Source organism: Lytechinus pictus, chromosome 5 (genome assembly GCF_037042905.1).
Source record: "Lytechinus pictus isolate F3 Inbred chromosome 5, Lp3.0, whole genome shotgun sequence".
Taxonomy (NCBI): domain Eukaryota; kingdom Metazoa; phylum Echinodermata; class Echinoidea; order Temnopleuroida; family Toxopneustidae; genus Lytechinus; species Lytechinus pictus.
The window spans coordinates 51,199,774-51,488,131 of NC_087249.1; the positions used below are offsets into that span (position 1 = coordinate 51,199,774).

The window sequence follows — 288,358 nt, forward strand, 5'->3', positions numbered from 1 at the left end:
AGTACAAAAGTACAGCATGTCACCAGGTCGTATCTATCTGACCATCTTAATTTCATTGATACTACATTGCCGGATATCTCTTTTTGGCCAGCTTTAATGGAAAGTCAACATAAGAAAAACCTTCGTCTCAATTAGCCTACGATCTCTCTCAATTAACACAGCTTATCTCGGCCATTTTGTTTAAATTTGTTCTTGACTACAGCTGATGTAGCAAACAGTGTAATGGGGGATGGTCCGTGATGGGTGATGAGGGACCGGAAATTGAAGGAACAGATCGATGGAAAGAGCTGAGAGATGATAGCCTCAAGTTTGGAAGCAGAAAGGTGTTAACTGCGTGCTAATGCCCTTCTATTTCAGAACAGACTGTATAGGTTCAGACTTTGGACAAGATGAAAACGTAGTGAAAACGAGCCAGGCTTCATTTTTTAGAATCCTTTTAAACTGCTTTCTTTTTTCTCTCTCTCTTTTTTTCATCCTGTAGGTTTTAATCTTCTGCGGTTCTGCCCCCTCTCTTTCTCTCTCTCTCTCTCCTTCACTTTCACTCTTTGTTTCTCTTCCCTCTCTTCTTTCTCCTTCTCCCTCTCTCAACATCCATATCCCTTTCTATCATGTGTTATATTGGATAATTCATGACCATCTCAAATAGGCCATCAAGCTCTTTCATCAGACTCGATGATTACCTTGCCTCATACATCCTGTCTTGTTAGTGATCTTATTCACCCTCTTACTCTCTCTCTCTCTTTAATCATTTTATTTCAGTTTTTAAACATGTTTTGAATCCTTTCTATCTACATGTATCTATCTCTTTACCACCCAATTCTCTGTCTGTTTGTCTTTATGTCTTCCTGTCTCTTCCTCTTTGTGTGTTTGCCTGTTGTCTCGCTTACTATCTCCTTCTCTTTCTTACTCTTGCTTTCTCACTCTCTTGCTCTCACTCTCCATCTTCCTCCCCTCTTATTATTATTATTCTATGAGGTATATTTTTATGGAAAGTATTGGAAAATTATATGAGACTTTACTGATAGTGTTTTATGTTTGACTCTGTCAGCGACTCTTTTTTTCTGTAGCTCTCCTTGTTTTTCTGTCTTGTGTGTGTGTGTCCCCCATCATACACTTTCTTCAAGTTCTCTATCTATTATACAGACAGAATCTACAGTACATCACTCACTGACCAGCTAACTGACCGGCCTTGCTCCGTCCAATTTCTTTACTTTTATTGTGGTCAGTAAGATCTTCTTCACCACTATTAATCAGCAGAATCACTGCTGGTCATTTGCCGCTGGTCCAAATTACTCATCATGGTCTTGTAATAGACAAGAGGTGACAGACCGGACATACAGTGATGGTCAGTCTGATAGACGGCAATCCCAGGATGCTTTATGTAGTTAATGCAGTCCCATGGTCAGCTGTATCTCACTGCGATACTTAGGGCATACTTGATAGCATACGCTCAAGATGATTAAGTAAATCAATTACCATTAGAATGTAGAAGGTAATCTTTATACAATACATGACTTGTCTTTAAAGTGCTAAAGATATACTGAAAAAAAAATTTTGATTGACCTCTGTTGCATTAATGATCAGTGATTATGACATAAAATGTCTCTATATTTATTTCCTTATACTAGGACTGGGATTCTATTTTCTAATTATCTCTATGGCCTTATTCTGAACTAGGGTTTAATTCAAACTCGGGTTCAAAGTTGCATTTTAACTATGGATAGTCAAAATCGATACAAATCTTTTACACGTCAGATTCGATTTATCGCCTCTTATTTTACTTAGGTCATTCAAAAATGTATGGAATAATTTCTTCACAATTAAAGCAGGGAATTGTCTCGCTAACAATTCCCAGATTAAAGCATGATGAAAGAAATCAGTGAACATAAGCAACATATAATTTAAACATAATTTTTTCATTTTTGGCTTCCCATTGTATACAGAATCAGACCATGGCCTATTTCAAAATGGGTTTTAGAATACAGGCCTACATCTTCAAAGCTCATAGCATTCTATATGAAAGTAACATCCATTATTATTATTATTATTACTATCATTATCATTATCATATCAGTGATGTGACTAATGTACATGTTTGAGTCACTCCTAATTTTTACATCAGTGGAGAATTCATGAAAGAGCTTTATCAGTGATTTTTCACTGACTTATTCTCATTCAGCCATTCAGATCCAAGGATTTTTATAGCTTATAAATGTTAAGTCAGTGAAAAACCCTGACAAAACTCTTCCTGAAATACTCCTCTAGTGAAATGGATATATGGGTTAATGAAGACCAAGGAAGGACAGGAATTAGGGCTCTCATTTTGAGAAATATTTCAGGATGAAATATTTACATATAGATTGGAATTTCAAGGAAAATCCCCTGAATCCTGCCTCTCTTTTCCATCATGTGGATCATAGGTATTCATTATACAGGACTTATCAGAAAAGAAAACTTTGCTACAAATGGAAAAGAAAGAAATAGGAAGATTGCATGGTCTGTCTCAATCTTGTCTGCTTTTTTACCAAAGTGAATTTTCTGAATAAGGATGTGTTCTATCGGATACATGGTTTTTAAAGACGATTATGCCAAACCATGGCTGAATCCAAGCAATTTTTACACCTCTGTCAACATGCAAACCTGCACTATAACAGGTTGTATTATGATACTAGATTCTGCAGAACTATGGATGTTAAACTGATTAAACACTGTATAAAATGGGGTGTTGAAATTAACACCACTTGGTGTTCCTAGAGAATTAGAATTAAACCCTGTAGGGGTGTTAGAACTAAACCATGGACTAGAATTTGAACATAACACCAAAGTGTTAAAGCAATATCCAAAGGTGTTGTACATGTAATAACAACCATAGGTGTTGAACTAACACTGTAAATTAAACACTGGAGTAAAATGACTGGTGTGGTGCTCTATATACACTGGTTTACACCACTACTTTTGCTGTGATAATATGCATTGGAGATCTTGATCATACTGTAAGAATGCTGTTTTAAAATTCCAAGCACGTTGTTTAATCCAGTCTCTCTAATAACAAGTTGTATAAGCTTTTGATATTTTTTTTAATTGCTTTTTAAACAACTTGCTTTTAATATATTTTAAACAGCTTGTATATAACTTTAAACTTCATTTGTTAGAGTGACAGGCTGACACATCATGCTCAAAATTTTACACAGTGTTTTTGGTTTTGCAGTGCATGATTCCACAATGGGCCTTCCATCTGTTTCAAATGTGTCTTGCATGCACTCCAAGTTGACCTGTACCTCCTGGGTCAAACTTGCTGATCTTTGATCCGCTGTGGGCTTAAAAGAGGATGAAAAGCGCGATTGAACACTCTCCAGAAGTAACGATAAGTTTTGTATTTTCATTTTGATGCGTTTCACTTTTGTCATTGTAGCTTAAGAAAATCGATTGAATGCGCCCTGAAATGCGAGCACTATCATTAACCTAGCTGACAAATCCGATATGTCTAAAGTAGACAGCTCTCGGAAAGATAGAGATTTGAAAGGATATCCCCACTGCTCAGGTTCTCATAAATATTGATGATCAATGTCCATTATGATATTTTTCACTTCTTCATTTTTTCTACTTCTTATTGTTTTTATGAAATACCATCTTCACTGTCAGTTTTATCTCTGTATCTGATTCATCGCCCCAAGTAGCATTGTTTTTTCCCATCTAGATGAGAATAGTTCATGGATATTTATGATTTACCTCGTGAATGATACTGTGATTTTAAAAGGACTATGATTTTTTCCTTTTGAATAAATCTTGAAAGGACTTAATAAACCCTGTTCTCTTCTACTTTCTTGAACTGGTTTTCCTGAAAACCAGTTTAGGAAAACAATTTTGAAGGTCGCTTTGCTGGCATTCTCATCTCCATCTCCTGGTGGGTGTTTCCTAAAGCTGTTCCTAAGATACAACTGACGTTACGCACGACTGGTGATCCTTTCTTTTGCTAAATGATATCCCTATGTAATTGAGTTATGACCTAAGAAAATGTTCCAGTCGTGAGTAAAGTTGTTCGTAACTTTACGAACAGCTTTATGAAACACCCACCTGGGCAACCTTTCTTATGTGTTAAATAATCACCAATGTACATTTTCTGGTGAATATCATGTACCACAAGAAAGGATCACCAGTCATTCATAAAGTCACTCTTAACTTACGAATAGCTTTATGAAAGGGCCCCCTGAGCTGGTTTCCAAAGCCTATTCACTTCACTTCTAAAACTACTTTATTTTATTTCACATGTTGTACTATTAAAACTGCATCCCCCAAAGCTTCGCATTGCATATTGAGTTTTATTCAGATGTATCCTTACTTCTGAAATGCTTGCACCTTCAAGTACTCATGAGGGGAGCATGTCATGGATTGATTATCAGTGACTTCCACAGAAAACTGTTACAAGCTACCAAAATCGTTGAATCTGATTGGCTAAAAGCAAATTTGTCAATGAAAAACCACTATTCATGACACCATCCAAGATGTTAGATAGTGAGGTGTCTGTAGTTTGAACACAACAAATACCAGAGAAAGAGAAGAGAACTGAAAATTGTTACAAGCTACCAAAATCCTTGCATCTGATTGGCTATTAAAAAGCAAATTTGTCAATGAAAAATGTTCTATTAGTGCTTTATGACACCCTCCAAGATGTTAGATAGTGAAAGTCTTTTTTTGGCACGCACACACACTCACAAAAAAAAATTAGGACAGAGAATAAAAGATGAAATTGGGAAGAAACAGTGTGTCCCTCATGTCCGTTGAACTTAAGTGATGATGAACAATGAGTAAGACAAACCTTCAGGCTATATAATAAAGCCATTTATTTAGTTAGTACATCACAAAACACAGTGTTGCTTCATCCTTATTGGCCCACTGATTTGATTCGTATGCAGTGATTCCAGATTCTTTTTATGTTGTTTTGATGAACTGCTCATTATTGGTTAATTGAATGACAGACAGGAAAAAACAGGAAAGGAAATATTGCACTTGTTACAAACAGAAACAGAGCGAGGAGGTGGTTGAAGGCTTATTAAAGGTAATATTAAGACTGAAGTGATGTTTTATTGAGAGGAGAAAGAGAGTGTATTCAGGCGAAGAGTGTGAATGGCAAAAGAGAATTAGAGAAATGGAAAAGGGCTTAAAGATGATGAGAGAGAGGGGGGGTGAGAGAGTGTCATAGAATGGAGGAGAGAGAGGGTGATTGGGGGAGAGAAAGGGATAGGGAGAGAGACAAAGAGGAGGGATTGGGGTGGGGAGCGAAAAGGATTGGGGGGAAAGGGAGAAAAAGGGATGGGAGAAAGAGGATGGTTTGGATGTGGGGAGAGAAAGGGTTTGGGGAAGAGGGTGAGAAATGGATGGGAGAGAGAGAAAGAGGAGGGATTAGGGGTGGGAATATAGAGAGTGGGGGATGGGGAAAAGGAAAATGGAAACATGGCAATTAAAAGATAAAGAAATAAACAAACAGGTAGGAATCAATATGAAGAAAAGGTTAAACAAAAGTGTTGGTCACAACCCAAAAGAAGTACAATTTACTCGTTCATGAAAATTGAAAAAAAACTGTTGGAAAAAAAAAATCAAATCAATTGTCCTTTGAAAAAAAGCAATTTATGTCACAGAATGTACTGCCAGATGTAATATTAACCTACCTCTGTAGTTCAACTAAGTTTTCAGAAATTCAAAAGGAGAGACGTCGTCGTAACTGTTATAAAGCAGCCCTAGCCCTTTACCTAAAGTGAATATATATCTCATATCAGGTGCTTATCCATGAATTAATGATGCCTGACTCATAGGTTACATGTAGCATAAATTGAAGACTGATGGTTTCCTTTTGAGGAGGGATGGAGGATTTGCCATTTTCACCTGTTTTCTATCAATCTTGTACAGGATTTGAATGGAGTAATCGCCTGAAACCATGGCAACCAAATTTTATTTAATTTCATTTTATTTTATCACAGAAACATATGCTTCAGGTAATGGCTCTTAAGAATTACAGATTTGTGCAGAACCACCCCAACAAAAATATAATAAAATGCAACATAAATTTTCAATTAGAAATGGAAGCGCTTTAGCCAGCAGCTCTTCTGCAGGCTTTGTGCAGAATTATTTCAAGAAAGATATTCTAAAATGCAATATGAATTGAGTGAGATGATACCAGTAGTGAAAAATTGATAGAATTATTCATTTACAGTATACATATAAATGTTTTGCAAAATGATGTCAAGACAGTGTTACCAATGAATTTTAAAATCAGATTAATAAAGGTGGGCAAAAATGTCATCAAAGACACAGAGTGAAAAAATGGAGGTCCAATCCCATGTCATGTCTTTCTGATGGTGTTATTAAAGGTCAGTTTTAGAAGTAAATAATCATATCTTATTCCCTTAAGTCGAGGCACACTACACGATCCGATCCATTGCAATCAGATTTTCAAAAGAAATTTTAGTAGCATTTGATGTGAATATTCCAACCTATATCATCATAACTATAAAAGTTCTGAATAATCGTATGAATAACGAAATCAAAATTCTAGTTTATGTTGATCTTCCCTGTAGAAATGAAACAAATTCAATTTCAAATCATAGTGAGCTGATTTGGACTTCACGTTGATCACAAGGTTTCCTTGCAGTAAAGCAGCATTCTGATCTTAGTATTCCTCACATTATGTTGAACTTCTTATAACAATTCTACTTCTTGAAATTTTCTCATTTAAAGCCAAAATGCTATTGGTTAAAAAAATTGTATCATATTGGATCATGTAGTGTCCATGGGGTTTAATACTCTTCAAGTTTTGTCTGGGATTTCTCCTTGTATTTTGCTCATCCATAAGTATGATCAGCTATTTGATTGATTTCTCATTGCCCCATAATTGGAAGCAGGGTAATAAATCACATCAGCACTTAGAAATGATTATCATTGTATGAACCAAAGCCATGGGAGATTGCATCCCTCTCTGTTCTGAAAAATACACCTACCCCCCCCCCCCCCATCGGCTTCTCAGTTACCTCTTTATTTGACAGAAGAAACTTGTTCACTCTTAGCCAATCAGATGCAATGATTTTAGTAGCTTATAACAAATAACATTGATAATCACTGACTAAAATTGCTTCATGAAATGCTCCCCCGTTGTTTTAGTTGCTGGCAGTGTCTGTTGTCAAAATACAGGGCATGCCGGTTGTGCGACCTGAACATATGAACACTAGAGGGCAGTATTGCATGTTAGTTAGCAGTGCGGTCTGTATACTGTATCTTGCCTCTGATTCATTGTGGCATAGGATGATGTGCATTCTTTTGTTTTCTACATGCCATCATTCCATTATCCCAGTATTTGCCATATTCTTATTTGTAATATCAACTGTTTGCATGCACAAACATGCTAATTAGGACAAGAATATATTCATTTCAATGTGCATGCAAGGTCTCATGTTGAATTCAGCATAAAAGTCTTGTTCGGGGGTTTTATTTGTCAGGACATAGTTTACAGCAAGGCTCCACACTCCTTTTCTATTCTTGATGGCCCAAACAGTCCACCAAAATCATCAATTTCAAATTTTTGGTGGCCAGCAAAAGCAAATTTGGTGGCCCTTAAACAATAGTAAACATTACAATTTATCAAAACTTTGGGCGCCCAACTAGGCCACCATGTGGTGACCCGACTCTCATTTTTGGTTGCCCCGGGCCACTGCTACTGTCGATCCCTGGTTTACATTACCTATGATTGGCCAATATAGTTGTATTTTACAGGGAACTGTGCTTGTCATAACTTACTCAAACTTCCTTTGTTTTGGATTATTGTATCCTTTGAAGTGCTGGTTTTCAGTCAACATTCCTTACTCAGACTTTAGTGATATAGGACCACCATTCAATCAATATACAATCACTCTGCATAAAGAAAAGGAAACAAAGAAAATGAACAAAAAATGAAGGGTTCAGTTGTTTCATGGTTTGATTATATATCTTTGTGAAGAAGCCATGTAGCCTCTTTTCCACATCTCTGTGTGACTGATAAAGGTTCATTTTTTGCACAATACATCTTTCTTGGGAAAAAGGTTCTTATCCTGTTTTCATTATCATTCTTCGTGAAAATCATTTCCGTGTTTGCACCTTATCTACTAAACTCTCATAATTGTACTTTTTAGGTCATTTTTGTGAAATAATAAGTTTCAGGTCAAGAATTTGAGCCCTCCGTCTGATCTGAAATCATCACAAGTAGATATGAACTAACTGTCATAGAACCTCTACTCCTTTTCTTGGTAAGAAGCAGGTGGAGTATGATAGGTGGAGGGGAATTGTTGCTTCCATGATTTTGAAAGTAGTATGGAGAGAAAGCGGGGGGGGGGGGGGGGGAGGGGGGGCTGAATAAAAAGAAAGTCGATGATGCTCATCTGAGAGCATCAAACTTTAATCTAAAATACACCTTTTCTGTTATATCATCAATGTATTGCAGAGCCCTTTATGATGACATACAATGTTTTCAGGAAATATTTTCATTATGAAATTGGGAATAAACAGATTTAAGTGATAATGGTCTCATAAAGGTGATGATGTTCAGCTGGGGGCATCTGCACATACATGCATATTAATAGTAAAGGGCACCATTATATTTCATCAATTTTCTTGAGAACACCTAACATGTTGATATAATCAAGGTGTTACCAAGTCCTGTAATGGTGACTAGAATGTGATATACGACATCAGGAAAATTTTCATCATACAAAAATGAGAAATTCACCGATGGACATCCTGGTTTCTCATGATGGTGATGATGTTCAGCTGGGAGCAGCTAAATATGGAAAGGGACATCATCGATTGTCGTAAAAGAGCATCCTACATGTTGACATCAATCACGGCCAGTGACTCAGCTCCGTCTCTTAATCGCCTATCATCTCGGCTTCTAACTCAATCCCTGGAGCATTTCATGAAATAAGTAGTCTGTGATTTCCACTGCCTGTTTGTTATAAGCTACTGAAATCCTTGTGTCTGATTGGCTCAAAGCAAAATAGTTTAAATGATCACTGGTTATGTGTTTTATGAAATGCTTCCCCTTCTGATCTGTTAAAGCCAGAAGGGCAGTGACTTGTTTTTGTTAATGCGGTTCGAAACGACCTCCTGACTCTGACGATTGCCCCCTCCATCCCGCCATCCTCTGCGGGGGTAAACAGGTCTCTGGTTACCGCGGCAAGCATATTGCCACCAGCGTGATGACGATGAACCATGGTGTAACACGATTCTCTTGAGAGGGGCAGACGGCGTTTGTTATGCCTTGTCTGCTCGCGGGAGTTTAGCCAGGGGGTGGACACGGGGAGCTACTCCCCTTTCATCACAATTATGCTGACAATGTTCAAATGCAGGGGATCTTATCAATATGAGGCTTATATTCAAAATTTAGTTGAAAACAAGAGTAAAATAGGAAAGGGAAAGCGGATATATATCTTGTAATAGACATGCAGAGAAATAATAAAGCAATCTTTTAGCAAGCATGTACTGTTTGCTAGTTTGCAATCACTTATTGAGTGAGCTACCACTACCAGCTAGTTGCTAGCAAGTTACCATCTTGCAGCACACTTAAATTTCTGTAGGGTTAAAGTTATAGGTACCAGAGAATCAAATATACAGTACATCTTAATAATGATAATAATAGTGGCTAGCCATATAGCGCACAGGTCCACAATTTGGGTGCTCATGGCGCTTCAAGAAAGCAAATCACATGAACAGTAATATACCACATGAGTAGAAAAAAAACTTGACACAAGGTCTCTCAAATCCTCAATTAAAGGGAAAATATGTCAGGAACACTAACCCCAATTATTTCATATGGCCTGAAAGAGTATCTTGATACCATATTTATGTGGTATATGTTAACACTTGGATAAGCAGAAGGTATTTTTTACTGCGATTTAAAATTTGATTTGCGCTAAAGTATGGTGAGACTGCAATAAATGAATCCAGATGCCATTGATGTCATATTCCTACATGAGTTAGTAAACATATGTGCAACTCCCTTTTCAATGAAATTAACATGAGAATTGATATTTAAAAAAATGTTAATTATTGAAAAGGTGTTTTGCAATGGATTTTAATACAACCTTTGTAGGATTATGATATCATTGACATTTGGATTAATTGATTGCTGGCATGCCTTACTTACATCACTGCAAAGAGTACCTACTGATTTTCCAAGCATGAAGAAATACCACATAGATATGGTATCAAATTATTTGGGAGAAGATTTTCTTTTTGGCCATATTATAATTATCATGTGTTTATGACAAATTGTGTGTTTATGACAATTTTTTCCCTTAAATTTGGGATTTGTGGGGTGTCAAGTTTTTTTTGGACTCACACAGTAGTATTCATGTAGAATAAAAGTAGAAATAGAATATAAATTTGAATTCTGAACACAATACATTGTTAATTCGCTCCTTATGGTTTTAAATTTAGATCGTCAATGAGTCATTGTCCCCCAGACATAGTCACCCCTCCGTTGCCCCTCCCTTTCCCCTCATCCTCCCCTACCATGGAAACCTAGTTCTAGCCATTGCCTGAGGATATATGTAGACAATGGAAATAAAATCTAGATCAATTATTTCATAGGTGTTGTCCTGATCTTGGCAGGGTCACTATACTACAAGAACACTTGTCTGAAAAGTATGGCATCTGATTTATTCATAGTATGTTCACTGATAATGATTTCCCCTGTTTTGTTTGCTCACTTCAAATGTGTAAGCATTATTTTCTTTATTAACCATGCATACAGGCTGCTAATTAAGCTATCTTTCAAATTAACCTTTGTTTAATTACAATATTTTTTCTTTTCCTCAATTTAACAATCATAATTGTTTGCATGTCTTTTGAAGGGTATCTAGTTGATATATTTTTTTTGGGGGGAGGGGGTTTCACTACACCCCATCTTTCACTTTTCAAGAATGATATTAATAGTCCAAAGAACTCTTATAGACAAAGTACAGTATACACCTGTCTGTTCAAATCTTATCTAAAAAGACAAACATTTTTTTTTATATAGATAATGTCCTGGCATGACTTTTCCCCTATTTCAAACTTTGTGGATGTTTATATAATAATACTATATCTGTCTCTGTCTTTCTCCCCCCCTCTCTTTCTCTCTCTCTCTCTCTTTCTTCCCTCCCTCCTCATATACAGCTTTACCAGTTCATTGGGTGTATAACCAAGAATTACTAGCTTCTGAGGTAGCCAAGCACGCCACCCCGGAATTCATACCCAATAGTATCTGTCCCTTCTACCAGATACCAACGGGTAAGAACAGCGCCTATGGAGACCATCTTTACGTTCTCCTCAAGTCTGTGGTTGAAAACAGAGGTAAGTCACTTCAGGCTCTGTAACACAAGGGTTTGCGATGTATTGCCACTGAATGGTCCCTGGTCAGTAATTTAAACCAAATGGGCGTGTAACATTGATATTGATTGTTCAGTTCATTTAGCAATTGATTGCTAATCTTTGTGTTACAAAGCCCCCGTCACATCTACCCCGAAATAGTGATATCAGTAAAAAGAGGAAAATCAAACAAGCTAATTATCTAATTCCCGCTGTCACGATTTGCACCACAATTGAAACGGTCTTACTCGTGGAGTAATCACAGTGTTCATATCAGATCGTATTTGATCACATCAGATCAATCGTGGAAATCATAATGATCTTTAAAAAATTTGTATGGTTCAAACATTTTTGCGATCGCTTATGAAAGGCCAATCATAGCGTTCATAACGGATCGAACGACAGTGGAAACGAGGTATTAATGCTAGAAATTCCTGTAAAAACGGATGTCAAATAAGAAAGTTATGACATTTTTAATTTTCCCAATATTTCTCAATTCAGTTGTATACACATAGATATGCCACAATAAATTAATGCAATGCACTCAGCTGAGCCCTCAGCCTGAGCCCTGAACTGTGGAATAGTATTTAAAAAGGAACTTCCATGTGAAGTTTCTTTAAAACCATCTTAAAATCATTATATTTCCCCCAACCCTGATCTTCCCCTTCTTACCTATAGTTCCTTTGTTTCCCTTCTTATGTTATGTTTTTGTAAGGAACCCTTTTTCTTTTCTTCAATTTGTCTCTTCAAATTGTTTTTTTTCGTATTTCAATATAGTTTTTTGCTTCCAATACAAAAGGCATTTTTAAAATAATTCTACTTATGTATGTCATGATTCTGTTGTGTATGTTATATTGTCTTTTTATGTTCTTTGTATATAGTTCTTATTTTATATGCTTTTTAATTCCTGCAACAACATCACAGTGCTGATAGGGTGTTCAAGCCCACAAGTCGTAAATAAATAGCACATGTCATATATGCAGCATCCTCGACACAAATTTATAGGTTTTGCGGTTCACCGTGATATTGGGTGGGCAGGCATGATAGATAACGGTGCCGCGGCAGTGGATCAGTGTCTAGACCTGACCATCATTCATGCGGAATATTTTGAATTCAAAGTAGTAGTCATAGGAGATTGTGGGGTATGCGGAAGGGCAAGGGATTGGAAGGGTAAGGGATGGGGCGTTGTGGCCCAGTGGATTAGTCTTCTGAAACAGAGGGTCGTGGGTTCGAATCCCAGCCATGGCGTAATTTCCTTCAGCAAGAAATTTATCCTCATTGTGCTGCACCCACCCCACGTGAGGTGAATGGGTACCAGGCAGGATTGATTCCTTGAATGCATGAGCGCTGAAAGGCAGCTCGAGCTAAAGCTGGGTTAATAATAATAATAACACTCGGAATAGAATATTTCTAGATAGATGGCGCTATATAAATGCCTATTATTATTATTATTATTATTATGGGACGACCTATTAACTCTTAACACGCAACGTCAGTTGTACTGAAAAAAATAGAAGATTTCCTTTCTTTTTTGATCTCTGAGAAAAATGTGAAAAAGCCTTTGCTTGATGTAGATTAACCTACAGACATGATACAGGGAGTATTGTTGGGTTTTTTTAATGCCCGTAATGCCGGAATTAAAGAGAAAATGAATTTCATGTACTTTGATTGTTTGGTTAACATGTACAGCTGCACAAAAATGTGTCCATTGCATGCCAAGGGTTAATCTGTGTCAATGGTCCCTGTTGCCAGTTCAGGAGAAGTAATGAGATATTTATCTCCATTGTCGGTTTGTACAGCAGTGAGGTGGCTTACAAGTTACAATTAGTCACTGTATCTTTATCTTAAAAAAATAGAAAGTTTTTTTTTCAAATCTAAGTTAATCAATCCATTCAAATTTCAGAGGTATATTATTGAAGACAATCAGTGAAAAAAAATGCAAAGCTTACAACTTTTTGCCATTTCTCTAGAATTTTGTATCCACCTCCCTCATACACTATGCATTTTTCTTCTCTCTCTCATCTTTTTCTGTGTCTCTAATTTTTTTTTCATTTGTAATTTGTCTCTTTTGCTTGCTGAATATAACAATTTAAGCATTTATGACATTATTGAGGCATTCGGTCTACCTTTTTTTTTTTAATCCGAGCTGTAATGCCCCAGTTGTTACCTGTGTCTGTGAAATATTATAAAAATGAGATATTTGCTCTTACGACAATTGCTGCTCCGTTAATTTGTTGGAAGATAGAAGGTGAGGTTTAGAGTTGTGATTAGCGATTTTTGTTCAGAATCATATCAGGATAAGGATTAAGGTTTTATAATGTATGTTTTGAAGGTCTGGATTTTGTTTTGCTTAATGTGTGCATTTTTAGGTAGGAGCATAAGGAAATGTCATGGAACTCCTGCACCCCATAATTGTTATCAGATATGCTGGTCTCAGGCACAAGACTGCTGCTTAATGGGGCTTTCACTCTTGCTTGTGCAATCGTTTGCGATCATTTGGTCACAATATGTGTTGAACACAATCGCAACGGTAGTAAGCAGTTGCACTGCACCACCAATTGTGAAGGGGGCTTTATGAGACTCTTGCATATCTCCTCCAAATCTCTTTCTCACGCCTGAAATCATTGCCTTTCCCTATACATGTATACATTATACACAATGAGTCAGATGCATAAAAAGTAGCAATTGCTGGCAAACAATTGCTTCATGCACAAGCAGTTGCTAGCCAAGCAAATCATCATGCCTCAGCAATTGCTTTATTTCATATGCATAACCCTTTGCTTGTGCTTGAACCCTTATCTTGCCCTCAGAAAGCAATTGCTAGAGGTTTGGAAAATAGAGACCTCACGCTGGTGCGAACCCCACTCACAAAAACCGCAGGACTCAAAAGCAAATTACCGCTTCTTTCATATAACATCTTTTCCTGAGACATGGTGTAAAACTAATTTGTTTCTTTTCGATACATTTATATGTTTGGCATTTGGTTTGCACTTACTAGGAAGAAAACATGTAAATGTAGGCTACTGTACACCTTTGGGTTCTCTCTTAGGTTCATATACATTATCAAAAAACGCCCTGATCAAGCAAACGCTCAAGCTTTTATGATGGAGCTTGATAAAGCCCAAGCATGTGCTTTAACGCACAAGCAGAATAATCGCTTTATGTTAGCGATTGCTTGAACTTAATAGCAAAAGCATTTGCTCGATCATTTTTATGAATACGGAATCGAGCAAAAGCCAAGCAAAAGCCTAGCAAAAGCAATTGCTACTTTTTATGCATCTGACCCAATGCCTAGGACCTTACGTGGAGTCATGGTTCCTTCATTGCTAGCAAATTTTAGTTTTTCATTCCCTTTTGTAGTCTTTTCTCTGCCTTTTTGTAGCCTGTTTGTAGGCGTTTTGTAGCCCTTGAGAAAAACGGCCACAAAACAGCGAATTTTGCCCATTTAGATTTCTCTTTTGCCCATTTAGATTTCTCGGTAGACTTCAGGTAAATGTAGTCCAGGATAGGCCCCATAGAGACCTTGTTTTGTTTTTTTAGATATACAATGTTTTTTAATGGTTTCTTGTCATTTCGAGGGTGCTGATTCCGAATCTGAATGATGCCACTCTTGTAACCTTGAGCATTTTCCGCAAATTGGCAAAATCCAATATGGCCGCCAAAATATGCAAATTACCCATGAAAATCATAAAATTGCCCACACATTAGCTATAAAATGCATGTAGTTGTTGTGCAGAAGTGAAATACCCGTTGTAAAAGTGATATTTGATAAAATATTTATTTTATTGATATTCAAAATGGCCGCCATAACCCCTGTATACTTTATTATGTAGAATATGAATGGGGAAAAATATTTTTCTTAAACAAGAGCACTATTATTGCATGTGATTGTGACCTGCGAGTGGACTATACTGTCTGAAAACATGACTATTAACAAAACTATGTCATTTGTATACTATCTAATGTGATAAATGCTGTATTATGATATTCAAAATGGCTGTCATAGACCCATTATACTGTGTACAATATATAAAAGGGGACAAATAATTTTCACAACCTTTGAATTTGTTTGACTTTAAAATGCCAATAACTGCGAAATATTGGTGTAACACTGTCTGACAACAAGGATTTCTAACGAAACATATTATTTCCCTTGCAATTCCGGTAATTATGCTGCATTTTGACATTCAAAATGGCTGCCATAGGCCCTATCTGTATTATGAACAAAGCGAATGAAGAAACTAACTTTCACAAGATTAAAAACAGTAAAATGAATGTAATTGTAATCTACGAGTGAAATATTGTCTAAGAACATGTTTTCTAGCGAAACATATCATTTCCTTTTTCATGCATGAGATAAATGCTGTATTGTAAAATTCAAAATGGCCCCTATGGGCCCTTACAGTATTAACTACAATGTAAATGGGGACAAATACTTTTGAAATAATTAGGATTTGCCTGACTATGAAATCCATATAATTCTGTTGTATAAGGAAAATATTGTTTGAAAACATGATTTTTTTAAAATGAAATATAACATTTCCTCTCCCATGTAGGTGATAAATACTGTATTTTGACTTTCAAAACGGCCGCACAAGCCCTTATAAATTCTGTAACATGCGTATAGGGAAACTAATAATCACCAGAATGAGAACCAAAAACGCACGTAACTATGTGATGTATAGGTAAAATTTGGTCTTGAACATGATTTCTGATTAAATACATCACATAATGGTTGAGAAGGTAATAAAGGCCTTACTTTGAAATTCAAAATTGATGCCATAGCCAAAAGTAGTATGTACATTGTAACTGGGGACAGATAATTTTGACAGAATTTTTACTATGAAAATGGCTTAATTTTGATATAAGTGTTAAGTATTGTCTAAACCCAATGATTTCTAACGAAATATATCATAGCTTGTGTCATAAAGGTGATGAATGCTGCCTTTTAAAAATGAAAAATGGCCGCCATAGTCCCTTATCTTAATATGTAAAATTTGAATGGGGAAAGTTAATTTCCACAACAAAAAAACATATTGCAGCCATTTTGAATTTTAAATATAGCATTTATCACCTAAATAACATAAGAAATGATCTATTTGGTTAGAAATAATATTTTCAGACGATATTTCACTCATACATGCAACACCATTTTAGTCAAGCAAAGCCATATTCTGTTAAAATTTTATGTTCCCATTCACAAAGTACATAATAGGCCTACCGTTAGGGCCTGTAGCGGCCATTTTGACTTTCAAAATACATTATTTATCACCTACCTGGCAGAATGAATGATATATCTTGTTAAAAATTATGTTTTCAGACAATATTTTACTCTTAAATCACAAGTATATGCATGTTATGGTGCTGACTCCTGTGAAAATTGGTTTCCCAGATCGATTGTACATAATACAGTCAATGTCTTTTGGTGGCCATTTTGAAAGTCAAAATGCAATATTTAACACAAATATGAAACCCGAATAATATATTTCGTTGCAAATTATATTTGAAGACAGTATTCCACTAATTTACCACAAAAAATGCGTTTTAGTGCTCACCTTGTGATTGTTTTTGTCCTCTCTCACATCGTAGATCATAATTCTAGGGCCTTTGGCGGCCATATTAAATATCAAAATACAGGGTTTATGACATACATGGCATGTTAAATAATAAATTTCGTTAACAATAATGTTTTTAGTCAGTGATTCCACTCGTTTATCTTAACAAAATGCATTTTAGTGCTCACTCTTGTGATTTTTTTGTCACCATTCACATTGTACATAATAGTGTTAAGGCTTTTGGAGGCCATTTTGAATATCAACATACAGGATTTATCACATAACTGACATAACAAATGATATATATCGTTAGCAATCATGTTTTCAGACATTGCTTCACTCATAGATTATAATTACTTGCATTTCAGTGCTCAATTTTGTAAAAATTAATTTTCCCAATTCATATTGTACAGGGGTCTATGATGGCGGCCATTTTGATATCAAGAAAATAAATATTTTGACAAAAATCATTTTTTCAGATATGATTTCACTCCGGCAGCACAATTGCATGTACTTTACAGCCAATGTGTGGACAATTTTATGATTTTCATGGGTAATTTGGATATTTTGGCGGCCATATTGGATTTTGCCAATTTGCAGAAAATGCTCAAGGTTACACGAGTGGCATCATTCAGATTCGGAATCAGCACCCTCGAATTGACAAGAAACCATAAAAAAACATTGTATATATAAAAAAAAAGGTTCGACCCCTTCTATCCTGGACTAATGCAACAATACAATAAAGTTTTCCATTTAGATTCTCCATTCTGCACAGTTTTGCTCACTTTGCTGTCTAAATCCTATGCATCACTGGTCTTTTCACTTGGCATCTCTGTGTTACCATCCTAGGTTTCAATGAGAATGCCTACAAAGAGGGGTTAAAGGTCATGTTTGGACCGGGGTCCGCATTTGACTATGAGAGGCCATCATCTGGTGGACCGGCCCAAGGACCATACCTGCACGGATCCATGAAGAAGTTCTTGCAGAACCTGGCCCAGAATCAAGAGAACACTGGGGACACAGGCAGCACTGATGTAAGTATCTTTATATTTTATTGTTGCTGTTGGTGTTTTTGTCATTTTCATTCTTCTTCTCCTTTCTTTTTATTGTTTGCCTCTCCTTAAGTCCCCTTACGTCTGTCATCACCTTCTCCTCCTCCTACTTCTGCTCCTTCTCCTTCTACTTCTGCTTTTCCTTCTACTACTCCTACTTCTCCTTCTCTTGTTTTATCTTCTTCTTCTTCTTTGTCTTCTTATTCTTATTCTTCTTCTCTTCCTCCTTGTTGTCCTTCTCCTCCTCCTCATCCTTCTTTTCATTTTCATCTTTCTTTTCCGTTCCTCATTCCTCTTCTTCATTTTCTTGACATTCGTGTGTTCATGTTGTTGCTTTGTTGTTTCTATTTTTGATGTTATTAATACCACTGCTTCATGTTTTTGCTCAGTTTTCCAGGAGTCCCACTTCTGATAAGCAGCTTGCAACATAAAATGAATTAATAACCTCACATATGCTGACAAAAATAGATAACCCATGTAGCTAGCTGTCCGAAACACTCACATCATGCACCGTCATTGAAAGGAGCTGTGTGACTTTTACTTCTCCCCTTTATGAAATGTCATCGTGTGAAATGTGGTCTTCTTTTTAATGACACACTGGGGATACTTAATACATGATAGTCATTATCTTGCTTATGCCATTCTCGAAATTCAAGCGGTCGGATGTATGTGGTTTTTTAAACATGTTGAGTTAATCCTGATGCGTCACTATATGTATATTTCTGAATGTCATGACGGAGAACTAAATATGACTTTGGATAGCAGGGTTTTTTCAGCAGTCACAAAATGCAAAATCATCTTGTTTTAGCCTTTATTTGTAAAAGTTCCAATACGTAAATCCTTACTCTTCCTCTTTTCTATGCACTCCAACTCCATCTCTCTCCCCACCCCACCCCACCCCCACCTCTCTCTCTCTCTCCCCCCCCCCCCACTCTCCATCATACACACACACCCTCATTCTTCCATTCACTTCACACACACACACACACACACACACACCCTACCCCCTCTCTCTCTCTCTGATTATTCTCTCACTCAATTTACCTCCATTTGTCTCATGATCTGTCTTAATGTCTCTTTCTTCTTGTTAGCACAGGTATATTCTCCTCCCATCATTGTTACATTCCATTTCTTTTCTCAATCTTTGCATATTTCCCCTGTGTCTCATTCACTCTATTTCTTTATCAATGTATTCATTACTATAGCCCACTCCACCAGGTGGATATTTCATGAAGCTATTTGTAAATTACAAATGACTGGTTATCCTTACTTGCATTTACGATGGTGCTGATTTAGTTCCTAAGAAAAGGTTACCAGTAAATCATTAAGTCACACGTAACTTACAAACAGCTTTATCAAACGCCCACTTTTTGTCATAACCCATCCTCCCCTAGAAATAGTCACTACATTCACATCTTCATTAGATAGTCCCTCCAATTTTTTTATCCCCTTTTCTTTTTTCGATCTTTCCAAATTCTTATTTGTTTCGTGCCCTCTATCTCCTTCTCAATGCATTGATTGCCATACCCATTCCACATGTTTTAACAACTCTCCCCCCCCCCCCCCAGATAGTCACCACATTAGCGTCTTCATCGGATATTCCCTTCAAATCTTTTTCTTTCCATTTCTTTTCTCCATCTTTTGGAATTTCCCCTTGTATCTCATTCACTCTATCTCCTTCTTAATGCATTTATTGTTACAGCCCATTCCACCTGTTGTCAAGACTCCCTGTTCCTCCAACCAGATAGTCACCATGTTAACATCTTCATAGGATATTCCCTTCCAATCTTTTTCTTTCCATTTCTTTTCTCAATCTTTCCCAATTTTCCCTGTGTCTTGTTCCCTCTATCTCCTTCTTAATGCATTTATTGTGATTGCCCAATCCACATGTTGTCACAACTCTCTATCTCCCCAACCAGAAATGGTCACTTTGTTAACATCTTCATTAGATAGTCCCTCCAATCATTTTCTTTCCATTTCTTTTCTCAATCTTTTCAAAGTCCCCTGTGTCTTGTTTCCTCTATCCCCTTCTAAATGCAATTATTGATATTGCCCATTCCACCAGTTGCCACTCTCCATCCCCCTTACCAGAAATAATCACTACATTTATATCTTCATTAGATACGTATATGTAGGGACAGTGATTTTCTGTTTACCGGTAAATCAAAAAGGAAAATCTGTTTTTTTTTTACCTATCATGTGAAATGTATGTAGTTATTTGATTTATTTGTGGAAATTTAATGAATTTATATTTACAAAAACGAAATTCATGTTTTGCGCTGTGTACGTTTTCTATGGCAAAACAGAATTTTCATTTTAGATCAGGTTTGAAGTGGAATTACAGGTTTTCAGAAACAGGGGGGGGGGGAAATGGAAATGGGAAATTTCTGTTACTAGAAAGTACTTCAAATGATCATTGTTTATTTCTTCAATATGTCATCTTTTCTAAATTCTTTATAATCTGTCACATTCTTTCTCTGTTTAAGATTCTGTCTGTCTGTATGTTTCTCTCTGTGTGTCCCTCTTTCTCTCTCTTTATTTTTTTAATGCATTTCTTTTGATGTGGGGGGGGCGGGCAGGCTCAAACGATAAAAAGACCACATGTGGTTGGTAATTACCAGGGTTTATGTTCAATTGATGTAATGTCAATTTGTCCGATTACCAACTCATCTACTATCATTTGGTCTACAATCAGTTCGTCCACTATCCACATGGTCTAAATGCCATTTCGTTTGTGTGATAACCAGTTTGACCAAAAGCCATTTAGTCGATGTCCCATTTGGTCTAATTGAACTAAGTGTTAATAGGGCAAAATGATTGAAAATAAAATTTATATTAGACCAAATGGTTATAAGACAAAATGGTGATTAGACAAAGTGATGATTGGACCAAATGGTTGCTAGACGAATTGTTGATGGATGGAATGCATTAGACTAAATAAAGGTAGACCATGTGGTGAGTGGAAGAGTTGGCAATAGACGAATTGGCAATTGCCTATCCTGGGGGTAGTTACAGGGGTTTGGTGGCCATAACAGTGTAAGACTACAGCCTCATAACAAAAAGATTTAATGGGCATTGACCAATCATAATCATTGCTCCATATGCATATATACTACTTCAACATGCCAGCTATCAACCAATAATTGTTGTTTGAAACTTGCAATCGAATACTTTTGTGTGTCTTGGAGCCCAGGGGCCAAATGCAAAAAACAGTTGTGTTTAAACACAACTCAAAAAATCAATTGCAAGTCCCTCAAACATGTGTTTCATTCGTAGTTGCATTTAATTGCAACTCTCTCTGCAACTGTTAACGAAATCAAGGTACACAACCGTATAAAAGTTTTGACATTCGTTTTTCAGCTTAAACCAGAGATTTAATCCACACTTTTAGAATATCACCCATTTTGTTTTTTGTACCTCAGCCTCTTGTAGCTTACATTGATGAAGCACATTTCTTGTAAAAGGAAAAGGGAATTTCCCTGAATTTTTTTGCAATAAAATATCTGCTGTAAAAAAAAATACATTGCTTCCTCTCTTCCTGAGGTTTTTTTTAATACCACATTGACAAACCACACTATTAAATGTTTTGAAACGAACATGTTAGAAATATCCATCAAGTCATTAAACTAAGTTTGAATTAGATTAGGTCCCTTTATTTTGATTGGCTGTTGAACATTATTGCCATGGTAGTTGGCACAATAATAACATTTATGCAGTGAGCAATTTATCCCAGATATTGAATATTTGCATCACCAATCAACAGAGTAGAACCAGTGAGCAATATTGTGCAAAATTTTAGAAGAAAGTCTTTGAATCAAGATAAAGGGTTGTAATTTCATAGGTCTTTGAATGTTCTGTCATATTTTTATAAACCAAACATTGTGAAATCACCAAAACAAGCTGAAAACATATAAGCGCACACTCTAAATTTTAAGGATTTAATTATTTAAAATAAATCCAGATTGGCTGGGAATAGTGACCAGCCGAATACTTGATTTTTTTTATAATCTTAAGGATTAAGAAAACTCAAAAGATTTCAATTCAAATTATTTAGCCTTTTTCTTTAATAATCCACAAGGTTTGAATTTAAATTCAGAGTGCACATAGGCCCATGCATTGATATAATAGCTTTAAAAAATAATCTGTCCACTTTACATTGTCATTCCTTGCTTGTTTCACTTATTACAGGGTAATTACTTATTTTCAACTAGAATCATTCCTTAATGAATATGTATGTATACAATCATGTATTCTAACACTTAGCTGTCATTTGGTGTGATTCTGTTATTTTGGTTTTCCTTTTGCCAAACTAGAAGTTATTTACCTAAACATAAATTTCTATTTATATTCAAAGGGAATGCTTAAAGCAAATGAGGATATATCTCACACTCCACATCCAAAGTCAATTTTTCAGAGCATGAAACCGTATCAAACGAGACGCTTGCTTGGGTTTTTTTTTAATGGAAGCATCGATATTAGAGACACGTTCTTAGTGCTTGCCGTGTGTCATTCCCTCACCCAGGGATGATAACCCCGTTCTCATTTACGTTATTAAACCAGTTTAGTGGAAACCACTTTAACATGTAATTGGGAAGCTCGAGGTGGTCTTGGAAGTGATCTTCGAAAACAAGTTTGAAGAACCACCTTGTGATGTGGTTTTCAAGATTGCTCCAAGCGTAGGTGAGTACACAACCAGTCTTTGGGAAGTGATATTCGCGTGGAAGTACAAGAGTGCGTGCATATTTGGCACGCTACTCGGTACACACTGTGTGTAGAAACTAAAGCCTACGTTGCGGTTTTAAATTTTTTGCGAAACATGTAACCTCACTGAGAGCATTCCCATAGCAACAAGACTACTTTGCGTGAATTTTTTCTGGAAACTAGTTCAGGAGATAGGGACGAGGTTGCTAGTGAAGCGATCTTCTAAACCTTTTTCCTAACCTGGTTTAACCAATTCAAGAAAGTAGATGAAAACAGGGTCAGAGATAGGGAAAAGACTGGGGAAGAAGCTAATGAGGAGTTTTGAACCCGCGAGGCTTAAGCGTATGATGTATCGATGTAGGAGGCTCTTAAGATAATGCTTGCCTGGGAGTGAGGGGGCCTTGTAGGGGTCTATGATTTATGACAACGCTGCTGCCAGAAGGAGAAGATGAAATAAAGATGAATGAATAGGGAGTTAAAAGAGATGAGGATGAGATGCCCTCCATTCATCATTTTCACAGGCTGAAAGGAAGGCACAAAGGTTGAAAGTTGGGGAATGATTCAAGAAATTGTCAGTTACCTACTCAATCAGTTTCTAATTTTCATACTTTTTACTTTCGATAATGTGTGAGCTTTCTATAAACTCTCTGTCTCCTCTTTATATTTCTCACCACTCTAATTTATCTTTCCATCTGTCTATCATGTTGTCTTTATTTTTTTGGCTTTCCATCATATTTCTGTTTCCTTTCTTCTCTCTCCCTCTCCTAATTACATCTCCCCTTCTATCTTACCCTCTCTTTCTTTCTCTTACTCCTTGCTCCTCCCATTAGTTTCTTTATTTACATACTGTTTTCTTTTAGGCTTTCTAACTTTTGGCTCCTGTTTTGTTTTTCACCACAGTCTGTTTAATCTCTATTTGTCTATCATGATATCTTTATTTGTCTTTCATCCACATTACTCTTTCCTTCCAACTCCTCCCCTGTTGCTTATGACTCTCTCTCTCTCTCTCTCTCTTCCTTCCTCTTGCCCCCTTCCCTCTCTTTCATTCCCCCTGCGCTCTCCATCCTTCATGCTAGAAACAAAATATATCTATCCTTTTTTTTATTAGTACTTGGGTATAAACAATTATAATGTACATGTGACCTACATTCTCATCAGTCTCTAAAGCAAATAAGTTCATTAAAAGCCCTTTCCTGAATCAAGCCTTTAAGCCATGTTCCTGATCGATGGCATGTTTTCCATCTTCTTTTCAAAACCCCCAAGTGCTGTGGTTGCTGATCTTTAACTTCTATAAAAATGGACTATGTTTGATGGTGCCATTACCATTGCTACCAATATCGGAGATGGGCGATGGTTAATGGGCAACATAAACTGGGACCATTACGATCCCAGCTCAATTATCTTTCTCCAGAACCCCCCCCCCCTCCATAATCTTATCCTTCATCCAATGCCATGAAGTCATACTACATTGTATTGGATGCAGGTATATCAAGACATTGAATGAAAATTACCATTTAGATGAATTTGAAAATTTGTTTATTTTACATTTGCAAATTGGTGACTAGAGTAATATTTGACAAATCAAAAATTCGTATTTATGGTGAATTTTCAAAATCCTGTGGTAGTGCACGTGTTCAGGTATATAGTTAATCCCCCCAAGTATTAAGCTCCCTTATATGTGTTTAATATTGCTTTATAATCTAAATTCAAAGTTTTTTTTTTGTTCTTTGTACTTATGACTCTCATCTGAATACTATTTGTTTCTCTTTACCATAGAATGTAATATCTTATAGAAAGATGATGCTTGTTATAATACCGATCATTTTTCCTGACAATGGGGCCCTTTCTACCAACATTTCTTTTGTTTGAATCAATGACTGTTGTTGTTATCTCACTATGTTTACTGCTCTGAGCATAATGCTATCCTTCTTATCATCTTTCCTCCATCTTCTCTTCAAATTCTATTTTGCCCCATTCATTAATGTCTGCGAGTAGTCACATTGTCCCTCCATCGCCTTTCCTCAGCTGGCTCAGAGGCGACAAGGACTCTGCTATTAAAATTTGACGACCCTCTGCTTTCGAACAAACGGACGGCCGCTGGCTAATTGGGGTAATGCCCCCAAAATGGTGGGTAGCTCCTTTCCTGTGATCAGTGGTTAAAATAAAGTGCAAAATTAAAGCATGGTTGGCAGTGAGAAATAATGGGTAGATGAATGGATAGGGGATGGATTGATGGAAGGATTTGGGTTCGGAGACCCTATTTAGCCAACTTACAGGGGGGGGGGGGGTAGTAATGATTATTTGGTGTAGCTCTTGTCCTGTGAGGAGTGGATAAAGGAAAGTGCAGAAGTAAAGCATGGTTGGAAGAAAGATATGATGGATAGAAGAAGGGATAGGAGATGGATTGATCGAAGGATTTAGGTTTGGGAAACCCACTTATTTCTTTGACTTGCAGGGGGTAATGATTATTTGGTAAAGAAGAAGCTTTTAATAGTTATAATGATGAAATATGCAACGCTTAAAATAATGTTTCTAAGCACTGCATACTATTACCGTGGTTTTAGCACTGCTAACCTGAATGGATGCTAGAGCATTCAGGAATTTCTTCCTATGGGGTACCCATTTACTACACCTGGGTGGAGAGTGGTAAATGATAATAGTTACATTTATATAGCGCTTCATACATTGGTTTCAAAGCACTTTACATTATTATTATAAATTTAGATAAATGACTTGCCAAAGGATGCTAACGCTGTGGTGAGGCTCAAACTCCGGACGTTGTGGTTCAAATCTGGAGACTTATCAACTGAACCACAACACCTCCACACCTTTTCTGTGAGGGTGGATAAAATAAAGAGCACGAGCAAAGTATGGTCATAAGCAAGGAATGATGAATGAATGGAGGGATAAGGGATGGATTAATGGTAGGATATGGGGTTGGAAACTCCATTTTGTTGACTTGCTGGGAATAGTAATAATCTGTTGGTTAAGGAGTAGCTCTTTTGTGAGGGGTGGATTAAAGAAAGTGCGGTAAGGCATGGTTGGAAGTAAGGGTTGATGATTGGAGAGAGGGATAGGGGGTGGATTAATGGAAGAATTTGGGATGGAGACCCTATTTTGTTGACTTGGGGGGGGGGGTAGTAATGATTCTTTGATGGAAAATCTCCTTTTCTGTGAGGGGTGCATGAAAGAAAGTGCAGGGGCTCATTTCATAAAGAGTTACAACTGTTATAACTTTGCTATTATGGCAACTACCATGGCAACAGGGCTTAGCAGCCAATCAAAATCATGTTAGTTGCCATAACAGTTGCAACTCCCAATGAAATGGGCCCCTGAAGTAAAGCATGGTCGAAAGTGAGGAATTAAGTGGATGGAATGATGGAAGGATTTGGCGGTGGATACCCTATTTAGACCCCAAAGTTGACTTGGGGGATAGTAATAATCTGTTAAATATAGAGCTTGTGTATGAGAACCACCAAAGGGCACAAAGTAGTAAAGCATCTGCATTATAAATAAACCCTAGGGTTAGGCTTTGAATCCAGCCCTACCTATATATTGTTCCAATTTATTCACAATGTATTATATCAAACTATGAAAGAAGAAAAAAACAGAAAGTCAAAAGGGGCCTAAGCTTTCGATCCTAGCAGAATCTTCGTCGGAGGCAAAATGACAAACATATAAAGTGGAACAACCATAATATAGACCACAGACAAGCTACAGCAAAAAAAAACCCTCACAATCTTACAATTAAAATTAATAATCGGAAAAGCTACAGCAAAAAAAAAAAACTCACAATCTTACAATTAAAAGTAATAATCGGAAAAGTGTTTCAGATATGATAATAGATATTACATTTATATGTAGCATATTGAATTAAAATTTCAATGAATGCCTTTTTAATTTATCAAATTTAATTTCATATACACATAATTTCAATGTAATATAAATTTGATTGCAAATACATTTAATTGGTTACTTATTTTATGTTAAATTCAAATTCAGAGTTATTTTGAAATACAGGAAATAAGTTAAATTTCTACAAAGAGCCATCTAACTATTTTTTTGACAAATCTAAAGGGGGGAGGGAGAGCAGTTCTAGTATATTCCACGGTGATTAAATGCTCAGTTTATAAATCCCACTCTTTCAGAAAGGCATAATATAATAAAACCATACGTGTGCTTGTACAATAATTATATTTTACTTGTAAAGATATAAACAGAGCATTGCATTTTTAACAATTGTTGATCCTAGAGCAGTTCCAGAGACCCCCATTTTAAGATCAAAGCTAAGTTCCAGAGCCCCCTACTTTTTTTGCTGTGGCATGTAGGTATCATTATGTTATGATTTAATACCCTCCCCCCCCCCCCCCCCCCGGGTCGTACATACTGATCTATAAAGTACCGAAGCTACTGAATATTTCTCAAGATAACATGTTTTTTGTGCAGTATATTACCCATTTTCTCTGCTTCCGTAGTATTAATAGCCAAACTCATATATGATTCATGAGTATTAGGATGAAAAGCTCAGACTAGTGATTTATAGGCAAACATCATACATAATTCAGGTCGGTCGGTATTAGCATCTGCTGCCTTTTAGTGCATTTTCCACCATTTTGAAATTGATATCCAATACCCATTCATTGCTGTATATGTGAACAGTAACTTTCATTTTAAAAAATACTTTGTTTCAAGTTGATATCCAGATTCCAGTATATCATGTATTGAGTTGTGTATAGTGTAGTAACTTTCATAGCAAAATCAATTATTTGAAATATTCATTGCATCATCAAATATTTTTAAATTGATACCTAGTATAGTATAGTATAGTTTATATCCCAATGTATAGCTGCATAGTATTTTTTCAAATTTTCATAGCAAATTGCATCATTTCAAAAATTTCAATGCATTTTCCAGTATTTTAACATTTATATTCTGTATAGTATATTCCTATTTACATGTATAGCTGCAAGGTAGCTTTTATAGCAAATTGCATTATTAAAAAATATATTTCATTGCATTTCTTCTATATTTAAATAAAATTTTCAGGGTTTCCTACATCAGCTCAAATTTTTGGAAACCTCCACAAAATTACTCAAACCCTTTACAGCAACTACAATATCCATCTCGTGTGTCTCAAATACTAGCCGTGTTTTAGAAGACTTTACTGTCAACATGCTCCTGATAAATGATGTGATATTTGCAAATCAATTTCAGCCTTGCATGAAAACCTCTTGATCATATTCTATACATGAGGTATTCGCACACCCTTAGGCATTTTCATGATGCATGAATGACCATAATTAAACTTGTGGATGAATTATTAACTTTCTTAAGTTTGCTCAAATAATGATAGCACTGGCGTACAGAGGGGGGGGGGGGGGTCATGACCAAGAAAAAAATGAGGAAAATGTAAAAACAAATAAAATTTTGAGAAAGGAAAGGAAGAAGGGTGAAATAGAATAACGTTTTCCGAATATTATGTCAATACCTATCATAAAATTAGAGATTTTTTTTTATTAAAAAGGCCAATATTTTGGTACCTAAAGACTCTTGCATGTATCTTTTTAGAAATTAAACCCTATAAGCCTTGTTCGGCTTCTTCAAATTTTTTTTGTTCATTATACCAATGAATGATAGAGTATATAAAGTACTTGATTCTAGTAATTGATTAAAAATATCATAGAACAGTATTTGTGTTGAACTTAGACTTTTGCAACCCAGGGGACCTGAAGATGTTAGTCCTCATATCACTGAGGGACATGAAATTGAGGTATACACTTGTAACATGTTTTAATACAAAATGTTTTTTTTTTCAAATCAAGATTAAAGTAGGTGAATACCTAGATTGTGGAAGAAAATTTCAAACTGTGAGTAGCACCCCCCCCCAAAAAAAAATACATGTAAGTACAAAACGTTATGATTAATCAGAATTGAAATATATATTGAAATTTGAAGTACAGCTCTTTTTTAAAATCTCACTTGCTCATTGGCAAGGTTTTGAATGGAGCATGTCCTGGTTCATTGGTTCTACTCTTTTTATGCAATATTGTATTTCCTTTACATGAATCCTTCACTTTTTTTCTGTGAGATTAATCGCATGTGTTCTTAGTATGGGTTAGAATTTTTAGTATGTACATGGCGGTATGGGCAATTTGGGCATTATCCTGGTTTAAGTCACCAGTCCATTCACTGCCGTTTATTTCGTCAGCGCTGGTGACTTCTTTCCACTCCCATTGACTTTGCACACAACGAGTGCACACACACCGACACACACAAGAAGAGAGGTAACTAATTTCACGATAAGGTCCATGTATGTTTACTTTGAATTATGATAATAAAGCAAATTTAGTGGCAAAAGTTTGTAAGTATGTTGCATCATCTGAATATATTACTGCCTTGAAACAAAGGTAATGATATATATATATATATATATATATAAATGTGTGAGTCCATTTTCTTCATCCATTTCTTTCACACACTATATATATATATATATATATATATATATATATATATACATGTATTTATGAATATACAGTAAGCTATAAAACTACACAGACCTGATAAAAGTGTGTTACAATATCTCATAGGATTAATATTGCATGTTGCAAGAATGGGATCTACTAAGCGAACACTAATGCACTTGCACAGTGCTCCTGGGACTGCAATGTGCGCCCCTCTTACATGATTTAGCTGCTTCCGAAAGCCATGTATACAACACCTTGGAGGTATGACTCAGCCAAACTAAATTATCTCAATTGCTTACTCTGTCGTGAAGCTGCTGAAAGTGGTCCCCAGTGTGATGTCGGTGACACAGCTCCCTGAATCTTTTATATTTTTTCTCTTTTTTTTTTTTTGTTCTTTTCTGTTTTCTTCGTTCTTCTTCTTCTTCATTCAGCAGATCATATTCCTTGAAAAAAATAACATTGGAGAAGTTCATTTTCTTTTTTTTTTCCTTCTGCTTTGATCCTTCTGTATTCTTTTATTTTCTTTTATGTTCATGTATTTATTGCCTTTTCCTCGCCTACATATTAATTAGCAGAGCGAACTATAGGCGCAGTTTTTTTTTCAACGGTGGTGTCAACAGTGAAATCTGAACCTATGGTTAAGTTTTTGAAATGACATCTTTACTAAGAAAGTATTTGGACCTAGTTCATGAAACTTAACGTAAGGGTAATCAAGTATTACTGAATATCCTGCCTGAATTTCAGGTCACATGACCAAGGTCAAAGGTCAGTGATCTTTGCCCATGTTGAGGGATAATTGTTAAATTATAACTTTGAAAGTTTATGGATATAGTGTATGACATGTGGGCATAGGGCTAATCAAGTTTCACTGATCATCTTGCACAAGTCTTGGGTCATAATATCAAGGTCAAATGTCATTTAGGGTCAATGAACGTAGTAGTTTTGATATTATATGAATGGTGTATTTTTCTTAATATCATTTTATAGTCGTTTTCAAAGTCAGCACAGCTGCTGTACCGAATCGCGTAATGCAGGCGAAACTGCCAGAGGCACTCTACTTGTTTACTCTTTGGACTGGTTATAATGTTTACTGTTTTATTTCTATATGTTTTACACAACCCCAATGGAAATCAGTCATATTAGTGTTTGAGGCTTTTAATGTTTGAATGAAAATCATTCAATAAATCAGTAATCCCATGCTCTATAATATAATTTGATAAATATGATGAAATGGTCATCATTTCTTCAATTTACAAATTTGCGTGTTCATAATTTTTTTTAATATTATCATTTATCTTTACAGGCTGATGGGGTGATCAATTCGTCGGTGATTGTCGCCCTCTATGGCGGAACCCCTCAGATGATCCCTAAGCTGGAAGCTATGGTCAAGGTTGTCCAAAATACACCTATCTGCCTCAAGTTTGCCCTGACGGGTAAGATTAATGTTATTGTTACTTATCATCATTAAAGGTAAAATAATCCAATGTCTCAAGCCTTTAAAGTTTAAAGTTACTGGCCCGAATTTACAAAAGTGGTTTTGAAAACCCACGGTTGAGTCCGTGGCTTATGCAGATTTCCTGTATGAATGACATTTATTTTACCGTGTATATTGAAAAAATGTCCAATGCTGATGCATGCTTTTAGTCACAGTGCGCCAAATTGATGCCTGTTACCGTGGTTATCCACGCTATTTTATTCATGAGTCCACTGTTTTGAATTAATGAGTCCACTATTCAAACAGTGGACTCATGAATAAAATAGCATATCTAACCATGGTAACTAACAGGTGTCAATTTGGCGCACTGTGACAAAAGCATGCATCAGCATTCAACATTTTTTATACACGCGCCCGATATGCGCTGAATTAAGTGTAATTTATACAGGAAATCTGCATAAACCATGGATTCAACCATGGGTTTTCAAAACTACCTTTGTGAATTTGGACCAATGAGAGCCAAAAGAGAGGGCTGTCATAAGATCACTGTAAAAAAACACTATAAAATCACTCTTCCCACCCTCTCCATCTGTTTCTTTCATTCATTCCTACTCTCTCCTCTATGGTTGGGGTGTTCTAATGCTGTGTTTTAAAATTAAATTGCATGTTAAAACACCTTGGTTTGTTTTTGTCTCGCCTGCGTAGCGGAGCGAGACATAGGTATCACTATTTCCGGCGTCGGCGTCGTCGTCAACAATTGTGTTGTACACCCAATAACTTTCTATAGCTTCGAGGTGGGATCACCAAATTCATACCAGAGGTCCATCTCCTGAAGGCACAGGTCAAGTTCGAATATGAGTCGAATTTGAATAAGGTCAAAGGTCAATGAACTTTCCATGACTGGCACTGTGCTATGTTGTACACATAATAACTTTCTATATCTTCGAGGTGGGATCACCAAATTCATACCAGAGGTCCATCTCCTGAAGGCACAGGTCAAGTTCGAATATGAGACGAATGTGAATAAGGTCAAAGGTCAATGAACTTTCCATGACTGGCACTGTGCTGTGTTGTACACACAATAACTTTCTATAGCTTCGAGTTGGGATCGCCAAATTCATACCAGAGGTCCATCTCCTGAAGGCACAGGTCAAGTTTGAATATTAGTCGAATGTGAATAAGGTCAAAGGTCAATGAACTTTCCATGACTGGCACTGTACTGTGTTGTACACACAATTACTTTCTATAGCTTCGAGTTGGGATCGCCAAATTCATACCAGAGGTCCATCTCCTGAAGGCACAGGTCAAGTTTGAATATTAGTCGAATGTGAATAAGGTCAATGAACTTTCCATGACTGGCACTTTGCTGTGTTGTACACACAATAACTTCCTATAGCTTCGAGGTGAGATCGCCAAATTCATAACAGAGGTCCATCTCTTGAAGGTGCAGGTCAAGTACAAATGTGAGCCGAATTTGAATAAGGTCAAAGGTCAATGAACTTTCCATGACTGGCACTGTGCTGTGCTGTACACACAATAACTTTCTATATCTTCGAGGTAGGATTGCCAAATTCATACAAGAGGTCCATCTTTTGAAGGTGCAGGTCAAGTTCGAATGTGAGTTGAATTTGATTAAGGTCAAAGGTCAATGAACTTTCCATGACTGGCACTGTGCTATTTTGTACACACAATAACTTTCTATAGCTTCGAGATGGGATCGCCAAACTCGTAACAGAGGTCCATCTCTTGAAGGTGCAGGTCAGGTTCGAATGTGAGTTGAATTTGATTAAGGTCAAAGGTCAATGAACTTTCAAACTACTTTGTTCCTCTAGTGACATGAACTTTATAATTTTATACTTTTTAACACTAACATTTTACTTCAGAACTCAGTACTCTCTATACCTGAACCAGATTTTTTATTTTACTTGTTTATTCTTTAAAAACTGTTGTTATTTGTTTAATGAGCTATAGTTCTTGGCACCATTTATAATATTCACACAAATTTGCCAATGGTACAATAGAAAAGAGCTCTGTCAAAGTTTCTTAAATGTTACCCTTCAGATTTGACATGCAGTCTCTTCATCACTGCAATATGCAGGCGAGACAACGCTTGGCGTTTGCCTTGTTAATGTTTTAAAACAATACCAGTAAAAAACATTTGTTACTTTATTATGAATATTTTTTTTCCAACCCTGCTCTTCACCATACCCTTTCTTTTTTCCCCCTTTCTTTTCCTCTCTTTCCTTTCTCTCTCATTGTCTCTTTCTTTCTGTCACTCATTCAGCCTCTCAATTTCAATTAAAAGATGTACATAGTCCTTCCATAATATCAAATTACACTCTGTTTAACAGTCATCATTCCAAAAATGTAATCAAGTTGTATTTAAATAATTTTCCTTCAGTAATACTTTTAATTCCATGTAATCAACTATGGGCTGCCATGCATGTTTTTAATGTATAATTACCTTTACAACAAAAAAACAGCATGTGTACCGAAGATCCAATATTCAAGACAAATTTGTTGTCGGTCAGTATATGAGAGCCTTTTTCAACCACGATGGATGTAGAATTGGATGGGATTGGACTTTGGATCACAGATTCAATAAATTTTGATGTAATTGCACTTTGGATCGTGAATCATGATGTGTGGTTTGAAAGCAGTTAATCATTTTTTCCCAGTATCAAAATATAAAAGTTTTTATAAGTCTTTAATACACACATTTGTGAAATAAATTCACACACATCTTGCTGTCTGATATTAAAATAAAGATTCTTATTTCACTCTGCATTGGATGATGTCAACTAAATACTAGATGGCGCTATTGCATGAAACTATACAGTGGAGGTAGTTCATAACTTGTCCTTCTATCGCAAAGTGAAACAAAGTGTATATTTTGCAATAGATTGATGAATTTGAAGGGTTTTTTTTTGTTGCCTAAGACAATGCCAAACTTAATTCTGAAGAGGATTCCATCCTGAGTGGCAATTTATATTTGAAGAAAAATAGACAGTAGCAGAAAGATGAATAAATGGATCATATTCAGACAACAATAAGAAAATTATGAATTTTTCTAAAATTTTGAGCAGTGTGTCTGTGAGAATTTCAAATTGGTTGTAACTTCTAGGAATAGGAAGAAATATGCCATCAGTGTTGTATTTGGCTTTATTTTTTAATTCCATGTTAAAGCGTGTTTGCTTTCATCAAACTTTCAACATTTTTTTTTCCTCTCGACTTTTTTCAAAGTTTGGATTCCCATTAAAGGTTAAAGGGCTTCTGGAAGACTTCATCGTGAAAGGACCTAATGCCAAATGTTAAAGACCTGTCTTGCAAAAACATGACCATTTCTTTGTTATATTCTGCAATTGTTGTATTTTTGCAAAAAAGTATGACTATTTCTTTGCTATATTCTGCAATTGTTGTAGTTTTGCAAAAAAGTATGACTATTTCTTTGTTATATTCTGCAATTGTTGTATTTTTTCAAAAAAGTATGACTATTTCTTTGTTATATTCTGTAATTGTTGTATTTTTGCAAAAGTATGACTATTTCTTTGTTACTTTTTGACCTTGGTGTGAAGCCTCTTGAAGATTTGATCATGAATGGACCTAATGCCAATGCCGTAGATACCTGAAGTCAATGGTGGATGCTGACATCTTCTTTATTCTTCAATTTCAATTGCACAATGACTATTTTTATGTCCCCCTTATGACTAATTTTGTGTTATTCTTCAACCTAGGTGCAAGGCTTCTGGAAGATTTGATCAAGAACGGACCTAACGCCAATGCCGTAGAAAACTTGAAATCGTTGGTGGATGCTGACATGGCTCAAGAGGTCAGTAAGGCTGAGGATCTGAAGCCCCACCCTCACATTGTGGCTGCCAAGAAGCTGGGTTATGCATGCTGTAAGTGCAACCCTCGTTCTACTTATCTTCCTTCAAATAATGAGCGATTCCATAAAATATCAACCTTTTTGTACGTCCGACCCCCATTTTTCTCAAATCTTACTTCACTTCATAAACTGACCAAGTCATGGTCCTTTGAAAACATTGCAGACTGCCCAAAGAACCAGAAATCAGAGACAGAAAATTTCATGAAGGTCCCACACACAGGGGGACGGACGTACACATTTTATGGAATTGCCCCAATGTTAATGATAGCGTTGCTGGGAGCTTTTTTATAAAGCTGTTCGTAAGTTAAGAGTGACTTTAAGAATGACTGGTGAACCTCTCTTATGTGCTAAATAATCACCAATGAACATTTAATGGTCAATATCATTTATCTCGAGAAAGGATCACCAGTCGTTCTGAAAGTCGCTCTTAACATAAGACCAGCTTTATGAAATAGCCCTCGTGGCTCTAACTTTGTATCTTTTTTTTTTTTGAAAAATTGATAGCAGCTCAAAAATAGCTGTATAATGCATCAAAGGTAGCAATCTTCTTCTCTCTGAAAAACAAAGCAGTCTCTTAATTTGTGTAAAAAAATCCTACTATGCAATAGAGAGAGACCACTTATGTCATAACTCTACAATCAAGCGTATTCTGAGCTGTCACTTTTTTTTTTTTACATTTTGAGATACAAGGCTTTCACAACCCTGTGTGACAGTACTTTCTAGGCTTGAAATATTGCATTGGTTTCATTTTTGTGAGTTTGTATTAGCAAATAGCCTCTGTCAAATAATCTCTTTCATTTTTTTATATAAGATGTGAGAAGATCAAACTTTATTAATCTCTATCAACCCGCCACCCCCCTTTCTTATAGGGATATAGTAGAGGGATAGTCTTTTTTTAGGGGCTGCCCTTATTTGAGCCACTGTCCCCTCCCATGCAATGACTGTTATTATATGAAATTCTCAACAAGATCATTTTCACATATGTTTAAACAATTGAAAATGACAGAAATGATAACAGTAATGATTTAATAATCCAAAAGTTCTGATGATATCAATTCATTTCATCTTTCATTTCAGCTCTGCCAGGGAGCTTCCTCGGCATGCTGCACTGCCTGCTGAGCGCGACACCGGGAAACTTCACCGAATCAGTTCGTCCGACCCTCCTGGCCGGTGGAGACAACTGCGCCCGTGCCGCGATGCTCGGGGCCTGTCTCGGGGCACAGGTGGGGATCGAGGGCCTCCCCGGGGACCTTTTAGCCCAGGTGGAGCGGGGTGAGGAGGTCAGAGCTTTGGCGCAGCAGTTGGTGGACATGCGCCAAGCTTAGTCAGATTGGCGGTACGAGTGATTATTCTGGGGGAAGGGTGAAGTAGGGCCGGCAGGTTTACCTTTGATATCATTAAAGGGCATCTCCACCCTAATAAAGTTGATGTGAATAAAAAGAGAAAAATCCAACAAGCATTAACACTGAAACTTTCATCAAAATCGGATGTAAAGTAAGAAAGTTATGATATTTTAAAATTTTGCTTAATTTCACAAAAGAGTTATGTGCACATCTGGTCGGTATGCAAATGAGGGGACTGATGATATCAACAATTCACTATTTCTTTTGTGTTTTTATTGTATGACATATGAAATATTTTTATTTTCTCCTCATTTTCATGTGAAATAAAATGTTCTTCCTCCCCGAAAATGTGGATTTAAAATTATCATTTTGTGGTTCAGTCAAGTTGGTCAATATTGTCATATCTGTAAAAACTGAAATATTTTTTTACTTCAAACAATTAAAAACAAAAGAAATAGTGAGTGAGGGAAATCATCGACTCTCTCAGTTGCATGTCACTGAGTTGTGCATATAACTATTTTGTGAAAAATAAGCGAGCCTTTAGAATGTCATAACTTTCTTATTTTACATCCGATTTTGATGAAATTTTTTTATTTTGATTTTTCTATTGATTCAAATCAACATTTTTCTGGAGTGGGCTTGACCTTTAAAAATGATTGTATCAAATAAATGCATCTTTTACAGGGATGGTATCAAGGCCAGCCTTGAGGCCATGTTTTGTCCAGTGGCCTCATGATTCCAACTTACTGGCCTTGCCCCCATGCCTGCTCTTTCATTATTGAAAACATAATAATAAACATTCCACATTGACACAAATGCACAGTAGGTATATCATTTTGGTAGTTTTCAGCCTCATCAGTATTTGATGAGGAAGTAGGGCTAATTTTGCATCATTGATATACCTGTAAACTTGGATTGGATTTTATTATCTTATCTAGAGGCTGAATTGTAAATGCACAACTGGATTAATAATGCATGCCTCTGCATGAAGCGCATGCTGAATATGAGATAACACAATGCTCAATTGCACAGAAAGCTATATTTTCTTCACAAATTTCCTTTTGAAAAAACACAAAATTAATACCATTTGTAATAATAATAGTAATATGCAGCATTTATATTGCACTTTATCTAATAAAATTGTTTGTTAGTTTTGCATACTATTACCTGCCCTGAACACGGCTACCTTGATCAGGTGCTCGAGCATTCAAGGACTTCCTTCCTACTGGGTAGCTAATTATTACACCTATATGGAGAGTGGCAATTTTTTTATGCAGATATGCATCATGTTAATAATCATTGATATTGAAAAGCATTACATTTATATTTGTCACGCTAACACCTGCTAATATAAGTTATACATGCTTTCCAATCTTTTATTTTATTATTGGTAAATGTTATATTTATCCCAATACACACAAAATATGTTTTTAGCTTTGATTGTGATAAAACGAAGATATTAGTACATGTACTTTACTTCAATTTCATTAATCTATTTAGTGTATGCATTCAATTAGTGGTGGATTAGATTAAGTCTTTCAAATTTGCTTCATATTTAGTGATGTGCCTTGAAACCTTGACCTTTTTTCCATTAAACTACAGATTGTTATACAGTACCAGTGTATTTAAAGTCTGTCAGTCATAGCATTGTTAAAAAAATTGTATTCTTTGAAGTAAAATGGCAGATGTGATCTGTGCTTTGTATTTATTTTACTTAACTGCTGAAAGTATTATACTTTTGTGTGTGTTTAGTTCCTTCTATTGGTTCAATATTGCATCATTGATACTGTAAATAGCAAACTACTGTAATCTCACCTTATAAGATTACACTAGGTTACCATGCCATTGTTAGTGCTACACCCAAATCGTTGAATAGTCTCCCTTCCTCAATAAGAAATGCGTCATCTGTTAACTTATTAAAAACTCATTTGAAAATTTACATTTTCAAGATTGTTTTAAATAAGTCACATATGTTGTCATGTTATATGTAGAGACCATAGGCCTCCCTTATTTTCCTTTAATTATGACTTAATTATACATGTTTTCCTTATCTTGTTGATGATTTTACTTTGTATGTGAATTTGAGTTTATCCATATAGACATTGCACTATTTAAACTTACAATTATAATTGTTGTTTTTTACAGTCTTTTTCTTTGTTTGAACAATAGTAATAATATATTCTTTTCTCTTCACCCTACTAGTCGATGTTATTGTTTATAACATTATTTCATAAAAGTAGCAGTCGATCGAACATTTTGTATATATATATATTTTTTTAGCAGAGCAAATAATTATTTCATCTATTTTAAGAACAAAACTTGATTATCGCAAGGTAATTCTATGCAAAAGTTAGATTAAAAAAAAGCCTAGATAATCATTAAATGCATAACTAGCTTCTGCTTTTACTTTTACATATTGTGAAAACAGGTATGTGATGACTCAAAATGGTGATTATAATTATGCAAGAAATCAAAGCCTGTCTAAAGTTTTGGTAAAGGATCAGTAATGTGAATTAGACTCAAGTATCATCCAACATTCCAATGTTACAGAAGTGTATTAGTCACTGAATGTGTATTCGGTCATTAGAATTTTAATTTTGCATCTAGTTCCTTTCTTTTAGTGGGCCATATTTCTCATTAATTCTGTAATCTGATTGGTCAATATGTTTGTGAGACAAACCCGTATTTACGGTAGCTATTTTTACTTGGTCACAAAGACCAAACAGGTAATGTGAGCCCATATTACCTGTTTGGTGTTAAGCTGTTTTTGTTTTAATGTTGTTTTCATTGTTACTTGCATGCCCAGTTCTGATTTCAACTACCGGTATATATAATATGAGGCTGTATTAAGTGTGTATTCAAGCATCGCGCTGCGCACTACTATTTGCGCATCAAATTCAATGGCAAAATGCACATTCTTTTTACTCTGATCATTGTGATGTCATGAATGACTTCCTTTCAAAAATTACTTTCAAAATGCAGGGTTGTACAATTTTTTGTAATTATATTCTATTGATTTCCCCTATTCTTCAATAATATAGGGATATAATTAGAGATAAAATCGTTACACGCTGCTTGTTCTTAAGAAATACGGGGAAATATCTATGTTCTGGTTCAATATTGGGTTAGTATGGAGTATGGATCCAAAACGTAGATATTTCCTGTATTACGTGAACTAGCAGGGTGTAACTCATAATGTCTCCGCAATGTTTCTAGTTTTGTTCAAAATAATCCTTTCAGCTTCACAGATTTAGTAATTGGAAAATAGAAAGGTACTGACAAAGATTATGTCTTGAAATAATCAGCCCATTCAATGCCTGAGAATGTGTTTTGTATTAACAAGACAAAAATATGCTGATATTTTATTTTGATCGCGCACCTGATCAAATTAAGTTTTGATGTAAAAGCTGTAAATTTATTCAATAAAAGTTAAAACACATTTTTATTTTACATTTTTTGCATTTCAACCCTTTTAGGGCACACACATTGAAGTAATCTAGAAGTTAATCAGAATAATGGCATGCACATTTGAGGGATCTACCAAACCTAAAGATAGGCGTTTAGTTTTAATATTCTTGATATGATTTGATTCATCTAAAATCACAGAATTGTGTTTTTTAATGTTTCAGATTTCAAATTGCATATATGCATATAAACCCATTCTATACAATGAGAGGCAAGTCCCTCCCAGAAATTTAGTGGTAGACATATCTATTTATGCTCAGAATATATATACAATTCTGATATATGAATATGGAGGGTTAAACTATATCTAACTTCCCTATCCCTTCCACCTTGATAGTATTATATTAAGAATACATCCTTGATCAAATGTATTATATATGATTTTATAGTAACTAAAATATTTACTCTTACTTCAGTATTTATGCAACCATTTTCTTTTCTCATTTAAAACAAATCAATATTCTTGTGTGCTACAATGTTATGAACAATGAAAATATGCAATTAAATTTGTGTTAAAATATGTTTAAAAAGGAATTGTGCCATATTTTTCTAATTGCAATCTCAATCATGTGTATTTTGGCAAAATATTACCATCAGTATACTCTGTCATAAACATATAAAGAAGTATCAGCTTTTGTTCTGATCATGTAGTATTTTTGTATACATAAACATTTATTTGCATCCATGTTTCTGGTAAATTTTAACAAAAATTGAATCCACCTAAAGCAAGTACATCTTGTATAGTGCAATTTTGTAAAGCAAAAAGGGACAATGGATAAAATCCATCAAGAATTCTGAATTTCATGTATGGTATACTGTTTGTTTGACAGTCATTCTTTTAAAGGAAATAATTTCACATCTGTCTCATTTCTTTTCCTGTCAGAGATTATTAGATATTTTTTCAAACTAACGTGATAGTATTGTTGTCTTCTTTCAGAATCTGTGTATGTTATTTTTTACTACAAAATTTTCCAATGTATTGTAATTCCACTCAACTACACAATAAGCCTATGTGTGAAATATCCTATTACTATTGATATTGTGCTTTATGAATAATTAGGAATAAATGAGCACACTAATCTATTTAATTTTCTTCTTTACTGTTTTTTTTATGATTTCTGTGTGCCATACAGTATTGTGTACATATTTTAACCTGTTAATGTATATCTGTCATGATGATGATTATGATGATGATTATGATGATGATGATGATAATGATGATTCAATTCAATTTCATGATGATGATGTTTGATGATTGATGATGATTAATGATAAAGGAGATGATGAAGTTAAGGATGATATTGATGACAATAATGAGTTTGATGATGATGATGGTGATGGTGGTAATGACGATGACATTGTTGATAATGGTAATATTGATGATGAAGTCATGATGATAATGATGATTGGTGATGATGAGGAGGAGGATGATGATGATGATGGTGATGACAGAGCTGCCAAGTAGTACTGGTTTTCAGTAATTATTACTGAAAAATGAGAAAGAATACTGGTGGTTTCATGCAAATTACTTATTTCAGTTTATGTGTTGTCCTATGGTATTTCTGTGAAAATATTGATTTTCAGCCTTTAAAATACTGAATTGTTCTTGATTAGGTTGGCATCTCTGCGATGATGATGGCAATGTCATGATGATAATGATGATAATGATTGGTGATTTGATTTGATTTATTTATTTTCACATTCCAATAATAAAAGTATATACAAGTGTAATCATTTTTTTTCTTAGCATAACATAACAATAAGCAAATGACATAATTAATAACATATGCATATATACAATCTAACAATGTAATTGAAATATATTTATACCTGATAAATTTCTTTTTTTTTAATTGTAAAAACAAATAGCAGAAAAAAATTATATATATGAATATATCGACATAATACATTTTGAAATGTGGGAGACCTTCATCTTAAGCTTAGAGCTTGAAATTGATAAAGGCCTCAAAGGAAAGGGGAAGGAAAATCAGACAAACAGTGCAATAAAAGAGACTTATCTTTTATTGCACAAAATAGGAATATAACCAAAAAAGTAGATAGGGAAAGAAAAAATTAAAATGAGGAAATTATAATCATGTTGATGATGATAGTGATGGTGAAGACAGTGATGATGATTATTGGTGATGAGGAGGAGGATGGTGATGATATGATGATGATGATGATGATGTTGATGATGATGATGACGATGATGATTGGTGATGGTGATGATGATGACGATGATGATGATGAAGATGATTACGATGGTGGTGATGATGATGATGGTGATGATGATGATGATGGTGATGATGAAGATGATGATGATGATGACGATGATGATGATGGGTAGTGGTGATAATGACAATTTTTATGGATGTTGTGCATTTCATACTTCTGGTACTGATCAAGGTGATGATTACACCAACGATAATCTGAGAAGATAACCAATTCGCACTTTCTTTGTTTTGGGGGATTTCTTTAGGAGTCAAAATAAATCAATATGGAATATGATCTCATGATATTTGTCGCCATCTCGTGATGTACGTCCGATCCGAATTCGATTCGTGATTCGGATCGGCAGCAATCTCGGATATCAATATGTTACCGTTGCGGATATTCGATTGTTTACAACATTATCCGTGTGACTTCACATCACACACAGTCACAGTATCTGTCGGAACGATAGATCTCTACTAATTTTGCTCGGAATTTGTACCTAAGGATTAGTGACATTTTGCTCCAACCTCATAATGGAACCGGGAAAAGACCAGGCAAACGGCAGAGGGGCCACTGTGGACACAAATGACAAAAATCGTCGCATTTTCAAGATTATCGTCATCGGCGACTCGAACGTGGGGAAGACATGCCTCACCTACCGTTTCTGCGGCGGGGAGTTTCCCGAGAAGACAGAGGCAACGATTGGGGTCGATTTCCGGGAGAAGAATGTCACAATAGAAGGAGAAACTATTAAGGTACATGTATACTGCAAATTATGGCGCTAGTGTAGTTTCGCACCTCCCCGTTTAATGGTTTTCAAACATGTACAATCTCACCCTAAATAATTCACAACCTAAAATACTTGCATCTGAGCCTCCAAAGTCCAGTAGAAGTTGAATATTTGCCGTTTTGACACTTTTTAAAAAAAAGTTTTAACAAAGTTACACCTATTTCGGAATCACTCGGTCGCTTGAAGCTCAGCGCTGCACATAAGCAGTTTGTACGCGTATAGTACAGTACGTACCACCTAGTGAAGTGCAAGAAGAGCGAGTTTTTCTATGGTATCTTCAAAAAGAATTTTTTTCCCTCTTTCAGCTTGCACCAAGTATTACGGTAGTGGTTGTGCAGAGTGGTTGATGTTTGTTGTGTGAAGGTGTGTGTGGGGTGTGCGTGTGTGTGCTTGTTTGAATGAAATAAGAAATGTGAAAAATGTGAATACACGTAGATTTAGCGATGAAATAAGAAATAATAATGTAGAGCCTTGTTTTGAACTCTAGGTCAGAACTTTCAACTGTATTCACATTTTTCACATTTCTTATTTCATTCAAAAAATCACACACATGCACACCCCACACACATACCTTCACACAACAAACATCAACCACTCTGCACAACCACTACCGTAATACTTGGTGCAAGCTGAAAGAGGGGAAAAAATCTTTTTGAAGATACCATAGAAAAATTCGCTCTTCTTGCACTTCACTAGGTGGTACGTACTGTACGCGTACCGACTGCTTATGTGCAGCGCTGAGCTTGATCAAGCGACCGAGTGATTCCGAAATAGGTGTAAAACTTTGTAAAAAAAGTGTCAAAACGGCAAATATTCAACTTCTACTGGACTTTGGAGGCTCAGATGCAAGTATTTTAGGTTGTGAATTATTTAGGGTGAGATTGTACATGTTTGAAAACCATTAAACGGGGAGGTGCGAAACTACACTAGCGCCCAAATTATCTGATCTATTTGATTATTGTTGGCTTCCGTATGGTTTTAACCCTTTTCTTAATTGCCTGTATTGTCAGTGGGTGGACTGGCAGCACTGGAGTCTGGGAGAGTCTATTTTAGTATTACTATTAAACTCTGAAATTAAAAAATGTCAGTGACTGAGTCAGTGTCAGTCTAGCTAGTGAGGGTCAGTGCCAGTGGTGAGTTGACGACAGTGCTGACAACTCCGTTCACAATGGAGTCGACCGTACAAAACGAGGGAGACACTGGGGTAGATTGGGGTCTCAATAGTAATCTTAATAAAATGTGGAAACAGAAATCGTGCACTTACCACGATTATATGGATGAAGGCACTCCTTATCCACTCGCACAAGCATGCGAGGTTAGTTATACTAACCTCGCACAACGCATGTCATATCATAATGAATTTTGACGTTTTCATTCATCACACGAATGTGAGAGAATGAAACATGCCAAAATCTTCTAAATTTATTCACTTTATAAATCTAAATCTTATCATCTAATTTAATTTTAAAAATATAGTCGAAATAATTTATAAAAATGATTTTTAACGCTTACCTCCAAATCTCGGCCAAGATACTCCTTCTTCTTCTTCTTCCGTTGAGTACAGTCCTCTTTACAGAGTATAGTCGTACTTGGCTGAGGCCGCAATCACAAAAACATGACATTTGGTGCAGTTGAACAAAACTAAACTATAGACTTAGTGCAAGTAAAAAGATGCATCTCAACTGGAGAGCTAGCAGAGGGTGAGTGGTTCCAGGTGGCTCCTGAAAGACTCAGTTGAAGGAGCCAAAACCACTGTTGTAGGCAGGACATTCCACAAGCAGATGGTACTTGGGAAAAAGCTGTGTTGGTAGGAGAGGATTCTACAATGCTGTTGTTTGAATTGTAGGCAATGTCCTCTGGTTGGTTCAGACGAGGCATACAGGAAAGGAGGTGCAGCTGGGATGGCGATTAGACCATTGACGATTCTGTACATCATGATGACTTTGTTGTGAGCTCGTCGTTCATGAAGAGACTGCCACCGTAGTTCTTTCATCATCTGAGTGACACTGCTCTGTCGGTCATAATCACCTTATACAAATCTAGCTGTACGCCGCAGAACCATTTCAGTCTTAGAGATAAGCTCTTTGGTATGAGGGTCCCAAACTGAAGAAGAGTACTCAACAATTGGACGAACGTAGGTCTTATACACTCTCTCCTTTATGCTAGGTGGGCATTTCCTCAAGTTGCGTCGAAGGAAGCCAAGAGTGCTGTTACTCTTTGTACAGATGGCGTTAATATGGGGTTTCCAGCTGAGGTTTCGTTGAAGTATAACTCCAAGATACTTCGCTTCATTAAGGGTGCGGAGTGCGGAGATGAGATTTCTTTTGTTTGAAATCCTCAGCACCTCACACTTGTCATCATTAAACGACATGAGCCACTTCCTCTCCCATTCCTGAACATTGGCTAGATCTCTGTGCAGGGACTCAATATCATGGGAGTTTATTGATCTGTATAGGAGGGCGTCATCAGCATATAGCCTGATAGAAGAAGAGACACAATCAGGGAGGTCATTGATAAAAATCAAGAACAGAAGCGGACCGAGGACTGTAACTTGGGGCTCGCCCGATGTGACAGAAGTGGTGTTGCTCATCTTTCCATCAAGTATAACTTGCTGTGTGCGCCCTTTAAGAAAGTCCTTTATCCATGAGAGTAATACCTTGGTCCTTGGTCACATTTGCTCTACGGCGGCCTTACGGCGAGTTGAAAGCAGCCGTTTTAACATTTTATGTACGAGCTACATATAGGTAGTTTGCATAAAAATGAATAAAACGGCTGTTTTCGACTCGCCGTACGGCCGCCGTAGAGCAAATGTGACCAAGGTATAAGTGACCTCGAACTCCATAGTGGTTCAGTTTAAGGAGGAGACGCTCATGAGGCACTCAGTCGAAGGCCTTTGAAAAGTGGAGAAGAATGGCATCGATCTGTTGCTTGTCTCTGAGTCCTGTTGCAAGGTCATGAACAGTTAATAAATCCGTCCGAAGATCCTTAATACTGCAGTGGAAATTACGCAAACAACAATCAAAATGCAAATTTTTCATATCGAAAAGTCTCGATTCAAGTCGTCGGCGCATAATAGGAAATTGTACCAAAAAAATCAACAGATTGCAGGTGAAGTACGCCATTTTTTGACAGCGAAAAAAAACAGACAGAGGAAAAAAATGCTGAGCGCCTAGAACGCAACCAGCAGTAGAGCTGATCCAACGTAAACAAGCAAGTTTATTAAATAATATCGCGCGCCCTCTCTATGCGTATAGAGAAAACGGGCGAATTAAGTCCATGCCTTCTTCGACACAAGAAAAATCATCGATATAAATTACCAGAAAGACAGAGAGGAAATGAAACTGGCTTCATATCGTTTGGTAAGTTTCATATCCAAAGCTTATCTGATTTAAAATCTCTAGTCTATTACTAATTAAGAAAAAAATTCCCTAAAGGTATTGCACGTGCCGTGCCAGTGGTTATCCTGTGCACGGCGGCGGTAATGTACCCATGGGTGCTCCTTATCCCCGACCATTCCACCTACAGCAAAAGGTAGGGGATGGGACTAGACTATGTGAGGCGTAGGCAGAGACTAATTTTCAGTTATTAAAAGAGAGTTCAGCTTACCAGTCTCTCCCCCTGAACCAAACGTTGATCTTCGTTCCGTTGTTGCTGTAATTTATCTTGGAATCAACGATATATTCTAATTTTTTGCAAGACTCTTTGAAAAATCGTCAGAATGTATCAGGAAATTTGTCATTATCCTCAGCAGTGCATAGACTTGTGCTCAATTAAAGAAAGCTAACGGAAGCGACCACACCACTGACCTCCACAGAGCTGGATAAAAATGCTTCTCACCACAGATGCCTGTTTCCGGTGATGCTTCTATTTCGAAGCTCCGAGATCTAGCGATAGTCTCTTTCTCCCCTGACACTCAATATTTTTTTCTATATTTTATACACAAGAAAAATTGTTGTAGCACCATCAGCATAGTTTATTCTAAAATGAACTGTATCTTGTCGTATGCTGAAAGGAAATATGATTCTTTTTTTCGCATACATTCGTAATTCCGAAGCTTTTCGTATTCCGAAGGTTCGGATATTCCGAAGGTTCGTTATTCCGAAGATTCGTAAGTCCGAAAACGAAATGAGGTTCGTAATTCCGAAGGTTCGTTTGTCCGAAAACAAAGTGAGGTTCGTAATTCCGAAGGTTCGTTAATCCGAAAACGAAATGAGGTTCGTAATTCCGAAGGTGTGTTAGTCCGAAAACGTAATGATTAACGAACCTTATTTCGTTTTCGGACTAACGAACCTTCGGAACAACGAACCTTCGGAACAACGAACCTTATTTCGTTTTCGGATTAACGAACCCTCGGAACAGCGAACCTTATTTCGTTTTCGGACTAACGAACCTTCGGAACATTGAACCTTATTTCGTTTTTGGATTATCGAACCTTCGGAATAACGCCACAAATATTCGGATTAACGAACCCTTTTATGTTTTCGAATTAACGAACATCGAGGTATAGGCAATTTACGTGTTTCGGAATTACGAACCTTCGGAATTACGAAGTGTAACCCTTTTTTTTGGGGGGGTGCTTCTCTCGATCCCTCTCTTTTTGTTGATTATTATCATTGTAAGGCCTATATTAATATTATTATTTTGGTTTTTCATTTATTTTTCATATTTTTGTTGAATGTTCATTTTCATCATCATATCACTTTTGTAAGCCCCCATTTTTTACCGCCCTGGATTAATATGGGTGAAGGGTGAAATAAACGAATGTACAGGGGCAAGGAACTCAATTAAAACAGAACATATGTTCCATTTTTAAAAATTGAGTTTCTTTTTATTTATCCAGGATGTGGAGCACATCGGGCCCATGCCCCCCCCCCCCCCCTTGAAAGCAATAGAAAAGATTTGTTTGGCATTCATTCAATTTGGGTGATAATTTGTAAAAATTGGTAATTTCAATTGATTGTAACCCTTTATGTTTGGATTTGAAATCAATAAAATTACCTTGAAACTTATAACTTCATACTTAAGCGAGGATCTTTTTTTATTGTCAAATTTTTCGTGACACAAATCATCTTCAATGGAACTTTGTTATTCTTTCTGTGAAAATGCCCCCGCCCTCCCCTTGAAAATCTGGATCTGCCCCTAAATACAGGCCTTTGTGGTAAGAGATTTTTTACATTTTATTTATTCATTTTTTACTGAAAATCCTTTAGGTTTGGATTTTAAATCGACCAATGAAAACAAACTTCAACTTCATACCGTAAAGTGAGGATCTTTTATTCTAATTGCCAAATTATTTGTGACGTAATCTCCTTCATGGGGGGGGGGGGTTTTCTGTATGAGAAACCCCCCCCCCCCCATTTGGAAAATCCTGGATTCTCCCCTGATTAGACCCATGGTAAAGTTCGTTACTCCGAACTTCTGTCTTTCTTCTTATAAAGCATTTTTGTTAAAACATTTATGAGTTAAGTTCACCGTCAATATTTTTTTCCCTTTTCTGAGGAAAAATAATTTTGACTTTTTATCAATACAAAAGAAAATTGCGAATTTGTCTTGATAGGGGCTATTGTGACTTCCTTATCAGAATGCATTACGAGCAAAGTTTCGTCGAAACATGAGAGGTCAGTGGTCCAACTGGTTGATAAGCCTCTCTATGGTTTCGTGAGATCTTTATTCTTTTTCGATTTGTTACTGTCAAACACCATAGACGTAATGGAGGTAGCTGGATGAAGATTCACGTAGAGAAATCAGTGAGTTTTTATTCCTTTTTTATATTATAATTTATATTGATGAATTAGATTGCCTTTCTGTCCAAAAAACAGTTTCTATTGAACCAATAGTTCAAGTCTGCATTAAATTTGTGATGCTTTAGGTAAGCAATGTATATTTTCACTATTGCACGGTATAGTGCCGAGAACGAGGTTATATTATAACCTCGTTCGTAGGATGAGTGGATGAAGGTCTATCGTGACACAAATCCTGGCATCGAGGCACAGACTTGAACCTCAAATTTTCAAAAAAACGAAAAGTTCTGTCGCGATACCACTCCTTCTTTCAAAATTCAAAACAAAATGGCCGATCGAGACCGAGGCTAAGAATTAGAAAATTTACTGACCAGTAATCGTGTACATGAACATAATATTATGAATATATATATATTTTTTTTTTTTAACCCTTAGAAGTTGAGGAGAATTGTTGTAAAAAGAAGGAAGCGGTGACCAGGGCTTGAATTTTATCAAGATTTTCTTTTTAGATAAATGAGGAACTGTTAGAGGTATTGCATAGTTGATGACTGACATTTACTACTCAATAACACAATGCATTAAACTTTCCAAATAATTTTGTAATTTTTCAAAATATTAAAGAGTATTTATAGATTTTTATAAAATGACTAATACTACATGTAATTAAAGGAACATGAAACTGTTGGAACAAGAAAGCTGGTGTGAAAACAGAAAAATCAAAGAAGTAGATCAACGGAAGTTTGAGAAAAATTGGACAAATAATATTGTGATCACAAATGCTATGGAGATTCTCCCATTGGCAATGTGACAAAGATGTGTGATATCACTTGTGAACAGCTCTCCCATTACTTTAGTATATTTCACTTAAACTGCATCTTTTATCGCATCTATCAGTAGATCATGTATTCTTTCTATAGGAGGGCATTTACATGTAATACATATTTTCAAAGAATACATTATATGGATAAAGAGTTTGCCAACACCAAAGGAACTTCCAGTTTCAAGGAGGCTGCTCTCCCTGCCATCAGAATGATGCAGCCCCCTGTTGGATCCCAAATGATTTAAAGTCAAAAGCTTGGTTTTTACTTGCACTCAGCATAGCATGTTTGCATGTTTTACTGTACATAAAATTGCTATGTCTATCCATCACCATTTCTGCACTTCATGATGCTCCTTCCAGTGGCTCACTTTATTCATCATCCCAGTATAGCTTCTGTATGAGCTGCCAAAGGGATTACTACATGTACATCAAGTATCAAGTATCACCATAAGAAAGAGCAAAAAGAGGCATTTTGGGGGTATTTTATAGTCCATCACAGGGAAAGTTGTTCACATGTGACATCACACATCTTTGTTGCATTGCCAGTGGGAGGATCTCCATAGCATTAGTGATCGCAATATTCAAATGCTTATAACTCTCATTATTTGTCTGATTTTTCTCGAATTTTCTTTGTTCTTTTTCTTTGATTTTTCTGTTTCCACACAAGCCCAATTGTTCCAAAGGTTTCATTCCCCTTTAATATCAGCCCATCTTCGTTGGAAACCCATACACTGTTTGTAGAATTCACAATGTGAATGATTCTTATTTCAAAACCAAAAAATAAAGCTGTATGAAATCTGTTTGTTTTTGTACTGTGTTTATTACATGTATTTTGTTTTAACATACATCTCTTGATTAGGTTTTATTGGTTTCTATTAAAAGCAGCTTTACAGTTTAAACTTTAAACTTCCACTTTACTCTTGAAATGTTATAAATTTATCCTTCAAATAATTGAAAGTCTGGCAATACCATGAAAAGGTGTGCGACAGTGTATTATTAAAATTAAGAATACTCCAAAAAAAAATGTACTTGCACGCCTGCATTGTTATTAAAAATGGAAATAAAATTATTTCCCTAAAAGTAATAATCTACATACATTTTTGTAATACTGTCTATTCAAGCAGTTTTAAATGAAGTGACATATGGTTTATGTATGACAGTTTACAGCTTTGCTTCTTGCGCATCTTTTTTTAGTAATACCAGGCTCCAATTATTCCACATTATGCAGCATGAAGCGAGACCCTCCGTCTTTATCAAGGCTTCTGTCTTTCAAGTCGACTGCAAATGCAAACAAAATCTCAAGATTTACTCTCCCCCACTCAATGTAAATGTCAAATTACCTGGGAGACAATATACTTTTGAATATTGATGGGAATTGTTTAAGATGTATTAAATATCGGCTGCAGAGTGAGGGTTGGTGGGGTTTGAAGCAAAAGTATGTGATCATTTCTGTGGGGGATTTAAAGGATTTTCCCCCTGCAGCTCTATTTCAACGTTATTTGGAATTGAAATGGTGCTGTATGAAAATAATTTATTAGGGATTGATTGCCTTTGAGTTACTTCCTTCATTGCCTGAATATAATTTGATGAATTACAGTAGATATTAGGAGATTACTTTCACTTATATTTCCTTCTCATCACCATTTCATGTATCAATAATAGATTGTGTCAAATGTTCTGAAAATTATTCATACTCATAAATGAATATTATACTGCATACACAAATGAGCATTACAGCACAAAAATATCAATTATCTTTCAGTTCTTCAACTAAAAATGTTTGCTTTTCACTAAAATTTGTTTTACCACCATTCATTTACTTTTACATTTACATACTTTTGACAAAACTTGTGCAGAATGGAAATAAAAGTATGTACATGTACAGTGTAGCACAGTTTAAAGGGGGTAATAACATTTGTAGAAAGTAGGAAAACAAGTACAGTTGTAGATCTTTTTCCAGAGACAAAAATATCAAGAAATGCCAATTAATTTAATTCACAAACATATTTTGCCCTCATTGTAGCCCTAATTTCCTGTAGAATTACCCAGATGCAATGTTTCTTTGTGGCGACAATGTTTTCTAGAGTCACCCCAAGTCTCAGGCCACAAACAGTACTGCTATTCAAGAATTGCCAATCAGTTGTCACTACATGTACACGTACATAATGTACATGTACATGTATGGCTGCTGTCACTATGGCAGAATCATGATATTTGCTTTAACTGCACAACATATGACTTTTTGCGCAAAGAAATAACCCACAAAATAAGCAAATTTTGCATGTACATGAGGCAATTTGTGTTTAATTTTATTATGAAGATTGATTTTTCATTACTTTTTGGTGATGGTGATTCCAACTTTTTGGACATGTATGTTAAGGCAGAACTTTGCAAAATGTCATCAAAATATTCTTTCTCTGCTTGCATACACTTGTAACATATAGAACAGCCCCATGCAAAGATTTTTTTGTCATCCATGGAGAATTTATCTGCGAACGAACTAAATTATGCATGTACCTGCATAATTTATAATAGAAACATTTGATACATTAATTAAGTACTGCTTCACTAATACATGTACTTCCACTCAGACAGATTGCATACACATGTATGGCATGGTACTAGCACCTTTTTGTAACCTAATATTTGGGGTATAATGTGAATAAAGATACCGGCAACTGAAAATATCAAAATTTCCAATGTTGTACTCACTCAGAGAAAGGTAATTTCCCTTTCTAAGCTTCCCTGTTAATATTTGCATTTCATCAATTAAACATTGATGCAATGATTTGCTACTTTAATACAATTCTAAGACATTCTCTATCACTGGCAATGTTTAGAAAAAGCATTATAAACTTGTCTAGAGTTGTCATAGTTTGTACATGTATATCTAGTCGTAAGAATAGGCCTATAATTCCATATAATTTATTTATTTTAACTTGGGCCTATTGGGAAAAGCGCAGGTAACGCAACAATGATGATGATGGAGATGACGATGTTGATGATGAAGATGACGATGATGATGATGATGATGATGATGGAGATGGAGATGACGATGATGATGATGATATTTAAATGCAGCGAATATTGTACCTGTCATGATGCGTAATACCCATTTATTTACTGCATTTACATGTAATATATATTAAACTGGCATTTAGTCTAATGGCCAGATAGTCTTATTTTCACTTTGTTTACCTTTTATTCAGCAAATGAAAATAGCCATGAAGGAAAAAGTTTATCTTTCTTGATAGAAAAATGGAAAGACCAAGTGGGTACATGTATAAATAACATAACTGATTTTTTACCGTGTGATATTTCGGAAAGCTGAGCATTCACATATGATGTCATAAATAAGAAAAAATAAAATTCTAACAAACTTTTTTTTATTATTTTGATGGATTTTCCTGAAACATTCACCAATAATTTTAATGATTTTTTTCTGGTATTCTTACAACAAACCATTTTTCAGTGTAAACTTCCCCTTTAATGTCATGTAGTATAAAATTTTAATAGACAGGTACTGTAACAATACCGACTGAAATGCATGTACATGTAACGCAGTACAGTACCTGAAACGAGATGTGGCAATATGCTAATACTGGGATGGGCCGTGTAAAAGGTACAATGCATTGAAAACTGGATATTGATTTGTCCCTTTATGTGTATTGTTTTAAGGTCTTTGTCAAGCTGAATGAACTAGCCCTGATGACCATGGGAAATATTGTATTGTCTTTCTCATCTATAGCAAGGATCAGGGCGGGTACATATGAAATGCAATGTGAAAGCAGGGAATTAATATTGAGACTGGTATTGATGAGAAAGTGGCTTTATATAGCACATGCATGCATGCAATCATAACGATGTACACGTAGGGTAGCAGTAATCCTGGTGGGGGAATAGGGGACATATCCCCCCCCCCCCCCGAACTTTGCACCAGATACTATGTGTACACCAGTAGACCCCCCCCCCCCCGCCCCTTAGCCCCACCAGTGCAGTGTTGAAAGCATAATAGCTGATTGCCTAATTTGTCATTTTTATTCAATTTCAATCATCAACTTTTTGCTCCTTCAAAAAATTAGCAATATATATTTCAAAGTGTCTGTCTACACTGAATATACTGCACATATACACACTTTAAATAGAAAAAACAATGAAAAGAAAAAGGCTTTTAGACTTAATTGTATCAGCATATTGCAACTTTTCGTTTTGATTGTGAGCACCATGATTGGCCATATGCATTATATCACCGAGATGTCTGATGGGTATCATAGGCTTCAATTAAATATCTATTAGATTTTGAATGCAAGTGAATATTCAATTGATTCCAGGGGCAGAATGAAGGATGGTACATAATAAGTACATTAGGGTGCAACGCATTGAAATTTGTGCAACAAAGATAAAGCTGCAGGCAACCTCTGCCTAGAATACAGCTAGTGCACTGGTAGACTGATGAAATATAAATGAAAATGAATATTCAGAGTGTCAAAGACTTTGAAAAGAGTTTAAGGTGGGCAGTTGGGTAAATTGAGCATATTTCAGTCCTATACTATTAACCCCTACAATTTACAGTTGAAAAGCTGAAAATCCAAGGAATTGAAAAAACCCAAGTACCTAATACCATATGATGGCACTCAAAAGCTACTAATCATTTAATTAAGAAAATGAAAATATGAAGTTCAAAATTTCATTGCCATTGCCTCAATGAGTTTAATATGATGATATACATGTAAGTTTATACAAAATACATCTTAAGTGTTCATCTTCAAGAACCAAAATACTCAAAAGCAGATCATACCACAATCTCACTGTATGAAGTAGTTGGAGCTCATAAAGAGTTTTATCATAGACAGCTATGGTATTATTGATTCATAAATCCAGAAGAGAATTCATTCAAAGAAATTGTATGTAATCAATATTAGAAGCAGATGTTTGTGATTCAAGCGTGATCACACAATCAGTCATAACTTTGAAACAACTGCTTTTTGAAACAACACTTTCAAACAACACTCTTTGGACAAAGAGTGACACTTTCCTTGCTGTAGAAACTCACACCCTATTGTTTTAATCTCTGGATTGGATAGTGCATTTGCATGGTGTAACAGAGGGGTAAAATAATGGCAGCCCCCACTCAACTCAATCTTATAAAACAATATGTTGTTTGTTTGCCTTTATGAACCGTTTTTATTTTATTTTTTTTAAATGATGATCCTGCTTGACTCAGTTATAATGTATGATACAGTATAAAGTATGAATTTTGGTTTGATAAAATTCAGATGAAAATAGTGAAGTGTCCTTTGACAAGGCGTAAATCCAAATTTAGCCACTCTCCACCCAGGTGTGAAATGCATGGTTACCCCTGGTAGGAAGCAAAAGCCAACATGTTTGCCAGGGGCTACAGAACGGGGGAGAGGGGCTTGCCCCATATTTATTTCAATAAACTTTAATAGAAAAAAAAACGTAAAATGACCATAGATATAATTGTGTTTCTGCATGGTCTTTTTGAGACGATCCAGTGGCTTCTGTTTGCTTTAATTTTGTACATAATTCGCAGTTGAGACCAGGGCCCCTTCTTACAAAGAGTTGCAATTGATCCGATCAATCACAACTATGGACGGCCAGCAACATCAACATCTACAGTGTATTATGAATGTTTGTTCAAAATATTTTCTAACTATGATGTATATTCATGGATTCATTGTTTTCTTGAAAATTCACTATGCTTCTCTTTGTTTACAATTCTAAATTTTCTGTTGAAAAAATTATGACAAAGATGGATTTCCATACAGTTACGATTGATTGGATCAATCGTAACTCTTTGTAAGACTGGGCCCAGAACTCTTGAGGGAATGCTCCCCAGGGATTGGAAAAAGTGCCAGCCAGCTACATGTAGGATCCGTTGTATTAACTGCCAAATGTTCATAAAAGCAGAAATATTATCATTTATTGAATTGATAAATTAAATGTGGCTGCTCTATAAACCTACTTGCTTACCGGTACTCGCTTCAGCAGGTGGAGCGCTTCATAATCAAAATTGCACTTTTCAAAATGAGAAATGAATTTGGTTTTCTATCCCTCTTTTTTTCCCTCTCTTCTTTTTCAATTAGGAAAAGAAGAGATGGGATCCCTTTTGAGTTGATTGTATTTTTGTTTTATCTTGATAATGTAATAAATGGTGCTCACGCAGGTTGATCTCGCCATAATTATTTTGCATAGCAGTAGTACTTGTTCTTTTTTAATCTCATTGATGCCTCTTGAAAGTTAATTACATTTCATGGAAAATAATGGATAAGCCCACTTTGTTCTCATTTAGTGTACTCACTGGAATGAAAGAAAATTGATATGAATTTTATAAGATGAGTGGATTTATTTTCATATTTTTATAAATACAATAAACGGGCTCAACTCAGTGTATTGACAGATTGCATTGTAGACTGCCTTGCTGAATCTACTGCTTGCACAACAAATCTCTTTTTAAAAAAAATATTAAAATGATTATCAAGTGAGTAAAATATAGCAAAATATGTAAATGGAAATTAAACATTTGTTTCTAAGGGATCAAATAACACACATAATTGGTGGGTTGGTTGGTTTGCTTGTTAGTTAAATGTCGATATTCCAATTCACTACATGTAGTGGACTAACTACATGTTTTGTCAATGTGTAATGCTCTAAAACAGCTATGATGTGCAAGATATGAAATTAAAATGTGTTTTACTTGGATAAACTTTGCCATCACAAGAAAACTTGTTTTACATGTATCATTTGCCTGTCAAAATAAACAGTCTGCTCAGTTTTTCCATTTTTGAAACAATATTTTAAGCATGGATGGGATGCTAGTTTCAGGATGTAATCATTGTGTATATAAGGGTAGGAAATATATTTTTAAGGGCTATCTTTTTCTCCATGTAGGGGCGATTGCATCATTTTAGAGCGATATTTCTTTTATTAAAGGGCTACGCTGTATTTAGATTTCTGATACCCAAACTCTTTACGTGTTCAAAAGGCCATCCTTATTAAAATAAAAGTAAAGCAATCATGCAATAAAAGCAAATATCATTATTGTGTCCCAGTCAAAATATTGATTTTTTAAATATGCTTGAACATTGTTTGTGACAGATTGGAGTAACGAGCAATCATGCAATAAAAGCAGTTATCATCTATATAGACCGTTTAGCGATGCATTAAAAATGCGTATTTTGGTCTTCATCAATTGCCCGTGCAGTATCAGAGCGTATCCCTAAGAAGGACCGATATCTGACCAATATCCCATAGGTTCCTGTACAGAATTTGCCATTGAATATGAGACCATATTCAACAGCCTAGTGCGCACGTGCGAATGTGTGAAATATACAATGCCTACAACAATGAAAGCAATGTGATGCGCAACATAAAGCACAATGATACTTAATGACGTCATAATGAATTACACGCAAGTCGCGTGTCAACAACAGAATTGATTCTTAATGAAGTGATGATGCCATAATGTGAAGATGTGACTTGTTCGATAATTTTTTCCCCTTTTTTTTTGGGGGGGGGATAGATGATAATAATTATATTGGATGGCTTTATTTCATGGGATACAAGAAATATTCCACTCGTCAGGGCCAATACATGTATTTGCCCAAACTCTTGGAATATTTCTGGTATTCTATTCTGAGCCATCCAATATAATATAAATATCATTGTTGTGTCTCAGTCAAAATATTGATTTTCTAAATATGCTTGAATATTGTTTGTGACAGATCTTGGGGCTACTCTAGAAAGAATGGTCGCCCATAAAGCATGCATTTGGGGGAATTTAGGGGCGATTTAGGCTGTCATTGGGGTGAAATCGCCCATCCCCCTCATGTATTTCCTATGCTGGTGTATATTGATTTCTGATACCCAACCTCTTAAGTGTTCAAAAAGCCATATTTATGAAAATAAAAGTAAAAACAACACACAGAGAGGGTCCTCGACCTTAAAAAAAAGTCGTAAAGAATCCTCTGCTGAAAAAAAAGTTTCGACAACCACTACACTTTTGCAAGAATTGGAATAGACACTCTTTACAAAAGCTTTAATGATTTGTGTTTTTTAAGGTTTTCCCATCTAATTTGTGCTACTTTAAGTTTCATTTGTTTTCTCTAGAATGAATTTAGTCCATAAATCCATAATGCATACAGTTCTAAGGAAAAAAAAGTGCATTCCCTCTGGAACACAAGGGTAGCCTCACTCTCAAATTAAAAGATGACTAGAGTATAGCATGGCATGGTATGGCATATAAAATCCCAAACGACTTTAAACTTTCTTACATCAGTATAATTTTCATTTTAAAAACCTGATCAACACAGTCTTGTTTATTCACTTTATTTAGAATTGGTCTAATGCCAATTCGTCCAATTACCAATTCATCTTCTATTATTTGGTCTACCATCAGTCTGTCCACTATACGCATGTTCTAAAGTTCTGCCATTTCATATACTCACCATTTTATCTAATAATCAGTTCGTTCAAAAGCCATTTAGTCCATAAACCATTTGGTCTACTCGGGCAAAATGAATGAAAATAAATTGATTTTAGACCAACTGGTTGTGAGACGAAATGGTTATAGTTGAACTGGTGATTAGACCAAGTGATGATTGGACCAAATGGTTTTTAGATGAAATGTTGATGGACCTAATGGCAAATAGTAGACTATTAGACCATGTGGCGAGTGGACGAATTTGCAATTTACCATTTATCCTATTCAGGGAATAATTTTCCTGGTATCGTATCGCAATTCGCTCCACATTTTTGAAAGACTGCTATGCATAAAGTCTTTTGTATAGCATATTTTTACATAGGACTGTACTACTTAACTTGAGATATTTTCTCTTATGACAAAAAATGCTATTCAACTTTGTAAAGCACAATAATTCCCTGCCTGTTCCTTGTGAGTTATTGCACACTAATGGTGCTGGTCAGATTCCATTTACTTTATCTCTCCCATGACAAAGATGCGTTCCCATGGCGATAAGATGATATCTAAAGAATACGCAGTGTGGGGAGTGTTGATGAGGGGTCCAGTTTCCCCTCTCCAATGTCTCCTTGCATTTGTAATGAGGTTAGCCCTACAGGAGAGGTCACAGGCCTCTATACCCCTCTTATCAGGGGAAAAGTATACACAGGGAGGTTTGGCCCCCAAAATGCTCAAATTAGCCCTAGAAAATAACAAATGGCCCTGGAAAATCCCCATTCACTGAAATATTAAAGCTTATCCAATGTTGCAGATTTAGGCAGAAGTTTGTGAAAAGTAACCCGAAAAAATAAAATTATTTTTTGGCCTGCTCCTTATTCTAGTCACATGAAACTCAGTCAAAATATTGCTGAGAAATGAGCAAAATAAACTTACCCTAAATCAAATGTTCAGTATTTTTTCAAACAATATTAATCAACCGTCCCACTTATGCTTTTGTGTCATCTTGAGCGTTTTAAGCTATGATTTCATGCCGAATCTACCTTGATTTTAAAGACTTTCCCATGCATAAAATAACCATTTGCTGCCACTTCTAGTATATTCTTGAAACTTTAAGCTCATATATGCTCTGAAATTATAAGACCTTGTGTTAGTGGCGATGTGAACTGCACCCATGGAGATGGTATGTTCTAATTGGGGAGATGCTCTCGGGTAAATCAATCTAGATTACTTTAAGGTCCTGCTCATCTTTCTCTTCTTGCATACTTAATGAGTCCAGCTGTACTGGAGGTTATATGTACCCAGCTACTCCTGTGTAAGCCTATATCTTTTACGTCCTGCAAGTAATTGGAAGTGGTGATGAAAATCCATTTGCATTGTCACATAGACGGATTGTCTTAGGCTTTGCTACCTTACATGTTTGTAATACACAGTGAAATGCTATTTGAAATACAACGCTGGTTACTGTACAGCAGTTGTTTAAATGGTTTAAACAAGTGTTTGAGTTCTTTAAACAACAAAGTTTAGTTTTTAATAAATAATTCTCAATGAATTAAGCATGGTTGTTCAAATAGTTAAACAATTACTGTAAGGTGCATGTAGTAAAAACAGCATTACATTAAATTTTAAACAGTGCTATTTAAATGGTTTAAACAATTGTTTGAAACCTTAAACAACAAAATTTAATTTTAATATTTAATTGTCAATAAATTAAGGTTCATATACATGTAGTACACAACATTGTATAAATTTTTAAACAGTGTTTTTACTGTGTAGACATTTGAAATTTTAGTATGAATAAAATTAAAATACATCTCGTACATGGATTATCTATCCATTGGATGATAATTTGCCCATCACTATGAACAAAATATTGATGGCTCATAAACAGTTGGCATTGATTGCTATTAACTTGTAAGCTAGTAGGTCCATGGGTGAAGCAAATGCTGTTTTATTCTACCCTCCTGTAATATAGGGTGGTTGGCAGGGACTGAGTTGGCTAGCTACTGACTTCACCAAAAAAAAGTTCATTTAAGTTGATAACTCCATGAATTTCATTTCAAAATTAAACCTAAGGGGAGTAAGTAGTTCAGTGATTGCAACTTCAAAATAATTATAAATGCAAAGTACACCTCTCAGTTTTCTGCATTTATTGATGCCGATCAGGGCTGGTTTCCCCTCATTGGGAAAGCAACTGACCAATTTTGAAATCATCTTTAGAGCTATCTTTTCCTAATTGATTTTTGGGATGCATTTCTTCTTTCAGTCTCCACCTCACTTTATAGCTTTGTGTTGTGAAAGTCGTGTTTCGGGTGGACTACTCAATTCAGTTATCCATCATCATTAGCACATGGCTGTTACATTCATGAATGATAAATTATGTAGTTCATAGTCCTATCGTCAGTGTTTTGATGGATGAATTTGCCATATCCAGGTTTCTAAATTAAAGTAAATAAATCGTTCATCATCAGTTCTTCAGGATTAAATCTATGCATATCTCTTGTGACTTGTTCTTGAATTGCCAGCATGTATACGCACCAAATCGAGTCATTACCAACTGTGGCAAGTATATGTTGTATCAAGGAGCTTGAAGCTCCTTGGTTGTATCCAACGCTGACCCATTTTCTTAACGGCATAGTAAGGGCACTCTCATACCCACCCAATCACTGAAAATGTGTATTTTCTGATTGGAAAAATCCTCTTCAATTAAATAAAAACCAGGTACATGTACATTCAAAAATGTTCTTCCAGTGTGAAAGCAAATTTCAAGAACTCTTGTGGGGATGTAATCAAGGTTGTATTTTTTTTTTCAGTGTGAAACTGAATTAATAGAACTTGTAATGTGAGACAAGAAGAATGAGTACCAGGCTAAAAAAATAAATTATTTTTTAAATTTTCAGAGGCTACGTTTCACTGAAAACTACATGATTTTGAAATATTGCATTTATAACCTTAAATTTGTCAATTACTTGGGATTTACCTGGGCTCTTTTGATCATTTGGGGGAGAACTCGCCCTCAGCCCCCATGTAATTTTTCCCTGTTTTAATACTGGCTCAAATTAGGTTACAGTAATTGTCTTTAACCAGTTAGTGTGGGGGAAAAAAAAAATTAAGTGTGAATTTTTTTTTTTAATCATCACATGTTTTGATCCCTAAATAAGCTTTGAAAATTTTCAGATATTTTCATGTTTGTGCAGATGGGAATATGCCTTGGTCAAGAAGTTTGCATTTGTACAGTTGGTGTAGAGATGAAATGTCTTTGGTAGACAAACGTTAATCAGTCATAGAGCTAATGATGGATGCACTGCAAGTGTGTTTAGATCAGCTCCCTTTTAGCGTAGGAAATACAAGGCAGAGGGGAGATTGATTACTTCTCCATGTCCCAATATTTAAGGCTTTTTTTTTTTTTTTTCAATCAGGGAAGTTGATGAATATTCTAGGCTACCCTTCGAGCTACATTTAACTGCCCCACCTTTTTATAGAAAACATTATATTTCACCTTCTGACAATATGATTTGTATTATGATATTATTTTGTAATAGTATGTACAATGTACCCCCACCCTCACACACAATCTTGTGTAGACGGTTTAAAAATATATGTTGTGCATTTCGTGGATGACATTGCTCAAATTCTTGTGTATGGTAATTCTTTTCCTTATTTCACTGATAATGTACAATTTTTCTTCTTGCTTTTTTTTAACAAGGATTTTTTTTTTACGAGATTTGAAAATGATGTTTATTTTCTACTTGTTTTGTGACTACATGTCAAACAACAGAAATAATGATAAATTAATTCATTTTCACAGATTACTTTATATATACATGTATGCAATTCCAAGAAGATCGTTAAAGGTGCTCTTAAAAATGAATTAGTCAAAAATTGATTAATGACTGCTGAGCTGCTCCCAAAATTAAGATGAGTGGATGCATTATGGATAGGTCCACAAGGGAGATTATCCTCATTTTAAAAGGTTCATTGCAATATGAAAACTGGAATAGCCGCGGAGATTTCTTTCGTCAAGAGGGAATCTTTGTAAAGGGCAGGATAAAAGCTTTAGGTCTGCCCTAATATTTCGTCACTGTGTATGTGAGTCTAAAGGTTAGCTTCCTTAGGTTTTCCCCCTTTTCCTTTTAGCTCCTCCATCCATTAGTGGATAAAAAAGTGTCCTGAATAATATATTTGGTGATTTGTTCCAAGTGTGCTTTAGCTGACCATTTGCAATGCGTCCTAAATGTATTGGCCAGTTGCTGGGTTTATATTTAAGTATAAAATGGATTTGGGGTTAAAGTTGTATTCAGCTTCAGCAGTGATTTCAAAGAGATAATTGATTCTAAATAACTGTGTATGCTCTTCCATCAACAATGATGAAATTATGTATTTTCCATCAAGATTATATAATAAATAATATTTTTGTAGTTAGTGGTATTCAGGGTGGTTTGCTTCTCGTGGAAAAAATTGCATGGGGGCTTGGGGGTAATTTCGACCCAAAAATGCTCAAAAGAATCCATAATTACGTGAATTGGACATATGAATGTGTTTTGCTGGTTGAGATTATGATAAGCCCTAGCATACATGTACATAATAAGAATTTCATACATGTATGTTGATGTGGAGAATTACATTCCCCGGATTAATAGGTAGAAACTAGTGGAGTAAGTGGGCTGTCATGCATGTAGTATTTGAATGGGATTGATGAAGGATGAGGAATGCTTCTTGTGAGATGTTCTCTACGTCACCTGCCACTGTTTCCATGGTAACGAGATAGGAATAGCCCTTCAATTGGCTAAATGGGAAGTCCAGTCAATTTGCATGATTGAAGTGAAAGATGACATTGAACATAAGGTTGGCATTTTTTTATCACCTTTTTCTCCAGGCACTAGTGGCTATTATTATTATCGTAATGAGCTCATTACTTGGGAAAGGCATAAAACTCTATATATGTGTATCATCTTTTATAAGGAGTAGAAAATCATAAAATCACTGATATACACCGTTTTGCCAGTATTTCCTGTTGCCGAATGATGATGACATTGATGATGATGATGATGATGATGATGATAGTAATGATGACGATTATGGTGGGAATACATGTATGAGAGTGAGTGACCTTTGGGGGGGGCGTTTACTATAAACACTAAAGAAAGGCTTTAACTTTAGCCTTGTTCTGTCTGTGCAAGAATTATTAATTCATCTCCAAACAGGTTATGATCATCTGAACACCAAATGAGCTGGTGAATTGAATACATGTAGCTACAGTTGGCATGTTTGTACCACATTTACATGTAGCTCCTCATAAATGAAGTATTAGACCTTGGTTTATCGAACAAAAGTCCGGGACATGGGTTATTGATTTTGAATGTGAGCTTTATTAAAAGTGAGTTCATATCTTAGTTGGATAGCCAGTGTAGAGGCGTCAGTGAAAATTTATTAGGTAGCTTCTTTGGAGTGTTTCATGAAGCATCTTGTCAGTGATTTTTACTGACAAATGTGCCTTTAGCCAACCAGAAGCAAGGATTTCAGTAGCTTATAACAGTTGTTAGTGAAAATCACAAGACTATTGGTTTCATGGAACGCTCCCCAGTTTTTGACTCAACTTTAATGTGATGTGGAATCTTGCATACTATGAAGAGCGGTCTATCTTGCATTGTGTTAACCAACCTCACTTAATATGATCAATGTGAAGATGTAATTCTAGATAGTAGTGTCATGAGTGCATGGATTGTTTAAGGTAAGAATTAGGCATACTTATTTTAATAGTAGAGATATTGGGGTCTTAAATCAAATTTGAATCCCTCTCCATTTATTTGAAGCTTGTTTTGATAAAAGATGAAAGAAACTGGTCACAAAAAACTTTTGAAGCAAATTCTATCAAGCAATGAAGGAGTTTTCCAATATGCAAGGGGTAAGGGGATGTTTTTCCTGAGTGCCACGTCCGGGAGGGTACAAAAAAGGGCAATTTTTAACTGAAAAGGATAGAATTTGATTATACTTATCCTATTGATTATGTCTCCCAGAGAGGATGTAAAGGTGTCAGTCCACTGTTGTGTGAATACGTGTACATGTACCTGTCTTCCAATCTGTCAGATGTTTTAAAACAAGCAATGCCGCTGTCAATTTTGAAAATGATATGTAAATAGCTTTCTGTTCTTGTTTTTTTTTTCAAATACATGAAAGAACATCCTTCATAGTAAGAATTGCATGCTTCTACCAAGTGTGGCTGAGTGGAACTGCTATCGTTCCAATTTGCAATTTTCTTTTTGCGGGAGGGATTATGTTTGAGAGTTCACATTACCTAGGTGACATCAGTCACTCGCATCCTGATATCATCAGTGACATTCTTGATTCTGTGCAAAGTCAATGAGAGCCAACCACCTCCCCTCCCCCTTGCCGTACTTCCCGGACGAAATGGGAGTGTAATAGCCTAGGGAGTATCACATCTTCCAATTCCCTCAGTTGCCATGGTGACCCACTTCCTATGTCTGGCCTGGTGGGGTCATGTGACTCGAGGTCTCGTCAGCACTCACCGAGTCATGACGGGACTCTGCAGCGTTTGTTGACGGCTGTGCGCAGAGGGAGAATCAGTGTAATGGGTAGGAACGGGGTTTGCGCAGCTTGGTTGACCATGCTCAAACCGTACTGTACATACAAATCCATCAGGGTTTAAAGGTAATCAGTGTTTCCAACTGTTATCCGAAGAGAAACATGTATCTGTGTTTTGCTGTGAACCCATGCAAAATGCAAGTATTTTTGTATCATTTTAGCGCACTTTTAAATTTAATCTTGTGTCGGCTTTAAATGTATGGTATAGGCAAAAGACAATTATGTCATTTTTTATCTGCACATTATTGCACAACAGGCTTTGAGACAATAAATAACAATGCCTGATGTTTTGCTGTACATACATATACTTTGTTATTGAGGCTTGATTTATTGCATTATTTCCAAATTAATTGTGTGTAGCAATTGACTATATTTTTTCCAAATTCTCCAGTTAATTTTAATTATATATGTTGTACGAAACAAAAGAAAATATATATATATATATCACAGAAAGATTATTGAACAATTCAGGCATATTTTGTTCCTAAAATAAACATGTATGCATACAGAATGCATGTAAAAGCAGCAGGAAATTCATCAAAATATTTAAATATTACATTGTGCTCATTAATTTACTTATGCATGCACATCCCTCCATAATCACAAATCAAAAACGACTTTTCTCTGATGTGTATCTTGTCATGTACTGAATTCGTGCATCGACGCAGTTTCTTAATAAATCACTCAAATCAGTTTGTTATTGAATTACGATGAATGCACGTTGGGCAATTTACATTTGATTTGATCCATGTCCTAAATTATGTCGTAACAAATTGCCTTGGCTGCGCTCTGAAATGGCTTGACTCCCGACCATCCCCCTGTCTGTGACATTTACAATCACATTCCCTCTTTAGGGTGTTGATCCAGATGTTGCTTGCGGACATATTCAGGCAAATTTTCCTACATTAATTCACTCCGGCCTGTCATAGCAGCGTACCAGCGTTGGCTAATGAATTAGATGTGGAGCGGTGGCTTCTTGATAAGTGACATAATAATGTTGCCCTTTGTGAATACATAGCTGGTGAAAATTGTTGCTTATGCAAGGAAGTGGGAAGGAGAACATGTTTTTAGATAATTATAAACGTTAACTTGCAGCTGATTGTATGATTTCTCTTTATATTTTTTTATCCTTCACTGATTGTAATGTACACCATTTTCTATTTATTTATATTTTATTGTACCATGTTTGGCTTTTTTCTGGTTTTTTAATTAATTTTAGTTTCCAAGGGCATTTCAGGGGCAGATTTCTCACAGCCCCCACTTAATTCTTTCCATGGCTCCAGAACTTTTAAAATGATGTGTTCAAAATTCATGTTTTGAGTACAGTACATGTAGGCCTACATATATGTACATAAAGCCTACAACATGTATGCATGAAAACAAAACAAAAAAACTGTTTTTCTTGCCAACCTGAAGCTTGTTTGAGATTTCATAGTCATAGCAACATGAACAAGTGCTGACTGGATTCTATTTAAGTATTGTCAAAGCTAATAACATTTATAGGCTTGATATAATAGTAGTAATAGTTATAAATAAATGAAATAATAATTATTGATTAGAAATATTGATAAATGAGAATAGTAATCCAGTCTTTTGAACCTTTGATTGCGTTTAGAGTTTAATGTTGAAAGAATATTAGATGGTATATTTACATGCAGGTTGGATGTGTAGTCTCAATTTGAGCTATCCATGATTATTGAAATGATGATCCCTTTTATCTAGTACACGTACATCTGTATACTGGTAGTTACCCTGTATTTTTATTATCTATTGCCGTGATCTACATAATTTTCAGGAGATATGACTAGTGGCACGTACATGTACATGAGAATCCAGTACAAGATGATGTGTACAAATGTATGTAGCGAGGAGAATAATTGAAATGCTAACAACCGCTACCAGTGATGACATTTGGCAGTACATATGTACAAACTTTGATTCCTATTTGATTGAATTAGTGTGCTTTCTCTCCACTATTCATTCAATCACATTTTACATGTACATGTTATACCCAGGTACAGTATCTGTAATTGCATCATGGAATATTTATATTATATTGGATAGCTCAGAATGGAACACCAGAGATATTCCATGAGTAGGGGCCAATATTCCATGAATCGCAGAAAGGTGGAATATTGGCTGTACAGAGTTGAATATTTCTGGTATTCCATGAAACAAAGTCATCCAGTATTATTATCTATCCCACCTCCCTCCCCCCCAAAAAGGGGGGGGGGGAATAATTGAGAAAGTCATAACACAGTTATGGTCTCACAAGATCAATTTGATCATAGAAATGCAACTTGTAGTTCATAATGATGTCAAAGTATCATTGCGCTCGATGCCACGCATTACGCATTACATTCATTGTTGTACGCATTGTATTTTTACGCATGCGCATCAGACTATAGGTTATTCGTTGGATTTAGGTTCTTTGTTCAATACAGTCAGTGGTAATTGGACAGGCAATTGATGCAGACCAAAATACATGCAATACATGCATCGCACAAACACTTTATTGTTATTGACATGTGTTTACTTCAATATATTCTTAATTTCAGAAATCTTCTCTTGTACCTGTGTGATCTTGACCTGGTTAAAAGGTGTCACATTTTAAGAGTGGCATTGTGAGAACTACACCCTTCTAGTTCATGTTGGTATTTTACAAGTTTTATTTTAGGCTCGAAATAAAGAGGTTACACAAAGCAAGAGAAAATAGAAGGAGATAAAATGTTCTGGGTCATCTTTTCAAACCTGAAATTAACTTATGAATTCATAAAAATATCTAATTCAAAAGAAAGGACCAGTATAATGACAGTGTAACATTTATACTTTCTACTTGGTTCAAGAAGATGCTCATAGGGACCTATGGCCTGTCAGTTAAAATTCAGTAATGTTATTTATTTTTTCACCAGAATATATATAGATACCACAGGGGCTCTGCGCGTTTTCATCCCTGATACGATCAAACGAGCCCTGGAAAATGAAACAAGTGCCCTGGAACGTCCCCATTCACTGCAATGTTTATCCAATCTTACAGATTTTGGGAGTTCTTGTAGATTATGAAAAGTAGCCCCACCGCCTCCCTTTTTTTTTAAATGCCTGTTTTATTAAAGGTGTGGATGAATTTTACTGTATTTTCAGTGTGGAGCACTCTTTTAATCTTTAACACGAAGATGAACGCTATCATTGCTGACAGACATACATGTATTTGTCATTTAAAGGTTTACTATGATTTCTCCTGCTGAACAAACATTGTGATCGTAAAAATGTAATGATTAGGCCTATACCTCAGCGGCAATAAATTAACTATTTTAGGGCACCATAAATGTATATTTGATGGAAGTGGATACCATTAATTCTTGACCTATATCTACACAAGTATGTATATGTATCCGTTGAAATAGATTTAGCTGGTAGGTTTATTAGGAACAGTTCACTTTTGATGTCCAGTTATTAATTCTAGAAGGTGATTGTGACATTTTGCAACATTCATCATTCACTATGCAGGGAAGAATATCTCATTGTCCGATTTCTAATATTTGCAATCAACATCAGTAATATTCAATTCACCTTTTTTTTCTTGGCTATTTATATAAATTCTTTGTTAAAATTGATATAAATGAACATTGTTTCAGGTAGTTGTATGAATTACTCAAATACATAATTTCGTCATATGCATAACATTTCCGAGGTCTGCTCAATAATAACACATATCGGGGGATTTGATTTTGATTTTAGCAATCCTGTACTTGGAAAATATACTGTGAAGCTGAAATTACATTGGTATAACTTCACAGTCATGAAACGGAATATATTTTTATGCTTGTCTGATACTTGCTTGACATATTAACATTAAATGTTAAATGTTGACTAGCAAGTGTTGTCATGCATTTAATTATGTTTAAAGAATACTGTGTTACCTGTTAGCCAGGGGAAAATATCCAAATGGTAGAATTTTCCAACAAAATCAACTGCTCTTCTATGTTTACATGTTTACGTTTACATGTATTGTAGTGAAGAATAACTATTTTGCAAATGGCATAATTTGACAAATAGTTTGATGACCTTTCAGTATTGCAGTGTAGGCCTAGACGATCCTTGTTTTTTCTGATGTCATCAAAGGAAGTACAGTACATCCAATATGAAAGTCAATGTGAAGGTCATGTCTGATCTAGGTTTGCTGGTTCCGTCATTCGTTCTCTTGTTATGGGCTTTTGTTTTTCATGCATGGTTGATTCAATAGAGAACCTCAATGTGATTGAAAAAGCCAAATGAAATGAATTTACTGTTTTAGTTATTTCATTATTTTCTTTGTATTTTATCTGGGTTGCTCTGTGAATGATCTTGTTTTCCAGTTTTTTCCCTGTTAAAGGGATGGTCCGGGCTGAAAGAATTTATAGTTTAATAAATAGTGTAGAATTCACTGAGCAAAATGCCAAAAATTCCATCAAAATCGGATAACAAATAACAAAGTTATTGAATTTTAAAGTTTAGCAATATTTTGTGAAAACAGTCGTCATGAATATTCATTAGGTGGACTGATGATGTCACATCTCCACTTGTTCTTTTGTATTTTATTATATGAAAATAGGTTTATTCAAATTTTTTCCTCCAAGAACTAGAAAAATTGGATTGACATCTGATTTAGTGCATTAGATATTTATTGCTGCAACTTATTTCATTATAAGGGAGACATATTATTCACACAAGTATGAAATAATGAAAAAAATATGATTTTATGTAATAACATAAGAAAACGGAAAGTGGAGATGTGACATCATCAGCCCACCTAATGAATATTCATGACGACTGTTTTCACAAAATATTGCCAAACTTTAAACTTCAATAACTTTATTATTTGTGATCCGATTTTGATGAAATTTTCGGCAAGATATGAATATTTTCAGCCCGGACCATCCCTTTAAAAAATTATAGATTTGAAATATGAAACTAGAACAATATCAAAAGTGTGAATTAGGCTATGTCAGTATGTAGTACATGTCATGCCAAACTAAACTTTAAAAATGTTACTTGTTTCATGAGAAGAGAGGATGATTTCTTAATTTTTTTTTATTATACAGTCATGTATTTCAAGATTAATTTCCTATGTGTGATGCTTTTAAAGAGCATCCTTAATGAGAAAAAGAAGATCTGGTTTTGTTAAAATTCAGAGCCTCGTTTGTTGCACATGTAGGGATTCTACAAGCAGCATATCATTGCAGATGCTCAGATTTCATCACAGACAAAATGATAGAAAATGCAGGAGCGCCAAGCAAAAAAGGTGAATAATGCACTCAGGATCATATATTCACGGCATCAGACCATGAGCATCGATGCCTCGCTCGAGCAGGAATTGCTCTTCTTGCGATGGAGGAGACGGGCATTTCTTGAATCTCGAGATTAATCGCGAAGAGGGCCGATCGGGCTAAAATCTCGAGATTTAGCAAACTTGGGCTGTTGCAGCACCGCCTCAAGAGGAAGACCATTCCCAAAAGCTAATGAGGCAAAAGATATTAATTAGCCAATGATCTATCTATGTATAGTTGGCAATGGCCTGTTCATGATATTCTTTAGCTGGTGAGGTGGAAAATCATCCAACGCTAAATTGCAAAGACTGCTTTTGAAAGATGTCTTTTGTTGTCATTGACAGTAGGTATAATGCACTTTATATAACTTACACAGACCAGACAGGACAGTGACAATATTTGTTTATCCAAATGATTTCTTGTTTTATAATTTAAATTTTATGATATACTGTACATATGAAGTGTTATAGTCAATGATGCACTCTTGCGCAGGCTATGAATGACTGAGCAAAAGAAAAACCTTATCCTTTTAATAGCTGCCTTTTCATCTCGAGAGATATGCAATTTTTACCATTTTGTACTCCAGTAATTTGCTGTCAGTCCGATCCGATCTCCGACCCTTCATAAAGGTGTAGCATACTGATGGTGCCGCTCAATATTGTTTGAACAGGTGTCATCTCTATTCCTCTCCATTACATCACTTTCTCTCTTGTGACATGTCATTTGATAACATAAGTGAAGACAGGTCCATGGCAAAGTTCACATGGCGCTTTATTCACTTTAAGTCATGTTATTGAGTTATGCACCTATTGTAATGTTCATATGACATTTTATTTACCACTTTGAATGTCATTTGGCATACTCTTCCTGGCATCTTGTTTACTTTAATAACAGGTACTCCAGGCTGAAAATATTGATATTAATATAATTAATTCAACAAGTAAAATTCATCAACCAAAATTCTGAATACCTCATCAAAATCTGCTTTAAAAAATTGTGAATTTATTGAGTTATATGTGGTGAAAAGAGTTATCCATGTTGTTGTGAATGTTCAATAGGTCAGCTACTGATGTCCTGTCCCTGCTTTCCTTTTCTTATTTTGTTACATGAAAATTATTTCAGATTTTCATACATACATGTATGTGTGAAATGGGTTGAGTTATAATCAGAATATATGCTTATGGCTGCGTTTATCCGACCTCAAGCCAGAATCGTGATTTGAATCATGATTGGAATCATGATTCAAATCACAAACATGAATCACAATTACTACAGAATCAGGGTTTAGACGACCTTCGTTCCAACACTGTTTCTCCTCGGATTCGGACCGATCCAGTGCGCATCACAGTGCGCAGTTTGACCCAGGAAGTATAGGTCAACGTTGGACACTTAATTGGAGGTCGGCGACGTACATGTGATGTGACAACGTGGGGCGCGCGCCTTGGCAAGAACCGGAAATAGCTCGACACAATGACGTCATATAATCATGATTCAAATCACGATATCGTTTATCCGAACATTTTCGTACGTGATTCTGCAGAAACGTCTTTCCAAACGCCCTTTTTTTCGTAGTTCATGTTTGTGATTCTAATCATGATTATATTCAATTTCGACTAAACGCAATCGTGATTCTGCAGAATCGTGATTTGAATCATGATTGGAATCATGATTATAGGGTAAAAAAGTGGCGGATAAACGCACCCAAAGTGTGAACATAACCACAGACTGTAGTTATGAACCCTAGATATTTGAGGAGATGAGCTACTGTGGTTTAGCTTGGTGACAGGTTTGTGGTTTCAAGTTACATAATATGCAAAGGTTAAAGCTAAAGTTAGCACACATTTTGGTCAGGAAACTGTTTTCTGAGTGAAATTTGGTCATCAGTACTTGTACTTCTACGCGATCAAGATCGTACTTCATTTTGGGTGTATTTAAAGTATTTTCCAGATACAAATAACCGGCAAGCAAGCATTTTTTTTTTTGTTCTTAATTTTATATTTTCATTTTTACACATAAGATGCTACTACATTAAGATGTTGAGTTTTAACATTGTATAAGGAGTATAAAACTTCTTATGACTGTTACTAGGGTATCATCAATAAAATTCCTGAGGTTTTACAAGAAGTGGAAGCTTTTCTTGTTTTATTAGCATAAGCTTGGTGATTATGATTTTTATGAATTAAAACATTGAAAACAGCAGAATCAAGAAAACAAAGAATTTCTACTCTCTAAATTCTGTAGATTGAAACTCAATCTAAAAGATTCAGGGACCAATCCTAAATTGGATTAAAAATTTCAATCAAATAAGATTGAATTCTAAATCAATTAGATTGAAAACTTCAATCCAACTTTGGATTGGTTCCTGATTGCAATCAGTTTAAATCTAGGGAATTTAGAGAGTATGTCCAATAAAAAGCCACACAGACCCACTGAGACCAGGACACCAAGTGAATGATTTATGAAATGGGTATAGCATATAAACTGGAAACATGGATCCTACTAAGATTCATGCCAGAAATTAGACAAAATAATAAATGGGCAAAGTTTCAATTTAATAGATCAAATGGTAATACGGCAAACTGGTTGAAGAGGAACAAGCATTAATCCCTTCATTAATCCCTATTAAAGAAATAGGGGTTCAAAGTTGAACCATAGGGGTTGGTACAATAGCAGCGCCCAAAGGATGCTAATGAGTGTAATTAATAATAATGCTTATTTTAATGCACATTTAAAGGTGCAGTTGAACACTGTAATAGGTTGCAGAGATGATCAAGGAGCCAGTTTGAAACTTTCTTCATATTAAGTATTACCGACCTTTAAAGGAGATGTTTGCACCTTTTCAGGCTGAAACAAACATTTCTTGGTGCAAAAAATGATAATATAAACTTGCATTTTTGCACCTTTTCTCCTCTTAGGGTGCAAAATTACACCCCAAAATTTGCTTCCAGTCTTTCATTTAGGGTGCAAAAGTTTCTTATTGTGTATGGGATCAAATCTAATGGAAAGTAGACCAAGTGGCAATTTATCCTCCTACCATCCAGGATGCGTTTGATTAATGATTGGTGTCATGCTCCTGCATTCCACACAGGTCATGTGATGCTATCAGCAGTAGACGACACATGTATATATATCTACTCGACTTGTAGCTACAGTATGTCATGTACATGTAGCAGAGTTATTATTGGATTATTATTGGATCTAATAGTTGCAACAAATATCTTAACATTAATTTACTTTCATTTTGCAATTTATTTTTTATAAATATTAGTTTTTTATTATTTTTATAGTTTAATGTAATTCTTTGAACTGATATTAGTGTTGCAAGAAACATCTCAGACTTATTTGATTATATTGTGCATATCTTCTTTTTATTCTACTTTTCCCTTAGTTTGATGTACTACATAAGCTGTTATTTTCGCATACATAATTTTTCGCGAATCGCGGGGTCCCAACATTTTTGCGGGTTGTTGAGTTCATGATAATATTTTGTTTGACAAATAAAAAAGTGAAATTCTAGCTCTTTGAATTACTAACTGTACTTTCTCAACTTTATTTTTTGTATATGTGCATATCAGAATTTTTCACCACACAGGATGTTTGCAATAGCAAAGCTTTGCTGTTGGGGATATTGGCACTGATTACTAAATGTGTCAATATTTTTTTGTGTTGTTAAATTCGTGGCCAATTCGCGAAATCCGAAAAAATAAAACTTCAGCGAAAATAACAGCTTATACAGTATTTTTTTGAACTGATGATAGTGTTACAAATAAAATATTGCAAGAAATATCCCGCATTCAAAATCATTAACTTTTATTCTGCAATTTGTCTTTTATATTTGTTTTCCCCAGATTGATGTGATTCTTTGTACTTATATCAAAGACATTTATAAAGAAGAAAGACTTGTGTGTTGATTCTTCCACATCTAGAGTACTGTATAATACTATACATTGTCTCAGTATATAAAGTTTAAATTAATTTCAATTGTTTTGTTTGTTCCATATGTATAGTATACAAATATATGTTAAATTTTTGTTCTTTTTAATGATTGAATTTACACTTGTCTGTCTTCTTTATCTCCCTCTGCAGTTACAATTATGGGACACAGCGGGCCAGGAGAGATTCCGCAAGAGCATGGTCCAGCACTACTATCGTAATGTTCATGCTGTCATCTTTGTCTATGATGTCACGAAAATGAGTACATTCGAGAGCTTGCCAACGTGGATAGATGAATGCGACAGACACTCGCTATCTCCGGAAACGCCCCGTGTCCTCGTCGGAAACAAATGCGACATGTCGGACAGGAAGGTGGTCACGTCGGGCATCGCCCAGAAGTTCTCAGACGCCAACAACATGCCATTCTTCGAAACGTCCGCAAAGTTGGAGGAAGAGGGGGACAAGATCACTAACATTTTTATGACCTTGGCACATAAACTGAGAGACCACAAGCCTTTGATGCCTCCAAAGTTTGATTCCCCTGATTCAAGAGGCAAATCGATCAAGCTTCGACCAAATAAAGATGAGATCGACGGAGACGAAGACCTTCCGCCGGAAAGCTCCTGTGCTTGCTAGTGACGCCGCAGCAACTTCTCGGCGAACGCGTCAGAATTCTCGACAACTTCAAAGATCCTAAAGTGCAGTAATTATGACTGTTTTTTTCAGAAGCAGTTCTTGTAAATAGTTGGAGATATATTATTAACTGTATATATGAGAGCTAGAAGATGAATTATGATAAATTATATCTGTTGTTCTGTTCTGAATCTTTGTCATTCAAATGTTGCACCATATTTGCAAAGAATGTTCTAAAGGAAAAGAGGGTGTTATTTTTTTAAGATTGTGAACTATCTCAGCTTTAGATGAAATATTTAGTAAAAATCATGCTTTAGAGGTATTTATTTATAGGCAGGGTTGTATATGGTCTTTTTAATAAATTATTATCTTTTCATTACTTTTGGTATTGCCAGTTATTTTACAGGAGTGTATTTGATATAATTTTGTAGCTTACATTTTTTGCAAAATCGTCATTTGTAATGTAAACAGTATTATCAAGAACTAATATTGAAAATTTAGCTTGATAAAATTAATGCTCTTTATAAAAAAAATTAAATTCATCTACATCACAATTCAACTGCCATAAGACACTTGACAATATCCTACACTATCACTTTGATATACATGTACTTCACAACATTTGTTTTAGGGTGTGTTCAATGTCGGTTTCCAAATTTGAACGGCAACGTGAATCATGATTGAAAACGTAGTTACAAGACGGATATAATGAGAAACAAAGGGTGTGTTCAATTTCCTCCATTCCCGGTTGTTAAAGTAAATTTCTTTCAAATCATGATTCGGAGGAAACTTTAAACGTAAAAAAAGATGCATAAATTTGTAAACGCGATCAGCTCAGAGTTTACGACCTTCAGCATCGCGATTGCAACATTGAACACGATTAGGTTTTGAAATGTCTTTAAATTTGCCCTCGCAGTGGAAGCCTACACAAGCAGGTGCCAGCATTGACCTTTCTTGTGATGGGTCAAACTGCGCACTAATGCTGCACTTACAAAAGTGGGAAATTTAAAGACAATCAATAGATCATCAGCTTTATATTTTCGACACTGAACAGCGCACCACTGATCGTGTTTGTGTTCTGTGTTTTGTAATTGATTTTTTTTTTCAATCATGATTCATGTTGCTGTTTAAAGGTCAAGTCCACCCCAGAAAAATGTTGATTTGATTAAATAGAGAAATATCAAACTAGCATAAAGCTGAAAATTTCATCAAAATCAGATGTAAAATAAGAAAGTTATGGCATTTTAAAGTTTCTCTTATTTTTCACAAAACAGTGATATGCACAACTCAGTGACATGCAAATGAGTCAGTCGATGATGTTCATCACTCACTATTTCTTTTATTTTTTTTTATTGTTTGAATTATACAATAGTTCGTTTTTTACAGATTTGACAATGAGGACCAACTTGACTGAACCATATAAACAATGCTAATTCCACATGTTCAGGGAGGAATTAATCCTTGTTTCACTTGACAATGGGGAGAAAATTAGAATATTTCATATTTCATGTAATAAAATACAAAAGAAATAGTGAGTGGATGACATCATCAGTCTCCTCATTTGCATACCGACCAGGATGTGCGTATAACTGGTTTGTGTAATTAAGTGAAACTTTAAAAAGTCATAACTTTCTTATTTTACATCCGATTTTGATGAAATTTTCAGTTTTATGCTTGTTGTATTTTTCTCTATTTATTCAAAAAAACTTTTTGTTCGGGTGGACTTGTCCTTTAAATTTAAAAATCGACATTTTCTGATATTCATTCACTGTTCTGTTTCTTTCACCCAAATAGTTTTTTGTGATCAGTTAATAGTTATGTCAGTGTAGCATAATGGCAGCCTTTTCTTCTCTATTGAGACCTTGAAAGTAAACATGAGCCTTTGAATAGTCCTCAAAAAGTCCTTTACATGTAGTTCACGCTCTCCAACCTTGTTGAAATTAAATGTACATTGAACTACATGTTCGATGCCCATTTGATAATGATATTACTCACATTAGGAAGCATCAATTCGATTCATTTAATTCCTCTAAACAGGAGAAGTAATGCAAGAGGATTATCTCTAATAAATGTATAAATACTTTATATGCATAACATTAGAACAATCATGGTCACTAAATTCTGCTTTGTATGATATTCTCTAATAATGTTCAATGTACAAATGCAAAATAATGTAATGACTTGAATGAGTCATGAAAATTTACATTGCATGAGGCAATGGCTAATCATGATGATTGTTACTTGCACAGTTTACTGAAAAGATTGACCGGCAACCACTCAGAAATGTTCTTTCACATTTACCCTGGAAAGGAAGCCTAAGATGATCTGAGCAATCTGGAAACGGGATGTGGTCAAAATCATGACAATGCAAGAGCAAGACGTTGCCAAAATGGGGAAATTTTACTTTCATGTGCCAAATTAATGTTTTTCCTGTGCATACATGTACAAATGTGAAAGTAGTCAACTGAAGACTGTCATAAATCCTTTGGAATATTAAAGGAAAAATACCAGTAGAATACAAGTGGGTATGGCAACAGGACGGTACAAAAGTCAAGGATCATAAAAAATATACCAAAAGTTACATTTTAGAATGCAAAGAAACATGATGAATTGGAGTTTTAAGTGCTGGGATAATGCAGTAAATTTGTGCATGTAAATTTCCTTGTTTCGAACTAAGTTTGAAATTATTAAGGACTCTTGTTATAATACTGATAGAGATATTAATGCAGTCTGCATAATCCCCTTTCGGAATTGGTACGAATCAATTCCCCCCACCCCTGCCTCTCTCCGTCTCTGTCTGCATGTGTGTGTCTCTCTCTTTCTCTATCTAACTCCAACTTGACAAAATTGTTCAGAAAAAATTATTTTAAAGTGCATGTAGGCAATTTTGGTGCCATGATTCCCAGGCAATTATGTTGGTTATTCATCCCAAGCCCATGAACTGTGGTCATTTATAAAATCTGTGTTGTGATGGATCCTATTTCACGGTCTGTTTGGATTGAATAGACAAATAGAAATTGACCAAGTGGGGTATAAATGGCGGATAGGTTTGGTAGGTTGTTGGTTACCTTCATGAAAGAAGACTCCTATCCTTAATTTTGTGGGATTTTCCTGAATAGATTCTTGGGAGCTCTGATTCTGTTTTTGGATGATCAGCTCTGAAGTTTGTTAAAAATAGAGCAGTAAAGTAAACAGACTAAAGATGCTATAGTTCACATAATTTCATTCATTTTTTCCCTGTCAAATTTCAGTAAACAATACAAAGTGAACAAATGATTTAAATATTTAGAAGATGGTAAGGAAAGCTAGATCTGCTACCAGGCTTCAATACAAGTAGTATAATGACGATAATGATGATGTTCATAACCACTCTGCAAAGTTCTCAACATGATATCATCAGGAGTGATATTTGACTATTTTGTTTCCTGGATATTTTAGTTCGTATTGATGTGGGCTTTAATAGTCTCAATCTAGTGTTTTCCACCTTTGAAATTCATATTTCATAATAATGCAATATAATGAGCTTAACAGTCACCGTCATGGCATTCCATAGTCTTCAGGGGGGGGGATGTCGTGGACTCATTATATTATCATTTATTAAAGCTAAGGAATCCTCTGGGATAATCCAAGGCCAATGTTTCAGACACATTAATAATGTGTCTGAAACATTGGCCTTGGATCATCTCTCTGTCAGAAACTATGCTATATCATACTGTCAAATGAATATACTGTTGATGAATCTGTCTGAAGTGTTGTAAGAAAATATTTGCAATCATTCGCAAATGTCAGATGCAAATTTTCAAGTGATAGATAAATTTTAACTGAAGCGGACCAATTTGTGGTTGTTGATGCAAGAAGCAGACCAACAATCATCTGCAAATTTACAATGAAATGCATGACTTTCAATTGATTTTTTTTACCTAAAATTGACAGTAGTAAATATCAGCCCCATATCAATCGCTATAAGGAATTATGTTGCAGGCACTGGAATTTAATTTTGTTAGTCGACACTGCACTGATGGTAAAGCTCTCCTCAGAAAATTATATATCAATAGCTTCATACAATTTGATATCACATCTTGTTAACTCATTAGAATACCCAGCAACCCAGGTATTGATTTAATGTAAGGGGGTGTAATGTAAACTGCTCAGTAGCTTCAATTAGAGGGACGTGGGATCAAATCCCAGCCATGGCGTGTTTTCCTTCAGCAAGAAATTTACCCACATTACCCCTCGAATGCACTGAGCGCTGAGAGGCAGCTCATGCTAAAGCCAGGGTAATAATAATAATAACAATGCGCCTCGGAATTCAATTCAGTATTTATTTCCAAATTCATTGAAAAAGAACAAAATGAGAACAAAATTCTCATTTCATTTCTAGATAGATGGCGCTATATAAATGCCTATTATTATAATTAATATCTTTATAATCATCATTCACCTGTAGCATATTTCTGAAGGCATATGGCAGGAGATTCACTGGCCCATATTTTGAAGTCTAGTTGTCTCTTTGCTAAAATTATGGGAAGCCTAAAAAAAAAATTATATTGTAGATTCCTTATATTAACTGTGCTCTAATCACATGCTTTCATTGTTTTTTGTGTGTGTTTTTTTAAACAAGTGCACATCTAGTTACCAACAATGCATATACAGGCATGCCAACTACTCCTTTTTTGGAAATTTTCAATATACATTATATCATATAGGGAAAGAAAACTCATTTTTTTGTCCAGATATTATGTGCAGTCATCTATGGGAAATATGATGTGACTCCTATTTTTTTTATGAATCAATCCTATTTTGTATGTTTACAGGTTGGTAGGCTTGCATATAGCATTTCCATTTATTTGAATGCAGAATAAAAGAGCATTGTCAATTATTATGCCTTGCTCACGGGCATGCTTTCATTGTGAGGAAAACTATTTTATTCTTTATTCCAAGACAGTTATTAATGGTTTGAGTGTCAATTGAGCTGATGGTTTGAACTTGTACCTATAAGAGATTTCTGCCATGATTGGCTATCCATAGATAGGCTAAACCACAACTTTAGACCAGAGTTTAAAGTAAACCCGATTTCAGGCCACTGTGTTTTTAGTTCAGTGCCCCTTTAAAGAGATGTGATATGAGCAAGTAGGGGGGGGCAGAAAGAGCAATCTTATGAAGGCATGTGATATGTGCTCCTTGAAAGATGACTTGAAACCAAGTAAGTTTCTAAACTCGATACTTCCTACTTGGCTCAACGAGCTACCCACCGAGGGTTTTAAAACCCTCTTCTGTATCATATTCTCAAAATTGTGCTCAAACAATATATTCTCTGCACTTTGATATTAAGCTTAAAGCGATTGATCATGTCGTCGTCGGTCATCCAAACCGTTGTATCACATGCGACGTTGCAAACCCATTTCAGAGAAAAATCGACTTCAAAGTTTACTATAATTTTCACACTTAGTTCCCCAGCCTTACAACATATGCATTGCGAGAAAAATACATGGTTGGAAAGACCAAGACAATTGCTTGACATTGGTATCCTTATTTTACACAAAACCAAGAAGCAGAGAAAGTATTGCAAAAGAGCTCCATGCTTGTAATTTTGGTTTGAACGGCTTAGATATCCCCTGTACAAAAACGCCATAGGGGATACACAACCCTGACCGTGATTTCAATGAGCGCAGTCAGTCAAAACGTCATATCTCTTTTCACGTGCAAAGTCACTGCAGTGTCGATGGCCGCGTACGACGGTTTGGCTGACCGCGCGCATTGAAATCACGGTCAGTCAAAACCTTGTATCGCTCTGCTACAGTACACGTTTCCAATGGGATGTCATCGCAATGAAAATCCCCTCATATCTCAGAAACTAAAATAAATTGCTGCCTAGAAATTTAGTTATGAATAGAATAGAACTTGTACTTTCATTTTCTGCAAAAATCTCAAAATCTAGTTTTTGACCAAAATTGACTGATACAACGGTTGGGATGAATGCCCACAATGTGACTGATTTCTATTATTGATTATTGTGTATGATGAATCTTAAAAATCAGTTCCACAATCGATCATTAAAGCTTCATATTAGAGTGTCTGGTGTTTTATTATTAAAAAGTACACCCATGTGAAATTTTGGGGAGTCCATATTCAAAGTAAAATCCATTTCTTGAATATTTATTTCATTAAAATGATACTCAAATAAAATTTAAAGATTTTTCTTTCATCTTCTACAGATTAATGACTCTGGGTTATTGTCTACAACTCATATATGTCTACCATAGCATATATGATATATATCTGTAAGATACATACTCATCAATAAGCCATATATACAATGGGTATAAATTAGGCATCTAAAACCTTCCTTTGGTTTTGTATCTTCAAAGCTTTGTTTAGATTATATATTCAAGTACGTTTTTAACCCTGTAGTAATGTATTTATGTCAATTGATAGTCTCGGTTTTAAGACCATGTTTCATATGATTTATTTCTGAGAGTCCATTCTATTGATAGTCTTCAAGACATATATTCAGACTTTGTTGCGCAATGATACAAATTGAGTGATAAGTTTATAAGTAGATTCATAAATATACTGCATCTTCCTTGATATTTGTCCTATCATTTTCTTTCAAAATATGTTTGGGCAAAAATTCATATTGAAATCTAAAATATGTTATGTGTTTATGCACTGATTTTCATCAAGAACCTTTCATATTTGGGGCTGGAAATTTCAACAAATGGAACAAATGTTTGTAAGATGGCTTAGTTATTATAATATTTAGACAGGAATAATAATTTCTAACAGGTGCAATCTACAACTATTCTCATTTATAATATATTCGTATCATTGATAGTTAAAAATCATGAAAAGTGTGAGAGATTATTCAACAATGCTATTTCTAAATGCAATTAGACTATTAACAGTAATTGATATGTACATATATGAATGGAAATTTGACATTAAATAGTTAATGGCCAATTATTTTCATATTCTTTTGTATTACATGAAAATAAGGTAATCTAAAATTTATGATTTTGCAGCATAGTTCTTTTATCAAATTAACAAAGGTGAAGTATGTGGTATAGTACCACCGTGTGAATTAACTTAACATTTTGAAATGGGGTGATTCACCTTAAGATGTTATGGTGCATTTCCTAAAATAGAGTTCTCGTTTGCCCTATGATTTCTTTTGTTTGGGAAAAACCAATCATTGAATTGCAGAGTTTAAATTATGATTCTCGGGAATCCAGAAAGAAATAAACATGTATCTATGAAAAGAATGTTTCCTACTTCTAATCATGAGTATTAAATCTTGCAATGATTCTGATAGTTTTGAAATTTATTTATTTTTATCATACTTTTTAAAGATAAAGTATTGTTTTATTTGCAATTTATTTTTTAATTTATTTATATTTATTTTGTATTACTCATTCATATTCAAAACTTTATTTCTTATTCTATTTCATTTTTTTTAATTTGATTTAAAAATGGGGATTTTTGTGTACATTACAAAAAGAATTTGGCCCTATGAGCCCAATTTAGTTCCTCACTTGTACTATTGTAGACACAACCATATTGATTTAGTTCCAGAGCCACAATAGTCATGTAGGAGTTAATGTCTTCTTGCATTGAAACATTAAATCAAATACCTACATGTATGTACGTATTTATATTATCATCTTTAATAATCTATGAAAACATCAAGTGTGTCATATGCTGATACTATACAGACATTGTGCAAATATTGACACAATCAATCTCCAAACACTGCAGACAAACCAATATGTATGTTTATTAGACAAACAAAGCAATGCAATGAGATCATATGGGCATTTGGCAGACAGATGGCGTAACTCACTTTTGTCCATTTTGTCATTTTGGTACAAAATTGTTAATACCTATGAATTTTGGAATTCAGCTTCCTATTTTCTTTAAAATTTGAATAATGCTTGACCACATCTAAATAGGTTTGCATATTAGAAAGAGCTTCACTTTTGACAAAATCATTTATTTTTAAGTTACTGTCTGTCAGCCCTGAAAACAAATCATAGCCATAAAAAAGGAGAGCTTTTCATCAAGATTTTTTGTCAGAAAAGTTATGTGATCTGACAATTTTTCTTGATTTTGATTGGCTACTGCCACCGCACACCTTACGACTGGTCCACAATCCGATTTGAGAACAAATTGCATTTTTCCTCATTTTCTGATAATGTGAATTAAAAGTATCTATATGACTATGAGGTTCAGATTAACTGACAAAGTTCTAGTATAACAATTTTGGATGATTGCAAACCTTTTGTAGTAAAGACCAAATTAGTTTCAAATCATAGCGAATCGTATGATTGCTATGACGTCATTACGAATAGAGATATTAAATTTGCTTTTATTCTAATAAGGATGATAGCATAGTCACGGATTTAAACATAGGTATGATGATTTAGAATATCATTACTTATTACACAGTAAGATATTTCATGTCTCACTATTAGTATCTAATTCTACTGTGTTTTATTCCAAAATTGGGTCGCAGCCAAATCGTAAGTTGTGACTGTTGGATAAACCAGGACTTGTCTGGTCAAACATCTGGCAAGTTCTCTCATAAAAGGCTCCCTTTGATGTACTTGTATCTCATTCTCTCTATTGTTGATCCGTGAGAAAAACTGTCATAAATCATCATGAGCCTGTTTCATAATGGACTTTAAACGACAGTTATAACTTTTTCCATTATCACAATTACCATGGTAACAGGGCTCAGCAGCCAATCAGAATCAAGGTTTCCATGGAAGTAGCCATGATGGCAAAGTTTATGCCAACATACGCATGACAAGCCATTTGGTCATGCTATTCAATTTCTTGATATCAAGAATCGCCTTCTCTTTAAAAAAATAATGTTTTCTTGCTAGAGGAAATTCATTTTCTTGATATTTTTTTGTTGTTAACTAATAGCAATTGTTGATATCAAGTATGGAATGCTTCATTTGAAAAGAAAATAGGATTAAATTGGAAAATAGCTTGCTACATGGACGTCGGCATATACTGGCTTAATGTCCAGGGTCCCATGACACAGAGGTTACCGATAGGTCTTATGCTTGATTTTCATGATTAATTATACATTGTAGTCAATGCAATCAAGCGTAAAGATATTCTTCTACGATGATCACAAATATGGAAAGCCAGCAATGTCAATATATAAAAAGCATATGTTTGTTCAAAATATTTTTTAGATATGATAAGTCATACATTCATCAGTTTTGTTGAAAATTCAGTGTGCTTCTCTTTGTTCACAAAGTAGATTGTGCAAACTTTCTGAAGAAATATTATGACATTGATGGATTTCCATATAGTTATGATTGATTAGATCAGTCGTAACTCTATGTAAGACCGGGCCATGGTGTGACTGCCCGTGAAAAGATCCAGACAATTGAGAAATATATTCAGCAATCTGTTGAATTATTGACTGTTTTGGTTGCCATTCTTGCTACGTTTCCAGTAATGTGGGAGGAATAGTCGTACTCAAGAAGAATTATTCTAATAATTCTATCATTCTTAGCAGGCCGTATTTTTGTACTTCATGAAATTATAAATTGTTTGTTTCTTGGTCACTTGAGTGACCGAAATTATGACAAATCTTGACTTCATATATTTATAAAAAAAATGTAGATTTATAGCTTATTATGATGACATAGGAATTTCAAAATAAAATGAAACTTTGAAAATCATGTTTTTGTGAAGTCACACATGTGACTCACTTTTGACCTCTGACCTTGAACATGCATATTGGAGACAGCAAAAAAATATTTCCAAATGAGAGGTCACTAAACATGTTAATGTTATATAACATTTGAGTAAATCTCTTAAATTTTTAGATTTATAACTAATTAAAGTAAAAATTTGTCATAATTTTGGTCACACACGTGACCAAGATTGACCCAAAACTATTTGTATAACAGTACTTAAGGAGTATATATGGTTATAATCAACAATGTTGAATTTGTCAATAAATGTATTAATTGATGGTTTCAATGACTGAAAAGGGCAATATATATACATTATGTTGTAAGGAACTACGGGACTGACAGCTTATGGTTCCTTTCCTAGGGAACGTGGGGTGATGATGATGCAATACCACGAATAATACTCATTTAATAGGATTTGAACCTTAATCACCCAGTTATGAGACTTCTCAACCACTGAGCCCTGTGCCTCAGCACATACCGGTATGACCAAGTGTAACGTCAGTGGGCTCGTACCTTAAAGTTTAAATAAATAGGGCAACTCAGAAAACACTCTATTTTTTTAGTTATGACATAAATAGCAACCTTCTTTTGCCTGGAAAAAGTGCTCTGTTATGAGGAGACTGCTTACAGACAAAAGTAGGTTCTAACCATTGCCATAACTCTAAAACATGGGCTTATATACATTACGTCACATTATTCAAGTGGGAGATGACACAACTGTTCAAGTCCCCTTCCTCAACAATTATGTTACACCAACGATATATAAGTGATATTGATTTAAACAGAAGAGTGCAGTTGCTTTTTAGGATATGTTGTGATCAAAGATTTGAAACACGATAGTGTTGTCTATTTTAGCCACAATGGTGTAAATGGTATTATAATCTCTTTTCTGCAAAGTCGTGTTTCATCAAATTTCATAGCAATGGCAAGTTAGAAGTTCCTGTTACAAGCCACTGAAATGGTTCCATTTGATTGACAGAGAGCTCATTTGCCATTGAATTTCTATTATTTATATGTTTTATGAAACAGACCCCTAGATCCAAAGAGACTTTATATTGTATGTATATGCATTGTCCATTTTTTGAAAGAAGGTCATTTACAGTGTCATGACTATATTATATTATATCATTATCAATGTGAAAACAACAGTTTGTATTGTCATTTAGAGTTATGACAAGAACAATCAAATGTTGCCCTCCTTCTATGGAGGTTAGGAAATTAAACCTTTATTATTCAGATTTATTACTGCCATCTTCTGTTAACCGATATGTCAACAGTTCCTACATTGCTTCATCAATTGATATTCCATGCATGATGATGATGGGTACTTGCATTGAAAATTGCTTAGCTATATACATGCTTTCACCAAGAGATGGCGCTATTGAATGTAAATCCTTAGCAGTCATAGCCGGGCCTATGATCAATTGTGCAAAACAAATTTTCTGAGAATTTCTGTTTCTGATTTCCGTTTTTAACAATAAAAATTAAGATATGGATTTTGGATTATACATGTATGTAAAATATTTTAATGAACAACAAGCACTTTTTTGTCTACAACTCATGATTTTTAATGAAATTGCTCATATACATTACCCCTTGATAAATGTCTGCAACCTTTTTTATTGATAGCAGATTCTCAAATACTTGATTTGTGGGTACTAGCAAATATCGATTAAAGGTCAAGTCCACCCCAGGAAAATGCTGACTTGAATAAATAGAGAAAAATCAAACTAGCATAATGCTGAAAATTTCATCAAAATCGGATGTAAAATAAGAAAGTTATGACATTTTGAAGTTTCACTTATTTTTCACAAAACTGATATGCACAACTAGGTGAGTCAGTCGATGATGTCCATCACTCACTATTTCTTTTGTTTTATTTTGTTTGAATTATACAATATTTCATTGTTTATAGATTTGACAAAATAAGGACCAACTTGACTGAACCATATAGTATTAAACAATGCTAATTCCACATGTTCAGGGAGGAATTAATCGTTGTATCACTTTGACAATGAAGAGAAAATTAAAATATTTCATATTTTATATAATAAAATACAAAAGAAATAGTGAGTGGATGACGTCATAGTCTCCTCATTTGCATACCAGCCAGGATGTGCATATAACTGTTTTGTGAAATTAATTGAAACTTTAAAATGTCATAACTTTCTTATTTTACATCCGATTTTGATGAAATTTGTAGTGTTATGTTTGTTGGATTTTTCTCTTTTTATTCAAATCAACTTTTTGTTGGGGTGGACTTAAAGTCCTTTAAGTGGCATTGTTACAATATCAACATAGATCATCAGTTAACTGGTCTAAACACATTCTAGCATGCAGTGTACTAGTATTATGGGAAGCTTGTAATAAATTATTAACACAATAAGAGTTACTTCAAATGCTCATTATAGGCAGTATTGTCCAGCTCTGCAAAGATTTTGATTTTTACTAGATTTTTCAGGAATAGTTCATATATGTTGCATAAATGGCATTATTAAAAAAAAAAAAAGCATCCTCTTGGTAATATTCTTTTGTTATGTATGTTTATATTTTTTTATATATATATAACTTGAAGTCGTATCATATTTGTTAATGATTGCTGTTATTTACCCCCATCTTATTTATGAGTTCGCTTGACATTCTTTTTGTTCCCAGAATTTCTGAAAACAGAAAAACTTGTTATAAGTGTATTGCAAGCAATGTTTATTTATTCAAAGGTATTTTGCAAGTCATTTTATCTCCTTTATTTCCCTTTTTCAAGACTGTTAAATCAACTCCATGTATATGTGTATTTGTCATTACAAAAATTGTCCCCAGACTTTTGATACATGAACACAAATGTCAGAAAAGATCAAAGTATATTATGTTTGGAAACAAATTGCAAGTAAATACACCAGAATAGGGTTAGAGTAATACAAATAGGTACATCAGAACAGAAGTGATAAATTGTCTATGGTTAAGCGAAACTTCCAGTTACGAAGATAATCTTTAAAGTGTTTGAGCATATTGTTAAATAAAACACCCTTTTTTTTTACTCACATATTTATTTTTAATTTGTATGAAATTATTCTTGAAGAAAATGGGCATTTGCTGAACAATAAACAAAACTAGCTTTGCTGTCTGTCATTTTGACAAGTCTTTTTCCAAACAGTACAAATACCTGTGCCCATATGGGGGTTTTTATGTTGGCTTTTTTTATGTTCACTTTACATGAAATATGTTGTTCATATATATATTTACTAATGATTAGCCATGATTTTGAATTTAGGTCAGTGCTCCTAAGTCAGATTTAGCATTTAAGAATGAGGAGTTATTGTGAAGGAAGACATATTTTGTTTTGAGATTAATTATCATCAAACTTATAAAAAGATATTTACACTTATCATGGTAATAATGGTAAAGTAGCCATCATCTGGCATATTTAGATTTTCAATTATTAGATATAATTTGGTTTCATGTCATTTTATAATAACATCTTTTCTTTTATAGTCTGGTTATATATTTTGGAGGAACTTGAATATATTCAGTCATTCAGATTAATTCTATCTCGTAATTTTGTTTGGTAAATATTGAATAAGAAGTCTTTTCTGTTGCTTATTCAGGTAATATTTTCAGTTTTATAGTATGATTTGTCCAATGATAGGGTAACTTCTTAATTTATAGTGGACAGTTTTATGGTAGGTTTTAAGATGAGGTCGTTGCTATGGGTGTAGAAGTGTAAAGATAACAGTGGTTTTTTTTATATTTCTTACCATTTGATGGTTATTTGAGATATTTATGCTGGCTTCAATGAGAAAATGAAAATTAAACACTCTACTTTTATTTCTTTTGTACCATGTCTCATCTTTAAAAAAAAAACATTGTTAGGAAGTATCTGTAATTTACCTTACAACAGATTATGATATTGATAATACTTGTGCTAAAATCAGCAAAAAATGAATGTCATCAAAAGATGATAATGTTGATGGTGGTTGTGGTGAGGATGATATTATTGGTGATAATGATGATAAAACTGATGGTGATGGTGAAGAGGAGGACGAAGATGATGTTGATATTGATAATGGTGGAGATGATGGATGATTGATGATGATGATGTTGTTGATGATGATGATGATGATGATGGTGGTGGTGGTGGTGAAGACTAGGAGGATGAAGATGGTGATGATTAGGAGGAGGATGAAGATGATGGTGATGGAACTGATGATGATGGTGATTGATAATGAGGAGAATGAAGATGATGTTGATATAGATCATGGTGGTGGTGATGATTAATGATGATGATGTCAGGGGCCGCTGAACCGTGGGGGGCGGGGCTGGGTGGGCTTCAGTCCCCCCCCCCCCCACTATTTTCCAAAACCATGTACTAAACCGTAAAATGATCTGATTGCGTTAAATAATCTATATCAAAATACTTGTCAATCCCAATATTTCCCTTCCACTCCCTCATGAAATCCTCTTCTTACTCTGAGTCTCTCTTCCACTCCCCACGCGTTCCGTTAAATATGGTCGCTAATTTCAGTTTTACTCGGTTATTTCTGTTTCTGCAGTTCCTATCCGCTTATTTCAATTCATTCTCTATTCGTACATGTCTGTTCTCACGCGAAAAATTTTATGGCGATCGGGAAATAGATCGAAAGAAGATACTGATGTGATGATATATCCCATCTTGAACCTTCCTACCTGTCAACAAAGTCTGAGGTCTGTTTGATTTTATTTAACATAGGTGAGTCATTCTTTTGGCAGTAATTAATAATCGTGAATTATGCCACCTCGCTGTAGTGTTAATGTTATTATGAATGCAGGCACAGGAGGTTACTACGGTCACCTCTTATAATATCGTCGCGTAAAATCCTAGTGGACGTGATTCCAAGGGATATGTCACTATTTCATGTAAGATGTATTGGGATTGCACATGAGCGATATCCCCTTGTATCTTACGTGGGTGGTGCCTTGTGTAGTGTGACTGTGAGTGATTGGCGAAAGGGAGTTGGAATTGTGAATCCAGGAATTCGGAAGGAAGTGTGTAGCCAGGAGACTCCCACTCATGGGATCAATGCATCTCGCGTGCGAAGGATTCATATGCACATGGTGCACGCAAATTTTTCACACCCTTTTTATTAAAAATTTTACTAAAATAACTAGGGCCTATGCCATTCCTTTTAAAATAATGTTTCTAATTGTGCTATGTATGAGTATGACACTTACCGAACCATATGGATCGTTTCTTGTCTTCTCTTTGGTGTGTTTTTAAGAAAAAAAAAGCATTTTCTCGTGATCTTCACGTAGATACCGCAGGGTCATCGTGGTTGTAAACTTTTGCTTAAAGAGGGCGCGCGATATTATTCACAAGATGTTTGTTTACGGTTCTGCAGCTTGTACTGCTAGCTGCATTTTAGACGCTCAGCATTATTTTCCTCTTTCTGTTTTTTTTTTTGCTGTCAAGCGGTATTTTCTATTGTAGCGCCATCAGCTATCAGCGATGATGAAATGTAAAGAGTCGCCTTGAAATGAAGAAAAATTATGTCACATTAATTCGTTAGTTTGTTTCCTATTTTTTTGCACTTTTTTCTTCTTCCTCATCTATGATCAAAGGTGAATACCTTTTTTTGATATCTGTTCTAAAAGCTGGACATTTTAAATATTTTGTTCAAGTAAATAATTCAACAGGATAGTAATCAAAATGCGATAGAGCTGCCCGAGCTGAAAATTCTGATACAAGGACTTGAAAATAAAACATTCTGAGCACTTTTTATAACCATGATGAGGAGACCTATATATATATATATATATAGGCCTATATGTATATGAAATAAGCTAACACGAAAAAAAGACGTTTTGGGGACTGTTAAATAAGAATTCATGAGTGGGATAGGTAACTATCTATTCTATTCTTGTTTGTTTTCTATTATTATTTGTGTGTTGTGTTTATTTTTCTTGAAGCACCAAAAGGTGGACATGTCCGCTAAGATATATTAACGAAGTCACCATTATTATCACAAGCTAACGGATCAAAATGCGAGCGTGAAACGTGAGCTTCTTTTTTTCTTAATTCAGTCTTAACAATACTTTTTCATCATATTTTAAAGGTGAATCTCATGATTCAAAATGATAAATGCTTGTCGCACGGGCAGAAATAGCGGGACCAATAGTTATTTTCAATATTCCGAACTGCATTCTGGACGTTGTATAAGCGCCTTTGTATAACAATTAAAAGGGTAGGCCTATTTACCTTACAAATTATGCGAGCGCTGAACTTTTGGACATTTAAACCTCAACAAATTGACATTTTTAAAATATGAACAACATCATAAATGTCACTTACAAAAATGATGCCAGCGCGAAGCTCGCGCTTAGAGTTTTTGATATTGATGACAGGACTGTATCTAAATGAAAAATAATGCGAGGGCATTTGCGCTTAAGATTTAAATTTGGGATTTGAAAAGTCCGACAGATTACCTATACTTTTAAAAGAGGAATGACCTCCAGAATTCAAGCGCGAATCGCCAGTAGATTTATGTTGAAGTTTAGACCTAGAACAGGGACGTTGAACCTTTATAATCATGAAAAAGATGGTATTTTTATAAATAAAACATGGGAGTCTAATTTTGTTTTAGTGTTAATATTCAGATCTTCAAACTTGACATTTTCCTATCCCCTTCATCATCCCCTCTCCTTCTCCCTTTCCCCATTTTCTGAAACTTTCACCCCCGAGATTTCTACTTCTAAGATCTAGCCCTAAATCATGTACATGGGATAAAACTTCATTCCGACATTTCTACGCTCTCGTTGTTATTTTTAAACAAGAATTCATCAAAAAAATGAGAAAAATATTATGAAAAGACGGAAGAGACTTGCCCGATGTTTACGCCTCCATCTTGTTTCCTATTGTTCTTCGCCAACGTTACAGACGCGTGCACATTTTTTTGATAAATTCTTGTTTAAAAATAACAACGAGAGCGTAGAAATGTCGGAAATGAAGTTTTATCCCATGTACATGATTTAGGGCTAGATCTTAGAAGGAAAGTAGAAATCTCGGGGGTGAAATTTTCAGGTTTTGCGGTCCTTCGTGTAGGTGAATGAGAAGGAAGACCTGGCTTCATTGAGAGTAAGCCTATGTTAGTAAATTATTTTTACTCTCTAGAAGCCTCCTGGCTAGGCTTACTCCCCATGTCCATGAAGCCTGGGATTGATATCCATACCCACCCATGGGTGCATCTCTGCCGCCGTGTACAGGAAAATTGAGGCACGGCGCATTCAACAATTCAACAAACTACTGTAAATTTAATAAGAGGATTTACAGAATGAAATCCTCCTACGAAACTTACCTAACGATGTGAAGTCAATTCCTCCTAATATGATGAATATCCCTCAAAAAGCGTCATTTAAGCGTTAATTTTTCTTCTCATTGACCACAAAATACAAAGCAACCTTGCGAGTTCTCAAATTTTTTGTCTAATGAGCGAAAGAGGGCGCATGATTTATCTTCACAAAGACACTACAAGGGAAAGACTAGACACAAAACGTACACGTTAATCGATGCAAAGCGTTACGCGAAGTCGGCAAAGTGTCCAATCTTTTTACAATTTTCTATATTTTTTGTTTAATTTGTCATCGCTTTGAATATTTTCCAAAACGTATTATCGTCAGCAAAAATAATTAAAAAGTAAGTTTTTTAAGTCATTGCATTTATTGGTGTCTCTTTTTCACCAAACAATCATTGGAATTGCGCATACAATGAAAAAAAAATATAGTTTAAAAAATACCGACAAGCTGAATTAAGGTTGTGAATTGTATTAGCGCCACCAACGACCTTCCTTTTATTTCCGTCGAAGAGACATGCGAAGCAACTTTCCAGGCCGAGGTAAGCGATTTTGCTCTTTTTTTGCATGCTTTTTCCATGAATAAAATTTGTAAAATTGAAAATGGAACGCTTTTCACCAGAAAAAGCCCTGGTGAGTAGTGGAATGAGTTTCGGCTAACATTATTAGCGTTATGAAGCGATGTTGACCGACAACTCTAAAATCCATACTGTAAACACGTACGTGGTGCGAGGTTCGTATAACATACTAACCTCGCAATACGTGTGAGTGATCCATACCTGCCTGTGCAGGCGAGGAATTCCCACGCCAAAGCTAAACCTAAATCACCAATTTTACGTATTGTTTTGCGCCCAAACTAACGTACATGGGCCAAAACAATATTTACTCTCAGTTTTTAATAAAATTCCTAATTATGAAATAAATAGTAGTAAGTAAATGTTAAAAAATTAAGAGCACGAGCATTCACTTACCCAGTCTGTTTACGTCGCCATTTTGAAGTCTTTTGTTATTGATACCTAGATACCACACGCGTGTAGAGCTGCAACTTAGATTTTTAAAATACTTGCATCGGCCGATAAATATCGTAAAATTTTGTTTCGGTCGATAAATATTTATCGACGGAAACAAATATTTTACGATTCGTGATATTTATTGGCCGATGCAAGTATTTTTAAAATCTATGTTGCAGCTCTTAGGAATTTTATTAAAAACTGGGGGTAAATATTGTTTCGGCCCATGTGCGTTAGTTTGGGCGCAAAACAAAACGTAAATTTTGTGATTTAGGTTTAGTTTTGGCGTGGGAATTCCTCGCCTGCACAGGCAGGTATGGATATCAATCCCAGGCTTCATGGGGAGTAAGCCTACATATAGTAGATGACTTTTACTCCACAGAAGCCTCCAGGCTACACGGAGCCAGGGATTGCATCCCATTCATTAGACAGCTGGCAGCCGTCTGTTTCGAGGAGTTTTTTAACATTTTAAATTTTTTTTAAATTTCTCCTCGTACACAGACGGCTCGCTATCATGCAGCCACCATTAGGGGGTTAACAATGCAAAATCCCCCCGACGGGGCACATCAATTTTTTCTTTATTTCATAAAAATATATAAAAAGAACTGTACCAAAATAAAGATAATTGTTCCGTTTTGGCCTGAAATGCACCAAAACGGGGGAAAAACAGTGACTTACTTTGGCTATCGCGCAACTTCACTTCCCTGTTTTATCCTAACTTAATCCATAAACATATGGCCATTGAGTCCCCTGTACAGATCGAGCTAGAACTTCGGTCTCTGTATTTGGTGAGTGGAGCCAACGGAGTTCAGCAGAACAACCAACATAACACAGACCGAAGCTTTTGGTCTACCCATTCATGTGCGTGTACCGCAATAAAAACTGAAACTTTCGCCCCCGAAATTTCTACTTTCCTTCTCATAGATCTAGACCTAAATCATGTAAATGGGATACAACTTCATATCCGACATTTCATTGATTTCATTGTTAAACAAGAATTCATTAAAAAAACAAGGAAAATATTATGAAAAGACGGGGAAAACTTGCAGACGCATATCCTCAATATATACGATATGCAACCCGGAAGTTGCAGCTGCCATTCGCGCCCGTATTACGCTCAGACCCCATGTCGAATGAAGGCCTGCTTGGCAACTTGTTTTCTGTGCAAATTTAATGCTGTAGACAAACCTGCGGTAGACTTTTTCTTTTTTGACTGGTCATTTCGATACGTTCCTAAATTTGTGAGAACGTTCACAAAATTGGAACAAAACCACAGATTTGTTATTCATACTATGTATACAAACACTTGGGTGGCTATTTTATTGTATTCTGTTCAAACTCATTTGGAGATCGTTACCACAACTGGCATTTATCTTTAAAGCTAAATTCAATTCAATTCAATTTATTTATTCAACCATCATCAGGTACAGACAATTACATAAATACGTACCAATATAGATGATTATACAAATACTAAATATAACAGTAGAATGATGGTTTGGTGACCCCGGAGAAAGCAGAGCTTATAAAAAGGGGCCACCGAGTGAAAATGAACACTGAAAATATATACAACAAATAATAATGATTACACTAAGTACACCGATGCAACAGCCGTAAAAAAAATAAAATAAATAAATAAAAAATAAAAAAAAAGGGGGGAGGAAGGGGGGACTTTCAATGAGATAAAAACAAATAATTGAAAGTTTTTTTTTGAAGCACATGTTAATAATTTTCTGAGTGTATTGTAGAATTTGGGACAAAAATGTCATTGAAAAGAGGAGGCAAGATTTTAGCATAAAATTTATACATAAATACGAGGGAAATAAATGATATCAAGTCCTGTAATGGCATTATGTTCAGTTGAGAAAATAGAGGCTTTATATAAGTGCGGTAGGGAGCGTTTGAAATAATACGAACTACTTTTTTTTTTTAAATACGTAGTTTATCTAAGTGTGATTTGAAGGTGTAGCCCCAGACAACATTGCAATAATTCAAATGGGGTAGTATGATGCTATTATATAAAGTAATCAAAATTGATTTAGGAACATAATGTCGTAACTTGGACAGAACACAAATGAAAGTAGTTGCACAGTAAAACACTGATTTCATGAGAAAGTCTGTAAAACCAAGGTTAAGGACGTTCCACAGTTAAAGTGAAATCCATGTCATTTTCACCAAACTTTGCACATAGATACTTTAGAACCTGAATATTCGAAATATGCAAAAAATAACATAGGTCCATGTGCTTGATTTTTTGCTATAGAGCTTCAAAGTTCACCCAACTGGATGTTCTTAAGAATTGCGCATTCAAAATAATTTGGCATTTTTAGACCTCGCAAGATCACTACAATGAGTTTAAACCTCTATTACTCAGTCAAAATACATGAAAAGGACATCAAATTTCGCAAGAGAGTTAATAATTGTATCGTTAGAAAGGAGAATCTCTTTATAGTGCTATTTTTTGCAATTTTAAGTCTAACAGCACTGTCAGTTCTTAAAAATGGCGTAAAAGATAACAAAAACCCAATCTCAAAAATGTGAAATTTCAATAACAAACTACAAAAGTACAATAAATGCTGCACTTTATTCAAAATCCATGTCATTTTCACCAAAATTTGCAAAGTTGTAGAGGAAGGTATACCTAAGAGGTGCAAACATTTAAAAATAGGGGTTCATGTGCTTGTTTTCAAACTATCAGCATTTTTATTAGAGCAAATGTGTTTTTAAAAACACCAAAAATGTGCCAAATGCTTTGTATCTATGTGAAGAAAAAGTCAAAACCACTCTACCATTTATTCAAACTCGGGGTCATATTCGTGATTCTTGGCAGCACTGCAGAGTAAAGTATTTTGAAATTGTAGAGATATTTTTAAAAATGGTCCATGGAATAATTCAATTTTTTAGCTTCATAAAATAACGCATCGGATCTGCAGTTAGAGTGCAGATGATGAGAAAAATCAGCTCATACCCACAGCTAATTAATCACCTGTTCATCTATTGTGACGTCAGCGCGCAGAGTGTAAAATATGCGCAGATCATAATGCGCACAAACATAACTGTGGAACGTCCTTAAGTATCACTATATCACCGTGGATCTAGATCTGGTACAGTTACATAAACTGAACTTTGTGAAATCATAAAATCTAAGCTGAAAAACGATCACACTGAAGATCGCCAACATAGATACGCACACGTGGGACAGTGTATATTATTATTGCTGGAATAAAGACCCGACGGAAGTGCCCGAATCCGCGCTAATATTGCTTATTTCTCAGCAATTACACAATTTCTTCCAGAATCCTTTGGCACATATGTTTTATTCATACAAACAGACACTTTGTGGTCATTATATTGGATTCTGTAAAAAGTCATTTTGAGAACGTTACCACAACTGGCAATTATCTTTAAAGAATGAAATTAGCAAAAACCATGATTTCAAACAACTGATTTATAACCACCCTTATGAATTTGGGCCCAACAATATAATATCAAAGTAAAGATAGAGCTTCTTTGTGCTCGATGCGATTGGGATTGTAGCAAAACTCTGGTCTTGGCAAAAGTTGACTTAAATTTGAAGAAAGGGCATTGCCATTTCGGCTGGCTGCGTACATGTACATGTAAGTCAATTGATGATGAATTAATATCTTGTTATTTTGTAAGAAGATTTCTGTACCCTGCACCCACTTACATGTATAAAATCAAGAGGATTTCTAACCCAGGGAGCTCCGGCCCAAAGCGGGCCGGAGCCCAGGACTCGTCCGTGTAATACTAGTCAAACATATACTCTGAAAAAATGGGGTATAATGTGGTCGCAATAGCACTCCAAATAAAAGAGGAAAAAATGAATTATGCACTTACCTCAATTATATGGATGAAGGTCTATCGTGACACACTAATCGAGGCACAAACTGGACCCTCAAAAAAAGGAAAAGTTAGATGTCTACGTCGCGTTCGTTTTGGTATCGATCGGCGATTTCCAATTTCGACAGAAGGAGAACGAACGAGACAGAACTTTTCCTTTTTTTGAGGGTCCAGTTTGTGCCTCGATGTCAGGATTAGTGTGTCACGATAGACCTTCATCCATATAATCGAGGTAAGTGCATAATTGATTTTTCACCTTTTATTTGGAGTGCTATTGCGACCACATTCTACCCCATTTTGGAGAGTATATGTTTGACTTGTATTACATGGACGAGTCCTGGGCTCCAGCCCGCTTTGCGAGCCGGAGCTCCCTGGGTTAGAGGATTTTAAGATATCCCTCTTTCTCAAGATGATTAATACACAGCCTTAACCCTATTTTTATAGACTGGGCTGTTTCGACGCCTAAGAAGACTGGGGGGGGCTGATTCAGCCCCCCCTTATGATCTCGGCCATCGATCACGCGATCGCGACGAAAATTGTCACGCGCGTTACCCATGGCATTATCTACAAAACTATATCAAATTCTGTGAAAAATCTCATTGCTCATTAATTATGCTAATTTATGCGTAAAATCATAAGTTTGCTCTAATTAATAAAATAATGCCCCTAAAATGCTAATTTTTGTTTCATATACTAGTACTCTAGATAGGCATCTGATCAAATTTGTTTTTCAAAAATTTCAACATCACATTTATTTTCTTATGTATTCTATTTTTTTATAAATTTCTTATGTATTTCTTTGTTTTTCAACTTTTTGTTTTTTATTGTTTTTTCAATGGAAATTGTCAGGGACTTAATTTTGACCTTAAACAAGATAAAATTAATTGATTTTAAGCAGTAAAGGAAAAATAATGATACATTTTATGAATTTTGGCTAAAACACTACTTGCATTGGATTTGTACACAAATTCACGTTTTTGAGTAATTTTGGGTCTGCATGCTCTTACAAAATGTTGCATAATTTCGGAACCGCGTAACCGGGGATCACAATTTTGGTCTCAAAAGTTGCGCGAGACTCGAAAGTAAAAAGTCAGCAAGCGACGCAGTCAAAAAACTTTGAGCGGCGGATTTATCGCGAAAAATGTCGAGGGGGGCTGAATCAGCCCCCCCCCCCAGTCTTCTTAGGGTTAAAAGTAACCTTTGAGCAAGGAAGAGGCCATAGTGAAACTTAAGCAAAATTTACAAAAACCTCTAATTTTGTCTTGACTTTTTTTTTAATTCCTACTCCAACTATGAATAAAATATTACTGGGACCCAGCCGCTCAATGTAAGGGTTTCGAGAAAGCCCTCTTTATAAAGATAATATCCAAGGTCTCTAAACATTTGCGCAATGAATCCTTTTGTTACACTTTTGCCAATTTTTTTTTTTTTAGTTCCTTGTCCAACATTAAATAAGATTCTTTTTGGTATTGCAGCATCTATCCATCCAGAGGGGGTCAAGAAAGCCCTCTTCACAAAGACATCAACAGCCTCAAAACCTTTGTGCAAATAATCTTTTTGTTAAATTTTATCAAAAGATTTGAAAATACCTAGCACATTTGATATTTGTTTTCATTAGTCCAACCATGGATTGGTAGTGCAGCATCTACCCACCCAGAGGGGGTCAAGAAAGCACTCTTCACGAAGATAATATCCACAGCCTCAAAAGATTTGAAAATACTTAGCTCATTTGATGTTATGTGTTCTTCCCTAGTACGACCATGGATAAGATTCTGCTTAGTATCGCAGCATCTGCCCATCCAGAGGGGGTCAAGAAAGCACTCTTCACATATCCACAGCCTCAAAACCTTTGTCAAATGATCTTTCTTTTACATGTCATTAAGATTTTGGCTAATAAGACATTTGCTAATTGAACTTTTTTTCATTCCTAGTCTAACCATGGATAAGATTCTGCTTGGCATCGCAGCATCTACCCACCCAGAGGGGGTCAAGAAAGCACTCTTCACAAAGATGATATCCACGGCCTCAAAACCTTTGAACAAAGAAGAGGTGACAACAATCCTTCAGCTTTCCTCGTCTTGGGTCATCGGTGAAGAGGAGTTCCTACAGGACATGGGCCAACAGGTACGGCAATTGCCAGAGGAAACTGATCCTAGTATCTCAATCTGATTTTCCATGTTTCGCTGCATATTCTTAATCTTTTATGAATAGCATGTACATTGTACCAGAAGTTATTTAGTTATTATTACACACAAGCGGCCTGTTGTATAAAACTTTTGCCATGAAAAAACTCTGGCAAACATAATTATGCTATTGACGATAACACATTGAAAAAAAGAGTTTTTCTTTTAATATGCAATTTAGGATGAGGATTATGCAACATTTATGCAGCATTGATTTTTTTCAAATAAGCATCAAGGCAATATGATTACATTGCTTTTGGGATATCATGCACATACATTAAAAAATTGTTTCCTACCAGGTATTCATTTGTTTTACCTGGGTGGAAGGTGGCAAATGATGGTATCATCTTCCTTTCAGATGTTTGGTTCGCTCCAACAAGAATTGCTTATTATTGTGCTGAAGCTAAATGTGTAAAGCTAGAGAACGGACATCTTTCACAGAAGCTTGTAACAGATTCAGCATAAGATTTGAAGTTGATGCATTCAAATTGGGAGGAGAAACAAGGCAAAGAGAAGATGAGCAAGTGAATATATGTGGAAGAGAGAGAGTGAGGAAGGAAAAAATACATTCATGTATGTGCTTACACTGTACATTCATGATACTATCACAGGTACAATAAATCTAAGATAACAAATATTTCAAGCCTTGGCAAATCAAATCCAATAAATTTATGAAAACATCAAAATCACCTTTTGTTTGTTATTTAGTTTCTTATTTTCTTAATTTTCAACTGTAACAGATATTTCAGGCCTGGGCAAAGTACAACCCAGCAACATATGAAGATTTCTTCTGTCATCAGTTCCTTATATCATCATTTGGTGAATCAATAAACAGCCCTCTAATGTTGATCCAGTTCATAAGTGACTGTTTGAAGACTGTCCACCTCAAGCACGAAACGGCCACCAAGATCATTAGGACAGGCGTAGTCAGTCTCTGCCGGAGGTTCCCTGACATGGCCATCCAGGGTGAGATCTGCCGGCTCCTGCGAGCCAACCAAGACTGCATTCCGGAGAACGATTTTGCTATCACCCTGTGCCAGACCCTGATAACCAACACCAGCATCCTGGAGATTCCCATCGGTGATGTGGAGCTGAAGACCTGCATGGCTGCAGTTGGGAGCGTCGGACATCTCCTGCGGCTGATCTGGTCCACCAAGCCAACCACCATCATCCCGTCCCTCCAGCACGTCTTCAACATCATCTCCACCTTCTCCGCCGAGGAGTCGCAGAACCCGTCCTTGGCCTTGGGCGCTCTGGTCCAGCATATCCACATGAAGGTGGTTGAGGCAGTCACGAAGAGCGCGGTCTCTGACATCTCCATCACGGACGAAAGAATGACTGTAGCCCTGCAGAGGATGATAGACTGGCTCTCCTGGCCAAGCGTTGTCAACATTGATCAATGGATAATCACATTCCTGACCAATCTTGCCTCTGCCAACAAGTTTACCATCCTCATCAAAGTCACATTGCTGACTGTCGAAACGGTGAGTAGGGAGGCTCAGGGATTTGCTTTAAGGATTTTAAGAAAAAAAGAAAAAAAAATTATCTCATACTTTAGTGCAACAAGATCACTTTTAAGCTTATTTTTTATTGTAAGTTCTAAATGAGAGAGCTCAGATACATTATGATCCTTTCTTTAAAGGTCAAGTCTACCCCAGAAAAAAGTTGATTTGAATCATTAGAGAAACATCAAACAAGTATAATGCTGAAAATTTCATCAAAATCGTATGTAAAATAAGTTACATTTTTTAAGTTTCGCTTATTTTTCACAAAACAGTTATATGTACAACTCGGTGATATGCAAATAAGAAAGCCAGTGATGTACCTCACTATTTCATTTTTTTTTATTGTTTGAATTATGCAATATTGTAATTTTTACAGATTTGACAATAAGGACCATTTTGTTTGAACCACAAAATGTTATTTAACAGTGCTAATTCCATATGTTCAAGAAGGAGTCAACATTGTTTCACATGACAATGAGGAGAAAATTAGAATATTTCATATTTCATGTAATGAAATACAAAAGAAAAAGTGAGTGGATGATGTCATCACTCTCCTCATTTGCATACCGACCAGGATCTGATAAATGTTACTAGTATGAAATTAAGCGTAACTTCAAAATGTCATAACTATCTTATTTTACATCCAATGTTGATGAAATTTTCAGTGTTATGCTTGTTTGATCTTTCTCTTTTTATTCAAACTGTTTGTTGGGGTAGACTTGGCCTTTAAAGAAAGAATCTCTGGGGGCCCGTTTCATAAAGAGTTACAACTGTTGTAACTTTGTTATTGTGGCAAATACCATGGCAACAGGGTACAGCAGCCAATCAAAATCAAGGTTACCATGGTAGTTGCAATAATGGCAAAGTTACAACAGTTGTAACTCTTTATGAAACGGGGCCCCAGGTTTGCTTATACAGATTTCTGAGGCTTACTGCTTTTATTTGCACATTTTCCTTGTGTTTTTTTATTTATTCTAGATGGTGTCACGGCTGTTTTTCCCCATTGTCCGAGACTGTGCCTTCAATGTGTTTTCTCATATGCTCCTCAGCTTTCAACACTCTCCAGATGCCTTTCATAAGGTAAACATATCCTCAAATAGGAGACTAATTGGCAATTTGAAGTTTGGTGTTGGTGTTGGTGTTTTTACACCATTAATCAGGCTGCTAGATCAGGAAATTTTTTAATTAGGAATCCGTATTATGTAAACACAAAAGTTGTAGCCCGTTTCCACCTACGAAGCCACAAATAGTCCAAGACTGATACGATACGATGATCGTTGCAAAGGTAACAAAGAATTATGGGTATTTTCCAATTGCTGTAGTAGGGACAGTGATTTTCCGCGATCGCGGAAAACGGACGGAATTCAAGGAAAGGGCCTTTTGAAACGGAAAGTGGCATTTCAAACGGAAAATCACGGACAACGTATTTTCCCTCAAAATACACAGAATAGCAACAGAAATTACTCCAAAATCACAACAAAATGAGAATATTAAATGGCCACAAAACCCCAGAAAACACGATCCCACTTCGCTACTTTCATGACAATTTACACATCGTGACTGCACTCGACATCAGCACACTCGATTGTACCCCCGCACCGTACCCGTTCCCGGCGCCAACCGGCCGGGTTGGGCTTCACATGCACACATATCGTTCACTACACGGTCGTGTGTTGCTGCCCTCTACGTTTGAAGATGTAACAGCACGATATCATGGTTTTAGAATCCAAGATGGCGGATTGGCAAAAGCCGTTGACGGATGATAACGATGTCCAAAAAACCCCAAAATTATCGATGAAATATCATTTCACCGTGAAATAATGCTAATAATCTGAAAGGTGAGGATGTATGCATGCTAAATTGGGTTGGAAAAATATTTTATGCACCCGCATAGATCCGATTAGAACGGATTCTATTGTGTTGTTGGTACAGTAGCAGATACAAATTTTGACCAGTGCGAGTGTACGGTACGTGTTGTGATTTATGTGTAAACGGAATTGTCACTTTTCCGTGTGTACAAAGTCTATGGGGAAACGGAATTTCCGTTTTCTGACATGCTGAAACGGAATTTGAGATTTTCTGAAACGGAAAAGGCAATTTTTTGAAACGGAAAATCACTGTCCCTACTGTAGTTATGAATACAGGGATTAATTTTCATTTATCTTTATTCTCTTTATTTTAGATCCTAGGTCAGATACCAGAGCTGATGCAGAGACTGCATGCTGAGGATACACCGTCCAGTCACAGCTTCAGGTCAAAGGTCGCTGATCTAGTGTATTGCCTGATGTATCACCATGTAGGATACCCAGAGCTCTATGATCCCCTCCTGGAAGCCCTCAAGGTTAGTTGCTGAACGATATGAATAGAGAATGTTTGAGTATCATAAGACATCAATTTTGATATGCATTATTATATTCTGAGAAATTGGTCAACCACGTGAATTCAACATTTTTCTATTTCAAAGTTAATTTGAACATTGCAGTTGTAAAGCATTTCAAAGCTCATTAAACTAATTCTTTTTATCGACAAACATCCAGTGGCAGTTCTTCGTAGGAAAACCTGCATTGAATCCTGAATTCCTGGTCATTAAAAAGAAATTATAACTACTAGTAAATCAAGACAGGAATGTATAGGCGTTTGGCGGCTCCACTTCACAGCCAGTTAGTAGTCTTCCACATCAGTCGCATCTCTTGTGTTTAATAGCATAACTGTAGAGACATACATTGTCGGCAGTCATCCGAACCATCATATCACACATACGACTGTGCGAACCCATTTCAGGGAAAATGGACTTCAAAGTTTACTGTAAATTCCACACTTTGTTCCCCAGCCTTACAACATATTCATTTCTAGAAAAATTCATGGTTGGAAAGACCAAGACAATTGCTTGAAATTGATATCTTTATTTTTACACAACCCAAGAATCAGAAAAAATATTGCAAAAGAGCTACATGCTTTTAATTTCGGTTGGAGCAGTTGAGATTTTCCCTGTTCAAAATGCCATAGGGATGCAACAACCCTGACCATGATTTCAATGCATGCGACCAAGCAATATGTCGTATCGCTCTTTCATGTGCAAAGTCAATGCAGTGCAGATACTATGGTTTGGCATATTAAGTGCATGCAGCTGTTATATGCTTTGCTACAGTACACGTTTCCAATGGGATCTGCGCATTTTATCAACAATTTGTATGGCATCACCGTGAAAATCCCCTCATATCTCGGAAACTAAAATAAATTGCTGCCTAGAAATTTAATTATGTATAGAATTAAATAGGACTTGTACAGTATTTTCTGCAATAATCTCAAAATTGATTTTTTTTTTTTTAAACCAAAATTGACTAATACGATGGTTGGGATGAACGCTGACATGTAGCTCTATCCTCCGCCTAAATAATAGGCTAATTTAAACACTGCAGTTGTAAATTTATATATCTTGTTAAGCCTAAGTGTAGATGTACCTTGTCTTTCTGTTCAGGGTTTCCCCCGCCCGAGTGAAACAAGTATGATGGCCAGGCTGAAGCAGAGTGCCTGGACATCGCAGAAAGGTGGCCTTGGAACGGAATTCTCTTCAAGGTTCGAGCCCCGCTCTGATACGGGCAAAACAGGCCTGGTCAACTTGGGAAACACCTGCTACATGAACAGTGTCATACAAGCTTTATACATGTCATCAAAGTAAGTCCTTTTCAATAAGGTACCTTGTCAATAGTCAGAGCCCTGTCTTACGGTCCTGCAAGCAAGATTTCATTACCATTTCTCACACTACATCATAGCAAAAAAGGATAGGAATGCAGGAAAGCCGCTATGAAAAATGGCATGTAAGGCATGCTTCCTGTCAGAAGCGGCACAGACTTTTGTAAAGATACCTTAATATGATGGTGATGAGGAGGAGGATGGTGGTGGTGGTATGGTTGTTGTGATGATGGTTATTTTGATGATTGTGATGATGTATTGATGGTGGTGGTGGTAGGTGATGATGATGATGGTGATTATGGTGATGATGATGGTGATTATGGTGATGATCATGATCATGGTGATGATCATGATAATAATAATAATATGGTCCATTTATATAGTGCAGCTACTATAATTGCATATACTCTACTGCGCTTGATACTTGGTATCATAGTATTACCCCGGCTGTAGCTGAGCCGCCATATAGGCGCTAAAGCATTCAAGGAATAGATCCTACCGGGTACCCATTCACCTCACCTGGGTCAAGTGCAACACAATGTAGGTAGATTTCTTGCTGAAGGAAAACACGCCCCTTCGATTGATAGACGAGAGTCGTAACCACTAAACCACGACGCCCCCATGATGGTCATGATGATGACCATGATAGTGAAAATGATGGTGATGGTGGTTGTGATTTTGTTCTTGATAATGTCATGATTGCTAATATTCTGACAGTAGCAATGGTAGTGATCCTGAGAATGAAAATCAAATTAGAGATGATAGAGAATGTGCTTATATGGTGGATTTATATGGCGTATCATTCGTGCAAATGATTAAAAAATGTTTATATTTGTCACTACACAGTTATTGTAACCATTTTCTAATGTATCATTACATTTAGTAACATTTGGAATGCTTCATGTACTTTATGCATGAAGTCATAACATTCATTCTTTGTGCCCTTTCTACATGTAGGTTCTGCAGTGATATAATCACCTACCCACTCTTCAGCAGACAGAGTATCATGTATAACATACAACTTTGCTTTGCATTCTTGGCTCATACTCAGGTGGGTGATTTGAGGGTTTATATTCTCAGATAGTCTGATACATGTACCACATGGGCTAAACTATACTTGATATAATACCCACTTGTTCTCATTCTCTATTAGTCTAATTCTCATTTAGTCTAATTCTCATTTATTCTAATGCCATGCCCAGTCAGTATAGTTTCCAATTTATCGACTTAGTATTTTTTACTTTGTCAAATGAAAATTTGGTTCATAAACTGTATATCTTACCATTATAATAATTCGTGTTCAACCAAGTAGAAGCTATATATATCTGTAGGCTAATTTGATATTAGACAAATGGTAAATGGAAAACACTGAAATTAGAAGAAATGGTTAGATGAAATGATTGTTTGGCAAAGTATAATATGACCATGTTGGATGAGACCAAATGGAAAGTAGACTAATCAGCAATTTACAATTTAATGGGAGTTAGCTTCGTGGCTTCACTTATTTGAAAATTAGGATTTCAGATCTCTCTGCCGTTACGAATTTGGAGGAAAGATTATGAATTTTTTGTCATTGTGACCTCTTGTTTCGCTTTTATTGTTACATTTTCCTTGTTAGATTTAATGTCCAATCCTATGGGAAATGCTGTTTTTTCCTATTTTTGAGCAAAATCATCCCTATTTCCAGTTTCATTGGTTGGGAGGTCTGGGATTTTAAAAATATCTTATTGGTGTTGTAATTGCCCTTACTTCATGGCTTCCTATGATTTTAACACAGGTGTAAGATCATGGCAAATGCAGACCAGTGATTGATACATAGCTACATGTAGCACTTGAGCTGAGAACTTGTATACCCCTCAGGGCTTGTAGGTTGGGGTCATTGTTTTTCAATCCATTGCATTCTGTGTACTTTCAGAGGGCAGCGTACGCTCCGAGGGAGTTCCTGAGAGCGTCAAGACCCCCTTGGTTTGCTCCTGGCTCTCAGCAGGACTGTTCGGAGTTCCTCAAGTACCTGTTGGACCGACTGGATGAGGAGGAGAAGGGATGGAGAAAGATGATGAAGAACGCGGCAGCATCCATCACCTCATCGCTTTCATCCCCATCCTCTTCACCGAGACCTGAAGCACATGATCAGGTAGCTATTGGTTAAACTCTAGAAATGTAATTTATGTGCTGTGGGGTCAAGTTGGAATTCAAGGAATTAATTATTCACTGAGAATGATGATAATGATAACTGAATTTATGTAGCGCTTTTTGCCTGAAGATACAAAGCGCTTACTATTATTACCCCAGCTTTAGCTCGAGCTACCATCACCGGTGCATCAAGCTACCATCACCGGAGAAGCACAGTTCCTGTGTTTTGATAAAATATACTTTACCAAATACAACATCTGACAAGTCATTTCATGAAAGCTCCCCAGAATTACAGTATTAGAATCTGAACCTATACTGAATTTAGGCTTCTTAAACTGAATTCTTCATTTGTTCTTATTTTTTTCCTATAGGAATGTATGGACAGAAGTGATGTGCAGATGGAAACAGATACTGTTGGTTCCTCATCCAGCTCACCCTCATCTAGTGCAGGCCCACTTGCTTCTCTTTCTCTATCAGGTTCCACTATGCCATGTCATCCAACTGATGGTGGGTGTCTTTCAGTAGATACTGCCTCCTGCAGCAGCAGTAGCAGCATGGCCAAGGACTCTGGTCAATCCTACAATCAGACAAGATCATGGTCCTCACCAAAGATGAAAAAAGATGATGTATTACCGTCAAGGGAAAGCATTGTAGAGAGACACTTTGGCGGACAGTCAGCAACGCACATCCGGTGCTTGAACTGTGGTACGGTGTCAAGTCGGAAGGAAACATTTTTTGATTTGCCACTTGGGTTTCCTGGAACAGAAGGAAGGGAAAATTTACTTGGAGGACGTTGTGATACCCCAGCCGAAGAAAGGCAGTCAGAGAAGTCGGACTATCCTGCCATGGAATTAGCTCAGGATAGTCGGAGTGTTGTAGGTGCTAGTGCCATAGCTGCTGCTGTTGGACCCGATCTTCATAGCGGTAGCAGATCAACAAGTGAAGTGCAGAGTTTGGCAGGTTCCAGCTCTGAAGCCAACACCACAAAGACTTCGCTTGAAGATCTTCTGAGACATTACTTCAGTCCAGAGCTCCTGGTAAAAGACAACAGGTATCATTGTGACAAGTGCCAGAGCTTGCAGGATGCTGAGAAGTCTCTAGAAATTATCAATGCACCAGAGATTCTGATCATCACACTCCTGCGCTTCTCCTACGATGTCAAACTTCAGAGACGGTGTAAGATCATGGAGGATGTTCGCTATCCCAGAATTCTCCATCTGGATGTGAATCCTTGCGATGGTGACTGCAGTGTGGACGGGAACCATGGTGGACCATGCACAAAGAGGACTCGACAGAATAGTATGGGTACTGCCCACTGCTCCACAGAGAGAGACTCTGACAGGACAGTTCAGTATGTCCTCAGTACAGTGATAGTTCACTCAGGGATGTCATCTGAAAGCGGACACTACTATTGTTATGCGTGTGACGATGTTGACGATATCCAGAGACAGCTTCTGCGGCAGAAAAAGAGCGATAGGAACCCTGTTGATGGTACCCATCCAAAAACCAATGAAATGACCGATGAAGATCATCTGCCCAATAAATGGTATCTGTTTAATGACAGTCGTGTTACTTCTTCCAGGTTTGACTCCTTTGGCAAGGTTACGCAGCGTTTCCCACGTGACACGGCTTATGTTCTGTTTTATAGGAAGTGTGATGATGAATATGGGAGTGGTGACTCTATTGATTCGGTAATGCAGAAAGCCGTGCCATCATCGTCGTCGTCATCTTCATACATGCCTTCCGTCTTGAAAGAGAAACATTTGCGGAAAGATCTCCAAGATGCAATCCAAAAAGACAACCTTCATTATATTCAGGTAAGAGTAATGTGCATGTGTTTTATTTCCAGTGAAAGAGGGAAAGCAATATCAAAGCTAGCCCCTGCTGAACTTCACAAGCACTTTTTGAATTGCCCGTTGCTAACTCAGTACCTAGTACAGATTAACACTAAAATGAATAATCTCTCAAAAAGGATATATATTTTTTTTACAAAGAAATGGTAAAAAGATTAGGTAAGTATGGACTGGGTTTCCAAGAAATCTCTGATACATTGTCTTTCTTAGGATTATTCAATGAGAGAGGTAAAGAGATGAAACCTAGCATTTTATAGAACTGTCTGGATTAAGCCCTGACCTAACTTGTATGAGATACCACCCCTTGTATTTATTCTTTATTATATTTTCAAGCCAATCAATGATATTGGTAAAAAGAATTATCCAATGTTTAAAGAGAAATATTTTTTTTAAATATTAATTTGCCTTATTTCTTTTCAGAAATCATATATGAATTTGGGTCTGTGCTTCATTCCTGTGTAATACCTTTCTGTCAGTTTGTTTCATGTTTATGTTATTTTTGCAGGAAAGAGAGATTGAGGCCCGTGAAGCGGCTTTAAGAAAGCAGCGGCCAGCCTCTGCAGCGAAGCCGTTCTACTCCAGGAACTTTGACGATAAGAATGACCCCCCTGGCGGGTGTGGTCTCGGCGGGGGAGGCGGTGGAGGAGGGCCAAGCCTCTCCTCCAATAGGCTCGTCTTCTAAGGCTCTGTTCAGATACGATGGTGCAAAACTGCAGCATTTGGTCACACAACCCTAACCAACCATTTCAAATTGTAAATTGTAATCCAACCTAAGAGGATGTTGCAAGATATCATTTGTAATCAATTTCCAATTTCTGTTGCAATTTTACAATCAGTTATCTGTAGCATATAAGTTTTAAACTTCTTGTTGCAAGAAGCAGCTTTGCTATTGATTGCAAGATGTAAAGTTGATTTTGGAGACCCAAACTAGCTAAATTTTGCAATTAATCATAGTTTTCTTGCAATGCACCATGGGTTATCCATGTTATTCAGTTTTAGACTTTTGGTCTTGCATTTATTCTGGTTTCAGAATCAGTACACAGTAAAATTCAAATTGGAAACAAAATGAAGGAAAAGCGGAATATGCATTCAATCTTCAAATGAAATAAAGATTCAACCATGCCCCCCTTCCGAAAACTAGCACTGTATTGAATACAATGCTGTCGTTTACATGTAAACGATTTTTGTTGCAGCTTAGCACATCATATCTGACCGAGTCTTTTAAGGTAACAGAGTAAGTGAATATTGCATTGAATTGAAGCAGGTAGTGTTATTTCAGATATGTACATGTACTTATTACTGGTCTATACGGGTTAATCCATAAAGGCCTATATTTTTGCTATTTATACTGCTATTTATTCAGAAATTTTTTAACTAAACTGTATAAATGCATTTACTTGGAAGAGAGATAGATGTGGCAATTTCGATATTCGTCTGAGAGTATGAAACATGTTTCATGTGCGAATTGGAAAAAGCACTGCTTAAAATAATATATAGTTAACTTTCGTTAACTCTTGCTAGAACAAAGAATTTTTTTTTTTTTTTCACTGTCAATGTAATGAATCTATTAAATTATTTACATCTAGAGAAGCTTGGGAAAGAATGGGAGGATTGAAAGATCCCCGTTTGACCGCCCCACAGCCTCTATTCCTTGTTCCCTAGGCTCCATAAAAGAAATCATACGATGCATTAAGACAATGTAAACACATTATGCCTCCCAAATATTACAATGAAATGAATAATGGTATCATACGACACATACTTCACCAGAGCATTAAGTCTTATTCCAAGGTCAGCTATGAACAGTATACCCATGAAACCTCAGTGATGGAATGTGTAGAGCCTTATTTAAGTTCAAGTTTATTTATTTAAAACCAAAAACATAACATCATAATCAAAATAGATATACATACAATGTAAAGGAGTACATAAACACACATCAATTAGATTATAGCATAGACGAATTGGTTTTAGGACCCCTTTAAAAGCAAAGCTTGTGAGTGGGGCCCTGGAATACTTATGATTATTAACATAGAATATAGGAAATAAAAAAAGAGGGAAAACCCAAAAAACAAAATATTTGCACTAGGTTCAACATCTTGACTCTTGTATTTTTTTCTTTTCCTCAAGATCAATCTTTGTCAGATCATCTATAAAGTAGAAGCCTTCTTTCTTTAGGGCAACTCGCTCCTCCTTCATAACCTGAATTTTGTCTTCAGGAGAACAAGTTTTTACCACTTTATTCCTGGATTTTCATTGTTTTCTCCCAACACATCAAGCAATTTCTACCTTAATTTTAAGTCTGAACTTCGATGAAAGAATATCTTTCACAGTCTTGATGCAATCCTCCTCTTTGCCATCCTCCGCTTCATTCAATCCAACAACACGAAAGTTGTCTTTCTTCGCTATACGTACAGCCAAGTTCGCCTCAACATCTTGGCTAGCAGCCCTCTTTTCTAGCACTTGGTTTGGCTTCTCTAGCCTCTCAAGGCACTTCTCCAGGTCCAAGTTTTTCCTTTCTAATTCAGTTATCCTGTGACTCTCAAATTCCAAGGTCTTCTGGACCTCTTTTCTGCTATCCAGCATCGACTTGACAGCCTTTTCCATTATTTTCTTGAAATTGCCCGTTGCAGCTTTAAGATGGACTGTAAGCTGAGGTAAGGCCAGGGGGAGTGTTGGAGCGTGGTTAGCTGGGCCAGTAGAGTTGGCAGCATCACCTTCCAGCTCATCGTTCAAGATGTTAAATCTTCCACTGGTCTTAATGATGGATTTATGTACAGATTTATCTCCTTTATAAGACATGTTGATGAATATTCTTAGTTAACAAGGGTAGTAAGAACTATACATGAAGAATGAAATAAACGATGGAGAGATGGTATCTATGGTGATAATGAAGTATCTAGGGAGAGGTCTTTGAACACACTGTCACTTAGTCAGCAGCCATGTCAATCTTAAACTTTATAGCACAGGTAAAGGATATGTTATATCGTGCTTGTAGATTGCATTTATCCAGCTTTATTAACTTTTCCATTTATCATACCACCTGAGGGTGCTATAACATACGAACAGCTGTATGTAACACCCACCGGGTGCCCAATGGATCACAGATCAGTTGGACATTGGTTTGTTCAAATGACTCTTCCTATTGGCATAACGGGTCTTCTTAAAGAGGAGCCATCAAGAGGTTGATGTACGTTCCCGTCTTTGCACCCACCACATTAGAGAATCCTATCTGATCGGTAAGGACTGGCTTAGACCTTGTGCCTGGATTCTGTTCTGTTCCATTCACTGATGAAATAGTGCCTGTTATACAGTTTCTCACAGATGATGCTGCTGCAATGTTGTCACCTTGAAAAGTGACGCACAGCTGTCCCATTTTATCAAGAAGATCTTGGTAGCACACCATGCGTAGGATGAAGTTGATTGACTTCATGAGTCCCAGGAGTCCACATTCATTTTTTTTCTGGGATGCAATGTATATTAATAAAAATGGTATAAGATGGTGATCTCTCCTTACCTGGCTCCGTTGTTGGTCTGTTGCCAAACTCTGCCGATATTCAGCATCCTGTCGGCATGTAATGCAGTCCCCAACAGACCTTATTGTCCTGCTGCATGTTGAACACAACTACAGATAAAAAAACATTATAATTGCTCAGTACCTTCTCATTGTTACATATAATTTTGAGTAAGGTAATCTTTTTCATTTAGACCCCATTTACACTTGTTTGGTGCATTATAATTGCGAGGCTCGGCCCACAATTTTTGGAATTTTCTTGTTCCAGATTCCGACGGTGTTTTTGCTGGTCGGAATCCAGTATCCCTTTTGTTCCTCTTTCTTTTCATATTTTACTTGCCCAAACAAGTAAATACCCAAACACAGGCCTGAAAACAAGGAAAAACATTACTTACAAAAAAAAAAATTTGTAAGTTGAAAATTATGTTTTAGTTTGCCTGCAAATTTTAAAATTCTCATTTGGGCTAGTAAAATATGTAAAGAAAGAGGAAAAAGGGGGAAGAATGTTGAGCTCACGCAAGCTGGGAACCCCGGTTCCGCAGCTTAATCCAGTTTACACTACAACTCGACCACAGCCAGATTATTTTCCCCCATTTTTTATTGTCATTTGCCAATCAGTTTTATTAGGTAAATTATTTACCTAATTGTTGTAATACGTGAATATGGCCCCAAATTTTTAATTATGACCATTTAAACTACTATTGAAGAGTGTAACCAGCACGTTAATGTGACAGTCATTGGGGGTAAAATTTACTCCCGTCTACCCTTCCTTAGAGCTCATAACGAGTAGGGGTTGTACAAAGAAGTACACATATTACAATAATGATAATTTAAAAGAGTGACGATTTATATCCTTGCAGTCTTACCAAAGGCTTGAGGGGGCCTTCAGGAACTACATAGAGTGCCCCCCTCTGCACCTCCTTTTTCAGATCCTGGAGGGTAGTTGCTTGAATCCCTGACAACTTCCTCTCCTTGGTTCCCTTCATAACCGAAAACCTCAGAAGCCTTGGGAACATAGATCTGATTTTTTTTTCTCTTAGCTGGGCTATCGTCCATTCTGCTGACATTTTGGTGGCCACCCTCCGGCCATCAATAAACTCCGTCTTGGGTACTCCTACACAAAGAAAGTTTAAACAACAGACGTGAAGTATTCTTTATTATGAGTTAATGCAGGTGCTTGTATAATTTCCACCTTTATTTGATGCATTATAGGCACAGTTTCACACCTGTACACACACACACCAAGAAATCGTACTTTTTACCATGAATTATTACCTGTAAGTCGTTACGTAACTGTATACTTTCCATCCTCAATGGTGCCCCGTATTCTTGAGAATTGTTGTAAACTTGTACACTGATCTTGAACAAATATTTATCATACAGTTTGAAGAAAAAAAACGGACACATAAGACATAGGTTATCATCGTACATTCAACCATCTCTTTAAAAGAGAAGCAATTGCTTGATTATGGATATTACATAGTGGCGTTCAGTTACGTGCTGTAAACAAAGCTCCAGATAAAAAGGAAATTTTGGAAATCTAAATATCTCTTTTTAAGATTAGATTTTCTTTTCACGAAAAAGGGGTTTCCTTCACACTACCCCCCGCCAAATAAGTCACTGTCCCAGTGACTATATTATAATAGCATTAAATATCACTATATAGGAATACATGAATATTCATTCATGTACGTACATAAAAATATTCTTAAACATCATAAAATGCATAAAGAACAGAAAATACATGAAGATCATAAAAATACATAACAGTTCAAATTACTTCGCACTCTTGGGTCTCGTCTCCGGGTATTGTGAGTCTATGAATCTTCTTTTTAGTGTATAGCCATGTTTGGTCTTGACGAAGTACGACGTCGCTATGGTAACCTTAGTTACTATCTGAATCTGTTCACCCTGACACTCGGGAAGTTTGATAGAAATGCACTTTTTATCATTCACAAGTTCAACAACTCTACCTTCCGGTTTCTCCTCTGTCTTGCTTTCTGCACTCTCCTCAATCTGTCTGATCTCCTCCCCAAGTCTCTTCTCCTCCCCTTCTAGTCTATTCTTCTCCAACTCCCTTTCTTCCTCCAATCTCTCCTCTTCCAGTCTTCTCTTTTCTAACTCCTGCTTCGCTGCCTCTTCACGTTTCCTCCTCTCTAACGTCCTCCTTTTCCTCTAATCTTCTCTCCTCCTCTTCTATCTTCTGTTTCTCTTCTAGCCGCTTTTCCTTCTTCATCCGATCGCTTCTCTTCTTCCCTCTCCCTGCTTTCCTCTAATTTTTTTTGGTCCTCTAATTTTTTTTGTTCCTCTATAATCTCTTCATCTATCTCGTCCACCGTTCTCCTACCATCTTTCTTCCAGACTCTCTCTTGACTGTCCTCCTTCCTCCTTTCTTCCTCCATTTCCTCTTGTCTGACCAGGATCAATGCGTCCACACGCCTGGTCATACTGTCCACAAAGTTGTTGAAGCTCTCCTGGGGCAGTGCATCCCACTCTTCGGTCAGTGCCTGGGCTAACTGCAGTAACTAATTTCCTCATAGCATAGGGGACGACACAAGCCTTGCAAAACCAGGGAGTGGCATCCTTATCTACACAGATTTTTGCTGTGGTGCCTTTCAGTGTGCCCAGCTCATCTTTGATGACCGCTTTGCGGTCGTTGATCATGCTCTGTAGATCCGAGTGCTGAACAAAATTGACCTGCATGATCTGATCCCAATTTTACTTCACAACATACAGCCAATCTCTTCCCATCAGACTGGGGCCATCTGGCTTCACAACAAGGAGTGGTGTGCCCTTTCCTTCCATCAGTTGTAACTTCAACATCAAAGCTTCCAACTACATCAATTTCCTGTTGTGTGTAGGTGCAAAATTTGATTTTCCGTGACTTCAAATGTTGAACTGGCCAAAACTTGTTGATGTTGTTTCAGAGATCAATGTAATCAATGCTCCAGTGTCGATCTCCGTCTCCTTTTCCTTGTTATCCAAGAGCAGTGAAGTCGTAATTGGTGGCATACTTGTCTTCCCAGTTAGTTGATGAAGTCTGTATGTTTCCTCTGGTTCCAATTCATCAACTGCATCTACAGCTTTTTTACAGAGGCTACAGGCTTTATTCCTATCTTTTTGATCAGGCACACAGCTGCTATGTGCCCTTTTATCTGGCAGTGGTGGCAGTTGCTGTCTTTGAATTTACATTTCTCAGGTGCATGATTGCTTTTACCACACCTGAAGCAAGGCTTGGCCTTCTTCTAAATACCATTTTTCGGCTTACCAGGGGCAATCTTGTTGACGATCTCCTTTGATTGTGTTGCTTGGAGATCTTGAACATTTTTCTCTGCCATCTCAATGCTTGATGCGATGTCCACAGCTTTCTTTAGATCCAGTCCCGCTCTATCAGAAGCCTTCTTTGTACGTGGTCGTCGTTCACGCTGCACACCAGCCGATCACGGAGCATAGTATCCAGGCTTGAACCATAATTGCAGAACTCTGCTAATGACCAAAGAGATGCCATGTAGTCAGCTATGCTTTCATTTTCATGCCTGAATCTGCTATTGAACTTCCACCGCTGCACAATTTCACTGGGGATAGGATTATAGCGTTCCTTCAACTTCTCCACTAGTTCCTTGTACGTTTTGTCCATCAGTTTGTCAGGAGAGGTGAGATATCTCAAAAGTCTTTGTGCAGGTGATGATCCAATTTCTGCAAATCTTCACTGAGATCTTTCCTCTTGTTTACACCTTTGTATGCTTGAGTCTGAGTTCCTTTATCAACCTTACATGTAGTTAAAATTCTCTTGGAGTTTTGAGCAGAATTACTGACTCGTGCCACGCTTGCCTTTGATACTTTGCCCTTAAATTGTTGATATTCTTCCTTGAAAACATGGCTATGATGCTCATTCTCTCTATCTAGTTCAACATTTGTGTCTTGTTTTTGCATATCATTTACTCCTCTATTCCAAATGAGTTGGTGTGTAAGTCATGGGGAAAGAAGACACTTGACCTGTGCAAGTAGCCTGAGACTGCAGGGCATACTTTGTTTTCCCTTCAAGCTTGAAGTACAGAAGAAAGTATTTATAGAGCCTGATAATGCGGGCACCATCTCCAAATTTTCTTGGATCTTCAAAGTTCATACACAAGAGACATTTATTAAGAGCTGCAGAGCTGTAATTGAAGATGAAATCCACTGTGCTACCATTTGTACTTTGTGGGCTGGGCTCATTGCATGGTGTTGCTCAGTATGTTTGCAGAGACTACTTTGTTGAATATATTCATTCTTACAGTGTGGGCAAACATATATTGATGCTCTGTTGTACTGTGGGCCCTCAAGAAGTTCATATCTGTCCACTATATCACAAACAATTACCTTGCGGTTTCTATATGACAAATACATTCTGAACTCACTGATCTTGAACAAATATTTGAAGAAAAAAAACGGACACATAAGACATAGGTTGTCATCGTACATTCAACCATCTCTTTAAAAGAGAAGTAATTGCTTGATTATGGATATTACATAGTGGCGTTCAGTTACGTGCTGTAAACAAAGCTCCAGATAAAAAGGAAATTTTGGAAATCTAAATATCTCTTTTTAAGATTAGATTTTCTTTTCATGAAAAAGGGGTTTCCTTCACACTACCCCCCGCCAAATAAGTCACTGTCCCAGTGACTATATTATAATAGCATTAAATATCACTATATAGGAATACATGAATATTTATTCATGTACGTACATAAAAATATTCTTAAACATCATAACATACATAAAGATCAGAAAATACATGAAGATCATAAAAATGCATAAAAACAGTTCAAATTACTTCGCAATCTTGGGTCTTGTCTCCGGATAGTGTGAGTCTATGAATCTTCTTTTTAGTGTATAGCCATGTTTGGTCTTGACGTAGTACGACGTCGCTATGGTAACCTTAGTTACTATCTGAATCTGTCCACCCTGGCACTCAGGAAGTATAATGGAAATGCATTTATTATCATTTACAAGTTCAACAACTCTACTTTCCGGTTTCTCCTCTTCTATCTTGCTTTCTACACTCCTCAATCTTCCTGATCTCCTCCCTAAGTCTCTTCTCCCCTTCTAGTCTATTCTTCTCCAACTTCCTTTCTTCCTCCAATCTCTCCTCTTTCAGTCTTCTCTTCGCTAACTCCTGCTTCGCTGCCTCTTCATGTTTCCTCTCTAACTTCCTCCTTTCTTCCTCTAATCTTCTCTTCTCCTCTTCTATCTCCTGTTTCCCTTCTAGCCGCTTTCCTTCTTCGTCCAATCGCTTCTCCTCTTCTTCCCTCTCCCTGCTTTCCTCTAATTTTCTTCATTCCTCTATAATCTCTTCATCTATCTCGTACTCCTACCATCTTTCTTCCAGACTCTCTCTTGACTGTCCTCCTTCCTCCTTTCTTCCTCCATTTCCTTTTGTCTGACCAGGATCAATGCATCCACACGCCTGGTCATACTGTCCACAAAGTTGTTGAAGCTCTCCTGGGGCAGTGCATCCCACTCTTCGGTCAGTGCCTGGGCTAACTGCAGTAACTAATTTCCTCATAGCATAGGGGACAACACAAGCCTTGCAAAACCTGGGAGTGGCATCCTTATCTACATAGACTTTTGCTGTGGTGCCTTTCAGTGTGCCCAGCTCATCTTTGAAGACGCTTTGCGGTCGTTGATCATGCTCTGTAGATCCGAGTGCTGAACAAAATTGACCTGCATGATCTGATCCCAATTTAACTTCACAACATACAGCCAATCTCTTCCCATCAGACTGGGGCCATCTGGCTTCACCACAAGGAGTGGTGTGCACTTTCCTTCCATCAGTTGTAACTTCAACATCAAAGCTTCCAACTACACTGTTGGTCATAAAGGTGGAATATTTTTTTCACCAAATTTTCACAGCGTAATTATTACAACATGATTTGAATATGGCATTTATGGTGCATGATAACCACTTTACTTTATTATTCTGCCTTTTACACACGTTTGACAGTGATATTTTACAAGTTTATGTCCTAAGCGATGGATGTCATGAGCATAGAACAACAATGACGGCAATATACAGTAAATTAAAGGATCATGAGATTTTTTTTCAATCTCTCTCAGTTTTCCAGATGGCTTCTTTTTTGTAACACAAAACTTAGCAATGATCGTAGAACAAATTTTTACGATTGATTGCATTGACTACAATGTACAATCGATCGTAAAAATCAAGTGTACAATCATTCGTTATGCTTTGTGTTACAGAGCCCTGAATAACATTCTTTTCATACTAGGCTGCTTTGGGCCTATTATCGTCACCGAGGGAACGGCCTGAAAGCAGTTCGTAATTGGACATTTCACAGATTGTAGCACAGTTGATAACAAATCACTGAAATCATGGTTAATCGATGTGCAGTTCTTGATTACCATCGGTAGTCTTGGTTCCCTGTGTTTTATTTTGGGAAATGTATGCATATTTTCATATAAAGGCTGTTCTGTGATTTATTTTTTTACCATTTAAAATTGAATTCATTAGTGTAATTGTTACACAGTATAAAACCATATGATGCATTGATCTTAAATGCTGTAGACTGCTCTTCAAACTCCTTCTGAACTTTCTCTCTGAGGATGTCATTGTTCAGGTCCGGGAGAAGATAGTTATAGATTAGCGATGAACCCCTCCAAACAACCGTCTGTCTTGTATCTAACCAGTGTTAAATATACTGCACAGTGCAGCTTTCAGGGTCAATGTCGAAAGGTTGATCAATGGTATTGGATTAGGATGTTGGCGTCATCCTATGGGGATATTGGAGGGTAATTTATTAGGTGGGCACTGTGTATGGCAAACCTCTATTTGTCACCTCCATACATGTGTACCGTATATACGTTGGAATACATCCTACACTTCTCTTAATTCTCTATATACTTGTAAGTGTAATGGAATGCAAGTTCTGATTTGTGTGACTGAACAGGTTTCCCATGCCATTCCACTGGCCACGCCACCACTTTGGCCTGCCCGCTGGTAGTACCGAGGCATGGTGTATGGCAAACCTCAATTTTTTTTGCCTACATATACATCACTACACTTCTTTAACCCTCTTTATATGTTCAATAGAAAGTGAGTTCTTGGTACCTGTCCAATGTAGCACTCTAAGGAAACCATCCTTGTATGTATCAAACACAAGAATGATTTCATCATAACCTTGTGTGAGGGTCACCAACCTGCTACTGAAGCATTCACTTTAGATGTTTCAAATGTCCCTATGGATGCTGGTCTCTTAGCCCTCTTCTGAAGAAGAACCATTCCATTGACCATGGCTCTCTTGTGACTTGAAGAATCTGGAGTAGTGTCCCTCAGACCTTGTGACTTCTGATCTGTCTCCCGACTTTCTTATATTGCCAATTTCTTGAGTAGGTACATTGGCTTACGTTACTACACTTCCTACGAGTCCTGATAAGTGTACCCTAATCATTTTCCCCAAATACCCCCATCAGAACCTGGCGAGTTGCCTTTTTTGCAACGTCTGTGTTTCCTGCAGGTTTAATCCTAATATGGCCAAGCTATTTTAGCAGTTTATTAAAATTGGGGAGGGGCTTCCCAGCCCCCCCCCCCCCCCCCCTTTATGATCTCAGCCATAATTGGACACGTTTGTTGACCATAGCATAATCTACAGATTTGTTTTTATTATTTCAAACTAGAAAATAACCTGTACAGATGGAAATACTTACATACAAATGCTGCATCACCCCCTGCAACCCATGCAATGGCAGAATCGGGGAGGGCAGACGATAATCTGTGAAATTATTGAGCTGCGAATGTGATTATCGTGCTCACACAGACCACACACATCTCTTCCATCCTCTTTCCCTAATTAGCAGGCTAGAAAGACAACAGATGACTATTCAACAATGTATATTATAATGTACATTATAATTTTCAATTAAGCTATAAACTTAGTCAGGACTTAGTGTTAATTAGAAGTACTATCTCCTGTTTGAGAATTTCAAGTTTGTAATCGAGAATTGTGGTGTCAACGTCTAATTCACTAGTGCTGCATTGGCGTTGCTGCACTTGCCTTGAACGTTGGTATCCATAAATATAGGCAGTTGTGACCTTGAATATATTACTGGCCTTTCCCATGTGGTGACCACCCCGAAAGACCCATTCCACATTAACTTCGCAACAATACCCTATTGCATAATAACATGCCAATCAACATCTAGCCGTGGATCCAGTCAGATTAGACACAATGCCATTTCAGGGGCCATATTACTTTTGCACAATAGTCAGCCTCTCAAAGCTTTGTTTCTAATCCGGCTGGATCTGTGACTGTCAATATCCTCCCTCAAATGAGCTAACAATTCTCCATCTATAAAAAGCTAAGATAATTTTATACTTTACTATAGAAAAGAAAACTCCATTAATTAAGTTAAAACACTATAAAGTTTAATTAAAAAAAAAAAAGAATAAGGCTCTACACATGGACAATTCATAAGCTTCCACTTTCATGATAAGGGTGAAAAATATATGTCTGTGACTAAAAAAAAACTCCTTTGAATAAACATGCTTATAAAACATGTCATGTAGTTAAAATCTAAGGCTCTACACATGAACAATTCACAATGGAATCATTGTAGGGTCTCCACTTTTATGATAAAAATATGTCCCTGACTTTAGAAAACTCCATTAAATTGAACACACACCATGAAGTTTTTTTTAAATAAGGCTCTACACATAGACAGTTCACAAAATGGAATAAGGCTTCCACTAAAGAAAACACTATTTTTCAGTTCTCAAAGACCATTTTCATACTTGATATAAAGTATTCCAAGTACCGGTAAAGGGTATTGGGGTATAGAAAAACGCCTTATTTATCAAAGGTGCCATTCTAAATGAATTCTCTTATTCCTTTTTAGATCCTAAGTGATGTTGCTGCTTTTATCCCTACATGTATGTGCTTCATTTCCTGAAAACACTGTTAAAAATATCTCTATTCTAAAAGGGCGATCACAAATTTTAGGGCTTGTTGGTGATTCACAGCATTTATTGCCTTAAATTTGGATGCAATCAAGAGTCCTGGTGTAACAGTTTGTCCGGTTCATTTTCAATGGGTATCATCCAGGTGCATATTGCTAAGTTAGGCAAGCTCAATTCTAAAGATCTTCATCTTAACCGGTGAAGTCTGGTCGCCCCTTAAACAATCCCCTTCCCTCAACCATGCTCAATTAAGTGTAACCCTACATTTTGTTTTTGCTTGAATAAGGTCAAGGTTCAGGTTAATTTGAAAAATCTTGCCAACCTATGGAATTTTCCTACCCAGAGTTGTAGTAACCATGTATTAATGTGCAGTAGTATTATTCCCTTCTTTAATTCAATTTTTGTCATACTTTGTCTTATTTCTTAGAATTTTAAGTTCAAGTTGGTTAAATAGACCATTTCGTAGTTACTTCATGGACAATTTAGGTCAAATGACCTTTCATTTCTTTCATTATGATAGGCAAATTTCAAAGCAAGATATTATGTAAGCAAGCCTGACATTTACATGGCAGGATGAAGAAATTGAATAGACCAGGTGAATAGAAAAGCACACCAGTGAACACTCTATGAAGGTATTTGTTGCATTAATACTGTGAATGCATAAGAATGAAACAGTAAAGAAAGGAAAAGAAAATCAACTACGAAACGAAAAGTAGATGAACAAAATATGAAAATAATAAAAACAAAACGGAAAATATATGGACCTAGTTCATGAAATTTATACATAAGCTTAATCAAGTATTACTGAACATCCTGCATGAGTTTCACGTCACATGACCAAGGTCAAAGGTCATTTAGGGTCAATGAACTTTGGCCGAATTGGGGGTATTTCTTGAATTACCATCATTACTTTGAAGTTTGAAAGTTTATGAATCTGATTGATGAAACTTGGACATAATAGTAATCAAGTATTACTCTAAAAACCTAAAAACCTACCTCGTTCTTGATCATCTCTGTCACTGCCACTATCAGTGCTTTTCTTGCACTGGGTGAAACCTTCGACAGAGCTCTGACACCTTCTAGATATTTGTATGCGATGAAATAATCAATAGCCTTTTGAATTGGTGGTATTTCCCGCCTGTTTCTTCTTTCCGGTAGATCCTCTTCATCACTTCCTGAATCAGAATTATCAGAATTAGCGCCAGGGGCTTGAACACCCTGGTCGAATGGAATGTGTTACTGGCCTTTCCCATGTGGTGACCACCCCAAAAGACCCATTCCACATTAACTTCGCAACAATACCCTATTGCATAATAACATGCCAATCAACATCTGGCCGTGGATCCAGTCAGATTAGACACAATGCCATTTCAGGGGCCATATTACTTTTGCACAATAGTCAGCCTCTCAAAGCTTTGTTTCTAATCCGGCTGGATCTGTGACTGTCAATATCCTCCCTCAAATGAGCTAACAATTCTCCATCTATAAAAAGCTAAGATAATTTTATACTTTACTATAGAAAAGAAAACTCCATTAATTAAGTTAAAACACTATAAAGTTTTAAAAAAAAAAGAATAAGGCTCTACACATGGACAATTCATAAGCTTCCACTTTCATGATAAGGGTGAAAAATATATATCTGTGACTAAAAAAAAACTCCTTTGAATAAACATGCTTATAAAACATGTCATGTAGTTAAAATCTAAGGCTCTACATATGAACAATTCACAATGGAATCATTGTAGGGTCTCCACTTTTATGATAAAAATATGTCCCTGACTTTAGAAAACTCCATTAAATTGAACACACACCATGAAGTTTTTTTTTAATAAGGCTCTACACATGGACAGTTCACAAAATGGAATAAGGCTTCCACTAAAGAAAACACTATTTTTCAGTTCTCAAAGACCATTTTCATACTTGATATAAAGTATTCCAAGTACCGGTAAAGGGTATTGGGGTATAGAAAAACGCCTTATTTATCAAAGGTGCCATTCTAAATGAATTCTCTTATTCCTTTTTAGATCCTAAGTGATGTTGCTGCTTTTATCCCTACATGTATGTGCTTCATTTCCTGAAAACACTGTTAAAAATATCTCTATTCTAAAAGGGCGATCACAAATTTTAGGGCTTGTTGGTGATTCACAGCATTTATTGCCTTAAATTTGGATGCAATCAAGAGTCCTGGTGTAACAGTTTGTCCGGTTCATTTTCAATGGGTATCATCCAGGTGCATATTGCTAAGTTAGGCAAGCTCAATTCTAAAGATCTTCATCTTAACCGGTGTAGTCTGGTCGCCCCTTAAACAATCCCCTTCCCTCAACCATGCTCAATTAAGTGTAACCCTACATTTTGTTTTTGCTTGAATAAGGTCAAGGTTCAGGTTAATTTGAAAAATCTTGCCAACCAATGGAATTTTCCTACCCAGAGTTGTAGTAACCATGTATTAATGTACAGTAGTATTATTCCCTTCTTTAATTCAATTTTTGTCATACTTTGTCTTATTTCTTAGAATTTTAAGTTCAAGTTGGTTAAATAGACCATTTCGTAGTTACTTCATGGACAATTTAGGTCAAATGACCTTTCATTTCTTTCATTATGATAGGTAAATTTCAAAGCAAGATATTATGTAAGCAAGCCTGACATTTACATGGCAGGATGAAGAAATTGAATAGACCAGGTGAATAGAAAAGCACACCAGTGAACACTCTATGAAGGTATTTGTTGCATTAATACTGTGAATGCATAAGGATGTTATAACAATGTTCTTAGCCAACTGTGAAATACCAGACACTAGTTCAGGGCCCCGTCTTAGAAAGAGTTACGATTGATCCAATCAATCGTAACTCTATGGAAATCCATTAGTGTCATAATTTTTTCTACAGGAAATTTGAAAAATGTTGTTTGTAAACAAAGGAAATAACACAAAATTGTCAAGAAATCAATGACTTTATGGATATACATTCATATCTAGAAATTTTTTTGAACCAACATGCATTTCATATGTTGATTTTGCTGGCTTTCCATAGTTGCATTTGATCGGATCAATCGTAAGTCTTCGTGAGATGGGGCCCTGAATGACTTTTAAGAGTGATTGATGATTCTTTCTTGCCGTAAATGATATTCACCATTAAATGTTCATTGGTGATTATTTATACCTTGGTCACATTTGTTCTACGGCGGCCGTACGGCGAGTCGAAAACAGCCGTTTTAACATTTTTTTGTACCAGCTACATATAGGTGGTTTGAATAAAAATGAATAAAACGACTGTTTTCGACTCGCCGTACGGCCGCCGTAGAACAAATGTGACCAAGGTATTAGCACTTAAGAAATGTTCACCAGTCATTCTCAAAGTTGCTCTTAACTAACGAACAGCTCTATGAAACACTCACCTGGGTCCCGTAACACAAAGCTTAGCAATGATGGTAGAACATTTTTCAACGATTGATTCCATTGGCTACAATGTACAATCAATCGTAGAAATCAAGTGTACGATTAATCGCTAACCTTTGTGTTACGGGACCCTGGAACGTTTTTCATAGTGTTCATACAGTATGTGATGAGGCGTATGGGATCACATGTGCTGAGTGTGCAGGGTACAACGCAAGTCTCAAAAAGTGGAATGTAATTGTGAGGAAAAACTTATGACATCATAATCATTTCATTATGATGTCATGACAGGTGATATTGAATGTCATACATGTACGCCTGCATTCTAAGGTCCAGTTTAACTTCGGCCTTGGTTTTGACATTTTCAGCGTCCGATAATTTTAGCACACAGACCATGGTCTTTGAACTGGTGGGTGTTTCATAAAGATGTTCGTCAGTTTGACTGGTGATCTTTTCTTAGGAATTTCATCAGCACCAATGGAAATCTGATGTGTATCATTTAACACAAGGATCACCAGTCATTCATAAAGTCGCTCTCAACTTACAAAAAAAAATTATGAAACACCCCCTGGGCCCCGTCTTACAAAGAGTTAAGATTGATCCGATCAATCTCAAATTTATGGAAATCCATCAATGTCATAATTTTTTCTCTAGGAAATTTGCTCATTGTCTTTGAAAACAAAGAGAAGCATACTGCATTGTCAAGAAAACAGTTAATATATGAATTATGATCATTCATTAAAAATATTTTATTATTTACATGTATTAAAGATGTTGACGAGGCTGGCTTTCCATAGTTGCGATTGATCGAATCAATCGCAATTCTATGTAAGATGGGTCCCTGGTCTTCAGAATACGGGCCGTTGAGTTTGATATGAGAAAATTTATATCCGAGTGTGTGAGGAGATATGGGGGAAGTGCAATTAAGTTGAAAGGCAAATGCAACATTGTATATATCATCTCTTAAAGTTATGCTGCTAATTAACAAATCTTGTTGTTAAGAATAAAACATTAGTTTCTTAATGCTAAATTTAATGTTATATCCAAAGGAATAAAATCTGTTTAATCTGTCAAGATGCAATCTGTTTTTTTTTTCTGTTTTTTTTTTCATGTTTTTACTTAGATCAAATGTCAATGTTCTTATGTTATGGGGAAAACTCAAATAGAACTATTGAGAAATATTCTGGGTATGAGGTGTTGTGGATAAGTAAAGCACAAGGTCTTATGTTCAAATGTCACTGCAGCACTTATGTCCTTTGGCAAGTCATTTTTGTAAATCTGCCATTATTCACCCAAGGTTCCTGATTACACGTCAGCATTTCAGTTTTGAAACGTAGCACCAAAAAATTAAAAAAATTATTTTTTCTAAAAGCAGTAACCATACAACACGGACACAAGCACAATCCAAGTGGCTGCATTCATTATTACTTTCCCCATTTCAAAATCTGGCCGGGCATAAGAACACAGATCAGCGCATGATCGTCAGGCTGACTTGTTATGTTTGGTTTCATTGATCACTTTATGCAATCAAGCATACAAATCAAGTGTACTATTGAATGCTAAGCCTTGTGTCACTGGCCCCAGATATAACAAGATTCCTGATAAAGAAAGTAATCCTAAGACCTGTCTTACAAAGAGTTACGATTGATCCAGTCAATCATAACTCTATGGAAATTCATCAGTCTCATAATTTTTTCTATAGGATATTTTCACAATGTCCTTTGTAAACAAAGAGAAGCACAGTGAATTTTCAAGAAAACAATGAATGCATGAATACACATCATAGAAAATATTTTTGAGCAAACATGAATAATACATGTTGACGTTGCTGGCCGTCCATAGTTGCGATTGATCGGATCAATCGTAACTCTTTGTAAGATGGGAAACATAAAGCTTAGCAATTGATCATTGGGATGATTTATTCAATTGATTGTATTATTGTGTATGATTAATCATAACAATTGGCTCCTTGATCAATCGCTTACCATTATGTTATGGGGTCCAGAATCGTCCGAAAGGTCGTGTTACTCCGAGTAATCCACTTTATACTAGGTTGGATCTACTGACAAAGGGTTGTTTATGATTCAAGTATTTTAGATGGCAGAAAAGACTTGTTTTCACCACTGTATTTAATTCAATACTTCTGTGTTATATGAAATTATAGTTCATACCTATCAACCAAATGTTTTATTAGCTTGCCTTATGTGACGTAGAGAACAGTTTTTAATGCTGCTAATTATCCAAACTTAACAACTTTTAAGGCAATTCTTTTCTTCAGTGGTTTTTATTTGCTGCAAGTAAGTGAATTTATTTCACCTGGTTTTTTTTTCTTAAAATGTTTAGTATTTCAATGAATTACTCTGAACTTGCTGATTATTGCCATTATTTTTATATATTAACATCTTTTAAAATGTCATTCAATTTTATTATTGTATGAATGTTGATTCAAACATATTATCAATGTATTGATTCAGGAATTCTATTAAAATTATTATTATTGAAATTTACATCTTCTTTGTTTTTTATATCATAATATGGTGCTTTATGTTATGTGAAGAATGGTGCCCTCCCTGGATGGATGGTCAAATACTCAGATCAACTACTAGTAACTGTGCTTACACAAACCTTCTTGGTCTCCTGTCAATTTGGTCTAATTACCATTTGGTCCAACCATCACTTGGCTATAACACTCACCTGGGGGTGTTTCACAAAGATTTAAGTATGACTTGGGTCGCACTTAAATGCCAACGAGTATCTGAAATGCAACACGCAATCTTATTGATCAATACGCAGTAGTGCGCGTCCTCTTTGCATATGATCTGACCGATGCGGTCAAGCCTTTTATACCTCGCACAACTAGGCATTTCAGTGCGACTCTAAGTAATACTTAAATCTTTGTGAAACACCCCCCTGGACCAATGTCCAGATTGTCCAATTACCACTTCATCTACATTATTCAACATCGTGTCAAATGAAAATTTTGCTTAAAGTGATGTTATGTTAGACCAAGTGGATACCAGACAAAATGGGTGTAGCCCGATTGGAAATAAGACAAAATGGAAATTTTCCCCTTCACATAGAAATTTGTGAGGATTGCTTTTCTGTTTGGTCATTCTTTTATTTTTTTTGTGGGGGGGAGGGAGCATGCATCTTATGTGATTAAGGATCTGAAATTTTTTTTTTTTTTTTGGGGGGGGGGGGTTGGATTCCCCTTTATCGTTTCCTTATTTTGGTATGAGTGAAGAAACGGAAGGGATAGGAAGATGCACACGATAAGCCAAAGTATGACAAAGCTGAACATCATATCATATCTGGCATTAGATTTAATCAATTATGCCAAATAGTAACTAAATCGTAAACATTTTACAAACATAATATACGGGCAATGTCACTGAATTACAGCTGACCAGACTGGTTGAAAAAAAAATGTGCATAAAAATGCAAGTTTGCAGTTTCACACTACTTTGGCGTTACGGAGCCCTGACAAAGGTAGTTGCATTAAATTACATGATTCATAATTCTGCTAATCCCTAACCAATCTCTTACGACAACTAATTTTATCATAAAAGAATAATCGTACATAATACCTGTTTATTCCGATCAATTAAAGGTAGGATATCCTCAAAAAACATGTAATGTAATTCTTTATTCTCTGACAATGCATTATCTATAGAACCCAGACTGGCAACATGATTAGATTTCCATCAATTTTATCTACCGTAAAAATTTATTTCAATTTTTTGTTTGTTTAGCCAGAATTACATTGTGGTATGTTTTATGCAATGGGGCCCACAATATTTTTCATCTTTCAATGTTGGGAGAATCATTAGGTATGACTTGCTAGTATTGAACTGTTAAAGGAAAATGAAAAATATGGGCATCATCGCATAAGACCTACCACAAATACCCTTGTAATTTGGGCTAATCATCCAATCAATCAAAATTCAATTTTCGTTGAAGTTGGATTTGATGGCAAGTGAATCATATGTTGCCATTCTCTTTGTAAATAAATATAAAACGTTAAAAATATGTTCAAGAACAAAATATGCAATGATTCAAAATTCGATAATATTCATATTTTTTTCAATATTAAAGCACAAATCATTTTATGGGAATCCCATGAAATCAATAAGGACATCACTTTTCATGTTGATTTTCTATTTCTTAAATTCAATTTTAAGGAAGATCTCTAAATGAGATAAAGTGTTTGACGAAATTCTTGAAGCCAGTGAGTGTCTTTGGCTTAAATGGGAAATCAATCACAAATTACAGTTTGATGTCAAAAGACTGTGAGAAAAGCAACAGAAATCCATGTAACACATAAATTAGGGCAAAGCTTATTATTCTGTAAGATCGAGTCGGTCAATCGGATCACAAACCAGGGGGAAAATTACGTGCAGACTCATGGGGCAATTTAGCCCCTGAAATGCCTAATAGTACCTTGGAAAATCCTCATTCATTGCAATGTTTGCTTCTCCAATGTTGCAGATCAAGGCAGTAGCCTCCAAAAAAAAAAATTTATTATAATTTTTTGCATTTCACAAATGTTCCTTTCCTGTATTCCTGCTCCGATCCAATGCCTTCTTCCACTGTCTTTGATTTCTCAATGTTCATTTTCAATTTCCTAGAGAATTTCTGCTTTGACTGCGATTCACAAGCTTATCAACTCCCTCTATAGGTGGAATAGGAGAAGGGACTTAGAAGCAGAGGGACGTGGTAGTGCTGGTTAACATCTTCTATCTCAAACACGATCTACAAATAGAACAAGAGGAACAGATGAAAAAAATTCAAAGGATATTAAAAAAAGGACTACGAACAGTTATAAATCATTATTCTAGAAGTTATAATAATAGCACTTGATACATTGGAACGACATCTCTGAAATATAAATTATTCCACAATAGATGCTTATTCTGGGAAGGGTTTACCTAATGGTTACCCTTTAAAGACAGAGCACCCATACTGTATATTAGGGCTTACATTTTTCGTAAACATAAATTCATACAAAAATCAGTTTGTTATGAAGAATATAAATAAGTACATGTTAGGTTTAAAGAAGAAGGCGTATACCCTAAAAGCCGAGGCTTGATTTTTACTGCGAGATGCAAGAAGCGGACCAGCAATCAAGTGCAAATTTGCAATTACTTACAAGACTTACATGTATAATTGGTTTTATGACCCAAGATTCACTAGCAATTAACTGCAACTCTCTTGCAACGCCCCATAAGTTACTTTGCTGCAGAATTGCCTCGGAGTAAGAAAAAGTCACAAAGAGAGAGAACACAATGGATGCGACATGCATTTATACAGAGATGTATATTTTTACAAACATCTCACCTCTACAAAGGGATAGAATCCCTTGATGTCATTTGCAGTGAAATAGGAGCCTGTGTCGAAGTAGAGTTTATATACTCCTGGGAGGAATTGGTCAGTGGTCAGGAGACCTGGACATCTACCATCAGAATTGGTTTGCCTATTGAAAGTTTAAAAAAAAAAAAAATAAAATAATATAGATTTATAGAGTGTAGAAACTATTCATTAAAGTACCGGTATATATTCTACTGCACTATATAAGAGTCCTTAACTGATTGTTATTAATGTGCTTTGAATTGTTTTATTCCATTTTTATTATTTTTATTTTATACAAAAATACAAAAATAGTAATAATAATGAAGATGATGATGATGATGATGATAATAACAATAAATTAGACTTGTATTGTGCCAAATCCACTTTATACCGGTAGAGTGCTCAAGGTACTTTTCAAGACATTTTGAAGAAAATTAAGAAGAATGGAACAATGTTTCAGAAGTTACATGTTTTTAATGTCTTCAGAATGGCGGTTCCATAACTTAGGGGATGAATAGGCAAATGACCTTTCCCCTATTAAAGGCTTTGGAAACTTAATAATCATATTCTGTTTTCACATAGCGCCCATCATATCTGAAAACAGGGCTTGAATTAATCAAAGGTCACAGCCCAGGATGCCCTTTTGACTGGCTTCAATGCCTCTCTCATTGGCTTGGAGATTTTTTGTGCACTTTTTAAAAAGAAAAAAATCTGTTGCACTATATTGAAGTAATGTGCCCTCTAGGAAAGTGTCCTTGCCACAAAAATATAAAATGTTAAGGCCCGGGAACATCATCTGTTAAAAGCTTTACAGATATACAGATATTACTACATAAGCACATTTATAAACATTGTACATAAATACTCGGTGGGTGTTTCATAAAGCTGTTTGTAAGTTAAGATTGACTTTAAGAACGACTGGTGATCCTTTCTGGAGGTAAATGGTATATTCATTGGCAAAGGTATAGCGCGTAAGAAAGGTTCACCAGTCGTTCTTAAAGTCACTCTTAACTTACGAACAGCTTTATGAAATGGCCCCCAGGTTATTTGAGCCCACGATAGGTGTATGCACAATCTCGTCTCGAGGGAGTATTTGCAGTCAAAACGCTCTAATTACTGAGCCAATGGCATTGAAATTCACATTCTACCAGGTACCCATTAAACACCTGGGTGGAGAGTGGCCAAGCATGAATTGATGCGTTGTCAAAAGATACTAGTGCCTTGGCAGGTCTCTAGCATACAACCCTCGGGTTACAAGGGTAGGGCCAGAAACAGACTGTTAAGAAGGGACTATGATCTTGGGATATTGATACGCAATGTAGAATGTTCTCACCTGATATCACAAGCAGCTGTTGGAGGACATAACGATGGGGAACCTGTGCCATAAAAATGATTGATTACGGTTTGATGCACTAGTTTTCATTGTCTGTCCTCCCAACATAGCTGCTCGTGGGAATTGCCCTCTACAAAGTAATACTTCAACTCACCCTTCTGCAATTTTCTTCCATTGTCCAGCCATAATGTAGTAGGCTTCAATCCTGAGATTAGCAGCGGGTGAACCCCTGGCAGTGTCTAGGACATGGGTGGTTAGAGGGCTGTTTGCCTTTCCTCCTGCAGTCTACAAATAATAATATCAATAATAGTGATAATAATAATAAGAACAACAATGACAACAGTAATATGAATAACAGTAATATTAAAAGTGAGACTACTAGTAATTGAAATATTAATAGAAATTTAGAAGCAATAATAATAGGATTCAATCCTGAGATTAGCAGCAGGCGAACCCCTGGCAGTGTCCAGGACATGGGTGGTTAGAGGGTTGTTTGCCTTTCCTCTTGCAGTCTACGAACAAAAAATAATAATTACAATGGTGATGATGATAATGATAGTAATAATAATAAAAATAATAATTTAACAAAACAGCAACAATAATAATGATAATAATTAATAACAATTAGTAGAAGTAATGTAATAACAATAACTGACAATGATTAAATTACACTTCAAGAGTGATCCACAGTGCAGCATTAGCTAAGTTGAACAAATGTTTTACTAATAAAAAGCTAAAGCACAAACAAAGCAATACTCTTTAGGGCAATTCCATAGGTTGGTGGACATGAGCTCAATGTGTCTTTGTACATATAGCCCATCTGAACCGTAACGTGAGTAACCACTTTATCTGCACCCCTAGTAAAAACCATGTGTTCTTTATTTTTTTAATTATATACAAATTTGTCTCCCTAATATACTTCTTTGAAATGGATATAATCAACTTTCATAAAAGCCTTGCATGAGGACACTTTTCACTTATGTCCACTTATCATTTTATGCATTTCCAAATCATGTAACATGAGTAACCGACACATTTCAGAGATTTGCCAGGAACAAAATGAAATTTCCCAAATTTTGTTTTTATACAAAGGATAGTCAGACTGCGGTACTATGTTGTGATAAAGAGATGTAAAGAGAGTTCCTATCAATAATAAGGGAGTTACAGCTCCAAGTATGAGTCAAGGTGTCTCCAAATGTAACGTGAGTAACCGTGGAATAGCCCTTTAATATAATCAACTGATAAATAATGCAATACTCATGAATAGCATTCCAAAAATGTATAAGCAGGAAAATATGAAACAAATCATTCATTTCATGGCATGGGGGGGGGGGGCTCATGCACTCTAGTCAAAGTCAACAAAAAATGTAATATTCATCATTAAAAATTATCTAATAGAGCTCTAATGCACATGTATAAAAACACCAAAATATTATTAATGCATAATCATGAAATTGCACTAAGGCCTGATTTTCCTGATACATAGGGAAACCATTTCAACAAAGAATCACTAAGAAGACTAGGCCTTTGGTGAGCATGATTACGGAAATAAAAAGAATGGGAAAGCTTTTTTTATTTTTGCCGAATGCCATTGTTCTACCAAAATCTACCTTTTTTACAAAAAAGACGAGTACAAATACATTCAAAAAATCTTTCCACATCATTTCTGTTGTATATTGGTGCAGTTAAATGCAGAAAACATCTACATGTAGGCACTCTAGGCGACACCCCAATACTTACCCGTGTTAATAAACTGGGACTCCACTCACGCGCATTTGGGCCGCCCTAGCTTAGAACTAAGCAATATTATCTAGAAATTGTTAAACTGTAGTCATAAAATATGTTCTATTAAATAAATTGATAATGTTTAATCGGTACTCACCGGTTCTTTTGTTGCATTTTCAGACCATTTCTCACAATTCTTCGTAAATATTTGCGGCAAATTTTGTCGCCATAGACAGCTATACGTCCATCTTTATTAATAAATGGAGCGCCCTTTACGATAGTTGTTAATGCCGCGGAGAAATCGTTAGGCATTTTGGCCTGTGTTCAAGGCGTTCTTTCTGTTTTATTTTTTATATTGAAGATTGTGCATTTGTTGAATAGCGCCGTCTACGTCAGGTATGAGATCGATTGTATAAATACACTCTTCCAAAATAATTATGATTCCGACCTGGCGCTGTTTAACTTCAATCTCTTTCACCTAAATTAGCGATGAATGCTAGCATTATAAAATATATATTATTAACGTCTGACGAAAAGAATAATCAACCGATCAGCTGACGAGAACGCGAATCACGTGATCTTCATATAAGCTTCGACCGCGAGTCAGAAGTGAAGAGCAACTGCCCAGAAAATCAGGAAAAAGCCGTGAAAATGTAAGTTCCCCTTCATTTCTTTCATTTTTTTGTTGTTGCTAACGATGCATTTACACTATAAAATTATAATTTAAATAAGAGAAAGGAATATAGCTTGTACTTGTGATATAATATAGAAATATCCTGTTCTCAGAGATTTCTAACTACTGATGTCGCCTATGAGGTCCATACATGTAATGTTTGGACCTCATTGGTACTAGGAGTGCATGTAGGCACATTTCTGTTTCGTGTAGTTATTAATAGTCAACGTACTGAAATCACACTTGTTCACTGCAGATAAACACTGAAGGCAGGGTTGGGCTCAATTACTTTCTTCAATTACAATTATAATTACACTTGTACATAATTAAAGAAATGTTCGATTACAAATTTTTAGTTTAATTACTTTTTTTTTATAACAATTACCAATTACTTTTGTCAATTACAATTACAATTTCTTTCTATATAAGTCATGACTGAAACCAACTTGTATTCTGTACGTAGTATGGAACTATTTCAATATAATTATAAGGTACAAAGAAACTGACAAGATGAAGTTTTATGTTAAAGAGTACGGATTTTGCATATTATTACACTCTTAGTCTTAACTCTCTGATGCTGAAGCAGTTGACATGACAAAGGTCATGAAATGAAATCATAAACTACTATTGTAAAGTAATTGAATGTAATTAAAAGTAATTGACAGGAATTGAGGTCAATTACATTATTTTCAATTACAATTACAATTACTTTAATACTTTCCCTTTCAAAATTTCAAATACAATTCCAATTACAATTAGGCCTACTATAAAAAATATTATTAGACTATATTATAGTAGACTATACTAGTCTAATTACATAATTGATCAATAAATTGAGCCCAACCTTGACTGAAGGGAATAGCAATATGGCGGCAAGTACGTATGATCCTGAGCGACACTGGCTCATGCATGATTAGCTTTCCCCTTCCTTTTTATTTCTGTGATCATGTCATGAATCATGATGATCAATCATGTTTACACTTAGGCCTACATGAATTTCAGTATGTGGGACATGTACAAAAAGAGCATCACCAATTACACATCTTAATTTTAGTCCATCTGAGTAACTATTCTCCAAGAAAAACGATTAAACTTAAAAATATTCACCTCTACATTCTCAAGGGCAATATTTCCTCCCTCTGCAGGAACTGATAGATGAGAATTAAGGGCATCTACACGTTTGCAACTCCCCATGTTTTTACAGATTCTGTATGACTGCAGCTAGTCTTTGTATCAGACACTGAGTGTGTTTTCCTCCATTTATTAATTTTAGACATGCATGTAAATTTCTTTGTGTATCATCCGAGAATCTGAGTTACTACCACACTAATACTCACATCCAATGATATAGGTCTAAATTACTATAATTGATTATAAAAAAACCAGTATAAACGAGTGATTTTCCTTGACTGCAAACTCCAAAGTAGGCCTACATTTATACAGCGCGTCCCAGTTTCATACATTTCATTGAGAATAATTTTTATTTTTTTAAGTAACTTGGCCGCATATCAGAGGGACATTTTTTTGGGGGACGCGCTGTATATAAACTGAGCATGTTTCATACCTTTTTAACAGATGTTTTCCTCTTTCCTTGTCTCTGTTCTTTCAATGCTAAATTCATGTTTGGCCAAAGTTCTCTATTTTGGCAAACCTGGCACTGCTTCACCTTGAAAAAAAATATATCACATAAATCAACTTTTGTAATTATTAATGAACTATTGATTAGGTCTACCTTTGGGCCTAATGCCAAATCCAATCATGTTATATTATCATTATTATTATCGTAATCATAATAACAATTATAATAATAATAATGATAATAATAATGGTAAATAATAATAATGATAACAATAATAATAATAATTTATAATAATAATAATAATGATAATGATGATAATAATAATAATATAACAATAGTAATAATAATAATGATAATAATAATGGTAATGATAATAATGATGATAATAATAATGATAATGATGATAATAATAATGATAATGACGATAATAATAATAATGATAATATAATAATGAAAATAATGATGATAATGACAACTAGACCAACTACCCCTACTGCTACTAATACTACTTTTATCTTTTATCATTATTATTATTTTCCTCATCATATCATCATCATCATCATTATTATCTTCATCTTTTTTTTTTTATTCTCTAAATAAATAGCTTTTAATGTTTGAAATGCATTTAATCTTCCCATCTATCACCATCATGGAAATACAATTGGAAATTATGATTCCATTTTAACAATTCTGACGGAACATTTCATATTCTTTTGTTTCCATCTAAAACACTTTAATACAATAAATGACCAACAATTAATTTAAGGTTCTTGATACCGATTCATTGGATTTCAAATTCCGGGGCTCCAAGAACAGGCATGATTTGTATCTCTCAATAGGTGGTTTCAAACCGCCTCGATCACAAGAATCCCCGTTAAATTACGAGAACTTTTTTAGGCTGAAAAATACCCATTAATTATTCCTGCATTCACACCGCCCTGAAACATACCCTTCGGGATAAGTTCCTGAAGTTACGAGCATGCGCAGTATGGTCTGATAAGCAGCAAGGCGCGAAATTCAAAATCACTAGCCCAGCAGCAACCCATGCACGGCGCCGCACCCAAACGACACGCTGGGCTAAAAGTTCCCGTAATTTGCTTTCAGACCGCCAAAATACCCACGACCTTGGAAAAATCCCCGCGAAAGTTCTCGTAATTTCGCCAAGTACCTACTATTTATCGGGTATTTTCTTTCGGGGATATTACGCGTAGTTTGCTTTCAGACCGCCAAAATACCTGGTATTTTCTGATCGGGGTAAATTTCCCGATCAGAGAATACCTGGAACTGGCGAACTTCGAGGCGGTCTGAAACCACCTTCTAAGGAAAATAAAAATGGTTATTTCACAACAATTATCCTGTAATCTCACCTTGAATTTAAGATAAGACATCAGCCCTCGCCAATAATATCTCTGAGATATTTTCTTGAAGGTCACATTCAGGCCCCCATGACCACCAGAAGGAGAATCATGAAATTCTCTGAACAACTGCTCTCTTTCTGAAGCTTGTACTACTTTTAATCTTGTCATGCCCTTTCTGAAGAACAGTTTTTCATCTACATAAAACAAAATAAAATGTGTCAGAAATGCATTAAGAACTTGATGAGTGATTTTAGTACACTTTCGTACTGTACATCTAGTTGGAATATAACTCCTTTTATTTTCTACATATTTCAGTTCACAGAAAAAAAAACTTAATTTTATCAGTTCATATTCATTATTGAAATGGGCCTTATAATGTTTAGGTAAATACTGACATGTAAAGCTGTAATATATGCGATACCTAGACATATGATATCTAATGAGGAAGAACCCAACTCAGTCAAGCGTATATATTTTTATAAATTGTTTTGGTAAATATTTTATAAATTAAAAGAAATAACAAGGTACTTATGGAATTCCTGAGGTGGAAAGAATAGATAACATACCAATTGAATTTGAACAAAAAAAAAAAATCAGTTTTTGGGGTGTAAATTTTATACTTTATTCACCATTAATAGAAATTACCTGATGAAAAGGGGTAACCCCATTCCATCCCCCCCCCCCTCACAGAATTTTATTATTTTTTCAACTGACTTACCACATAATTCATATTTCTTTATTCTTTTCCTGAATGCATTCTGTGCTAGTCGATACTTTTGTGCAGGTTCCTTGCCCGTAATTCGCTCAGGAAACTGTTTGGTGGTGAGAAAACACACAATTTCTCCATACCCTTGCTCGTCCATCTCAAACAACAATACACTTAATCTATGGTATGTGTCACAATGTCACTGACTGAATTTCACAAAACAGCATAAAATATTCCTATTTGCATCTAATAGATTATGAGCTGAATTAGCTATAACCCTCAATTTTTTATAATAAGGTTTCATGAATTATCAAAAAAATTGTTGCCCTCCTCTTTCTTTCACAGGATGTGCCAAGTCTGCTTGGGGTCTCCAGCAAACCAATATGAATTGGACCAGGTCTTTGGCAAGTCTGCTGGGCAAACTTTCACTCAAGATGACTTGTGTACTGAAGGCCCTCTTCGATCTTCTTCTTCTTGCTCATATATGCTAGTCTAATTTGAGATCCACTTGTTGATCAATCTTTCAATCACTGTCTGTGCCTGTGCCTACAGACCAGACTTCAGCTATCTCTTCAGCAGAATCCTGCAGCCGTTTCTGATCAGTCATGGATGATGAAGATCAAAACTAAAGTCAATCTAAGTATCCTTCCTTTGCATAATTAATGAAGAGCCACAAGTTGTTTTGTATCTGCCATAGGTGCAAATCCAACTGGTGCCCCTAGGATGTAAGCAACCCTGTAAAAGGGGGAATCAAAACTTGAATGGATGAATGGAGGAAAGAAAAAAGAAAGAAAAAAAAAAGAAAGAAAGAAAGAGGGGGGAGAGAGAAAGAAAGGGAGGAAGTATAGAACGAGATAACTAATGTAAAGGAAATACATGCAAGGTAGCTTTGGGGGAAACTAGATTCTATTTAAACTTTAAGAATCTAGTTTTCCCCATTTCTATTTTGCATCTAGGTCTATTTCCTTTGTACGTATTTACATTAGATCATTTATTCTTATCTCGTTCTATCCTTCCTCCCTTTCTTTCTTTCTCTCTCTCTCTCTTTCTTTCTTTCTTTCTTTCTTTCTACTAGTTAATATTTTATTTATTTCTTTCTAAATACTCACTGAACAGATCAACTGACTCATCATCAGTCAAACTTCAAAGAGTCAAAACTTGAAAATGATACGAAAGGAAATCAATTCTTTTCACCCAGAACAAGTAATTCTTAACTAGATAGGCAGACATTGTAATCTCACAAGGCTAAGGGCAGGCATCTCTCCCGCAGCAGCCGCAGCAAACGTGCTGGTACTATACACGACAATACACGCGAGGGACTGTATGTGGAGTCTGCTCAAAAGATTGCAGGGAATTATCATTACTATAGACTTTCACCCTGAACACAAAATAATGTAAACTAATAATTATCAAAACAATTCCAAGTTACCTTTCACTTCAACTAAGATCACAACTGCAAAAAAAACGAAAATCAAGCCATGAACGTGATTTCATTCTGAAAAATAATTAGGTCTATGTTGTTGTTCTTAGGTTAGTCTAATCTCAAGGATTATCTATAAACAGTTTACCTGCATGATGATGTCCGTGGATGATGGGGTGGATTATGGCAAACGGTTCCATGGCAATTGCTCCGCAGACAAAAATGCGACAACTGCTACGCCAATAATTGCTCCGCACTATAAAAAAGTAAAAGCATAGCTTGTGAATATAGGCTCCCAGAAAAAAAGTTAATGATTGAAAACTCCTAACGCAATAAAGAGATGAATCAAAAAGTTAAATAAATCAATCAAATAAATAAATAAATAAAATTTTAAAAATGAATAATATAAAAAAATAAGAATTAAAAACTTGGCATTCTAACGCAGCACTTCCATTTTTTCACTGTTGCATTGACCTTATCCTTACAAAATCGGGGGCACTGACCGACTGCCCCCCCCCCCTGGATCCCCCAGTGGAGCCACTGGTTACTCGATCTAAATACGAAAATAGTCATTAACGACCTAGATGAGATGAATGATTTCTTCCTTATATAGTGTTGGTCAATTAAAGTATAACCAATTAATTTCCAACATAAGAAACATACAACTTACTAAAAGTTATGACACTTTTGGCTTCCCATAATTTTAGCACAGAGTTAGACCATATGGTCTATTAAATTAAACCTGACTTCAGAATACGGGCCAATGTCATTAAACGGATATGTATCTCACTGATCAAATAATGCGAGCGCGAAGCGCGAGCTCAATTTTTTTTATATTCACACCTAAAATGGGACATTATAATCAAATTAGTGTAATCACGATAGGTATCTGTCTCGCTAAACAATGCAAGCGCGAAGTGGGAGCTGAAAATTTAGATAATTCAGACCTGAAGTGGGGCATTCTAAGGTTTCTTTGTAGGAATTAACTAGGACCATACGTATTTCATTAACCAAATGATGCGAGCGCGAAGCGCGAGCTAAACATTTTTGATATTCAGATCAGAAGAAGGGACATTTTAAGGACTGATTTTAGGAATTCATGAAGAGCAGACATATCTCACCAAACTAATGCGAACGTAATCACGGACAGGAAATGTTTCATATATACGAAGACCTTAACATGGGGCAATCACTTTTTGAGTCATGAAAAAGAAGCATATGTCACTACATAAAACAATGATAACTCAAGTGCTAGGAAATATATTTGGTTTATATTGACTTGAAAACGGGAGGTTTTAGTACAACAGGATTATATATCTCGTTAAACAGACAATGCGAGCACCAGGAACAATGAAGACGTAGGCCCTGGGCAAATTATGTTTCATAAAGTTATGATAAAAATGTTTATTATGTAATGTAACATAAACATAATTCTAATATAATATAACATTATAATTAATAATATTTTCTTCTTTCCCACTACGTTTCTCTTCCTTTCTCCCTCTTTTCTCCTTTTCCCCCTTTCCCCGTTTTTTTTTTTTGGTCAGCCGATGGGGGGGATGTGCCCCCCATGCCCCCCGTAGTTACGCCACTGTATGTCTATATGGCAAATACCCCCCCCCCCCCATATTATTATCTTTTCTACCCCATGATGGTTTAAAGGTTTTATTAGAGATTACATTAAAAAAAAATTGACATTCCATCTCAATCGATCCTTCACAAAGACCCCAACATTGATGAATTGGAAGAAACGGGGGTTTCTCTTCAATGTTATAATAAGCTAGGACATAAGTATATCGTTTGGAAATGGTGAACTGGTTCTTTATTTGCATTTTTGTTTTATTTGTTAAGCGGTATTTTAGGAAGAATTTTCACCAATAAAACAATTATCTCTTGTGATTTTTTTTTTCATTTCTTCCGTAAAAAGTGGGGGGATGTTTGTACAGGCCATCCCCCCCCCCCTCCTCGAAAGGTTGGGGGATATAGCCCCCATCCCCCCCCCCCCGGGATTTACGCCAGTGTCTATACTACTACTACTACTACTACTACTACTACTATACGGTATCTAATTCACAAACATATACACGAGCTGAAAAATGATATCTTGACCTAAAATTTTGACATTCTAAGCACTTTTGGTCATGAAGCAGAATAGGTATTTAATTTTAAAAAATTAAGCGAACGCATAGCGCGAGCTGAAAATTTTTGTCATTCCAACACAAAACTGGACATTCTATTAAAGCACTTTTGTGACCATGAACAGGATTGGTAGGCCTATCTATCTAAACGAGCGCGAAGCGCGAGCTGAAAATGTTTGATATTCTGACCAAAAAATTAGACATTGTAAGTACTTTTGGTAATCATTAACAGAAGGGGTATCTAACTAAACATTTTATGAGAGCGCGTAGCGCGAGCGGATTTTTTTTTTAAACCCAACCCAAAACTGAACATTCTAAGCACTTTTATTTACCACGAGCAGGATGGTAATCTATCTAAACAATTGATGCGGGCTCGAAGCGCGAAAATGTTTGGTATTCTGACCTGAACTGTATGGACGTTCTACTAAGCACTTTTGGCAATCATGAACAGAATGGGTATATATATATTTATATATATATATATATATATATATATATATATATATATATATATATATATATATATATATATAGTGTTGTATTATTATACTGAGTCAACAGTTTTGGTATTCTGCCCTAACATTTGGACATTTTTTTTATGCGAGCGCGTAGCGCGAGCTGAAAATTTGTGATATTCCGACCCAAAACCTAATATTCTAAACCACTTTTTGCGAACATGAATGGAATGGATCCGTAGTAGCTCCATGATCTATCTATAAACAATTGATGCGAGCTGAAAATGTTTGTATTCTGACCTAACATTTGGACATTCTAAGCACTTTTGGTAATCATGAACAGACTGGGTTTCTATATGTACACTGTTGATATATATACCGAGTCAAAATTTTTGGTCAGTTCTGACCTAACATGCATTTGGACATCTAAGCACTTCTGGTAGTCATGAACAGAATCTAACTAAACATATTATGCGAGCGCAAAGCGCGAGCTCAAAATTTTTGATATTCCGACCGGCAAACCTTCCTTTGGCGATTCTAAAGCACTTTTTGTGACCATGAACGCGATGGGTATCTATCTAACCAATTGATGCGAGCGCGAAGCGCGAGTAAAAAAACACTGATATTCTGACCCAAAACCTCGGATTCTAAGCACTCTTTGAAATGATGAACAGGATGATCATTTAACTAAACAATCGATGCGATCGAGGAGCGAGATGAAAATGAGTGATATACCGACTTAAAACAGTAACACTTCAATTACTGCATTATTGCATTATGAAGGGTAATATTTTTTTTTAATTTATATATTTACCACTCGTGGGCCCTATCAGCATAGTATAGAGGTCCATAACTAAATCCCGTTCGCCCTGGGAAGCATGGGTGTAGAGTCACCGCCAAGATGTTTATTGAAATTGGGGTCTAATTATAATGGAGATTTGACCTAAATTTCCTTCATTTAGGTGCGAAAAACCCCTTTTTTGTCAAGTTTTTCTGAACAAAATCGCATTGGGAGTGAGTTTAAAATTTGTGTATTTTCCATAGTAAAAACTGCCATTTTGACTATTCTACTACAGGTATTTTGATTTTCTTGTTTCAGCTGTTCATTTTACTTGTTATCTTTTACCTTTTCCTTTCTTTCTTTCTTTCTTTCTTTCTTTCTTTCTTTCTTTCTTTCTTTCTTTCTTTCTCTCTCTCTTTTATAGGAGGGGGGGGGGGGAACTGTCCCCTCCTCCTGAAATTTAGGGGGACGTGCACGGAAATAAAATCTCCTTCATTTTGGTGCGAAAACCCCCTTTTTTTGGTTGTCAAGATTTTTTTTTCCTTGGGGATGTGCCCCCGCTCCTGCAGCCTATGGCTTGGCTTGAGAAAGTCCACAGGAGTCAAGCTCGATCGCCCCCAAAACGAAATTAAGGTTGGAAACGTAACATTATTTTATTATTTCTTTATACCTTTATATCGGATCTATTGGATAAATGCAATTGTTTCTGCAGCCAATTTTATCCTTTTTATGATTACGGATAAAAGATCAGACAGGAAACGGGATATTCTATTCACTGTCTGTAATAATGAAGAGGGCGGGTGGCCGGGGGTCACTGAACTAGTATTGCACAACTGAGCTCTGCTTCAACACCAGTCCAAGGGCAGGCTAATCGGTACTACCTTTCATATTCATATTATTGTTTTATTTTAGATCTTACTGTAGATCTATGCAATCATTTTTGTTTTCTGTAAAGTTTGCCAGTCAAATAGATCTAAAACGAACTTGAACTGGAATGTGTGCAATTTAAAAAAAATTAAAACTTGATTTTCCCGTCGAGAGATGATCTCATCACCTCTTCAACAATTTCTGTACAGCGCCCTCTAACGAGAAGGCAATTAAGATTGAGAAGATATAGATCGGCGATTTATCTGCAGCGCAGATGAATGACTTGAGATGATATGAGTGTATTTTTCTCAGTCTAGTCACAGATTTTACAACTACAGGCCAAACGTGGATGTGACATTTTCGAGCCTGGTAACCAGAGATAGTATGTCTGCAAGTAAAGTGAGTATTAAGGAGAGATAAATTCTTTGCACATACCAATTTGTAGTGGCATCTAGGCCTATATCTCATCTCTTTCTTTTGACAAACGGACACAGACTGACATAATAATAACCGACTTTTCTAAGGCTTTCGACACTGTGCCCCATCAACGACTCCTCCTCAAACTCAAGCAATATGGTATTAATGGGAAGATTAATCAGTGGATCTCATCTTTTCTACAGAATAGATACCAGAGAGTAGTATTAGGGGGGAACATTCACAATGGGTTAAGGTACAGTCAGGCGTCCCGCAGGGCACAGTGCTCGGGGGGTCGGGTCAACTCGGACCACGGGACATCTCGGACCGCGGGCCGAGTTGTCCCACCCATTACGAGATTTTTTTTTCACAAATCTGCGTCTATTTTTCCGTCATTTCGAAATTTCTTGTAAAGATTTTCTAGAGATATGGTCTGATGGTAATGTTCTTCACTTTCTAATTCTATTGCTTTTTTTTTCGCTGAAATTAAAAAAAAGTGTAATTTTAGGCGTTTTTCGACAGCTCGCGATTCCCATAGGCGCGCGTGTATTAACTGTGTCGGTGCTCGGCTCGGCCCCGCTCAACAACTGACTTGATTTTGTGATAATTTCTCCTCAAGTTACCACTTTTATCACAGAAGATGGACTTTCTTGTATTCCATTATCTCCATTTTCTCATCACAAGGATAAAATTTGGTGCATTTGCACGATTTTGTTAAAGTTTTTCACCTTTTTCCCTCTGGTCGCAAGAAGCGAACAACCGATGAACGGTCCGCTGCTCTTCATCGCAATTCTACGAGCTCGGCCGCCTAAACTGGCGGGGTGGGATTCAGCCCGAATCCCCAATGGAAGTGGGCGTGCACAGTCAAAGAGCTGAGCTTGACTGAGTGAGAGAGTGAACTAGAGCTTGAAGCTGTTGTTGTTGTTATTTTAAATAGGCAAACTAGTCAGTTTTGACTATTGTTGCCTTGTAAATTTGCTTTCCCTTTTTTTTCCAAAAAGAATAATTTCTTTGTTCAATCTATATCAGTTAAAAAAAGTAAAGGAAAGATAGGAAAGAAAAGTTCCTAGGAAATCGTGCAAGACCACCTCTCCTGCCCTGTATATTAGTAGTGGCAGCGTGGCAGTGTCGTATATATATAGGCTCTGCTTTTTTTTGTGTAAATATTTATATATATATTTTTATTTTTTCTATTTTTATTTTCCCTGGTGTAGAGCTTTAAGATTGTAATAATTTAATATACTTCAATTTCTTTGACTGAGTGTGACTGTGGTGTGGATGTTTGAGTCGCACAAAAAATACTTTTACGTGGGGGCTCGGGGCGATTCACTCCTGCCCCCGAAATGTGAAAAAATATTCGCAGTGTAGATGTGTGGGCATGCCGGGCTGAGGGTAGCCATCAATAATAAATGTTTATTTGGGGGCTTAATTTTTAACTTCAAATTGATTATTTTTAGGCCTTTTTTTTTTTTTTTTTTTTTTTTATATTGAGTGTCCCTGGTGTAGAGAGCTGGGTTTTAAGTTGCAATAATCAATATGCTTCAATTTCTTTGACTTTGAGTGTGACTGTGGTGTGGATGTTTGAGTCGCACAAAAAATACTTTTACGTGGGTGGGGACTGGGCGATTTCACTCCTGCCCCCGAAATGTGAAAAATATTTGCAGTGTAGATGTATTGGCATGCCGGGCTGAGGGTAGCCATCAATAATAAATGTTTATTTGGGGGCTTAATTTTTAACTTCAAATTGATTATTTTTAGGCCTATTTTCTATTTTTTTATTTTTTATATTGAGTGTCCCTGGTGTAGAGAGCTGAGTTTTAAGTTGCAATAATCAATATGCTTCAATTTCTTTGACTTTGAGTGCTACTGTGGTGTGGATGTTTGAGTCGCTCAAAAAATACTTATACGTGGATGGGGGCTCGGAGCCTCTTCACTCCTGCCCCCGAAATGTGAAAATGTTCTAGGTGTATCTGTGTGGGCATGCCAATTTCATTTTTATTTTTTATATTGAGTTTCCCTGGTGTAGAGAGCCGAGTTTTGGAGATGGTGAGAGGGGCGAGGATGTGAGAGATGGTGATGAGAGGGATGATAAGGGATGGGCCTTGATGATGAGAGGGACGAGGAGGTGAGGGATGGGGATGATGACTCTTGATGAGAGGGATGGGGATGATGAGAGGGGTGCATGGAGATGGTGAGAGGGACAAGGGTGTGAGGGATGGGGATGATTATGGGAGGAAATCCCAGGGGGGCGTGCCCCCCTACCAAAAGTAGTAGGGGGACACAATATCAAATGTCCACCCTACTATTTTTTTTCTTGTATGATGGAGAACAAAATAATACATCATTCACAATCGAAATAATACATGTATTTAGGACTAAATTAATGACCTTATATTTTTGAAAACCCCCTTTTTTTTCTTGTCAATTATTTTGGGGTTATAAAATGACCCTACATTTTGGGCGATAACCTTTTTTTTAATGCTTGTCAAATTTTCCAGCCCCAGGTCCCCCCTGGGGACAGATTTCCGCCCATGGGGATGATGATAGGGACGAGGATGATGATAGGGATGAGGATGATGGGGAGGAAGGTGAAAAGCCGGCAGAGATGGATTTAAGAAGAAAATTCCGTCCGACGAATGCAGTCATGAAGATTCCGTCCCACATGATAACCCCAAAATATGGCATGTTATGTGATGAAAATCATACTAGGCCCTACGAGTATTTTGGTTATATTGAAAGAAAATAGGGGTAATATTTTTTCCAATTATCAATAAATTAAATTCTTCATTCAATAAAAATGACGAATTTATGATTTTGAATTTCATTTCTTTTATATAGCATGTGATTTTTCTTTTTTATTAAATTTATTTTACTTTATTTTTCATCACTGTATCATGATTTTTGTCTCATCTGGATAGCAGAGTGAGACTATAGGCGCCGCTTTTCCGACAGCAGCGTCAACATCAAATCTTAACCGAATAAGTTTCTGAAATGACAGCATAACTTAGAGTATTTGGACATAGTTCATGAAACTTGGACATAAGATTAATCAAGTATCACTGAACATCCTGCAGCGAGTTTCAGGTCACATGATCAAGGTCAAAGGTCATTCAATGTCAATGAACTTTGGCCATGTGGGGGTATTCGTTGAATAACTAATTTTGAATAACTATTTTATAGTAGTTTTCAAAGTCAGCACTGCTCCCGGGCACTGCTGCTATATTGAATCGTGTAATGCAGGCCCGGTGTCAGGTGAGACTGCCAGTGACGTTCCACTTGTATCATTACAGGGCTCTCTACTTAACTCAGTTTTTTTTTATTAAAGAGACCAGATCTTTCTTGAGAAAACAGAAATAATAAATAACTCATTTAAAGGGATGCTCCGGGATGAAAATATTTATATATAAATAGATATAGTAACATTCACATATCAAAGTGCTTATTTCATAAAAATCTGACATCAAATAGCGGGGTTATTGAATTTAACGTTTAAAAATTAATCAATCTAATTTCATATAATAAAAGTGAGGATGTGACATCATAAGCTTGCTTATTGAATGTCCATGAAGACACGCCAGACCTGTTTCACCAGAATAATGCAAATCATTCTTTAAAATGCAGCGAAAATTGTGTTATTCCTTATCCGATTTTGATCAAATTTTTAATGTTTTCTTTGTTCAAATCATATCATTTTCAGCCTGGAGTACCCCATTATCACTGATATATAACTTATTAAATAATATTGCCACAATTTGTTCAAGTTGTTCAAATTATCTAGTAAATACAATAATTTTATTGTTACAGAAGCTTGTCTTAAGAGTCATTGAGAAGGTGATCATAGAGCTAATGCTTGTGTCAACAATTTATCAACTACGTGACCTGGAACTTGCATAATTTATGTAAATATATACCAAAAGTCAAAAATTTTCTAACTGGTACACCTTAAATGATTACATCCATAATCATGATACCAGGAACTAGAAAATGTAGACTGGAAAACAACACTAGGGCAACTTAGTGTTAGATACAAAGTTCAGTTTTCTAGAATGGGTGATATTCTATTAAAGAAAAACAAAAACAACATCACTCCAAAGGAACTGCAAATATTATTTGATAAAAACAAAACCCACTTCATAGTTTCTATTTGCAATATTGTATTGACCACCCTTCTCCTGTTTTTAAAACCCAGACAAGCATGATTTGTTGTTACCCCCGGCCTGGGCCCTCCATGTACCTGTCATTATTTTCTTTGTATTTTCCCTCTTTTTCTTTTTTTCTTTTATTGATCGATGTATCAGTTTTTAGTATTGTTGGCTTTTTTTATACCAGTAATAGAATATAAATTTAATTGAAGAGTGATGAACATAATGAGAAAGGGAGACAATGATTAGATAAGAATGGAGATAAAATATGATTTGAAAATATTACAATTTACAGAATATAACATATACATGTATATTTCTATTTATTCAAAGTTCACAATTCATTATCATTCAGGCTTACATTTTAAATTTAAACAAGTTAATTAAGATTAGTGATGCATTTTGGAACAATACTAACTTAAATACATTTTACTTTGAATAAACAATAATTGGTAAAAATACAAAACACAAAACTTCTTACTCCATTCTTTCCTCCTGTAAAAAATTACAAACTAAATGAAATGGACATTAGTTCCAGTGGCGAATCAGGGGGGGGGGGTTGCACATTCGGCCCCTCCCCCTTGAGAGGTACTCAAAAGGCAACTGAGAACCTTTTTTTTTTCTTTGCTTGTCAAATTTTTCCTGGGGGAAACAAATTACTATGATTTGGCAGTGAAGACCTTTTGTCAAAAAATTCCTATACAAAATGCCCCGCCCCCTGGCCCTGTAGGGAAATGTTGGATCCGCCCCTGATTATATTTCAAATGGGAATAACACTGAGTGGCCCTAAAACTTGATTGAAAAAAATGTTCACAACTGTATAGGACAAGGCTTCAGTCTCCAAGCTCACGACTGTGCAGGTACGTCCACTTCCATTGGCAATTCCGGCTGAATTCCACCCCGGCAGCCTGACATCCACCCTTAAGACCAAGAAATGAAATTAAAGAAAGTAAATCAGGGAAAAACGAGGAATGGAAAGGGGCACAATAAATTACATCATTTTGTTTTAAATCCTGTAAAAAATTAAAAATAATAATTAATTTAATTTCAAATTAAGCCCCCAAATAAAACATTTTTTATTGATGGCTACCCTCAGCCCGGCATGCCCACACAGCTACACCCCAAATATTTATTTTTTCACATTTCGGGGGCAGGAGTGAAATCGCCCCGAGCCCCATGCACCCACGTAAAAGTATTTTTTTTGCGACTCAAACATCCACACCACAGTCACACTCAAAGTCAAAGAAATTGAAGCATATTAATTATTGCAACTTAAAACTCAGCTCTCTACACCAGGGAAACTCAATCTAAAAAAAAAATCTAAAAAAAAAAAAAGGCCTAAAAATAATCAATTTGAAGTTAAAAATTAAGCCCCCAAATAAACATTTATTATTGATGGCTACCCTCAGCCCGGCATGCCCACACATCTACACTGCGAATATTTTTTCACATTTCGGGGGCAGGAGTGAATCGCCCCGAGCCCCCACCCACGTAAAAGTATTTTTTGTGCGACTCAAACATCCACACCACAGTCACACTCAGTCAAAGAAATTGAAGTATATTAAATTATTACAATCTTAAAGCTCTACACCAGGGAAAATAAAAATAGAAAAAATAAAAATATATATATAAATATTTACAAAAAAAAAGCAGAGCCTATACGACACTGCCACGCTTCAAGCTCTAGTTCACTCTCTCACTCAGTCAAGCTCAGCTCTTTGACTGTGCACGCCCACTTCCATTGGGGATTCGGGCTGAATCCCACCCCGCCAGTTTAAGCGGCCGAGCTCGTAGAATTGCGATGAAGAGCAGCGGACCGTTCATCGGTTGTTCGCTTCTTGCGACCAGAGGGAAAAGGTGAAAAACTTTAACAAAATCGTGCAAATGCACCAAATTTTATCCTTGTGATGAGAAAATGGAGATAATGGAATACAAGAAAGTCCATCTTCTGTGATAAAAGTGGTAACTTGAGGAGAAATTATCACAAAATCAAGTGAGTTGTTGAGCGGGGCCGAGCCGAGCACCGACACAGTTAATACACGCGCGCCTATGGGAATCGCGAGCTGTCGAAAAACGCCTAAAATTACACTTTTTTTTAATTTCAGCGAAAAAAAAGCAATAGAAAGTGAAGAACATTACCATCAGACTATATCTCTAGAAAATCTTTACAAGAAATTTCGAAATGACGGAAAAATAGACGCAAATTTGTGAGAAAAAAAATATCGTAATGGGTGGGACAACTCGGCCCGCGGTCCGAGTTGTCCCGTGGTCCGAGTTGTCCCTGATTCGTGCTCGGACCCTTATTGTTTATTATCTATGTAAATGACCTACCACTACCAGACGGCTTGACCTCAACTGTACCGTGTACGACTTTACGCGGACGACTGCATCATATACTCTAACATCAAAACACAAAACAACGCTACTAGACTACAGAATGACCTGGACAAACTTTCTGCATGGGAAAATAAGTGGCAAATGAAACTTAACCCAGAGAAATGTTTTGTTCTTAGGATAACTTCTTCTAGATCACCTTTCACAACCAAATAAAACTTGGGTGGCGTAGATCTACAGGAAACCACCCACCATTCATATCTTGGTGTCAATATCTCGCAAGATCTTAAATGGGACAAGCATATTTCCAAAATCACAACTTCTGCAAATAAAGTCAACGGCTTTATTAAACGTAACTTGCCATCATGCACAAAACTCACAAAAGCTACAGCTTACATAACTTTAGTCCGACCGATCTTACTTCTTAGAGTATAGTTCTAGCGTTTGGGACCCATATACAAAAGAGCATATTTATGAAATTGGTAAGGTGCAAAGAAGGGCAGCCAGAATGGTTTGTAGTGACTATAGGCAAACCACCAGTGCTACAAAACTAATGCAGGGGTTAGGATGGGATCTCCTTTCAACAAGAAGGAAAGTTTCGAGGGTTGGTATACTGCACAAGGCCTGGGGGGGGGGGGGGCACCTGGCCCTGCCGGTGTCGGACTATCTACGTCCAGCGACTCGAGCTACCAGACGTACATCCGGAAGATCTTTCATCCAGTGCTCAACTCGCACCAATTGTTTTAAGAACTCATATATTCCACGCACCATCAAGGACTGGAATTCTCTACCCCCCGACATCCAATCAATTTCAGTCTCTGATAATTTTAAAACACAGGCAACCATATACTTTCGCAACAAAGACTTAAGCAACAAGGACTAAGAAGAAACAAAGTGCGCACTCCCATTTCCTCCTCGGGTGGTTCCTGTAATAGGAACGTTGAGGAGTATCACCAAGAAGAAGAAGAAGATTTTTTTAGTTTACGCTTACCAGATCTACCGTACCGGTACCTCGAGCGAAGTTCGTGCAGGCTCCACTCGTACTCCACTTCACTACCGCTACACTACGCTCCACCTACCATGCTACCTGAACTTCGAGACCGTGAACTATATCTGATATTCCGAGTGACAAAGGTGGGATTTTATGGGGGGGAATATAAAATTAATGCGCAACATCACATCTTTAAAAACAATTAAAACAAATATTCTTTCTTTACACAAAGTTTCACTTCTTTTTCCATGCTTCTATCAGTCTCAAAATTGGTGATTTAGAGCCAACATTAAGTTCCTTACACGTATAAATAATTCGCTGCCAATTTCAAAACATCGCATGCGCGCGCGAGGGTCTGAGCTCGGACCGGACCCGGTACCTCGCGCATATCGCATGCCATACGGCAGCGAATTATTTATATGTGTGAGAAACTTCATGTTGGCTCTAAATCACCAAAAGACATTGTTTAAAAAATTATTTTACTTGGCCCCGAGACCTACCTATATTATATAGGCCCTAATCATGATGATGTGACGTTAATAACGACGATCAGTGATGATGACGATCAAGAGCACATTAAAATTGAAAAATTAGGCGACCCCTTCGATCGTAATTAATCAAATTTTTTTCTTCAATTTTATTTTCTAACCAAAAGATATTAGAAAATCATTACATAGTTACATGATGTGATATTAGGCCTAGATTTAACTGAAAGCAAAGAAAAGAGCCTAAGTTAGAACTTTTACATTAGTCAAGAGAGGAATTCAATCATGAGAAGAAGAAATATCCTGACAAGCACAAAACAAAACGAGAAAATGCCAAGGTAGTGATTGTTTCCGGGTGTGAGCCTATCAGAATGGTGTCATTGGGGAGTAAAAAAAAAAAAAAAAAAAATCGAAATTGCATGCCCCCGAAAAAAAATAAAAGGATTATACATGATTGACAATAATTGAACGATGAATATATTAATGCTAATTTACATGATACAAGAAAATAATTAAAAAAGATCTAGATTAATATTCGAAAAATAAGCCTGCCATCATCAAAAAGCGGGATGGATATAGGCCTTGCTTTGTCACTATTTTCAAATTCATTTATTTCATTTCCACTGAGCAGGAAAAATGAAATTTATAAAAAAAATTAACTTCCCTATATTTTCATATTTTTTCCCAAAAAAGTTGAGGCAAATATTACATTTCTTATGAAAGTTTGAATTCATCCCAACATCATTTCAAAATTCAGGCCCATGTTGATATAAATGGCCTCATTCCAGAATACTGACTCATCGATTGCACAAATTCAAATAAAATATCTAGCTCTTCTCAATTTAAAAACAATTAATCAAACTGAAAATAAATTGCCTAGATTTGAGACTTCTTATTATTTTTCTTTAATAAATCTGGCGAAAAAATATTATAGAAACAGGCAGACTGGTATAATAAACATGCCATTTTTCCATGAAAAGTTCGTGTCAATTTATATTCCAATAATCGTAGTTGATTTTTTTTACTATAATTATAACTGAGAATAAAAAAAATAATTCCAGAATCTAGACTACGCATGTTACGCGCATGAGCTGAGTAATCGATTCCAGCTGTCCGAAAACTTAAAGGAAAATCCGAAATCGATCAGCTGACGGAAAAGGTGACGTAATTCACGTCAGGAATGTCATTGCAATGGCAGCGGCAAAACGAAGGTAGGCTGTCATCTCGTCTTTCCACTAATACTTCAAAAATGCAGCTATGATCAGCAAGAAGTGTGAAAATGTGAATTTTCGACAACGGTTAATTTTAGCCATCGGCGCTAATCCAGGAGCAGAGGGAAAGAAGGTCAGTGATTTGGATATTTGATCGTAAAATTTCGAATTTTGCCGGGGAGTTCCAAACAGGACTAACTGGCATACTGTGCGCAAAATACTACTTTCCAGCCTAGCACGCATTTGTGTGCGTATAATTGACTAACGCGCTCATTCTATATCGATTAGAAGCGAGACGTCAAAATCAGTCCGGTGTCCGAATACTGGCATGAATAAGGTATAGAGTGACCATGGCTTATGTTATGGGATGGGCTACCTTTGCCCCGGGGACCTCGACACGTCTTTAGACAGTAGACAGTACACTGTACACAGTACACTGTGTTCGGGCTGCCGCAGTAAGGGCTACCTCAACTTCAAGCCCACTCACACGTTTTGCGAGGTTAGTAATGCATGCAGCCGAGTGCGTTAGTGGAAATGCAGAGCATGCGAGGTTTCTTTAGATAGGTGCCGCACTGCACGAGCCGCTGGCAGCGAGTGTAGCCAGGAGGCTTCCAGAGAGTAAAAATCATTTATGGCAAGTTCCCCCAACCAAGTCTGCACATTCCCCCTTGTCTGCGCACACGCGTAGCGATTCTAGTAAAAGAAGATACGCAACACAAACTTTACACATGCAACACATAAACACATATTCATTTAAAAATCTGACTCAAAATGGTGGAAAAATAATGAATTTTTCGGCATTTCATGTGACGGCCTCAATGTGCAGCCTTTCTCATCAAAATACCGGAATCGTGTGCAAAGTGAATGGGTGCACAGACATGGGGTACCATTTTTTTTTCAATCTGAAAATGACTGCCTGAGGTTTTTCGAAGAAAATCATATATTTCTTTCAAATTTTTATGAGATATATGGTATACTTACTCATAATGATATTAGGAACATTATTAAGTGAAAGATTTTGTGAAATAAAAAGAAATTCATGTTAAGTCTTAACTCAAATCGTTAGGTGCGCAGACTTGGGGACCACCATCATGCTAACGTACGGTATGCTTACTCTCAACAAAGCCAGGGATTAGAATGCATTCATCTACACGTACTGCCAAAAAACCTCAAACTTTCGCCCCAGAGATTTCTACTTTCCTTCTAAAAGATCTAGCCCTAAATCATGTACATGGGATGCAACTTCATTTTCGACATTTCTTGATTTCATTTTTAAACCAGAATTCATTCAAAATAATGAGAAAAATGTTATGAAAAGATGGGAAAACTCGCCGTGTTTATGTCGCCATCTTGATTTCATTGTCTTTCGCTTGGCGACAGCACGCAAAACGCGAGATTTTATGTAATTTTTTCCCCCAAAATTGAATTTATTTTAAACGCATGATTTCATATAATTCTAAGAAAATTAGGCAATTACCTTAAAATGTGCCAGAAAACTTTATCATGTGGATGAAATTACAACTTTAGCAACTTTTTAGCAAATTCATAAAGTCTCAAACTTGAATACTCAAATTTCAGAATGTCACTTTTTGTATGTATACTGTAGACTAAATTAAATGCAATTATCTACCCTTGTTTAACCAATTGGAGAGTTAAGAGTAGGCTTTTTCTCTACACCTACATAAGAAAATATGCTGGCACATCGAGGTCTACCCCTTTCCGGGGGGGGGGGGGGGCTGTTGAAGTCACCCCTGCCCCCTTGGCTATATCATGTTGTATATTGCCTATTTATTGGAAAAATCACTATATTTCACCCATTGAGGCAAATGGTATTTCTGCTATATGGTACAGCCACTTTAATTGCTTTGAAACCACTTGGAGAGGAAAGAGAAGGCTTTGTTCTACCAGACACATTAAAAGAAGTGGCATATCAAAGCCTACCCGGGGGGGGGGGGGGGGGGGGGGCTGTCAAAGTCACTCAACCCTTTCGCTTGCCAATTTATTTGAAAATTCACCATTTTGTACTTTCCAACATTGAGGCAAAAAAGCGTTTGTGCTTTATAGTACACCCCAATTTAGTGATTTGAAACTACATGTACTTAAGGAGGAAAGAGTAGCGTTTGTTCTACCAGCTACATATAAAGAAGCGCTGGCACATCAAACCCTAGCCTTTTCGGTGGCTGTCAAAGTTGCCCCCTTATGTATATTGCCTATTCAGTGGAAAATTGACCATTTTGGAGCTCCCATTGAGGAAAAAATGTGTTCCTTATTTAGGGTAAAGTTGCTTCTATTCTTGAAAATACTTGAAAATGAAAGAGTAGGCTTTGCTCTATCAGCTTCAAAAGAAGTGCTGGCCTATCAAAGCCTACCCCCTTCAGGTGGCTGTCGAAATCACCCCACCCCTTTTGCAGTATTTCCTATTTATTGGATAATTCTCAATTTTGGAGCCCCAATTGAGGCGAAAAAGCATCTGTGATATAGTTCTGTCACTTTTACTGCCTTAAAACCACTTGGAGATGAACGAATAGGCTTTGCTCTATCAGCTACATACAAAGAAGTGCTGACACATTGCAGGCTACCTCTCTGGGTGGCCGTCAAAGTCACCCCACCCCCGTTGCATTATTGCCTAATAACTTGGAAATTCACTAATACAATGCATTCCTGCTGTATAGAACACCCAATTTCATTTTCTTGAAACCAATTGGAGAGGAAAGAGTAGGCTTTCTTCTTTCAGCTACATATAAAGAATTGCTGGCATATCGAAGCCTACCCCCCCCCCCTCCTTCAGGGGGCTGTAGAAGTTACCACACCCTGTTTACAAATTTAGCCAATTTATTGGAAAAGTCACCATTTTGGACCCCCCATTGGGGGAAAAAAGGGTGTTTCTGGTATAAAGTAGAGTCACTAATGTAGCTGATAGAAGACAGTCTACTCTTTCCTCTCCAAGTGGTTTCAAGGCAGTAAAAGTGACAGAACTATGTATATTAGAAATGACTTTTTCCTCAATGGGGGCTCCAAAATGGTAAATTTTCCAATAAATAGGCAAAAATGCAAAAGGGTGGGGTGATTTCGACAGCCACATGAGGGGGAAGGCTTTTGTCTACCAGCGCTTCTTTATGTGTAGGCTGTAGCTGATGGAGCAAAGTCTCTTCTTTCCTCTCTAGTGATTTAAAGGCAGTAAAAGTGGCAAACTATGAATTAGAAACGAATTTGGGTGCTCCAAAATGGTGAATTTCCAAATTATTGCCAGCTCTTGGTATACTCATGATATGAGTGACTGCAAGCATCTCCTGCATCTCATCAGCAGAGGAAGCTAGAAGGGCTACATTACATCATCAGCAAGAATAATTATACCCGAGTATCTTTCCTGAAAGATGCATCCTAGTCCTTTCTTTTTGAGAGTATCTTTATCAGGTTGTTGAGAAAGAGTGTGTAGAGTGTGGCACCTTGTCTCACTCCTTTGTCATGGTTTACTTTCACATTTGTTTTGGGGGGACGGGACATTGGCTGAACCTGAACTTTGGTAAAAAAAGGCCTTTCCATGATTGTGGGGACTTTACTGAGATGGAGAATGACATTAGTTTTATTTGGGAAAGACTTCCATATAACCCTTCCACTATAAAAATTTGTCATGCCTGTGTAATTATAGCACTAGCCAACATTAAAAAAAATTTGGGGATTTTTTTATGCGGGTTGAGTAAAAATCAACAGGCATTCTTTAGGGGGGAGATATATCAATCTAAAACATTGTGAATGATATTGAGTATCAGGCATTTTATGTATCAAATGCCTCAAAAAGAAATGCAGCACTTCTCATTAAAATCCCTGAATTGTGTGTAGAGTAAATGAGTGCGCAGCCATAGGGCCTATTTTTTTTCAATTTGACAATGACTTGCCACAATTTTTTTTTGCAAGAAAATCATATTTTGCTCAATTTTTCATCAGATTTGGCAGATTTACTCTAAGAAATATTCATAAGGAACAATATCAATTTAAAATTTTGTGAAAATCTAATGAAATTTTCATTTAACTTCATTATTTACATATATTTGTGAAAAGTAGCCCTTGAAAATAAAGAAAAATAATTTTTTGCCTGATATATATTAATGTGTACTTTAATGGGCAATATTTGAAAGATAGGATTAGAGGATGCGTGTGCCAATTGCGCCTCTGCCTGGTTCTGCCACTGGATTTCTAGAGCTGAATTTAAATGGGTAAATGCGGAGAAGTAAGGAACAGTTCTTGAAGAAGAGAACATCTTCGCAGAACACCGTGATTTTCCAGTTGGTCTTTTATGTGCAGTAAGTCAAGCTTTGTCATATCTGGACAGAATTCACCGTTTCCTTGCCGCATTTCAAAAGGGCTACAAAGCGACCATAAATTGGGAGAGAACAGCTTTACAAAACACAAGTTGCCCACTGATTTGATAATGCAGACCATGATCTTTTTAATCCCCAGCTTGTAATTTATTGAAGGTTTTGTAATAATTTGGGGGGAAAATAAAGAAATAAAAGCTGCCAGCTGCTGCAAAATATGGCTCTCAAAAGATCTGTATGTACAGTCCCCAAAACAATTAAATGTCTAATAAAGTTGCCTTTTTGTTTTTCTGCATAGTGCATAATACAGAGTCTGGAGTAGTGAGAATTGATTCACTTGTTTGTATTTGACAATATTTGTTTCAGTGCTTGGAGACAACTGTGAGATGATGATGATTGAATTATTTATATTAAATAATATAATTTTTGTCAAATCAGTGGTAAAGCAATAAGGTCTTAATAATAGGCTCAATACCTGACTCTATTTAACATTGTTATTTATATGAAAGGGGAATTATGTCTTTGCTTCAATCATATCTATGTAGGATCATAATCATATCCATTACTAAAAATAGGTCAAATGATACACCTTCATGTGAATTTAAAGCTTACCCTGCATATAGGATCACATTTGGCCTTTTTTAGCTTGGAGTTGCATGTACATGTATATTGAACTAAAACTGAGTTTATAAAAGGTGTTTACATTACAGCAATGAATACCCACCCCAGTGTTGTACAGTACTTTGTACCTATTGTCGTATCATTCACATCTGTGACCAATATGCATCATGTTACCCTTAGAAACCAGGCAGGATTTTTATCTTAAAAGAATTTGATATCAGGGAAGTAGTGAACATGCAAACAAAAAGCTGGGTTGGGTTGCAATTCGCTTACAAAATGCGGAATCATTGAAATTTCATAAAATTTTCAAGAGGAAGGATGCAATTTGTAGTATTGAGCTGCCCTTAAAGAAACTGGCTTTGGAAAAATATTGTTTGATCAAACAATGCGCAGGTAAAAGAAATTGTACATGTATAAATTAGTGCAGAGAAAATGCAATGTTTCATTGCAATTTTGAAAAGGGTAGAACACAAAGCAAACAGTACTTTTGATACCTCGTCCAGATACCCAGTGTTATACACAACTCATTTCCACAGTGCACAACCCATAGTGATCCTATGAGTCATAGATATTGACCTTAAAAATTCAATGTCATGCAAGACTGATCATTGAACTTGGCATCTGAGCCATGAAGGTGGGGGAGTCAGGGCTCAGATCATAGATCATTTTAGTTCATATAAAGTGATCAGTTGTACATAAAAGAAAATAATATTGGGATTAGGTTAATTGTAATTAAGAATGTACATTGTAAATAGGAATGTCATTGAAATGTAACTGACTCCAACCCTGTTGTACATATACTGTACATTGTAGGTTTAGTCAGTGCAGTCAATTGTAAAAAAAAATGATTGCTAAGATTCTTTGTGTATTTGTATAATAGGGGCCTCTGGATTTCTTGGAGTTTTCACAGAGATTGCTCAGTGACTCTGTACATCTCATGCTTGAGTGAACCCTGATCATCCAACCTTCTCCTTTAACTTTCTTGGAAGTTATTGAATTTTTACAGTTGTAGTTTCAATCAAGTGTTTGTGTTCAGTTCTTTTAAATCAATTTTGACAAGTTAAACTAAGGATATGCTTTTTCATGCTAAATAAAAATATCAAATATCATTTTCTAGATGTGCATATAAAGGAGATATCATCTCTAACTCTAGTTATCATTATAATATACAGTATACATACATGTAAGTTTCTATTGGACACAACAGAGATCTCATACATGTATGAACAGTAATTTTAATTTCAGATCAGGGCCCATAGCATAAAGGTTACAATTCGGCCTATATTATGCCATGGACCTATTACGAATGGACATTTAACGAATTCCCTCCTTTGGGCCTAAGACCGTCACCGCTAATCCTTTTATAAACAGAGCGTTGGCAGCTGACGCCCATCAAGCCGGTCGTAAAACACGCTCCCACTGATGGACAGCGGAAATCAATTGTACGCTGCTCCTACCCATTGCGATGTTGTTCGTTCACTTTATCAAAAGCAACGCACATCAGCGAACGTTAGCGCTATGAAAATGATAGCAGAAACAAGAAAACAGGCGTGCATAAACGTATTTTTACGTACATCGCAAACAACCGCACATGAAATGCATTGACATCACCTTGCAGATCCGTATATCTACGGCAAAAAAGCAGTTGAAATTCGATGGAAAAATGTGCAGAAAAACGTAAAAAATGCATCTTTTTCGGACAGTATTGATGTCGATAGTAGCGCTTACCTTCGGTCAGAAGTTGATTTTCATTTGGGCATAAAATTCCACAGGATTGATGAAATTTAACGGGATTTTTTTTGATGGTCAGACAACAATCGCACATTATAGACAGCCTAAAATAATGTACTGAAAAACCGGATATGAATTGCGCATTGCATTCTAGGTAATGTAGGGACTTTCCCATTGGCAATCGGGGCTAAAACATGACCGTCTTTGGTCGAAAGAGGGCCAGCGATCGATCGGTGACGATCAATGGCCGAAAGGAGCTTGTGTAAACAATCGCCCCGGGCGGTCGTCGTAAAAACCGCGTAAAGAGAAAGTTAAGGGTTAGACAGCGATTTTGACAGGTGGAAACAGGTGGTGGTCATAAAATGCTCTCGTTGAATGTCCATTCGTAATAGGTCCATGATTATGCAATCAGATGGTAGCTACTATAGCAACAGGAAGTGACCATAAAAATAACCATCATAGTAACTTTTATACAATGACTAGCCATGCATTTGTGAACATGCACACTGCACCAATGTCAACAGGGTTTAAATGCAAGAGATGATAATAAATGGCTTTAAAGTGAATACTGAACTTACGACAGATACTTGGTATACTTGCTTAAATTAAAACTAAACATGCAGAACCTGCAACAAAACAAAACAGAGTAGTAATACATGTACTCCCACTCTCATCAGCCTTGAGTTACCCTTCCTGGTGGAGGACTTCAGGGAATGGAACTACAAGGTACAAGGTAGGTACATGTGTGTAATATATGCCAACTGTAGAATTGTTTTTACTAGGCCTTAGTCATCCCGGGTTTTTCTTGACCGGTGCCTGCCTGCCTGGGCCAGATTTTTTTGCGGAGATCGATTGACCATTAAAATAAAGAAATACATTTTCAGTCTTGTCAAAGACTACACACTACCAACCAAGTTTAGACCCTTATTTTCTTTTCTATTCTAGACTAATATTCTGTATAAATTTTTTTTTCACATGATAGTATTTACAAACCTTGGTCAACCAAGTAGAGTTATGAAAATATTATTAGTACAAAGCAGGTTTTCTCAATTGGCCCGCAAAGTGTTACATGTAGTCCTGTTGCATGTGCACGCAGCCATGTTGTTCTGTATTCGACCAATGACTATAGAGGGCATCAAGACTCAACAGCGTAATTGCAACAAAACAAATTAATTTAAACAGAAAATCAATATTGCTACCACAGTACCAGACATAGAGACACGTGTGTCATCTGCGAATAAAACAGAGTATTATATTTGAACATTGGGGTAAATCATTTATGAATAAGTATAAAAAAAAGATACCCTCGCATGTGCTTCATCACCACTCATGCTGTACATGTAATTGTAAATGTGCATTATTTCAAGGAGCTTCTTATTGATTATTTGTGTATGTGTGGGTGAGTCAGTGTACATAATTCAAGCAGTCTTTAGTCTACAATAGTTTGTTGACCCTTCATGGAGGCCTACGCGTTTGAAGGAGGTTGTTTTGATAGTCTACAACTAAAATTCAAAGACCCACTGATGTTTGTGTACAACCTGTATAGATCTGTAACCCAAATTAGATCAAATACTCAACAATTTTGAGACATGTACGGCATGCTTTCAAGTGTCTTACCAACTTTCATGAAGAATGTTGTAGTATTGTTAGTGGAAAAAACTCCTTTTTTTTTGTTGCTGATTCAAAGTAAATTTGACCTATAATGGGTCAAGATAGTAGACTACATGTGGAATTGTTTACAGTGTAATTTACCTTTGCATCATTGCTCTTGCTATTATGCATTGAAAGTCTTTTGTCCACAATGTACATGTACATTGTATGTATACATGTAGGTCAGGTCATTGCAGCATCAATCCATGAGGACACTACAACTGAATGGGAAGGATGAAGACAAATGCTTGGGAAGAGTACCTAATGTTTATATTCGCTTATCGTCATTTTGGTTTGTGTTTAAAGTATATCTAGGGAAAATGGTAGAGCCTCGGCCTAGAGAGATGAAGGAGGGGACAATTTTGACATTTTTAAAGGAGAATGAAACCCTTGAAACCAGCTGAATCCATATCAAAGAGAAAAATCAAAGAAACATATTGTTGAAAGTTTGAGGAAGATTGAATGAATAATAAGAAAGTAATGAGCATTTGAATATTGAGATCACTAATGCCATGTAGTTCCTCCCATTGGCAATGCGACCAAGATCTGTGATGTCACACACGTACAACTCCCTCATTACTTTAGTACTTATTTCACTTATATTCTCACTTTTATAGAGTCTATCACAAGGTGATGTGTTCTCTTTATGAGAGGACAAGTACAGAGGTTTCACAACATTATATCATTGATGAATCGTTTGTCATATGATTAGAATGAGCAAAAAGAGATGTTTTGGGGTATATTTTCAGTGTCCAAAAGGGGAGAGTTGTTCATCCGTGACATCATAGATCTTGGTCGCATTGCCAATGGGAGGATCTCCATAGCATTAGTGATCTCGACATTCAAATGCTCATAACTATTCTATTGCTAGTCCTATTTTACTCAAACTTTTGTTGATCTTATTCTTTTATTTTTCTGCTTTCACAAAAGCTAACTTGCTCCAAGAGTTTCATTCTCCTTTAACAAAGATTGAAAAAATTCTTTAAAATTTGAGGTTGATATACATACTGTATTTTAAAGACTTAAATTCTTAAAAAAATTGAGGTTGATTTCATGTCCCAACTTTCCTTTTTCTTTATTATGACATAAAATCGTAATGTGTGTATTTATAGACAAAGTTGTTAAATTAAAAAAATTCTATCAATGTTTTACTGTATACTGTACGTGTATGCACATAATCAATACCGGTATGCAATAGGTGGGCTGATGATGTCATGCCCCCATTTTCCTTTTATAATTTTTTTTTTTCCATATTTTCATACATTGTACATACTGTACATGCTGTATGTTTTCCTTGTTGTAATATAAAGTTGCAGCAATGATTATCTTTCACATCAAAGCAGTAGTCAATCCAATTTTATTTTATTCTTGGAGAATTTTTTTTGATCAAATTATATTTTCTTACATAGTGAAATAAATAAAGAAAGATAAGTGGGGATATGATATCAGCTTCCTCATTCATTAAGATATATAGCGTAGAACTGTTTCACTGAAATTATGCAAAACTTGAAAATGCCAAATTAGAAATGACCATACTGTAGTAAAAACAGAACCCAAACCAAATTGGATTCATTGACACTTCCGTAGATAAAGACAATAGTCCAGCCAGACCTTGTACACTATTCTGTGAAATACACACGCAGCGGAAATGTACCGTACTGTCACTGTCTGTATCTTTTTTAGTTCATGTGTTTGTTTAGCTGGACAAATCAAATTTGTAAAGTTCGATATATTTATTTGCAATCTTACGGTACTGCATTATTTCCCAAGAGGAACTTCAAATGATCACTTGAACAAAAACAGAACTCGATCGGTAGCTTGTCCAGTACTGTGTGCGCCTCACAGGCGACTGACTGGAATACTCCCCAGGGAGTGGAGGATGTGCACACATTGTGTGCGGGAATGACTGATTGAATCCGACGACCGGGGTAATAATATATCTGTAAAGCGCTTAGACACGTCGTTCCGATGGATTAAGCGCTATATAAAAGCGGATTATTATTATTATTAAAATGGGTTCTTGATCAATTACAGTTACTGGCCTGATTTTTCTCGTCAGATCTGCAGATTAATTTTTTTACTTGTTTGTTATTTCGTAGAGCATTGCAGTCACATTCCAAGGGATTTTCAGGGCTTGATTTAGACCTACATACTAAAATGTTGTAAACATGTAAGAATGGACCAATGGCCCATTGTTTTGGTATATATCCAAGCATCTCATTGGTGCTCATACTAATACCATCTTTGAATGTAATGGGGATGGTGTACAAATGTCAGAAATTATATAAATCCTAGAAAAAAGAGGGTTATTCCTTTCTAAATTGTTAATCTAGATATTAATGCATTTTATCTGAATTTTCAATAACTAAACTAAAATTGCAAAATTTTCTGTTGAAGGGGAACCCCTTTCCTGTATCCACCCCAGGAGGTTTGGCAGACATTAAAGTCTCACACCTTATTGACTTTTTGCTCATCCCCCCAAATATCCTCACGCCTCTATCACAGCTTATCCTGGCTATAAATTACAATGCCTCCAATCTCAGTTGCACAAAATCTCCGCAAACATAGAGCTCCTTGAGCCTGAAATTAATGCCTCTCACATGCATTAATTTCCTCTTTTACAATACTATTCTCTGTCTTGTGCCCGATTATCGAATGCCTACTCATCACCACTTTACACTCGATTCAATTACCTACAAGTATCAACATAATAAGAGTGTTCAAGTCTTATTTTTTAATGCATGTATACCCCAGAATTCAAAGTGCCATGTACTACCAGCAAATGCATTAATTGTAAAAAAAATCAATAGTTTCATTATCCCATTTTGATGAAAACATATGGTGACTTTGCTCCATTTGCTCAGCCATTCTGTATTGTATGAATATGGAATGGCCTGCCCAAACTGAAATACCCACAAACAGTATATAGGCTGTATAATCATTTTCTAATCCAACTACAGTTCACTACGTATTCTTGACAGTTCTGGAAAATTCAATTTGTTGCACATAAACCTGATGAAGGTTTGATCGATTGAGGTAGAGTGCAAAGACTCTTATTTAATTATTTCAATATGTATGTTCAAATAAAACATACAAATTATATATAAATTTGAACATAAATATACTGGACATTAAAATCATGATATTAAATAATTGAAAGAAAAAGGTGTCCCAAAAAGCGTAAAAGGCTCGAAAACATTGATTTAGTTCCCAAATGTAGGTCTTACTTTTAGTCAAACTCCTCACGATCTACACTACACATACATAATTTATGTACATACTGTAGGCCCACAACTAATTTGTCTACTTGCTACATGTAGTTCATCTATTTTTTGCTGGGTCTCATGGCTGGTATGTCTTTAGAATAACACAGACTGGAAAACAACATTTAAGGGCCGTCTGCACCAGCCCGAGTTTTCATATTAGCGCGCTATTTCCGATCCGGCAAATTATCCCGATCTGAACAATCTCGAGATTATTTGTAATGGAGACGCAATTATTTCGCTAGTTCGTAAGATTAATCTTGAGATTGCAATGCAAGTCAACCTGGGATTATTTGCAAAATAGCGCGCTATTTTTCGAATTATCCCGCTAATTCGCAGGTGCAGACGAACTTCAAAAATATCATAAATTTCAACATGCTTTCAATAAGTCATAAGAAGTGTAATATTTTACTATGATACCTAAATTTTATGAAAAATATGAGTTTTAACCAAAAGTGAAGTCAGATAGTTTTTTTTTGGGGGGGGGGGGGACAACGGAATTTTCAATTTTCAATAATTTTGCTCATTAAATAGTCAAGTACAAACACTGCCTGAAACAATTATTGGCAAAGCATGAGAAGATTGAAAATATTGCAGGTCAATGGAATAATGTATCATTGATGGTTCCAAATAATATCTACAACATTTGCATGATCCATAATAGGGGCAGCCCTGATTTTTCCGAACCTATTTTTGGCAATGTCCAGTATGACACATGAAAGTGTAAAAGTTTTTCCTACAATTTTATTTTTGATGATGCAATTTCACAATATCAGTTTCTCTTTCTTTGACCCATGGGTGATCGATTTATCCCATAAGTATCTACTTACTGCCCTTCATTTTTCAATAATTGTCCTATTGAAAGTTGTCCCGTATGACACAGTGTGTGTCGTACGGGACATGTCCCGTACGACACACAATATATAATGCATTTAATTGCAGGATTTGGATTCAGAAACTATTAGGCCTATTTTAATTCAAGTCATTGATTTGACATAAAGTGAACTGAAAAAGTACTTTTTTATCTCCATAGAACATGAAATAGGTGATTCTAACCATTTTAATTGATTTCATGTAGGCATATTTTTTTGTGAATCCCTTCAGCTAAACTGGTGATTTTCACTGGTCAGAGCAGTTTAATTTCTTTGTCATTGAGCATGAAAAGAAAACCTTTATAATTGATTCACCCTAGCCTGGAAGATGACTTCCTCTTGCATGCTAATGTGGAATTATTAGAAGATGTAAAAAAAAAATTACCTATCAATCATCTATTTGGACTTCCCTTGATGATCACTAATTTTTTTATATACAGTATTGAAACTCCTTACTTTTTTCAAGTTGTAAAAAAAAAAAATCTGGAAAATAAGACAAACCATGTTGTTCCAAAAAAAATCTGGAAAATAAGACAAACCATATGGTTTCATGAAATGCAGAAAGGTTTGAAAAAGTAGAACCGCATTTCTTTAGAAAAAAAATATTTTGTGGAATTACAAGTGACAGTTGTGACATATATCATGTATATATACATTTTATATGAAAAATTATAACATTTTAGCCCCATAATTTACACAAACAGTTTCATTCATTCATTGTTTAAATAGTGTATTGGAAATAACTTCACACAAAACCTCAAGTTTTTCAGCTCGTAAAGATGCTGTGAACCCTTGTACATTTCCCATCATGAAAAAAAAAATGATAACATATTGCTCCCGATTGTATATATTCAGGTTACTTAATTATATTGTCCTGAATGACTACTTATTAAGAGACTTTTCACTAGAAAGGAAGAATTTAGGGGCAATGCTCCCCTTCTGATTGATAAAAAGTTCATTGTTTTATTCAGGCATCCCAGTACAACACGCAAGTGCCTGTACAACACACAAGTGTCCTGTACGACACACAAGTGTCCCATACGACACATTATTTTGTTTATGATATATTGACAGAAATATTCAGCCAATAGCGGGTTCTAACATAATGAATGTCTTTAGTTTAATAGGATTATCATTATCACCAGCCAAATAAAGTGATTGAAGAAGTCAAAGAGACATAAAATAAGAAAGTTTGGCTTCAATTTAGAGATGTCCCGTACGACACATTTTGAGTGTCCCGTACGCCACAATGTTCTCGAAAATTGTAATTTGCTTTATTTGTTCATGAATGTTTATTTTGCTTTCTTTCGTAGATGGGTTTGTTCTTGGGTAATTGAATATCAATTTGAGTTCAGTTTCTATGAAAATTATCTGTCCAACTCACAGGCTTTAGAGTACAAACTTGAGGTTTCTAAAAAAGCCACTTTTTCTGCGTCCGTACGACACATTACTATTATAAATCTGTATTATACAGGATGTGAATTCAAGTCATGTTAAGTCTTGGTTTTCCTAACACTCTGGTAGTACTTGATGATCACCTTTAGTTACTAGAATATTTTTGTTTTTCTTGTCAAAAAACTGTCAAATGTTCTCTAAATGTCCCGTACGACACGTATGGAATCACCCTCTAGAGGCTAGAGCATGGCCCTAATTAATAAGCCAGATGTGCAAAAAGGGCAATGTAATTTATTGCTGGAACAGGGGAAAGTACATTTTCATCTACATATAACGTACTGACAGCAATGACCAAGTATGACACAGAATATCATTTCATTGTCATTGAAATCATTCGCTTTTTTAATATTGTCTTCTGAACTCTGATATTTTCAAAATCCTTTTTTGTTCATTTCAAATGTTCTTTAACTTGAACCAGTGACATTGATATTAGGGGCTACATGTATGTATATTTTTGGGCCCATTTGCATCATGACCTCAATTTTTTTTGATTGACCAATACACATGTACGTCAAGAACATGTATTGCAGATCACATGCTCACCAAGTGTACCATTGTTCACTCTGGAATTACCGGTAATGGGGAAAAGCATCAGAGACTCAGGGATTGTGTTCACGGTTAAGCAATAGATAGGAAATTTGTTTTGCCATGACTTGACCTCTCATTTGTTATCCATCTGTTGATAAGGGCAGAAAATTTGTAGTTTGATCATTGTCTATTTTGACAATAATTCTGAAGGGAAGTGGTTTCCGATGTCACTGGTGGATGGGGGGGGGGGGGGCAAAGCCGGCCCATGCCTCCCCCCCCCCTTTTGAGAGGCACAATTAAAATTTGTAATGTAAAAATGTTGTTAAAACAGAAGTGTGTCCCCCCTTTTTTTTTGCTTGTCAAATATTTTCATTGACGAAATGTGTATTTTTTGTGGAAAACCTTTCTTTTTTTTCGCTTGTCAAATTTTTCCTCAAGAAATGTGCCCCCCCCCCCCCCCCCCCGTTTTGGAAAATCCTGGATCCACTCCTGTCCGATATATTCATTTTCTATTGCAAATTTGACAGAATTGTGTTTGGATTGTACATGCAGATGAATGTGTTCTGAATGAACCATATTACCTGGCTATCACAAGGAGAGAACTTCAAAGTAGACATAAATATAGGCTCATATTCTGAAGACTGGTTTAACTTTAAAGAAGCCATGGTCTAACTCTACTTAAATTATGGTAAGCCAAAAATATCAAAATTTGCTCACTGTGTTTGGATTGTGGTTTAATATTCCCAGCCAGTTATGGATGATCTGATTGACAAATAAGCTGATCAATCAAACATATATTGTTTGATAGAGATTTGTGACACAATTGGCTATCCATAATTAAATCACCAGAGTTTGATTTAAACAGTCCAGAATAACCACCTAAAGGCCTGTATTCTGAACTCGGGTATAAATTAAACCCTGGTTTAAAGTTGTGGTTTAACTATGGAGAGCCAATGGGAGCATAAATCCCTAATACTACACATTCAAATTATTAACTCATATGACACCCAAATTATTGTCTGGGAATGATAACTGAAGTATTTTCTTCATTATGAAAACAAAACGAAACAAAATAGTAAACATAACAATATAAACAAAATTGTTGAAATTTTGGCTCCCCATAATGTTAGCACAGAGTTAGACCGTGGTGTAAGTTAAACCTGACTTCAGAATACGGACCATAGTGTACAAAGTTCATTATGAATGTACCGGGTGGGGGGAGGATAAAGGAAACCATGGGGATGAGATACATTTTTTTTCAGTTTGGAGCTAAATTGCCCACTGCTCCCATGTTTGCCCTTCTTTCCGTATTTTCTTTTCTTGACTTTGAGATTCACACATTCGTGCATGCACCTGTATCCCTGAAACTGAAACTCAAAGCCAGTTGGTATGATTAAAGATTTATTAAAGAACAACTGTTCATTTCATTTCTCTTTGCAGACATGTTATTCTTTAGCTGATAACAACGGTTCTTCTATGATGGACCATCATTCAAGATGTTTCCTGGTAAGATTTACAGGGGATCACAAACATCCACTCCGACATCAAGTTCATTTTTATAATTTTAGCAGAAAAATCAGAAAAATATATGATGTTGCTCTTCTTGATAGCATTTTAAGAATTTCATTTCAAAATTTCATTTCAGAATTTCATTTAAGAATATTTAGCTATTTTTGCATTCTTGTGCCCATGATTATTGGACAATGCACCTCTACTTTGATTATTTTTATATCTTTGTTCTGTAGTACACTGTATGTCATACATGTCCATGTAATCCGGGGATGCCACTTTTTAGACATGCAATGGGAAGTACTACTGATCCAACATAATGCCAGCCAACACCCTTAGTGTCGAAAAGGGCCCACTCTAAATTATTTTCCAACTTTTAATTCAATTCTAAAAGGTGAATTGTCACTTGTCTTCACCCGGTCTACACCTTCTCTTTCTGTTTGACTTATTTCCATATACACTGTATATACTAAATTAATAAATTGTCTGAGAAATACACCAACTGCTTGTAGACCAAGTGAATATAGAACAAGATTTCTATTTTCAGCAGGGGGTAGTTCAGACTCGTGAAATATTTTTACTTGTTAAAAACATTATAAGAGGCAACTCAATTGTTTTATTTTCTTTTGATTTCAGGGCAAGCGATCAGCCGTCATCTTCCTAGTCATCTACACCATCCTCATGGGATTCATGTTCCTGTCCTATCTCTATACATCATCGGACGGCAGAACGAGCAGCGCCACCCATCTTTCCGGCAAGGATGTCATCGTTATCAAGAAGAGTGCCGCTAGAACGTATTCAGATGTAGCAGGTTCAGACGTAGTAGACACAGATGGCAGGATACATCTGGGCATGAATTTTCTTCCAAAACCAGGGGTTCCATCCCCGGTTCAGACTCATTTTAAATCGCTCCGAACAGGACAGGTACGTGTATAAAAGTTGAATAAAATCCTCTATTTTATCAAGGAATACAGGGTATCAGAGTTCTTTCTCAATCTTATGAAGAAATACTGGTGTGAGCGAAACTTCCTCTATATGAATATACAAAACACGGATCTCTATCATCAAGAAATATCGCTGGAGTGATACTTCATTACTACTCCACAATTCCTCTTTATAAATATCAAGTATCAGAGATCTCTCTTCCATATTACTCTTTTACATCAAAAAATACTAGTGGAGTGAAATTAATCTTCACTATTTCCTCTCTAGTCTATAAAGGAATATCCAAAACACAATAGATACTCAGCTTGATACATTTCCTCTGTGAGAGTACATGGGTCATTAATACAAGTACCAGAGATCTCTCTTACAGAGAAATAACAATGGGATAAACCAAAACCTTGGATGTTAATATGAGATATGAAAAATTGAAGCTCCCATGGATTCCCCTTCTCCAAGAAGTACCAGTGGGATGTAATTAATCTTCAGTAAAAATATGAAAAATGCAAATAATGCAATTTTTTTCCAAGAAATGCAGCAAAGCTATTCTTCTGATATGTCCTCCAATTCCCCAAAGAGCTAGTCTATTAATGTATTGCATCTGTTGTCAAAGTTCTATTGAGTTTTTAAATCAAACTTCTTTTTTTTTTTTTTTTTTTTTTTTTTACATTTCAAAGTCATGATATGACAGTGGTCCTTATATTTGATCAAGCCTATCAAATTGGTAACATACCATGAAGTTTACATTAACTGACAAATCTATCACTTCTTTAATACTAATCATAAACCATGAAGGTTTTATTTGAAGCTCATTGTCATCCTATCAAAATTTGGAGAAAGTTTGTTAATGTTGTTGTAACGTACAGAACAGTAAACATTCTTTTACAGTCCTTTTCAGGACTTCACTCACTTTCAAGAAAAGAATACTTCTAATTTCCTCTTTTCATCCTATCTCGTCTTTCCATTTCAATCAGTCTGCCTGTAGTTCCTTCCCTTCTTCATATTACACATGGTGAACCATAACTTTCTCCATGTTATAAACTCCACCATGCAAACCTACAAAGATCATCAAACATATTCTTGTTCTAATAACGCATTCTGTGTACATTTTGAACAAATCTGTTGAATGGTGTACATGTACATCTTTCAACAAGACAAAAAAAAGAGGAATCTTATTTTGTGCTAATTTTCAAAGGACAGGTAGTGAAAACAATAGTCTGTGTTGCTTTTGATGAGTTGCCCAAGTCTAATCACCAAAAGCATTGCTCATTTATTGTCCAAAGAAGTGATTTCCTTGGATTGTGCTGTACAGTACATGTAACTGTCTGATTTCTGTTTGCTTTTCCCTCTGCAGCCAATTAAGGACAAATGCAAAAAATGTGCAGTAATCTCCAGCTCAGGACACATGCTTGGAAGCAAGCGAGGGAGAGAGATTGATTCGATGCCCTGCGTGATACGCATGAACAATTCCCCAGTCGAGGGGTTCGAGGAGGACGTAGGTGCAAGGACTACATTGCGCATTGTGTGCCATATGTCGACCGAGCCGGTCAATGCCGACTCGGCAAGCCTCCTCAATCCGTCCAACAAGCAGAGTCGGCCAGAGAAGATAGTTTTCTTTGGCCTCAATGAGCCCAACCACAGGTGGGCATTGGAGAAAGCGGAAATCATGGTCAAGAACTACCCGGAGGTGGATTTTTATTCTTTGGACGAAGTGGGAGAGCTGGAGTTTGATCTGATCTTTCAGAACGAGACAGGCAAAAATAAGTGAGTTGATAAAAATATATATTCTCAGTTCTTTTTTTCAATTAGATTGATCTTATGATTTCTTATCAGTTACCCTGAAGTTCTTGTGCTCCATAATTACTGCACAGTCTGTCCCACTAATTCTTCAGAGAAGATTCTCCACTCTTTAGCTCATTTGGGAACATTACATCATGCATCAGAAGTTATAGATGTTACAGATAATCATTTGTGAAATACCGGTACTTGGAAGAAGATATCTGCGCATACCTTCGTATTGAATTTTATCTACACGTATGTCCAGCAGCCCTTTGCAACAAGAGTTTAATCAAACACACTCCCACAATCAACAGTGAATGATAACCAAGCTGAAGCATGCATTTCTGACATGCATTTTATTTTATTTTTTTACAGTAATTGAGTTTTAAAACATCACTCTTTTTTTCTGCATTGGGCTCCTGAACGTCATTGCTTCCAAACATTATTGTTAGAGAGTCTATTCTATACACTGTACATGTATGCTCACAAATTTTACAAATTAATTTTTCTTTGCCATTGAATAAGTGTAAATTTGTGGATAAGAGCAGAAAAGCAAAGGCATGATCGTGTGAAGGTACATTCACGTGTCTTTGCCGTTGTCACGTGCCTTCTTTCCACGAAGGTGAGGTGATGGAAGCTAGAATACACATTTCTCTCTGAGATATTTCTGGTTGTGCTTTTCATTAAGTTAACATGCAGCAGTGAGGTTTGCTTCAATATGCTGTGATAAATTTGCACTACATTTTACATGTATGTGAGTAAACTGTTGTCCTGCCAACAATAGATTTGAAGTGCATTTTGTGTAGTATTGTCTTGTAATGGAATTGTTGTAGAGAAGTCATTCTACTCCATGATACTCCTTGTACAGACTTAGGCTTTATAACATTTTTGACAAACTGTAAACTGTAGAGATCTGGGGATTGGTTCACCAATATTTCTCATCTGACAGCTTGTCAGATCTTACAACATCTTTGGTTTTGATTTGCTGAGAAGTTAAGTTGTCTGACTGTTACTATAGTAACTTTCTGATCAAACATCTGACAGATCCTTTCATGAAATACTCCCCTAGCCATCCTCAGTAATTTTTACAACAAATCTTTGATCACTTCTGGAAGCCTTTGCCTTGATACGACTCCTATTGACAAACATAGAAATACTTTCCATAAAAGTCTTGCATTTGTAAATGTTAGAGAAGTACATGTACATGTATGATTATGCAGGGAAAGTGCTCACGTCACTGTGGTTTCAACTTTGACATTTCATCGTAAATAAATTGGGATGATCAGTATAGCCATAGTGTCTAATGATATAAAGATGCTAGTAGCTTGCGCCATCTTACTCCGTTGTCCGGCAACATCAGAGATTGTTCTATTTCTAAACCATACTAATTGTAAGCAAGGAGAGCAATCTATTTAATACGTGACTCAGTTCTTGCTTTTTAAAGGGATGGTCCGGGCTGAAAATATTTATATCTTAATACATAGAGTAGATTTCACTGAGCAAAATGCCGAAAATTTCATCAAAATCGGATAACAAATAATAAAGTTATTGAAGTTTAAAGTTTAGTAATATTTTGCGAATATTTTGCGTCATAAATATTCATTAGGTGGGCTGATGATGTCACATCTCCACTTTCCGTTTTCTTATGTTATTACATAAAATCATTTTTTTTTTTATTATTCCATACTTGTGTGAATAATATGTTTCCCTTATAATGAACTAAGTAGCAGCACTAAATATCTAATGCACTAAATCAGTTGTCAATCCAATTTTTCTAGTTTTTAGAGGAAAAAATTTGGATAAACCTAATTTCATATAATAAAATACAAAAGAACAAGTGGAGATGTGACATCATCAGCCCACCTAATGAATATTCATGACGACTGTTTTCACAAAATATTGCTAAACTTTAAAATTCAATAACTTTGTTATTTGTTATCCGATTTCGATGAAATTTTCGGCATTTTGCTCAGTGAATTCTACTCTATTTATTAAGTTATAAATACTTTCAGCCCGGACCATCCCTTTAATAAGCATGTTCAACAATAATGTGTGACCTGGGCCCTGTCTTAAAAAGAGTTTTGGTTGATCCGATCAACCACAAAGTATGGACACCCAGCAACGTCAACATCTAAAATCAATTTCAATTTTCAATTTCAATTTATTTGCTCATAAAAATCCATACAAAAAACACTACATATACAAAGCATTGTATTAACAAAATAGAAAAACAACAACAACAAATAGAAATAAACATTGGATTGAATATGAGAGGGACAGTAAGAAAGGAACAAGCCTTGTGATTAGCTGACCCTATGACATAATAATCATACAAAGACTTCAATAACAAAGATAGAAAAAAAAATCACTAAACTACAACGTAAAGGGGGGGGGGTGCCTATAATGCCTGAATGAAATTTATACAAACAAACTTTATGTATAACTATTTAAAATAAATTGCCTTGATTTTGACTTAAAAACATTTAATGAAAGTGATTGCTTGATATCTACAGAAACAGAATTCCAGAGTTGTGGTCCTTGGAATAAAATTGAGTTTTTAAAAGATGAGAGTCTTGGCTTACAGATGAAAAATAGGTAGATGAAAATCCTTTGCTTTTCTTGTGTTGTATCCATGGAAATCACTATCGAACTTAAAGAATGTTTTGATATAATCTGGCAAGAGGTTATTGTTACATAAATACATAAATATAAGAATTTGAAATACATGAATATCATAAAATTTTAATACATTCAATTCAACAAATAGAGGATTCGTATGGGCAAGGTAAGGAGCATGAGACATAATTCTTATTTCACGTTTTTGTAAAATATATAATCTATAAATGTGAATGCTACTTGCACTTCCCCAGGCTAGAATACCATAATTGAGGTATGGATATACAATGGCATAATACATCAGTTTTAAAATCTCCTTGGGAAATGATCTTAATCTACATGTATACATTATTCCTATATTTTTGGCAAGCTTATTGCACAGATTATCAATATTATTTTTCCATGTAAACTTATTATCTATTGTTATTCCTAAAAATTTTACTGACGATACACACTTAATATCTGTATTGCACATTCTAATTGAAAGACTATCTGGTAAAAAGAAATTACTAAAAATCATATAATTGGTTTTGGCAAGATTAATTATCATTTTGTTTGCATAAAACCACTCAGATATTAATTCAAGTTCAGAATTGAATAAAAATGCAAATTTGTTCCAAAAAAAATTTGCTAGATATCTGACATATTTTCATACATTCATCATTCTCTTGAAGATCCAGTGTGATTATCTTTAATTACTATATAAAGGAGATTGTGCAAATTTTCTGTATAAAAAGAATTATGTTACATGGATTTCCATACAGTTAAGATTGATTAGATCATTCGTAACTCTTTGTAAGACGGGGCCCTGAAGACTTTTGACAACATTGGCATGGGCACCATGCTGGTGCTAGCATGTTCACATGATTCCCATAAAGCTGCAATTTGTCAGCTACAATACATGTATAAACATTTACACAAATTCCAATGTAAACATGGAGTGGTCCTGTTTGCAAATTAAACTTTCATTTAATAGAGAATTTGCTCTTTTTCAATATTTGCTCAGAGGTATAAAGTGCGTTTTTATGACAGATCTTCAAATCAAATAAATCTGTGCTCATGGGTCCAAAACTATTTTTGGACAGGTTTAACTTGAAAGTTTGCTACTTGTACAATATCTAGAAAATAACCTGTAGAATGATTCTTGATAGAATGATTATAATTTTTACATCTGTTTTAATCACAGAGCTTGTACAATAGCTTAGGCATGCATACATGTACACTGTATATTGTGACATTGTGTTTTTTTTTGTTTTTTTTGGGGGGGGGGCGGGGGCAGGCAGTGTAGGAAGTACATGAAAGGGGTGAGTGACTTCGCTCTTATCACAGCAAAAATCACTCTTAAAATTCACAAAACGGAATGTTATAGATTGCATTTCTGTTTTTAGAGTCACTCAAGATCTGCCACACATGACATGCCAAAAAAAAAATGGACATTTGAAAAATAATCAGTATTCTACATGTGCATCAGTGGAATAATGATATTTGCATTTATAGCATATTCATATTGCTTGTTTTAGTAGGAAAACATGGAAGTTTCTCAACTAATTTTGCACAGTGGGCTGATGTAAATTATCCAACATGAAAGAGTGGGGATACATGGAAGATGAATACATAAATCGTGAATGTGTCATTCCAAAAAGCATACATCACACCTCCCCAATAAACCTCGATGTGCAATCATAGCTGCAAAATCACGTAGATGTAGGGTAGCTCTGCAATCTACTGTACCTGTACGTGGTCGTGGTCAAAATCATTTATGCTTGTAGATGATGATGGAAATAAAAGAAGAATGATATTGTTGATTGTGAAAAGAGTAGCCCCCCTCCCCCCTCCCAAACAAAGATACAGCCTCAAAACTTCAGCAATTCCCCCAAGAGTGAAAAAATAGCCCCTTCGAAATTTGAATATTACTTCCTACCCCGGAAAGAAATCAGAGGGGTTTGACATGTAGATAATACATATTATATTAATTTTTTTTATAAATCACCTTTTATACATAAAAAAAGGGAATCAATTTACAATTATGGGCCCAGATTATCAGTTCTAGACGAATGTAATACAGGGCAACATAAAATGAATACAGTACGGTATACATAAACATATAATTATTTACATATCAAACGCGTCGATTCAATTCATAACAAAATTCATAGTAGAGTGATGAGAAGGGGGAAGGAGGGGATATGCTATCTCGTGGTTTAACTTAAGTTCTGATTTTAAAATGGGTTCATTTCTTCATTGTACTATTACATATTGGTATTACAAAAATATATAAATTATGCAATTATATATATATGAACAGATAAAGTGTAAATTCACATAAGTAGGCCTAAATCTTGAGTTTATATTTTATAAAAGGTGTGATTTTGTTCGGCAAATTATATGATATATTACAGTCTGGCATACATAAATGAAACAAGAATGGTTGGAATGAAAAGAGATTACGATGGGGAGAATGAGGAAGCAAGGGCTGATGGAGAAGAAAGGGTATGGAATAGGTTGGGAAGAAGAGAGGAAAGAGGAAAAGGGGAGAGGGGAATAATATAGATAAAGAGGTACAATGTAGAGAGGGGGGGGGGGGTTGAAGTATAAGGAAAAGGGAAGAGGAATCAGTCCTTACGCCATAATAACCTGAACAGCATAATAATGCCAGGAAAATCAGCAAATAATTATCTCTAGATGTCCAATAATCATATTGGGGAACTTCAGAATGAGAATTAGTGAAGAAGTGTCATGTCGGTCCACTGTGGCTCACTTTTTGCATTGTAGATCACGTATGATCCAATTAGTGCTAATTTACTCATTGTAAGGATAACATCTTTGTATTTCTTTGAACCGACGTGGTGTAGACTTGTCTTAATTTGCTGTTTATTGTCTCTAGTAATCACCCCTCTACTTCCGACTTCAAAACATATCAGATGCGACTCATAATTCATAATTTGTAACAGTCTCAAAATCCAGAACAGAATAACCACCCAACTTGACCCAAGTGTTACGTATATTTATCTATATATATGTCAGTGTAACTTGATACAAATGTATAGGGCCTATAGTGGAGAGCATGACCAATATTGAACTACGATTTGATCTCAATTTCTCCTTTTCAGATATGATACCAACACTTGGTTATCAACGGGTTGGTATACCATCCTCCTAGCTCTGAACATGTGTGAAGAGGTCCATATGTATGGCATGGTCAATGAGAACTATTGCGAGTAAGTATAGAATTTGAGTTTGGTTGAGGCAAAATATCATTTTAATCATGATTTACATTGCAAGTTTACATATTAAAAACATTGGAAAAGGTTGCATTTTTAAACGCTGTGAACAAAGTTTGATGGTGAATTAGAATTAAATCAGTGAATCTGTCAAGTGTTCATAATTTATTCCCAAGAACTCAATTACACACTTGATATTTGTGATGTCATTAATTTAAATCTTGAGAAATTTGGTTAACCAACTCAATTACACACTTGATATTTGTGATGTCATTAATTTAAATCTTGAGAAATTTGGTTAACCACTGTGTATCCATTATACCATGCATGATTTGATTACCATGTTTCCCTGTTTAAATTAATTACAAACCTCAAAGACACCGTTCTCAACTTCTCATTATACTTTCTAAAACTATTTTACTGGAAAACGGTTCAGGAAACCAGTTTAGGAGATCGCTTTGCTAGCGTTCCCATTTGATCCCCAGAAAGTGGTTTCCAAAACCACTTCAACGAAAGCGGTCTTGTTGCTATGGGTTACACTCAGTGGGGTGACATGTTTCGCGCAAAATTTGAAACTGCAACGGAGGCATTCCACATACAATGTATGGAGTAGCGCACTCGATATGTGCGAAGGTCGCTTCCCGAAGAACGGTTGTGTCCTCATTTGCGCTAAAACCAGTTTAACGAGGCAAAGCGATCTTCAAAACTACATCGCGAGGTGGTTTTCTGAACCGGTTTAGAAGATCGTTTCCAAGACGGCTTCGACCGTTCTCATTACACGTTAAACTAGTTTCCACTAAACTAGTTTCCAGTAAACTAGTTTTAGGATGGTAGTGAGAACGATGTCACATACCACTGCTTCCCTTGGATCTCACTAATGCTGTTACTGGTTCAAATTCTTCCCTGCACTTGGCATTCATTATTCTTATTGCATGGCCCATGTTATCTTTTTTGTCTTGGAGAAAAGTGGTTGACCCACAATGGTCGTGGGTTCGAATCGTAGCCATGGCATGTTTTCCTTCAGCAAGAAATTTATCCACACTGTGCTGCACTCGACCCAGGTCAGGTGAATGGGTACCCGGCAGGAGTTATTCCTTGCATGCACTGAGTGCCAGTGATGGTAGCTCGAGCTAAAGCCGGGGTTATAATAGCAGCGCTTTGTATCCTCAGGCAAAAAGCGCTTTATAAATCCAGCTATTATTACCTCTCATGATAATGAACGTTGATGCTGCATGAATCGTGAAACACAAATTTATTGATAGAAAACTTAGGTCTGGGTATCCGTAGAATGTCTGAATGCTCTTTAACTGGAATGAAGCGCAATTTTCATTGGTAGATTTTTACACGACAGGGACAGTTGAGGGGGGGGGTGATTTTTCTACATTGTAGGCTGATGGTCTATAGCAGACCAAACTAATTTGATGATTTGCCTTGTGTGATATCTTGATGATGATGTCATTCTGCACCTACAGGTTCATTATCAAAGCAGTGTGGTCCTTATACATCCACTCAATCACAAAAACGCATGTTAATTATCTTAACTTGTTCAGGCTGAATACCAAATGATTTATCTCATCTTGAATAATTTTTACTGAGTATAACTTAACCTCTTCGGGGTCAAAACTTGTTCAGGCTCAAAATACTGAATCATGGATCTCATTCATCCATGTCTGCCTGAACCAGGTAAATTGAGTCCTGACATGCCAAATCTGACACATTATGCATAAGAGTCCCACATTAGGGACCTTTGTTCATTCCCCCCCCCCAATCTCTTTCCCACGAAAGTAAAATATCCTATCCCCATATACATTTTACCACAATGCCTTCGATCTCACGCGAGTCATGGAAAATCTCACGCTTTAGCTAGGTCTTTGAACTTAGCATCTCTGTGAGTCAGCTCCTAGACACAATATTTCCATCATATCTTGCCTCCAATCAAAAGTTCTTGTAGTTTGCTTTCATGCTCCACAACAATTGAAATAATATGTGAAGCTGAACAAGACCTAATGCGATAGCTGCAAATTCCTCTTCAGACGTTTGTTAAAGGGCATTATCCTCTAAAAGAGTTTTATCAAGAATCCTGTGCCCGAGTATTAACCTTGATAATGTACATAGACCTTTTGATAGTACAGTAGAGAGCATACATATACATGTGGGATTAATTTCTATATTCATATGGCCAATTGATCTTCTGGACATCTGGGTCCAGTTGCAGGAAATCATGGTAACGTTGCTATCCAATGGTGACTCCAGTGAATCTTTGATACTGTACAAATGTAGTTACAGTTGGACATTAATTACCTACAGTATAAAATGCAATTGGACTCGGGACTATTTGAGAGCGCATACTCAAAAAAAAAAACCTCTTGGTCTTTGGCATCTTATTTGTCAGAGGCCTTTGAATGTTTTAAGAGTAGCTGATAAATTTGTTATCAATTGTCTAGTAGGCTACTTGGTCAAAATGTTACATTTTGGGTAGGAAATAGATTGAGTAATTCATGACTGGAGATGTTTCTATTCAAGCCTTTTAGTTAAAAATCTTCCCATCCTTGCTGATTGTCTCATTTTGATCTGAAAACAGAAACTTTTATAATTCAGAAATAAATTACAGCTTTATATATTTGAATATTATCTTGTGCCAATTGGCAAGTGCAGCATGGCAGTAATTGAGAGTTAAAACAGAGCCAAGGTTTAATGAATTTAATTCTTTGCAGAGAACTTGGTGTACACATACTATTGATCCTTTCACGTACTTTAGCCAAAAGCAGGAATGGTTGGAGGTACAGTGTAATTACCAAGATTTTAAGGAAAATCTGATTTATAATGATCTATTCAACATTGATTTTAAATCCAGATTTACATGTAGATCCCAAATGCTTTATTAAAACTGAATTCTGTCATTCAGGTTTGCAGATTTAAGCAGAGTATTGTCTGAGAAGATTTTAGATCATTATCCTTTGTACTGTAGGTCAAAGTGCTTGTACACAGGTTCCAGCCCCCCCCCCCCTTCCTGAACACACACACACGCACATCAAAATATTTTGAATAGGTATTTTAATTAAGTTTCTTTTAATGCTAATAATCTCAGGGTATATTTAGTGTGACATTTGTGGGGGGGGGGACATTCTGACCCCCCCCCCCTCCAAGATTTCAGATTAGGTTCATGTGATCACCACAATATTTTGCATGGTTGGAGAAAACAATATTATCAATGGGGTAGCATACAGTAGCTAAATTGTACAGAAATTACCATTTGATTTTGAATTGATTATTCTAATTTTTGCATGAATTTGGCTGTAAATTAATAAAGCCCTTGAGCTCTTTATGGCCTGCTGATCAAATGCATACATGTATTCGTATAAAAATGTTTTCTGGTGCATTTTACTAATTTGTTTTAAATTATTTTCTTTTACATATGTTTTCCCTTGAATTGCTACCAATCTTCCTGATCATGAGTGATATGAAATAGATTTAAAAATAATATCTTATATGTACATTTATGAATTTGACTGGTTTGCTTCTCAGCAATACAGATGCAAAGACTTGCATTCGCTTTAAATCATCAGTGATTTGTTTCATGAAATTCTCACTGGATGACCAACAATGGTTTCATATCTTTTACAATAAAAGATCTTCCCATTATCTGTGAAGTTGACTTCCTGAACTATCAGAAATGGTTAGGAATAAAACCAGGAAGTTCCAGACCAGGGGATGTTTCACAAAGATTTAAAGGGGGAAGTTCACCCTGACAAAAAGTTTGTTGTAATCAAATACCGAAGGAAATAAGTAAAAATATAGACCAAGGTTTGAGGAAAATCTACTGAAGATTAATAAGTTATTAGAATTTTAAGTTTTTGATTTGCGACATCATCTACGAGCAGCTGCCTCATATGTTATGTAATAACATGAAATGCATAAATTTCATTTTTTTTATTGTTCATGATGACTTAAAATTTTCTGTCAATATATTGAAGGTACAAGTTTTTGAGAAAATACATTTCATTGATTTTTTTTTTCGTGTACATGGGCAGCTGCTCACATACGACGTCACAGATCAAATAATTAAAACTCTAAACTTGTAAAATCTTAGATGGATTTTCCTCAAACTTCTCCAATATTTTGTTATTACATGTATTTCTCTGCTATTTTTATAAAAAAAAACACATACAGTACTTTATCATCTCATATTCTCATTGGCCAGATCATACTTGATCTATGCGTGTGTGGCACTGAACCTTTAAGCAAATTCCTGCAATTTTAATAATTCATTTTCCCCTTCATCATTGTACCCAAGAAGATTTTTTGAGTGATACAGTAGTTATAATTTTTCAGTAACAGTATAATGGTGCAAAAAAGAAAAAAAAAATCAAGGAAAATATCAAGAGAGCAATAATTTCATAGTCCCTGTTACATGTATAATGTATCCCTTCAGAATTAATAAAGGGATGCTCCGGGCTGAAAATAATGATTAAAACAGATGAAGAAAAATCAGACAAACAAAACACTGAAAATTTGATCAAAACCGGACAAGGAATAACAAAGTTATGGCATTTTAAAAATTTGCCTTTTTTTGGTGAAACAGTTCTACATGTAGGCATGTCTTCATGAATATTCAATGAGCATGAGCAAATTGATGATGTCATATCCCCACTTGTTCTTTTGTATTTTATTATATGAAATTAGGTTTATTTGAATTTTTTCTACCAAGAACTGAAAAAATTGGATTGACAACTGATTTAGTGTGCATATTCATTGCTCCAACTTATTTCTTTATAAAGGAGACACATTATTCACAGTGTATGAAAAAAATGAAACAATTATGGTTTCATGTAATAACATAAAAAAAAAGAAAAAGGAAAGTATGGATGTGACATCATCAGTCCACCTAATAAATATTCATGAAGACATGCATATATAACTTTTTTCACAAACTATTGCTAAATATTAAAATTCAATAACTTCATTATAAATTTGTTATCCGATTTTAATGAAATTTTTAGCATTTTGCACTCTGCCCATATGGCTTGTATTAATAATAAAACCTACACCTTCATACAATAACTCCTAAGGGTTCAGAGTAAAAGATCCTAATAGTAATTACACTGTAGTGTGGGAGTGGTGATGATGTTTCGTTGATGTTTGTGCATTAAAGCTGCATAATCTCTTCAATATCAAAGAAATTTGAAAGTTTCAAACAGCTGCTGGCCGCATCTGCAATTTTTTTTTTGTTTTATTAAAAGCATAACATGACTTATTCTATGTGCTTTGTTGACCTGGCAACAAATACATGTACCTTATTTCATATTATTGTATTCAAATAAATGAAGACTTTTTCATTGCATGAATTGCTCAATGTTTGTGCAATATAGGCCCACAATATCCTTCAAAGATTTCTGTTAAAATAGCCTCATATTGCTAAGTAAACATGATAACTTTTGGCACATTTGTCTCGCCCACCAGAGGTGAAGGCGAGACTTAGGGATCCAAATGTCGTCCGTCCGTCACAAATCCAATGACACATAACTCCACAACCGTACGTCACTTTTCAACCAAACTTGGTTGGTAGATGGACTTGGGGGACCTGCATGTTATGCTGCAGTCGGAGGTCACATGGTAAGGTCAAAGGTTATTTTCAGGTCAACGTTAAATTTTACATGCAGGTGAACGTTAAAGTTTACATGCAAGACTCTCTTATGACACCTAACTCCGCAACCGTAAGTCACTTTTCAACCAAACTTGGATGGCAGATGGACTTGGGGGACCTGCATGTTATGCTGCAGTCAGAGGTCACATGGTAAGGTCAAAGGTCATTTTCAGTTCAATGTTAAAGTTTACATGCAAGACTCTTATGACACCTAACTCCACAACCGTAGGTCACTTTTTAACCAAACTTGGATGGTAGATGGACTTGGGGGACCTGTATGTTATGCTGCAGTTGGAGGTCACATGATAAGGTCAAAGGTCATTTTTAGGTCAACGTTAAAGTTTACATGCAAGACTCTCTTATGACACCTAACTCCGCAACCGTAAGTCACTTTTCAACCAAACTTGGATGGTAGATGGACTTGGGGGACCTGCATGTTATGCTGCAGTCAGAGGTCACATGGTAAGGTCAAAGGTCATTTTCAGGTCAACATTAAAGTTTATGTGCAAGGCTCTTATGACAAGTGTTATTCCATCCCAGTCATTTCACAATGAAGTTTCGATACAATTCTGTTGCGTGCCCTCGCAAATCACGATATTTCTGGTTATTTTTATAAGTGGGCGAGACACAAAATCGCTTTTGCCTTGTCTGAAATTATTTGGGGATCTGAAGTTCTGGACATCAAGTTCACAGTGAATGAACTATCAAGATTACTCTTATCTTGTAGGCCTAAATCATTTGACCTTAGTTTCATAACAAAAAGTAAAATGTCTGAACATTTAGTCAGATGGTATCACCACATAATTGTTTCTTGTAGCTCCTGAAAACAAAAAAAATACTAATAGCCCCCAAAGTTCTAATAAAATATAGTCTTTAAAATACAAGAAAAAATAGAAAATGAATAAGTGATTTTTGGAACATGAAATGATAAATCTCCCATCTATAATGATATGCACATCACAAATTCGATATGCCTAAAGTATGGATATTTCATTCAAGGGCAAGTCCACTTTTTGTATGGCACATTCTTATACAGTATATATGGGAGGGAAAATGAAAAAAATGAGGTCAGCTATGAGGGCATTCGCGGACTTGGATTTACTGGCTTTACATTAATTTCAACACGGGAGCTTTTCATCAACATTTTTTTCCGACAAGTTGTCAGATCTTATCGCTTTCCTTGATTGTGATTGGCTGAGAAGCACCGTTACTTAATTAACTGTTGACAAGTCCTTTCATGAAATGCTCCCCTTTAATATTATTCTAGTGCTATACAATAATTAGTACATGTTACTTTGGATTGCTATGATATCGAAAGTGATAATGTACTCACTGTAGCAATTATTCTCTTTGATTGTGCATTTTATGTATACATACAGGTTTTCAAATTTACGGCATGATTAATGCAGAGCACGTACAGGTGTATTGTAATCATGATAATGGTTGTCAACATTCTTCCTTTGTATCTCCTTGACCCTCTACCACCCACAGGAGAAACATAGATTCCAAAATCCGCTACCACTACTTCCAGACCTGGGACAACCCCACAGAATGCGACTACTACAAGAGCCATGAGGACACCCGCTACCTGGGCGGCCATCGGTTCATCACAGAGAAGGCCATCTTCAGCCGCTGGGGAGCCATGTTCAACCTGACCTTCCACCAGCCAGACTGGGAGCCTCCGAAACTAGTCGATGTCCTCAACAAGCCCCTCAAGACACCCTTTGTCTCGAGGAACGAGGAGGACAAGAGTGCAGTTGGAAAGCTCTTTGACCATTTTGCAAAGTGGGCTTTTGGAAGTTTGATGTGAAAGAAACCAACTCTCCTTGGAGTACTTGTAGTCTTTAGACAAGCTGGTGCTCTGTGTATTTGGGGTTTAACGCTGATGTGCAGTTGTGATATCGGCCCCAGTAGTGTCCTTTGTTGAGATTGGTCTGAACGCTTTCCAGACACTTTTGGAGACCTCTCTCAAAGTCTATCATTTACCATCCCCTTTACTCCCACTTTTTCTTTGTTTCTCTTCCGCTCTCTCTCTCTCTCTCTCTCTCTTCCTCTATCTGTTACTCGCTCTTCCAAATTTCTGATCACAAGAACTTTGATTTCAGTTTCTGGTACACATGTTATTTAATAAGAAACTTACCAGTGGATTTTTAACATATTAGTTTTGTTACGAATCGGGGAGTGAAAAAAAAACTTTAGATATAAAACCTGATTAAAAGTTACCATAGGACAGCCATTGAAAATGGGAAGTACATGTAGTTGTACCCTTTATGCATTTGAGTTTTATCACTGCCAAATAGATTTAATTTCAATTTTTCTTTGCTTGCTCTCTTAAAATGATAAATTCACCTATGCATCATGGAGTGTACCATTTGGGGCATGTATTATGAATAATAATGATAGCATATATGTGACATACCGTCAACTCCTTAATCAATCGGTTCATTCTTATCAGATATTAGTTTAAGTACAATATCGACCTTTATCTTAAGATATTGACCTTTATCTGTGTAGAGATAGTGTCTCAGAGTGGATTAATTAGGATCATTTTGAAATTTTAAAGTGATTCCTGGCAATTAGCAAATCATTTGCCACAAAAAAGAGCCTGGTTTGTCAAAAGGTACAAAAGTCCTTTGCATTTGCAAGAGAGGAATAGAAATTGTAAAGTCAGTTGCAGTCAGACCCCTTGACCACCTGTCTTGACCATCTACATGTATATCAAGCAACAAACTTTTTGATTATCCCTTTTGACCGCAGTTTATCACTTTACATGTACAACCTCATCCATGACCATCTTGAACCATTTACAAACAATTTGACCACCTTTCTGACAACTGTTGATACTCCTATCTTGACCATCCATAACCGACCTCATCTCACCTCTATGAAGGTCAGCTGTATGTACTGAGGGTTTTCTTTTTTATCTTAATAATATAGTAATATAGGGTATTTATATTGCGCACATATCCACCTTGTTAGGTGCTCAAGGCGCTCCTATATTACCCGGCTAAGCTAGGCGTTCATAGCGCACACAGCTTTTTAAGGAATTACTTCCTACCGGTACCCATTTACCTCACCTGGGTTGAGTGCAGCACACTGTGGATCAGTTTCTTGCTGAAGGAAATTACGCCATGGCTGGGATTCGAACCCACGACCCTCTGTTTCAAAGTCCGAAGACTAATCCACTGGGCCACAACGCTCCACCTTAAAAAGAAGATACCTTTGAATTAAGCTGCCTACTTTCATAATCATAACATTTTTCATTTTACAGGGGTGGCCTTCATTGGAGTACATCAATAATTAGCAAACAGGGTTCTTTCTAAAAGAAATTATATTTTTAGCTATGAATGTCAACCAAAGTACTTTAAATATATCTGCAGAGTACTACGTGTTCTCATAGTGTATACATGTATAATGCGGTATTGATGGGTTTTATAGTTGAGTGTTGAAATTGAACAACTATGTACATGTACAAACGCTTTAACATACACGTACATGTAACCTGAAATATGGGTTTCAGTTGATATTTAAAAATGAACATTTTAAAGACATGCAATTTGTTGTCATATCTGGATGCCAAATATTTTATTTGTATTTTGATCGGGTTCTGTGTGTATATGTCACTTGTACAATATTCATGTAAATATACAATGCGATATTGCAATGCACTGTAATAATCACTGTTTGATGTATATGGAGGTTAATATGTTATTTATCGGAGATATTGAAGTGATTTTATACCATTTGCCATGCAATTGTTTAATTTCCATCATAAGAGTGAGAAGGGCGATTCCATACGTGTCGTATGGGACATTTCGACAACAATTTCTAGTCTCTTAGCTGCATGCTTGAGCAATAGAACTTCATTTTTAGTCGATGATAAAGTTACAGTGGGTAGTGACGTGAAAAAAATGTTTGATTTTAGGCGAATTATGGGTAAAATGTTGTGTGTTGTACTGGATTCAGAAATGTCCTGTACGACACATTTTCACCTCTAACTCACCCATGGACAACATTATTTTGTTGGTTGTCATTTTTTTACATTACTACCCCATAGTACTTTAGTATTACCACAAAACAAATTGAATTTTTTTGTTTGTTGGACAGCGGGTGTTGGGAAAATTGCTGATTTTTCTAGCATGGAATCGCCCAGAAATTGATCAGGCAATCCGGGCCCTGTCTTACAAAGAGTTGCAATTAATTCATATCAGACTGAAATAGCGATTGGTCTAGATATACGTGGTTAAGAGATAATAGGGAATTTGAGATCAATCACAATTTGAATCAGTTGCAACTCTATTGTAAGACAGGGCCCATGTATAGGCTCAAAGTATACTTATTGCAGGCATATGACTGACAAGGAAAATTACCATCATCACTAATTCAAAAATAATTACTATTTAAAAATCATTACTACTTGAAAAAAAATTGAAAAAAGTATACTCTTTACAGGTATAGCACGGACAAGGAAAATTTGTCATCATTACTAAGATTTCTTTCTTCAGGTATAAAAGAAAGTATTCATTTTTCAAACAAACTGAACAAGTGAAATTAGTCACCCATGAAGGGGTGACAGAGTAGCATTCATCAAACACTGAAATTATGTGGTTGTAAATTATAATTTGACATGCAAACTTAAATAATATAATTGTGTCATAACTACATTTATTATCTTTTTTTTTATTTGAGATGGATGATAATGAACATCTGTCATCTGATCAGAAATGCTTGTTTCCTTCTTCTGATGTTCATGCTTTTGTGATTTTTTTTTTCAAGGTTGCCACTTTAGAGAAAAAAATAAATATACAATACCAGAATATATTCTAGTATTCAGGGATGCCACAGTTCTGACTTTTTTTACATAAAAAATATAATGAATATATGTATTTTTTGATATTTTTTCCCCCAGAAAGTTGGAACTCTCTGTTAAACCCATTACAAGGGCATATATGATTTGCATTTTGTAGTAAAGAAGTGTTGCAAGTGCCCCAGAATGCCAGGAATTTTACACTTGAGTTAAATGTTACCCCAAAAGGAATCTCAAGGTGACTCTGACCCCTTTAGCCCAGCTAGAACGCTGCTCAGACCCCCATGTATGGGAGGGGGGGGGGGGGGTTGAAGGGGAATCCAACCTTGGTCATAAAATGTGTGGGAAAGGAGAAAAACAAGTAAAACAGAATGGTGAAAGTTTGAAAGAAATTGGACAGGTAATAAGAAAGTTATGGCTGCTTTATAATTGAAAGACCTATAAAGACTATACAAATTTCAAATTGGCAACTGGGTAAGTAAATTATGACAAGGGGCGAGGACAACTTTCCCATAGGCCATGTACTTAATTATCAGGGATTTGTAGTTTCCTCCCAAGTACCTATTCCCCTGTTTTATATCCTCATGGAAGAAAAGTACAATGTTAAGTAAAACTTTTGAAAATCTTACATTTTAGCCATTATTTGTATTGGAGTACATAGAAGAGTTGTCCTTTTTTTTATCTTTGCACTTTTTATTCATCACAAGAAACAATAAAAATATACGAAACATGTGTTGCATGTCAATTAATCAGAATATTGATAAACTGTCTTATATAAAAAAAATTGTAAATAAATTATGTTCTCAAAATAATTTAATTTGTACCCCAACCCTTCTGACAAGATGATCCATAGACCATAGAAGAGTAGTCCTTGCCATACATCACTGTGTCATCACAAATGTGGCCAATTTGAAGTCTCCATCAGTATAAACATTACCAACTTTTAAAAATTCATAACTTTCTTGTTTGTCCGATATTGTTCACACTTTCACCTATCAAATTGTCTGATTTATCTTTTTTCTCTCAAAACAATTATTTATTTGGACTGGATTCCCCTTTAAAGGAGACCTAGTGGTTTCCCTGTCTATTGAAAACACATTTTCGCTTACAAAATCAATATGACTTTGCTACTTTTTAGCATCTATTTGAAGTGGCATTCTAGTTTATTTTATTATTTCATCCAGAATTTGCTGTTTATTATTAAAGTGTGATGCTGGAAAATTGAAATGTTTCCCACCAAACAAAGTACTCCAATTAAACATATTTCAGTGCTCCTTTATCTTCCTTTGAAAATGATGTACTCAGAATTGGTAACGTATTGTAAAGCTTTAATGACGGCTGAATATGATTTATGTCTTTAATGTCTTGAATAGCAGCCTGATGAAGCTACTTTGTATGATTATGTGCATGTATTCTATGTGTGATTTGTGAGTAGTCTCGACCAACAATTGTACAAATTAATGATGTTCACAATTTATACTATCCAAATGAAAGGCATCATTGAATTAGAGATTTTGTGCGAGATAATAATAATAATAATAAAATTACATTTCTATAGCGCATAATACACAAGGTCTCTATGCGCTTCACATATACATGAATTAAATATCTCAAATTATATACAGTGCGTCCCAGAAAAAACGAAACCGAGATTTAGCGATGATTTATCATAACTTAATCACAAATAAAACAGACAAATGACCTATCAATGTAAAGCTTAGAATCTCTTCTTTAATCTGATATTAATTAGATTATTTCTCCTTCACGCATGAGTGAGCAAAAACAATTTGAAGAGGGGATACCAAAAAGTCATTTGGCGGATTGTATCTAGCTTTCAAAAGGAAAACCACATTTTTAAAAAGTTCAATATCTGCTCTTTAATTTGATACCTCAATTACAGAAAATGGTAAAGAAATAACAAAGTTCTGGTTATTTGAAATAAGGCTTGAATTCAATAATTTCATAAAATGAAGAGGTCTTACAGGCTAGCGTTCAAACTCACTCGACACTCCGTTTTGTTTACGATCAGCCATGCATTAAGTCTTTTGTTAACCATGCGATAGCTTCTGTGGGAAACCGGTGAAAACAGTTTATTTAATGAAATTATGGAAATTCAAGCCTTATTTCAAATAACCAGAACTTTGTTATTTCTTGACCATATTCTGTAATTGAGGTATCAAATTAAAGAGCAGATATTGAACTTTTAAGACATGTGATTTTCTTTTTGAAATTCATAAACCCCCCGCCAAATGAGTTTTTGGTATCCTTCCTTCAAATTGTTTTTGCTCACTCATGCGTGAATGAGGAATAATCTAAATAATATCAAATGAAAGAGGAGATTCTAAGCTTTACATTGGTCGGTCATTTGTCTATTTTATTTTTGATTAAGTTATGATAAATCATTGCTAAATCTCGGTTTCGTTTTTTCTGGGACGCACTGTACAATATGGGCATTGAAAAAAAAAGAATTATTTGTGAATATTTTTTTTTCAAATCCAGGATACAAGGGCCCTTTATGCACCTACACGATTGGCCAAGTGTAAATTTGATTAAAAAAGGGCTAGTGCATGAGTCATCGCTGTTGCCAACTTGCCCAGTAAATGCAACCTAGACTATACATGTATACTAGAATAAAAGTGTGAAAATGTCATATTTCTGTAAAGTCAAGAATTCATGGGCACCACCACTGATTCACATAATTGCAAAAGCAAGAAAAATTAATTTCTTGTTGTCTTCCTGCTTTTGTATTTCAATCTATTGATATTTTCTACACTTGCTCTCTGTTTCATCTTACAGTATTTACTCAATTTTGTCAAAAAACTATTATTCAAAATTTAATTATAGATTTATTGGAGATCAACAAAATTTGTTCTTAATGCACCCAGATTACTTGTCAGTATTCATATATTTATATGCTTGAGCCACATCATGCATGCTATATTCATGTTAACTCCTTGTGTATATTTTTATGTGAACAATTCAGACATTGAAGTTGACAAGCGATATTTTGTTTTCTCTCCAATTTCAGTTTGATCTCTTCCTGTGTTCTAAATTGCTAAAAAAGACAAAAAAAGAAAGACACTTTGAAAAGGTTTGTGAAAGTCACGCTTATTATTTTATTGAGTACATGAATATGAGAATAGCCAAGTCCATCTCTTGGCTAAATTGAGATAAGCATGGGGGTATTGTTGCTTACAGTACATGAGTCCTTGTGCTTATTTTAAATCCCAAAACTCTACCCAAAATTTCCTTAAATTAAACTAGAGTAACTGTCCAAAATCCTCATTGTATATACACAAAAATTATTGTATTTCTTGAAGTCCTTGAAATAAGCTATCATGGACTAACGTGCTGCTTATATTCATATTCTCAAATCTCGATTATAAAATAATTTTATCTTAGAAAATGCAAGTATGTGTTATTCAATTCATGTTGCTTTATTGGCACCTCTATTATTTTCAGGGGTTATTTCCACTGATTTTTATAATTTGTCACTTTCTAGATAAGCTATTTTGTCCCTTATTGACAAGTCTGAGAATCAAAGTTTCACAATTTAGAAAGAGAATCAGTGTGTCCTAGACAGTAAACCACTGATTTAAGTTTTGAATGCAAACTGCAATAATTGGCTTTTGTTTTCTCTGTTTTACTTTTAATTTCTTACATTTTATTTGTAGTTTTGCTGCTTTCTAGTGAATTAATCTATGTGCCAATTTTTATAGCTTCCTCTAGTATTGTATGTAGTGCATACAGTTGCGTTGTTACATGAAATTATTCAGGAGAGATGTATACATGAATGTTTTTATTGATTCCCTTCAAAATTCAAATCTGGGTATAAATGAAGCCATAATGTAGTGAGATATCAAGGCTGTTTCTCAAATTGTGCACAAAAAGTAAATTTAGAATCAGAATGGGGGAAGAGGTCACAAACGCTGGTGGAAATAACAATTCTCTGTTAATCATCTTTCTTACATGTATTTTGAAATGATTACCAGATGAGGATTATTGTGGACCAAATTAGCCAAATTTGCAAGTCTATTTGAATTAAATTGGATTACTACACACATATCTCTCATCTTGACACAGGACCCTGTTGCATAAAAGAAAAAAAATCTGGCAATTTTGTTTGCCAAAGTTTGTCAATGGCATAAATTTTGTTTATTTGCCATATTTTATTAATGGCAGAAGATTTATGCAACAGGCCCTTGTTTCAGCAAAAGGCAACTGTAGTACATTGAATGCTACATGTAGTAAGTAACTTTTTTTTGTGATTTGCCTAATTCATTCATTTGTCTTTTAGCCAAGTTTGACTTCTGTGCTTTGGTGTCTTCAATGCTGAATTATTCCTAAGACAAGTTTTGTCACACTTATGATATTATTCTACAATATGAGCTTTGGAAATTAAGTATTTTCCAAAATCATGTTCATACCTCAAAATATTTTGACCAAGGTTAATATGCAGAGGGATCAGGCTTAATACTGGATCCAATGCTTGTTAATTGCAGCTTTGTGGATTGGATTTTATGATACATGAAAGTTGTATAGCTGATCACTAATTATTTCCATTCTTTGACCTGGTGGTCCTTAAAGGCAGGAAATATTGAAACTGCTTGTTACAAGAGGATTACATTTGATTGTACATTTGTTATTAAGATCAAGGGAATGTTAGTTCTTTTATGCACTAGCTTGGATTGATTCAAAATGAATTTGTAAAGTTGTGTACTGAATTCTTTTGTCAACGTTTCAAATGGGTATTAGTCGACTCATTCATGGAATTTTTATATGAGAGAAAAGTTTTGACATTCTGCAAAGCAGGTGATATATGAAGCTGATTGAGAATAGGCCCGACTTTGTTTCGCTGTATTCTGAATAGCTGATCGATCTCTGTTCCTCATAGATGTGTTATAGATTTGAAAATTGTGTTAGCAGTAATGCATTATATCTTAGTGGGTGTTTCATATAGCTGTATCATTTACCACAAGAAAGGGTTTGTGTGTATAAAGCCATTTGTAACTTAAGAATAGCTGCATAAGAAACAGCCCCAGGGCTAGTTGTTTATTTATATCATGTTAACTGCTTTCCTTTATTGTAATCTCAATGTATTCAAGTGATTTATTGTACTCTCATTTCATATACGTGCCATATAATTTAATGTGTTTATACAATATAGCAGCATGTATTGTGCTCAATATGCGATTGTAATTCACCCAACAAAATAAATTTAGCAGGGTTCTATATGGTATTTATTAGGTTGTTATTTAGATCTAGTGATAGTATTATCAGTGATTTTTGTATATTTGGTGAATGCTGTTATGAAATTGTCAGCTCAGTGGTGTATATTTTTGTACATACTGGTATATCTTTTTCAGTACACCACAAACAGTACTCTCTTCAATATCTATGTCCCTTTATTTTCTCTACCTGTAACCCTAAAAAGACGGGGAATGATTCAGCCCCCTCCCCATTTCTCATGGGATAGATTTCTAATCCTAGATACTTGCAACAATTTTTCAAACAATGGTTTTCTTTTGACCCTCGTGCATCTTTTTTCTTTTGAGACCATCTTGATGATGCCTGGATGCGTATTTCTGAAGTTAGGCCTGATTTTGTACCATATTTTTCATCAAGTTTAGTGAAAGATTACCCAATTTGAGTCTTTATTTAGTAATTGAGAGGAAAAAAAAAGTAAATAAGATTTCATGCATACGTTATGATAATAATTTTGGAAGCATCATTGTGTTGTTGGGTTTCTTTTTTTTTTTTTTGGGGGGGGGGGGATTCTGTCGTGGAGATTACGTTACAGGGAACATGCGTGCCAATTTTCAGTTAATGGTGTCAACATCAGAGATCAGGGCCCCGTCTTACAAAGAGTTATAATTGATCGGATCAATCCAAGTATATGGAAATCCATAATGTCATAATTTTTTCTTTAGGAAATTTGCTCATTTCCTTTAAAAACAAAGAGAAGCATACTGCATTGTCATGAAAACGGTGAATGTATGAATTTTACGTCATTTCTAGAAAATATTTGAAACAAACATGTATTCTAAATGTTGACGTTGCTGGCCGTCCATAGTTGCTATTGATCGGATCAATCACAACTCTTTGTGAGACGGGGCCAGATATCAAACCCTCCCCTGTCTTTTTAGGGTTGAATAGTCTTAATGAATAAAATTGACCTTATCTCTTTCTTGGTTATTCAAAATGGCAAATTCATCCTGATAAGAAGCTACATGTAGTTTGAACAGCTTACTCAAAGTTTGAGCATATTTGTTTGACTTTATTGCTTTTGATTTGCTAAAATTATTACTTTGCACTGTTGCTGTTTTTTTTTTTGGGGGGGGTAGACTTTGAGAAGGGCAGAGGTCCCTATTACAAACCAATCTGAACATCTTGGTCCATATTCATAAAATCTAAATTGCCTTTTCACCTTATTATATGGCCACGGTACACAATTAGGTGATCAATTGACTTCAGGTTTTATGGATATGGGCCCATATTTATTTCTTTTGATTACCTTCTGATTATGCTATTAACTGCATTGTCCCTATACTTGCTCTAGTCTGTAGACACAGACCTTTAGTGCATAATGCAGAGTCTGAAGTAGTGAGACTAGATTCCCTATGTACTGTGGCTCTTTGACACAGACGGAAAGTTTGGAGTCTAGGCATACTCAAGACATGGTGTCATTGGTAAAGTGTCAATTTTTAGTCTGCTTGCAGACTAGCTCCAACTAGGCTTTTTCTACCACTGACAGTTTCATATGTGTTAGGGTAGTGTTTTCTCAACCTTCTTTGCCTCAAATTTCCACACAAACAAGTTACAACCAATGCATTTGAAGTTGCATCACACTGGAAGGAGACGGGCCAACTTTGACTTTCATTGATTAATCTTTCTAGGCCTGCCTCCATTCTTTTTTTCTTTTCGAGGCCCAATTTACAAAATGTAGATGAAGAAAAAGATACTAAAATTACAATGATACAGCTAAAAAAAAAAAAAAAGGAAAGATCAAATTCTGTATGGTAAATGTTCGATTTGCAACATTGCCTACCCTACTCGTCCCCAATCGATAAAAATATTAAATTGTTCATGATGTTTGATGTATGAATTGTTTGTTTCATGCTGATCTGGGTTTCATTAGAACTTGTTATAATAACAAATGCGCCATGTCCGTAAAGAGTTTACTATCATCCACTCAAAATGAGTGATTTCAGCAATGTTTGAATTGTTATAGCACAGTTATTGTTATGCGACTTCAAAATAAAGTTGGATCAAAATGTGAAACTTGTATAACATGATAAATTCAGTTCTTTTTTAACTTGAAGGGGAAAAAGGGCTGAACCGGCGTCCACCATCCGTTGAGAGGCACTGTGTTCGGGCATAATGGGGACAATGCAGGATTGGTTTCACCGGTATGCCTGGGGCAAACTTGTCATATAGATTGATCTGTGGTGTTTAAAAGGTTTTTGTTCTCATTTTCTTCTCCATCTGATTTTTGTATTTGATTTTATACAATATGTTTTTAATTGATGAAGAATAACAAAATCAATTTGTTTCCGCCCTCCTGAAATTATTTTTACTATCTCATCTTCCCTGTGTGCTATGTATATTACATAATCTGTACATTGAAATTCAGTTGGACATGTCTTTATTAACAAAATTATTTATGCAAACAGATGTCCAAAAAAAATAACATTTTAAAAGATATGTGAATTATTCAAGAAGATCCGATTGCACGTTTTAAAAAGCTTAGTGATTTTTTCCCAAAAGAGTACATTTCTTGCCTGGATTATTAATTGATTAATATTGATTTGTACTCCTAATCAGTGATCAAAGTGAATAAATAAATGGTTTAAAAAGAATAATATTGCTATTCTAAAATTGTTTGTGTCGTCTTATTCACAATGGGGATACTTTCTCGAATGTAGGGAATCTATTCTCAAATGCCCTTCATGACGATGAAGTCTTTGTTTAGGGTCGGTGAATCGAAAATGCCGTTTTGTCCGCGACTCTGGACATTTTAATTTTTCGTCAGCTCTGAAATGTCAGAAGAAACCACTGTTTCGATTCACCTACCCTCAACAAAGACTTAATTGTGATTTGAATTGCATTTGCTGAGATTGTAGAATTAACTCCGCATTGCTGAGCAAAAAACTCACTAATTCCTCCTCCCAAGACTTAAGCTTCCTATAAAGACCAATTCTGTTTGGATGCTGTTTATATGGTAATTTCTAACTGGGGGGCTTTAAGCACACTTAACAAAATATAATGTATGCATTGACATTGTGATGCCCCTAGCTCACTGCAAACCCATTGAAAATGTTTTCATTTATTTAATTTTTTGAGGGGTTATGGCCGCCATAAGGTGCAGTGATCTGAAGTCTGATTCATCTATACTAGAAGATAAGGTGATACCCAATACTGCTGATCACAAAGTACACTGACCTCACTCTCTCCTACTTTCTTAGACTGGTTTCCCTTAAACAAGTTTTAATAGGAAACATCTTGCAGCAAAAATAGACCAGTTCGGAGTTTACCTCATGGGCAATTTTGGTCAAATGACCTTTCATTTCTTTCATTATGATAGGCAGATTTCAAAGCAAGATATTGTGTAAGCATGCCTTACATAGCAGAATGCAGAAATTGAATAGACCAGGGCCTCGTTGTACAAAGAGTTACAATTGATCCGATCAATCGTAACTCTATGGAAATCCAACAGTGTCATAATTTTTTTCTACAGGAAATTTGCAAAATGTCCTTTGTAATCAAAGGAGAACACCCCAAATTGTCAAGAAATCAATGAATTTATGGATACACATTCATATCTAAAATTTTTGAACAAACATGCATTTCGTATGTTGACTTTGCTGGCTTGCCATAGTTACGATTGATCGGATCAATCGTAACTCTTTGTACAACGGGGCCCTGGTGACTAGAATAGCACTCCAATGAACACTCTATGAAGGTATTTTTTGCATTTCTTCTTTGAATGAATTGGCAATGTGTTATAACAACGTACTTGGCCAACTGTGAAATACCAGTCGCTAGTGGACGCATTGTTGTTTTTTGTGGAACTAATGAAAAACACAATTCAAAAGAATATATGAATAATCAAGACATCAAAGTTGGTGCTTATCTCATTAAATATTAAACCACCAAATCACTTTAGTACCGATGACCTTCTGATCATGCGCAGAATGGCACTCCGAACTGGCTTATTATCTTACACATTACATTAAATCAGTTGTCAATCCAGTTTTTTCATCCTTGGACAAAAGATTTTAAAATATAATTTCAGTATAATACAAAAGAGGAAGTGGGGGTATAACATCATCAGCTTGCTCATTACATATTCATGAAGACAAAGAACTGCTCAACCAAAATAATGCAAAGCTTTAAAATGTCATGACTTTGTTATTCCTTGTCTGATTTTGATAAATTGTTAATGTTTTGTTTTTCTCCCTTATAACAAAATGCATTGCAGCAACATACCTTAGACAAATCAGTTGTCAATCCAATAGTATCCTCCCTGGTGGACAAAACTTTAAAAAAAAAACTACAAAAAGAGTTAGTGGGGATGTGACATCATCAGTGGACAAAACTTTTAAAAATAATATGTCAACAGACTACAAAAGAGTTAGTGGGGATATGACATCAGCTTGTTCATTGCATATTCATGAAGACATATACATAGAACTGCTTCACCAAAATAATGCAGAACTTTAAATTGTCACAACTTAGTTATTTCTTCTTCGATTTAGTATACATGTAGATAGGAAACCAGTTTAGGAAATTGCCATCACCCCATCATTTCCAGAACCACTTCAAGTTAAGTGGTCTTGTTGATCACACTCTCAGCGAGGTCAAGTTTTGCATGAAATTTAAAACCGAAACATGGACATTCAGCGCGTCCCAACATGCACACGCTCGTCCTGTGCATGTTAGACGTGCTACGTCGTACTACCATGTGAGGATTGCTTCCTTACGTATGCTTAAATTAGTTTAACGAGGCAAAGACTTCTTGAAAATCACATCGCGGATGGTTTTCCAAACTAGTTTGGAAGACCACTGGAGATGGCTTCCTAGCCCACGTTGAGCATTCCCATTACGTACCGAGGTTTTTCACCGGAATCCGATACCCCCGCTCTACCGACTGAGCTATCGCGCCTCATGTTAAACTGGTCTCCTGTTGTCTTGCTGTGCTTAACGGCTTATCTTTATGCATGCCATACCATTCTATTTTGAGTTGTAGATTCCCATGACTGCCAAGTATTGCGTACTCGCTCACCAAGAGAAAAAGTAAATTTAAAAGAATATTAATCCTTTCACTTTGCCTGTTCTTAATGCCGCAAGCAACATGAACTGCTCATCTGTGTATTATCAGTCTAGCAAGGAGGTACAACATTAAGAGATTCACTTGATATTTTTCATTGATTATAAATTTCTGTACAGATTTGTCACAGACTTAGTTATGCTTAATTGAATATAATTGTATCTTTTTGTTAACATTAAGCAAAATTAAGGCACACAACAGTTGTAGAAAAATTTAGTTATCATTACAAAGCATATTCAACTTTCTTTATGTACTTTCAGTCTCAGGCCACATTGCTTGGTAGATTCTTTTTGTTTACTAATGAATAGGCAAGAAAAATCCAGTGAAGTGCATGCCTGACATATTTCATTAAGGCAGCATTATTGTTCAGTGGTTGATGTCAAGCCCATGGATGTAGTCTTCTTTGTTAAGTCTATAACACTGTCTGGTCATGTTACTTGGCTAGCTTGCAATAAGTGCTATTTAGTAGGTGCTATGATGCGCAAACATGGAGATCACTGAGAATGTAATGAATGGACTCATGGCTGCTGAACAGTTTCAGATCTGGGTGAATATACCTGTAAACATAACGTGGAAAACCAGAGAGCAATATTTGCAGTATAGCCGGTGCCCAAGATCTTGGAAGTAAGTTGAATCAATTGAATTGGATACATATACAAAAGAAAAGTTTAATCAGTCATAAATATGTCATTTATGTCTGTTTAGATAATGTGTAGATGAATATTTTTAGGATATGAAACAGCAAAATCAAGATAAAAGGTTTATTGAGACAATGTGAAGAAGATGTAAAGGTGAGACCCATATTATAAAGTGTACTACATAAACTTTGATTTTGATTGGCTACTTTTTTAGCCCTGTTACCATAGTAGTTTCTACAATGGTGAAGTTACCATATGTTTACATGTAGTTGTATATTTCCCCTTGTGAAAGAGACCTGGGGCCCCCGTCTTACAAAGAGTTGCAATCGATCCGATCAACCGCAACTATGGAAAGCCAGCAAGTCAACATACAAAATGCATGTTTGTTAATTTGCTAGATACATGTATGATGTATTCTCATACATTCATCATTGTCTTGACAATTCAGTATGCTCCTCTGAGTCCTCTCTGTTTGATCGGATCAATCGAAACTCTTAGTAAGATGGGGCCCAGGGGATTAATTAGGTGGTTTCCTTCTATAGAAACCACTCCTACATATATCTACATGTAGTAAATGAAATGGATTGCATAATCACTTTTGAGGATGCTTTTTCTTTGCAATGTTAGCGATAATAGGCCTATGTAAATACTGACAGGTGGAATTGAAACAAGGCTCTGTGAATTGATCTCTGTATGTTCGACAAAACAATGAAACCCAATATGAATGTTCGAATTTAAGAAGAGAGATATTCAGCTAGCTGCCATGAAATCTTATCTGTATCTCTGTATGTTTGACAAAACAAAACCTTATTTCAATGTTTGAATAAAAAAAAGAGATATTAAGCTAGCTGCCATGAAATCTTATCAGTTAAAATATCATTTTGATATTAATTTGAAGCCTTTTTCATGGTCTCAACACCACATTCACAGAGAATCGTGAATACACTGTAGATTGATGGATAAGATAATCTCACAATGCATTTTCATTATCAAGGTGGATAGATTTTAACATTATAACAGTATCAGATAAAAAGTTTGGTTTGTCTGCAAACTCCTTAATAAAGCTTTAACTGAAAAGACCTTAGAATTTAAACTTCTCTTGTGCAAACACAATAACAGTTCACAATAGGGTACATTACACTCTGTATGCATACCTGCCCAACCCTTCATACATGTAAGAAGAAATAGTAATATCTCCAGTCAAAATTAGGAATAGTTATTTGTATACATGTACTTTCAAACAACAGTTTTCACAAAAAGAGAGGATTCTTAAGTTAATAATATTAGTTTGTAGGTCAAAAAGTAGAAATAATTACAATAGGAATAGTTGGCAGCTATGTGTCTGTGTAACTGTGTTCTAGCTGCACTGTTTTTTTTAAACAATTTCCATTCATGCAGTAGTTTGCCAGAATATCCTTACAATATCTTTACCCCCTGGTAAGGATATCGTAGAATTTGCTAAAATTATAGTACTAAACTCTGAATAACAACAAGCATCTCAAATACTGTATATTATTTAGGTACACAATGTACATTAATTATTTTGGTGGATGGAGCAAAGGTTCTAAAAAAGATGCGAGTGAGCAAACAATTTGAACTCTTTGATACAAACATCTCTAGATTTTGACATATTTAGAAAATAGAAATGTTTGTCTTTCCCTTTTTCATTTTCTTTCCTTTCCTTTTTCCCCCCGACAGACTGACCCCAATCAATGTACCTGATCACCTTGCATATCTAAGACTGAATTGGGGCCCCATTTACTAAAGAATTTGGGATTATGATAATGTTGTCATGGAAAAAATCATGGTTTCATGGCTCAGCAACCAATACAAATCAATTAGTATAATAGCAAAGATACATGTACATGTATCAAATGGGTACTATAAAAGTTTACATTGTTTTTGGACACATATATGCAAAAGAGCACTGCAATTAATACAGTTTATATATTCCATAACTTTCTTTTTATTTTGTTTATCCATCACATGATTTTTCACACATTTGAGGTTTCTGTTCCATGAATGTAGATATACAATGCAGAATTTGTTATAGCAAATATACTGTATTTAAAATGTATACAAGGGACAGCTACTACAGTACATGGTGTCATAAATGTTAAATCATTAAAAAAATAACCTATTCATTTTGCTTCATCATTTTTTTTTCATAAAAAAAATTTATTGTAAGCTAAAACCCTATAGTGTTGGATAAAAGATTAGAAAAACAAAAAAATCTGAGTACCGGTAAACAAAAATCAAACAGCAAATACTATGCATTATACATGTACATATTAATAAATGCTTTTATTTGTTGTTCTTTTTACATCCATGAATGAAGCTTTTCTGCGATATACAATATTATCCATACATTATATTCACTGACTCCATTATTTGATAATACCTGGAAACAATTAAGTACAATTTCTTTGCAATTCATAACACCCAATACCCATTCACATAAAGTAATAATTTTTAGTTCTCAATTTCTGAAGAAAAACACTTTGATGCTTGATGAGATTAGGCGTGTTCAATCAGCCCAATCTTTTTATAAACTTAAATTTCTAAATTCCATTTATCATTACACACTAGTCTGCAAATTCCTTTCCTCCCCTGTGCCTTTTTATTGAAATAAAAATATAAAATGAAGCTATAGAAAAAGTTTTTATTCAAATAAGCTATGGCAATCAGGTAATGAAACCAAACGTTCTTTGCAACCAAATAATCTGTAATCATCCTGATACTATGACAACTCCATTCAATTACCACATATAAATATGAGCTCTTGTGTAGCCAAACAAAGGGTATTTACCATGAGCAAAATGTTTCTAACAAATGGCATCAGGGCAGACTTTAGTCGACAAACATTGTTTTGCTTTGTATTTTTGCTCTCAAACATTTGCCATTTTATATCAATATGGACCAAAGCTGATAGGTCATATACGGTATGTAAGAGCACTTGTGCTCAAGGTAAAGTTCTACCCCAACAAGGAATTGATTGAATAAATAGAGAAGAATTGAAAAACATAAACACTGAAAATTTTATCAAAATCAGATGTAAAAAGGGAAATAAATGACATTTTAAAATTCCATTTATTTTCACGGAAGTGTAATATACACAACACAGTTGATATGCAAATGAGAGACCTGGATTCCGTAACACAAAGGTTAGCGATTAATCCTGGGGTTGCGGAAGCAGGGGGGGGGGGTGGCTGGGGGTGCTTCAGCCCCCCCCCCCACTTTTTTCCAAAACCATGTACAAAAACGTAAAAAATTACCATATGATTGTGATTTTTTGCATGGTCAGCCCCCCACTTTTGGCTCAGCCTCCCCCCCCCCCCACTTTGAAAACCGTTCCGCGGCCCCTGTAATTGTACACTTGATTTTCACGATTGAATGTACATTGTAGTCAATGGAATCAATCATAGAAAAATGTTCTACAATCATTGCTAAGCTTTGTGTTATGGGCCCCAAATGATGTCACACACTTAATATTTCTTTTGGAGTATAGAATAAGTTGCGTGGTGCAGTGAATAACGCATCACCGCATTGACCAGAACATGCACACGGAATAATTTGTAAAAATTGTTTATTTTATTCGATTGTAATCCTTTGTTTGGATTTGAAATCCATAAAATAAATGTGAAACTTGCACTAACGCGTACCCCCAACCCCCCCCCCCTGCCTTGTTTCTCAAAGTCTTGTCATGATAAAAATTGCATGATTTCTATCACAAGTTTACACTATCAGCCAATCAAATTGAACGATTTCAGTAGCTTTAAACTGTTCTTGCAAGTCTGTTATTACAACAAGTTTTATGAAATGGGCCCCAGATGTTCACTAAGCCTAAGGAATCAAACCATGTTTTTAAGTACAATAAGGAAAATATTGAAAAGTTCATAAAATGAAATAGAGAAGAAATAGTGGGTAGTGTCATCGGCTCCCTCATTTGCATATCGACCAGACCAGGACTAGACCATGATTTCATGTATGTTCTGTGAAATCAAGCAAACATTCTAATATCATAACTTTCTTATATAACATCCAATCCTGGGTCCCATGATAGCAACTCTTGCTGGAATGCAAACTTTCATTGAAAGAGCCAACCAGGAAGCAGAATTTTCACTTTTGTCATGGTAGTTGACATTCCAGCAAGAGTTGCTATCATATCCACCTTTTATGAAATGAGGCCCTGATTATTTTTTTAAGTGTTTCTCTTGTTTGAATTTTTCTCTATTCATTCAAATAAACTCATTGTTTAGGTTGACTTTGCCTTAAAATATAAATAATAAAAGAAATATAAGACCATGAAAAGTATAATTCTTGCAGTTAATAAATGAAATCATGTACCCCATTTTCCCTGGAAATATCTGAGGGTGTTTTTCAGACATGTTAGAATATTGGATGAATAAATTATTAAAAGAGAATCGGGGAAAAAAATTATCAAAGAAGGTACATGAACAAATAACTTTAAAGATTTTTTTACTTTATGTCAAATCCAAATTTTCAATGAATTTATGCATCATATTTCTTCATTTTACATTATTTTCTGTCATTTTATTCCTCAGTACCTTGATAATAGACCAATTTGTTTTGTGGGCTGGTTTTTATGGTAATTTCTTTCTGTTCTGGGGGCTTCAAATATGCCTAACAAAAAGCTCATTCATGCACTAGCATAGCAACAACCTGATTCATTTCATTACTTATTGAATGTCCCTTTCTTTCAGCCTCCCAATAATGGTCAACACAAGGTACAATACTCTGGCACTTTCATTGATATCATTCTAATAATCAAAATCTATTTAAGTCATAAGAGAAGTGTAAAATTCAAATAGTAACATAATCAAATCCTCCAGTAATGATTATTCATTATGATAAAAAACGGATATTAGGTTTAAAAATTCATTCTGAACTCAAAGACAATTATCCATTCTTGTTAGGATTGCATACATCAAAATATATTTTCTCCACATGATACAAGAGGGGCCTTGACACAAACACAGTTGTGAAGCACAGCATCTGTTCTTACTTGGCCACAATAGGATTTACAGTACATTACTTTTCATGATACTCACATAATATTTTGGCTGATCCACATTATGTATTTAAAGTGTTATAAAAATGCATCTCATAATCGAATTAACAACAAAAGAAAATGATGACTAAAATGGGATGCCCAAAATCTATCCTAACCTTTAAAAAAAGTTGATCTCCCATATCATATTAAATTCAAATTGTAGCATAACCCCCCCCCCCCCTCCTCAAAAGAAAATCTTAAAATTCCATTTATTTTCACAGAAGTATAATATACACAACACAGTTGATATGCAAATGAGAGACCTGAGTTCCGTAACACAAAGGATAGCAATTAATCCAGGGGTTGCGGAAGCAGGGGGGGGGGTGGCTGGGGGTGCTTCAGCCCCCCCCCCCCACTTTTTTCAAAAACCATGTACAAAAACGTAAAAATTACCTTATGATTGTGATTTTTTGCATGGTCAGCCCCCCACTTTTGGCTCAGCCTCCCCCCCCCCCACTTTGAAAACCGTTCCGCGGCCCCTGTAATCGTACACTCGATTTTCACGATTGATTGTACATTGCAGTTAATGGAATCAATCATAGAAAAATGTTCTACAATCAAAGACAATTATCCATTCTTGTTAGGATTGCATACATCAAAATATATTTTCTCCACATGATACAAGAGGGGCCTTGACACAAACACAGTTGTGAAACACAGCATCTGTTCTTACTTGGCCACAATAGGATTTACAGTACATTACTTTTCATGATACTCGGTTAAAATTAAAAATATACCCTCATCATGATAAAACAGTTTTTCTATACAAGGGGTTTGTTTTTTTCCTCTCTCTCCTTTTTTCCATAGATGTTTAAAATAAATCTGTTGTCAACAAACAGGTACTCTTTTTTCGCAACTTACGAGGGCCAAGTTTAGCATTGGACGGAAGGGGGCAAATCACCCTTTTCCCCTCACATAATATTTTGGCTGATCCACATTATGTATTTAAAGTGTTATAAAAATGCATCTCATAATCGAATTAACAACAAAAGAAAATGATGACTAAAATGGGATGCCCAAAATCTATCCTAACCTTTAAAATAAGTTGATCTCCCATATCATATTAAATTCAAATTGTAGCACAACCCCCCCCCCCCCTCCTCAAAAGAAAATCTACATCATCCCCATAAGGCCATAGCTCCCGAAACTATATAGTGTCGACCATCATTCTGTTTTCCATCAGCTAATTGGCCAATATGTCAAATGATTTAAGAATCATTCTTTAATTTGGGGGTCTATAACAAATTGATATTTAATAATTCCCATACTCAATTTTCTTGTGAGTCCAATGCTTTTTTTTTTTACAACCAGGTGGGTGTTTCATAAAGCTGTTCGTAAGATACGAATGACTTTACGCACGACTGTTGATCCTTTCTTGTGCTATGTGATATCCCAATATAATTGATTTATGACCTAAGACCATGTTTCAGTCATGCATAAAGTTGTGCGTAACTTTATGAACTGCTTTATGAAACACCCACCAGACTGTACATAACCCTTCATGCTGACTTGTCAATATCTTGTCATTCCCAGGCTCCAAACTGTTTGTGATCATGAAGATGACTAAGACATATATCTTGTCATTCCCAGGCTCCAAACTGTTTGTGATCATGAAGATGACTTAGACATGTGCACACACTAACATCTTGAGAATACAATTTTTCTACCAGACAGTACATAACCTTATGAGGTCACATATTACAAAATGTAATTGTTAATCGCCAGACTTTACCGCTTGCTCAAAGAGAAAATGATGAGGTGGACTTCAATGTGCTATCGTGGACAAAGCAATTTCCCACTTGGCTGGCTCTCACAGAAGCAAACACAGCATCTATTGTTATTTTATCAAAACAGAGAATTCATACCTCACACTCTGCAAATATTTATGGCAAGAAAATGAATTAAATGAGTGACAATGAATAAAACTGATTTGTGTATACCAGTACAAACTTCAGACATTGAGGAATCAAAAATTACAATATGTGATTAAGAAATCTGATCAAATACATCTGTGCCATTTAATACAAATGACAATGACATGTACCCATTCTGCATTTCATGTTATAATGTACGTAAGACTACCTCTCATTTTATTTTAGAATGAATGTGCATTCTAAATAATAACAACAAGGGTATATCCAACATTTCTATTAACTTTTGAATACTAAATTCTGTAATTCTCGTATGTTTGTACTCTGTACAGGAATTATACACTGCTACTTGGCAACAGGTTGAAATGGATTTGTGTGGAGTTGTACTATATAATGCAGCAATAATGAAATTTTATAAGATACAAGCATACCGGTGGTGTATCTGGAAAACTTCAAGCACTTTAATAGCAGGGCATGATTTTCTGATTGATAAAAAAAGGTCAAAGGTCGCCGTCATTTCTAGAAGCACCTACCCACTGAATATCTTCTCACAACTAAAAACAGTCATCAAAATTTTATCTGGGGAGCAAATATCTGAAGAACAATTACATGTACCATATCACTTTGGAAGAAATTCAGGGCACAGAGGAATAACATAGCACCAATAAATGCACACGGGCTTGAAATCAAGAATATTGTAAATGGCAGACATGTTACAAGAACAGCTAAATAGATATATAGTTACTAGGTCCCCCCAGAAAGAAAAGTTGTTGATCGTAATTAAATGAAAGTACTATCAGCATGAGAATAACTGTGCGGCATCGAAGTGATGCCACTTCTACAACTGATATATATGATACAGCGAGTGCCCAATATTCACCCTAATTAGCATATGAGTATATAAATATATAAAGAATGATCCGACTCCATCTCATGGCTAAATTGAGCCCACCTCGTCTGCAAATCATATATCCTGATATTCCACTTACAAGTGCCCAAAATGAATGAAAAACATTTTAAAAATCCAAGCTGGATTAACACAAAAATTGTTTCATATTTCATGCTTTACTTGATATGAACTATCATGTAATTGGGTCTATGTCATGTAATATTTCAAGATTTTGAACACAGTACTAATCATTTAGCATTTGATTTACAAAATTATATTCCTCCACCTTTAAACATTCCTTTAGCGAATCATTACTGTATTTACAAATCAAAAGAAAAATAAAATTCAAATATACAAATGAAAAATGAAAAGATATACAATGTGAAATGACGGCTTGTTCACGAAAGCTCATATCAAAAGTATAAGCAGGATATCAACAAAGCAAATTAATACTTTATAAAAAAATATTGTTTTGTATATATAGCGAATTTAACAATATATTGCAAAATTCAAGACTTTCTGACATAAAAACTTTCAATGCAAGTCATTTTATTAGTTTTTTTCAAATATATGAGAATTCTATGAGCATTAATAGGCCAACATAGATATATATTTTGATCTTCCCCTCAACTGTGTTTTTCTTAATTGTTGCCAAATTACCATACCATATTCTCCAATTTGACAAATTCTGGCTGTCTGATGATTGAAATGTTTATTCTAGCATGGAAAACAGGGTGGGGATTTCTGTATTTGGACAATCCGTCTTATTTCTGCCCAATTTATATTAAACCCAAATTCTAAAATTGTTACATTATCATTCTACTTATTAACATTGTAAAATTGTATGGGATAAGTTGTTGAGGGTAGAGTTTCACACTACTATACTTGTTTAGGGTGCTTTTTGAAACCCCATGCACACACATGATATCCACTGGTCTATGGAAGCGCCACCCAGAGGATGCAAGACTTAAGATTGATGCTAGATCTAAAATTGAATCAAAATTGATTGCATGTCGCATGCAATGAATGACCCATCAGATAAATGACACTTTTTGAGAAGAATAAATTTCAATTTATCATAAACTGAACCCGTGGTACCTAATCCCAACATGATAAAATGAATGATTGAGGAGCATCTAACAGTCAGTTTAACTGATGAATTCGCAATTTTTCATACCCTGCAAAAATCATACTGGTTAATTATTCTTCAAATTGTTGCCTGCATACGAAAGCTGATTACATTTAAATATGAATTATCACATTCATGGTTATTTAGTTACAATATGGTTTTGGCTGTGTCTCAGTAGGCTTTCAAATTCATTCTTTATTCAGTATAGAAATAATACATATATACAGTTGATAATTAAATATAATCACTTGATGGGGTCCTCCACACTTGGAAATACTAGCTTGAAATGAAAAGAGTAAAATTAAATATAAAGTGTGCCCTGGCATCAGGATGGTTTTAATAATCTCACACAAGCTTGAATGAGATAGTAATATTCAGTCATAATGAACCATTTGAAAATAACTTTATTCAATTAATATTGGAAAGTCAAAAGGGGCCTAAGCTTTCGATCCTAGCAGAATCTTCTAGCAGAATCTTCGTCGGAGCTGCTCACATGTCATAAACATGATCAGAAGTTTTATTCTTTAGTGATTTTTATTGAACCTTCTACAATGTAATCTCTTTTTAATAACTTTCTGTTATTCAGAGTGGAATTCCCCCTTACACCCATCTTAAAAGCTTTTTCAAATCAAGTTTTTTTTTTACTGTAGTGGGCTCAATTTGATTCCCTCCCCACCCCTTTATGATCTCGACCCTGCCATGTCTGATACAAAACTTTGCACACAAACATAAAAAGAAGTGTATAGGGTGCAGCAACATTGCTTTGTAATTCGTATCAAATTATAAAAATTAAATTATTGTATTTCTATGATGGTAAATCTGTATTTATCTCAAATAAGGTTTATTCATGCAAACAATTTTGCAATTAATATAAAGCATTTCAAACATTTTTTTTCAATCAAATATGATTTTTTCTCTTTGTTATTCATCATAACAGTGCATATTTATGTTACTATGATAAAATATATTCCAGAATTCAATTTAGATCAAGTCTAGAGTAGAAAATATAACTGAAATAGTTTTGATAAATAGTGTATTGAAGCAATTTAGGAAAAAGTTGTCATTCATCTAATTTTGTTTAACTGACATATGCTTTTTTAAAAGATTCGCCAAAACCATGCAACCCATGTTGTCCAATTTTGACGAACTTTTCACCAAAAAGATGCATGAGACTTGAAAAAAAATGACTACTGGTGTGTTGCAACATAGTACAAGTTGGGAAGATTTAAGCAAATTGTCCTTTTGCTAAACAGTAAAAATATCACACAAATATGTTAAGAAAGTTATAGAGCATTCAAAAATTCAAATTATTTCCAAAACCGGTGATGAAGCAGTATACAAGTAAGCAGGGTTCTAGCTAAGACCAATTTTAATGCCAGGTAAAATGAAAAACAAAGAAATAGAGTGGGTGACATCATCAGTTACCTCACTTGCATACCGTCCAAGGTATGTACTGTGTGAGTAAAAAAAACTTGACACCTCACAAATCCCCCATTTAGGAAAAATGTCATGAATGCATTAATATATACGGCCTGAAAGAGTATGTTCTCCCAAATAATTTAATACCATATTTATGCAGTATGTCTTCACGCTTGGATGATCAGAAGGTACTCTGATGCAGTGATGCAAATTTTGACTTGCGCCAAAGTAAGGTATGACTGCAATGAATGAATCCTTTGTCCCGTCTTACAAAGAGTTGCGGTTGATCCGATCAAACACAACTATGGAAAGCTAGTCAACATCTTAAAACTGCACATTTGTTCAAAATATTTTCAAGATTTGATGTAACATCTTGAAACTGCACATTGCTAGCTTTCCATAGTATATTCATATATTCATTGTTTTCTTGAAAATTCAGTGAGCTTCTCTTTGTTTACAAATGACAATGTGCAAATTTCCTGTAGAAAAAATTATGAAATTCATGGATTTCAATATAGTTGAGGTTGTTCAGATCACCGTAACTCTTTGTAAGACCTGGCCCAGATGTCATAATCCTACAAGGGTTGCATTAAAATCCATTTCAAAACACCTTATCCATAATTTACATTATAATTGTTTAAAAAACACTTTTAGTATCAATTCTCAAGTAAATTTCATTGAAAAAGGTATTTGCAAATATGTTCATGTAGGATTATGACATCATTGGAATCTGGATTCATTCTTTGCAGTCATGCCTTACTTTGGCACAAATCACAATTTACATCCCTGCAAAGAAAACCTACTGATTATCCAAGCATGAAGATATACCACACAAATATGGTGTCAAATTATTTGGGAGGAGATACTCTTTTCAGCCATATAAATTTGTTCATGATATATTTCTTCCTTCAATTGGGGGTATGTGACGAGTCTTTTTTTTAATCACATGGTATATAACTGTCTTGTGAAATCGAGCAAAAAAATGTTATAATTTCTTTATTTCATATCAGATTTTGACATAATCTTAACCATTATTGCTTGCTTGATTTTTCTTTTTCTATTAAAATTAACTTTTTGTTGGGGTGGACCTCTCCTTTAATATCAGCTCAATAGGATATCTTTTGGTTAAAAAGGTCCACAAGAAAGCATCAATTAGTTTGAATTTCAAGGGAAGAATTCCAATGCGATTGTACATTACAAAAAAAAAATCATCTATTCTTCTTATATATCCTATTAGATTGCTTCTTGACCAGAACACTGCTAATTTAATGAATAAACATGATTATGAATTCAAAGGGCCTTTGCTGATTCAAAGTGTGGGAAAATATTGCCTCCCCTATTGAACATATCATATGCAGATAATCCTGTTAAGAACTGAATTTTGGAATTCACATTGTCTACGTTTCTCAACAAGGGTCACGTAACACAGTGATTAATTGTATGCTTGATTTCTGCGATGGATTGTACATTGTAGTCAATGGAATCAATTGTTTAAAATATTTTGATGATTGCTAATTCAATTTCAATCTTTATTCATTCAACATTGGATTGATAACATTCTTAGCAGTATATATCATCAATGTAATGTGAACATCTTAAGAAATCAGACATTTCTGTGTGAAACTGGAGACCGATAGAAGCAGGCAATGTTGTGGTCCTGGTGGGTGTTTCATAAAGCTGTTCGTAAGATACAAATGACTTTACGCACGACTGGTGACCCCTTCTTGTGCTAGATGATACATCCCCATGTCATTCATTTAGGACATAAGAACATGTTCCAGTCGTTCGTAAAGTTGTGCGTAACTTTACAAGCAGGTTTATGAAACGCCCACCCGGTCCCCATAGAAAGGGAGAATAGGAAAGTAAGAAAGAAAGGACTGGGTCTTCAACAGAGACTCCCGTTTCATCCTGGACTCCATTAATGTCTACAGCAACGGTATGAGGTGTAGGATCAGTGATTCTATGCCATCAAAAACAGTCAACGACCCCGTGACCTGACGTCTATGAGGATTTCTAATCCTGCTAAAGTGCCAAAGCTTATACGGTATCCAACGTTAAACACCATCGATTGCCACATATTTGCGTTGTGCCCTTGTATAATCTGACCAATGTGGTCATGCAATATATATCCAATAAAACTGGGTTTATAGAGTGACTCGAGGCCCATAACCTTTCGTTAACACCACTTGGTCTACCTCCTGTGATCATCTTTGATAATTTCACTGGTCCTATGCAGTCACAGAGAGAAGGCAGGATAAAGTAGCTTCTTTCAGCGCTGTCTTCTCCTCATGACGTCACCTGTAATCCATGGGCTCCGCCTTTATGAACGTACCATCACTTAACGTGATACCACCACCACCGCCGCCTCCTCCTACATCAAGCCCTCCCGGTGGAGCACATTGGGAGTCCAAGCACTGATGCCATTCAAGCTCCTTCTCACTGTCACACCAAAAGTCACACTTGGGACACTTGACAGCGTCCTTCTCGCACTTCACCGGGATTGTCAACGCTTGATCAGGAAACGCACCCATCCTCGAAGCATCTCTGAACACATTTTCCTTGGAGTCCACAGGCTCGTTGTTCTCAGGGCTGCTGGCAGAGTTCATGTTTGTCAGAAGCAGAGATGAGGGCATAATGCTTACCGGGTACACGGGATTGGGAGCGACGTCATTAGCTGTGAACATGAATAGAGAAATCAATAATAAACCAAATTCAATTCAAATCTTTGAGCACAGGGTCAATAACCTCTAACAAGATAGTCAAGAAATATCATGGGAAAAAAAGAAAAAAACAAAGAAAATAAAGAGATAACAAGATAACAATTAAAGAGTTTGAAATAGGATGCCATATTGCACCCACCCTCCTTATTTTTCTATTTTTTTTTTATCAAACTCAACCAATTTGTTCTCATTGCTTGTATTGTGTTTAAGTAATGCACATAACACTAAAATGACATAAAAACCTACAATGAGAATGGCCTACCCATTGTTTGGTTGTCTGAGTGATCCTTGGAGGACTTGCTTCCAAGGTTGCCCGACTCCGCCATCACAAGGCCAAGATTTTGAAGGTCAGCAAAAAGCAGATCAGAATTAGACCCATCTATGAGTTGAATGGAGTTTATTGTAAATCTATTCTTATCTTCTTCTTTCCTCGTATCTGCTATTGATTCCCCCAGGACAGTTGACTGGCTTGTCAAGTTTCCCTCCTTCTTTTCCTTCTTCTTCTTTTTCTTCTTCTTCTTCTTCCTCATCTTCTCATTCTTCACCGGGGATCCTTTCTTCGACGGCGACGGAGACGGAGGTGGAGGGTTTGCTTTGTGTTTCATCCGCAACTTTTTCCACACGTTATAGTTCTTTCTCCTCTTGACTGTGGCCTTTGGTTCCTCTTTTTCTGTTATGCTAAGCCCATCAAATAATCTGTTCTTATTTTCTTGGAATATGTCCAAGACATCTGAGGAGAAAACAGACCAAGAAGATAATCAATTTGAATTCACAGATCCTTGGGCTCTGTGTATTCCTTGATGGATAGAACCCTCTTCTGAATCTATTTCTATTAGATTCATAAACTCTTTATTTTTTAATTCTAAACCATCAAACACAGTGAGAAAAGATGCCCAAAATGGATAAAATTCGCCATTTTTCAAAAGGGTCACAAAGCAGCTATAAAAGAGGAGAGAAAATTGCTACAAAACAGCAAGTTGTTCACTGTGAATCACTTTCCTGGATGAACACTTCTATGACTCCTCAAACACATGTCCAGTGGAGGTTGAAATTTTACGCACCTAGGCTGTTCAACACAAAATGGCCTCTTGTCAGAATCACAAACTCTACATTATCTTCTGAAACATTTGTCCTGTCATACCTTGCTATTTTGCTGATGATTTACTTCTACTGTAGGGCAAAATTTTAACCCTAGAATGGGGGGGGGGGTGGGGTGGTGGTGATGCTGGCAACAAGCCCTCTATCCTACCTCATGATTCATGCTGTTTTCAAAGAATGAAACTACAGTTACAGAGCAAAGGTACAAGACTTTTCAGACTAACTTAATGAAACAGACAAGTATAGCATTGCGATGCCACATGACTTATGAGAATATGTCAGGTCAAAATTGGCTTATTTTGTGCTTTGTGTACAATGTCAATGAAAGATTGAGTTTATAAAAAGGGTGGGTTTATTATTCTCTTTGGATTTCTTAATTAATTTAGAGATAAATTTGGTTGCCCAAATGAGAAAAAGTGATTTTATTTATTTATTTAAAGCATAAGGAAAAATTTGTCTTTGGTATGGTAATTTTTCTTTCTGAAAACTAGTAGACTTGTTAACTGCAAAAAAAGGGGTGAACGCTGCATTTTTTAGTACAAATGTCCCACTTGGCACAAATGTTCCTTGAGTCAAAAGAAAAAGATTCATCCAAAGAGACACGCTGTATCTATGCAAATAAGCAAGTAATTTGCATAAATTTGCATATTATGTCGATATAGTAAAAACAAGTATTTCAGAATATATTTTTAACCAGAACTGCCCTAAAATTGGAAATAAAGACTTAGGGAAAGAAAGGGAAGAAAATTGTCATAGAATAATTGGGATATCCTTGTTTATTATTACCTAATTTACATAAATTATGCAAATTATAATTTAAAACAAAGTATTTTTTCATGAATCCTGAACTGTTTTGTAAATAACAGCAATTAATGCACAAGATCAACATTCTACATGAAAGAGAATATATTAGCGAAAACATCGATATGCTTCATGACAGTATTAGTGTCTTAATTTGCTTAGAAAGAGGGCAAATATGTCAAAATGTATGACGTGATATTGCGCTAAAACGAGACCAAAACAACCTCTATGTCACAGTCACACTCACGAATCGGACAATAAAGCGATCAATGGTATGTCATTCGAGATAACACAATCTCAACACAATAGCTTCCATCGGCTTCTCGTATCGCTTTTGTTGGTGTGTCTGCCACACCGTAATCTATGGTATATACGGGCAAAATGCATTTCGGTATCGGTAAAACACTATTAATTTTGTTTTATTTGTTTCTAATTTGTTTCTCTTGGAAAATTTACAGGAGACATTGCTTTGCAGGTTACTGCTTTAATGAAGCTCTGGCACATGAATCATGACGAATGTACCCCACCTCAATCCATATTTTAACTTTGTTAAAATATATATCTTTTGGAGACCCCGAAGTGGCAAAACTGCATTCCCCGCGGCATTCCCGCTACTTTACAAAACCAGTTTGACTTGTATTATCGACTTGGAAAAGACAGATGTATGAGACATCAGTTAACATGTTTCCAGAAGATTTTTTTTTTATTATTTAAGCCTACGTCCATGGGAGCTCTCCGAATTTACCCCATCCCCTCTCTGTATTTCGACACTAAATAATAAAAAAAATCGTGTTTTAAAGCCACCGGCAAGGCAAATTGCGTTTTTGGTATGATAAAGCAACTTTTATATCTATATTTCATATTTATCTATATTAATATTATTATTATCATTAATATTATTATTATTATTATTGTTATTATTATTATCATTGTTGTTGTTTTGCAGTTTGTAATAATGCTCTAGCACAGAAAAGGCTATAACCCAACAGGAGCATGCCTATATAGGATACCCTTTCCCCTTATGGTTTTATGTATTCAAAAATAGTTTATTGTCTTTATCTTTAGAACTCATATCTTGGAATAGATTGAGGTGAAAATATTCTACAATTGACATGTAGAAGAGCTGTGGTACATTGAATAAAAGCCACACGTAAGCTCTAAAATACCCCTTTATTGATTCCACTCTATGTTAAATTTAAATATTTTTAGAGTCCATTCGGAAGAAAGATACATTTCTACTACACACAGTAAAGCCTCTTTACTTTCTCCTCTTGAAAAAAAAACATAGAAGGCATTGTTTTATATCGCATAAAATAAGTTCGTGTACATGACGGTGGCCTGTCGAAGTTGCCCAACCCTTTATTTTGTTTTGACAATATATATTTAGAATATCGTCTAAATGAAGCCCTCATCTGTAAAAGGGCACATATTAAAGGCAGCATCTACATATATATATATATATATATGTGAAATTCATCAAATATTTAAAATGTGTTTTTCCAGAATCACACACTTGTTCCAAAGGAAAAGGGACGCCATCAGTACATTAACAGACTGAACATTTTAAAACAAACTAGAAATGAAAGGGATGTTTATGAAAAGTAAGTAATAATATCAAAATAATAATAATAATAATATAGGTATATTTACCCAGGGTAGCCACTTCAGTTCCGAAAACTGTTCTCCCAGCGGGCCCTGCTATTATTACCCGGCTAAGCTAGGCTACCTATTCGGTGCACACAGCTTTTTGAGGAATTACTTCCTGCCGGTACCCATTTACCTCACCTGGGTCGAGTGCAGCACAATGTAGATGCTGCCTTTAATAAGTGCCCTTTTCCAGATGAGGGTTTCATTTAGACGATATTCTAAATATATATTGTTGAAACAAAATAAACGGTTGGGCAACTTCGACAGGCCACCGTCACGTACACGAACTTATTTTATGAGATATAAAACAATGCCTTCTATGTTGTTGTGTTTTTTTTTCAAGAGGAGAATGCAAAGAGTCTTTACTTTGTGTAGTAGAAATGCATCTTTCTTCCGATTGGGCTCTAAAATTATTTAAATTTAACATAGAGTGGAATCAATAAAGGGCTGTGTGGCTGTTCTTCAATGTACCACAGCTCCTCTACATGTCAGTTGTAGATTATTTTCTCCTCAATCTATTCCAAGATATCAATACAAACAAAAGTAATCTTTTAAGAGTTCTAAAGACAATAAACTATTTTTGAATACATAAAACCAAAAAGGGAGAGGGTATCCTAGGCATGCTCCTGTTGGGTTATAGCCTTTACTGTGCTAGAGCACTATTACAAATGGCAGAACAATAATAATAATAATAATAATAATAACAGTAATAATAATAATAATAATAATATTAATAATAATTATAATAATATCAATAATGATGAATGTAAATATAAAATTATAGATATAAAAGTTGCTTTATTATACCAAAAAACGCAATTTGCCTTTAAAACACGATATTTTCTTTATTTAAAGTCGAAATACGGAGAGGGGATGGGGTAAATTCGGAGGGCTCCCATGGACGTAGGCTTAAATAAATAAAAAAAACTTTCTTCAGGAAACATGTTGACTGATGTCTCATACATCTGTCTTTTCCAAGTCGATTATACAAGTCAAACTGGTTTTGTAAAGTGGCGGGAATGCAGGGGGATGCAGTTTTGCCACCTCGGGGTCTCCAAAAAGATATATATTTTAATAAAGTTAAAATATGGATTGAGGTAGGATACATTCGTCATGATTCATGTGCCAGAGTTTCATTAAAGCAGTAACCTGCAAAGCAATGTCTCCTGTAAATTTTCCAAGAGAACCAAAATAGAAACAAATAAAACAAAATTAATAGTGTTTTACCGATACCGAAATGCATTTTGTCCGTATGTATCATAGATTACCGTGTGGCAGACACACCAACAAAAGCGATACGAGAAGCCGATGGAAGCTATTGTGTTGAGATTGAGTTATCTCGAATGACATACCATTGATCGCTTTATTGTCCGATTCGTGAGTGTGACTGTGACAGAGAGATTGTTTTGGTCTCGTTTTAGCGCAATATCACGTCATACATTTTGACATATTTGCCCTCTTTCTAAGCAAATTAAGACACTAATACTGTCATGAAGCATATCGATGTTTTCGCTAATATATTCTCTTTCATGTAGAATGTTGATCTTGTGCATTAATTGCTGTTATTTACAAAACAGTTCAGGATTCATGAAAAAATACTTTGTTTTAAATTATGATTTGCATAATTTATGTAAATTAGGTAATAATTAACAAGGATATCCCAAATATTTTATAACAATTTTCTTCCCTTTCTTACCCTAAGTCTTTATTTCCAATTTTAGGGCAATTCTGGTTAAAAATATATTCTGAAATACTTGTTTTTACTATATCGACATAATATGCAAATTTATGCAAATTACTTGCTTATTTGCATAGATACAGCGTGTCTCTTTGGATGAATCTTTTTCTTTTGACTCAAGGAACATTTGTGCCAAGTGGGACATTTGTACTAAAAAATGCAGCGTTCAACCTCTTAACAAGTCTACTAAACATAAGATAATAAAGACATCTGAAAAAGCAAAAATCTCAAATCAAATTGGGTGTATATCATGCAAACAAATCTTTTCACAAATAAATTTGACTTATACATAATAATTTTTAATTTTATTTATACTATCTTGCAGCTTATGTTGAAAAGAATGGGCATGCAAAGTTTGGCACAGTTGCTTTGTTATTATTAACCTTGAACCTGTAAAAAAATCATTGCTTTCTTTTCCACTTATCATTAATCTCTGATCAATTTTTGACTGAAGTACATGTACCCCTTTAAGATCTCACATTAAACAATAAAAAATCAATAAAAGGCATTATTTTCAGACAATCCTTACCCACAAGTCCTGTAAGGCCTGTGGTCACTGGCAGTTTGTCTATCACTGTCTTCTTCTTAGGTTTGCCAAAGGCAGTCTTCTGTAGTTTTGTCCATTTGGTGTCCTTAACTAAGACAACGTCAGGGACATTGCTCTTAACAAAGGCCTCTCTGGCTATTCTCTTGAACTTGCACGTGTGCCTAACAACCCTTGTCATATTCACCAATACAGAACCACAATATGGACACAGCGGACTTTCGGTGCAGAATAGCTCTCCTGCAAAAAGTAAAGACAGTTATATGTGAATTACATGTAGAGCTGCATGATACTGCATACCATTTTCAATTTAATGTCTTATAGCGGTGCATTGTACACATAAATATTTGACATACTGCATGATGCGCTAAAATCTGACATATTCTATACGAGTATATAAAATACCATGCTGTGCAATATCATGCTGTATCGCTTGGTCTAGTGATTGGCTATCAAGGAATAATATTGGATGGCTTTTCTCTATGGGATACAAAAAGTATTCCCCTGTTCGGACCAATATTACACTCAAACTACAATTTGTGCAATATTCCCGAACTTGCTAAATATTTCTGGTACCCCATTCTTGTCCCTTGAATAACAGTCTATTCAATGAAATTTCAGTGTTGTTTTGCCTCAATATCATTGTCAAATCATGAAGCCCTAGGGTGAACAAAATCAAAAGGAATGGCCAATTCACAGATACTTCGACAAATTCTAACATTTCATCTTACCAATTTAACTAAAATATGGTAATCCTGAATCCACATCGAAACAAATTTTGAAAGAAAAATACTGTATCACATGAATCCAAATTGAATTAAATCAGAATGAATGAGGATATCTTAAGACCACTACTTTCCCATGGACAGATTTACAAAGGCATTCTTTGAAATATAACAAGTAAAACTCTTCTATTCTCACAGGGACAGTATTTTTCATTTCCCACATCTAGAGTTTCCATTAAAATAGGCCATTCCATCATCTCCCTAGGTGCTCAGCATAAACCAAATGAGAGTATTGTGTTTTCAATGTTGTCCATTATTAGAAAGTTAGTAACAGAGGTACGATAGCTCAGTTGGTAAAGCAGTGGTCTTGTAACCATGGCGACCCAACAGCCAGGCCAGCACACTAGTGCCCTTTGGTGAGGCGTCTATCCTCCTTACCAGCTTCTTTGAAGAGGACCCTTAAGCTATAGTTCATTTGGTTACTTTAGGACCTGTCACATCGTTCCATGCAAGCCTTGCAGATGAGTTGTGGGCAATCACCAACAACTCACCCGCAACAAGTTTTGAGCATGTTAAAAACATTTCTGTGGGCACATCAGACTTGCATGTGCTCTTCAGGGCAACTTCGTGCAAGATACATGTAGTGTCAATGCGAATGAACTTCAGGCAACCTGTGGGACAGTCCAGCCTGCAGGTAGCAAAAATAGTCACCCATAAATATGCAAACAATGTGATAAGGCCTTTCAGAAGTAAGGTAAAATAACCGTTAATTTATTAGTCACCATTGCTTTTTTCACTGTTTCTTTGGCATTTTTATCACTGCCCAGAACCAGAACCAGATAATTCACCATTATAAACTAACCAAGACAAGGAACAGACAAGTTCTGCTTCAATCGGATGGTCTCCTCACTATCACCCAGAATGCTTAGCGTTGATGGTGTCATAGGGTCAAAGGTCACAGGGATATTGCTTCCTTTCCTCTCAAGCCGATGCATGTAAGTATCAAACTTTGTTCTGAAATCTACAAGTAAAAAATTATAACAAAAGAAGAAACTGATTATTGAATGAACAAATAATGGTAAAAACAAAATCTTTAAGTGTATTGAAATTCAATGTTAATATCCTGGGCCTTTTTCCGGGCATATTAGTTATTCTTATGAATATGACAACTGATCTTTTGCAAAATGTGCTGTAAAACAAATCACAGTAACAGCTTTTGGACCGTTAAAAGTCGTATTGTTGATTTACACAGGTCTAGAAAGCAATTAGATATACCTATCATATTGTCAGAAGCAAATACTTGTAAATTGGACCAATTTGATTCATCCCTTTTAAAAAGGAGATTGAAATCCTTGCAACAAGTTAACTTATATCTTGTATGAACACAGCAAGATAACAAAATAGGATCAATCATAATTTGAGAATAGGACAAACAATAAGAAAGTTAAAGGAGAATGAAACTCTTGGAGCAAGTTAGCTTTTGTGAAAGCAGAAAAATAAAAAAATAAGATCTACAAAAGTTTGTGTAAAATAGGACTAGCAATAAAAGAGTTATGAGCATTTGAATGTCGAGATCACTAATGCTATGGAGATCCTCCCATTGGCAATGCGACCAAGATCTGTGATGTCACACACGTACAACTCTCCCATTTGGACACTGAAAATATACCCCAAAACATTTCTTTTTGCTCATTCTAATCATATGACAAACGATTCATCAATGATATAATGTTGTGAAACCTCTGTACTTGTCATCTCATAAAGAGAACACCTCACCTTGTGATAGACTCTATAAAAGTGAGAATATAAGTGAAATAAGTACTAAAGTAATGAGGGAGTTGTACGTGTGTGATATCACAGATCTTGGTCGCATTGCCGATGGGAGGATCTACATGGCACTAGTGATCTCAATATTCAAATGCTCATAACTTTCTTATTATTCATTCAATCTTCCTCAAACTTTCAACAATGTAATCCTTTGATTTTTCTCTTTGATATGGATTCAGCTGGTTTCAAGGGTTTCATTCTCCTTTAATGAGCATTTGTAAGTCGAAATCACTATAAATGCTATGTATTGTAGATCACATTAGCAAAATAAGCACGGAATTCTATTAAATGTCGGGTATTTTTCGAAGGATTATTAATACACTGTCCCACATATGCTTTTCTGTGCTAATGATAATCAGCATTGTCAATTTTGAGCTAAGTATTTCATGATTTTACAAAAATAGGTTTACAATAATGTGCCCGATCTAGATGTATGATAATATTTTGACAATTAACCTTGATTTAAAAGACTTTTTCATGAAATAATTGTTTGCTACAACTACTGCCTCAAACAGGATTTCCTTCCTTTGTTTTCTCTTGCAAATTGCTTTGTTTTGGGCACAAATACTATTTACATATCATCAGAAACTCTGTACTTTCTTTCAATGTCACTCTCAACATGTGGCACCTTTTAGATGGGTCAGCAGCCAGCTTTTTCTATCAAGATACACGACGAGATTTCTGAAATTTCTGAGAAGCATAAAATCTAGAGTTCTGATTGGGTGAATGTTTTAAAAACACCAGGCGTGGGTAATTTGAAGAAATTACTAAATACTGAACGGTAGAACATCGTCCATACTGTGAGCAAAGGACACTCTTGTGTGACTGCCCCTAAATCTCCAATGTGAATCAAATAAATGGTATTTTCAACATAAAGATCAGAACTATCATCAACCTGCTACTTTTACAAAAGTCGCATCTCGTCCAATCCATGGCCCAATCGGATTTCGAACAACCCCCTTCATCTTTAGAGACAATATAATGTATATATCTAACCTTGTGATGAACTAGACCACCATCTATATTCTCCCTTTCTTCTGCCTTCGTCTATCAATACCTTATTAGCTCTCGATTCTTCTATACTTGTGATCTGCTCAAACACTTTCTTTAGGGGAAGATTAAGATCACCTGCAAAAAGAATAATAAAATTATCAATGAGAACTAATTAAAAGGAAACATCTGTCAAACAAGGCATTTGCGATGTTGTGTCCTGCCCACTTGTGAAAATGACCAGAAATATTGCGATTTGCAAGGGCACGCAACAGAATTGTATCAAAAGTTCATTGTGAAATAACTGGGATGGAATAACATTTGTCATAAGAACCTTGCACCTTTGACCTTACCATGGGACCTCTGACTGCAGCATAACATGCAGGTCCCCTCAGTGCATCTACCATCTAAGTTTGGTTGAAAAGTGACTTACGGTTGCAGAGTTATGTGTCATAAGGTTTGTGACGGACGGACGACATAATCCCTAAGTCTCGCCTTCACCTCTGGTGGGCGAGACAAAAAATGACTATTAGAAAACTAATGACAATTTTGTGCTCTTCTGTGCTCGAGAAGGGTTTCATATAAATTATAAACAAGACATAATACTCATATACATGTATTTCATTGGATCTGGCACCTGACTGAAATAAATTTTTAAGTAAAATTGGTAAATTTATCCAATGAAATATAATTTCTAGTTTATATCCTTGACACCATTGGTGTTTTCAAGCACATACTGCACATTAATATAATCTACTGTAGTAATGAACTGAAATAGTGACATGCACTTTGAGATGATTTACCTTTAGAAAAGATAGGCTTTAACCTCACATTGTCATCTGCATTGTGTTCCATTGGGGAAAGGGAAAAGAAATAAACCTCATGGTCTTCTATAAGTATTGTATCTCTATCAAGAACCCTATCATTAGAGGAAATTATGTCATGACTGGGATTTGATCCCATGACCCTCTAATTCAGAGTCCAAAGACTAATCCACTGGGCCACAACAATCCACTGTGCACATACCTTCAAAGAAAACTGGATTCCTTTTCTCCACATGCCTCTTGAGCATCACAGGCACCACAGGTTGGTTCTTATAGCTCTTCTGAACTGTCGTATTATGTTTTTCCGCTTGTACGTCATCATCTGTTGGTCCAACCACATCCACATCCATCTCACCGTTTGTGCGATGGTGTGGGTTTGTAGATAGTCCAAGTTCCTCCACTGTAAATAATAGGATGATGCATTATTAAACCCTTCACTATTTCTAGTGATAAATAATCCATTTGATTCAAAGTGCTGAAACATTTATGTACACTAATATGCCTCTTGAAATCCATATTTTTCTTCTTGTTTTTACTGAAATCAATGCTAAAATAAGTAATACTTAAATGCTATCTAATATACAAATTTATTAAAAATGATATTTGAAGACATTTTATCTCATTCTTTTGATACTTTATGCTTTGTATAAGTTTAAGGACTCTGTATGAAAATTATTGAGTCAAGTCACAAACTGTGTATTGGTGTCCTAAATTCAACGAATCCTTTCAGGAAAGTCCATGGATTTTGGTTACAATTGTCATATCTTGCCTGGCCTAGCAACACCTGATGGATTGTGTCAACTGACAGCTGGATATTGTGCTCAATGGAATTATTTTCTTTCAATTCAAATTCAACCCAGTGTGAAGTTCACCTTATGATATCCAGTGTTACATGAATTCATGTTTTGTGATGCTTTTTATGTTTAATTTCATTCATGTTATCATGATGCTTCGCCTCTTGATCAAGCCCATACATGCCCTAGATGCAGGGAGAGTATGTCTCTCAAGAATTGGACTTTACAGTCATCAGAGATCCTGTGTCTACCCAATCTTCGCTAGCGATGTTTAGCCATAATGTTCATTTCAGAATGATTAAAATAAAACCTGTGTATCTATATACATGTATCTATGCTCAGTGTCGTTTGGCACTCAGCTTCATAGGGCACAGACTCCAAACAAAGCCCAAAGAAACCCCCATTTATTCCAATACAGTCAATTACGAATCTTGTCCTAAATAATGCAATTTAAAGTTAGTTGATCTATATCAAAAGCTGAGTTCACTAACCTTGTTTTGTTTTACTCGTATCCATTTCTCTGTCACAGGCCTAGTGTGAAAAGAAAACAAATAGAAAATCAGCTGATAAGTAAATTGCTTAAAGCATTTTGAAAGCTTAGGTAAAGTGCATTATACTTAAGTATCATCTAACATTCTACATGTAGGTTGACAATATTGCAGTAGCATTCCCCCAATATTTTGTAAGCTATTGATTCATTGAGAAAATGTGAATTGTGATATATAGTGCCCCCTCTCAGTAATGTTTTGATTTTTGTATAAAAAGGGGCATTTTTAGCACTAAGACCAGGCTATCTTATGAATTTAGTGATTGGACATCAGAGAGCTATAAACCAGCCAAGTATGAAGTCCTCGGCCCAATTTCACACAAAAAAAGTTATGATAGCAACTATTGCTGCATGTCAATTTTCATTGGAAGAGCCAATCAAAAAGCATAATTTTCACTGTTATGAAATGGGGCCCTGAAATTTCAGCCCATTCTGTGCTTGAAAATTGATTTGATATAAAAGAAAAATATTGCAAATATTTTAATTTCATCGGGCAGCCAGTCAAAATAAGTAAAAAACTATTCAAATTGTGCAATCTAATTAATTCAAACTGACTACCTAAAAAGAAATAAATGCTCCACCTCACCTCTTGCAAATCCATGCTAGATTGTTCTTGTCTCTCTGATGACTTCAATCTCTGGCTTTCCTGGTGGCTTTTTCCAAGATCGATTTTCTTTGCGTTCCTTGATGTCTTAAAGATTGTTGGAACTGCGTCATCATTGAGTGCTCGGCACATACTCCCGATCCTACCCAACATTGGGTCAGGTTCTTTGTAGCAACTGTCTTCGAAATGTTTGGAGCAGATCACGGAGCTTTCCTTAGGTGTCCATCCCTCTATTACATTCTGCACTGCATGGATCCATTTCTTGCATAGCTGGGGATCTTCTGGGAAACTGTGGACTTGGATGGAGAAGGAGTTGCCCCCGTCTTTCTCACATGCATCACAATGTGACATGGTTGACCTTCGACAGGTCACTGTTTCTTCAGCCGAATGTGATTTTTACGTCATGGCTTGGATAAGGACCAATGTCAGTATAAATTTCGACTCTCAGACCCAATATCTCTTTCAAAATCCTCTAGATGGCAGATTTTTAACTAGGCAAGATTCCTAGAGAAATGACATAAAGAATAATAAAGACAATGTATTATTTAGAGCCGAGTTGGTACGGTTGTACACAGCAGTTTGTGACAATTTTCTTCCGCCATTGCCCCACCCCCTTTGATCTGCCCCTTCCAGCAGCATCATTGGGGGAAATATTTTTTTTTAATAAAAAGGTAAAAACAGGCCAACATATTTCTTATGGTACCTATCAACATCATAGTTGGTTGATTGCTCCGGTTCCATTAACAAGCAACTGTGTTGCCCAGTCGTGTGAATCCTCTATCGTATCGCAACTTTTGGCTTCATTTAGCCCAGGAACAGGGTTGGCACGTTTTAAACGGTGTGTTTTAAAACATGTTTTAAAACACATTTTAAAACACCGTTTTTTTTTTTTACAAAAAAAAACATGTTTTAAAACACCTCATAGACTTGTGTGTTGTAAGTTTGCATCCATGGATGTGATTTTAGATGAAAGTTTTTTTTTATACTTTCATTTCTTAAGTGATGTATTATTTTCTTCTAACTTACTAAAACTCTTTCTGAACACCACTCTTTTTCTCCTCTTTCTCCCCCCCCCCCCCTTGTTCTCCCTTTCTCTATCACTTTGTAATGTTTGTTTCCTCCCTGTTTAATTGTGCACATCAATCCATATTTAGAATATTCTCATTTTAACAAACATATATGAGTGTTGTGCTCATTTTTTTGACAGGGAAAGAAACACTATTTAAAACAAGCTCAAATACATGTAATTGTAGTAGTTGAATGAAATGGAAGTGTTGCACAAGCATAACAATATTTTACAAATAGACTGTAAAACTGACATCGTACTCTTGAGGTACACACAAAAGCAGGTGAAACTTTGCACTTTGTAATGATGAAGAAAAGTACTAAACAGCATAAGATAGTCAGTGAGCAAAACTTAAAGGACAAGTCCACCCAAGAAAAAGTTAAATTGAATAAAAAGAGAAAAATCCAGCTGGCATAATGCTGAAAATTTCATCAAAATCTGATGTAAAATAAGAAAATTATGATATTATAAAGTTTCGCTTAATTTCGCAAATTAATATGCAAATCCTGGTCAGTATGCAAATGAGGGGACTGATGACATCACTCACTATTTCTTTGTATTTCATCATTTTCTCCTCACTGTCATGTGAAATAAAGTTTTATTCCTTCCTGAACATGTGGACCTACCATTGTTTTAATATTTTTTGGTTCAGTCAAGTTGGTAATTATTGCTAAATCTGTAAAAATTGAAATATTGTATTTTTTTATTTAAACAATAAAAAGAAAAAGAAAATAGTGAGTGAGGGACATAATCGACTTATTTGAATTTATCACTGAGTTGTGCATACAACTGTTACGTGAAAAATAAGCGAAACTTTAAATCCGATTTCGATGAAATTTTCAGCATTATGAGTGTTTGATTTTTCTCTATTGATTAAAATCAACATTTTTCTGGGGTGGACTTGACCTTTAATCTTAACATTGTTATCCCAGGGGACCTTAATGGCCCCCTCAAATTGTTCTATGATAAATCCATTAACCCGACAGGGCCAGGCCATATCATTCAAGACAACTTTTGGGATGCATGCATGGGTATTCGGGTTAATATGATATTACACAGCAAGTGCATGTCAGACCCCAAATTGCTCAAAAACATAATTTCATGTATAAAGCCAATGCAAATTCACACCCAAATTTGTATCTGTATCATTATTTGTATTTTTGGTATTAAAAAAAATCATTAAAAAACAATTAAAAAAGTTAAAAAATGTACATAATAAATATATTTTTTTAAAGTTATTTAAAACAAACATTAAAAAACATTTTATACTGATGTTTTTAATCTAATATGCTTTGATCAGAGTTCCTCAATTAAAAAAAAACCAGTTCAAGGGCTTTATTTATAGATTTAAACCCAAATTTGTATTTCATTCATGCACCAAAATTGGCATAATTGATTCAAATGAAATAAAGCATATTGATTTAATGAAATTAAGTTTTGAAACCCGATAGTCTTTAGATTATGTCATTTTCTTCCATTGTGCTAATTCCCCCCCCCCCCTAGATTGACAAGATTCAAAATACCCCTGGACTACATGTATGAGGAATAAACAAAATGTCAACTTCATACCTGCCAACATTTGGAAACCCAAAATCTGGACAACCACCGGCCGGGGGTCCTGGGGCCGCCTAGGCCCCCGGCTGGGTCCAGGGGCAGCGCCGCTTGCGGGGGTTACGCCCCCTGAAGCTGTTGGATTTTAGCAACTTCAGGCCTCTCGATTAACTTTAATTTTTGGAAGTCAGCCGGGCACCCTGGACTGAACTTTAGGTGGTCAAATGGCAGTTTAGGTGGTCATCACATGCATATTGAAAATATTGTATCATGACAAATTGTAAAGTGTATCAACTCTGTCGCTCCTCCCCCCCCCCCCCTCTCTCTCTCTCTATGTTTCTATTTCTCTGTCTATGTTTCTCTCTCTCTCTCTGTGTAACTGTCTCTCTCTGTCCCTTTCTCTCTGTCACTCTCTCTAAGGTAAACTTTGAGTCTCTGTGCTTAATTTTTTTCTTTTAATGCATGATATCCTGTACTCATAGTTTGTTTTTGGATATCATATTAGTATTTTAATTTTGCATTGTGTAATTATGTAATTATTTATGTTTATGTAATGTTTATATTTTTTATTTGTAAAAGATTCCACAATTCAGCCTCTGGCTGCGAAAGAATTTATAGCAACTTTTTATGAAATGGGCCCCAGAAGTATACATTACAGAAAGAGTGGGAACAAAACCACAAGTGGCTTGGATACGGCAAAACATAAACAAGTGATCATGTCGTTGTCCATTCCCCAACATCACAAAATGTGTCCTCAATCACCAATTACACACAACAAGCTCACCACACGTTGAATTGGATACTATAATGAAAGGACTTAACTTTATTCAAGTTCAATGGGCCGATCAATGACCGGATACGCCGGCCGATCGATCGGCCCATGAAAGTCGTGCGCTAGTGCCGTGGGCTAGCCGAACCGTCAGTGGGTTGATCAACGTACATGCCGCGAAATAATGAAGGGTATTGAATATGCGGTCATATTGAGAGCGTACGGTAGTGCCGCACAATACCTAAGTGGTGGGATCACCAGTCTGTTGAATGATACCATATACCACGGCATAAGAGTGTGTGCGTCATACACACAAAATTTACAAAACGAGGTACCAGTCTTGCTCAGTGTGTGCATGCACTTTCAATCACGGGAGTGAGATTGATTGCATGCGTGGGACTAGACTAAGCGTGACTGTCTTTGATGCGCGATGTGGATCGAATCTACAAAGAAGTCGGGGAAAATTGTAAAAAAAATGGAATAATCAGTGCAGAATTCGTCTAAATGGATTTCAAAATTTCTAAACGTAAGCAACAAAATATAAGTTTAAATGCTCTGCATGAGAGAAGTTTCATTCGTTTTAGACCTACTCATTTTACGTTTTCTACATTCATTTTTTCTGGTGGTCAGCCCGGGCACTATTACCCGACTTTTAGGGTGCCCGACGGAGCTTTAAGCGGTCAATGGCCCCCGGACCGCCACCAATTTCAAACCCTGAACTTTAAAGGCCAAGGGAACACAATTTTCATACTTGAAATGAATGTATTGAAGGTTGCAAAATCTTTTGAAATACACTGTGGTGTAATCAAAGTGGGCTTGTACATTTTTATCATTTGTAATTTATTTGTAATAACAGCAAGTCTCTTAATTTTTATGTCACCCAACATTTTGCACTATTTACACTACACATATACCTACCTTTCAACTGAACTTAAATATTATTCTGTGGAACTTGAAGCATCTTCCTTCTGATGGAGTGCTTTGTACGTGGCTGTCTTTGCATTCTTGAGCACACTTACACTGTAAGAAGCGGCGTGTGTGTCATAATTGAGCTAAGTGTACGTGGCCATACTTGCTCGTTCCTTGTTTTTGTTCTTGGTCACCATGGAAAATATTCTGTCAGTCCGAGTTACTATGATAATCAGCACACTCTTCATTACAGATGGTAGAATTTGGTACCTCTTCTGCATTCGGGAAGCGTCAAAATGGCGACTTGACGACAAACACAATAACACATGTTCCGTGCGCGACGGCCAAGTCACTTTTTTTTCGTAGTGCGGTTCAGCAAACCATACTACATGTATTACCTACTACGCACTGCTGAACGCTAAACTGCAGAGTGCATACTGTACAAGCGATATGTGAATCGCAGTACGTAGCATAGCATGAAAAAAAATACGCCGGTAATATGATGACGCCCTCTTTCGGTTAAGTTTACTACAAAAAAAAATTCTCACATGAAATTTCAAAAATCGGGACGTCCCGATTTTTTGGCCATTTTGAAAGTTGTAAATCGGGACGATCCAGATAAAATCGGGACAGTTGGCAGGTCTGCAACTTATTTTAGTGTTCTTTTTGGGGGCATTCCATTTCCATGATTTAGTAATTTTGGGGTAAATTCAGTACCAAAAATTGTAGTCATCTCTTAATACTTACTCCAAAAATGTATTTGAAACATCAAGAGCTTAAATCATCCTGTATTAAGGATATAGTTTAATTGATTTACAGAAAATTGCATCATTCACTGTGAAAAAACAATTTAAAACGATATAAAACGTTTTAATACAATAAAAAACGTTTTATTTGTTTTTTTTTATAAAAAATGTTTTTTATTACAGCCCTGCCCAGGAATATGGAAGAAAAAAAAACACAATTTGCTGAAATCCAAGGAGAAGAAAAAGACAAAACAGATCTAACAGTAACATGCAAATGTGTTACTTTGCCATCTGCATTTTTTTGTGCTACGCCACCCACCAGTCACTGGTTGTAATGTTGAAAGGTATCTTGTGGCATTTGATATAATCCTTTGTCATTCCCTGAAATGTTGCAGTGTGAAAAAGATCCAGCAAAAGAAAAAGGATTTAAGCACAGTCAAAATTTGACTTGCACCGTTGCACACTCAGTCCGTATGGTTTGAATTTCAGCCGCTATTTTTCTCGGACGACAGTTTTATAAAAAAAAATTGCTCCCAGTTCCAATCATTCCATTTTAAAAGAAGAGGTGATAAGCGTTATCAAAATTCCAAAATCGGATCGCGAACAGTCGTAAGGTGTGCGGTGGCCTTTAGACATGCGCTCGCCATTCACTGCAATGCTAAAATCTACGTCCAGCTCACCCCACTCACACGTATTGCGAGGTTAGTATATATACTAACCTCGTACAACCAACGTGTTTACGCGATGGATTTTAGAGTTGTCGTTAACATCGCTTCATAACGTGGGCTTTTTCTGGTGAAAAGCGTTCCATTTTCAATTTTTAACATATTTTTTTATTTAAAAAGGACACAAAAAAGAGCAAAATCGGTTACCTCGGCCTGGAAAGTGACTTCGCATGTTTCTTCCACGAAAATAAAAGGTCGTTGTTGGCGCTAATACAGTTCACAACCTTAATTCAGCTTGTCAGTATTTTAAAAAATAGATTCTTGATTCATTGTATGCGCAATTCCAATGATTGTTTGATAAAATAGAGACACCAATAAATGCAATAACTTAAAAAACATACTTTTTTATTATTTTTTCTGACGATACTTTTTGGAAAATATTCAAAGCGATGACAAATTAAACAAAAAATATAGAAAATTCTACGTACCGTAAGTAACGGTGTATTAACCGCACCTTTTTCTTGGCGGGATATAAGCAAAAGTCGGGGGTGCGGTTTATCCACGGTGACGGGTCTGAGCCCGCCCGCGTAACCCCTCCCGAATATGTAAGAAGTCTGCCAGTTCACAACACATCGAGTGGCCGGGCGTAGCCGCCCAGGGCAATGTCGTTTAGAGGGGTATGAGCCGCGGGTAATGGGAAGCGATTATTACGATCTTAATCAAATACTGTCCATAATAAATGCACCCACCTTCATGACACTAATTTCGACTTTATTCTCGATTCAAAGCAGCGAAGTTCCCTGGCTAAGTTCAACGAGACGCCAAGCATTCTCGGTAATAATTTGTCACAGCTAGCTGAGCGAGAGCCGAGAGCTAGCTTGCGTTGTATTGTGGTTTTAGTGCGACTTAAGCTGGCGCTATTCATTTTAACCCCTCTCAAAGTCCCGTTTCGCGCCAGCTTATTTTTTCTTTCCCGTTTGCTTTTCATAAGATACCATGTACACCGTGCACCACGCACGAGAGAGATGGCACGAAGCCATAAAACAACTGGAAAAAATGCCAATTTCTATGTTTCTTGAACCTTCCTGTAATCCCGTATCCAAAATTCATGCTAATGCATCGAATGCTAGACAAATTCTGAAAGTGATTGTGAGGTTGTGATGCAAGAAATGTGAAAGACACAGATCACAATTTGATAAGATGTACTGGTAGTGGTACCGTATCAAAGTTTGCAATGTACAAGAACGGCAGTGCTGTGTGTGTGTACACTGTGACTGTGAGGTGAGTGAGTGTGTAAGTGGCCAATATTGTCGGGACCTTTCTTTCTTACTAACATTTGTAGATGAATTGATCAAGAACAGCAGATTTCCGCATACCGGTAATCTCTTTGAATACTTTGAAATCTTTAACTTAGTTTTTGTTTCTTCGTACCTCAAATATGCATGTAAATGTGAGAAGGATTTTTTTTTTTTTTTTTTTTTGTCCAAAGTTTGGGGTGCGGTTAGTTAATACACGGGTGCGGTTTATAGTCCGTTACTTAAGGTACCTTCAACGAAGCCCCGCAAGTGCTACCGTTCGTTTGTCAATTAACGTTCCACCAAAGTCTTTACAGTAAAAAGATTGGACACTTTGCTGACTTCGCGTAACGCTTTGCATCGATTTACGTGTAAGATAGTTTTTGTGTCTAGTCTTTCCCTTGTAGTGTCTTTGATATGAAGATAAATCGCGCGCCCTCTTTCGCTCATTAAAAGAAAAATTTGAGAACTCGCAAGGTTGGGCCGTAATTTTGTCAACGAGAAGAAAAATCAACGCTTAAAGGCAAAACAAAACATCGCTCCCTGTTTAAAAAAAATCAATGTTGATACCTGAAAATAGTATGGGTATAACAGTTACAATATTAAAATGCCGTCATGAAAATCTCACATCACAAAAATCATTGGATATATTTATAAAAATATGAAATATAAGTGACCCTCTTTCAGTTGCAGGAGTCCGTTGTGACAGAAAGTTCGTTGCATTTCAAAATTGTGCCATGTATTTATTAGTAGTGCCCTCTTCCGAGGAGAGTGTGCAATGCTCATAGTTGATCGTTGATTGGTGCTCTGATGTGTGGAGGCGGGGCAACGAGCGACGAGGAACAAGTGTTTTGCTTCTAGGAAGTACGTTCCCATATACACATCGGCGTTTGCGAAGTGCCATTGCAGTTTGGCCGATCAGCGTGTCTGTGTTTACAAAGAATCCCCATGTTTCCACTGCCGCCATGTCCTCGCACTGATTGTGAGCGCTGATTGTGTTTATGATACGGTCTCATGTGGTCGTAAGAGGTCAAAGGCCAGTCTAGTGTGTCTGTGTGACTATTTATAGAAATCCCAACACCACTTGGATTTATTGCGTAGCATGCCTGCATGTTCGAAGAGGGATACGCATATCCCTGCTCCATGTAGGCCTATCGTAATTGCTCTCTACTCTCTGTGTTTGGCAATACTCAAACTGATGAAGGGGGGGGGAGGGGGTGGGTGCGGTGCGGTGCGGTGTGTGAGTTCCTTGGTTTGCTTTCGAGTATTATTCTCCAAAATTGTTACAAACGGTAACGGTCATTTTTTAGTATCACAACTGTAAATTTATGCAAAACAAACAGCACTTGTTTATAATTATGACTTTGTTTTCATGATTATATTTGCATGTTTTATGGGTTTGTTGCTTTTAATAAGACCATCATGATTATGTTTGTTTTGTTTTATGGGTTTGTAGCTTATAATAAGACAAAATGATTGCTTAAATTTTAAATCCCCCAAGTATTTATGCAACAATCAAAGTACCAGGGGCCGCGGAACGTTTTTCAAAGTGGGGAGGGGGGGGGCTGACCATCATCGGCTAAAAATCACAATCATATGGTCATTTTTACGTATTTGTACACGGTTTTGGAAAGGGGGGGGGCTGATGATGAGCCACCTCGGTTCCGCGGCCCCTGCATGCTAGAACGTAGTCAATTTGCAATTGAATCTGTTTCAACATCATCACGATACTCAACGGGACTCTGTTATAGTTTGTAGGTCTGTGAGTTCCTTGGTTTGCTCCCGAGTATTATTCTTCAAAATTACAAACGGTAACGGTCATTTCTAGTATCGCAACTGTAAATTTATTTAAAACAAACAGCACTTTTTTATAAGTATGACTTTGTTTTCATGATTATGTTTGTTTCGTTTTATGGGTTTGTAGCTTATAATAAGACCGAAATGATTGTTTAAAGTTTAATCCCCCAAGTATTTTTACAACAATCAAAGTACCAGGGACCGCGGAACGTTTTTCAAAGTGGGGGGGGGGTGGCTAGCTGAGACAACTTGTGGGGGGCTGACCATCATCGGCTAAAAATCACAATCATATGGTTATTTTTACGTATCAGTGTACACGGTTTTGGAAAAAGGGGGGGCTGATGATGACGCCACCTCGGTTCCGCGGCCACTGCATGTTAGAACATAGTGTAAAATTTGCAATTTAATTTGTTACAACAACATCACGATACTCAACGGGACTGTTATCGTTTGTAGGCCTATGCCTAGGCCTTTTATTGTCCAAACAGTTGTAATATTTGTAATTATGACTTTGTTTTATGCTTATAATTTTTTTTTTCGCTTATACTAAGACAAGACGCGATAGTTTTAATTGATCCATTTCAAGTTGATATATATTCATGGGCTTACAGGACAAATACTTATAAGTCTACAATAGTATTCATTATAGCCTTGGATTACATCTTTCATTTTATGAATCGTGTAGGCCTATAATGTTGATTAAATTTTGTACCCCTATTCTGGTTTGTGTGTGATTTATTATATTGTGGTGGGAGCTTACGAATCACTGGCGGATCCAGGGGGCACATCCTGCCCGTGCCCATGCACCCCTATAACAACAACACCCTCAAAATTGTAAATGTAATTATATCCCAAGTGTGCAAATTACCTATGCAGGGGGCCCGGTATGGAGTGGCATTGCGCCCCCGTCATGGATCATGCAGCCACTGATTTTTTTTTCTGAATTCATGGCACAACTTCCCCTGAGCCATGCACCGTTCAAGAACAAGTCCACCCAAACAAAAAGCTGATTGAATAGAAAGAGAAAAATCAAACAAGCATACCACTGAAAATTTCATCAAAATCGGAGCTAAAATAAGAATATTATGACATTTTAAAGTTTCGCTAAATTTCACAAAACAGTTATATGCACATCTTAGTTGGCATGCAAATGGGATGACTGATGACATAACCCAATCACTATTTTTTGGTACTTTATCATTATGAAATATGAAATATTCTCATTTTCTCCCCATTGTCATGTGAAATAAAGTTGCATTTCTACCCGAAGATGTATAATTAAATTGTTTTAACATTATCTGGTTCAGACAATATAGGGTCCTAATTTTCAAATCTGTAAAAGCTGAAATGATATATAATTCAAGCAATAAAAACAAAACAAAAATAATTAGTGAGTGACATCATTGACTCTTATTTTGCATATCATAGTATTGAGCATATAACTGCTTTTTAAAAATCAGCGAAACTTTAAAATGTCATAACTTTCTTATTTCACATCCGATTTTGATGAAGTTTTCAGCGTTATTTTTGTTTGTTTGATTTTCTCTATCAAACAACTTTTTTTTCTGGGGTGGACTTGACCTTTCAGGTAGGCATAATCTTGCCCAGCGCACTTGATATGATTTACAGGCCTAGCCTATATTATATCGATTTCACAACCGAAGAGTTGTCGAACATATCTATTTTTAAAGGAGAAAATTCTTACATCACCTAATGACCAGACCCCGTCACTGAACGAATTTATGAAACCATATATTCCAAAAAAGGCTTTATATGCTTTGTGCCAAAAAGTGCTTGTCAAAAGGAGGAAAACGCGGCTACGACCAGATATAGATATTAGTTTTATGGCCGCAGACGTTACACCGGGCTGAAAATGTAGAATTCACTAAAATTTTATCAAATTCTGATAACAGCAAAATTATTAAATTTGAAAGTTTAGCAATATTTTGTGAAACTAGTCGTCATGAATATTCATTAGGCATAGGCGGATCCAGGGGGGCCCGGGCCCCCCCCCCCCCCTATTGGCGGAGCAAAAAAAGAAGAAGAAAAAAAGGAAAGAAAGAAAAAAAGGAGGGAAAAGAGAGGGAAAAAAAGAAGAGAAGGAAGACGAGTGAATAAAATAAGATGAGGGGAAGACTTGGAAAATAAAAAGAATCTTTCATGTCACTAAAATTTTCGATCGCGCTTCGCGCTCGCATACCCTGTTAGGTGATTTACATATCTCTTTCAATATTTAGCTTAAATATCAAGTTTGGAAGTCAATATATATTTCACCTCGGAAATCGAACTTTCATTATTTTGTGTGGTTTCCAAATCAATTTTTAAAAAGTGCTCTTTAAAAATGAAAGTTTTATGGTCTGAATATTAAAATTTCGGCTCGCGCTGTGCGCTCGCAAATTTTGATTAATCAGGTACCTATCATTTTCGTGTATTCCATTTAGTTTTCAAAATATACCTTTTTCAGGTCTAATTGTCAAAACGTATCAGATAGCGATAAATGCTCGCATTTTGATTGGCGAGTTATGTATGTCTCAATATTTATTATACAACAAACTACTTATAACACCCTTTTCAATACAGTTTATCAAAAATTTTGGCTCACGCTTTGCGCTCGCATTAATGGTTAAAAATAGATTAACTGATGCATCGTATTCCTAATTACAAAAGTGCTTGAAATGTCCAGTTTTCAGGCCATAATATCATCAGATTTCTCACTCTCATTAGGCATTAATAAATAAGATTTAATAATTACACTGTCCCTTTTGTTTCATCTTGCACTTAGCAAGAGGAAAAGGAAGATAGTCATCATTTTCATATGAAGGATGTCCCGGTCCAATGTTAAAACTTAAAGTAATGATAATGAAAAATATCAGCTCTTTATTAAGTTCGAGCCATATCCACCTTACAATTTTCCTACAAACTGCTTGAAATATAGAGCTGAAATTGACTTTTTCAGATCGGAAATATGAAATAGTTTAAGCTCGCGCTTCGCGCTCGCTTTGATTTTCATGATAAAAGATGTATTTAGAATGCCTCGGGCTAAATCTGAAACGCGCGCGCATGTTTATTCAGATACTCAACTTGTTCTCTTTATGTAAATCATTATCCCGTTTCAGAGCACAATATAAAAATGTTATGCTCGCGCTTTGCGCTCGCATCATTAATGTAGGAAGATCCCCTACTACTCATCCTTTTCATGATTTACAAAACATGAGCAGAGTGTCCCGATTTTAGGTCTAAATCTCGATTTTTTCGCTCGCACTTCGCGCTCGCATCAATTGTTTAGTTATATAGCTATCCTGTTCAAGATTACAAAAATTTATTAAAATTTTCAATTCTTTGTGTAGAAATGTCAAAAATTTTCAGCTCGCGCTTCGCGCTCGCATTATTTGATTGTTGAAATATGTAAGGTCTTCATGGCTATAAGTGCAAGCAGTCCTTAATGGGTACCTTTTCAATCAGTTCAAAACGTGTATAAAAATTTTCTGCCTGCGTTTTGCGCTCGCATTATTAATGTAAGGAAGACCCCCAATTACTCATCCTTTCCATGATTTACAAAAAATGAATAGAGTGTCTCGTTTGTAGGTCTAAATCTCGAAATTTTCCACTCGCACTACGCGCTCGCATCAAATGTCTATATATATATATACCTATTCTTTTTAAGTTTAAAAAAGTGCTTAGAATTTCTATTCTTTAGGTCAAAATGTAAAAAATGTCAGCTCGCATTATTTAATTGTTGAAAAATGTAACGTCTTCATGGCTAACTGCAAGAAGTCTGTTACAGATACCTTTTCCATCAGTTCATTTCTGCTCGCACTTTGCGTTCGTAGTAATTATTTAGTTGCATATACATCTTTTTCAGGATAACAAACATTGCCCAGAATGTTCAAATTTTAGGAAAAATACATTAAAATTTTTAAAAAAAGTTTCTCGCGCTTCGCGCTCGCATTATACGAATAAGGATTATGGTATTGTATATTCATGTTGATTTATTTAAGAATAAAGCTAGGAAGTTACTATGAGGACTACCCCTTCAAAGGAATAAAACAACAAGTGGAATGCCTCTGGCCGTCTCACCTGCATCACGCGATTCAATATAGCAGCAGTGCTGATTTTGAAAACTACTATAACTCGCACAAGATGTTCAGTGATACTTGGTCACTCTTATTTCCACGTTTTATGAACTAGACCAATACACTTATAGAGATATGATGGCAATTCAACAAATACCCCCAACGTGGCCAAAGTTCTTTGACCTTACATGACCTTTGACCTTGATCATGTGACCTGAAACTCGCACAGGATGTTCAGTGATACTTGATTACTATTATGTCCAAGTTTTATGAACTAGACCAACACACTTTCAAATTTATGGCTGTAATTCAACAAATACCCCAATTTGGCCAAAGTTCATTGACCCTAAATGACCTTTGACCTTGATCATGTGACCTGAAACTTGCACAGGATGTTCAGTAATACTTGATTACTATTATGTCCAAGTTTCATGAATCAGATCCATAAACTTTCAAAGTTATGATGGTAATTCAACAGATACCCCCAATTCGGCCAAAGTTCATTGACCCTAAATGACCTTTGACCTTGGTCATGTGACGTGAAACTCATGCAGGATGTTCAGTGATACTTGATTAACCTTATGTATAAGTTTCATGAACTAGGTCCATATATTTTCTAAGTTATGATGACATTTCAAAAACTTAACCTTAGGTTAAGATTTTGATGTTGATTCCCCCAACATGGTCTAAGTTCATTGACCCTAAATGACCTTTGACCTTGGTCATGTGACATGAAACTCAGGCAGGATGTTCAGTAATACTTGATTAACCTTATGGCCAAGTTTCATGAACTAGGTCCATATACTTTCTAAGTTATGCTGTCATTTCAAAAACTTAACCTCAGGTTAAGATTTGGTGTTGACGCCGCCGTCGCCGCCGCCGTCGCCGCCGCCGCCGCCGCCGCCGTCGCCGTCGGAAAAGCGGCGCCTATAGTCTCACTCTGCTATGCAGGTGAGACAAAAATCATCTTTGAGCGGCCGATCGGGGAAAATATGGCTGGAAAAAAATCCGGGCCCCCCCCCTATCGGCAAAGGCTGGATCCGCCCCTGATTAGGTGGTCTCATAATGTCAGATCCCCACTTGCTCTTTTCTTATGATGGCCTACTAAATCAGTTGACAATCCATTTTTTTTAGTTCTTGGAGGAAAAAAGGTGAATAAACCAGGTAATAAAATACAAAATAAATGAGTGAGGATATGACATCAGTTGCCCATTGAATATTCATGAAGATATGTTTCACCAGATAATGCAATCTTTAAAATGTCGTAACTATGTTTAGTATGTTATACCTTGTCCGGACCGATTTTGATCAGATTTTCACTGTTTTGTTTTTCTGATTTTCCTTTATGTGTTCAAATCATATTAATTTCAGATTTGAGTACCCCTTTAAAAAACGCATTACAATTGCAGATTGCAAGTATATCATGAATGTTTACAGAACAAAAATCAAAAAAATATATAGGCCTATAGGGAAACAATGCTGTAACAGAGGCCGAAATCATAACATAACTTGTAAATATACTTTTGAAGAAATATAATTGTTTCATGATTTCGTTCGATCGACAAATAAAGCCAAATGGCCGATTGTAGTAGGCCTATATAGTAAAAACAGTGGCTACCCCCCCCCGAAACGCGGCGCGTATGGTAGGGTGAGGGGATTGGAGGGATTATGTGCATCCCTTATTTGCATACCTATCAGTCCAAAGTGCGAAACATGCGGCTTTTGGATAGCCATGCTTACATAAAGAAGGTTATCTCTGAAGTGCATTATTGTAAGTATCTGTGCGACACTTTCCTTCTCCCTACCTTCGTCCATTTCGGGTTTTTTTCGTCTAACTTTTTACTTATCGAGTTGAGCACACAACACTGCGGCAAACCAAAGAACCAACTACCGTATAGCGCATCACATGTAGACTCTATGTACACGCACAGCGCATCCGCTGTATGGCGCGGCCGGTATAAACGTGGTAGTATAGTTGCGTAATCCATTGACTGCATGTGCTGCAGCTGATTCACACAGGCACAGAGTGCAATCGCATGTATCATGCATGCCCATATATGGATGGAAGTGCGAGTTTGATTGGCAGACCTACACGGTCTCTTATCACAGAGGGAGGCAGACAACGTTTTTTTTAACTCAGCCGTTGCCACCGTTTTGAATTATTATCGGCACGATAGAAATTATACAAAATCTTCAATTATAACCTATCAAAAGCATTTCTTTCGATGTTTTTGTTGGTTTCAGAGTTTTTAGGTTGATAGAAAGGCATTCATATACATATTTCATCTCTCACTTGATTTTTTTTTAATTACATGTCTACAACGTTAGTCTTTGCTTTTAAATGACGCTATTTGAGGGATATTCATCATATTAGGAGGAATTGACTTCACATCTTTTGGTAAGTTTCGTAGGACTTCATTCTGTAAATGAAGGGTTCATTACATGCCGCCGCGCACAGAAAAATCAAGCCATAGAAGTCGTGTGTTGTGGACACCAGGGGCCGATTGCACAAAAGGGTCTTTCCAAGGACCGTCTTTCGTGTCGCCCATCTTTTATGATGCACTAAAGCGGGGTGTTTCTGAAATTTATGATAAACAAATAAAATTTGTAAGCTTGCTTTTAAACCAAATTTTATACAATTTCATGAGATATCACTTCATTTTATAAACAAATATTTTGTTTATTTTAACGGACAAATAAAATATATTTGCAGACAATTTATTTGAAATGCGTTTCACATGGCGTATCATAAAAGATGGGCGACACGAAAGACGGTCCTTGCAAAGACCCTTTTGTGCGTCCGTAACGTTGGGCAAGTACAATAAGAAACAAGATGGCGGCATAAACATCGGGCAAGTCTCTTCCGTCTTTTCACAATATTTTTCTTTTTTTTAAATGAATTCTTGTTTAAAAATAACAACGAGAGCGTAGAAATGTCGGAAATGAAGTTTTATCCCATGTACATGATTTAGGTCTAGATCTTTTAGAAGGAAAGTAGAAATCTCGGGGGTGAAAGTTTCAGGTTTTGGCTTCCTTTGTGTGGGTCTATGAGATAGAAGCCCTGGCTTCGTATGAGAGTAACCTTACGTTAGTAAATGATTTTTACTCTCTAGAAGCCGCCTGGCTAGGTGCGGGGTTAGTATACCCAGTTGTTGTGTGTCCGGACAATCAATTTTAGAAAGTCATTTGGAAAAATTTTCAAGCGAAGTTTCATCAATGTTTAGTACAATAGAGAACAAAATAGAAGATGATTACAACTATTAAATTCATATTTTTAGTGTAATCCAAAGACAAAAAAGAAGGCTTCAAAAATATAAAGTGTCCGGACACCCGACCCCCCATCCTATAAATTAATACTAACCTCCACTCATTCAATGAACAAGGTTATGATATAACCTTGTTCTCACTTATATCTCCATGTGTGGCAAAATAAGGATGGCAATGTTTGGCTTATTTTCTCTTTTTCTTTGGGACAAATGCTTGATTTTTTTTTACACTGACAGTTTCCATTACACCTATTCATCATACAACTTGGCCCTTAAGTAAATTTGATTCTTTAAATTATTTTTTTCTTAATTAAAAATAGAGATAAAAAATGAAAATTTTCTTGCCATATTATTTTCCACCAATAGAAGGCGTACACAAAAATATGCCCAAAATTCAAGTTTTTGAGCGCTCTAGTGAATACAAAAATTATTCCCAAGTTACTAATAAAAAATAAAGGTAAGAGTTCCATATGCACCCCCCACTAAAATTGAAAATAAAAACATGGAGAAGGTTCAGAATAATATATCTAGCCCTAATATCGAACATATATGATGGGGAAGTGGAAATACATACCAAAATATGGCTTTATTCCGTCAAATTTCGAGCGAGATCTTGTGCGTGTAATTGTCCATAGACATCGGTTTATCAGTAGAGGCGCACGGCCAATATTGGAGACTGTCTCCAATGTGGGAGATTATCTCCAATATCAGAGACTTTTGTAAAGAATTTGGGTATCCAATTTCAGAGACAGTCTGCAGTTTTGGAGTCCAATTTCCTTTGTTTACATTTGCTGCAAAAGGATTACCTTGGCGGCAAATAAAAATGTGATAAGCAGATTCCTCATGAAAAATTACTCCTTTTCACCGTCTACTTTAAATATTCACCGTCTACTTTTGTTTTGATAAGGATTTTTGTTGTCAATCACACACAAAACAAATGGGCTTCTGACCTCAGTGAGACAAAATTTCGGGTGGAAAAATCATGCTTTTGTTGGTGTTGTTTCTTTTGTCCTTTTGCAAAGCAAGTCTCCAATGTGGGAGATTGTCTCCCCTATTGGAGAGAGTCTCCCATATTGGCCGTGCGCCTCTACTGTTTATTTAGTCAGTAAAGGGTCTGCGAGTCAAGACTAGTCGAACTATCGGCTGATAATCGTAAAAATACCCTTTCCAGTATCACTATCAGCGCTTCTCGCTAGCATAGCTGGAAAGGTCTTGACTGCAGATCAAACGAGGTGAGTTCGAGTCCCAACTAAGGTAAGCAACAGTAAAAAAATGATAGAAAAATCTGAAGTGAACGAACCGGAAGTCTCAACAATCTTTTGTTATTTTTGGTGGGGGGGTGCATATGGAACTCTTTCCAAAATAAATTGCAACTGTATGGAAATTAGTAATTTTGGTCACAAAAGTGATATTTTAATCATTTTTTAAAGTGTGTGCTCTGTACAGCATTGGCATGCCATAGTCCAACCTGTAGATGATTCCCCACACACGTACGTGCATAGCGCCAACTTAATGTGTTCCGCCATCTTGCTTGTTGGTTGCCGATAAAATGCGCATTTTCAGATTTTTTAACGCTCAGTTATTACCCATGACTGAAACATTGACCAATCAAAAACTAAGATTCTACAAGAAATATGAATATTCATATACGAAAGTATAAACATAGATAATTCAGTTTTATGTGAAATTTAAACCCAATACTTCAAAATATGGTTAGTTTTATGTCTCTAAAATGACCCTTAAAACCAGAATTTTATTAGTAAAAAATAAAGGTTTTCCCAAGTTGCCATGGTAACGCGGTCTGAGATATAAAAGCTTAGCAAACACTTCATTTCAGTGATCGAGGATGTATTTGTTTACGGTATACGTCTACATAAATTATAACATTTTTTTCCAGACCATGGATGAACTTTCAAAAAGAGACATTTTAGGCAAGTTTTTACGATTTCCGGCAATTTTCTGACACAGGCACTTTGAAGAGGTAATTTTTACAGAATTAGAAGAAGACATCATGGATTTTCCTAATTATCACGACGGATATGCAACTTACTTGTAAACAAATCAAACAAAGTCTATGATACATTTTCGATAATGCAAAAAGAGACATTCAAGTCTCTGATTGAGAGCCGCAGATTGAACATTCGCACGGCGCAATGGTAGCGTTTTCGCCGAATTCGTCGGGGCGAAAACTCCAAGAGAGCCGTACTACTCACCAGTCCCGAACGCTGCGCTGTATGTTTGATGATTTATCTGGTGCCATTTCGTGCTTATAAATTTGTTTTTTCTACAATGCCACTATCTCATTAAAATTGTTTGTCATGATAACATTGGAAATATTATCGTTTAATGGCCCAAAGGATCGACTGTAATAAAAGATACTTTGAAATATTGTCAGAGAGTGATTAGTTAGGTGATGTTTATGGTCAGAATTTAGTCCTGGCTTCGGGTGAACTTACGCGAACGCGGTCACTTGCTCACGGGGCGAGTCGGCCTGGCCCTTTGGTGGAAGGCCGTTAGGCAACGTGCAGTGCAGCTAGAGCAGAGTTGGGGAGTTATAGGTATAAAAATACTTTGAAATAAGTAATCTGCAAATATTTTTGTCTTATCCCTTTGGATTACTTAGATAAGAAATTCAAATTCTCAAAGTTTAAATCAAATTTTAGACAGTGACAACAAAGAGTGGTGCTGTATGGGGGGGGGGGGTGGGGTCTTGCATGCCCCCAATTCACGAACAAGAAAAAAAAGGAAAAGGTAAGAGAATCTTGCGAAATTGTTCAATTGGATTTTTGTAACCAAAAGTCAAAATTATGCTTATGTCGCTTGCTTGCAACTATATATTTTATGAATTTTGCCTGATACGCCATATCGTAGTACCCTCAATTATTTTCACTTGTTACGCCACTGACATGACTGATATAACATCTACTAGTTTATGATAACATTATTTGGTTGCGGGATCAAAGCATCAGCTATATAGCTAAACATTTATACTTTATGCCTGTTCAACTTCCAATACAGGTTTAGGCCTGTATTTATGAGATGTTAAGATCTATGGGTGCCTTTATTATTTTCATTTTCAATTAAAACAATTATTAATTATGTATTAATTTAGTATTAACCTCGATGATACATTTTATTGTATTAAATCGTACAATTTCTGTTGTATTAAGCCCCTTATTAAGCCCTTTTAAAAACATGCTCAGTAGCAGACCCCCCCCCCATATATAAAGACAATAGAAGTGTATAAAGAATTAATTGAACCCCCCCCCCTTATTGAGGACAAAATGAAAAAAAAATACTCAAAATAATCGACCGCCCCCCCCCCCCCTTTGACGAGGCAGCTGTCGGTGGCCTGATGTCTTCATCGACTTCTTTTTGCTTGTAAAAATAATATTAAAGAAATAGGGGCTACTCTAAGTGTCCCCTGTGAAAATTGATTTGGATCTGCAAGTGCATGAGGCTGCGCCCCCTCCAACGTCATAGCTACCCCATATCTTTAGGTTCTAGCTCTCATATTTTTCAGCTCCCTGGTTTTTTGGAAGAAAAAAAAACGAGGCGAAAGAAAAGAGTGAAATAAATGAAATACGATTTATCAAAATTTGAGTTGTTTGAAAGAATTATACTTATCAGAGAAACTAAATTAAATTCTACAACCATGAAGAATAACAGCAATCTTGATAAATTCTGTTTTTTTTTCAAAATCAGAACCAATCAACCTTTATCTGATTATTCTGTCACTTTCCATATTTTGGAGAAAAAAATAAAAGTGTTCATCGACGCCCTGTACTGCATGATGAAACTGTATCCCCACTCGGCCCTCGTAACCCCCCCCCCTCTCTCCCTCTCCCCCTCCCCCTCCCCCACCACAATGCCCCTTGCTCATTTCTCTTATCTCACCTTGACCTTAATTAATTAATCTTAACTATTTGGCGGTACAGTCAAACGTGACTGGTCGCCATCATAGTTTCATCCCCAACAAACAAGGAACAAACAATAACAATTCTGTTTTTCGACCCAACATCATTCCTTTCAATACGCGTAAGGCTATACGTGGGCATGCACAAACAACGTGGGTTAACAAAAACTGACCCGCGTTTGGACTAAAATTGTGATTAAAATAAAAATGTTATAAATATGAAAAAAATATGTGTATAATGAAGGATATCTGATAAACGGAAAAACATCAATCGCTAATTCATAAAAATGCTGGAAAAGATATGACAGAGGTTTTTAACAACGGTAATCAAGGGGAATTAGTGTATGGGTGAATGGCGTTCGAGCTTTAGCCGAGCGTTAGCCGGAGAGGGCGCGGGCCAAATCTGCCTGAATCTGGCAATATGGCGTCGTCCATTAAGCTGACGTTAGCCAGCGGCGACTGCACGTACGTGCACAGGCAGGGTGGTTGCAGTGAACAAGTGCTAACCTCGCAATGCAATACGTGTGAGTGTGTCCAGCTGATCTGTCCGCACGATCGCTCGATCGCGCGACTGAAGTGCCTACACTCACGGCTACAGGCAACATGATTATGAGCGAATGGGACAACGATGTATAAAAAACGCGAACTGCCTAAAACTGTATCTTATTTTCTTCATTCTCAAGCTCTCAATCTGACTTCAGTTCAATCAAGATTAGAGCTGACAGATCAACGCAATAACTGTACATTACATTCACGATTTTTAATTGATAAAATATGGAAATAACTTACGTTACATGCAACTTGCAAGGCCTTGGTATTTACATTTTGAGTATAGGAAGTCGGGTCCGTCTGTCGATCTAGCTAGCTCTCGTCGTGCATGCTCGCTCGCGCCGCGCTCCTGAATGAAATCGGCCGTCAAATATTCGGCGTCGCGTCGCATTGTACCTGTTCAGATCATCACGGGGTGAAACGCCCGGGTGAAAAGGTATAGGGGAATTATAGGCCTAATAATCTGTTTTAGGCCCGTTTTAGGAGAGGCTTTGGGGAGCTCAAGCAGCGCCACCCCCTCCCCCCCCCCCCAAAAAAAAAAATAGACCCGGGCAGGGTGCTACGTAAGCACTTGCCCGATTGCCTGGGGCAAGAAAAGGTTAAGGTCGGGCAAGCGGTGTTTTGATGTAATTAAAGACCAAAACTACTTGCCCGGATTGGGCAAGCAAAATTCCCACAGTAGAAAGCAAAATTCTCACAGTAGAATGACCAAAACCAGGCGCGTAGCCAGGGGGGGGGGGCTGTCGCCCCCCCCCCCAAAAAAAAAAAACGCTCCCAAAAAGAAAAAAAAGAAGAGGAAACTGAGGAGAAAAAGAAAAAGCGAAAGGAGAAAAGGGAAGAAAGGTATAGCTTTTGTTGTTTTTTCCTTCTTTTTTGGTCGAAAGAATAACAACCTAAACGAGACGTTCTTCTCTCTTCATGCTATAAATTTGCTTCAGCGCGGGAAAAATATCAAAATTGTCATTCCCTATTGTTTCCCACACCTTTTCTCTACTCCGTTTTCCCCCTTCCCGGCCGTGATGGAAATCGTATATTCTTGCCAGAAATTATTAGGTATACATGGGTGCAGTAGCGGACCGTGACCCGGAGGAGACAAAGCATTGGAGGGGCACTGTATTGTTTGTGAACAATGCTGTGCCCCCCCCCCAATGCTTTGTCTCCTCCGGGTCATGGTCGGCCACTGCATGGGTGTAAAGAGTATGAAAAGTATTTTTTTATATATTGCATTGATACAAAATTTTTGCTCTTCTGTTCGGAGCGGGTAAACATTATCGTCACTCCCTATAGACCCCAAATGCTTTTTTCTTCCGCTTTTCAGCAAGTAATTTTTGGCAAAGTGTCTGCTCAAAGGGGGAGGAAATAAATTCGTGCCGTGCTAGTTGCCAGAGTATGTACGATATTAAGCTTTATTCTACATCGCTGCACATCCATCTCCTGTCTTGTTTTGCGTCATTGAATTGAAATTTTGAATGTCACTGAACTTTCTTAATAAAAAAAAGGAGGCGCTTAATACGAGCGAAATTTTTTTTCTTCCAAAATAAATCACTGAGGTTTCCGTGCTTCGCGAGCATGGGAAAGGAAAAGTCCCTCTTCTAGCTTGCATCATCCCTTTCACATTTTGAGCTCGTTTTTCTTCTTAATTGAGCTATATATAATCTAAGAAATAACAAAATTAGAACAGGTTAAAGTTTCTGATAAATTTCTAAAAATCAAAGCGTTTGCCTTTAGCGGAAAGGAATAGGGCCTATTTTTTCTGTATATACCCATTTTCTACTCTGTTTTGCGACTTGAGTTAAAGAAATTTAATGTTGATAAACCTTTTACACTCAAATCTGATGTGACCAAGATAGGAATATATAGTAATTCTTTTCTCTATTTTTATAAAACGTTTTAAGCTTCCGCGCTTCGCGCGAAAAGAGAAATCATTTCAAATTCTCAAATCTTTTCCCATTTGGGGGGGGGGAGCTCATAATTTCTTTCGAAAACAATTTTTTTTAATCACAGCAAGTCTATTCGAGTTGATAAGGGTACTAGAGATGCATAAGACGCCTTCTTTTTATTTGAATTTGATGAGATATCAAAAACCTCGCGCTCCGCGCGGGAGGGGGGAAACTCCCCCTCCCTGCACCCTCCCCCTAGAGTGCGCGCTTCGCGCGCTCTGTAAGTGTTGGCGCGCTTTGCGTGCACTTACCGCCCCCTCCAAAATTAAATCCTGGCTACGCGGTTGACCAAAACTAGGGTCGATATGATATTGACCCTAATTTTGGTCATGGCAGGCAAGAAAAAATCACCTTGGCAAAAGAAATGCAATAACAATTAGGTAGACTTTATGTCAAAAGAGAGAAAAGGTCAATGGTTTACCGCAAAACTTTCTTTTGAAGAGGTAAAACTTTTTTCAAGGATTTTTCGGGCAAGTGAAATAGATTTTTAGGCAAGTATATTCCAACTATTAAAAAATCTACTAATTGGGACTAATTGCCCGAATATCCCAAATGGAAATTAGACAAATTGGAAATTGGACCAATAGTGCCATGGCATGTAGACGAAATGAAAGTTAGACTATCTATGGAAATTAAACGAGTGGAAATTAGCCGAAATAGAAATTAGTCGAAAAGGAAATTAGACCAACTGCATGCACATTACACCAAATAAATAATATACCAAGTGAGGATTAGACCAACTGTTATTAGACCAACTAGTATTAGACTAACCGACTATTAGACAAACTAGTATTAGACCAAGTAGCAATAAAATAGGCCTACATTTGACGAAATGGTAATTAGACCAAGTGACAATAAAATAGGCCTACATTATTTTGACGAAATGGGAATTAGACCAAATGAAAATTAGACCAAGTGACGATTAGCCCAAAAGGCATTAGACCAAGCTAGACAAAATGAGAATTGGGCTAAGTTGGTTTATAGCCCAAGTGTTGTTAGCCCATCTGATGATTAGACCAACTTAGACCAACTGTAGGCAGATCTTTTTATATTTGAATAATGATGAATTACCTTTCGAAATGTTTTGCTCAACTCACATTACCCTGAAACACATAGTTTTAATGAGACAGAAATGCAATCTACCCCCCAACGAAAATAGGGCCTACGTACGTTTATTCGCCGCCCCAGACCCAACATGTAGGCCTATATATTATAAGTTTAATGGAAATTTAAGACTTCTTCGTTGTGTTAAAAGGGGGTAGATATTCTATTTTTATATTTTTCTGTGTGTGTGTTATTTAGAGCCTCAAAGAAGTGCCCTTTCCCTCAGTCGCCCCTGACTTAAGGCATGTGCCATATCCCTCGGACCCTTCGGAGAAGAGAGTCTCTATTCTTGATGAAGTAACTCAAACGGTTTACTAGAACGGTGAGTAATTTTTATATTGAATCGTAAGCGTTAATTTCTCGATTTTGACCGGCGATTTCTCGTTTTCTTTAATACGAACCTTGTGAATAATAAGCACTCCCCAGGTGGTTTAAATTTGACAAGCGAAAAAAAGAGAAAGTTTCACTATAAAAAGGTCAGTTTGGTCGAGGGAAATTTGACAAGACCCAAAAAGGGTTTCGATACAAAAATGAACCAGATTTTGATGAAATTTTATAGATTTAGCATACCTATACCAGAATTCCAGCGGATGCTGCCAATTAAAGGTAATAATACTAGAAGCGCGGCCAGGTAAATCGTGGGGATGCTTAATTGGCTTCAGCACCCACAGCTCCTCCGCAGCTCCGCTTCTCATATGGCTCGAAGCATGTGTCATTTCTGGTTGTTGGATTTTCCCAATTTATAATACTAGTAATTTAAGTGAAATATATTATATGTCACGCCTGTTTTAGTAAGCATTAATATACAAAAAATAAAGAAGATCAATTTCGATCAGATTTTCGGGTCTCTCGCCCCACCCGCGACCTGGCCATGCAAAATTGAGCAAAATAAGTATTTTCCAAAATTGCCCCCGAACCCCAAGATGCTATAGTCTACAAATGTAATATCGTTTGAAATGGATCTTCTTTATCTTTTGTGTATTGACCCATATGGATGCTAGAAGACCCTCAGAGCGAAGACGGCTGGTTTGGGCAGGTTTTGGGGGCAATTTTGGAAAATACTTATTTGCTCAATTTGGCTAGGTGGCGGGTGGGGCGAGAGACCCCAAAATCCGTCCGAATAATATCTTCTTTATTTTTTTGTATATCGACCCATCTTGAAGCTAGGAGATCCTTTCGAGTAAAGACGGCTTGTTTTTTTTCTGAGGGGGGGGGGGGGGGTCGCGGGAATTTCGGCAAAGTCATGATTAATGATCGTAATAGATTTAGATCGATGTAGATAATCTTGAATACAAAAATCATCAGAGGTAGTGTAATTTTTTAATTGTCTTTATCAAATCTATAATATTGTCATCGAACGTGTCTTGTAATATTCTTTACTTTGCTATGTTATGTTATTATATTACGTACAACATTGTGAAACGGAAATTAATAAATGTTTGTTCCCTTTATAACATAATTATTAACTCAGTCACATTTCCCCTACGGCGGTCGTACGGCGAGCCAAAAAGCAGCCGTTTGATTCATTTTTATTCAAACCATCTATATGTAGCCAATACAAAAATGTTAAAACGGCTGTTTCGAGTCTCCATACGGCCGCCGTAGAGTAAATGTGACTTGAGGTATAAGGGACAGTGCTTCAAGTTACAAAGTATATACAAACAATGTTGTTTTTCTTGCTTCTAAATAGCGAAAGGAGACCCGCGTCTATGGACACAGGGGGACGTGCCCAACCCCCTTTGGAGAAGAGGGTCCCTATTCATAATGGGGGAAAATATCGCTATTCATAATATGAGAAGATTTTCTTAAGTCTGATGAGTTAATTTTTTTAGAAAACATAGAGACCATTATTCGATTTTGATTATCAATTTTCTTCTTCTATTATTATAACTGAATATAAATATTGAACCATGCATGTGAATACTTATGCTTTTCATACTATAAAGAGCCTTTGACTGACGATCACTTTTCTTTGTCATTATAAGCGATCCTTTTCTACGAATATGAATAATAATGCTCTTCTTCTATTATGAACAGGAATACATTCTCTTATGAATAATGACAAAATTTCCTATCATAAATAGCACTTCTAATGAACAGTGATCATTCTGAATTGCGGTCTTATGACCAGTGGGTCAGTGAACGCGCCCAACTCCCTCTCATTAAATGGATAACAACATAATTCATCAGGAATTCTGTATTAGTATCAGTTTGAAGTGCAAAATCACGGTGCAAAATAAAAGTAAGAGATAAAAGCAAGAACATTACATTCCATGGTATAAGAAGTATCATATATATATTCTATGTATGTATACAAGATACAGGAATTACTGTAAAATGTGTGTTTGAACAATGCCAGAAGTCAAAAACTCCAAACCTTGCTAACATCAAATCTTATGATTGTTTATCATAGGAATGATGAGAAATAATGATTGTAATAATCATAACAATAGTTGTATTTATAGCATATTTTTAAGAGGATTAGCGCAAGCATTTTTACCTCGGCTTTAGTTCGAGGTGTCACTTAATTGCGCTGATTAGTGCATCATGGAATTAATCTTGCGAGAGGAGAGGTGTTTTAAACGGTTTACTGACGGATGGTCTATTATCACTTGGTCTAATCATCAGATGGGCTAACAACATTCGGGCTAAACCACTTAGTCCAATTCTCTTTTGGTCTAATGACCACTTGGTCTAATAGCCAATTAGTCTAATGACCACTTGGTCTAATAACCACTTGGTCCAATGACCACTTGGTCTAATAGCTAATTGGTCTAATGACCATCTGGTCTAATAGCCACTTGGTATAATGCTCAGTTGGGCTAGTCGTCACTTGGTCTAATTTTCATTTGGTCTAATTGCCATTTCGTCTTATGTATTTTATTGTCACTTGGTCTAATTGCATTTGGTCTAATACCAGTTCGTCTATTAGATAGTCTAACATTCATTACGTCTACATGCCATTCGGTCTAATTTGTAAAGTCTGCATGGTGACTTGTTTTCAAATTTTTGGTGAAATTTTTAAGTTACTTTCCGCGCGCCGGCTTCGAATCTTCACTCGCGCGCCCCTCGATATTGGAGTAGGCTACAGTTAGAGTGACGTATATTTCGTCCCCAACTGAATTTTGAAAATATGGGGATTTTCGAAAGCTTGTGAGGACGAACAAAATATGGGGATTAAACAAACTTTGGTGATTTTTTTTGTCTGTTTCAGGGGATTTTTGAAGGTTTTGGTGAAAAACAATCAAATTTGCTATTTTTCTGTAAAATAACGCTATAATATAGAGGTTGAAAAAAATACGATATTATTTATTTATCCACCTCTATGTATACGATCTACTGTAGATAGTTAACGCTGCATGGCTTAATTACCCAATCATGGTTCCCAACTTTTCAAGAAAACAAAAATCCCTGATTTTTCTCTGATGAAGTTAAAAAATTCCCGAATTATTTAAACCCATTCCCAGTTTCTCATGTTTTCTAAGTTTGCAGTAAATTACATGTATTATTATTCTTTTAGTTATGCATGTATAATGTACCAGTAGGCCTATACTTTTATTGTAGTAAAAGAGGCTACACTAAAAAAAACACCATAACATGTCATTCAATGAATGCTGTTTTAATATACAACAAAATACAACAGAGTCTAAATGACTATCGTGCTTTCGATTTTTGGGCCGATCAAAATTCCCTGATTTTGCCCTCAATTGAGGCATTTTCCCCGGATTTGAGGCAATCCCTGACTGGAGAAACCGTAAAAAAATCCCTGATTTCCTTGATTTCCCTGATTGGGTGGGAACCTTGCCAATCCATTTTAAGGAGGAGGCGAAGAAGTAGAACAAAAAACAGAATGAGAAGATATATAAGATGAATGACTTCTGTGGTGATAACTGATAAGGTCTGCAAGCGTAGATAATATTGTGTTATTACACGTCAGAATGATGTGGCTGCTACCAAGATGGTCGCAGTGTATGAGGCGCCGAATGTACCAATATTATATAGAACAATTATTTGTTATATAATCATTATTTATTAAATAATAACTATTATTTATATATAATTTACATTTTATTTGTAAATAACTACTATTTTATAAAATATCATTTCTAATTATTTATATATAATTCCAAGTAATACTTCATTATTTGTAAATAATAATAGTTCGACATTCCATTATTTATAAATAATGATTATTTGTTTTTCATTATTTATAAATAATGATTATTTGTTTTTCATTATTTATAAATAATGATTATTTGTTTTTCATTATTTATAAATAATGATTATTTGTTTTTCATTATTTATAAATAATGATTATTTGTTTTTCATTATTTACAAATAATGATTATTTGTTTTTCATTATTTATAAATAATGATTATTTGTTTTTCATTATTTATAAATAATTTAATTGTTGAGTTTTCCATTATTTATAAATAATGATTATTTGTTAAATAATGAAAACGTCTACTTCATTATTTATAAATAATTTTTTCGAGTGCACCATTATTCTCATTATTTATAAATAATCATTATTTAATGTTCGAGTTTTCCATTATTTATAAATAAAGATTATTTGTTAAATAATGAAATATCTACTTCATTATTTATAAATAATAATTTTGTTTCAATATCCCATTATTTATGAATAATCATTATTTATAAACAATTTTTACAGTTTGCCATTATATACAAATAATCATTATATATATACAAATAACCATTATTTATTAAATAATGCCATTATTTATTAAATAATGGAAAACTCGCTATAACATGCAAATGTGGGACCGCCCATGATATGAATATTCATGATGCGATTTCCTTTTTCGTGATTTTTCTTCACAAATTTTTGTCCATTTCCTCTTCATAATGACATTTCTTGAAGCAATTTTCTAGGGATATGGTCTGATTGTAATATTCTTCATTTTCTATATAACTTCGTCTTCGTACAAATATCAAAAAGTGTAATTTTATACGATTTTTCCTACAGTTCACAATCCCCATAGGCGCGCGTGTACGGTAGGGACAACCGGTGAATCGACGGAGTGCTCTTCATCGAAATACTACGTTGGTTGGTCCCCGGAAGTGGCGGGCGGAATTTAGCCCGAATCCTCGATGGAAGTCGATCAAGTGCATATGAGCTGAGAGAGTGAAATATCAGTGTACTTGTACAGGCCCTTCTACTTTTTATAAATATTTCTTGTTGCTTTTTTTGTGAAGTTAAATTTTCCTGGTGTAGAGATAAGTTTCAGTTCTAATAATGCACTTCAAATACATTTTGGAGTGTCTGTTTGAGGCGTTTGGGGCGATTTCACCCTGGCCCCAAAATGCTCGCAACGACAATGAGGGGGCATGATGACCCCTAATTTTTTAAAAACTTATTTTTCTATTGAAAATTATCACAAAATTCACCAAAAGTGTGCACGAAAGCCTTCGTATTTCACTTTTAAAACTCCAAAAAGTGCCCAAATGACAAGCTTGGTCGCTTCGCTGCGCGCTTTCAACTTGAGAAAGTTTACGCGTCTGCTTCCCCCCCCCCCTCCTTCGAAAGAAATTCTGTATACGCGGCCATGCTCTAAAGAGCCTGGCACATTGATTTATGTATACTTCATTTTCATTATTTTTATCTCATTATCATCATGGCCTTACGCATAATTTTTTCCGGGGGGGGGGGTGGGGAGAGCAGGACGCACGTAAACTTTCTCATAAAAATCTTGAGAAAGCGAAGCGACCAAGCTTGTCATTTGAGCTTGGTCGCGTCGCTGTCTCGCTTTCAAGATTTTTTTGAGAAACTTTACGCGCGTCCTAGCTGCTCCCCCCCCCCCCCCCCCCCCCCCGGTAAAAATTCTGTGTAAGGCCATGATGATAATGTGATAAAAATAATGAAAATGAAAGTATACATAAATCAATGTGCCAGGCTCTTTAGAGCATGGCCGTATACAGAATTTCTTTCGGAGGAGGGGGGGGGGGGAGCAGACGCGTAAACTTTCTCAAGTTGAAAGCGACACAGCGAAGCGACCAAGCTTGTCATTTGGGCACTTTTTGGAGTTTTAAAAGTGAAATACGAAGGCTTTCGTGCACACTTTTGCTGAATTTTGTGATAATTTTCAATAGAAAAATAAGTTTTTTTAAATTTAGGGGTCATCATGCCCCCGTATTGTCGTTGCGAGCATTTTGGGGCCAGGGTGAAATCGCCCCAAACGCCTCAAACAGACACTCCAAAATGTATTTGAAGTGCATTATTAGAACTGAAACTTATCTCTACACCAGGAAAAATTAACTTCACAAAAAAAGCAACAAGAAATATTTATAAAAAGTAGAAGGGCCTGTACAAGTACACTGATATTTCACTCTCTCAGCTCATATGCACTTGATCGACTTCCATCGAGGATTCGGGCTAAATTCCGCCCGCCACTTCCGGGGACCAACCAACGTAGTATTTCGATGAAGAGCACTCCGTCGATTCACCGGTTGTCCCTACCGTACACGCGCGCCTATGGGGATTGTGAACTGTAGGAAAAATCGTATAAAATTACACTTTTTGATATTTGTACGAAGACGAAGTTATATAGAAAATGAAGAATATTACAATCAGACCATATCCCTAGAAAATTGCTTCAAGAAATGTCATTATGAAGAGGAAATGGACAAAAATTTGTGAAGAAAAATCACGAAAAAGGAAATCGCATCATGAATATTCATATCATGGGCGGTCCCACATTTGCATGTTATAGCGAGTTTTCCATTATTTAATAAATAATGACATTATTTAATAAATAATGGCATTATTTAATAAATAATGGTTATTTGTATATATATAATGATTATTTGTATATAATGGCAAACTGTAAAAATTTTTTATAAATAATGATTATTTATAAATAATGGGATATTGAAACAAAATTATTATTTATAAATAATGAAGTAGATATTTCATTATTTAACAAATAATCTTTATTTATAAATAATGGAAAACTCGAACATTAAATAATGATTATTTATAAATAATGAGAATAATGGTGCACTCGAAAAAATTATGTATAAATAATGAAGTAGACGTTTTCATTATTTAACAAATAATCATTATTTATAAATAATAGAAAACTCAACAAATTATTTATAAATAATGAAAAACAAATAATCATTATTTATAAATAATGAAAAACAAATAATCATTATTTGTAAATAATGAAAAACAAATAATCATTATTTATAAATAATGAAAAACAAATAATCATTATTTATAAATAATGAAAAACAAATAATCATTATTTATAAATAATGAAAAACAAATAATCATTATTTATAAATAATGGAATGTCGAACTATTATTATTTACAAATAATGAAGTATTACTTGGAATTATATATAAATAATTAGAAATGATATTTTATATAATAGTAGTTTTTTACAAATAAAATGTAAATTATATATAAATAATAGTTATTATTTAATAAATAATGATTATATAACAAATAATTGTTCTATATAATATTGGTACATTCGGCGCCTCATAGCAGTGATGTTGTTGGAGCTAACCCGATAGACCTCTATATTGTTATCAAACTATATCTAATTGGTCTGTTATTTGCCTCCAAACCAACTATTGAAATAACTAAACAAAATATTCATAACAAAATTACATCTAATGGCTTGTAGTTTTGGAATCCCCCAAACTGCATAACTAGGCCATCAAGTTCAAGTATCGTCCGTAATGGTGCATCGCAATGATTTAAAAGAGGCATAAACATGTTTACCAAATTCGTATCCACACAATCAATTACATTATATTTTCGTTCCTTTCTGCATAATAATTTTATTCTCATGAAACCCCGCCATTCGACCATTATAAGCTGCATGCAAGGTCCCCAACTTATTGTTCTGTAAATGTGCATGCGGTGATGTAATGATTATGAGTATGATTTAATTTTCATCATCATCTTACAATCGATATACAGGCCTAATTATAAGAATTATTTGATTAGAATAATTCATCTTCGATATTCCTTCACGGTGAGGTTTTGCGCCCACCAGCCCTACCCCGGCTCTACCCCTCCGGATCCTGGCGATATGTATTAACTGATGCATGGTATTTAGCCACTACATACCATATTTGCTCATCTAGATAAAATAAATAATAATGAATGATGCTATACTAGAATAAATGGACATTAGACCAAGTGTGAATTAGACCAAATGAACATTAGACCAAGTGACGATTAGCCCAACTGGTCATTAGACCAAGTGGTCATTAGACCATTTGGCTATTAGACCAAGTGGTCATTAGACCAATTGGATATTAGACCAAGTGGACATTAGACTAAATGGAAATTAGACCAAGTGAAAATTAGACTAAACGGTCAATAGACCATGTGGCAATTAGACAAAATGATAATTAGACCAAGTGGAAATTAGCCGAAGTGGAGATTAGACCAAGTGGTGTTAGACCAACTGGAAATTAGACTTAATGGTTTTAGCCCAACTGCTCATTAGACGAATTGGATATTAGACCAAGTGGGAATTAGACGAATTGGATATTAGACCAAGTGGAAATTAGCCCAACTGGTTATAAGCCTAAATGGAAATTAGACGAATTGGATATTAGACCAAGTGGGAATTAGACGAATTGGATATTAGACGAACTGGTTGTAGACGAAATGAGTTTAGACTATGTGAAGTTGGACGAACTGATAAGTAGACCATGTGGTATTAGACCATCCGATAATTCACCTTTTAAACAAGTAGTAATATCTGTGATCAAAAGTATTTTAAAAAATATTAATTTTCCCAATGAGCACACGATGAAAAGCCTTTTGTTCATAATCATAAAAGGTGGGGAAATTTTAGGATAGGACTGTAATCATTGGGTAGTTGTAAGAATGTACTTGGGTTGATGGATTCAGATGGGCACTCAAGATTGCCACACCCCCTCAAAACAGACAGAAGATGAGATTCCTCCAGAACACGTTATACAGATTATGCTTGCGCATTTCTGAGATAGTAAAACACGAGTGTATTCACTGGGAAGGAATGAACTCCACTCTCAATCCGATCCTTTTTTTAAGAATTAGAGTTTGTTGGAATCCTTTTTCTTCTTCTTTTTGATTCTCGGTTGGTGAACATCGATACCAAAAACTTCTTTTCTTGCGCTGGCATCTGCGCACTTTCCTCGCCACCATGATCCGAAATCCGGCTCTCTATTCTGCAGTAAGGTCTCGGGGAACACAAAGACATGGATGAGCTTCCTCAAAAGATAGCAGAGATTCACTTCCGGTGAAAACATGATAAAGAACCGAGCGGAAAGACAAACGACTTCCCTGTGTTTCTTCCAGTCGAAATACCGGTTGTACCTTTCATCGTCCTTGTCGAGTTTGTAGATGAACTCGACAAAGTCTCCAATGGAGCTAAAGTCCTCGAGGTAGATGAAAGAGTTTGGTGGAAGGATCCGCTCGTAGTCTTTGCGAGGTGAACCGTAGACAATTGGCACGATTCCGTTCTGAAGACATGTCCGCCAAGTCTTCTCGGTGATGTATTCCCTGCATTCGCTATTCTCCAGCGCCAGGTAGAATTTGTAATCCGCAAGAACCTTTTTCCCCTCGATGTCGGTCAATTTTCCCAGGTCGCCACACTTCCCGAAGGTATCAATAGGAAGAAAGTTTTTCAGCTCCTCCACTAACTCCCCGCGTCTCCAGGAAAGGCGACGGCAGTTAGATGCCATCCAGGCTATGAGCTTCGTCTTCTTTGGAACGGGAGGGGCTTCGGTCCACATGGAGTTAAGAGGTTTCCTTTTTAAGTAGCAATATGGGAAGTAGATATCAGAGTCTGAGGCGTAGGTCATGGTGAGATTATAGGGGTTCCCCATCCCGGGAGGAGGCGCGTATTCATGGTCGTGCTGGGGACTCTCTCGAGACAAGAGCACCCAGAGCTGTCCACGTGGTCGTTCCGCCATCAGCTGATCTAGATGGAGACCTTCATGCAAGGAATCGACAAGCAAAATAATGTCAATCGATTTCATTAGTCTCTTCGTTAGATTAGCCTCACCTATGAATCTTGTCTCGACGACGCATGATTCTGAAAAGGGGCAAGAAAACCGGAGCCATTCTGTCGGATCCTCCAAGTGATCCCCAAGAATGTGATCACACCGGTTCCCACAGTACTTGGCTATACGAATGATACATTCATCATTGCTAAATATCCGACTCCTTAGTAATTTCCAAACTAGGCGACTGTCCATCACATTCAATTCCTTTTTCAGTCCAACGAAATTAAGCATCTTATCGACATCCATGTGAAGGACATCATCTTCGACATCAACGAGGCTTCTTTTGAGTTTCTTAATTGTGGGACCATGGTCATTGAAAACTATGAGGTATGAGAAGAGAAGATGAAGTGTGAAACCAAGACACAGCGAGATCACGCATGTTCTTATCAACCAAGATTTGGTCAGATTCATCCTTGCCTGGACGTAGAAAGATGATTGTGGATTCAGACATCAAGAGCGACAGATTCAGGTGATAATTACCATCCAGAATAATTATGCTGCCATTGCGTTGTCTCCACATGCAAAGCAAATTATCAACATTACCACTGGGATAGCATCCAATTATAAATCCGTTTTGTTGGAAATATATAGGGCAGTCACAAATTGATCCAGCAAGATATACAATTCGTCATTAAGCTCCTTTGTTCAAGATCAATCGGTTATTCATAACTACCATGGTTACTAGTACCAAAACGTGTTTAATAATTGTTGTTCGATTAATATGTCTCCAATTAGTATGTAGATGTATCTTGTGGCACATGCATCGAGCCAGACCCTCAGAGAGTGGAAAGTATGCACAGTCAAGACGGGAGAATCGGAGCTAATCAATGCAACTTACGTTTGTTGTCCAAGCTCTTTACTTTCCCCCGTCTCCCATTGAAACAGAGTCCCTCAGTAAACTTATTTGATCAAGGTTTGCTTATCCAAACTCTTGAGAATATTCACGACACCTTCGAGAGTGAACCCTTTTCCAGTGTGGAATATAAAGCGTCTAACCCTAATTACATGTAAATATATTGAGGTTTTGGGGTGAGTCTGGCGGTCACCATTATAATTATGTTAATTGGCAAGGACAAATGGACATAAATATCATACTTGTAGCTTTAAGTCAAATTACCTCACTAAAATGTTGGTAATTCTTTGTAAGCTAAACTTTTATGAGGAAATCTGTCGTAGCATAATAGGGCAGTCTTTAACTCCAATGATACCAACCCATTGTCTCCGAGATAGAGGTAGAAACCTTGTTCATTGCCGGTAAATATACATATAATCATGTAATGAGTTTCAATCGATTTAACAATGATTTATGCAAATTATGGAAATAATCGTATATTCCTCTCTGTTCCAATGTTGTGACATGCAGTAACCGGTTGCAACCGACAGTAATAAGCGTAACCCATGAACTTAACTGATTCCCAATCGTTAAATGTTCAGGTTTGGGAATCGGTTAAGTTCTTGAGAAACGATTGTTACTACTCGTGCAAAATTATTCTGTAGAGTTAGTGAATCGACTCGCTTCCCCACCCTCCTTTTAAGTTTACTAACTCGATTGTACTCGAGTATTTGTTTCTAAAAACGGTTACCCAGACCCCCCCCCTACCCTATCCATGTGTTTCATTCAATTTAAATTCAGTTTCTTTTTCATATCTCACAAAATAAAATAAAACACTAGACAAGAAAGAGCAAACGATTAATGATAAAATAAAGTACACGATTCACTAGAAATAAGACAATGGTTCAATTTAATTCAATTCAAAATGGTTTATTAAAAATACTTTCTTTGCGACAAAAGCCGAATTGCAAAAGTTTACATTTCAAACAAAATCATCAATAACAAGGTAAAAATAATTTATAGTACTACGAACAAATTTCAGTATAGACATATATGTAACAAATTATATCATAAATACATTTACATCGATACTCACTGATCAAATAGGAAAATATGCAAAATACATGTAAACATACCTAATGTGTTACAATGATCATTTTAGATTTTCTCGTTTGTATCAAATATGAAATTTTAACCTGACATTAGATTGTTAAAAATAATACAAGAATATGGTAATAGCATTTAAAGATTCTGATTTGAGACACGAATTTGAAGATTGCAATATGAAGGGGAAAATAATTAAAAGCATAGCTTGTAACTTCAAGTTTCATGTTCACATTCTCATTTGTTTTCTATTTTGTTGCATTTTTGTGATTTCATGCTTGTCTTCAAGAAATAACAAAGAGCAAAAATCATAGAGTTTCCTTAACACCATTTAGTCATTAGTATTCCAGTGCACTTACCATATTTTTGTTTCTATTTTTTTTTCATATTGTTTCATTCTGATTTCGTTGATAAATAAGAAATCTCAATGATTCAATGCAATTTTGGCAATGATCACCCCCCCCCCCCCGCACCTCCTCCATCTGCTCTTAAACTGATTTTCATTTATGGAAGAGGAAGGCCCGAAAATTTGGTGAATTATCAATGGTAAAATACAATCAATCATTGAATGTTATTGTTGTCGTTATATATCCCTTTGATGCCAGTGTAAATAATAATATAGGATTTAGCATAGCACACGTATTCACCTTGCTAGGTGCTCAAGGCGCTCCTATATTACCCCGGCTAAGCTAGTTTACCGATTCTGGTGCGCACAGCTTTTTGAGGAATTACTTCCTGCCGGTACCCATTTACCTCACCTGGGTCGAGTGCAGCACAGTGTGGCTGAATTTCTTGCTGAAGGAAAACACGCCATGGCTAGGATTCGAACTCACGACCCTCTGTTTGAAAGGCGAGAGTCAGAATCACTAGACCAGGACGCCCCCACATGTATGTGGACTTTTCAATAAGTGCGAAGAACGGTATACTCTACGAGGGTGCTTGCATGGTACATTTGGGAGAGTATGCAAAAGAAAGCAAAAAGCTATAGGCCTATTGCTAGTTACATCGAAATTAAAGTAATTAGGCCTGTGAAACATGAAGATTGAAGAAAAAAAGAAATATGACTGTACCGAACATTCGTAATGATAAAATTACCGTATTTCATAATCAATATTTCTAATAATTACATATTTTTATGTAAGATATTCAATTGACAATGACTATATTATCGAAATCAGAAGACCAGCTTGTATTAGTCATATTTTATAAAAATTTCTTAACTGAGGACAAAATATAAACATTAGTGGTGTATTCCTTTGCCAATCCCAAAGGTTTCCTCGACACAATGTGATATTTTGCTGCGATCGGGAAACGATGTGCACGTAACGGGTAGGCCTCAAGTCGTAAAACATCAATTATAGTAATAATCAATCACTACAATTTGTATGTTGTTGAAATGATAAGGAAAATGGGGTATCATTATCTGAGTTTACTTTATCGCGTCTACAGTTGTCTGGCTCTACAATTAAATCAAGTCAAATTGCGAAATGGTAAACAGTCTTTCTGGAACGATTTTGAAAACAAGTTCAGAATTTTAGTTGAAAACAAATATGGTAAACAGTCTTTCTGGAACGATTTTGAAAACAAGTTCAGAATTTTAGTTGAAAGAAACTCCCTCGAATTGCTCCCCCTCAAGATCTTCTTTGAGGGCATATTCTGTGACTCGACGAACAATCGAAATAAATGCCGACACAGCACTGTCGATGACATCAGAGTTAAAAAGACGCCATGCTCTAGTGCATTAATAAAATAGTTTATTGATGACGGAGAGTCTTTTTGAGTGAATGAATACCTGGCTATATACTACCCCCATCGCTTTACTTATACACATGTGGGACATGTTACTCATTCGCGTTATCAAAATACTTCCATTATGTTTGCGTACACTATTTTCCGGGTTATTTGAAATATGACACTGGTAAGCAAATTAAGTATTGTGATTTTCGGGTGACAAGCAACTTCATCCAGCACGTCTACAGATGTTCAACAGATAAACCACGTTGAATGATCGGTCATACAACTAAACTGTTGATAATGGCAAATATATTATTATACTTGAGGTAATATTCAACGTATACATCGGAATACATCAGCGGCGAACATCCACGAAGTTTTCGACTTAATTCGATTTCGTTCGATTTCGACCCATCATGTCAAACCACGACATCGTAAAGATCCTAAGGGGTGAGGTGACGTACCCCTCCCCCGTTGAAAGGGGCAAGAAGGACACCTATCACAAAGATTACCATGGTTACGATTCTAGTTTTAGTACGATGCGACAGGTCTCGACATCGTCGTCGCTCTCAACTGCATCACGGTCCTCGTTGATCCCGTCGAGGAGTACGAGGATGACGAGGGCTAATGTTGGTCTGCCGACGATGCCTCGAGCAGACAGTTACCGTCAGAAGAAGACTGTTTTGGGAGAGATTAAACGACTGAAATCGGCGATTAAGGTAAGCACCTTTTTACTTATACTATACATTGTAGTTTAGTTTTGTTCAACTGCCAATAATGTAATGTGTATTTGTGATTGCTTCCTCAATCAAGTATGACTTTACTCAAAATAGGACTGTACTCAACGGAAAAGGAAGAAAAACTTTTTTTTGTGACATTTGCGCCCGGTCAGTTTAAAGTTTTTTACACGTAGGTTGCAAATGCATAATACGTGTTTGTCTGATAGTAAATATAAACAAAAATGCACATATGACAAATGCTCGGAAAAGAATATCAAACAACGAGGTTGAAATAAGAAATATTGGCTCATAAATTTGAAAATATTTCAGCTTTTTGCCTTATATTATTTCATCTTTTGCATCTTTGCAAGCGCTTGCTCAAGATTTCTTCCCGATCTTTGGTAGCTGGGAATGCGTGGAAGACGCCATTGCCGAACAGGATAATGAGCAAAAGTTAGGCGACTTGTCGGAAATAGCGGCCGTCGTCCAAACCAGGAGTTTGATGTTTTTAAGCTGCCTGCTGATTAGTTGCTGTCCAAATCAATTAATTTACTTAAATCATATATGTTATGCAGGAACCACTTGGAGAAAGGTTAATAAGAGATGAGTGGCTACCCTTGGTAAATAATAGTAATTACACTTATAATTATGTTCTTCTTTCTTATACTCTCTTTAATTTATCCCTTGACCCCCCCCCCCCTCCGTCTTTTTGGTTGTTTTCCAATTTCATTTTATCTTACTATTTTTATTTTTATTCTTTTTATATTTCATCATTTTCTGGTAACTTGATACCTTTCGATATATTTTGTGTAAAACCATCTATGTAATAAATATGTATTCCGTTTCCACTTTTTCCGCTCAAAGTAACAACTTATATTTTCTCCCAATGGGAGCCTAATTTTCTACAAGCTCTGCTTTTTATTTAGGCTCCTCACTTTTTTTTACATTTTGTAGTGTACCTTATGTTTAAATACTTATGTTACATATTTAATTTGACCATTGATACACTATGTTTACGAATACACTTGTTATGTATATCATGTTATTTGTTTTAAAAGTGGAATCAATAAATGAAATGAAAAAAAAAGAATTATTATTATTGTCATTATGAATGTAAAGTATACATAAAGCACAAAGAGATGACTGACTTCGTAATGTTCGTATATTCCAGGAGAAATGATATTGAAGTGCAAATGATGAATAAATAAAACACGATGATACACAAAAGTAAAATAATAACGATTGATAATAAGGGGGAACAAATTCAAATCTTGGGTTTCAACAGAAAACGGAGCATAGTTCTCAAAAGTGAAAGGCAAAGTCACACTCTGCGTCAGTATTTTTTTTTTAATACTGTTTTTATTCTGATTTCATGAACAAATAGTTACATAACATTTCAAATCACATATAATACTTTGCATTTCATATTTTCACTTTTTTTACTAACTTAATTTGATCATGAATCATATATATCTTAAAAGAAAACAATGAAATCAGTTATTATAAAAATGCTTAAACACCAATCTTCCCCCTCCCCCTCCCCCTCCCTCCCCCGCCCCAACACACACACAAACACACACACACAACACACCACTGTCCAGAAGATCTGTTTATAAGTACAAAACAATTCGATAAACAATGTTAAATATAACAAGCTCATGGGAGAAGCATTACATATATTGAAAGTAAATAAAGACTTACAAACTTAACCTTGTCATAATTTCACTGTTTCCCATTTTTGCAAGTGCCGCCCTAATTTCCCCATTTTAATAGCTTTTTTCTTTTCTTGATCCTTATATTCTAAAATACGTTTATGTATATCGTCAATGGTTGGTAATACCCCCTCCTTTCTAAATATAAATAATATATATTTTGCCATAAAGATAATAGTATTACAACTTTTTATTATATTTGTATTGCCTGACAGACCAACAAATATATCCCGCCAATTCAAGTCCTTTATTTCATCTTATTCAAATCGCTGTATCAAAGTTTCCCATATCAGTTTAACCTTTAAGCAAGACAAAAATATATGTGAATATGTTTCCGTTTCCCGTTTACAGTACGAACAGAGATTATCTTCAACAAATCCAAATCTAAACAAATTAACTTTAGTGTAAATTGCCCCATGCAGTATAGCTTAAATTGAAATTCTCTCTGTCTCCCAATCAATAATGTTATTATTGGTCTAAAAAAACATTCATCAATTTCTTTCTCTGTATAATTATAATTATTTTGTCCATCTCTTATCTGTAAATCATATGACTTTTGCAATTAATAAAATAATCATATATTTTTCTTGATGGTACCTCCTTAAAGCTAATTTCCCTCCCCAACAGAAGCAAGTTAATATTATAGTTAATATAAGTCTATCTCACAAAATTGTATCGAACCTAAATCATTTCTCCAATCACTTGGAATTGCATGATGTATTTCACCTATTGTAAACAAATGATCACTTCCCATACCAAGATTCAAAAAGTATGCGACTGGTTTAACATGTCCATTGTCAATGATATGTTCCACCTTAATTAATTAACCCTCGTTCTAATAAATCTTTATCAAATATCATCTCATTTTCTATACAAATATTCTTATTATTGAAAATGATTGGATTTTTAGAACCATTAAAATGTCTTAAATTATCGATCTCTTGCCAACCATCTAGCATTTCCAAATAATACGATGGAATCTCCAACTTACTTTTTATCTTTTTCATTTCATAATCACATAGAAAAATTAACCTTCCTCCAACTGAACTTAGGGAATAAAAAAAATAACTTCCACCCCAGATTTCTTTCTCCATACAAAAGTCTTTTTACCCACATACGCTGCGTTCTAACAAATATTTCAAAATTTATCATTTTAACCCCACCACAATTATAATTCTGATACATAATTTTTCTTTTAATACGATCTTTCCCTCCCCATATAAAATCAAATGATAATTTCTCGATTTCTATATACACCCATGAGGGGACAACAAGGATGGATGAAACATAATTTAACTTTGTCAATGCATATGTTTTCAATAAATGTATTCTTCCCATAATAGTCAAATCTCGTTGTTTCCACCAACCTAAAAGCTTTTTTTATTTTACTTAATATTTCTTTATAGTTCCGATGATCTTTTAATCTAAAATCAACTGAAAAGATAACTCCTAAAATTTTGACCTCCCTTACATATACAGGGTCATTTGTTTTTCCATTTTCCTTACCCATGTACATAAAGTGTGTCTTGTCCTTATTTACCTTTAAGCCACTGACTTTTTCAAATTCTTCAAAAATATAATGCAACATTTTTATTGAATCCATGTCTTTCAAAAAAATTGTCATATCATCGGCATACAATACCTGTCTTATTTCATAATCGCCAAAATTTATCCCTTTAATGATTTGGTCTTTTCTTATTTCATGTGCCAGTAATTCTATTGCAATAAAAAACAAATAGGGCGACAGTGGGTCACCTTGTCTGACCCCCCTTTCTACATTAAAGTAACCGGTGGAATACCCTCCATTCATAACACAACTACTTATATCCTTGTATAGTATTTTCACCCACGAACAGAATGACTTCCCAAAACAAAAAAAATTGAGTGCTTTCAATAAATATTGATGAGAAGCAGAGTCAAAAGTTTTTTTTTCAAAATCTACCCCAAGCCACCCTGGCCCCTAGCCACCCCCCCACACACACATACTCACACAGTGGCAGCGATCCTAGTGCACAGTGCCCCACTTTTTGAAGCGCTAAAAAGTGCCCAACTGCCCATCCGCATATCAGTGCCCCGTATATCTTAGAATGACTCGTTATGTTAACGAGTGCCCTTTCCTTTCTTCGTATCAGATAAGTTGCCTCTTTAACCGCTCTTTTTCATGCCCGTTCAGCATCCATTTTCCTCATTTAGCGTTCCATTCCCTTCTGCAGGTGAATCTTTAAAATAAAATAATACCTTCCTTACAATGTGTCCATTGCCCCTAAGTAGCTTATTTTTCATACTGAGTTTCTTCTGCAGTATACTAAAATAGAAAAAAAAAGTTTCCTAAGAAACTTCTAATTTCAAGGGAAATTAAACAGGAGTGACCGTATATCATTGGTCTCTCCTCCCCATATAAAACACACTTTCAAAAACAAATCAGTCAAAATGACCAGTCAATCAAGTCAGCTAGGTGCAACTGTTACTCTAGTCACATTTAACCATTTTCTAGTCGTATTTTACTAGAACACAGTTATTTCTGACTAGAATATACGTCAGAAATGTGACTAGACATATCAGTTGAACCATGGACCTACTAGTATGTCCATGGTTGAACACAGCCGAATACTGATCTATTCAATTTGACTGATATGTTATGAGACATTGTGAGAATAAATATGGGTTATATCTTTTGATTGAATCATGCATACAAATTCGATCATGCAAATCAAAAGCGAACAGTTAGTGAGTTCAAAAGTTTAAGTTGAACAGGACCTCTTTCTCAACTTTCTATATATTTCAATATCCTTCGATTTTTTTTATAGAAAGGTTTCGCATCATTCAACCGAATTCATGATAAAATATCATATTTATATACAGGGTGGTATTACGGGGCTAGGGTTAACGCCACTCTATGTTTATTTCAAGTAGTGAAAAAGAAGAAAAGGAAGAAAATAGGGAGAAAGTGACAGAGAGAAAGAAGAAGTGCATCAAAAATAATTGTATTTATTATCCCTGCAATTCAATTGATAAATACAGATTGTTTCGCCCTATCAGAGTGTCCTTGTTACGCCCCTGCATTTCTATAACCCTGGCACTAAAGTGACAAATTTTGTTTCTGAATTCTTTCAACGAACGGAAAAAAACCTAATCGTTTTCAAAGCAAAAACACTAAATGAATGTGTATACCACAGGGTAATTTACGCGTCCCAGAAAAAACGGGTTTGATTTTATTTATTATTTATTCATTCATTTATTAATTGATTAATTAATTAATTTATGTATGAATGAATGAATGTATGTATGTATGTATGTATGTATGTATGTATGTATGTATGTATGTATGTATGTATGTATGTATGTATGTATGTATGTATGTATGTATGTATGTATGTATGTATGTATGTATGTATGTATGTATGTATGTATGTATGTATGTATGTATGTATGTATGTAACTTACTTACTTACTTACTTACTTACTTACTTACTTACTTACTTACTTACTTACTTTGTTTGTTCTTTCATTCATTCATATATTTGTTTATTTATTCCCTTTTTTATTTCGTTTCTTTTTCGCTTCTTTAAATTCAATCATCTTAATCAATCCTTTTCTTCGTTATAAAATAATCAGCGATCAACCCATGCACCGTTTTCAATCGGCCACATCCATCACTGCATGAGTAAAGAATATGAGGTTTATCATTAATCTTGTAATATATGACTTTTATCGGATATGATGAGGTTTATTGTTTACAACGATCCTGTTTCGTTTGTGTTTCTTTAACAACTAACAGATTTATTACTCTTATTTTGATTTTCATCTATAGGCACTGTGCGTTAAGTAAGAAAACGAAGCTTCGAACAATCTGTATGAGAAAAAATGTTAAATTGCGACAAAATTTTAGTAACGATCAAACTTTTAGTCACTATGGAGTGCTGCAAGAGAATTAAGTAACATTGCTTCACGTCAACATTGTTGCACTCAACAATTATTAGGTCGAGGATGATGTGTAATGTCATGGACTCCAATAAAATGTCTTTCATCACTTTTTGCATCACTTTGTCACGTGATCTGTTTCAAGTCAAGGAGAGCATACCCTGTATTTTAAGGAACACTTCCCAATCTTCTATTCATTTACTTTGAATTTTTATTTGAAAAGGTATTTATTAAAACTCACATAGCAGCCCAAAGCTGCATTCGATCATGGACCTACTGATTGGATGGAATTTACATCACATCATAAAATACCTCAAACAATCAATATACAATGAAATATAATTATAACACCTTCAAATCATGACCAAAAATTGATAACAATGAAAGGAAAAAGATTTAAAAAAAATCAAGAAAAATTAGAAGAAAGAAAGAGACATGTAACAGGGATATAGGGGTAGCATGGCCCTGAGATACTGGGGTGCCAGGGACCTGGGAAGCGGGGGTGCTGGGGGTGCTGAAGCACCCCCATAAATTTTCCTGGGGGTGCTGCGTGTATTATTTTCCATAGGCAGCACCCCCACGAAATCAGGTTCCCTTTGTATTTTTTTTATATATGTTATTATGTACATAGTTATCACATCCGACAATCACAAATCATTTACATACTAGTAGTCTTTCACATATTCCAATAACATCCCTCCTATAACGCGACTCAATCAAGCTCGGCACTCCGATACAGACGTGGTCGCGCGCGATACGTGATAACCATAGTTTACACACTACTCAATAGCAGGGAGGGACATGGGTGTGGTTAAACTTGAAACTTCTAGGTTTTATGTCGAATCAAGTGTGCGCGCGCCCGACCGCCCGTGTTTCGTATTAACAATTACAAGTCAGACAATAGAAATCAAATTTCAGTCTTTTTCGCCCTGCCCCATGGCCCTGGGAAGCGAGGGTGATGGGGGTGAAGCACCACCAAAATTTGGGGGTGCTGAATGTGTTATTTTCCATAGGCAGCACCTCCTGGAAATCTAGTGGTAAGTTGATAAATGACAGAAATGTAATGAAAATGAACGACGTTTTGTAGACCCCCCCCCCCCCCCATTTCAGAATTTTCCGACACAGTACTTAAAATAGTGTTTAAATTCACCCTTTTTTCAGATCGGAATATTTTCAGATCAAATATTTTCTGCTCGCGCTTCGCGCTTGCAATATTGATATTTATAATAAAAAAATGTATTAACAATGCCCATATACTAGGTCTAACTCTAATCACGCGCATGCATGTTTATTCAGATACGCAGCTTGTTTTGGGGCTACTCCGGGCTGAAAATATTTATATCAAATACAATTTTATGAAAATCTGATAACAAATAGTTAAGTTATCTAATTCTAAAGTTTAGCAATATTTTATGAAAATGGTGATATGCATGTCGTCATGAATATTTAAGAGGTGGGTTGACTTGTGTGGAAATCTGTCCCCAAAGGTAGGGGGACCAGGGCCTGGAAAATTTGACAAGCAAAAAAAAAAGAAGAAGAAAAGTTTTTCACCCAAAATGTAAGGTCATTTAGTCCAAAAGGTATTATTTCGATTGTGAAGTGTATATTTTTCTCCATGAAAGACCAAAAATAGTAGGGGGACATTTTAGATTGTGTCCCCCTACTATTTTTGGTAGGGGGGACACGTCCCCTGTCCCCTCTGGGATTTCCTTCCATGTGGGTTGAAGATGTCACATCCCCACTATCCTGTTTCTTGTGTTATTACATGGAATCAAAATTGTTTCATTTTTTCATACCAGTGTGAATGATATGTCTCCCCTATAATGAAATAAGTTGCAGCAAAGAATATCTAATAGACTAAATCAGTTGTCAATTCAACTGTTTTTGGTTCTTGAAGGGAAAATATTAAATAAACCTAATTTTATATAATAAGATACAAAAGAACAAGTTGGGATATGATATCATCAGTTTGCTCACTGAATATTAATGAAGACATGCTTAAAACTGTTTCACCGGAATAATGCTAATCTTTAAAATGCAATAACTTCGCGCTCGCATCAATTGTATAGTTATGTACTTTTCCTCTTCATGATTATTAGAAAAGTGCTTAGAATGTCTCGCTCTTTTGGTCTGAAATCTCATTTTTTATTTCTGCTCGCGCTTCGCGTTCGCATCGATTGTATAGTTATATACCTATCCTGTTCATGATTAGAAAAGTGCTTAAGATGTCCTGTTTTTAGGTCTAAAATCTCATTTTTATTTCCGCTCGCCCTTCGCGCTCGCATCGATTGTATAGTTATATACCTATCCTGTTCATGATTAGAAAAGTGCTTAAGATGACTTGTTTTTAGGTCTGAAATCTCATTTTTATTTCCGCTCGCGCTTCGCGCTCGCATTAATTGTATAGTTATATACCTATCCTGTTCATGATTACAAAAGTGCTTAAGATGTCCCGTTTTTAGGTCTAAAATCTCATTTTTATTTCCGCTCGCGCTTTGCGCTCGCATCAATTGTATAGTTATGTACTTTTCCTCTTCATGATTATTAGAAAAGTGCTTAGAATGTCTCGCTTTTTTGGTCTGAAATCTCAATTTTGTTTCCGCTCGCGCTTCGCGCTTGCATTATTTGATTGTTGATATATGTATTGTCTTAATGGGTAACTGCAAACAGTCCTTATAACACTTCCCTTTCGATCAGACCAGAGCGTATATAAAAAATATCTGCTCGCACTGATCACATTCGCAGCTATTATCTGTTACATATGCATCTTGTTCAGGACCACAAATATTGCTCAAAATTTTCAATGTTTCAGGACAAAATACATGAAATTCCCCCCCCCCCCAAAAAAAAATAGCTCGCGCTTAGCGTTCGAGTTATCTAATTATATATCTATGTTCTTTTATAAGAAGAAAGAAGTGACTGTCATATATATATATGTGTGTGTGTGTGTGTGAGTGTGTGAGGTGCCCTTAGAGGTGTGTGTGTGTGTGTGTAATTATGGAAAATTCAATTGTGTCCCCTCCTCCCCCCCCCCCCACCTTTGAGGAGAGATTTCAGCACCCCCACTGAAAAAATCGTTCCCAGGTCCCTGTGGGGTGCTGCGTGTATTATTCTCCATAGGCAGCGCCCCCATGAATTCTGGAAGAGGTGTAAAAATGGAGAAATGTAAAAAAAATTACCTTCCTTCATGTTGTAGTTAAACCTTTTTTTTTGCTTTTCAAATTTCTCAGAACGAATTTGAGCTGCATTTGGTAGTGAAAACCTTTCTTTTTTTTTGCTTTTCAAATTAAATTTACATCACCACCCTCTGTAGAGTGGTAGGCAAGTTAAGAAGTTAATTTTTGGAGATGTAGAGGGTAGTATGAAAATTTACATTACTTGATCGTTTGCTTGCTTTTTGTGCACTCGTTCCGAGGAATTACGTTGAGTTGCTTTGGTTACTAAAATAAAATTGTAACAGGTCATAGGCGTTCCAATGAAAATGGAGATCTTGAAGGCATGCACTGGACACCCAACATTTCAACGACCAAGAAAAAAAGAAAAGAAAATGGAGGAAAAAAGAAAGAAATAGTGAACCTTCTTTTTTTACATGTCGAAATTTTCGGTCGCTCACAACTTTTTGAATTTTTCTACCATATGCGACGTTTTGGCTCCCCGAAATTTGTTGTTCCTAGTCATTAAGCCACTGTTTTAAGGATAGAGCCGGTATGTTTGAACGAATTAAATCACCCTAACCTATCTGACAGAAATCATACAAAAAATAAACAACTGAAGAACTTGATAAAGACGAGATTGCTCGCTCACCGCACTGAAAGAAGAACTGCGCCCTCTCACGCTGTCTAGGAAGCTAAAGCAAAATACCCACCGCCATGAACAATGAAATGGCAGCTTTTTCTAATAGAATACTTATGTTCATTAAAAGAAGGGGCGACTGCTTGACCTCATTAATTCGCGGACCCCTTACCCGTTCGTATTTTCACCCTTTTCCCGTCTATATCAAAGTCCAAAATAATATAGTATTAATATGGGGAGCACATTGACTGTATATGAATACGCAACAACAAACAATCTGAGAATTATCAGGAGTTTAGCACATTTTAAACTTTCTTATAACAGTGTATAATGAAATAGCACCACCTCATGGCAGTGCAAGTTTAGGCGAACATTCTGAAATCGATAAAAATCAACATTGCCCACATATTATTTCGAAAAGGTCGATGTCACATTCTTGTCAGTGGATGCAAACGATGAATTTAGACTGCGCACCCCCTTCTCTTTATCCGCAGGTATGTGCATCGCTTGAGGGTCTTCAGGGGTGTAACTGTTATGCCACATTGCTTTGCTCGTTTGCACGAATATTTCAATTTATTATCATTGGGTTTTAGAGACTTTTCTACAAAAGGGAGACGGGTCAGTAACCGTCAGAATAGGACAATGAAGAAAAATGCATTTTTTCATTCTTTGTTCGCTATGCTTTATATTCATATTTCTGAATATTGAGCTCTGTCTAACATGCAAACATGTGTTAACTTGTCTCATGTAATATCAACTCGTTAAAATACGAAGTTTCCTTTTTGCGAATTGATCTGAAGAATAAACATCAGTTTTAGATTAGATAGATAGAAATTTAAGACCTTTTTTTTTTGCTTGTCAAATTTTTTTTCGGGTACGAAATATCCTGAATTTGTGGTTGAAAACCTTTTATTTTTTGGCTTGTCAAAATTTTCCTCCAAAAAATTCGCCCCCCCCCCTTTGGAAAATCCTGGATCCGCCCCTGGATAGATAGATAGATACAGTAGATAGATAGATAGATGGATAGATAGATAGATAGATAGATAGATAGATAGATACAGTAGATAGATAGATAGATAGATAGATAGATACAATAGATAGATAGATAGATACAGTAGACTGATAGATAGATAGATAGAAAGATAAGATAAGATAAGATAGGACCAGTTGTGGATCCACACCTTTAAAAAATAATGTAATTTTACGGGAAAACCATAAGCAAGTTGCCAGCAATTTAACATATATTTATTCAAATGGTAAATTCAACTCTCCATCGTTAATTTTGCGGTTTACCTTAAAATGAGGGAGCTTTTTACACTGATTTCACCGTTGAAATGGTTCTTTCGTATAGATTTACGCTGATTTCACTGTAAACTTTGGCCTGAAAAAACGAGATTTCCCTTTTTAAGAATAAGCACAATATTTTTAAAAGTGCATGCAGGGTGCAAGGGGCAAACACCCCCTCTACATTTCAAATATTGTCCATTGAACATACTCGTTAATAAATATAATGTCATCTGCGCCCCCCCCCCCCCCCACTTGTATTTCAAATGTGCTATTTGCTCCCCCGCTCTTTCAAAATCTTACATCCGCCTCTGAGAATATATCAGTTTTATTTGCGTGCAACTTTCCAGTAATAAGTCACGTACATTTTCCATTTTCTGTTCAATGGTTTATTTTTTTTTTCATAGAAGACTACGAAATAATGTTTCTATTGAAAATCGTATGTGCATTTGCATGTGAAATGGTTATAAATTTCCCCCAAAACGTGAATTTACGTAGTTGTCACTGAGCACTCATTTTCTCATTATCTGCTTTAATTGAAAATAACTTCAGGGTGAATTCCTCTTTATATTAGTTTTTTCAGGCAACAGTAAGCTGTTTCAATGGATGGGGGTGGAAAGGGTCGGTACTCTCTTCAACTTTTTTGCAGACTATCGTTCTTTTGCTTGCCTTTATCCCCTCTTGTCTACCCTACTTTGAAAGTTAGACGTGACAAGTTAACACAAATAATAACTTATTGATGTTTTTATATATAGTTTGATTTCTTCTAAGGGAATCAATTCAATAACGATCATTATTCAGATAGTTTTGTGTTCTAAGTCTAAACATGTTTTCTAGCTCCAAAAAAAAATTGCTAAATAATTCATAAAAGTAAAACGGATCCAGTTCGCTAGTGGTCTAGTAGTCCACTAGTGGTCTAGTAGTTATGTGGCTAGAGACCCCTAAATATTATCGGAAAGTTGATTTTTGGATTAATCATTCCAATGCATTTTTTTTTTCAATTTCAGCATCTTATCTCCCATCGGATTGCTAAATAATAATCAAGTCGATTTGACCTTTTTTACCTGCCAACATTAAAACATTTACATTTACATAACAACATTTCAGAATTAGTGCACCAATATGACACTCTCTCTCTCTATAGACAATGAAATTCACTGGCTATTCTGTATCTATTTCATTTTTAAAAAGAAATTTGTGACATCATATTAATTTATCTTCATATTTACCTGGAAATATATATATATATTTTTGTAATGGTAATATTTTTGTGTAATCATATGTGTAATATCCTTGTTGCTAGAGCAGTATGCACGTTATGTGTACGTAAATACGAATGTACCCCAAAAGTGCTCTTCAGTGCATGTATTTTGATCACAGTTCATTTGTCATGATGTCATGGATGTAGCGTTTGCTTACGTATGACAGTGATGAGTTGATGTTTACCTATTCATTTACCGTTTTGTCATCGATATCAAACGCGACTCGTGTCAACCAACTATGATCTTGAAAGATTATTTGACACATTGATTTCATTGCAAATAAAAGAAGAATTGGCGATATAAATGTATGCCCCTCTATACATGTATAAAGGGGCATGTATCGGGAAGAGAAGGGAGGGGGAGAAGGCCTATACGAGAGTTCGACTACCAACTATATTGTCACAGTTTATCAGGGCTGTTCGTAATATTATTTTTTTTTTAATACTTGTAAAGGACTGGAAAATGACACGCCTTTCTTATTCTTCGTTATTTTTAATCTTAATTTAACAAAGTTGCAACGAGACATATTTTCAAATCAACGATTATATACTGCTATACCAAATGTTAAACTATCCTGCATTTTTTGTGTTTCTGTGGAGTAAGATAGTGTATGTCGGGGGGGGGGGGGTGGTGAAGAATGGATGAAATATTACCCCCCGCGTCCTCTCCCCCTCCCCCTCCCCCTCCGGGGAGAATTATGATCAAGAACTGAACACAATCCTGCAAAACCGAAAAATAAAAAAATAATTTTGTCACTATTATGAATGGCATTGTATTACTTTGAAAAGTCATTGACATTATATGTATATATCTCTTTCGTTCTCTAAAGGAATTATCAACCGGTGCAATCATAAACCATATAAGCTGCTAATAAACCATTTCTGTGTATATTGCTAGCTGATATCACGACATGCCACCCCATCATGGCTGAAAATTTCCGTACAGAAAATCAATTATGTTTGCCAAGTCAACATTGGTATACCAGATTTTATGTGTGTGTTTCTTCTAAACCTCCCTCTTGTCATGCTTGTGGAGGTTAAAGAATCTTTGGTCGGATTTTTTTATTTCAATAGAGGGGTAGTTTTACCCTTGGCAAACACAAAAGAGATGACAACAAGGCTCCTATAGTGTTTGAACGCCAAAATGCAAACCTATCACGAGGAGGTGAGACTTTTTTTGTGGATTTGATTGTACTCGTATTTTCTTCTTTTGTGTTTTTTCTTTCCTTCTTTCTTTCTTACTATCTTTCTTTCATTGTGTTTTTCTTTACTCATCCTTCTTCATATTCTTCTCCTCTTTTCTCTTCCTCCCCATCTTCTTCTTATTATTCTATTTATTATTCTTCTTCTCCTCCTCCTCATCCTTCTAATTCTACGTCTACGTCTTCCACTCATTCTCCTTCTTTTTCTTTCCCCTTTTTCATTTAGTATATGGAATAACTAAAAATGCTCCTCTCCTTTTCGTTCTGCTTCTCGTCGCACTCTTCCACACTCTCTCTCTTCTAATACGTAATATTTCTCCTTTTGTATTCTCTTTCTCTTCTTTGCCCTCTACGTCTTTCGTTCTTCCTTCTCTGGCTCTGCAACTGTATTTTTATCCCTTCTCTTTCTCTTTTTCATCCTTTGTGCTGTGGGGTGATGGTTAATTGAGGGGAACCCCCCCCCCCCAAAAAAAAAAAAAAAAAAAATGCTGGAGCAACGAAGAAGGAACATTTAAGCGTGAAATGCAAATATAAAGGAGGTGGAGTTTCAGACCTGGACCCTGGGAATTATGTATAAATAGAGGGTGGTGGGATTAATTTCAGGGGGTTGTCGTAAGAAAACAAATTTACAAGCCAAGAAAGGTTTAACCAAAAAGGTACTTCAGCACCCCGCTTCCAAGGCAATGTTTCAGCCCTAATTGCCCCGCGCACCGATTTTCATTGGTACTTCATGCCGTGCCCTCCCATTTTTCTTACAATTCCTTTTCTTTTGTTCACATTCACAGCTCTCCTGACAGTTCAGCAAAGTCATGGCATATCCCATTGATATCTTTGTTGATGTATCGATGTAGGGTTTTTTTTGTTACAGGGATCATGCTAGTAGAACATTTCCCATAGACTCGTGTGTTAAAATGGCAGTGTTAAAAACTTCATGAAAAAATAAAGTTGAAATTAGAGGGTTGAATGTTTACTACCAGTGGATAGGATATATATCAGACATTCCACATCTGACCAGAAAAGGGTACCTTAGACAGCTCATTTTGAATAAATCAGCATATATGAAGACATCTCCTCACGGAATCAAATTCATCCCCTGAAACAGTAAAGTAGCCCTAGTTCTTCCGCCAGCCCAAAAATAGTTCCAAGGTCATCAACATTTCGTCCTAATTTGGTCAAAGGTTGTTTAGTAGTTGCCCTCTCTGTAATCAGTCTTAGATGGTCAATCATAATTATTCATACACTTTTGTCAATCAGCAATATCAAATTGAAAAATATTCAAACGGGTTGGGTCGAATGAATATCTTTTGCCTTCCTGTTGTAGGCTCGTGGTACCTGAAGGGGAGGGCTTGTATCATCCAAAAAAAATGGAGAGTTACCCTGATTGAAACTACTATAATTTTCTAGTAATAATTTGTTCAAGAGCCTATCACATATGCAATTCGCCCGGTAGAATGGACCTTAGGGGGGGGGGACCTTATGCCTTAACGCCCGAAATTCCAACCATATTCCTCAAACGGCATGGTTTGCGAGAAAAAATAGCGGAAAAGTGTACGAATTCATCCAAACTCTTATGTTACACTGTTTGACTCCACATCGGTCAGATTCAAAATAATTGTGGTCATTATCATGAGCAAGCGCGGCGAGTGAGATAAGCATTTCCCTTGGTTAATATTTATTTCATTACGAGAATATTTTTAATAGACAAATAATGGTAATATGATTAAAAACTCTGTCAACCAACATGCCATCTTTGATTTCGTTTTCAGATTTATCTATTGTCTATTATTTTTCCAAATTACGTATACCATATGCCTATACTTGAGCGAGCGCAGCGAATGAGCATCCAAGCAAAACACAATTTTCATATTTTGATAAAATTAAAGACTGTTTGTCTATACTCATACCGATTTTGTATCTTATAATAGTTTACTCCGTTAGATTAATTTCATTTGCGTTTGTTATACCCACTTTGACTTGCAAGACTGAAAGGGGCTTAACAGAACCCTTTTTCAGGGGAAAGCCCCACCCCGCCCTCATCTGTGGATACATTATCTATCGATTTTATTTCGTTCTGACGTGACATCGCGTGTCAAAGGAAGAGTTCTATTGGTTAACCAAAGTTTTTTTTAACGACGCCTTGAGTCAATAATGTAACGAACAAGGTACACGGAATTCAGTGGCATTGCCCTATTTCACACTTGATTTTATATTATTTGGTTTTATTGTATCGTTGTTTTCAAAGATGAGATTTTGGGGTCACTGATATTTCTGATAACCGCGACCTTCAGTTTAAACATTCGTTAGCCTTTCGGTCATTCCGCTTCGTTAAAATCTCAGTGGCCAAATATTTAAGAGGAGTTTTGGATTTTGCCTCTCTATGCTTAAAGGAGAATGAAACCCTTGAAACCAGCTGAATCCATATCAAAGAGAAAAATCAAAGAAACATATTGTTGAAAGTTTGAGGAAGATTGAATGAATGATAAGAAAGTTATGAGCATTTGAATATTGAGATCACTAATGCCATGTAGATCCTCCCATTGGCAATGCGACCAAGATCTGTGATGTCACACACGTACAACTCCCTCATTACTTTAGTACTTATTTCACTTATATTCTCACTTTTATAGAATCTATCACAAGGTGAGGTGTTCTCTTTATGAGAGGACAAGTACAGAGGTTTCACAACATTATATCATTGATGAATCGTTTGTCATATGATTAGAATGAGCAAAAAGATATGTTTTGGGGTATATTTTCAGTGTCCAAAAGGGGAGAGTTGTTCATCTGTGACATCATAGATCTTGGTCACATTGCCAATGGGAGGATCTCCATAGCATTAGTGATCTCGACATTCAAATGCTCATAACTCTTCTATTGCTAGTCCTATTTTACTCAAACTTTTGTTGATCTTATTCTTTGATTTTTCTGCTTTCACAAAAGCTAACTTGCTCCAAGAGTTTCATTCTCCTTTAATGAAACTAAACTGCAATCAAGCATGCCAAACTATTGATTGATTTAGTTACAATATTAATCAATTTTTGCAAAGAGGAGGAATATATAAACAAACTCGATATTTGGCGCGAAAATTTGATCACATTTTGTCATTAAAACGGAATTTCTACAGATAACCTTGCGTGAATTTGTTAGCATTGTAGTGGTTATTGCATTACGGGTGAATTAGTCAGGTGCCTTTGTCAGGGTGGCCGGCGGGAGTAAAGATTTGAAAAATCACCAAAATATATACAATGGAGCAACAGAGTGCCGTTGAATATTGATTCTCCGGTTGGAAGTGGAAGATTTCTAAGAAAATGAGAAGATTCGCAAATTATATTAGTCGCCAGAAACACGGAAGCTTGAGGTCAACTCCCTGGTCAAACGCGAGCGTTGTTTAATTGGCTCAATTCCCATAGCGACTTCACTCTCTTTACAATATTATTATTTTGTCATATTCATTATTAATATTTTTTTAATCTTTATATTAATATCAATTCCTCAAAAAAAAAAGATCCCACGAACTCTCGAAGTTTGGGGGTGAGCAAAAAAGAAAAATAAACAAAATAAATAGAAGAGGAAACGGAGAACCCATTGATTGAAACTGATTTCATGACATAGTCACATGTCTATTCTGGTTATTTTTATCCCATCATCGTCCATTCATGACGATATGCATCGCGCGTGGAATTCTAAGGAAAAGTGTTTCGAAAGCTAATATATTTCCTTTGTTAATTCTAGATAGTTTAATCGAAAATTATGATGCTTTTGCACTTGTGATGTGGTATATAATTTCCTCGTATCCTGTTTCGATGGGACGTGTGCGTGGTTTGGGTGATCGATTTTTTTTTTTACAGACGTGTGTCAAGCAAATATTATTTACGTCCGGGGCCGGCCATCGCCATCCAAAAAGATGTGACCGGGGACCGGACCCGAACCTCGAACCCGTCCATGAATTCGTAACATCTCTCATGTAGCTTGGATTTACAGGTGCACGCCACAACGCCTAGTTAGGTGGACGGTAATATCATTTCATAAATGGAGGGGTTTGGTGGAGATGGCACAGGAATTTCATTGATTTTTTGTTGTTGCATCATTCTGTTTTGTCAAGCCAAAACATGTCCTTATTATTGTTATCAAAATTATTATTGATATTATTCTTGTTGTAAATATCATTTAATTGTTATTATTTTCACCATTATCTTAATCATTATCATATCTGATTATTATTAGTAGAAATATAGTTGTTGCTGTGCATTGTTGTTGTCGTCATCATTATCATCATCATCATATAATCAGCATCATCGTCATCATCATTATCATCATCATCATTATCATCATCAACACCACCACCATCATCATTATCTTCACTATCATCATCATCATCATCACCACCACCACCACCACCACCACCAGCATCATCATCATATTTTTATTGGTATGATTTTTAGTATAGTATAGTATAGTATTGCCTGAAAAAATAAATCATCGAACACTGAAATAATGCAAAAAATAGTTCTATATCACTTTCGAAAGATGTGGTTATTTTCATACCTCTTGAAAATAAAACGCTATATACATGGACATGTATCCTTGTTTAGCTCCAAGAAATTAAGTGATAAAAATTTCCTGCTTCTCGTTATTTTCCTTTCTTTGTTTGATTACTATGATACAATCTGGAAATTCAGGTTCAGTATTTTCTTTAGCCGCAAAAAAACAAAATAAATCTTCTATATGCTGTTGCAGAGAAAACAAAGGAATCGGATTAAGTGAAATAGTTTGACTGCATTTAAAGACGATTTCGCACAAGTGAAACAATGATGTATATGATTTAATGAAATAAGAATGATAATTTCTGACTTTTTCTGTGGGCGTGTTTGAACAGGTCATCATCTATTCCCCGGGATCTTTGCCAGTAATGATGTCAGAATTCCGTGAAAGTGCTTTTTTATTTTCATGGTTTTGAAACGTTCATTTTGTCTTTGCATAGGAAACAGAAACGCAGTCGCAACCGGATAATTATTCACACACTTTAATGGACAATGCGGTCTTGAAAAACAAATAAACAAACCTTTTCTACCGCGAAAACATTGGGGGTAATCAATGGTTAGATGACACATGTATTGATTTTTTTTCGGAAGGAGTTCAAGCAAACCTTTTACATTTTGATGTCATACTGTTAATTTGTCATATATCCGGATGAAGGCTTTTTTTTTCTTTCTATACTTATCTATGTAGGCTACTCTATATGTATTATCAGTCCTTATAGTTGCAGTGTATATCATTGGAGACGGGAAAGGGGGTCGTTCTGAGAAATGTCAGTTAATTCTTTTTTTTTTACAACTTGGAGATCTACAATTTGTTAGTCTTTGTTCTCGAATTGGTTTTAATCTTATATTTATTTACTTTCTTGATTATCATATTCATGATGAATTGCAATTCACGTGCTAGCAATCAATGCATGTATGTTCAGTGGAATGGCAATCTTGTAATATTAGCAGATTTAAAAAGAGGGGAAGCAGTTCCTCGTGAATTGAGCTTGAAAGAGGGTAAAATCCTTTGAACATGTTGAAGCTCTTATGTATTAAAAACTCCGTCGTTACACTTTGGTCCGTACTCAGTCCCTCTAACAACCTTTGCGATAACGTCTCGGATGAACTACCAACATTTTTTGTTTCCAATAGACTGTGACACCCGTGCACTGAATATCGTTTGGCCATCATTGTCCATTCTGATCTGACCCCAACTTGAATAATGGATATAGCAATAAAAAAAAATGCCACAAACAGCCAGTAAATCAAAATAGAAGTCCATTGTCAACCCAAAACTAAATAGAAATAGGACTTTAGTTGAGAAGTGTATGGAAATATTTTCTTGAATGGCGATGACACAGAATCAATGAAGCAGATCCAAATGAAAAAGAAAAGAAATAAATGCTTAATTCATCACAAAGTACTACAAACGGGACGCTCGAAGCCTAAGTATGATCACTTATAAAAAAGATATAAATTCATTTTTTTTTTTTTTTAGTTTTAAGCATTTCAAAATTTATTATTATTGAAAAAAACATTTTGCGTCTAATAGACGATAGTCTAAATGGGAAATTATATGATACATAATACTTTCGAAATTATTCCAAAGTCGAAACCTGTTAAATTTAGGTCACTCCCCCTATACAGGTTAAGAATCGTGTTTATGTCTATCATGAAACAAATGGCTTATTCATAGTCATATTTTTGTACGTAATAATTACAATTAAACTGATTTGACTTGACTATAAACTTTTACATTATAGTTTTTCTATGGGGTCAATTAGGGTCAGGGGCGGATCCGGGATTTTTCCAAAGGGGGGGGGCACATTTTCCCAAGGAAAATTTGACAAGCAAAAAAATAATAATAAAAAAATAAAGGCATATTTACATTACAAATTTTGATTGGCCTCTCATAAGGGTGTGGGCACGGCCCGGCTGTGCCCCCCCCCCCCCCCATTGATCCGCCAGTGATTAGGTTTTTTATTTTGGAAGCTTTTATCAGTTTGTGGTCGAGATTCCGGTGTTCCTGTCACAAAACAACTTGTTGACACTGCCCCATAAAACACTTTTAGTCGGTGATTGGACGAATTCCCACTGACGTATATTCCTCACATTTGCATACCATCATCGGTTTTAGCGAACTAACAGTGGAGCGTTTGATGACCTAGCTGTGATTCGTTTTGATAAGCGACTGGTTGCTCGCGCCTAGGTGTAAATATGAAATAAATCGAGCCGTGATAAGGAGAATGATCTTGATGGGTAGAGAGATTCATGCCTCAATGTTGGTGTCGTGAAGTATACTGTCAGTACAACTTTCAAATTTAGGAAAAGATAATAATTTTAAATCGATCCCGGTCTAAGTGTGACTGACTTAAGTCATCATGGATGTAAAGCCGAAGATGGTAAGTTTATGAACAATTATTGTTGAAATTCATTTACCCAATAGTTGGTGTCAGGGGAATTTCAGGGGACTTATCGTATTTTTTATGATCCCCCTTCTTCATGATTTGACGGAAAGTTCTTGCAGCGCAAATTTTTGCCAGTTTTAATATTCAGATTTAAATATGAGTAATTGGCATGCGCTTTGTTCGGCAAAATAACTTTCCGTATCTAACAAGACAACGTCATGAATGTCATTTCAACTGAAAAATTGTTCACCTCACTTTCTCATCGAAAATATATAATTTACAAGTAAATGCATTTTATCGAATTTGATGTGGATCATTTAATTTTATAATAATTTGTTCATAAAAAATTGTCATGTTGATTCAATTTTAGCTCTCATCATATAAGAAGTCAGATATCCAGCTACCGGTCCTTTTTTTAATGATGTATGATATTGCTTGTTAATCTGCCTCCTGATAGTATACACAAATTCATAATTGTGTTTTGAAAATCAATTGTATATTTCTCATGAAACGTGGTCTTAGTCTCCTAAATTTGATAAACAATTTACACTTGATGTGTTATCAATAGCACATGCCAAACCTATACAGTATGTCTGCGAAATACATGTATGATAAACATATTTTACTCGGCACTTGTATGTTGATTTATTTGTAATAAGGGCGTAGGCTGGGGGTGGACGTGCACCCTCCCGCTGAGGCAGAGGAGTTCCGACACTGGCAATCATAACGAAATTCGTGCCCCTTCTGCTTTCAACAGCTGATTTTCCAAACTTTTTGTTCCACCTCCCCAGGATGTGTGCCTCCCATACCACTTTAGTTCCACCTCCCCAGGATTTGCACCTCGCCATGCTCAAACCAGCCTACGCCCTTGGTACCATTTTACATGATTGTAAACGGTGGGGGGGGGGGGAAGCTTTCGCATAAGGGTTTATCATGTATTTCACTAATGTGACCACACTTCCATTCTTTTTTTTTATTAAGAAGTTTTTATTTGTCAACAACTTCAATTCATGTACAAAATAAAATACATACATCAAATACAATATCATATCTTTACAAATTAATATATGAATACATTGAAAACTCATATAATTAACACTTTACATTTTCTATTTTTTCCTTTAGTGTTACAATAAAACCTAATGAAACTCAACGTACTCATTTTTTTTTCTAGTGTCAAATATTAACAACAACAGATTTTCCAAATACACAAAATCAATCATTAATACAAACTAGTCGAATTGAAGCCATTAACAAAGATTTTCCATACCCCCCCACACCTTTGCCTCGTTTCTCAAATATTTCATATCCTATAACAACTTCAGTCTCGGCCCTGAACCCTACCTACCACCCCCCCCCCCCAACCCTTTGTTGTTTATATTAAGGAGTTTGAAAATAGCCAAGAAGCAAGAAAAAAGAAAGAAAAGAAAAAAAAGGAAGCAAAACAAAACAATAATACAAACCCCTTCCACCCAATGGCATGTGTCCCCCCTCCCCTCTACCCCTCCCCATACCCCCCTCCCCCTCCCATGCCCTTCGTTTTCACAACCTTCCCGTTTTACTGGTGTGGGGGCGGAAAGCTCTTTTTTCTTCCTCCTCTGAATGGTAAGAATGAGAGAGAAGAAAAATATATGTATACGTACATATATATTTATGAAATATACTCTTATACCCAAGCATTCATTAAAAAAACACTTTATTTATTATCGTTATTATTATACACATATATTATTTATTTCATTAATTATTTTTTATTATTATTTTATTTTTCATTTATTTATCATTTATTTATTATAATTTTTATTATTATTATTATTTTTTTGCACATCTAGCTCTCCCTAAACTCCTCCCTCCCATTATGTTGCCGTATGTCGACTGTCGAGTCAAGATATTTTACCAATTTCTTCAATCGAAGGTCAAACATTTACTTTTTACAGCAACATGATTTTTGGCGCGAATCAAGGAAGGGGGAAAAAGAAGCGGATGCAACCCGTATAATTATTATGATGATTACGTATTATGATTATTATTCTTTTCATTATTATTATTATTATTTTGATAAAATACCCCACCCCCTTTAAAAAAAATCCTTGATTCGCGGCTAATAATGGAAGCCTTAATTGGCACATGAAATGAAATATGAAATTAAATGATTATTCAACAGCTTATATTTCTCTCGAATAGAACAGCATATTTGCTCTAATGGTGGATCAATCAACATACAAGAGCCTGTGTAAATGTTAATTATAATTACCAGGTATAGGCTGCTTGGCATGGCATGCAGTATATTAAACATGCCGAGTGCATATTTCCATTAATTTTAATGGGAAACTTGACCCATATGTCGTGAGAAAAATATCACTGATCTTTGTTAGAGCCAAAATTCTGAATTCTCGATGCTTGTGATCATGTCATGACTTGACCGGGCTTCGAACCCGCGACTTTGTCTTGGAGGTGGGCGCACCCTACGTATACTAACTAAGCAACCATTCCTGTTAAAAAAAACATTTCACATAATAAAGTTTCAAATGAGTTTCGATCGATATACTCCAGCGTGGATCATCTAAAATCTGAATTACGATCTTTGTATATAGATCAAAAGTTCAATCCAAATATCATTTTTCAAAAAAATGATGTCGGCTTATAGGAAATTCATTCGTACTTTGTCAAGGGGTGTCACTCTCCACATGGCCTGCAAATCACCCGAGTACAGAAAAGCGTCGAAAGGAGTCCCGCTCAAGATACCAGGCGTCGTCGACGTCTTTTGGGGAAAAATATTGCATTTGCGGCATAATTCGCAGTCAATCGTCATTTAGGGTATTATTTTATCAACCGTCACTTGCGGTTATTTATAGACATGATAGAGCAGTGGCGTACGCGGGGGGGGGGGGGGTTACAGGTGTTCACCCCCCCCCCACCAAATATGTTGAAGACCTTTTTTTGTGTCAAAATTTCTTTCAAAATTCCTGCGTACGCCACTGTGTTAGAGTACGCCATTTTATGGTGCAATGTTTTAATTTTAATTTATTTTTATTAAGAAAATACATTTTTCAAGTGTGTTTAGTGAGCATGGTAAGTCTCTTTAAAGGTGTAAATTGTACATTGCGTGTTTTTATTAGAATAATTAGAACGACACTTTCTTTGGTATAGGGAATCAAATTATTTTCGATTTCATCGATTGCGCCAGTTGGGGTATCGGGATTAGTGGATTTCTCTGTTCGCGCCAGTTTGGGTAGATTTTATTACGTGTCAACACTATTTAGGGTTGTAAATCAGGTTGTTTTACACGGTTAAGAAGGAGGGGAGTAGGTTGTTAAACACATTAGGTGCAGAAATATCTTTTAGAACAATAAGCTTCGGTCCAAGCGTTGCTAAAGTCATGCTTAGTGATATGTACATTATCAGAATATCGGCGAACTTCTTTATGCCCGACTCTAATACAGCTCAAACGTTTTGGTTGAAATTCAGGAAATGCACAATTCTAATAATTTTGCAGTAGGCTTTCATTGACATCAAGGATCCTACTAAAACATAAGAGTCGGTTGTTTCTCGTGTTTTTCCCCCAAAATCTCTGTTCGCCTTTTTTATAGCCATTGCCTCGTAAAGAAAAGAAAGAAAAAAAAAACGACTCGCCTCCAATCGGGGCCTTTAACGTCTGAAAGCATACGCCCCTTTTCCCTACGAGCAACTTTGTTCCTCTGAATCAGAATCATGTTTTCATGCAATTCCTTAGTCGTCTCAATCTTTTGTTCAGGCTCTTCACAAAAACGCATCAAACAAACACAAAATTGTTGAATGTAATCATTATGTACTCTTGCACGCATATTATTATGGTCATGCGTGCAAAACAGGCCCGGGATGTGGGTTGTTTTTAATGGATAAATCTTGCTTTCTGTTCCATTTCTTGAAAATATTTATTTTCTTTTAGATTATCATGTGTCTTGATCATGCAGAAATGACTTCTTTCAAGCAACACATGTTCCGAACTTAGAGCGGTAACTACAAAATAATACACTGTATAAACGTTGTTTAAAATGTTGAGCCCGTTGTTTAAGCCTGTCACTCTTAACAACGAGTTGTTTAAAGTTTGTAAAATTGTTTAAACTGTATAATTATTCTTGATCCCATTTTTTCATTCTCATCTCACCTTTAACCACTCAGAAAATGACTTTTCATCAAACAAATCTCGACTATTTAACCCTCATTTGCTCTTTTTATATATTTCTTTTTCATTTTCTTCTACTAAAGTTTACGTTACTGATAACTTACCCTTATCATAGTCTGTATTATATGCATAATTATTTTAAGCGAATGAAGCGACTTTTTTTTTCAAGGCTCGCTCACTACGCTCACTCGCCGCAATTTCTTCCATAATTACACCACCTTCAAACGCGATTTGGTTATCATTCTGTCTTCCAACTATTGAAATTTGCTCACTCGCTTCGCTCGCTTGCATTTGGATATTAATTCTAATTCAGAAGTTTACGTCACAACAAATCCATTATGATATAAATATAGAAAAAAATACCTGAAAGAGGTTTTTGGACACCATTATTGCTTCCACCTACAGAAAATTTGCTCGCCTGCAATGCTCACTCGCTGCATATATCCAATAATTACACCACATGAAAGACTATATTGGTCATCGTGTCTTCTAACTACTGAAAATTTGCTCACTCGCTTCGCTCGCTCGCAATTGGATGTTAAATGTAGTTTATTAGTTTATATCACAACAAATCCATTACAATATAGCCATCGAAAAAGAAATCATGAGAGGCCTTTAACGGAAAGAGAGAAGTATTATGTACACCGTTATATATATATATATATATATATATAAGACACCCCCGTATACATACATGTAGCCCTTGGTGTGAGGGGTGTCCCCCAAATTTTGAATTTTCAGGTCATCCCCCCCCCCCCCACCCCCTGCTCGGACCGGATTTTTCGCCAGTGTATACTATTCATCCGTTTTGTTAGCATAACGGTGTGTTTCATAAAATGTTTAGTGGAAATCCACCCCATTGGCACTGTGGTCAAAATGCATGATTTAAGTGAATTCTCAACGACGAGCACAAATAGCAAAGGAGAACAATACAATCCCTTGGAAACCTGTAAGTTTATCCATTGGTCTGTGTTTACACGTCCATAGGACGCCCGGGCTAATTACTTTTAGGATTAGCTTTCTCTGCTCCATCAAAAGTTGTTTTGTATTCACTTGGTCCACGAGGAGTAAGAACGCTATCTAGAATTTTATACAACGCTGTTTACTATTATGAACCTCACAGTTGTTGTTTAACAGTTTAAACAACCATGCTTAATTGATAGGGAAATAAACGTTAAGAATTAAACTTTGTTGTTTAATGTTTTAAACACTTATTTAAGTCGTTAAACAACTACTGTAATAGGTTCATATTATAGTAAACGTCGTTGTATAAATTTTGTTAACAGCGTTTTTACTGTGCAAGCAGTTAATCTGGGTTATACTTGTTAGGTCTGCTCTCAATGTGGTCTAATTGCCATTTGGATTACACTTCGATACCATGAACGACATATTTACATTAAAAAAATATTGGCTATGATTCTCAAAAGGGGGCACGGGTCGGAAATGCGTACCCCTCCCCCTCTCCTGGATCCACCACTGGACAGACAAACTAGATTAGATCAAACAGATAGTAGACCAAATATGTGTAGACCAATCGGAACTTTATCCTATACAACCGGACTCCCATTTTATATTGCTCGATAACACTGACGTACAGATGGGGAGGGGCTTTGGGGCCATGGATCCCCCCAAAAATAATAATAATAAATAAATAAAAAATAAATTAATTAATTAATGAATAAATAAATAAATTAATAAATAAAAAATACCACAAAAAAAGGAGAAAATGAAATCGAAAAGGGTGAAATGTGATATTATTTCCCAATATTCCCCAAATTTTTTTCTCGCTTGCTTTGCTCGCTCGCATTTTTATTTTTGTTTTACTTTATGTCCATATGTCGTGTCTGGCCCCCTCAAAAACGTTGGCTCTATTCGCTACTGCTTGATAATGATAGCAATGTACATGTAGCTCCCTTAATAGGGTAGTTCAATGAGCAACGCCCCCCCCCAAAAAAAAAAAAAAAAAAAAAAAAAAAAAAAAAACTTTAGATGAACCAAAATTGAGTTCCGGAGAAACCTGACAGAAAATAAGAAAACACTAGAAGTAAAGCGCACCCCCCAAAAAAAATAGTTCCACAGCTTCTTAGTTTAACCATGGACCTATTTCGTAATAGGTCCATGGTTTAACTGCAGAGAAAAAAATGAGAAAACGAAATGAATACACGAGAGACTTTGGATATAGAAATAAGTTTTTAAAGACAATTTGGGAAACTGTTAATACTTTGAAATGCTTCATACTTTCTTAATTTACATCTGATTTCTAAAACTGTTAATACTTTGAAATGCTTCAAACTTTCTTAATTTACATCTGATTTCTATGAAATGTTCATTTTTTTTTATCCCAAGTGTAGAGGTGTTGTGGCTCAGTTTATAGGTCTCCGGACTTTGAACCACAAGGTACGGGGTTCGAATCCCACCGCAGCACTTGCGTCCTTTGGCAAGACGTTTATCTATATTTGCCACTCTCCACCAAGGTGTAGTAAATGGGTTCCCGGTTGGAAGGAATTCCTTGAATGCTCGAGCGTCCGATCAGGGTAGCGCTTAGATACATTTGTATTAAGCGCTACATAAATGTTGCACATTATTATTGTTTTTGCTATTATTATTTGTTTGTATTATTATTATTATCATTATTATTATCATTATTATTATCATTATTATTATTATTATTATCATCATTATTATCATTATTATTATTATTATTTATTCAAAGCAACTATTTCAAAACTATTTGAAAGTGGCATTAAACTTTCGCTTTTTAAGTTTAATGCAGATACATAAGGGAACAGCGCTTCATGACCATATCTATAAAGACGTCACAGGTTTAGTAATGGTGCTAAATGAAAATTACTTCGACATTTTTACGTCGAAATATAGATTAGTCAGTATTTTTTTCTGAACATGGACCGAGGTCTAATGACAATAACATTTACAAAAAAAATTATTCGTGTTTGTCAAAATGACGTGATAGTTTGCCTTGGATGATCACAGACATGACTTAATTGACTTGCTCTGCAGCAGACTGTGGAAAATCCTTTTATAGTTCGAGGATGATGAATATTTGATACAAAAAGAGTTTGTTCAATTTCTACAAGGCCCTGACCCACTTGCCCTGACCTCTCAATAATACGCCGATCCCATGCGGTTCTTTCATTCAATTTTTATCAAGATTTCTTTTTCAATTGAGGTAATGGCTTTTGATTACTTCTGGTGAGATATCCAAACCGAAAAGAAAGAAATGATATCAAGATCAATTATACATGTATATTTGTTACTGAATCAAATGATGATACTACGTGAAATCTTGAAAGTAGGCGGGGTCAAGTAATTTCTAATGTTATTTGATTCTCCCGACTTTTCTTTAATTAATGCAGTCAAATCTGCCTTATCGACCACCTGCATAGAGTGGTCAATTGCCCCAAAAGACCACATTTTCTTGGCTCAGTTGGGCAGTCTTTTAATAAAAAAATTATACAAGTTTCATTTTAAATTACGGCAATAAGGTAGGTTTTATCTTTTTTACTTGGTATTATTATTTGCATGCCAGATTTTTTTTATTAACCTCTCCCACCCCTCCCCCTTCTCTCTCTCTCTCTAAATTTCCGCTCCATTCTACCTGTATAATGTTTTTAATAAACTTTTACTTCATAATTATAATCGACCTAAAATGAGTCAACAATATCAAACACTCTAAAATGAATTTCTTCCGCTTGCTGCCATAGTCATTACGGGATTAAACGCGTCAATAGTTATTTTTTTCAATAAGATTTTACACAATGTAGGCCAATAAATTTGGGGGGTTATTATAATAAATGGATAGGATAAAATAAAATATAGCATTAAGCGCTTTATAAGTATAATTTTTATTATTAATATTATTATTATTTTTGTTATTATTATTATATCATTATATATTAATGAAAAAAAAAGAAATAAGAGAAATAAGATGATAAGTTGACACGGTGAACGGGTATTAAAAATTACAAAATCCAGTTGGTTTGTTGCT

General features: G+C 35.9%; 7 protein-coding genes across 12 annotated transcripts; 4 read left to right on the forward strand and 3 right to left on the reverse strand.

The window, feature by feature from the left end:
- Nucleotides 1-28,813: 28,813 nt before the first annotated feature.
- LOC129261125 (crystallin J1A-like) lies at nucleotides 28,814-40,362 on the forward strand. The gene is made up of 4 exons (XM_054899174.2): nucleotides 28,814-28,819; nucleotides 30,449-30,578; nucleotides 34,315-34,479; nucleotides 35,544-40,362. The coding sequence occupies exons 1-4, from the start codon at nucleotides 28,814-28,816 to the stop codon at nucleotides 35,789-35,791; spliced, it is 549 nt and encodes a 182-aa protein (XP_054755149.2). The 3' UTR covers nucleotides 35,792-40,362.
- Nucleotides 40,363-42,021: 1,659 nt separating this feature from the next.
- Nucleotides 42,022-73,754, forward strand: LOC129261292 (ras-related protein Rab-33B-like). The gene is made up of 2 exons (XM_054899351.2): nucleotides 42,022-42,243; nucleotides 73,272-73,754. Exons 1-2 carry the CDS (start codon nucleotides 42,022-42,024, stop codon nucleotides 73,752-73,754), a joined length of 705 nt encoding a protein of 234 aa, XP_054755326.2.
- A 14,272-nt stretch (nucleotides 73,755-88,026) lies between these two features.
- LOC129261124 (ubiquitin carboxyl-terminal hydrolase 38-like) lies at nucleotides 88,027-109,241 on the forward strand. The gene is made up of 10 exons (XM_064099203.1): nucleotides 88,027-88,193; nucleotides 97,592-97,784; nucleotides 98,584-99,327; nucleotides 100,327-100,428; nucleotides 101,531-101,689; nucleotides 102,827-103,023; nucleotides 103,999-104,092; nucleotides 104,957-105,175; nucleotides 105,546-106,991; nucleotides 107,533-109,241. Exons 2-10 carry the CDS (start codon nucleotides 97,599-97,601, stop codon nucleotides 107,707-107,709), a joined length of 3,324 nt encoding a protein of 1,107 aa, XP_063955273.1. The 5' UTR covers nucleotides 88,027-88,193; nucleotides 97,592-97,598; the 3' UTR covers nucleotides 107,710-109,241.
- Nucleotides 109,242-126,187: 16,946 nt separating this feature from the next.
- LOC129260116 (uncharacterized) lies at nucleotides 126,188-158,190 on the reverse strand. 2 transcript variants are annotated; one of them, XM_064099209.1, is made up of 8 exons: nucleotides 158,090-158,190; nucleotides 137,174-137,281; nucleotides 135,618-136,340; nucleotides 134,909-135,093; nucleotides 133,527-133,628; nucleotides 129,719-129,849; nucleotides 128,220-128,355; nucleotides 126,188-127,634 (listed from the first exon to the last, which is right to left on the reverse strand). In XM_064099209.1, the coding sequence occupies exons 3-8, from the start codon at nucleotides 135,760-135,762 to the stop codon at nucleotides 127,545-127,547; spliced, it is 789 nt and encodes a 262-aa protein (XP_063955279.1). In that variant the 5' UTR covers nucleotides 135,763-136,340; nucleotides 137,174-137,281; nucleotides 158,090-158,190; the 3' UTR covers nucleotides 126,188-127,544. The 2 variants fall into 2 exon arrangements, with proteins under 2 accessions (XP_063955279.1, XP_054754138.2); XM_054898163.2 differs by lacking the exons at nucleotides 137,174-137,281; nucleotides 158,090-158,190 and adding an exon at nucleotides 137,035-137,149.
- LOC129261123 (alpha-N-acetyl-neuraminyl-2,3-beta-galactosyl-1,3-N-acetyl-galactosaminide alpha-2,6-sialyltransferase-like) lies at nucleotides 141,484-187,009 on the forward strand. 5 transcript variants are annotated; one of them, XR_010293508.1, is made up of 7 exons: nucleotides 141,489-141,665; nucleotides 166,720-166,785; nucleotides 167,425-167,712; nucleotides 169,085-169,494; nucleotides 175,236-175,343; nucleotides 182,482-185,154; nucleotides 185,301-187,009. XR_010293508.1 is itself a non-coding variant. In XM_064099205.1 (6 exons), the coding sequence occupies exons 1-6, from the start codon at nucleotides 141,651-141,653 to the stop codon at nucleotides 182,798-182,800; spliced, it is 1,206 nt and encodes a 401-aa protein (XP_063955275.1). In that variant the 5' UTR covers nucleotides 141,484-141,650; the 3' UTR covers nucleotides 182,801-187,009. The 5 variants fall into 5 exon arrangements, 4 of the variants coding, with proteins under 4 accessions (XP_063955275.1, XP_063955276.1, XP_063955278.1 ...); XM_064099205.1 differs by having other exon boundaries at nucleotides 141,484-141,665; nucleotides 182,482-187,009; XM_064099206.1 differs by lacking the exon at nucleotides 141,489-141,665 and adding an exon at nucleotides 158,226-158,244 and having other exon boundaries at nucleotides 182,482-186,501.
- A 19,288-nt stretch (nucleotides 187,010-206,297) lies between these two features.
- On the reverse strand, nucleotides 206,298-222,510 carry LOC129261122 (uncharacterized). The gene is made up of 8 exons (XM_054899171.2): nucleotides 221,989-222,510; nucleotides 221,347-221,386; nucleotides 220,264-220,461; nucleotides 219,244-219,375; nucleotides 217,283-217,441; nucleotides 215,681-215,935; nucleotides 210,130-210,597; nucleotides 206,298-209,821 (listed from the first exon to the last, which is right to left on the reverse strand). The coding sequence occupies exons 1-8, from the start codon at nucleotides 222,355-222,357 to the stop codon at nucleotides 209,442-209,444; spliced, it is 2,001 nt and encodes a 666-aa protein (XP_054755146.2). The 5' UTR covers nucleotides 222,358-222,510; the 3' UTR covers nucleotides 206,298-209,441.
- A 30,652-nt stretch (nucleotides 222,511-253,162) lies between these two features.
- Nucleotides 253,163-256,496, reverse strand: LOC129260113 (alpha-(1,3)-fucosyltransferase fut-1-like). The gene has a single exon (XM_064099435.1). It carries the CDS (start codon nucleotides 256,104-256,106, stop codon nucleotides 254,721-254,723), a length of 1,386 nt encoding a protein of 461 aa, XP_063955505.1. The 5' UTR covers nucleotides 256,107-256,496; the 3' UTR covers nucleotides 253,163-254,720.
- Nucleotides 256,497-288,358: the final 31,862 nt, after the last annotated feature.

Coding starts and splice junctions, on each gene's coding strand:
- LOC129261292 (XM_054899351.2), top strand. CDS start 42,022: ATGGAACCGGGAAAAGACCAGGCAAACGGCAGAGGGGCCACTGTGGAC. Junction 42,244..73,271: donor TAGAAGGAGAAACTATTAAG/GTACATGTATAC, acceptor CTCCCTCTGCAG/TTACAATTATGGGACACAGC.
- LOC129261123 (XM_064099205.1), top strand. Junction 166,786..167,424: donor ATCATTCAAGATGTTTCCTG/GTAAGATTTACA, acceptor TTTTGATTTCAG/GGCAAGCGATCAGCCGTCAT. Junction 175,344..182,481: donor GTCAATGAGAACTATTGCGA/GTAAGTATAGAA, acceptor TACCACCCACAG/GAGAAACATAGATTCCAAAA.
- LOC129260113 (XM_064099435.1), bottom strand. CDS start 256,106: ATGAATCTGACCAAATCTTGGTTGATAAGAACATGCGTGATCTCGCTG.
- LOC129261125 (XM_054899174.2), top strand. Junction 30,579..34,314: donor CCTCAAGTTTGCCCTGACGG/GTAAGATTAATG, acceptor TCTTCAACCTAG/GTGCAAGGCTTCTGGAAGAT. Junction 34,480..35,543: donor GAAGCTGGGTTATGCATGCT/GTAAGTGCAACC, acceptor CTTTCATTTCAG/CTCTGCCAGGGAGCTTCCTC.
- LOC129260116 (XM_064099209.1), bottom strand. CDS start 135,762: ATGGACGAGCAAGGGTATGGAGAAATTGTGTGTTTTCTCACCACCAAA. Junction 135,094..135,617: donor AAAGAAATATGAATTATGTG/GTAAGTCAGTTG, acceptor TGTTTTATGTAG/ATGAAAAACTGTTCTTCAGA. Junction 133,629..134,908: donor TGTCTTATCTTAAATTCAAG/GTGAGATTACAG, acceptor TTTTTTTTCAAG/GTGAAGCAGTGCCAGGTTTG.
- LOC129261122 (XM_054899171.2), bottom strand. CDS start 222,357: ATGTCACATTGTGATGCATGTGAGAAAGACGGGGGCAACTCCTTCTCC. Junction 220,462..221,346: donor TACGAGTAAAACAAAACAAG/GTTAGTGAACTC, acceptor TATTATTTACAG/TGGAGGAACTTGGACTATCT. Junction 209,822..210,129: donor CTCAGACAACCAAACAATGG/GTAGGCCATTCT, acceptor TCATGTTCACAG/CTAATGACGTCGCTCCCAAT.
- LOC129261124 (XM_064099203.1), top strand. CDS start 97,599: ATGGATAAGATTCTGCTTGGCATCGCAGCATCTACCCACCCAGAGGGG. Junction 97,785..98,583: donor TACAGGACATGGGCCAACAG/GTACGGCAATTG, acceptor CAACTGTAACAG/ATATTTCAGGCCTGGGCAAA. Junction 100,429..101,530: donor CTCCAGATGCCTTTCATAAG/GTAAACATATCC, acceptor TCTTTATTTTAG/ATCCTAGGTCAGATACCAGA.